Source organism: Leptodactylus fuscus, chromosome 1 (genome assembly GCF_031893055.1).
Source record: "Leptodactylus fuscus isolate aLepFus1 chromosome 1, aLepFus1.hap2, whole genome shotgun sequence".
In the NCBI taxonomy this organism is placed as follows: domain Eukaryota; kingdom Metazoa; phylum Chordata; class Amphibia; order Anura; family Leptodactylidae; genus Leptodactylus; species Leptodactylus fuscus.
The window spans coordinates 125,965,610-126,253,967 of NC_134265.1; the positions used below are offsets into that span (position 1 = coordinate 125,965,610).

The following is a 288,358-nucleotide window of genomic DNA, read 5'->3' on the forward strand; positions in this document are numbered from 1 at the left end:
GAGGAGGGGGCGGATCGGGGGCGTGGCCGGGTGGATCAGGGGCGAGGTCAGGTGGATCGAGGGCGTGGCCAGTTGGATAGAGGGCGTGGCCGAGTGAAGGGGCGGGGCTTAGCCCCGTTCGCCGGCAGAGAGTAGGCCCGGAGACTGCCTGCTCTCTGCCTGAGCGCTGCTCCAGTGGCCTCCCCAAACCACCGCTCGGTGATAAGCCAGTCCAGGACAGCTTGTCCTGGACTGGCTTAGGTTAGCAAAAATGCCGCCCTCCCTGAGGCCCTGGCATAGTGCCGCCTGAAGCGCTCGATTCAGGTCGCCTCATGGGAGGTGCGGCACTGACATCGTGGCAGCATTTATGGATGGCAGGAGCAGTGGAGGGGCACACCTGGCATTTCCAGATGTGCAGCTGGCAGATGCCATTACAAAAGATGAATTAGAGATTGCACCTCCCGTTAATCCACTCACAGTGAATGGTCTAATGGTCACTGATAAACCGACTGTGTCAACAACACATGACCTGAGAGAGGTTTTGGTCATGTAATGACACAAAATCAGATGTCATCAATATCATGAGACATTACAATCATATCTAGCCATAGACAAAATAAAGCAGTGGACCTTTTTTTTTGTTACTTTTAATTATTTGAGTCATCTTTACAAATAATAGGTTCTATGAGTGATCAGCTTTCTCCTAGTGACTCTTCCATTATATAGTACTGATACAAGTATGCTGAATTGGGCACAGAATACTAATGCCAAAATTAACTATCAAATTAACGGCTGTGGCCACACAAAAGATAAGATATTGGCTTTCATTCATATTGTGTCTTTTTGTGCATTTTTGGCACAACTTAATGATCTTTCCAACACAATGGACACTTGGGACAAGACGAATGAATGTGGTATAACAGAAATGGGAAATGGTTTAGAATATGACAATAAGGGCAACATTGGCACAAAATTGCAAACAGGAGAATCAGGCGCCAACTTAAAGGTAATATAAAGTTAGACAAAAGATGAGCCATTGTTATACAGCAGTGGTCACTCTGATAAATTTGGCAGTGATTTAGAAAAATTAACATTTGTAAATCTATCCCTAGGAGTATTACCAGTTCCAAGTCTTGAGGCCTGACTGTGGGTTAAAAATCCCTGTAGAGAAGTCATTGCTCCGTCCTATTCCATTTTCCCTTCCTATACTAGCTCCTTTCAACCTGCAGCTGCTCTGTTACATTTAATACAATCTCACTGCTATGTTTGACTTTCCTATTTTTTTCATCTTCCCATGTTCATGCCATGTATTATTCTGTTTGTTTGCTACCGTCGTGCCCTTATTTTTAGTTTACTGTTGTCCCCATATTGCTTTATTGGATCCTGTTTCTTTGTTATATAATACCATCTTGTATCTAATTGTACCTCCTCTATCTCTCTGCAGGCAGCAGCTCTCTCGTTTCATTCCTAAAACTCCTCCACCAATTCTTCTCTCCTTCCATGTCTTACATCATTTGTGGATTTCTCATTTTGCAATAAATCGAACCATTTGTTGGAATTCTTCTTCTATCTGCGTAGTAAGATTGCGGAGCGCATTAGGGTGGAATATTCAAAATTGCAATCGCACATCGTCGCATCCCATCACACTGCAGGAGATGACAGCTTGACAAGCAGTCTGTTATATGAAAGGACTGCAATTTGTCCTTTTTGTACAAGGCACTTCAGTAGTTAGGTTTCACTTCAGGGGTTATATATCCTATGTTTTATTGAATGATATGTGACATTGCAGATTGGCCAGCCTCTCCAGCAGCTATGTGCCATTCTGATTCCCTGCACATAAGACTAATCTGCTCCCTTCACGCTCTCTTCCTGGCGGAAGTTATTGTATCATCACAATGAGAGACGGGATAATGAGCTCTCGGAGTGACAGCCTGCAATAATCAGCTAATGCTGCATTCATTCCACAGCCCTCGCTCACCTCTGCTCTCACCACCTGTCTCCTTCATTACCACACCTCCTGTCCTCTTCATTTTCGCTCCCCCGTTTGTCCTTCTCACTCCTCTTTTTTTCTTAAATATTTTGATAACAAAGTCACAGGATGATGTAAATCTCATTTTCATGTCTGTCATAAGATACATTATGAAGAAAAGATAATAAACAGTAACACCTCCTCTCATCATGTCTCACGCAACTTCTACGCTGTCACATTTGGGCGCCAAACATTGCCTATCGGGCCATTTTTTTCTCTTCTTGTGGTTTTCCTTCCCCACTAGCCTTGTATTTCTTGCTTAGGCACCTTCATTGATATGTACAGTGTTGGCCAAAAGTATTGGCACCCCTGCAATTCTGTCAGATAATACTCAGTTTCTTCCAGAAAATGATTGCAATCACAAACTCTTTGGTATTAATATCTTCATTTATTTTGCTTGCAATGAAAAAACACAAAAGAGAATGAAAAAAAGTCAAATCATTGATCATTTTACACAAAACTCCAAAAATGGGCCAGACAAAAGTATTGGCACCCTCAGCCTAATACTTGGTAGCACAACCTTTAGACAAAATAACTGCGCACAACCGCTTCTGGTAACCATCAATGAGTTTCTTACAAGGCTCTGCGGGAATTTTAGACCATTCTTCTTTGGCAAACTGCTCCAGGTCCCTGAGATTTGAAGGCTGTCTTCTCCAAACTGCCATTTTGAGATCTCTCCACAGGTGTTCTATGGGATTCAGGTCTGGACTCATTGCTGGCCACTTTAGAAGTCTCCAGGGCTTTCTCTCAAACCATTTTCTAGTGCTTTCTGAAGTGTGTTTTGGGTCATTGTCCTGCTGGAAGACCCATGACCTCTGAGGGAGACCCAGCTTTCTCACACGGGGCCCTACATTATGCTGCAAAATTTGTTGGTAGTCTCCAGACTTCATAATGCCATGCACACGGTCAAGCAGTCCAGTGCCAGAGGCAGCAAAGCAACCCCAAAACATCAGGGAACCTCCGCCATGTTTGACTGTAGGGACCGTGTTCTTTTCTTTGAAGGCCTCTTTTTTTCCCTGTAAACTCGATGTTGATGCCTCTTCCCAAAAAGCTCTACGTTTGTCTCATCTGACCAGAGAACATTCTTCCAAAACATTTTTGGCTTTCTCAGGTAAGTTTTGGCAAACTCCAGCCTGGCTTTTTTATGTCTCTGGGTAAGAAGTGGGGTCTTCCTGGGTATCCTACCATACAGTCCCTTTTCATTCAGACGCCAACGGATAGTACGGGTTGACACTGTTGTACCCTTGGACTGCAGGGCAGCTTGAACTTGTTTGGATGTTAGTCGAGGTTCTTTATCCACCATCCGCACAATCTTGCGTTGAAATCTCTCGTCAATTTATCTTTTCCTTTTTTTTTTTTTTTTTAAATGTAGATTGTGAGCCCCACATAGAGCTCACAATGTACATTTTTCCCTATCAGTATGTTTTTTTTGGAAAATATGGGATGGAAATCCATGCAGACACGGGGAGAACATACAAACTCCTTGCAGATGGTTTTATGCCCTTGGCGGGATTTGAACACCAGGACTCCAGCGCTGCAAGGCTGCAGTGCTAACCACTGAGCCACCGTGTGGCCCCTACAATTTATCTTTTCCGTCCACATCTAGGGAGGTTAGCCACAGTGCCATGGACTTTAAACTTCTTGATGACACTACGCACGGTAGACACAGGGATATTCAGGTCTTTGGAGATGGCCTTGTAGCCTTGAGATTGCTCATGCTTCCTCACAATTTTGCTTCTCAAGTCCTCAGACAGTTCTTTGGTCTTCTTTCTTTTCTCCATGCTCAATGTGGTACACACAAGGACACAGGACAGAGGTTGAGTCAACTTTAATCCATTTCAACTGGCTGCAAGTGTGATTTAGTTATTGCCACCACCTGTTAGGTGCCTCAGGTAAGTAACAGGTGCTGTTAATTACACAAATTAGAGAAGCATCACATGATTTTTCAAACAGTGCCAATACTTTTGTCCACCCCCTTTTTTATGTTTGGTGCTGAATTATATCCAATTTGGCTTTTTGACAATTCTTTTTGTGGTTTTACATTGAAGACAAATTAGATGAAGATAATAATACCAAAGAATTTGTGTGATTGCAATCATTTTCTGGAAGAAAATGAGTATTATCTGACAGAATTGCAGGGGTGCCAATACTTTTGGCCAACACTGTATAAGCTGCTAAAGCCATACATGCTGATTTACATTATACCAAAGTAATGTGTTACACTAGGCAGAAAATTCCACAACACAGTGCTGGGATCGCATATTACAATGCTTTAAAATGTCACCGACTTCTTCGGTACATTGGATGGTTCTTGGTGATCTACAAATTTACATAACTGTGTTTGGAGAAGGTCAGAGACATAAATGCTCAGGTTTGTCATTGGTCCTATCACCATTGTGCTGCATGCTAACATATCTTTATTCTATTTCTTTTTTCTCATATGTCATGGTCAATGACAGCATTATCTACTTTACCTGACATATATTTATGTATGGATGTTATTCTGACCTGTATGCAGCTAATAATAGGACTTTACATAATATTTTACCACTTTGCAGGGTATAGCGCTGTAAATTATGTAGACTATATCCAGAAATACTTTAATGTGGCACATAGTGAATTATGTCAAGGTTATATCATGATCTGGAATACCAACATCCATCTTGTACTTGCTCAATCCAAGCATAACAATTCTGTGACTTCCTCTCCTAAGTGACACTTCCAACATGACCATGACTGCAAATAAGGACTTCCTTACACAGCCATACTTGGAGGTCCATATTCTATTCCAGATTTTAAGAGATAAGTAGATCTTTTTGTACATCAGATGGGGTTTAATCCCATTCTAGGCAACATAACATGAACAGGCCAAAAATACAGTTGTGTATCTTCCATTGCCATAAATAACACACCCTTATATTCCTCTTTATTCTATTTTTCATGTTTTTCAGAACCAGATTCAGAGCATCGAGACACACGTCATGTAAAGCTAGGAATATGCAACTAACCACTGTGTTAGCATTCGTTTGGGCCCATAGTCAAATAGTGCAACCTATAAGTAAATGTCCACTTTTTAACATCATATGGATTTTAGGTTCAACGTTTTGTGCTTTTAATATTTGTCAACTAGAATCCAGTCTATTATAGTGCTCCTCTCTTTTACAGACATTACAGAGTTAAATTATAAAATTCTAGCTACTTGCAACCACCACTAGAGGGAACAAAGGAGCTTATTGTATACAAGTTTATGTATTGAATCTGTGAAAACAAAACAATATGTACTTAGCTCCTAAATTCCCTCTAGTGGCTGCCACATACAATATTTTCTTATTTACGGGGTTGTCAGAGATTATGAAAAACTGGGGCATAGACAGGTGAGTATCTAAAAGAACAAACCAAGTAGCACTTACCTTTTGAATGCCATTACTCCAGCACTGGCTCTCCACTGTTTCAAGCCAGTGTTTGTGGACATGCCTGCAGCGCAGGCATCACATAGCCAACATTTCAGGTCTGCAGTCCATAACTGACCCCGAAGCATAGCTCTCAGGCAAGTGGTTGGCTACAGTAGTCACATATTGTCTACATGACTTCATTGCTACAGCCCTGCCAGGGAGCAGAGGGGAAGCCAGATTGGTGCAACAGGAGATTCAGGAGGAAGCTCAGGTTACTATTGTAAGACATCCCTTGCCTGTGGCCCAATTTTTCATAATCTGTGAACCCCTTTAACTATGTCTGTCCAGACATCTGACCCTCATAAAAATAAATAAAGGAGCTGAGCAGTCCAGAATTTTACTTAATAATATCAAATTGGTGTTGAGGGGTGGACATTCACTTCAGCCTAGCAGCTTGCCAATTGTTCTATAAGTGGGGCTATATACTGTCATGTAAAGTTATGTGATTCCCTAACAGTAAAGTCTTCTACTAATTCCAATCTTTCTTTTGATATGACATTGGGTGTTGACACACTAATGCATGTTGGAAGGCACTGATGCCGAGGCAGCTATATGACGCCATCAGGGTCTATTCTAATTATTTGGAAGGACACTTTAAACAGATATCTACTATAAGCAGACACCAAAAAGAGGAACATCTAAATACATTTCCTCTCCTTTTAAAATGTACATTGTATATGTCTGCATGACGCCACTTACTTTCATGGGATTGTTATTGAGGGAGTGAACGGTCAGAATAAAGGCATAAACTGGATCCCAGCGATCTCTGTAAACATCTTGGGTCCCTGACAACTTTTACTACATTTCAATACCAGATAGGTCAGAGTAAATGACTCTCACTCCGGTGGATAATTTTAGAAGTGACCAATAACTAAAGCCATAAAGAAAACAGGATGTAACATTTTATAGCAGATTTTTCCCTGCAGTGGTATATACACTCACTGGCCACTTTATTAGGTAAACCTGTCCAACTGCTCGTTAACACTTAATTTCTAATCAGCCAATCACATGGCGGCAACTCAGTGCTTTTAGGCATGTAGACATGGTCAAGACAATCTCCTGCAGTTCAAACTGAGCATCAGTATGGGGAAGAAAGGTGATTTGAGTGCCTTTGAACGTGGCATGGTTGTTGGTGCCAGAAGGGCTGGTCTGAGTATTTCAGAAACTGCTGATCTACTGGGATTTTCACGCACAACCATCTCTAGGGTTTACAGAGAATGGTCCGAAAAAGAAAAAACATCCAGTGAGCGGCAGTTCTGTGGGCGGAAATGCGTTGTTGATGCCAGAGGTCAGAGGAGAATGGCCAGACTGGTTCGAGCTGATAGAAAGGCAACAGTGACTCAAATAGCCACCCGTTACAACCAAGGTAGCCAGAAGAGCATCTCTGAACGCACAGTACCTCGAACTTTGAGGCAGATGGGCTACAGCAGCAGAAGACCACACCGGGTGCCACTCCTTTCAGCTAAGAACAGGAAACTGAGGCTACAATTTGCACAAGCTCATCGAAATTGGACAATTGAAGATTGGAAAAACGTTGCCTGGTCTGATGAGTCTCGATTTCTGCTGCGACATTCGGATGGTAGGGTCAGAATTTGGTGTCAACAACATGAAAGCATGGATCCATCCTGCCTTGTATCAACGGTTCAGGCTGGTGGTGGTGGTGTCATGGTGTGGGGAATATTTTCTTGGCACTCTTTGGGCCCCTTGGTACCAATTGAGCATCGTTGCAACGCCAAAGCCTACCTGAGTATTGTTGCTGACCATGTCCATCCCTTTATGACCACAATGTACCCAACATCTGATGGCTACTTTCAGCAGGATAATGCGCCATGTCATAAAGCTGGAATCATCTCAGACTGGTTTCTTGAACATGACAATGAGTTCACTGTACTCCAATGGCCTCCACAGTCACCAGATCTCAATCCAATAGAGCATCTTTGGGATGTGGTGGAACGGGAGATTCGCATCATGGATGTGCCGGCGACAAATCTGCGGCAACTGTGTGATGCCATCATGTCAATATGGACCAAAATCTCTGAGGAATGCTTCCAGCACCTTGTTGTATCTATGCCACGAAGAATTGAGGCAGTTCTGAAGGCAAAAGGGGGTCCAAACCGTTACTAGCATGGTGTACCTAATAAAGTGGCCGGTGAGTGTAGAATATCATTAACACATTGGCAAAATACTCCATTAAGATAAGGTATATTGATGACCAAAGAATTAAAACACACACATACACCATACCACTGGCTAATATGCTTGTCACACTTTGTGAACAGCAAAAATAATTTTATGTTATTTTTATTTGGGGGGGGGGGGCAGTTTCTTAGTGGATTTTGTACAGTTCTCTATGGATAGGTTGCTTGAAGCTAAGATCCCAAATGCATCATGTTTACACCCCTGTTATATGTATATGGCAAACGCAAGCCATATGTGTAACTAACATGCTGCGCTTTACAAAAATGCTACATTTTTAAAAAATCACAGCATTTCCAACTGCAGATTTTTTTCTGCATTGTGTGGGGGTATTAGCCAGAATCCAATCCACTTTGCAAAAACGCTGCATTTTACTGTGCCTGCAATGTAGGGCTCTGGCCTACAGAGGTATTCCCAGCTGTGACGTTCATGACATATCCACCATATGATTAGAACAAACTAAACAAGGAACCTTAGATCTTCTGAGAAGTGAAGGGTGAGAACCTCTCTTGTATGGCATACTGACCTCTCACCGCAACCAAGACACATGGGTCAGGAACCCTCGTCCTCAAGATAGATTTGTGTCCCAGAGGTGGCCACTCGATAAAAGTACCAGACGGCAGTGTACTACTGCTGCATACAGGAAAGGTCAAAAATACCCATGGGCCCCATTAACCCAACAGATGCTAAGAGTGTCCTTTTAGCTTCTGTCAGCGGTATACATCAGAATACTACTTTTTTTTGCTGACTGCACTATGCCATAGAGAGGCATGCAGAACCAAACTGTGTGGCATACTTTATACGGCTAAATTCTGATGTGCGCTATAAATCAGACAGGCACTGCAAAATACTTCTCACTGAAGTCGAGAATTGCGGCAGTCTTTTTATAATATGCAATTTGCCATGCTCAATATACTGGAGTAAGCAAAGCTTTTAACTGAAAACGACTTTTATCATAATTTTCAGGTAGACAGGCTAGTTATAATGTCTATAAAACACACAATACAATACTCATAAATTACATTTCTAAACTACTAAGCCACATTTCCCATGTTTCTCTTATCCTGCTGTAGCTTTCCATTGAAAGCTTGTGACCAACCTATGTATATGATAGAAAACCAACTCTCTTTAGGGAGTCAAGAAAAACCAGGTGGAAATATACAGTGCAGTAAGGACACGATGTAACGCTTCGCAAATCTTGTCCATTTTACACGTGTAAAAATACACGTGTAAAATGTAGTTAGCCATTGAGTTCAATGGCTTACGCGCGTATTTTTGAGCGCTCAAAATTGAACAAAATGAGCGAAGCGTTACATTGTGTGAAGGGAAAGAAAAAAAAATCCCACCCTCTTCTAATCTATTGGCTGCTCCTGCAGCCATCATGCATGCTTCTGCATTAGAGACCACAGCCTCACGCCATGCTTCGCGTTTCTGGCAGAACTTTTCATTGGTCAAGCTTGTCATGCAAATTCTGCCCAAAACACGTAGCATGATGATGCATCTACAAAATGCTGAAGCCGATGTTCTGATTTTATAGATGGTCTTTAATAAAGAAAGTGCTGGATTGAATGATTCTTTAATACATTTGGCAAACAAAACCTACCTAAGGTGAAGGCCCCACGTAGTGAGCCACAGTCAAATATGCTGCGAAATAGACTTTGGTGGAAACTTCTCATTTTTTTCTGCAGCGTTTTTCATAAAAGTTTGCAGAGTTTTCCTCTACGGACTTTCCACCTCTATTACACCTATAAAGAAAACGCCAGGTATACTTTACATGCTGTGATTTACAAAAATTCAAGCGTTTTTAAAAACGCAGCTTTTCCGCAGCAGATTTTCTTTTCTGCAGTGTGTGGATCGGACTAGCCAGAATATCATCCACTTTGCAAGTAATGTAAAAAGCTGCATTTTTTTCCACTGTGTTTCTGTCTAGGCCAAAATGCTGCGTTTTCGCAACATGGGGCCCTGGCCTAATGGTGAAGACCTTTTACCACAGATCTTTCTTTTTTTTTTTTTTTTTTTTTTCTTCCCTAAAACTTAAACTCTTAAATTCCAAAGCACCCCTTTAATGAAACATCAGAGAGGACATATACCTCCCCCACCGAATAGAAATAAAGGCACTGGTGTGATCTGCTGTCCCTTGGCACTAGTTCTTTGTTCTGGTTATTTTCCCCTAGTTTAGGACTTTTTGTGGTATGGCAATGACAGGCAAACCAATATGTTACTAGTACAGCTTCATTATTTCTCTGTAAATATTTGTCTGTTCCGTAATATTTTCCTCTTTTGCTTATAACTGTGGATGCAATTTATTCACCTACAGAAAATGTATTATCTATGCAAAAAGGCAAAGTCAAAGTTTGTGGTTTTACTTTGTATACTGTGGTTATTTTTTTTTATCCATTTTTTTTCACCCATAATTGAAACATACTAATACCATAGAAGTTGCACTTGTGTACATGTCTATTACGCTATAAGTTAGTGAAATATTATGTAAAATTTCTGTATGTCAACAAGCTGAATATGCTTCCTGGGAAAATATTTATTTGACTAGTGTACAGAATGATTTAGAGGGGTTATCTGGGAATAATAATGCTTACCAGTACAGTCTTTGCACTGCTTAAGATTTATTACTAATATATAAGTTGTCCCCCTGGAGCCCCTTTTATAACTTTTGCATAGGGCAATGGCGAGGCTAGAACTCTGCTTTCTTTGCCTCCCCTGCTGACGCTCTGACTCTCGGCCACATGACAGATTTCATTCTACTCAATGGACCTGAGGCTGGAGTAGAGCGGAGTTGGTGATATCAGGCAGAGCCAGGGTGGCTACAGGGGAGACTTAGGGGGATCTGTTTATAGGTTAGGTTATAAACCTTATACAATGCAGGGAATACACTGGATAGTTTTATTATTTCCTAGACAACCCCTTTAAAGGCTATATACACACACCTTTGCATCAATCTTTTTATTTCATTATTAAATTGTATATATTTTGTGGTAAAAAATTAATTGAATTTAGGTAAAAATGTTGCTTTGTGTGGCTTCAAGAGCTTATGTGCGCCACAGGCAGCGGATTCTGGACCCGCTGGCTATTAAAGCGGATTGACTTGGAGTCACTTCTAAGGGCATTATCCCAGCAGAATCCTAGTTTTCACCCTTTAACCGGGACCTGATATTTGCTGCGGGAAGTCTCCCAGGCCACTGTCTCCTATGGTGGTTCTACTTTGGTATAGCAGCTGACCAGACAGACAGATCTGTGGTGCAGGACACCAGAAAAACTGGATAAAACACATAGAATGTGAACAAAGATTAAAACAGAACAGACAAATGAACAGGCTAAAACCAATCAGGACAAACAGGTAGCAGGGATGTATAAATATACACAGAACTAGAATAAAACAGGACAGGCTAAGACTCTGGCATTAAACAACAGCATGTATGCACACAGATACAACTCAGCACTACGAACAGCAGCATGCACAGAAACACCTCAGCCCCATGCGAAAGGCAAATCAGGTATAAATAGGCAGGGACAGCCAGGGATTGGCTCAGGACTACAGGTATTCTCAATAGGCCTTCAGTTTGCAGGGAGCAAGAGAGTCCAATGGACTGGACCAGGGGCAGCAACAGAAGGATTCGCACAGTAGCATTAGGAGTCAGAAACTGCACCGTGTGAACCAGAGGCAAGCTGGCAGACCATTATCATAAGGAATAGTCACTACAATACAAGCTGCAGAATGCTATTTATTAGTAAAATTAGGGCTTATCCAGATGTCTGGTATTCAGATAGTACTCCTATTAGTTTTATGGATGTGGGGTTTTTTTAGGTTTGTGAAAAATGGATCAATCATTTTATGTTATTACATTGCATTTCACTGCAGTACAAATGCAATTCCCCTAAAGTAATTCCAAACCAACTTCACGAATGTGAGTAAAAAAAACCCATAACTTATCAAACTGCCAATAAAAACCAGGAATGTGAATACACCACTAAATTTAAGCCAGCTTTGCTGATCTATTAAATGTAAAAAACAAGTGTACCATTATATATATATCATACTACAATTATTAATGTCAGTTACTGCTATGTGTCACAGGATGACAGCAACGGACATTAACTGTAGAAGAGTAACGGACACAGACTGAGCCTCCTCCATCCGACTCTAATATAAAACAACATGACGGATGCTTTCTTCCGTCAAGTTTGTTTACTTTTGTATCGGAAAAAAAAAGTCCTCCATGCACAACTGTTTCTTCTGTTCGAAAAAGTCACCATATGATGGAAGAAAGTGTCCGTCGTGTTGTTTTTTGGCACGTTTTTTGTCATAATCAGCTCGCGTTTACTCCATATGAACGGCCCCTTAGGCTAAAGCACCATGTTGCAGAAACGCAGCTTTTTTTCGTTGCAGATTTTTGAGCCAAAGCCAAGAGTGGATTGAGCAGAAGATAGAGGTATAAGAACTTTCTATATAGTTCCCATTCCTTTTGTAGACATTCTTGGCTTTGGCTCAAAAAAAAGACAACAAAATCTGCAACAAAAAAAGCAGCGTTTCCGCAACTTGCGGCCTAAGGCTAAGGCCCCACATTGCGGAAAAGCATCTTTTTTTTTGTTGCAGATTTTGCTGCGGTTTTTTGAGCCAAAGCCAAGAATGGCTACAAAAGGAATGAACAATACATAGGAAGTTCTTATACTTCTACCTTCTGCTCAATCTGCTCCTGGCTTTGGCTCAAAAAACCGCAGCAAAAAAAGCTGTGTTTCCAAGTTGCAGAAATGCAGCGGTTTTTTTGTTGTTGCAGGTTATGCTAAATTTTAAGCCAAACTCAGAAGTGGATTTATCAGAGAGGAAATGTTTAAGTACTTTCTTTATTCTTTATAAGATTCTGGCTAATCCCAACCATACATTGCAGAAAAAAATAAAATAAAATTTGCAGCGAAAATGCTATGATTTCAAAAACAGTTGTGTTTTTGTAAATCGCAGTATGTCAGTTATACCTACGGAAACCCTGGTGTGTTCCACATAGGTATAATAGAGACAGAAAGTCTGCAGTGGAAAATCTGTGAAAAACACTGGAGAAAAAACGCATTGCGGACTTTTCCTTAGCCTTAAAAGGAGAGGGGATCAAGACCAGAGACTGATGAATTTATGACAGCACATTCTGTTGTGTGTCTTGTACAGCATATACATGCAAGCTGCTAAAGCCAAACAAATATTTTTTTAATCAAATCCGGTTACAAAAATGTGTTATTACAAAATATATACAACATACATATTGATGTGAAGAAGTCTACAGCCTTAGTTTTACAGTCTAGGTCCATGATGGCAAACCTATGGCACGGGTGCTAGAGGTGGCACTCCAAGCCCTCTCTGAGGGCACCCATCTGTGGAATAGATTATACTGTGTGGGGGCCACTGTGGAGCAGACAAGACTGAGTGGGGACCCTTTACTATTTATATCACACAGTATCGGTTTTATAGCAGACATGTGATATTATTACAGGTCATAATAATATTGCACGGTCCTATAAAACAGATCTGCATGATGTAAATAGTGAACATTAATTGTTCAAAATTGTACCAAATGCAGTACAGCATTGTTTGTATAACTGAAAGCTCTGTAAAGCCCCATTCAGACAACCGTATTTTGCGGGTCCGTAATTGTCTGAAATTGTGGATTTGCACAGTATTAAAGGGGCTCTAGCACTGGGAAAAGTCATTTTTAACTAATCACACCGTTGCATAGCCTTTAGAAATGCTATTCCACACCTACCTTTAGTATGTAGATTCCCTCAGTGGTTTCTGAATAAGTCAGTTTTTATTAATATGCTAATGAGCCTCCAGCCAGCTCAGGAAGTTCCCAGCAGCCTCCTCTCTCCTATTATCTCCTATGTGTGTGAGGCAAACAGGAAGCTGAGTCATCATCATCATCAGCCTCCCATAGGAAACAACAGGAGAGGAGTGCACGATGTATCGTGCAACAGTCTAATTAGCATATGAATAAAAACGGACTTATTCAGAAACCACTGAGGCAATCTACATACTAAAGGTAGGTGTGAAATAGACTTTCTAAAGGCTAGGCAAGCATGTGTTTAGATAAAAATGACTTTTCCCAGTGATAGAGCCCCTTTAAGGTTAAATTACAGTGTTGGCACTTTGTGATAATTTAGTGGGTTTTGGGTTGCAGTTTGGGCACTAGGTCTCTAAAAGGTTCGCCATCACTGGTCTAGGTTTATCAGTCACACCTACAGGCCACTGGCATTTTTTTGGGCTGAACGAAAATTGAAAAGTACAATGTGAGCTCAATAGGATCCAGTGTTTTATGAAGTGCCTCAATAACAACACCATATCCTAAGGAATCGTCAAGAACTAATTTTTGACAAATCAGTCCACAAAGTGACTACGTTTAATTTCCTTAAGGCCGGGGCCGCACGGGACGTAAATGCCGCGATTTAACCGCAGTGCGGACACGCTGCAATTTTCAAAACTGTTGCGGTTTTGAAAATCGCAGCATGTCAATTATATCTAGATATAAAATTGTAACAGAAAGTCTGCGAAGGAAAATTCAGCGAACTTTCTGTTGAAAGTATTGCGGAAAGAACCGCAGTGCGTTCACGCAGCGGTTCTTTCCGCAGCGTTTTAGTGCTGCGATTACAGCCCGTGGAGCTGTAATATGAAGGAAATATGAAATGTTGGTCATTGGAAAGGCTGCCTTTGCGTCTTCTATTGCTCCCAACAAAACATGCTATAATGTTCATAAAAGTTGAAAAAGACACTGTGTTAAATAAAGTGAATGAAAATACAAACATCTGAACAAACAGCAAATTACATGAGCAGGACTGAGGAACATTTGTAGAGTAAATAGATTGCCATTGTGTACATGATTACCTTCGCCATTAAGGCTGCGTTTACACAGAGTTTTTTGGTCAGGAATTTGGTCAGGGAACTGACTCAAATTCCTCCTCCTAAAAATGCCTCACCATAGGACTGTATGGTAAGGCGTTATTTGGAGGAGGAATTTGAGTCAGTTTCCTGACTAAAAAAACATGTGAACGCAGCCTAATGGTTTCTTGGCAAATAGGTTAACTCATACAGAATCTAACCCGACTAACTCTATACCGAATTCTATGGATTGTTTGTGGAATACAGACTACCAGCTACCACAAAGCCATATTCCACCTCTTGGCAGGAAACAATTCTGTTCTTCACTAACTGGACCAATATTCACATAAGCTCCGATGATCATAATCCTACCACATTTGACCACTGACCCGTAGATCAAATTGGTCTAGCAGTCCTATGAAATTGGCAATTATAAACACTGGTGATTATTCATTCCTATATGGCACGGTTATGCTCAGTCTTCCTAATGTTATGCTCAGTCTAACGAATCAAGAACTTAAAGATGATGTCTTGATTAAAGCTTTTAGAATCCTGTCCAGAAATCGATATATTTCCCAAGGCTGAACATGTCAGAAGATCTTGCTACTTGTATCACAGCTAATATAAGTCATCAATTACAATTATTAATGGGATAAGTGCTTTTTATTTTATTTCCCGATTTTGGAGTTGTGAAATATTTGCAGTAGCGTTTATGTTAAAAAGAACTTTCACCATCTGGTTTGGTTTCCTGTAGATTAGGTGTACCTCAATAGAAATGGGCCTCTTAGATGTTGGTGAAGCACAGCTGGAGGCGCCATTTCACAGAAGTGAACACGAGCTGCACAGTCCTATCACTGGTTGTATCAATCTCTAGTTCAACAACTTTTTCCCTTTTATAGTCAAGGTGAATTGGCCAATATTTTTAATTTTTCCACGGACTACAACCATCAGTGCTCAGGACAAGCCAATACAATGATCTGACTGGTAAGTCCACAGAAAGGGGGGATTCACGCAACCAAGTTTCAGCTGTGAAGCTCAGTCTGTGTGTTGGGCAGATTCCCTCTCCCAGCATAAGGTACAAGACAGTAAATCCAGCCAACACACACAGAGTTTCATAGCTGTAACTTGGCAGTGTGAATGCACCCTAAGAAAATGTTTAAGAAGCTTTTCTTTCAATTAAGGCATCTGTGTGACATACAAATAAAAGTTGATCATAAGTCCACAAATGGCATCTAAACCAATATGTGGAAGGTCACTACATGTAGTGAGTGTAGGTCTGGCTGACCAAAAAAACAACAAAAAACACATTTAAATGAAAGATTTGACATGAATAAAACACAGAGTTTAGGAACAACTCATTTCAGGAAAAGGCCACACAACAATTTTGCAACATTTCCAGTGAAGTTTTTCACAGTGATTTTTTTGGGAGTGAAAACACTCTACCCAGATGTCACTTTAAAATGCATACCAATTCACTGAAAAATCTATATACACACACACACACACACACACACACCATTTTTATTGCTTTTGTGGATTCTGCACTATTCTCAAAACACAGCATATACACTGGGTATAGTATTTTTCTCATAGGACTTGAAAAGAGGTTCATTAGGTTTTAGACGTTTTTATACTGAAAATGGCGGAGAGAAATGTCCTCCTATGGAGACTCTGGTGCAGAGGTGAACTTAGCCTACAAAAACATATTGACTGCAATCTTTGGCAATCAAAGAAATAACACATAGAAAACTATTATGAAAATGTTTATTTACAGATAAAACATAGAACAAATATATAGCATTAGCAAAAGTGACATTAAATAATTCACAGCAATAAGCCATATTCTACTCCTATAGCCACTTTATAGCCTGGGGCTTAAATGCCAGCAGGCCTAACAGTGGCCCAAGGTTTGTCATCTATGGAAGCCTAGTTGCCTTAAAGGGAATGTGTGACCAGAAAACAATAGTTTTTGGGGGGGTTTTTTATAATGTTAAGTTTGTTTATTTTGAAATAATTTTTCATAATATTTTTTAAAATTTTCCATGTCACTATCTATATAGTTTAGAATACTAGGATAGTGTGATCTGAATCAGCATCTGTTTTCCCCTTGTGAATCTGAGCCTCCATTGCTGAGATATCACAGTTTTGTCATTATATAAATGAGCTCTTTGGAGCAATGAAGGTCTTGTCATTGCTCCAAAGAGCTCATTTGCACATTGACAAAAAGTGATATTTTAGCAACAAAGGAACATATTTACAAGTTGAAAACACTGTTGGATTCAGGTACCCCTCAGCTGTATCTGAGGGGCTGAGTTGATGTGTTGCATTCTGGTGACAGATTTTTCATTATGAAGGCCAACAAGTGTACAACAAAATTAAGGGGGTTAAACTACCACTGTAAATGTCCATTGCTATCTTCCATCATAGGACAACAGTAACGGACACTAAACAATCACAGAGAATGGTCACAGACAGATTCTGTGTCCGTTTCCATTGACAATAATGTAAAAAACAAGGCAGAAGCTATCTTCCATCAGGTTTGTTTACCTTTGTAACAGATAAAGTCCCATAGATAAAGTCATGCATACAATTTATCTTCTGTTTCAAAAGTAAACAAACAAGACAGAAGATACTGCTTTGTTGTTTATGTGAGGCCGGGTTCACACGGAGTTACGTGCCGCGAGATTTGGCACGTAGACGCCGCGTGACCCTTTGCGTGCCGTACACGCTCCCATTCATTTCAATGGGAGCGGGGAGCGTATGCGCCGCGCTAGTTTGCGGCCGTGAATAAATGCACGGCCGCAAACTAGCGCGGCGCATACGCTCCCCGCTCCCATTGAAATGAATGGGAGCGTGTACGGCACGCAAAGGGTCACGCGGCGTCTACGTGCCAAATCTCGCGGCACGTAACTCCGTGTGAACCCGGCCTTTTTTTAGTGTCATCATAGGATGGGATAGAATGTCTTCTGTCCTATGACACTTACAACAATAGTGTGAACACCGCTTGAGTAAACTTTTATGTATATTTTCATAAATCAACAGTACAGTTGAAGGGAGCAATCTTTGCAATATGCTTTACTACAGAAAAGTGCCTGTGTCTTTAACTATCACTTCTGTATTTACTTTTCCTGATTCAGATTTTTGTCTGGACTTTGTACACAAGAAGATCAGTTTACATTGAAGTCTATGGAGGAAGGTGAGAGGAAGAAGTGAAGGAGAGAGATATAAGGCAGTTTACTTCATTCAAGGAGTCATTTCTGTCAGGAGAAGACAGAACAGTAATTTCTGATAAACAAGCTGTGTTTTTAAAAAAAAAAAAAAAAAAAAAAAAAAAGGACAGGACAGCAGCCCCTTCCACTGTATAGCAGGGGTTCTGGGGAACTACAGCACTACCCCTATTATGGTTGGTTCACACATCAGTATGCCATCCGTCCGTTTGAATTCAGTTTGAGACTAAAAACAGACTGATGCACATGCTGATTGTATACTGACACCTTTTTATGCTGATAGCAAAGGCTGTCTGTCCCCTAGAGGAGAGATAAGGGGATTAAAAGTAGCAATTGTAAACAGAGTAGAGATAAGGACATTTATTATATTTCCTTATCTCTACTCTGTTTACAATTGCTACTTTTAATAAGGGGATAGGGGACGGATATCAGCATAAAAAGGTGTCAGTATACAATCAGTATGTGTATCAGTCTGGTTTTAGTCTCAAACTGAATTCAAATGGATGTATGGCATACTGATGTGTGAACCAAGCCTGCACACCCTACCTGTCAACTGCAGTAACTTCCAGCACCTGGAGACTGCTGGAAATGAGGATCTCTGGAGCCAGAAAACCCCTTTAGGCCAGGGTCCCACATGGCATTTTACACTTACTGTGCATTAAAATACACGCTGCAATTTTCAAAACCGTTGTAGTTTTGGAAATCGTAGCATGTCAATTATACCTGCGGAAATGCTGGTGGTTTCCTTACAGGTACAAATGAAACAGAAAGTTCGCAGAGGAAAATTCTGTGAACTTTCTGTGAAAAGCACTGCAGGAAAAAACGTGATGCCGGCGGCTTTCCCGTAGATATAATGTTAAGAGAAAGTCCGCACAGGGAAATTCTGTGAACTTTCTCTTAAAAGCGCTGCGTGAACGCATTGAAGTTCTTCCCGCAGTGCTTTAGCGCTGCACATATGGCCCGTGGGGCCTTAGCTTTAGTGTGAGGTGCCACATTGTTGAAATGCATCTTTTTTGGTGCAGATTTTGCTGTGGTTTTTTTTTTTTTTTTGGGGGGGGGGGGGTTAAGCTGAAATTAGGACTGGATTGAGCAGAAGGTAGAAGTATAAGTTCTTGCTGTACATTTGCTATTTCTTTTGTAGCCATTCTTGACTTTGGCTAAAAGAAAAAAAAAAAATGCAGCAAAATCGGCAACAAAAAAAGCTGCGTTTCAGCAACATGGAGCCTTAGTCTTAAACATGCAGCATGTTAATTTACAAATCTCACACTAATTTAAATTATGGTTGCCACATCAAAAATTGTACCATTAGATACATGATTGTTCTGCTTTGGATTGGCATTGAAACAGTATTTCCAATCATTTGTAATCACATCAACCTTTCTCTGAATTAGCCCCATTCAAGGACTCCTAGGTGATCCCCATCCGCATTAGTGGGGGGATGGAGTGATGGGGGCAGCTCACACAACGGAGGCCAACCTGGTGGTAAATGGTAGATAGGTCGCTCAGATACAGAGGCACTGTGAAGAAAAATGGTATACAATGTAAATTCAAGATTTATTAAAAGAAAAAAAAAAAAGAAACATTGTGCAACTCCAAATTATTTGCATTTTACATAGTATAACCATTGGACCTAGGGAAAATATAGTTTTAGAATACTGTGCAGTATTAAAATGCCTAGATGAACTTCATTTCCTATCTTTTGCTGTGCTGCCATAATATAATAACATAAATGGACAGTTCACTGCCTTCCCATTCCAACAATTCAGTGATCTAATTGGCGGCAGGCTATTCTACCCCGTCTCACAAAAATCCACTGGGGATGCACAGATACAAAACGGTGCTGGGAATTTAGTCCAGCGAAGCCTTAAATGGATTCTTATTCTAAAAAGGTTCTATGTTTAGGGCACTGCTGTATGAAGGAACTAAAGTTATCTCATTGTAAAAAATATCTATGACTTACATAGTCACATATAACATCAACCCAAATAGTCAGCACAAAGAGAATACTCTGTAACAATAGATGCACCATACAAAGAATTACCCTCCTGGGCGTTAAAGATGTAATAGATGCATCTAAACGTGCTCATGCTAAAAACTAGGTTTATAACAGTGACTGCAGATCTCATTGAAGGGCCGTTTTATTGACTGTGGCATCTAAAAGGTTGTTTCTGTTCCTGGGTGTTAAGAGTGAGTGCCTAGCCCCTAAGCTTAGTACAAAGCCAGGAACCTGATTTACATGGCAAGGAAGTGTCTCAATGCATATGACATAGTAAGTCATAAGACTTACAATAAAGCCAGTTAGTGAATGCCATAGAAAGTCTGTTGGTTGGTGACTAATGGGTTAAGTGGGTTATGTACAATTAGAAAATCATGGCTGCTCTTTTCAAGAAACAGGGCCACTCTTGCCAAGTGTGATATCTGTGTATTTCATGGATAGCACGCTGATAAATTCATTTCTATGGGCCCATACACATGACCGTGAATTACACGGTCACGATTACAGGCCAACAGTTGGACCCGCAAGATATAGAACAGGTCCTATTCCTGTCCTATTTTGTTGCCCTTGCTTCTGTCGCTCCTATTCATTTAATCAAAAAGGCTGTGGAAGCACGGACAATGCACGGGCGGCACATGAGTGACATCCGCCTGCCCCCATGCATCGATGAGCCTTTAATTCACGGCCGTCCGGAAGCACATGATCATGTAGAACTGGATGAAAAATCACTAACCAAACACTGACCGTGTGAAAACAACTTTATGCTTGGTTCACACCTGCATTCGAGTTTCCATTCAGGGGTCCGCTTGGGGACCCCCCCAAACAGAAACCTAACCTGCTTAAAAAAAAGCTGTTACCCACGGAAACCCACAGATCTATAAGATAAGAAGGTGAAAAATGTGGAAAGAAAAGCGCTGCATGAAGCGCTTTTCTCTCTGCATTTTTCAAGCAAAATCAGAATCCCCAAACGGCGTTCCAGTGCTGGTGTGAACCCAGCTTTAGAGTAAAGGCTATAGCAGATAAAGCTTTTTAGTCCTGTTTATTTTAATGGGATTAAACTGCAATGCCTGAAACAGATTCTGCACAAAGGAAGTGCCGTCTCAGGAATTAAGTAATCATATTATTCTAAACTCATACAACCCCTTTTAGTAGTGATCATGATGCAATCCATTTTTTCAAAGGTAACTACCAGACATACTATTGCAAAATGCTAAACACAGAATTTTTTTTCAGTGTTCTGCTGCGATCTCTGCCTCCCATTGAAGACAATGGGAGGAAGACTCTGCACAAAATCTGTCTCCAAAACTGAACTTTATTGGAGAAACTTTAAAATCCCTTTTATTATACTAGGTTCACACCTGCGCCAGGATCTCTGTCATTCAGGTCCGCCAGGGGGTCTGAACTATGGAGAGCTGGACCACTGAAACAGTGGCTACACACAGACCCCACTGAACATAATCCATGCAGGAGTTTTCTCTCCGAAAATTTCTGGTGGAGACTCCGATGCAGATGTGAGGTTAGCCTTACTTCTGCAGAAACTCGTAAAATCTCAAGCTGGACTGAAAAACAGTATGTGATGCAGAGAACAATTACAACAATAACGTACACTATTTGCTTATACTAGCTTTTGCATTGCAGTGTCAAAATCTATTGCAATCCTTTGCTATGACTTAAAAACGCACATTTTCTACTATAGCACCGATTCCCTTTGAAATCTGTGAACAGACTTTGTATATAGCCACACATTACGTATGCATCTCCGAGCCTGCAGCTCTTTATCCAGCGTGTCAAATACCTGCCTTGGTGACTCAATGAATCAATCACACGATTGCACTTTACAGAGCTGCTGTCAAAGTAAATCATAGGGGAAGACAGATATGTGACAACAGCAAGGACATGTTTCAATCTGTTTGAATCTTAGACTGGCCAAGGGCCACAACGCAGTCAATGAGCACTTTTGAGTCTGAAATTCAGGCTAAGACAGTACCTCCTTGAATACTCAATGATAGGGAAGACAGAAGAAGCAGGAAGCAATTTTACATAGGAGGAAATCCATGAATTTGGAGATCAGTTTGAAGCCAGACTTTACAGCTACCAAGATCATTTGTATTACTGCGAGGATTTCTGCTGAATGCCTCCATTTAGCCTGATTGATAGAAATCTAGCAGCGCTGACTAAGAGTAAAGCAAGTCCATCATGTGCTATTTCTGGATCTTCACTTGTACCACGCCACCTAAACTGTAACCAATTGCTCTTCAAATTGTTATTCACTTAACAAGCAGAACTCTGAAAACTCCTGGAGTCCTAAATTGACATTCTCAAGCCGTGTCCACTGGAAACCTTTCAAACCAATATAAAAAGAACTTTTACTGAAGGCAAAACCAGTGTGCACCAATAGAGGAATTGTATTGACCAGAACGTTCAGTCAAGCAGAATTCAGTTAACCCCTTCCCATAGCAGAATTTTTTTTTATTTTCGTATTCTCTCAGCCTTCCTAAGCCATACTTTTTATAGTTATTTTCTTCACGTAGCCGTGTTAGGACTTGTTTTCTGCACGACAAAATGTTCTACCAACTAGCAACATTTAATAATACATACATGTACTGGCCACAAAAAAAATCTAAAGGAGGTGGAATTGGAAAAAAAAAACATTTTCTTATGGCTTTTGTTTTTTACCTCATTCACTGTGAGATAAAAATGACAGGTTACCTCTATTCTGTGAATCAGTATGATCACCACACAATACCAATTTTATATACTTTAATACCTTCATAATTTTGTATATTTCTTTCTACAGAATCGTGTTAGGGATCTTTTTGGGGGGACAATCTGACAATTTTATCAGTACTACTTTGCTGTATATATGACTTTTTGATCCTTTTTTTATTTATTTTTTTAATACAGGGGGGCACAAAAGAATGGCAGGTTTTTTTATTTTGATTTTTATTTCCAGTTAAAGGGATTCTATCATTAGAATCCCTTTTCCAGATAATATCACATCGGAATAGCCTTAAGAAAGGCTACTCAACCCCTACCTTTATATTTCTGCTCCATGCCGGTATGCAAATGAGTCTCCAGACAGAACAGGGGGTGTTCCCCCTCTGCTGCCACAAGACTTTCCAACGACACCTCCATCTTCTACAGGCATGCCTCTCCACCGCGTCCTTTGTGTAGACTTATTCCAGCGAGCCTGCATTTGGAATCTAAATTCCGCGCATGCGCAGTCAGCTCTGCCATCCGGCTTTGGGCAGAGCCGACTGTGCATGTCTGTTCGGCCATTTTACTGTGGCTGCTTGCTGTAAGCGGCCGACTGCACATGCGCAGAATTTAGATTCCGAACACAGGCTCGCCAGAAGAAGACGAAGGACGTGGCGGAAAGGTGCAGCTGTAAAAGATGGAGGAGTTGCTGGAGAGTCTTCCGGCAGCATAGGGAATGCCCCCTGTGCTGTTTGAGCACAGGGAGAACGCTCCTTATGTTGTCTGGAGACTCATTTGCGTATGGGGAAAAACCAGTATATCAACAGAACCTTGGTGCAGAGCAGAAATATAAAGGTAGGGGACGAATAGCTTTTCTTAAGGTTATTCTGATGTGATATTATCTGAAAAAGGGATTCTAATGATTTAAGTATTTTACTGTACGGGATAAATACTTTTATTCTAGACAGTCAAACATAAATCTTAAGTTAGTTTTCCTCAGATATTCCTCCTGTAAAATGTATGAATAAATTGACAAATGGGTGTCACCATTCCTGTTGTTAAGGGGTGTTTCCCTACAAGATCTGCCATAGACATTTCTAGTAGTAATAACAGAAGAACCACACAAGAAAAGATTAGAAAAGATGCTCCAAAATTATTGTATGGGAAATAACCGACATGTCACGTGAAGAGATATATCCTCTTTAAAGTGATTTGTTAGGAGTGTACTAGTAACAATCAGAAAGAGGATATGGAGGCATGGAGAATGTAATGGGTGAAGCCATGCTCCCTCTGCTGTACTTACTTGTCATTGCGAGTGCTTTCCTTCTTCGCTCGCTCTTCTAACCAAGACTCTACATTACAAGGAGGAATTAGCTTACTTTGTTCTTCTCTCTGTCTTCTCTCTGCTATATGAAGGAAATAAGCAACACATCACCATAATACTCAGTGTATTTTCTTTAATTTATTGATGATCTGCAGAAGACAATGATTGACCTTCTTGTGGGAGCCCATGTACATTGTACAATGTATGACTCACACAATGTCTACATTTCTGAATAGGTCACCAGCAACCACACTACGTGCAGTGTATACCGAGAGCTACTAAATAAATATATAACCAAAGTGTAACCTATGATATTTGACTGCACAATCTTTCTATGCTGTTTCATTTTTCATAAACACGTGAAATTATTACCCCAAGCACAATATCAATGAGAAAAATAGCTCTTTGCTCCCCTAACATAAGAATTAAAAAAACATGAGGTTAATAAATCATGAATACTGTAGTGTACTTTCTTTCTCAAGTGGTTTGTAGATTTTGCATAATATATATAAATGTGTCTAATGACTTTAATAAAAGAGAATAAATTGTCTCAAATTGGAAGATAAATGTCCACGATTTCCAATAACAGTAGCACAAGCTAACAACCTGATCAATATGGTACTGCTTAAGACGGACTGCTGCTGACTGGTGGATGCTTCCTGAGAAAGTAGCTGCGAAACTCATCTGAAGGTCATTTTTTTTTTTTTTTAATACTGTAATGCAAAGTAAAATATATACCGTAACCCTCTAAACCACATGTACGAAAAAAACAAAAACGTGACCAGTCCTGAACCAGGGAAAATGGTCCAGTCCAGAAGTAGTTAAGGAGACATAGTACTCTGAAAAAAAAAAAAAAAGGAGCGCTGTGCTCGGTTGCTATGGCAACAAAGGAGGTTTTTTTTCCCCAGACAGTTTCATAAATCTCCTCAAATGAGTTTGTTTATAGTCTGACACATATCTGCATAGGAGCAGTATATACTAAATTGTGCAGTTTTTTTTACTAGATGCATTACAGAAATAAGAAAAATGGTTGCAGACATAGACATACCCTGAAAAGGAGGATTCCCATCCTATACAAGCACTCTACATTATTTGCCGTAAATACCAGCAACTCATTTCCCAAACTGAAGTGAATTAAAGTCTATGGCAAGTTTGGTAAGAGCCAAACAAGCAGCCCTCTGTACTTTTCATGACTTCCATAGACCTCAAAGGAGAGAACCACATGCAACCACATATCTGCCAATATCAATAGTAAAAGCAGACACTTTGATTCAGTCCTTCGCCAAATCAAACATTCACAGTATATCCCGTGGGTATGCCATCATTGTTGTATGTATTAAATGCATGGAAGGCATCCAATTGGTTAATCTAATAAACACAGACACCCACTAGTGATGTGTAAGCTGACACATGAAAAAAAAACTGTAGGAATTTCCCACTATAGCATAGTAATATGCCACAACATTATTTGACGGACTACCCCTCCAAGCTATAGCTCCAAATTCAACTCCACTTAGACTCTATTTAGAAGTATAGGTAAAAACTCAGAGTTTATCAGTAGGAAAAATGCAACTAAAGTAACCCCAGTACCTTGAGGTGCTTTATAAACACGTTCCAAATATGTCTTTGTTATTCTATAGTACAGCTCCATTGCCAAGAAAATTGAAGATTTATCCATATGCAGATTAGGTCATTGGGTAATTTCTTATTTTCCACAGACTTCGCTCTGTGCTGTAGGTTACATGCCTATATGCTGTCTAGCTCAACCCACCAATCCTTGATTGAAAGAGTTGGACAGCACTTCCGGAGTCTATCTACAGCACAGATGGAAGCCCGGAGAAGATCAATAAAGCTCCAAAAGCCTTTTTCACCTTATTTGCAACGTACTCCTAGTCTACACCCCAGCAACATTATATGACCCTATCTTCAGTGCATAAACTTACAACAACAGTACAATTTTGTAAAATATAACATCAACATATTCTGCAATTGCTGAAGGCTACTTCATGATAGCTTTATAGGAGTAGACAATGTGGTCACCAGACAGGCCATAAGCAAATAATTTAGTTGCTGCACTCTTGCTGCTCCAAACCATTTCCTCTAAGGGGGCGTTCACACTTGTGCCCATGTCAGCCCTGTGTCATTCCACCAAGTTTCCGTCCTAAGCCCCAGCAAAATTGGACAGGGGACAGCTTCCCGGCGGTCAGTTTTAAAACCCATTCATTTGAATGAGTTTTTAAAAGCAAACCGCTAGTGTCTGCCTGCAGCCTCCAGAAGTTAAAGGTTACACTTTAACCACTATTTTGATACCCCATTTGACTGCTGAGAATGCATATAAGACATGCCAAGGGGGAGCTCTGAAAGGAAAAGCATACCGCAGTGTGTAGTGGAGTCATTGAGTACAACTACTGAACAAATGTAATACTAACCTTCCACCTGAGCCTTGAGAGCTTCCAAGTCTTCTACAGTCATATGCGAGAATCGGCAGGAAGGACCAAAGTCACACTGACCTGAGAAAATAAAAAGGAGAAAGGTATTAATAATTGAGGAGTGAAATACCAATGCGATAAATGCATGGAGTAAAACAGTTCACAGCATACCCAAGAAAAAAAACCTGCCATTCTCAAACTATTATGATCTTTAGAGATGCTTAGTTATGCTGCTATTTTTTACCATTCTTCTTTCCACCCATTTCTGCTGCATCACTAGTCATCATTCTCTCCATAGAGGGGGACATGATGCTCAGCTGGTCTGCCTGTACTCTTCTGTATGGAGCCAATAGCCTGACAGCCACAGTCTGAATGCTCTGCTGTCATTCAGCATGTATATGAAACTAGGGATTTGATCAAAATAAAACAATAACTCTGTGGGGTCATTTCCTTAAAGAGGACCTTTCATCAGATTGGGCACAGGCAGTTCCATATACTGCTGGAAAGCTGACAGTGCGCTGAATGTCAGGAACACAGAGTGTCAGAAACGCCCTTCTGACTGTAAAGTGCTATGGTACCGGGACCGATAGCGCTTTACCCAGGGCACAGATCGGGAAAGCCGATAGTGCGCTGAATTTAGCGCACTGTCAGCTTTCCAGCAGTATATAGAACTGCCTGTGCCCAATCTGATGAAAGGTCCTCTTTAAAGAAAGTCAGTGATTTAATCAAATCTCTGAACTGTTTTAGTGAAATGATGAAATAACACAAATCAAGACTCGCACAGCTCTATGTTTCGCTTGTTACCACTCCCCCTTTACCTTACCGCTTCCCTCCGGCGTCCATATCGGCCAGTGCGCCGCGCTTCTGACGTGATGCACATGAAAAAATGGGTTCAGATATAGAAAAAAAAACCTCCCCTGAAATAACACAAGTCAGGGCTCGCACAGCTCTATGTTTCGTTTGTGACCACTCCCCCTTTACCACACCGCTTCCCTTCGGCGTCTGTGTCGGCCAGTGCGCCATGCTTCTGACGTGACGCACATGAAAACATGGGTTCAGATATAGAAAAAAAAAAAATCAAAAAAAATCAAACTGACCGAATTTGTATCTGATGAACAGTTTAATGAAACTATCAGGACGTGTTTTGAACAAGCGGCAGGATAAAACCTTTGTGGACTCACGAAAGGATAGAAAAAGCTTCAGCGTCATTGACCAAATTAAAAATAGCCGCACTACTTACACTACAACGGACACATACACAGGACTATTATGGAAAATAATTACTATGTTATTAGGTAGGTACTAAAAAAATATCACCTTAAGTAGCTATTTCTTTTGTTAATTAGTTTTGAATAAATAATGTGTTTCAGTGACTATTGTTGTATTACCTGCTCTAACTGACTATATGCAGGATTGCTCAAGTTTCGAACAAAACCAAACTTAGCCCCACATGAATGGGAGACGGTCTCCTGAGCCAAAAGTTCTCCTTGTTCTTGAGTGGTGCAGAAGGAGAAAGCTGTGGTGCACATGCAGGACATTGAGAAGACTCCTAGGCCGAGAAGTCAGCCTGCACTAACCTAATAAACGGGTTTTGTGATAACTGTGCCATACGGACAAGTAAGTTCACACCAAGAGTGTGAAAAATATAAGCAGTCATTGCTCTCATCCGTTTATCCACACTGCCTACAATACCTACCTGTCTGAAGAAAGCGTCTGCAGAGTTTCTTAGACTCCTCTTCTGTAAGGATCTCTGAAGCATCTGATATAAAGAGAAAGTGAATACAAAATGTAATTACCCATAAAATGCAGTATAGGCAGTAAATTTCCCTACAGGAATATTCTTATGAATAATGTACCATGTTGTAAAAGTTATAATGCATAATATACACTCTGATGAAAAAGGAGCACTTGGTGTCAGTCAGTATGTGAGTGACACATGGAAAATTTCCATTGTAGTATATTACTACAGGTATTAATATTATAAAAGCAAATGGCCTCTATGGGCATCCCTGAACCATTTGACCACACATTTGTTAACTAAGTAAAGGGAGTGTCTGGAAAAAAATTCATATTGGTTCTGACCTTGCTGCACATCACCAGGTCACGGTACGAGTGACAGGCAGGTGCAATGTCCAGCCACACTTACGGTATGTAGGCTGAGAAAAAAAAATATACTTCTGAAATTAGGAGACAGATTTTTGACTTTTTTGTCACAGATTTTTTCTCCAACACACTGTATGAACTCTCTTTAAAAAAAAAAAAAAATGCCGTTTTTGATGCAGTTTTTTCTGCCTCTGATTGATTTCTATACATTTTTCAAGGTGGAATCGCTCCGAAGATAGGTCATGGTTTTTTTTTTTAAAGATTTTTTGTCAGCTAGCCTCGCCTCAAAATCAGCCTGCAAAAAAACTCCATGTGAACATTTCCTTACAGTGTCTCCATCTTCTGCCCTCACAGTCTTACCTGCATGTCAGCTGACAGTTTAGTGCTCAGTACATATCTATCTACATTGAGTGAAAAATACTGTAATACAGTTGTTCTCTGTTGTCAGATATTATTCAGGGGATCCATATATATGCAGAATCAAGTCACATTATTCTGACACCATCTAACATCCAAAGTAATCGCCATGTGCAGCATGGACAGCGGGTAGACAGGCTGGGAGTGACTCAATAAGGTGCTGGTCATCGTCTCAGGTATCTGGAGCCATACTGACTGTAGTGCATCCAGCATTTGCTAGAAGGTGCATGGTGGAGACTACATAGAGCAAACACGACAATCAAGGTGGTCCCACATATACTCAATTGGGTTCAATTTTGGGGAATTAGGTGGCCAGGATGTACTTGGAAGTCTTGGCTGTGTGCTTCTAACCACTGTCAGACAGTTTAAGTCATCTGATACGTTGCATTGTCTTACTGGAGGATTTCATCTGGAAAAAATTCCCCATACCATGGCACTGTCGCCAGCAGCTTGTGTTCTTCTAGCAATGGTTACATGGTGTTTGTTGACTGGTCCATCTGTACAATGGAGCAGAACTGTGACACATTGGAGAACACAAAGCTTTGCCTATCAGCGGTGGCCAATTTGACCATACAAATTGAAGCCTTTTTCTCAGATGCATCTTTGTTAGCATAGGTGTAGTGACCTTCCATCTGTTTCAGAGCCCCATACACAGTAGGGTTTGCTAAACTGTTGACATGTCTTGTAGCTCCCTGGTTTATTTTCACACTGAGATTCTCCACTGTAGCTTGTCACCGCTCACATCAATGTCACTTGGTGCCGTGCAGTTTCCCAATGGTGCCATTTTTCCCCAAACACGACACATTTTTACGATAACCTCAGGTGAACCGATCACAAACTGCAAAGCTTCAGAAATACTGCTGCCTTGGAACAAAAGCCAATAAACATTGTTTTTTTGTAACTCTGATAAATCACCTCTTTTACCCCTGACAAGTGATCTATTTACAGACAGCTTGTCACATACCTTATATACCCACCTCACTTCCTTCATCGACTGTAGAATTTGCGGCCATAATATGGACATCAGATTAATACTTATATTTTCAAAGGAGGCTTGGACAGATGGCGGCTAGAATCAGATTGGATACTATGGCCAACTGACTCATATTTCTTTTTCACCAATAAATCATCCCCCCCATGGCATCTTCTGTTTTTTGGGCTTATTTAAGTTTCCAGACATAGCTCTCGAAGAGGGGTGGTAGATGCCGGTGATCTTCCTTTGGATCTACTAAGATGTCTTGAAAACGAATATCAAGTGCAGTGGAAATTTAAAGAGACGCTTTGGTGATTTTTTTTTACTCATTATATTGTCTGAAAGGCCATCCCTTCAATAGTAATAGTGATCTACTCATATAGTGTTTCCTTGTCCTGCTTTCACCATCTTTAGAAAGCCACATTTTACGCCTCTTTTTTCAAGCATAGGTCGCTGTAAGCACAGGAGCTGTTTCTCTGCTGCAGGCAAATACCACTGAGAGCTACAATGTGGCCTCACATTTACAAATTCCTGTCCTACCTCTTTTATTAAAATGCCTCCTTGCTTCTCCTCTACCTCTCACATACACTTCGCACTCCGCACAGAGAACTAATGATTATGACTATGACGTCTTCCTTCTTTCTCTTCCGTTCCTTAGCTGCTATGGACTCCTAGTATATCTTCTCTTCTCAGCTTATGTGTGTCTACGTCTGTATTATATTACTGTGTATTATCCTGTATCTGTATTACTATGCTGCTGTAAAGGGAAATGTTCGTTGTTGTACCGTGTTAGCCAGTGGGTTGGAAATATAAAAAAAAAAAAAAAACACGAAAACTTGGTAATCTTCAGTAGTTGATACCTTTTTAATGGCTAACTCATAATGATGACAAATGGCTAACGTTTCGAAGCGCAAGGCTCCTTTGTCAAAGCAAATTTAAAAACATTTTTGAAGGATGCATATATATATATATATATATATATATATATACACAGAGCAGGCACAAAGGGTGTTAGATTTCAGGAGGAGGGGGGGGTTGTTAGTAGTTGGTGAGACAATGTAAGCAATTGGTGGAGACATTTGGTCGAGACAATGTGGTAATTGGTGGAGACAATATAAACACTTACAGGTCCTTGTCAGATCACACACTACTGTAAAAAGACATGAACCCCTGTGATGCATTAATCCCACACTCTAGTGTCCGAAACAATGTCATGAATTTATATTCATGTATGCGTCTTTCTCTCTTAGATCTGAAATTCCCTCTCAAAATCAGAATTTTCATGTCATTGGTAATGTTGTGGTCCCCCCTGAAAAAATGTTTTGACACGGGAAGGTCAGATCTTTGTTCTTTAATAGTATGGCGATGTGAGTTCATGCGCAGTCTAAGTTGCTGTCCGGTCTCTCCAACATACAGATTATCAGTGGAGCATTTGGTACACATAATTAAATACACTACATTGGATGTGCTGCAGGTGAAGGTACCTGGAATGTTATATTCCTTGTTCGAGTTTGGTATCTCTATCCTGTCAGTGGTCAGTATGTGGGGGCAGGTTTTGCACCTCTTATTCCCACATGGAAATGTTCCTGTGTTAGTTGGGGATGTTAGTGAGCTACTGACCATCATATTCCTGAGGTTTGGTGGCTGTCTATAGCACAGGAGAGGGGGGTCCGGAAATATGGATGTTAGACGGTTGTCTTTTTGTAGTAGTGGATGTAGTTTGCGTGTGATTCCTCTCAGCGTCTCCAGGTGGGGGTTATAAGTGACAACCAGGGGCACTCGGTTGTTCTCCTGTTTGGTATTGTATCTTAATAACTCCGATCTTGGTATCCTGGTGGCTCTGGTGATTTGGTTATCAATCGTTCTTGGATGGTAACCCTGCTTCAAGAATGTGTCTCTGAGGACTCTGAGGTGTTCTTCTCTATCTGCAGGGTTAGAGCATATGCGATGGTATCTGATGGCCTGGCTGTATACAATAGAGTTCTTTATGTGTTTCGGATGAAAGCTGTCCCATCCTAGGTAGGTTGGTCGGTCAATCGGCTTCCGATACAGTGATGTCTCAATTTTGTTGTCCTGTATCTTGATGACTGTGTCTAGGAAGTTTATTTCCGAGAAGGAGTGATTGAGCGTCAGGTTGATGGTGGGATGGAATTGGTTGAATAGTTCATGGAAGGTTTTCAGCTGTTGTTCAGACCCAGTCCAAATGATTAGGATATCGTCAATGAATCGGTAGTAGGCCAGAGGCCTAATGGTGCAGGTGGAGAGGAAGTCACTCTCAAGCTTGGCCATGAAGAGATTAGCGTACTGTGGCGCCATTTTGCTCCCCATTGCGGTGCCAGTCTGCTGTAGATAGACACAGTCACCAAAAGAAAAGTAATTGTGGGTGAGGATGAATTTCGTGAGTTTCACCACTGATTCAGCGCTCATACCTCGCTTTTCCATGAAAAACTGGCAGGCGTTTACACCATCCTGGTGTGGGATGTTGGAGTACAGGGATTCTACATCCATGGTGGCCAGGATGGTTCCATCTGGAAGGGGACCTATAGTGGATAGCTTATTTAATAGGTCTGTGGTGTCCTGAAGGTAGCTGGCTGTATCCTTCACTAGGGGTTTCAGAGTGCCCTCCACCCATCCAGAGATCTGTTCAGTGAGTGTCCCCACACATGAGATGATCGGTCTCCCTGGGTTCCCAGGTTTGTGTAGTTTAGGGAGCATATAAAAAGTTCCCATTCTTGGGCTTGTTGGTATGAGGCTGCTTAGGCCTTTGGCTCCATCAGTTAGGCCCGAGATAACTTTTTTCAGTTTTTTAGAGTACTCCACTGTGGGGTCTGAATCTAATTTAGAGTAGTAGTGCGTGTCATTCAGCTGTCTGTGTGCCTCCTGTATGTAGTCTGATGTGTTCATCATGACTATAGCGCCACCCTTGTCCGCTGGTTTAATGATGATGTCGTTATTATTTCTCAGAGATTTTATAGCCCTTCTTTCCTGGGCAGTGATGTTAGACGGCAGGGCTTTATTTGTATCCAGTATAGTTGATTTGACCATGTGTCTAAAACAGTCTATATAATTATCCAGAACAAAATTTCGTCCAGTTGGAGGTGTCCAATCAGATGTCTCCTTCTTAGTTAAGCTGTGAACCTCTGAAGGGGTGGGTTGGGTCTCCTCTGTGTCATGAAAATATTCTCTCAGGCGCAGCCTCCTGAAAAAATCCTCCATGTCACTGCACAGTTCAATTTTGTCCATGGTTTTAGAAGGACAAAATGAGAGTCCCCTGGAGAGTACCCCAAATTCTGCTTTGGTGGGTTCATAGGTGGAGAGATTGATCACACAGTTCTGTGTTTCCAAATCAGCATGTGTGTGATTCTGGTTGTTGTTAGGTGTATATCTTGCTTTGTGTGTGTTCTTGTAGAAACCTGCATCACGTCTCAGTCCGTGGAGTTTCTTTCGCTTATTGAGGATCAGAGATATCTGCAGTTCCTCATAGTGTTGTAGTAATGTTATCCTGGAGCTCTCCTCGATATTGTTCCATTTTGTTGTAATTTCCTTTTGGACTTTGCTCTTGATGCCGTAGAAGAGATGTATGAGATGGTTTCTGAGTCTCTCTGAAGTTCTATAACACAAATTTTGTGCATAGTGAGTATTATAGGTAGATGCGATGGGGTTTGTGAGCCTGAGTCCTTTAGGAATTAATTTCTCCTTTTTGCATTTAGATAGAAAAAAGATGTCGCTGTCCAGTTGTGCCAGTTTCTTCAGAAGTGTCTTTAGGTCCATGATGGTCCGGTAGATTCTGGTATCCTCCATTTGGTAAAGGGAAATGTTCGTTGTTGTACCGTGTTAGCCAGTGGGTTGGAAATATAAAAAAAAAAAAAAACACGAAAACTTGGTAATCTTCAGTAGTTGATACCTTTTTAATGGCTAACTCATAATGATGACAAATGGCTAACGTTTCGAAGCGCAAGGCTCCTTTGTCAAAGCAAATTTAAAAACATTTTTGAAGGATGCATATATATATATATATATATATATATATATATATATATATACACAGAGCAGGCACAAAGGGTGTTAGATTTCAGGAGGAGGGGGGGGTTGTTAGTAGTTGCTGTAACATGCTGAAATTTCCCCACTGTGGGACTATTAAAGGATTATCTTATCTTATCTTTACTCTGTATCCCTCCTCTTTCAGTTAGGTCACCACGCCTCCATTACCTTCCTCCCAAGATTCTGAGGCAGAATTCGCCTCAAAAACTGCACCCATTCATTTTAATGGGAATCAGAGGCAGGTTTTTTTTTGTTGTTCTGGCTGATTTTTTCAGCTATAGGAAAAAAAAAAAAAAAAACACATGACCAATCTTCAGGCGGATTCCGCCTTGAAAAACTATTTGAAATCAATGGGAGGAAGAAAAAAAATGACAGTTTTTTTGACGTGGTTTTTGATGTGTTTTTGACACAATTTCTGCAAAGCGAAGTTTCCAGGTCTAAATAATGTGCTGGAGCAAAAAACTGCAACAAAACCATGACAGAAAACAGCATCATGCAAAAAAAAAAAAAAAAAAAAAAGCATCAAAAAAGTTTCTTAATTCCTAAAACATGCAAAAAACTCTGTGTGAACATACCCATAGGGTAAGTTCACATGTAGTTTTTTGGTCCGGAAACTGAGGAAATGGCCGCCTCATGTTCCGGACCAAAAGCCGGTTAGCCGCAACTGAAAGCTGGTGCACAGAACTGGCATCCAGCCGTGCACTCCGCTCCGGATTAGGCCTAATGAATGGGCCTAGTCCGGAGGAGGGAGTGTCGACTCTCTATAATGGCTTCTATTTATGGCAAAAGCCTTGATGCTCTGGCTGATCCTTCCAATGGCAGATATCAATGGCACTCAGTATACTATTTGTGGTGTCCTTGTGTATGTTGCTCTTGCTGTCAAACATGGCTGAATTAAAAATGTAGCCTTTCACACAAAGATGAAAAGTGAATTAAAGTATTTTAATATATGTAAACAGAGATGTATTAGCAACTACATTACGCGTCCCTGTTGCTGCAGAACATAATCACGGAGTTCGGTAACCCATCGCATTATGAAGGATGTAAGCTTGTGTAGCCATCTTACATTCCTTTCTTGGGCGCTGCTCAGAACTCATCTCTCTGTTTTCCACAAAACTGTTATCTATAATGAAACTTCTTGTCTGTGCCTTATCCAATAGTTATAGGCTAAAATGTATGTTACAACTTTATACCCAATCATGTTATGTTTATTATAATTGCACCTTCCCTTTGCCTATGAAATGTATAACCACACCTACAATGTATTTAAACTTCACCCTCCACCATTAAAGGCCAGAATCCATATTGGTCAGATAACTCTAGCTTGCAGTTGTGTGGGTTTCTCTGAGGTGGCACATATACCAATTGTACTAATCTGGATTACAAAAATCACAAAAATAAAGTTAATCTTTAAAAGGGGTTGTCCGGGATTATGGGAGGTGATAAATACCAGATTGGTGGGGTGGTGACAGCTGACGCCGCATCGATCTACTGTACAGGACTGCTTCCATAGCCTGTCCTATACACAATACAGGGCTGGAAGCAGAATGTTCCCTATCCTTTATAGCGGCATGGTGCTGTCACTGCAACTTCATGCCATTCAAATAAGTGGAAGCTGAGCTGCAGTGACAGCGCTTTCTGCTTCCAATCCTGTATGGTGTATAGGACAAGTGTCGGAAGCGGCTCTATACTGCTTATTGGTGTGAGGGTTGGCCGTTGGCACCCCACTGATGTGGTAGGCCATAAAAACCTTAACCATCTAACAACAAAAATAATAAAAGAATGAAATCTGGCACCTCAACACAGTACTGACCAAAAACCAATAAAATGCGGAATAAAAAACAAAATTAAAGAAACTGTAAAAAAAAAAAAAACAACAAAAAAAAACCTGTATTGTGTATTTGTATTTGAAGCTCATTTTTATAAGCAAGTATCAATGAGCCCTAAGGGTAAGTTCACTTGGGTTTTTTTGGTCCAGAACCTGAGGCGGAGGCCACTTCAGGTTCCGGACCAAAATACGGGTAGGTTGATTTCAATGGGAGCCGTCTATTTGGTCAGGATTTTGAGGCGGATACGGCCTCAAAATCCTGACCAAAAAAACGCGTGTGAACTTACCCTTAGGTCTTCCACAGCGAAATTCTCTCCAAAAACTAATCCTGTGGAGCCTACGGTGGAATGCCTGAGCCAAGCCTTGGCTTTCTGCTGCAGATCTGCTCTGGTTATCAACCTCATATACACTGGGTCTAAGAACCAGTTCACATCTGCGTGTGGGTTTCCATTCAGGAAGTCTGCTTGCATTGAAAAGTGATTACCTTCAGGAAACTCGCGGACCGCATAAACTATAATGGGGTCCATGTGGTTTCGGCACAAAACATGCTGCTTTGCACTTGGTTTTTGGAGAGGATATTGAAGTAGAAGACTGCCTCTAATTTCTCAAATTATGCCATATGAACGTACCATAGATCTGCATTAGCCTGAAATAACAAAACAGTTAGTCCTGTGACACATGAATGCGTCATCCTGCAATATCTCAGATAATGTAAGGTTACCCTGACATTTAGCACTGTCCTGCTCTCTAGTAGGGGCATCTGTAGTGGTGGGCACAATAATGATGCTGAGGATCTTACACTGGGCAAACTGACTCGAGGAAAGAATTTTATGTTCTAAATCGCTACTACTGATTGAACATTGTCTCGCTGAAATCCAGCCTACTCTCCTGTTATGGTAACAAGCAGGTCGCGTCCCGACTACATTCGCCATCATTAGTTGTGATGTTGCAATCTTCCCACTTGTAGCCCCAGCCTAGAGGCCAGGTGTTCCTTATGACTGGAGGGTTTTCTGCAACAATCATGGTATAGCACAGGGGTCAGCAACCTTCAGCACTCCCACTGCTCTAGAACTACAACTCCCAGAATGCTCCATACCCTTGTATGAGAGTACCAGGGGTGTAAGTCTGCCTGCTGGGAGTTGCAGTTTCACCACAGCTGGAGTGTTGGAGGTTGCTGACCCTGGTACAGCACAGGGCTCTCACCTCTGAACAGGTCATACCAGGCCTTCTTACTCCTCTGGTGCTGCACTCCATTCAGATGTTTCTTACGATTGTGCAGATTGTCCTGGAAGGAGCGGTCACAGTAGTCGCAGAAGTATCGCCGGCCCATTCCCACGAAGCCTCCTACTTTCCCGGGCTACACTTCACCCTCCTCATCGGCTATAACCACTTTTATCCATCAGCAGGACTGTACACAATCTCCGTGGCGCTAGAGGGCGCTGTGCTACTGGAGAGCCGCCATATCACAGGCTTGTCGAGCTATATTATGCTAAAGCTCCTCGATAAGTTCGGTTCTAGTACATATATTCAGGTTTGTGTTCTAAACATCGATATTGGCGATTCCATCGAAGCAACGTAATGCGGCTACAGCGCTGAAGTAGTTAACATAGTAGTGCCTTCCACGTGACAGGAAATTGTCCCCCATTTTGTACGTCACTCCGAGGCTCTTCCTGTTGGCTGCCGACTGTCACCATGTCTGTGCTGAATACGGTGTACCGCTCTCTCTTCCGCCGCACCTCCACCTTCACCCTCGGCATTGTCCTGGGGGTCGTGCTCTTTGAGCGAGCCTTTGACCAAGGAGCCGACGCTTTGTTCGAGCACCTAAATCGCGGGGTAAGGACGGAGGGGTGACCGGCTCAAGGGCACTGTGGGGTCAGCTGTAGAGAGGTTACCGGGGAACGGTTACATGGGGCTGCAGTGCAGGACAGGGCTTCGTGCTGGGGACAGTGACCGTCAAGAGGTCAAGGGCATATAGAAGGGCGATGGAGGAAGGACGAGCTGTGTACAGGGCGCAGATACTGAGCTCTAACCCTGCCGTATAGTGTGCTTTACCAGGCTTTGCTCTGTGACTGAGGGTAACTGACCTTGGTATTGAAGTCTTAGGCAGAGGACACACAGTGAGGAAACACTTGTACAAAGTCTTACAGTCCCCGCACAACTGATCAGATTTTAGTAAGACTACGTGAGGGAAAACTGCACATGGATGACATCCGTATGCTGTCCGTAACCTTCACTGACCTATAGACTTCATTGCAGAGCCTGGACCCCGAAACTGTCAGGATTAGGACTGGCCCTGAGTTTTGTTCGTTGGTCACTTTGATCCATGTAGCAATGTGATTTTGGGCACATCTGTTATTACATTACCTGTAAGCCTTTTACTGCAATGTTGTTAGGCTCAAACCCATCTGAATAAGAACTGCTATTATACTCTGGTGTCTTCAGATTAGAATAGAATTTGTGGAGGCCCAATAAGGGAAAGCATATGCCCACCACTCATTCAGCCAAGATCTGGACTTGCCGCAATACGGCTGGATAAGGGGTCACGACCAAAACGGGTGATAAATGTCAGCTGGACGCCACACCTCCAACAGTTATCTGGTACATTCGTATTAAGAGTGCAGAAAGGCTGGCTTGTGGTACCAGTGCATCAACATTTTGTAAGTTTTCTTTGTGTGTAATACACCTGGAGGTCTTGGTCGCCCTTCTCCACATCAATAGGCAGGCAGCATAAGGGAGAGATTCCCCCAGATAATGCTCTCATCTCCTCATGTAGAGGTGCTTAGGCAAGACTTCCAGGGTAGGGTCTGAGAGAAATCAATAAATATAAGAAATAAGACCTGCGGTAGAAATCTCAGACTTGTTTAGCTTTTCAAAAAAATGTAGGTTTAATGAGAGATTTGGATATAGGAAAATTCACTTGCTCAAGGAAGGCCAAATTTAGATTGCAAATGGAAAGTGGCAACATGTCCTATAGTCCATGATATCAGCAAATCTAAATAAACCTGCTCATTACTGGGGTAGCAAGTCCCAGAGGTATAGTAGGGTAGAGCCAAAAAGCTGTCATAGGATTAGGGTTTGGCAGAGCCACACAGGTGCGCCAAATATCCCTTGTGAGGGCCATGGGGCCTAGCAAAGCAGCAGTCGGGACTCTAGGGACAGGAACTGAGAAAGAAGCTAGCGTAGTCAGGAGCTAGCCACAACTTTTAATTTGGAGTAGGCCTGGAGAGTAGACCAAGCAAGAACCCATTACAGCTCAGCAGCCCAGTAATATAGGATTAAATTGGGTAAGGCAAGTCCTCGATTAGCCATAGGGGTCATCAGGAGTTGCCTAGAAAGTCTGTTTCCCTCCAGCCCAAACAAACTGCAGAACTGAGCCCTGCATGGCATGAAGGTCCATAAGAGGGATTGGAAAGGTCTCACATAGAGCAGCTTAGGCGGAATAGTCAGTTATGTTTGATCACTTCCCATGGGCCTCCGCTAACTATATAGTCTGGGGTCTGAATACAACCACTGGGTGGGTGAACTTTGTGAGATGAATCTGGCGTAGTTCACCCAGCCCACCTGGGTGAGGTCTCAATCTCCATTAATCAGAATTGAGGTAAAATGCCCAATTAATCACAATTATGATTTTTATGATTTAAGCCATAATCACCCAGCCCTAATACACAGTCATGTCTGTAGAGCTATTAGAATATAGCAGGTCAATATATTAGGCATTAAAAACACAGCTAGCACACTAACAAACCACACATGCGTGTCCATAAAGCCTAAGGCTAGGACTACATGGCAATACTTGAAGGTGTAGTCACGGTGCGACTCCATTCTCTAACATGAATGAAGGAGTTGTAAAGCAACCGCACAATCTTTGGTCGCTTGGCGGAAGTTGTGGTCAAAATCGCCACGCAGCCCTAGACTTTCTTTTATCCACATGTTTGTTAAAAATTCTGCAGCAGAAACTAACCTGTGGTGGTGATGTAAAATGGTGCATTGAAGGGTGAAATTACATATTTACAAGTGCATCTAGCCTCAATGAGGAGTTTCCCACTAAAGATATGTGTGCACTATCTTCATGATATTCTGTCAGGTCTGTGGGAGTCAGGCTCTGTTCACACCACTCTTTGGGCATGTCGGCTAAATAAACACCTCTGGTGCATTCCTGGATATCCTATAGCTTTCCATTATAATTCTCATCAGAAGACTAGCGAGAGATGTAATAAGTGTCAGGCAAAGGCGCTCCCATCCCAGCATGCTGGACTCCGCCCACATTCTGTGAGGCACAGAACAGGGGTTACGTTGCATGAAGGGCCATATCATCATCCTTCTATACCAGTTTTAAGTCCCTAAAAAAGGGTGTGTTGGTGGGGTCACTGGTCTCACCAGATTTCTTTACTCCAGTTTAATGTGTAACTATAGCCTGGAATCCTTACAGACACATGTACTGCCATGGGGATCTGCATGTTCATTCTCCCCTGCTGCCACATAAATCACTGCTGCCTTTCCTCTTTGGGCCAACAGGAGGGGACACTTTCATATGCCGGCCATCTTCCACACTAATTAATTGTATGATTGTTCTTACTTTATTCTAGAAAATGTGGAAACACATCAAGCACCAGTATGAACAAAATGAAGAGTAGGAGAAGAGGGGCTCATGAGGCCCAGGACACCCACCCAGTTCTTTATGGAGCTCTAAAAGAAAAAAAACAGCTGACAAGGTTTACTTTGTGCACTGGACAAGCCTCACCTGCTTTCTGTGACTTCGTGGATACACCACCTTGTTGAAATTGTAGTGTGACACCGTTCATGTGCTGCTATGGATTGAGGAAACAAGCACAGTCAGCATAAAATTCTCCACCTACTGGTTGTGTATCCTGTTCTCAGCAATGTGTTGTAATAAACAGTTCTGTATATTTAATACTATATAGTTGTATTGTCATGTTTTTTAAGCTGCTGGGACAATAATGAAGTGATTATTTTGTCAGTACAAGATAAAACCTTCAGGAAAAGCTAGTTGGTTCTGTGCGGTTTAAGAGGATATTCACACCTGTCAACTGGAAGCTATACAGATTAAGTTCCAATGTGTTTTATGCTTCAGACCCTCCACCTTTTTTTGTAGACTGTCTTTACGCTTTTTCTATTTTATGTCTTATTAGTGGGGTCTCCAAAACTGGGTACAGCATTCCAGATGTAGGATCCCAATATCGCTCTTCCTACTAATCTAACTATACACCAGGGCATCCTACTTGCTTTCCCTGCTGCCTGTGCACTCATTTTGAAGCTGTGATATCTGCACCCCTAGATCCTTCTGCTGAAATCCTAGCTACCACAGAACTAGCAATAGGCTACTCAGGCAGAGGGTTTCTGCTCCCTCAGTGCAGTATCTTACATTTGGAAATGTTGAACTTCAGTTTGGAGTATTCATCCAGTAAAATTTCATCTTTTTGCAAATTATAAACCGTTCCAGAAGCATCATCCCTAGAACACACTTTTCTATCATCTGCAAACCTTACGTAACAAGTCTTCAACGTCACCTACAAAACATTCAAAAGAATAGGACCGAGAAACTTATACTGAAATATCAAGTAATTCGCCATGCCAAAAGTTAGCAAGAGACTGACTGATAACTAAGGGCTCTCTGATTTCAATTGTAACATGTTTGTAGATACGTTGCTTAAGCTAAAATAGCTGTTGCCTGAAAGCTACAAATATCTTACTAGCTATAGTCCTCAAGTGATTTCAAGAACAAGGTATTGCTAAACCACATATCCATAAAGAAAAGAAGGATCCATACAGTCCAAGTTTTGGACAACTTGAGACACTAATCTATCATGTGACACAGCTTCCTTATCTCCTCTGTTGCTTGGGTCAAATGGATCAAAAAAGAAACTGCAGCAGAAGCATATATGTTTTAGCTTAAGAAAGATAAGCCAGCGTGCTATGTACTATGCTTCTGCGATATGGACCACAGTACAGTCTGAATACTAATGCATGTTAATGCCCTGCCAGACACACAGGCATCAATGTAAAATGAGAGACTACTGTTTTATTCAGTTCCATATCTAAATTCATATGCAGATATTGGGTGTTCAGTACAGACCTAGAAAACTGTAGACTATTGAAAGAGAAAAACATAAGAGCATGACATAAGACTACTAGAAAAGGTGCAAAAACTGAAGGATTTATTGCTCAAAAGGCAATAATCTAGTCACTGAGAAGCAGTTCATTATAAAAATGCAATATTAGGATGGAATCATCCCTTTATTCCTCTTCCGATCTGCCATGAATCTACGGTTGTGATTTGCACGGGCTCCTTTGTTGGCTTCTTTCTTTCTGCGCTCTTGTACTGTTTCCCGACTTTGTCCTTGGCCCCTTGTCGTTCCAGTAACAGCCGTACTGTTATCAGGTCGGATACTAGAAAAAAAGCAAAACACAACAATATGTTGTATAATCTAATATGTACACATGCATATTCTTATATAAGTATACAAAGATACTCATATGCACAAAAGTATGTATTTATAGTGGGCATAAATGAAAACTGCAAGGAAGTGCTGCCTGGAAAAGCACCGACACTCACACGACTACGAAGTATTGCAGAAGCCTGAAAATGTGAGCAATGGTAAAAATGTCCAGTATGTAAAAAACTTTGGTCACAAAGTAGCTCACCTGTACAAATTTCTCAGTGAGGTGCACGATCCGCTGCCTTCGGGACTCCAAGGCCAAGATAATGTAAATCCCAATTTCAAATGAAAGATGGATCTGCAACACTCCTCTTCATTAATAAAACTTCATCTGTTTAAGGTCTGCAGACCTTAAACAGCTATGAGTAAGAGACCAAGACGGTCTTGAAACGCGTCAGCGATGCTATACTGACAGCGGTTTTTATTGCGTCTTTTTTGTATTTTTTGTTTTTCCTATCTTTTGTATGGAGTTTTGTTTTGTCTTATGAAATTAAAGATGAAGTATTATTAATGAAGAGGAGTGTTGCAGATCCATCTTTCATTTGATAATGGTAAAAATGGTCCAAACACACATAAAGGTACTCAGTTATGTTTATTCATATGACAAGCATTTCCTGCCTTCAGACACATTTTCTTACTATATATAAATGGAGGGGGGAGGGTATTAGTCACCATGTCAAGAAAATAGCACAATCTACAAAACTTACCCCTTTCTTGCCAAATAACTTGCTCTTCTTGCCTCAGCCCGTTCCCTCAGTACTGCAGGGTCCTGTACAAAGTGATCAGGCTGTGCAGAACATAGGTAGAAGAAAAAGAGAAATACATTTATATAGTAGAATCATTAAAAGATTAAATCATGTAACAAAAGGATGGGGGGGGGGTCAAATAATAAGACAACTTTGAATCTTGGATCTCTCAGAAGACTGTGTATATGGAAAATGTCTCATTTTAAAGATTCCACTTTATGAGCTACCAGATATGTTCTGGACATTAGTTATTCCTTTCTATCTGAAAATTCAGGGTCGTCTTCTCCCAATTTAGGACATTTGATCTCAGTGACCCCTTAGAATAATATGTTTACTCATGTGGGGGGTGGGGGTGTCACCATCTCAGGCAACAGACCTTGCTGTATGATTCAGACAGCATGGATTGTACCACACAGGCTGTCCATGGGGGAAAAAAAATCATCTATCATTAACTGCTTCTAGTTATAGCTAGTTTAATACATTTTTTTTAATGAATATCACAGTGCAGCCCCCCTGACTGAGTATTTTTGGTCTCCTCGATTATGTAAAGTAAAAAAGCAAAAGTACCTCTTTGTAGTTAAGGCGCCACACACGTGTTATTGCTGTGGGAACACAGTGGGGGGAAAAAACGCTGCATTTTACATACTTTTTTTTATTTATTTTTTTTATTAACCCCATCCACATATTGCTGAAAAAAAAAGAACTGCTGAAAAGTTGTATTAATCGAAGCATGTTACTTTTAGCTGCAGTATTACTAGCATTTTCCCTATGTGTTGAATAGGGGAATATAAAAGCAGAGAAAAACTTTGCAGCGTTTTTCAACATAAGACTAAAGCTCCAAGTTGCGGATATTTTGTGTATGTTAGAGCTAGAAACAAAAAATAGTAATCCTCATGAATGGCAGGTTGTACTTATAGTCACTTAACAAATCTCTCTTTGAGGAAGAAAATGTCCCATTCACGTGTGAGATATTTAAATTTGAATACTTTTTTTTGAGACATAAGGAGAAATATTAAAACTAAAGAGTCTCCAAGTAGGTAAAGATAGTAGTGCTAACCAAAGCTACTTCCAGATCATTGCACCACATAAGGGTGTAAATAAATCAAGAATTGGGGTATTGATAGTGCTGCAGAGAATAGATAATAATGTTGAACAACAGCAAAGTCTATAAAGGGGTCTATGAGCCAAGACCACTGAAGGGAATTTGCCTATGAATAAATCAGTAGTCTCCTGAAGGCCAACTACACTACAGCTTGATAATAAACTCCTATATATTTCATAAATTCGACCTAAGAGGTATAACATTATATAACACTCTGTGGCTTGTCTGCAGTATAGCCACCTGTGCTATAGGTACACAATTGGAGGCACACATATTCGTTTGTCCTTTGGCTAGTCATAGTACATATATGGCAGGTCTGCTTGGCTCATATGGCCTAAAACGCACAAGTCTGTGTGGATAACCACCGTACATAAGACAATTGTTTGATCAGCCATCAACCTACTTGAATGGCCACCTTTAGAAATTTGCAACACAGTTTATTGTGAGTATATATGAGGAGAATAAGACAAATTTTGAAACTCTTGTTTCGGCAACTATTACGTTGTATTGTATGTATGTTAAGATTGATTAGTAATACCCTAACAGTTTCCTCTTCGGTTTCTTCCTCTTCATTCTCCTCTTCTCCGTCTTCTTGCTCTCGTGACCTTAGCACTCGAGGGACAGTAAAGGGCCTAAGGTGTAATATATGCAAAAAAAAATATCAACATGATGCTGTAGGCTACATAGAGTAGCTCAATGTGCATAACCATACAATCTTAAGAAATATACAGAAAAGAAAGAGGTGGTAAATATATAAAAAAAAACAACAACAACAACAAAAAAACAATACTGACCTGCGGCTAATGAGTTCATCATCAGAGTCTGCATCATTTGCACCAACCTGGTTCCCGTCATATGTATCATCATACTCATCATCATAGTCGGCATCCACAGTGTGTTCTTCAGAAACCATGCTATAATTCGCATAACGCTCCTTCTGTGCGAGTATTACACTCTTATCTGCTAGTACCTGTGCTGAAGATTCTGGTTTCCTGCACATGGGCAAAGGCATTGTTAGTGCTCGTCTCAACAGTGCAAAAATGGCTAACTCAAAATAAAATAAAAACTATGTATAGTAACTGGGTTTTTCCATTTCAGAGTTTCATAGTCTGTGTTGCCTCTTGCTTTCAGTGTCAAGTTGGTGGGAAGGCTTAGTCTATGTGATATATGGGTCAGGCAAGCAGCATAACCAATAGCACTGGACTAGTCCTTATCAGAAGACTCCATCAGCAGACAGAGTAAAGAGAAACAAGGATTGATGTCAACAGCCTGGCCAGAGATGCCCCCAAAGGTAATAGTCTTCCCACACAGGTAATGTTATTTACTAGAGATATTACCTGTTTGGAGGGGGGGGCACTATTTACAGAAATAGTGTCCCACACATCACCTGTGTATGTATGGGGGGGGGGGGGGAGAGGTGTCATTAAGTGTAACAGTTCACCGTCTCCACTCACACACATGGGTAAACTGAGTAAACACTAGTGGGGGGCACTATTACTGTAATAGTGTCCTAATAGTGCCCTCCCACGGGTAATAGGAACAGTATGTGGTGGTGGGGGACTATAATTACAATTACATTATATCTTCTATTCTGCTCCCTGGTCCCAGTGGCACCATAGCAAAGGTCCCAGGAGCAGAATAGAAGATGTACGCATCCTGTGTACAAGAATAGGTCCTGGGAGTTGCATTAGTAACCAGGTAAGTGGAAAGTGATCTGCTGGTCTAGTTTACACCAGCCGATCACTCTCAAAAATGGCTCCTGTGGACACTTACCAGGTGTAGGCTGATGCTTGTATGTTGCATGTATTGCCACTTATTACAGCATAGTTGTCTGCTGCAAATACAATTTGGGGGCTATTTCGTACAAGGCATGTCAAAAGTAGAAATTTTTGGTGCACATAAAATTGTGACTTTTCCACACTCCACTTTTCTTAAAGAGGGCCATGGATACACTCCCCATTAAATTTACAAACAGTGGTTTAATGGATAAAATCTACACCAACCACTAGCTAATGCAGACTTCAATTTCTTGTGCACTGACCATCTGTGATGCAACAATATTATTATGGGAGGCCGATAAGGCTGTTCATGAACACCAGCATACTATATGCCAGTATGGCCCATGTTGTTCAGTGCTTTTCAATATGGGCCCTATGGTACCGGTGTATGTTCTAGTCTGAAATCAAGGCAAAAAGTTGTAACCGTTTAGGAAAGATATGTATTTAACAAATGGAGCAAGATAGATTAAGCAATGTATTGGGAAAACACTTCAGTAAGCTTAAGCTACACGTTCAAACATGATTCTGAAGATGGGAATACCCTTTTTAGTCCAATTCCCTAAAGTAAACAATTCAGAACTCCTTTCTACAAGAGGAGACAACAAAAGAATCTACATAATTATAATGATATCTACCTTCTACCTTTCCAGATCCTTGAAGTGTCTACAACATCTCGACTGAAGACATCAAATTCATCATCTGCAAAAACATTTGACCTCGAGGCCACAAGTGGAAAGGGATTCACCTGTTCCTGTCTATATAGTAAAGAACACAGTCAACTGACGTTGGTAGATACATTTAGCAAGTGCGAGTAGTTGTATCCCAATTAAACACAGTACCTTGGCATGGAACAATCTAACTCCTGCAGGCTTGGCGATAAATTTTCCTCCAGCAAATGATTGATGACACTTTCAGGACTGTGTCCATATTCTTCAAGACATTTTAAAATAAATCCCTCACCCAGATCAGGAAGCAAATCTTTCACCTGTGACACTAAAGAATCTAGCTCAACACCGCTAGGAAACGGAGCAGCTGTAGCACCTGCACACTGAGTGAAAATAATGTATTAATTCATTGAAGATAATGGAGAGCATGTATTTATTTAAGAACAAAAAAAGGAAAGTGAAGTAGGGCTGGGCAAGATACCAAAAAAAAGAAAAAAAAAAAAATAGAAAAAAACAAACATCAAGCAGAATAACCAACATGATTTGTTCACATCTGTTATTTTGGTTAGTTGATTTTTGCGGGGTTCCACCTGCAGTTTTGTTTGGAAACTGCTATTATACTCTTCAGACCCAAACTTTTAATAAGCGGAGGCCCAAGGGTGGGGAGCATAAAAAAAAAAAAAAAAAAAAAAAAAAAAGACTGACCTCTCCTGGGCTTCGACTTCTGTCTGTCTTGGGTCTTCTGACTGATATCAGGGAGCACTGAGACTATGACTGATGCATAAACGTAAGCGACACAATGATGCATGGCCCACGTGACAGACAGAAAACCGGAAGACAGCAGGGAGTCGCGTCGCGGCCTAAAAGAGGTGAGTGACACTGTTTTACTGGGGTTTTTTAAGTTTGATCACCTCCCTTGGGTCTCCACTTATTGTCTAGGGTCTGAAGATACCCCAGAGTATAAAAGCAGGTTTGGTTCAGCCATGTTGATTTAGGTCATAATCACCCAGCCCTACTGTAGAGAGAGGCAGGCAATATAGAAGTAAGCATGCTCACTTTAGGTTCTTCTGGGTAATAAGAGTTCTGTTCACTGCTTGCACATGCCCCTTGCACATGCTCCATACTTCTGTCAGGAGTAGTCTGAGCTGGTGGCACAAAATGTGGCCTGGATCTTTGAGTTTCTGTCCATGCACTCTGGACACCATTTAACAAATACCTAGTGCGAGTTTCATCACTGGTAAAGAGTTAAGGGCAACTTGCAAAGAAAGAACAGTTATACATTTCTACTGCTGTCAAAGTGCATAAAGGATACAGAGAAGGAGATACTTGTTGTAGTAGGTGGATGTCATCTGTCACTGGAAACAGCTCATCATAGTCACACAAAAACCTACATTAGATAAAAAATATTAATTCAAGAGATAAATTTAAGGCAACAAATGTAAACAATTCACTGTAAAAATACCAAACTATAAAGCAACTGTAAAAATATAATTAAAAAAAATAATTTTTGTACTCACTGTAAAATTATTTTCTTGTATTCACTGGGAGACACAGCACCATGGGTATAGACCTGGCCACTAGGAGATGCCAGTACATGTTGGCTCAGTCTCTAGGATATACCCTCTCCACAGACACTGTGCTAACCAGTTTTAACCTAGTGTCTGTAGGAGGCAGACACTACCTGACTCAGGTATTTCTGTCTTACATTGTTTTTTTGAGTTTTTTTTTTCTCTTTTAGGTGCAGGGGGCTTTGTGCCATTCCTAGTATTAGTCTCCTAGTGACCAGTTATATGCCCATAGTGCTGCGTCCCACAATGAAATAAGCAAAAAAAAATAAGGATCAAACCTTTTGCAAGGCAAAAGTAGAATAGTTGCTCTCAGCAACCAATCAAGTTCACAACATTCATTTATGATAGTTTCTTTGGAAAATGAAAGCAGGAACCGATTTGTTGCCAATGGCAGCTACTTCACCTTTCCTTTATACCTGTATTAATAAATAGCCCTCAAAATCTTATTCCACACAGACTCCATTGTGGCCTAAACTCTGCAATGGCTCATTCTTAACATTCCTTTTGCAAGAAGCCTAACCTAATGTCTTTTCAGATAATGACCCGATCTGGCCACAATGGCGCAGTTCATATGCCAGTCCTCCATACTGTCTGCATTATACACAATGTAGACCATGTGGAGGACTAACACATGACACACTTGCTAGTCCTTTCTGGGGACCACTGGAAGATGCTCCAGGTCAGGCTGCAAGCATAAAATAACTGTTTTAAACAAGTCATTTTAGGAGGATTCATTTTTTTTAGTAAACCTGCAATAACCAGACAGGCTAGTGGCTATGGCTATTAAATGGGGTTTTCTGGTTAAACAATGGTCTCCTGCAGCCTGAAATGTAATGTGGGCACTAGTCACATATGTCTACTCCTTCATTCCACTGTTTTCACTACCACTCATGTGACCATTCAGATCCATTTTTCACTGTGAAGGCAAATGGAAGGACCTATTCTATATGTCGCATGGAGGCCCTTTACAACCTATGACATATCAATCAAGCGGGTGTTTTTAGCAGAAGTTGTGCTGGAAATGATGACGGAGCCACATGACACACAGGAAAATTAGCAGGAAGGCGCATCTGATTACTGAAGTGGGCATCTCCATGTCTATAGTGCCCACATTATATTTTAGGCTGTAATATAGTTTTCATCCACACATTGGCAGAGGCCACATAGGAGTTTTTCTTGCAGATGTTGCTGCATTTTTAAACCAAATCCAAGAGTGGCTTCAGTAGGAATGGGAAAATCTGCTAAGTCCACTCCTGAATTTAGAGCAAAAACAGCAAAGTTAGCAAAAAAAAAAAATGCCATGTCACCTCAGCCCTAGTTTATAGTACTTTTACAGTTACTAAAGGTTCATAGAGCATGGTTACACCATACATTTTTTTTTATTTGTTTACTTCTAAAACTGGAAATAGAAAGTATCCTTACCTCCTCTCTGGAAGTAAACTAGTTAATATTTGTAAAAATTCTTCCACATAGGGTTGAATATTTTCAGTCCTAAACATTAAAAAAAGATAAAGAAAAAAATTAAAAAAAAAAAACAAAAAAAAAAACAGGAGAAAGAAAGAAGAAAAAAAAAAAGGAGGAGACAACAGTGTTACAGATACCTGTGCTCCAAAATGGGCTGCAGACATGTATTGCTGATAATGATGTGAGAGATTTCTAATAACTTTTTTCGGGAGTGGGACAATCTTCTCCAGAGATCAAGCTGGATGCTAGCAACACAAAATAAAATACACAGTTATAGAGGTTTTGCCAGGACTATGATACTAGTGGCCTATCCTCAATATCAGGGGAGGTGGGGGTCCGACACTTGGCACACCTAATGATCAGCTACTTTAAGAGACTGCAGTGTTCTTCACATCATACTTAGCACAGCACCATACACTGTATTGCAGCTCAATCCTATTGACTTAAATGGGACTGAGTTGAAAAATGGTGAGGTCACTAAACAAGGCTGAGTGTCAAACCCCCAATGACCTAATATTGATGATACATCCTTAGGTTATCATATTTCTGAAAAAATACCTTTAAAAATACTATTGTATTGGTCAAACTGGTTCATCTTCAATATGTATCTAGGTGCTCTAAGAGCTATATTTAGATACAAGTTAATGCTTACAGAATCACCTTATGATCATGTGATATGTAATTATTTAGATGGTATGTTAATGTAATTCACAAGGCCAAAATAACGTGACCATTTGTAAGTCAGGTCAAATCCTAACCTGCATTCCAAAAGATATTTCCTGGGTGTGCATTATTCCACCCGACAATTAGATCAGGGTATAATTATTATGCAGTATTTATAATGTCAGAGACACATTATGAAACAAGCAACTTCAGTGTATTTTTATTTTCAATTGAGACAATCTATTATTCTCAAGGATATGATCCTGTTACAACAGTTTTTTTTCACTGCAAATATTTCCTTATGCAAAGGGAAAACCACTCATGAAATATTCTTCTTCCTGAACTCAGGCATTGTTTTGCAGCATTTAAATAGGTTATAGCTGCTGGCGAATGACATTGCTGGATCTTAAGGTTCCTGTGAGCCTACCAGGAGGTTGTGGGCAGTATAACTGTGCCCCACTCTCTCTGCATCAGAAGGTTTCTTCAAGAATAATGAGATGAGACAATAATATGTACCTCTTGTCTTGAAATTTTCTTTTCATTATTGCAGATTCAAGTTCTGGACAACAAAGTTCATAAAAAGAGCTAATACTGAAAAGAACAAAATATTATGATTAATAAGGGGGTCAGCTTATTACATAAGGAAATACATTTTCTATATATTCACTAATTAGACACTGTACCTCAACCTCAAATTGACAGCTGAAGCCTACTGGTTTACTTACTTGGTAAAATCAGTACAAAAATTGGCATTTAGGACACTTGCCCTCAATATACATCATATAACAATGTTAAAATTGCATTCCTTATCCATCTATTTTCATAGAGTGTTCTGCTCTAGCAACAGTGCATGGAGGGAGCATGAAATAAAGTGTAACAACAATTCCTCCCAAAATACCATTAACTTCAGGTGCTATACCTGCTGAGGAAGCTGTGTTTCTGAAGAGTGCCAGAAGCCTCCGGAAAAATTTCAAGAAAAGCCCAAATTGTGCTGGTGGTGTCACAAAGATAGACCACTGCATCCTGCAGCTCCTGCGAGTGGAAGATATATAGAACCTGTTTTGGTAAATGCATAGGCACATGCGCATAACGAACAGTATAAAACACCAGGTTTTTTTTTTTTCACCTGTTCTGGCATATCCAAGGGTGTTGTCAGTTTCAGTTCTTCCAGCTTCAGGGGTTCTTTACAGTCTTTCTGCTGAACCCCACAAACCTTCATAATTGAGCTGAAAACCTTGAGAGGACATGCTGAACTTAGGTTAAAAAATACTGACAAGCCTCAAACACAGTGGTTAAGGGTCAACAAAGATTCAGATACTTGCTCACTTTATCTAACTAACTGACTAACAAATGGAAGCATAAGCTATAAAGTGGGTACGGCAGCAGGCACATCTAACCTCTTTGTCACATAAGACGACAGTAATATTACATAGTATTAGACCTCTGCTAACAAATATGCTGCAACAATAACCAAGTACAGCCAAAATTACTGATTTGTCAACTCCATTTTCAAATGGGGGGGGGGGGGTAGTCTCACGATTAAATATACATATAATGGAATCATTTGAAAATTTAGCTCGATGACTGCAAATGCTATGAAATGAAGCTGCTTTAAAGACTATAATGGGGTCCGTGGGTTTTCCGTGCGAATCATTCGGAGAGAAAAGTACTTCAAGAACTACTTTTCTCTCTGCATGACTCATGCAGAAAACACACGGAGCCCATTATAGTCTATAGAGTCTGTGTGCTTTCATTGCTCACTGCTTTTTAATGCGTTCAGTATTCCATTCGGAGGGCCCCAAACGGACTCCCCGAACAGAATAGCGAACCCAGATGTGAACAAGGCCTCACAGTATGCCTGGTATGGGGTACCTCAATACCTGACACTGCACATGCTGAGACCAGGTTAGGGTAAAAAAAAACAAACAAAAAAAAACAACACGTTCAGTTTACAACAAAAAGTGTAAAGGAAATATATTTTGGCATTTTTTTTACTTGCAGTAATGTGGGCACACTGTCATCCAGATCCTGGTAATAGCTAGGTTGTTGTTGGAAAATATTACCTGTTAAAACAAAATGCATAAATAAATAAAACAGGATATTTAAAGATTGTCCAGATTGTTCACACGCTGTGATGTAGTTTGATACTCATGTATATCACATTTTATCTATGCTTAGCCATACTCAGTATTGGCTCAAAAGAAAGTGTGTCTTAGCTCACCAATCATCTTCTGCAAGATGGCAGAGTTTCCTTTCCCAAAGAGGACACATATATCGAGGAGTTTTGGAATGTCAAAAAGGAAATTATTGTACAAAATTTCCCCAAAAACTGATGGAGTGATCTGATGATCCTGAAAAGAAAAAGAAAAAAAAGAAATAAAAATAATGATGAGTTACTGATGTCAATTTTAAGGGGCTTCTAAACTTTCAAACAACTTTCTGGCGACATTTGTGTCAATGTGTCAATAATTTTATAGCATGCTTTATTAACAAATTTTGCCACCTTTCTGTGAAATGCTACGTTAAAATACACTTTTTTGCATATGGGGATGGGGTCACTTCATACAGTTAAATCTCAAGCATTATCTAACTTAGGGGGCGTTCACACTACCGTCGGTGTCCGACATGTAGTGTCTGCTCAAGATCTGTCACGGACACTAGGAGCGGACACTAGCTGTGTCCGTGACACTTGTCATTTATTTCAATGGGCATCGGGTGCGTTCTTTTGCACTCCGTGCCTGTCCTTCACTGTCCGTAAGTGAAAATGTCCGACTTCTCAAGCGGACAGAAAAACCCTGCATGCAGGGTTCCTCTGTCCGCTTGAGAAGTCGGACATCTTCACTTGCGGACAGGAAAGGAAGGGCACGGAGTGCAAAAGAACGCACCCGATGCCCATTGAAATAAATGACAAGTGTCACGGACACAGCTAGTGTCCGCTCCTAGTGTCCGTGACAGATTTTGAGCGGACACTAGGAGCGGACACTACATGTCGGACACCGACGGTAGTGTGAACGCTCCCTAAGAATATTGTTTCTGAAATGAGATTCAGATCACCAAAACTGCAGTGCATTATATCCAGAGAGATCAATCTGAGGCCACCAGAACTGCTGGAACCCTCTCCGCCTTGAGTTTCTTTAGAGCACAAGGGAGAAGAAGGAAGAAGAGGGAACAGATACAGAAGTGGAAGTCCAACCAGGGAATGACAAGGGCATTGGCAGCATGGGCCTAGGGGTCCTAAGATCTGACCATGTAGCCAGAAAGCTTGTGGTTCAGATAGGGGGCGAAGAGCTTGATGTCTGGAGTTCTCCATCGGACGTGGAGCTGAAGAAAGATCTGCTGGTGAAGAGACCACTCGTCTGGGTAAAGTTTTTTGCGGCTTATATTCTGCCGTCTAAATGCCCACTCCAGTGATTTGGACCGCGGAGAGGACAGGAACGTGGCCCTCTGCCTAGTGAAGAGACTGGGAGGCTTCCTGCATAGTGGATCGGCTTCCGGTGCCACCCTGCTGGTTCAGGTAAGCAATCTCTGTGGAGCCGTCAGCCAGGACTCTGGAAAGCCCCGGAGAAGAGTGGTCCAATGGGACAGGGCAATGAAAATAGCCCTCAATTCCAGAAGATTGATATGGAGAGAGGTCTCCGACTTGGACCATAGTAGCGGAACGGTCAGAGCACAAAAGACTGCTCCCCATCTGGACAGACTGGCATTGATGGATATCACTTCCCCACAGGTAGAAAGGACTTCCTCCTTCCCCACCACAGGACCTGGATTAGATGCCCACATGAAAGATGTCCCTAGTTTGGAGTTTTTAACTGCCTCCCTTAATAAGACCATTGTTGCCTTCAATGCCATTTGCTCTCATTGGGACACCTACTGTATCCTTTGTGGGCTCCAATTTCTCCCTTCCCTATTTTTCTTTTTTCTCTTCCCATCGTCTCCCTCCCCTCTTTCTTGTTTTTGTTTGCTATTCCCTTGTCTTTAGCACCTGGATTTGTGTTTAGTGTGATAGCGCTATTTTTTTTCCTTGCTATGTTATATAACTGTTATCTTATTGTATTGTACATTTTATTCTGAAAATTTCCAATAATTTTTTTTTTTTTTTAAAAAGAAAGGACTTCCCCTTAAGGGAAGTTCCTGACGAACCCGAATCAGAGACTTGTCCCAGAATCACCAGATTTACCAAACAAGAGTAAGATTGGGCATAATGGATGGCCTCAAAGGGCGACACTATTGTGCCCAAAACCTACATGCACAGGTAAAATGAGCAGGCATGTTCTTCCTTCGGAAGGTGCAAGCCAGGTCTTATCTTCTTTGATGAGCCAACTGAAGAGACGAAGAATATCCAAGGTTATTTGAAGGCTAATCAAGTTTTTCATTTTAGCGGGAGCCTTCAACAGGAGGTCGTCCAAGTAGAAAAGTACAGCAACTCCTTGGGAGCAGAGGATTGCCATAAGTGACGCCAAGACCTTGGTGAAGAATGTCCCCCAATGATATAAAGAACAAAGGTGAAAATTCATACATCCCCCAAAAATGAAGGGATTTATGAAGCTCATTTTCCATGCTGTTTTTGATCACGCTTGCTCTGATAGAAAATAATGAGTCGAAGGCCACATCATACATGTGCATCATCTGGCAGTCTGTGCACCAATACTGAAATCTATGCCAGCTCATAGCTGCCATCAACAAAAACTGGAAGAGATGCTTGAGCCCCACTGCAGTTCATTTTTCTAGCAAAGTTTTTCATGTATGAATAACTAAACATTACAAGGCAGAAATGTAACATACTTCAGTTTGTCTTTTTTTCAAGACCTATGCATAATATGGATATTAAAAAAATAAAATAAAAATTAGATTGTTTTTGATTTATTCAGTTCTGATGATTTTATGTGCATGCAGACAAATAAGGCACATATGTGCATATTAAAGTTTATAAGCAATATTTAAAGCTTCTGATACCTTAGACTCTTTGTGTGTAGCCATCCTCAAGAAAGTGAGAAAAACATGGCGATGGAGCTCATCATGTATATGTTGCACAGCAGGAGGGAAAGGGATGTGGCGATCGTATCTTCGAGTTGCAAAGCTCAGAAATGAATCCAAACATTTTTGCAATGACTCATCATATATTACCTGAAGAGACAAGTCAGGGAATAGATACACAAGAAAAATATGCATGGCAATAAAATAGTAAAGGCAATTCATTAACAAATGTAAATCAGATCTCCTCACCTGACACCAGAAAAGATCATGAGGCAGGGATAACAGCCACTTTAGGTCCTTCAGAATGAATTCTACCCTTTCCAAAAACTCCTCTAGGACAGCAGGTGAAGCAGACTCTGGTGGAGGAGCATACACTATAAAGTGTCTCGCTGTAACTCGCCTTGGATGCTAAAGGGTTTAAGATAAATAAAATCAATAACTAGGGTATGTTAAAATGGTCACGATTGAAGAGAGTGGCTCTTGACATGTCTGTTTTACATTTACAAAATTCTGAATCAACTTTTCTTAGGACTCTACTGTTCCTCTTTTATTCCTCCTGGATATTTATAAATAAAATGACAATTAGGCATTATCCTTTCATCAATATGGTGTTTCCCGAAACAGTCTTACCCCACATACACAGAACAGAGATCGACTCATGAAGCTTTGTCTGTGTGTGTTCCGGATTTTCTTGCATAAATATCATGGCGGGAGAGGGACTCCGAGCAGCATAGTTATCTATAATGCTAAGGGGTGCTGTCTCCCAGCAACATACTGTCCTATAGTGATTATAAGAGGCTGTGACTCAAAGCCTCATAAATAACTATACTGCTAGGAGTCCCTCTCCCAGCACGATGTTCAGTTGGGTAAATCTGGCACACCCGCACTGCATTTCACAGGGTAACATTGTCAGCATTGATTGGGCTATATGTCAACATGTGTACGGACATGCTTCAATGACAATGAAAATGGTAACAAGCTGCTGTCAAGTTAGTCATAAATTTCCAATAAGAATAGGAAGTATTGAATATCATACATATTTCATGGTAAATACAAGTAAAAAGGCGAAAAAAAAACCAGACAACATAAGAGCTAAAAGGTCTTCTTCAAAGCTGGATGGTTTACAGCAAACTAGAATTCCTTTATCTAGAATTACCAGGCATTCCCCCTATGCTCCGAGCACAGCAGTGTCACACCCACTTGGGCCTTCATTACGCCTCCTAGAGTTTTCCTGCAAGCCACCTTCTATGTAAATCAATGGACATCAGCCTCCTCTTCGCTGTATCAGTAGCAGCACCTCTTTTCAGTAAGATCAAAATCCAGCGCATAAACTGTCGGCTTGGCCCGACAAGGCCACTTCAGGTTAGGACTGAGCCGAAACGCATCCACTGAAGAGAGTTGCTGCTACTGATGCAGCGAAGAGGAGGCTGACGTCAATTGATCTACATAGAAGGGGCATGTAGGAAAGCTCTAGGAGGCGGAATGAAGGCTCGAGAGAGTATGACGCTGAGCACAGGGAACACGCCTCCTAGAGCTTTAATAAATCTGCCCAAATAAGTTGTAAGGCTCTGTAGGCCCTCTTAGTACTACAGAGACTTCCATTAGTAGGATACGGACGCAACAAAGGAAGACTCAAATAAATGGGTGTTTGCATCTTATGTTGAATCAGTAGTGTATCTATTATATATAATTTGACTGAAGTCCTCATTTAACAATTTTTTACATCTAAAGGGATCCTATCATCAAGTACCACGTCAGAATAGCCTTAAGAAAGGCTATTCTTCTCCTACTTTTCATGAACCCGCCCTAATTCTCCTAAAAATAATACATACCATACAGGTATGGTAGGCCATACATTTGGGGGGACACGTATGACAATGACAGCTGATCAGGGTTTCTGCAGCTAGACAATGGTTGATCAGGTAGTCACTATGTCAGCTTCGTTTCAAAAAGATGAGCTATAACATGAAAATCCGTAAGTTTTTGTTAGGTTTCCTAAGGATGCAGAAATCTTACCAGAGCAGGTAGTGTACGTGTCCTCCCAGTCTCTGGATCTTTCAGGGTCACTTGAAGCTCATCCAATGGTAGCCTGGGCATGCTGGAAATGGAAAAGGGGTAAGCATCCAAAAGCACACACCACAATGACGGACTCCTATAATATTAGTAAATAGTAACTACTGCATCTAACTTAAAGCATAAGTAAACTTTTGGACAACTTATGATTTTCTGGCAGCTTTGGTGTAATATACTTCATTAACAAATGTTTCATCCTTTCTGTGAAATTCTTCTTTTTTTTTTTTTTCTCACATCTTCAGTTTTATTTGAACCAAACACATCTGAAGAGACCTCGGAGTATAATAGTAGTCTCAATTCAGATATGTTCAGTTTAAATAAAACTGACGGGTGAATCTCACATGGGTCACCCAACAAATAAACTTTAAAAGGAGTGTGACCTAAATAATCGCCATTAATCGTAATCGAGGTAAAATGCCTAATTAATTGCGATTAATTAATCGCCCAGCCCTAAGTGACAACTATATAAATCATACAGGTAGAATTACACCCATAGTTTCACATGAAAGATGAGAATTTCCTCTTTCATATGACACCAAAAGCAAGTAATGTGAAGTGACCCTCCCCCACCCTCATTTCCTCTTCATTTCAGACAATGACAACTCTCAGGAGAGAAATAAGGGAAAGAGTGAAAAGGTAAGGATTTCACAGAAAGAAGACAACATTTGTTAATAAAGCTGTGATTTCAGAAGTCATGTATTATTACATATTCATATTAGTCATTCATCTTTAGTGAATGTTGTGTTTATGTTTAAGTGCATACAATCTACCTCTGTGGTTTGTGTGTATACAAGGGGGTCCGAGGGGAAACTGTCAGTCTCTATCTGATATAAAAAAATAAATAAAAAATAACTTGATAGTCTTCAGTAGTTTTAATGGCAAACTAATAATGATGACAGATTATTTATGATGTTTTGGTTTAGTGACGCTGAGGGAGGTAGGGGGTTACCACTAGGCCAGGGGTAGGGAACCTTCGGCTCTCCAGCTGCTGTGAAACTACAACTCCCATCATGCTCTATTCACTTTCATGGGAGTTCCAAGAACAGAAGAGCAAGTATGCATGCTGGGAGTTGTAGTTTTGCAACAGCTGGAGAGCCGTACGTTCCCTACCCCTGCACTAGGCTGACCTCCAGAGCCAGCAGAGACACACAACTCTCTAAGGTAAGGAAATGGATCCCTCTTTCCCAGATAAGGATGAGTTGTCACCCCCCCACACCTAAAGGAAGGTGTGACTAAACAAGCTTAAGAGACTACAATGCTTTACCACTGATGTCACATCTGTGGAACCAGCTAACAGAGCTGGGTGTGTTCATTTCACTACAGAAGATCTTCCAAGCTCTTCCCAAGCTTAAAATACCGCAGCAAAATCTTAGTCTTTAGACCAGGGCCCCACGTGGTGTAAATGGCAAAATCCCATCCACACATTGCAGAAAACCATGTGTAGCAGAAACACTGCGATTTCCAAAACTGTTGGGTTTTGGAAATGGCAACATATCAATTACACCTACAGAAACACTGATGGTTTCTCTATAGGTATAATGGAAGCAAAAAGTCCACAGAGGTATACCACTGCAGAATTTCTGTGAAAAGCTCTGCAAGAAAAACCGCAATGCATTGCCTTTAAGTATTAAAGGGGCTCTATCAGCAAAATCATGCTGATAGAGCCCCACATATGCGTGAATAGCCTTTAAAAAGACTATTCAGGCACCGTAAATGTTATATTAAACTACCCCCCAGTTTTAAAATAAAACCCTAAAAAAGAATGTGATCTACTTATGCATCGTGTACGGTGGGCGGGCATTCAGGGTGTGCCGTCTTCTTCATCCACGCCTCCTCTTCCTGCGATGTCCTCGGGTCCCGTCTTCCTCCGGCGCTCACGAACTGACATTGCTAAAAAAAAAAAAAAAAATGGCGTGGGCGCATGCGCAGTATCATGCTGCTTCTACTACAGCTACTGCGCATGCGCCCAGGCCATTTTTTTTTAGCAATGTCAGTTCGCGAGCGCCGGAGGAAGACGGGACCCGAGGACATCTCAGGAAGAGGAGGCGTGGATGAAGAAGACGGCGGACCCTGAATGCCCGCCCACCGTGCACGATGGGTAAGTAGATCACATTCTTTTTTAGGGTATTATTTTAAAACTGGGGGGTAGTTTAATATAACTTTAGCGGTGCCTGAAAAGCCTTTTTAAAGGCTATTCACGCATATGTGGGGCTCTATCAGCATGATTTTGCTGATAGAGCCCCTTTAAATTGTTCAATTTAAGGTTACTTTGTGTTGATCTGTGAACCCATTACTTTTTTGAGGTGTGTTTGATGATCAGAGAGAAGCCTGAATATGTTAGCGTGGTTTCTGCTGAGATGGTAAATCAGTGGTGGTGGCAGCATGTATTTGGGGTGTGTGTAATGTGTTGGGGTACGATTTCAATTTGCAGCCCGAGTGCAAAATTGAGTGAGTTGACCACTGACAGTTGCACCCGTGTCACAAGCTAGGACAGTATATACATGACAAAAGTATATTATAAAATGTATTAATGACACAAAGGCTGCCAGAAAATCAAAACGTGTCTGAAAGTTTAGTTATGTTTTAACATACCAAGTGCAAAACCAACTAGATAATGGAAAATGAATGTGCACACGAGAGCATTTAAGGAACAGTGGCAAGGAGCTTGCTAATAATATATCTCAATCATATTTCTGGGACTTGGAGATATTTTTGGTTTAATTTGTATACCTTCGTTTTGTGCAAGTAATGTGTATATCTTGAGAGAAAATCTGACTTATGCATGCATGGCTGAGCTAGCACACTAGCAAACTATACACCCCAGCAAGCCAAGTGACAGTCACCTGAATAGCTTTAGCCAGGCAGGGCATTTACACAGAAATACAAGGGTTATAAGGAAGAAATATATTCCAGTTTTTTTTATATTTCAGTAAAAACACAAAATAGTCCAATATATTAAAATGTTAGCATCAGCCACTCTCTAACTGAAACAACTAGGAAGCGCCATTGGCTGAAACGCCTCACTAACAAACCGTATACATCTGCACACCTCCATTACACAGTCATAACTGTCCACTTTTTTTTTTACGTACACTGTGAGCCCCATATAGGTCTCACAATGTACACTTTCCCTATCAGTATGTCTTTGGTGTATGGGAGGAAATCCACGCAAACACGAGGAGAACATACAAACTCCTTGCAGGTGTTGTCCTTGGCAGGATGTGAACCCAGGACTCGAGCGCTGCAAGGCTGCAGTGCTAACCACTGAGCCACCGTGTTGCCCCATGACTGCCCACTTTTAACAACAGTCACGCAAGTCTACACTTTGCTAGGCCACATGTGGTCAGTGTTCAACAACCTTTGTGACTACCTTACCCTTCCAAAGGGATACAGACACAAAGGTTGCCCGCATCCCAACACACACTGACAAGCCTCCTTCCTGTAAAGCTTATATCATGCTTAAAGGGGTCGGCCACTTTCAGACCAATATTGACAAACATATGTCCAATAAAAAGATATACAATTTTCCAATATATTTTCTGTATCAATTCCTCATGATTTTCTAGATCTCTGCTTGCTGTCATTCATTCTGTTGCTTCTAGAGGATAAAAGTCTGACCATGGTCATGTGATTTACGGTCCATGGTCATGTGATGTACACACAGGTGAACAGCTGATTACCAGGCAGATGTCTGATTACTGTACTGTGACTGTAACGAGCGGCACCTGTGTACTCATCACATGACCATGGACCGTAAATCACATGACCATGGTCAGACTTTTATCCTCTAGAAGTAACAGAATGAATGACAGCAAGCCAAAATCTAGAAAACCGTAAGGAATTGATACAGAAAGTATATTGGAAAATTGTATATCTTTTTATTGTACATTTGTTTGTCAATATTCATCTGAAAGTGGCCAACCCCTTTAACATAGCCCATAAACTGTCATAGAGCATGTGAAGTAATGACAGAGACTTCAAACCCCAATAGCAATTTCAATGATAGATCCTTTATTTATCACCGATCCAGTATAAAGGAAGTGATATGTACAAACAATATACATCCACTTAGAGTAGCGATATGTAAACGGTTTCGGCCAGAGAGGCCTTCTTCAGACTCAGGAAAATGGAAAATACAAGGAAGATCAGCAGATCGGACAAAATTAGACCGGAGCAGAATTCTGCATAAAATGACAGCGCTACCATCTTGCCACTCTGGTCTAATTTTGTCCGGTCTGCTGACCCACCTTGTATTTTCCCGAGTCAAAGAGTCTGAAGAAGGCCACTAAGGCCGAAACTGTTTACATATCTCTACTCTAAGGCTCCGTTCACACGGGGCAAAAGGGGGCGGATTTTGGCGCGGAATCCACTTCATAATTCACCCCTCACAATGGTGGTCTATGTAGACCACTAGCGTTCTTTTTTCTGCTAGCAGCATGGTGCCGCTCACGGAAAAAAAAGAAGCGAGCTGCGCTTTCTTCAGGCGGATTCCGCGGCTGAATCAACCACAGCGTCCGCCTGGCAGCAGCACGCTCCGGACTAGGCCCATTCATTTGGGCCTAATCCGGAGCGGAAGGCCGCGACGGGATGCCATGCACTGCAGAGCGACGGAATATGCACACGCAGAAACACGTGTGAACTAACCTGTAGTGAATGAATATTGTTTGTACATATCACTTCCTTTACACTGGATCGGTGATAAATAAAGGATCTAGTATTGAAATTGCTATTGAAGTTAGAACTATCGGTCATTGTTATGTTGCTGGGATGGAACCCTACTTCATCTCCCTTGAAGATTTGCTATACCTAAGTGCTGAACCACACTACCTACCAACAGAGCATGTGAACTGTCACTTTCCCACCTTATAGGTCAAACATCAAAAATAAAATGGGAGGTTAGCAAACCTATCTATTCAACTAAACCTATGGCTATATTCACAAAACCAGGGATGATCTTTGCCATGTTCTTCATGGCTGGATTTTTAAATGGATCTAAGATTTCAATCCAGATCATAAATAGCATAAGGTAAAGCAACACAGTCAAGTGAATATTGTCTGTACTTTGCTCTGTCACCAGACCAACAAACCCCCTCGAACTTTCTTTATCCAATCCTTGTTGCCCCCCCAAATTTCACTCTTTTCCCCAGCCCTGTATGTCCAGCCATGGGGCAGATTCCATCCCCATCTGTCACTGCCCTAAAATCTATACTTCAGTCCTGTAGTCACAAAGCCCCTTCCCCTTGCAGTTCTGTCGCCGTCTCTACTCAACATTGGAACGTACAGCTCCACATCTTTGGCGACACACATGGACTCCCTGTACGTGCACGGATTTTATGGATGGCATCAGCAAGTTTTTCCTGCCAAGGGACCTTAACTGACTTACCCACATCAGTGTATGTCTTCAGAAAAGATTTAAGGGGCAAGGAAAAAACAAATCTGACATTTAATTAAAATAATTATACATGTAAATGAGTAACATCTGGTCACCATCAGAAAATGTTCTCAGTATTGCCAACCAAGGTGACCTATGGCTGTCACCTGTAATGGTGACTCATACATAGGGAAGCCATTGAGCCAGCATTGTTTCCCAGGGAATCCGAGAGCCAAACATCTAATGGTTATTATATAAGTAGAGACACGAGTGTACTGCATACATGACATAGCTGACATGCCAGTGACAGTCCTAACATGGTGGCGTCCCCGGAACAAGCAGCAGTGAGGGAACTCTGGTGAAGAGTAATGTGAAAAAACACCAATAATAATACATACCTGTCTCCCGAAACTTGTCAGCTACCGTACAGCGCTCCCGGACCAGAAGTGATGTCTGATCGTGACGTCAACACCTATCACTAGAGGACGCTGTGTATCAACGCTCATTGTACAGACGCCATGTTAGCGTAGCCCTTTACTTTGGTCCATGCCAAAATGTCTGCCGAGCCTAACTGTATAATGAAGAAAAGTTTCAGAAGCAGATTCACACTAGCTATATTATTACCGCAGGGGATAAGAGGAGGTCCTTGTTTCTAGTTCCTTATGCCTCTGCCTCATCCTTTTAAATCAATGAACAGAACTTACAATGTTTTCCCCTTTTTTTATACATGTAATGTTCATTGTATAGAATATCACTTTTGATGTTGTTGGTAGTTATTATGCCCATTTTATGTCTGTTGTTGTGGTCTGCCAGAAGAACTTTCTGTTGGTTTTCAGTTTTTTACACAGAAAAATAGCAGCGGAGGCTAGTCTCAGCATACAGAAAGAGGAACAGACTGCGCGGCACAAATTTAGCTCCTCCCACTTCTACTTTGACTCCGCCCATTCCTATCCATTTCTCTTGTACTCCCACACAGTATAATGCTAGGCGCATTAGTCACCCCCACATTGTAATGTCTCCCACAGTTTAATATCCCCCTTCATCTTACCTCAGTTTAATGTCCCTCTTCACCTGCTCCCCAACCCCTATTTTAATATACCCCTCACCTGACCCCACAGTCTAATGTCGCCCGTATCTGACCCTCATTTTAATGTCCCCTTCATCTGACTCCCCCTCTCCCAGTTTAACGTCCCCATCATCTGGCCCCATCAGCTTAATGTCCCCTTCATCTGGCATCACACAGTTAAATGTCCCCCTCATTTGGTCTCACATTTTAGGTTTTCCTGCTGGTAACAAACATTAAAAAATACATTACTACTCACCTCGCTCTGGGACTGTCCCACTGAATTTGTGACAGTTGTGAGGTATGGCTTCAGGGTGTCTGTTGTTCTGGCCCATTGGAGGACCAGTACAACTGACAGACCACTAAAATAGTAGACGCTGACAGAGCCCGACAGACCCCATTGAGTATTATGGGGCCTGTCAGGTGTCTATTCTTTTGAACTGAAACCACCAGCTGAAAATGTTGGACTTGCAGGACTTTTTCACCTCGCAGTAGTGGCGTAATTAGCGGGGTAGCGGCTGCCACAGGGCCCGGGACATTAGGGGGCCCAGCGACAGCCACTACCACTGCGTTATTTTTCTTTTCTTAATAGGCCGTTACCGGCTGGAGTTACTCCAGCTGTTAACAGGCCCTATTTACTTACCTATCCTGGCAGTGGCGCCACGGGCCCCACAAACTTTTCAGACCCCCAAGTATAATGATCGGAGGTCCAGGGGAGGTAAGGTAACATAAAAAAACGTGTAAGGGCTCGTTCACATCTGCGCCCAGGTGTCCGTACTTGAGGTTTCCGTTTCCTGCCTAAAACAGAGGCAGAAGACGGAAACCTGCAGGATTCTTTCTCACCCATTAATTTGAATGGGTGAGAAAGCTGTCCGGCCGTGAGTGGCGGTGAGCGTTTTGCGCTCTCCTCCGCAAAACCGGGTTTTATAATCCGGACACAGAGTCGGACATGCAGTACTCTGTGTCCGGATAAAAAAATCCGCTTTCGCGGCGGAGAGCCTAAAACGCTCACCGCCGCGCACGGCCGGACCCGGTCTGTGGTTTCCGTCTTCTGGCATGCAGAAGACGGAAACCATAGAACGGAGACCGTGAACGCAGGTGTGAACCTAGCGATACTTACCTCTCCGGGCAGGTTTGGGCCTACTTATGTGACGCTCCTTGACATCAGTGAAGATGGCCAACACCACTGAAGACTGCAGCAGAGGTGGGGATAGGTAAGTAACATTGTTTTTTTATGTTGGTACCACCCCTTCGGTGTCCGATTATTATACTCTGAGGTCTGAAAAGACCCCAGAGTATAATAATTGTTCATGGGTGTTCACAGTGGGGCATAGTAGTGTGTGCAGGGGCCACTATGGGACATAATACTGTGTGTAGGGGCCACTATGGGACATAATACTGTGTGTTGGGGCCACTATGGGACATAATACTGTGTGCAGGGGCCACAATGGGGCATAATAGAGAGCGCAGAAATGCGGGGGGGGGGGGGGGATGTCGGTTGGGGTCTTCAGCAGGCATCGGGGGGAGGGCCATGTCAAAAGTTCACCACGGGGCCCCGCCGTTCTTAGTTATGCCACTGTCTGGCAGTATTTGATGGACCCCGCGATAGAGTCTCTGATGCAGATGTAGTCTTATTCAGCAGGAGCCTTTCATTTTTAATTTATCATTGCTGTCAATCTAGTACGGTAGTACGAGGCTCAGGGTACACATAGCAGGCATCACATTGCAGTTTTTCCCTCAGTGCTTTTCACAGAAAGTCCATAGAGTTATTTTCTGTGGACTTTCTGCTTCATTTATACCTATAGAGAAATTGCCAGCATTTCCGTAGGTACAATTGACTTGCTAAAATTTCCAAAAAACAGAGTCCATAGTTCAATTGGGGCATTATCCTACTGAAAAATGTGAATTGGAAGGCCTGCCATGAGAGACAACACATGTGGCCGCAATATGTCCTGCACATATCAGGGAGCTGTTAGGGTAAGTTCACACAGAGTTTTTTGGTCAGGATTTTGAGGCCTCAAAATCCTGACCAAAAAGACAGCTCCCATTGAAATCAATGGGAGCCGGTCAGTTCTTTTTTTCCGGGAGCTGGTTTGTTCTGGCTCCCGGAAAAAAGAAGTGAGATGCTGATTCTTCAGGCGGATTCACCTCACGACATCCATCTGATAACACTCCCTCCTCCTGACTAGGCACATTCATTGGGCCTAATCCGGAGTGGAGTGTGTGACTAGATGCTGGTACAGTGCATTGGCATTCAGTCGCGGTTACCCGTATTTTGGGTCAGAACCTGAGGCGGCCTCCGCGTCAAGTTCCAGTCCAAAATACTCCGTCTGAACTTACCCTTAGTGTTCCTTGTATTACTATTAGTAATCACTGACTGTCCAAGGGCAGACATAACCTGTGCAAGAGTGGGGTGCTCAACTATAATACAGCAAGTGGGAGGGGTTTACCTGACAGGGGCGTGGTTTTATATCTGACAGTTTCAGCTTGCAAGCTGTTAAGCACCAGAGACAAGGGAGCAATTGCAGCAGTGTTAACAAAGTCTTTTTAAAAACTAAAACTGCATATTCTTTTCAGAAAAAAAATCGAATTTACCACACTTTTTTGTCCAGCAATTTTCAATGCTCACTGCAACAGAGTCTCCAATGCATGTGTGAACATAGTCTGAGACAGTGGTGTAACTAGGAATGGCGGGGCCCTGTGGTGAACTTTTGACATGGGACCCTGACCAACCGACCCCCACCCATATTCCTGCGCGCACTATTATGTCCCATAGTGGCCCCTGCATACAGTATTATATCCCCTAGTGGCTCCTGCACATGTTGTTATGCCCCATAGTGGCCTCTTCTTCACCCAGTATTATGCTCCATTGTGGACACCCATGAACAATTATTATACTCTGGGGTCTTTTCAGAAACCCAACAGGGATACAAAAATAAAAAACACCAATAGTTACCTATCCCTGGCTCCGCAGCACTCCCTGCTGATGGCGGCCATCTTCAATGACGTCCAGGATGTCATGTGACCGGGGGCCTGTGTCGCAATGCACAAGGATGCAGGCCCCGGTCATGTGACGTCAGGGACATCTCTGAAGTAGGCCTGACGTCCCTGAAGTTTTGCCTTTATATATAAATAAATAAATAAATACATTAAAGAGGACCTTTCACCGATTTGGGCACAGGTAGTTCTATATACTGCTGAAAAGCTGACAGTGAATTCAGCGCACTGTCGGCTTTCCCAGTCTGTGCCCCGGGTAAAGCTCTTTACAGTCAGAAGGGCGTTTCTGACAGTCTTTCAGGTACGTCCTTCTCCACAGCAGCGCCTATCGCGCTGTACAGTGTGAGCGGGGAGGAACGCCCCCTCCCTCTGCTCACAGTGCTCGTCCATAGACGAGTATTATCTGGAGGGGAGGGAGCGTTCCTCCCCACTCACACTGTACAGCGCAATAGGCGCCGCTTTGAAGAAGGCGTTACCTGACTAACTGTCAGGAACACCCTTCTGACTGTAAAGCGCTACGGTACCGAGACCGAAGACTCTTTACCCACGGCACAGATTGGGAAATCCGACAGTGCGCTGAATTCAGCACACTGTCAGCTTTCCAGCAGTATATAGAACTGCCTGTGCCCAAATCGGTGAAAGGTCCTCTTTAAATGCAGGGCACTCCGCACACAGCACAAGGGCATATGAAAACCTTAACGGACACTAATGATGTAGTTAACAACATTTAATATGATCTACAATGTAGAGGTTCTTTGCTATACACATTTGATCAAATAGTAAGAAGCCCACCTGCCACAACAAGGCAACCTCATTCAAATGGGAGCCTACACTAAATAAACATACCTCTCTTGGACCCGGATAGGTCTACAGTGTAAACACAGGGCATCCACCTCCATGGTTTGACTAGCACTCCCTTCCATGGTTTCACTAGCACTCCCTTCTAATTGCACAGGTTTTTCTCATTTGAATAGAGTATATATATATTTCACTTCCCCATCTGCTTTAGGCTATTTTGAAATAGAGTGTACTCTGGAGCCTGTGTGTCCGATGGTCATACTGTATTCAGGACCAAGAGAGGTGTGTATATTAAGTGTAGGTTCGCATCGGAATTAGGTTGCCTTGTCGTGGCAGGTGGGCTTCTTACTGTTTGATCAAATGTGTATAACAAAGAACCTCTAAATTGTAGATCATGTTAGGTGTTTTTTTTTTTCTTTTATTTAAATTCAATTATTTTTTTTTTACATTTGTACAAACAAAGTATAAAAATTTTAGGTGTGTTTAAGTACATCAGTAGTGTCCTTTGGTGTTTTCATATGCCCTTGTTATGTGTGTGGAGTGCCCTGCATTTTTGTATTTTTCATATACTGCTTTGCAGAGTACACCTGTTCACACTGGACTATGCAGTCTTAAAGATGACCTTTCATCACTTGGGGCATGTGGTTTTTATATACTGCTGGAAAGCTGACAATGCGCTGAATTCACAATCTGTGCCCCAGGTGAAGAGCTATCGGTGCCAGTACCGTAGCTCTTCACCGTCAGAAGGGTGTTACTGATAGTCAGGAACGCCCTTCCTCACAGCAGCGCCTATAGAGCTGTACTGTGAGAGGGGGAAGAACGCCGAATTCAGCGCACTGTCGGCTTTCTAGCGGCATATAAAACCACATGTGCCCCAATTGATGAAAGGTCCTCTTTAACCAATTTTTGTGTGTATAAATTTCTCATATGCTAAAAAAAAAAATGGAAGCTGCAAAAATTGTCTTGCAGTTAAAGAGGACCTTTCACAGATTGGGGCACAGGCAGGTCTATATACTGCTGGAAAGCTGACAGTGCGCTGAATTCCGTGCACTGTTGGCTTTTCCGATCTGTGCCCCCGGTAAAGTGCGATCGGTCCCGGTACCATAGCGCTTTACAGTCAGAAGGGCGTTTCTGACACTTAGCCAGGAACGCCCTTCTGCCCAGCAGTGCTTATCGTGCTGTACTGTGGAGCGGGGAGGAACGCTCCCTCCCTCTCCTGATAATACTCGTCTATGGACGAGCTGTGTGAGCAGAGGGAGGAGGCGTTCCTCCCCGCTCCACAGTACAGCGCGATAGGCACTGCTGGGCAGAAGGTTGTCCCTGGCTAAGTGTCAGAAACGCCCTTCTGACTATAAAGCGCTACGGTACCGGATCCGATAGCTCTTTACCCAGGACACAGATCGGGAAAGCTAACAGTGCGCTGAATTCAGCGCGCTGTTGGCTTTCCAGCAGTATATAAAACTGCATGTGCCCGATCTGATGACAGGTCCTCTTTAAGTAATGATTACAGGACTGGGTCTTGCCACAAGAAGATGTAAAACGCTTTCTTTATTTTTTCCCCCCATTACCCTATAAAAATGCTCTCAGCTATTTTTGTCTCTCTAAGGCCCTTTGCAGATGACTATGGGTGAGATCAGTGTGCGATCTGGGTTTTTTCATGGATCGCACCCTGACCCATTAATTTCTATGGGCACATGCGTGCAACTGTGATTTCCACTGACCAGTGTGTGGGCCAAGAGCCCGTGCCACGTAATAGGATGGGTCCTATTCCATTCAGTGTTTGCAGAATGGACTCCTCCATAGAAGCCTACGGGAGACTAAAAACCTAGGACGACACACTGATGCACTTGGTGTACCATCTGTTTTTGTGGACAAGCTAGGGATATCATTAGATTCTGTGTGTTTTTTTTTTTTTTTTTTTTTTTTTAAATCTGAAAACTAGGATCGCACACTGAAGACACTGTCCATTTTTGCGGACTAAGGCTGCTTTCACACGCAGTGTTTGGTCAGTGGTGTTTTTTTTTAATTTTTTTTAATGATCGTGAGCCAAAATTAAGAGTGGAGACTACAGAAATTAGGTATAATATTTGTACCTGTTCTGGGTTTTTAATCCACTCCTAGCTTTAGTACACAATCAATGACTGAGAGCAGCCTTCGGCCCATTGCAGTCAACTGTGGCTGTAGGCAGTGTGCTATCTATCTTATTGACCCATTCTTTTCTATGTGCCTGTACACACAACTGTTAATTTATTTCAGTCCATTGTGTGGGCTGACAGTCGGGGCTTCAAAATATAGTCCTATCTTGTGGCCCATGCTTCCCTGGCTTCCTATTCATTTAATGAAAGGGGCCGCAGAAGCATGGCCTGTGAATGGGTAACATCCCCATGTCGTCTTTGTGCCGCTTGTGCCTTTAATTTACGGCAGGCCAACTGTCATCTGCCACCGGCCTCAGGCTGGGTTCACACCAGCATTCCCTCTCCGTATGGGCATACTGTTCCACTAAGCTTGAAAAATGCAGAGAGAAGTTCTGCAGGCATTATCTGGGGGGGGGGGGGGGGGCAGAAACCACGTGGACCCCCCCATTATAGTCTGTGGGTAACTGCTTTTAGCAGACTAGGCCTCCATTTGGGGGGTCCCTAGGCAGACAGCTTGAATGGAAACCCGCCCACAGATGTGGACCTAGCATAAGCAGAGATCGTTGACTGTTAGCTATACCTCTATGATGCACTTGAAGACATTGGCCCTAATATACTGTACTATACCGTATGCACACGTTTCTGATGTAAAATGGCATGGAAAGTTTCAATATTTTGAAAAGAAAAAAAAAATGGACTTCTTAAAATCAGTGCAGGGTGAATAATAGTTTTCATAATGGCTGAATTGTCCACCATTTAGGCTGTTATGAGCTAGCTGTTAGTTATGTGAGGGAATGCGCTCACTAGAACAGTCTAAGGTCACTATCATACTGGTATAGACTGATTGTAAATAGATGCTGCAGGTGTTATGGCCCTTTAAGTGGTTTGTTTGGGTCGGAGTCGCACGCCCCGCCCAGAACCAGAGACTAATGACATGTAGAAGTCACAACACGCTAGACTCCGCCCCCTAGTGACACACCCACTCCAGCTTCGTCTGCCTTTGGCTGAGGTTATATACAGCTGCGTCTACACGAGAAGGGGCGTGTCTGCGCGCTCCCGCTTCTCCTATCAGTAGGTGTGTCTGCCTGCGTGAGAGTGCCCGTGACGTCCTCCCCCACCCCCCTCCCTCCTTTCTATAGGCCTTCCCTGCGTGACCGCGCTTCCGCCATGTTGTTGTGGTTGTGAGGAGGAAGGAAGAACCCAGACCTCGGCCTGACAGCAACCGACAACGGGGAGGGGGGGCAGAGACCGCTGACACCGGGGACTTCATGCCGCAGAGCCGAACGGTAACGTGAAAGCCTTGCTGTAGCGCTTCGTGTCCGCCTTGTCATACATGTATGCATATGTATTGGGATAGACAGTGGCTTGTGTGCAGCGCCCAGCTTGGACCTGTGTAGTCTAAGTCTAGGCAGCCGCAGTAATGGGTACACGGCTGGTGTTGGGGGAGTCTGCCGTATACTCTCATTTTTAATTCATTGTGGTGATGTCCTGGCTGGCCATATTATCATAGTTTGGGCGGCCTTTGTTATCCTCCAGCTTCTGTGTGGTATGTTGTCACTTATATTATTTACATAGTGCACTCTTACAGCCATTAATATGGGTATTGTAAGTGCAGTGAACACACTATAACACGTATATAATCTATGATCTCTATCCCCTTCTATCAAGCAATCGCTCTTTAACTGTGATTCAGCCACAAAATACCCCAAATCTTTGCCCTGACCTACTCTGTGTATTTCCCTATGCTGTACCCGGTCTTCTGGGTTGACTTGTGTATACCCTGTAATCCTAGCTTGTTTAGTTATGTATTTGTTATAGAAGGGAGTATACATTGGTATTGTGAAATTTCAGCCACTTTTTATGTTTATATAGTGCCACATAGGCACACAGTGTTATACCATGAGCAAACAGTATTGTGCAGTTAACTCCTGTTTTGCTGGAAGCCTGTGCTTCTCCTTTTTCTGCAGCTTTAGTGGTTACGACTATAACGATTTCTGTGTGCTTTAAGTTGTATTAAGAGGATGTTTGCAACATAACATGTTCAGTTCATATGTTTACAGCACTTGGCTACAATGTTGTCAGTTTGTAAACTGTTCCTCAAACGTGGTTTATATCAATATTACAAATTTGCAACTGGTATTCACTGTGTTGCTAATATACACCCACAGGATTATAAAGTACTGTTATCTCTAGGGCCTGTTGGGTGTTCAGATGTCCAGGATTGTCAGGTATTAAAGGTATTGCAGATGGAGAGACTCTCAAACATGGAGATGGCTTTAATTCTCTGCATTGTGACCCAGCTGTAGATGTAAAGATCCAACCTTGGGGTATCATAGAGCATCACAATGATCCATAAGGTTGGGTTTATTAGATCGGTGGTTGGGCTTGGATGCAGAACACCTATGTGATACCCCAAATTCATAGATTCTCTTAACATTCTGCTTGCATGGTGTCTTATAATCCACTCACATGCTCAAAGAAAAAAAAACACCACACAGGATAACATTGCTGTTTTCTTCACGGAAAAGCTATGGATTAGTAACATCCAGTTCCAATGGGGCGGTACTTCTTGCAATGTGGCAATTTCTAAATCAGGCCTCAAAGCTTTTACTCCCCAGAGGGGAACTTACTGTTACATCATCACGTCACAAACATCATTTAATTCAACAAAGCATTAAAAACATAACACAAATGCAATGATATCATGGGAACAGATCCCATTAGTTGAAGGCCATTAATAAACTGCTTTCCTCTGATGGAAGCTTCCCCCATTGTTTTTCTCTGGCAAGAAGTGTACATTCTTTCTCATGAACTGTAAATCTGCTTACTTAGTAACCACACTTCTAATCTTCACACTGTATTCTGTTTAGTTTAGCATTTTCCTATATGCTTATAAACATTGCTGCACTCTTCCTGCCTGTGGATTATATTGTAGGTCCCTTTAATTCCAAGCTTCATTAGTTCATTAAGTAGTCATGTGACTGAGAGGTGAGATGCAAAATCCGAATTCCAGCAGGGTGAACCACACACTGGCACATCTCTTACTGTGTCATAATTTGTGAAATGAAATAAATGCCTTCTGTGTTCCATTGAGTAATGCAGTTTACTTTTCCAGTACCCGCAATACTCCTTTTGTTACATTCATTACAAGGCAAGCATAGGTCTGAGCATTCACCACTAGTTAGTAGCAATGCGTTACTTACAAGCAGGCTTACTAGTTTTATGTGAATTGATCATTGCTGGTTAATGAGAACAGACAGAACCAGATCTAAGAACTGCAGTTCATGTGTACAACACTCAGATGAATGGCTTTCTAGGCATCAGGTAGGTATCTATGGGAAATGCTCCACCTATGAATACAGTGCCCACAAATCTTGAACTACCAATTTTATTATATAGAAGAGCAATGATGTACAAGAGCCTGCTGGACACTTCTTTCAACCCATGAAGGTCACCCTAAGAAACTTAACATTGCAACTTATATTTAGCTTTTTAAGTTAAAAAAAAAAAGCTCTGAAAGGTGTTCTCTAAGACTGATTATCGATGACCTTTCCTTATCAAAATCAGGTCAGTTGAGATCTGACACCCTGACAATCTGCAGATAAGGTGGCTTCCTTTCTACACTGCTTAAGTAGCATAGCTCTGTACAGAACTGGGCAGTTAAACAGAAGATTAACGGAACAGCAGTCTGGTTAACCAATGTGGTATTGTTCCGTTATTTATATTCATAAGGTTCCACCTGTAGTTTTGTCTGGTCCAAACATGTCCGAAGTGAACCCAGAGTATATCCGCAGTTTTGGATCAGAGTATAAGCAGCAGGTGAGCAAACCTAAATCGCTACTCTCCTGGATTCCTTCTGTTCTAGTGTTCTGACTGATGTCAAGGACCACTGAGGCCTTTGCTTGGGCCTCATTAGTCATGTACATCGCTTGAGGCAGAAGGCCCAAGGAAAAGGGGCAACTGGCTAAAGATTGGTTCACACTAGCATTCAGAAAATCTGTGGAGAGAAGTCCTGCAAGTAGGATACTTCATTCCACTGACTTCAGGCAAAAAACACAGAAGACCCTGTTAGTCTATGGGATCCTAAGGTGTATGCTTCTAGGGTTTGTTTTTTGGGTCCCAAAGCGGACTCTAAGGCTGAGTTCACACTGGGTATGTTGGTCAGGATTTTGAGGCCGTATCCGCCTCAATCATGACCAAAAAGACGGCTCCTATTGAAATCAATGGGAGCCAGTTTCTTTTTTCCAGGAGCCGTTTGTTCCAGCTCCCAAAGAGAAAGAATGGACATGCTCATCTTAATGCCGATTGTGCCTCGTGAATCCACCTGAAGACACTCCCAACTAGGCCCATTCATTTGGGCGTAATCTGGATTGCAGTGCCGCGACTAGATGCCGGTGCACTGCAATACGGCTACCCATATTTTGGACCGGAACCTGAGGCCACCTCAGAGTTCGGTCCAAAATAGTGTCTGAACTTTGCCTAAGGAAACGAGAATGCTGCGCACTATATATATATATATATATATATATATATATATATATATATATATATATATATATATATATTTTTTTTTTTTTTTTTTCCCTTGGGCCTCTTCTTTATATGCTCTGGGGACTGAAGAGACCCCAGAGTAGAATAGCAGTTTCCGTTTAGTCATGTTCTGCCCAAACTAAACAATTGGGTGAAGAAACAGTATTGAAAGGTTCAGCCAACACACACTTACTTTAAAAGGGGAATGATGTAAATTATCTCAATTTATTGTAATTGAGGTAAAATGCCCAATTAACCTTTTTTGGTCTCCCATCCCTAATGCTGTACAGTGTATAGATATTGTATTCAGTATTGCAGGTCAGTCCCACCCATTTGAATGGGCCTTACATACAGCTTGGCCATGTGACCAATGCATGATGTCACTGGTGGGATTATGGAGTCTAAGAAAAGTTTGACTCTGCCTTAAAAAAAAATTACCGTACCGTATTTTTCGGACTATAAGACGCACTGGACTATAAGACACACCTAGGTTTTAGAGGAGGAAAATAGGGAAAAAAAATTTTGAAGCAAAAAATGGTAAAATATTTAATATATGGGAGTTGTAGTTTTGCAACAGCTGCAAGGCCACATTGACAGGTGACCCTGCAGCTGTACGGGGATGCATAGTGTTTTTTTTTTGTTTTTTTTTTTTTTTTTTTTGCGGGGCCAGAAGTACTTTTTTAGTTATACCATTTTGGGGAATATCTATTGCTTAGATCACCTTGTATTGAAAAAAAACCCGGTGGTTTATGATATATGATTTTCTACTTTTATATATATATTCTAGGGACAGGAGGTGATTTAGAACTTTTATTTATTTCATATTTTTATTTATTTTTAAAGCTGTTTTTTTTTTTTTTTTACTATTTTATTCCCCCCCAGGGGCTTGAACCTGCGGTCACTTGATTGCAAGTCCCATAGACGGCAATACAACTGTATTGCCGTCTATGGGACATTCTGTATATTAGTATTACGGCTGGTCATAGACCCAGCCGCAATACTAATATAGCAGTGACAGGCCTGGGAGCCTCATTAGGCTCCCGGCTGTCACCCGAACAGGTCGGCTCCTGCGATATCGCCGCGCAGGAGCCGCCCTGCAACTTCACAGGTACGGGGCCGGTGGGGACCGGCCCCGGGGGAGAAGGGGCCACCGATACTGACCCGGCATCCGCTGTACTAGAGGCGGATGCCAGCGAGGGATAGACGCTGGCACAGGTGCCGGGGCCTGAGACATCGCTGCGCTCCTCTGTCCTGCATGAAGCCAGCAGCGGGGGGACTGAGGAGTAGAATAGCATTGCCGCTGCTGGCTTCATGCAGGGCAGAGGAGCGCAGCGATGTCTCAGGCCCCGGCGTCTATCCCTTGCTGGCATCCGCCTCTCTATTACGGCGGGTGCCAGGCGCCACATTCAGACTATAAGACGCACCCTTCTTTTCCCCCCCAAATTTTGGGGAAAAAAGTGCGTCTTATAGTCCGAAAAATACAATTATTGGTTTTGCATAACTTATTCTATATTTACTTTCAATCACTAGTCAACTTATGAACAGGTCTGTTTTGGAGTCAGTTGGGCAGTGGATAATAGAGACTTGGCCTTCTGACTCTACAGTCCTGGCCTCAGAGAAGGAAGTGCAAGCTTTTCAAACAGCAGATTGGTGTGAGTGTTACCTATGTAATACTGATGGTCTATCCTAAGATTTGGTCATCAGTATCCCTTGGAGAACCCCTTTGAGGCACCATGTTACAGAAACCCAGTGTTTTGTTTTTTTTTGTTCTCTTGCAGATTTTGCAGCTTTTTTTTTTCCTTTTTGGCCAGAAGTAGATTGAGCAGAAGGGAGACACTTAAGAGCTTCCTATTTATTTCCCATTTCTCTTGTAGCTACTTTGGCTCAGAACACTGCAACAAAAGCTGTGGGACGTAAATGCCGCAATTTGCAAAGCTGTTGCGTCTTTGCAAATCACAGCATGTCAATTATATCTACGGAAACGCCGTCTGCTTTCCCGTAGATGTAATGGAGTCCGCAGAGGAAAACTCTGAACTTTCTCTTAAAAGCGCTGCAGAAAGAACTGCAGTGCGTTCACGCTGCGGTTCTTTCTGCAGCGCTTTAAGTGCTGCGATTATGGCCTGTGGGGCCTTAAAGTGTTTTCCAGGCAGAAACTCTTAAAGTCTTAGTGCCAAATAATGGGTTAATAACTGCACCCAAATACCTTCTGTAGTGTTTTGCCTGATTTCTGGGTTTCTCTGGGAGTGCCTAGTATCTTCTGCATTTGTTTACTTGGTGTAGCTTTAGTTAATGTAATGTATTGTTAATTGTAGGCTCTCACTATCTTCCACTAACACCCCTTCCCTGTCTCCCTAGCTTTCCTGCCTACTACTAGCCCTTCAAAACAAACTCTGCTCACCCATCTATCCCTTATACTGTACTTGCCTGTCTTCCTGCGGTTAATCACTTTAGGTAGGGTTTCTGTTTGATCAGGTCCCAAAGGAAAAAACCTGAATGCTACTGTTGAGGTATTGTGACATAAACAAATGTTGATATCTAATGTAAACGTGTTCAGTGTAGCTGTCATTTTGCTAAAGTAAATAATGAAAAATGATTCACAACTTCATGGTGGGAAACTCATTCAATAGTCTCCTTGTTCTCATCCTTGAGACTGTTTAGGTTGTGTGGCTAGACCCATCTATTTGGTGCCTTGATCAGTATTTACAAGATAGCAGCCTGCGGCTGTCTGGCTGGTCAGATAGTAGTTGTTTACTGGGTCCATGTGTCTGAATAGTGTGTGTGATTTCATGGAATTGTTCTTGTAGTACAAGATATTGTAGAATGGGAAAATATCAAATGGCTGAGAATGTATGTAGTTTGTGAGCAAGTTATATGGCGCTGCCACAGATTTCCACTTCACTGTAGGAACATGCTCCTTTTGGAAAGGAAATGGTTACACCAAGAATACTTTTGTACAAACCTATGGTACTGCTGTGCAGACTTCTACAGAGGTGCATGGAGCAAGTAACATGTAGGCCTTTATGATCCCTTGTATTCTCTAGAAGCAATGCATCTAGGTCTTCTGTAAAATGCCACATAGAAGTGCAGAAAGAAACGAAGTATGGCAAAGCCCAGTATATTGCAGTATTTGCACTTGTGGTTGTGTAAATGGGCCGTATAGATTGACTTTCTTTAATCGTTGAGAAGTTGTTTTGTTCTTTTTTAAAAAAAAAAAGTTTAAAGTCTGCTTTGGACACTTTCAAATGGATTCTATTGGGTATTAATGGAGTCGATTTCTATGTTAATAGCTACAACATTAACCCTTCAAGCTGCTGTTCTTGGCATAAAAAGAGCCAGACTATGCCAGTAATGAGGGATGACCTTAAGGTGCTTGTTGGGTACAAGGCACTTTATTATGCCTAATGTGCACTTCAAGCACCCCCCACCACCACCCCAAATCTGTCTTGCCTGCCACACTCCACAAATGTGGGTCGAGGCAAGGAAGCCTCATTCCAACCTATTTATTAAACCTTAAGCCATTTTCCTGTCGTGAGTTAGAAAGGAAATCTGTCAGCTCCTACCTGGCTTAGGTTTACATACTGGGGCTTCTGAAGAGGTCACACCATAATTATATTGCTGATTAAGTAAAAATTCTGGTGTAACTTTAATAGTAAATCAGAATTTTACTGTTAAGCTTCCTGAAGGAATGAGTATAAGTAAATTGACAAGTAGGTGTACTATGTACTTAACCATTGATTGGACCATGTCATGTTACCAGTTGGGAGGAAGAATCAGGTTGACCATGGTAACTCCTAAATGTCAATTTGTTTCTACACTTCTAGGAGGGATAACTGAAGCCTAAGAAAAGGTGCTGCAGAACTATACCATGAGGAATATATATGTAGTGATGGCTCCTCTAAAAGTATAACGTGAACTCAGAGCTGGCTTTGACCGTGCATAACCTATATGACAAAGGAGGAAAGTGTCTTATGGCCCTATAGCTGTAACTTCATGTAGTAAGAATACTGATGTGATTAAGGTAACTAGGCATCAATGGCATTATGTATCTGCAGTATCTTTGTCACCAAAATATGGTCTCTTCCTCCCTAAATTTCTAGTTGTCTGCCTACTAGATAAGAGAATACTGTAGTAGACCTCACATAGAAATAGACATGCTAATATACCAGCCTGCAGTCTGCATGACTAGCCTCATCTTCCATACCTATATGGTATATCGAGTGCCCTTATAATATTGCATGGTTATGCCAATGAGCACTTATACTGCGCTAGCAAATTGATTGTCATAGAATAAAAAAACCTGTTAAATGTGTGTACGCTTGCAACCTCTAGTCTGCAGGGTTGATCCTTTACAAATGTGCCACTTAAATATTCAGTGTTACTAGTCTTGTGACTTTAGATCACTACACATGCAATGTTATTTACGCATCTTTCAAACCCCAGTTAACTATTTTCTCAACACTTTCACATGTCTGAATGGATAGTAGGCATCGCTGTCTGTATTAGTTCTATGGCTTTTTTTTTTTTTTTTTTGCTGATACCAGCCACGTTTTGTGTGGTAGCATTAAACGGCATATTGTTCTCGTCCATGCTTTTCTCTTAGTTTGTGTAAATGTCACACATCAGCATGTTGGCAGAAGTCTCCAGTTTTAATAGGGTACAGTATTTCATGCTTGCATTTATTCATCTTGCATTTGTTATACAGTTTTGCTTTACATCCATAAAAACCAGAAGAAATAAAACTTTCAGTATATAAGGAAAGTGTTTATCAGTAGAATAGAGGTTGTCTGGCAAGTAGAATTAAAATAAAATAAATAAAAATAAACTACACCTCTGCCTTTTAGATACTGTCCAAGTTTACAGTTGGTCTTTGCTTCCTGGTCCATCTTGAAGTCTTCATGGCAAGCAGGACCTGGCAATAGTCTGGCAGGAGGCCTGGTAAACAATGGAATGGGTCAAGCTGTGTATTGGTTTTATAAACCAATTTTAAACTGCTGGACAGACTTTCATTCAAGTGGCTTTTTTTTGTCTTGACTGTTTGGTGGTCCCCCATTATGCGAGCCCTACTGTTGGCATGTGTTGATGAGCTGTAGTTTAATATGGGGAAACATAGAGATTGCTGCTTTTCTGAAATCTACTGCACTTGCAGACTTTCCCTGGTCAGTAGGATTGGAGAGAACTGGCAGATCATTGGTGGTCAGGCAGCATGCATACTATTCCATTCATTTCAATGAGAAATGGCCACATGGTTATCTCCAGCACTCTCATTGACATGACAAAATTCCTTCATTCTCCTGATCACTGGTGTCTGAGTGGTCAGACCCCCACTGATCTACAAGTTATCCCTTATCCTGTGGCAAAGGAGGTTGGCTAAGTCTGTTCCATGTCAGCTGACTTGCTGCATTTAATACAGCAGAATATTGGTATTGCATGGGGATGAACAAACTTATGGGGTTAAGTATACCTGATCAGTATTGCCCTACCAATATTAAGAGTCAGGAAGTCCCATATACATAAGATAGATGACTAGTTGTTCAGATTGTCACTGGCATTATGAATGGAGAAAGAAGAAACCTTCAGCTCATTTTCATCTCTAGAATAGGAGAACCCAACCACTTTAATATGAAATAACCTCTGTAAAATTTCTTTCCATCATGACACATTAAGGGTAATTCACCACCACAGTGCTTTGTACTTGTCTCATCACAACATGGACTTCAGGGGTCAGTAGCTTTTGGCCCTCCAGCTGTCCTATGCATAGTTGTCCGGCTGCTCTTGGACCTCTGATAGGTTGGGAGTTGTAGTGCCAAACATTACTGACCTCTGATCTAACTTTTGTAGAGACTAGCACCTGGTGTAGACTTGAGCTATAATTTTTTTTGGCAAGTTCCTGATATAATTTATAGTGAATACGCAGTATGGGCAACCCCCTTCCTGTTAAGCTCAAGTACCAACTATTCAGATGTGTGCAAATTGGCAAATAAAAATTTGCAGTCTTTGGCACAAGTTAATTACAAATTTTAAATCTTTTTGGGGGATAAATTGTATCCTTAAAGTGGCATGCATAGCATGATGCAGGCTGTAGTTTCCTGAGGTGTAATGTCTGTTGTACATGGACTATGCCCTGGCAGCAGGTACATGAGTGTTGTGATACCTGATCTTTGTGGGCTGGCAGTCACATGGCCTGTCTGTTGTCACAAACCAGTTCTAGCATGGTGTGTACAGGGTGATAGAATGACTGTATGGAGCAATAGTGACAGACTTGCCTGTTATCGGTCAGCAGCAGCTGTCAGCACCAGTGAGCAGAGGAGCTTCTTGTTGCTGTTTGTCTAGACATAGGTAATAAAGTCTGAATGCTTGCATAGGCCAGTAGTTCTGCAATGCAGCCTATGGTTTCCCTGGTTTAGTGTATTACCTTTTTTCTTTCAGAGTGTTTTTTAAAAGGCCAAGCCTCCTTCCCTTGTTACTTATCTTTCATGTTTCTAGATCTGCCATAGTCAGCATGTTATCTCTGGTTCATGGGACTTTGAGCGATCCCTGTCACATGTTGTTGTTAAACCGTCCGTGGTGTTTTATCTTCCCACTACAGGAGTGCAGAAGATTTATCACTTAAGTGGTGGAAGAGTCCTCCTGAACTGTGCTACATAAAGGCCATACTCCAGCATTGATGAACCACATCCATTGTGGCTTGTACACAGTAGATCTGTGCTCCTACAGCTAGTGCTGCTGACACCAACCTTAGATGCATTTCTTGCCAAAGCTAGTAGTATTTTACAATCAGGCTACATCATCCTCTGGCATGTTAAGTGACTTATTCTCTAGCCATCTTATGAATATTTGACATTGTTTACTAGCTGCACTGTCTTTCGGTGTTACGTCATTCCAGGTGACAGTCACCTGCTCCACTCATCAGCCTGTCTCTTTACCAGCTGTCAGCAGACTGTGCTCACCAACAATGCACATATTTGTTTTATTAGACCTATAAAATGACTTGCTATGTTATAAGAGGAAGACCTTAGCATATTGGACCAGTGTTTTATGTTTTAAAAAAAGGCTGAAAAAGCTGCCAGACTTCCTGTTGATGTTACGCTGGGTTCACACTAGCGTTCGGCAGTCTGTTCTCAGGTTTCCGTCTTCTGCATGCAGAACACGGAAACCTGTCATGCCGAGTCGGCCGTGAGCGTTTTATGTGCTCCGCGGCAAAACTTTTTTTTTTTTTTTTTTCTTACCGAACAGAGTACTGCATGTCTGACTTTGTCTGTTTAAAAAAAATCAAACAAACAAAAAAAAAAGTTTTGCTGCGGAGAGCATAAAACGCTCAGGGCCGGACACCTTTCAAACCCATTCAAATGAATGGGTTTGAAAGAGTCTTGCAGCTTTCAATCAGTCTCCTGCTCTGTTTTGTGCAGGAAACGGAAACCTGTATGAATGGAGACCGGGCGCAGTTGTGAACGAGCCCTGACATGAAACTTATTTCAGCTGTATTTTAGTGATGCTCTTAATACTACAAATATCTAGAGAGCATAAAGAAAAATCAGTTAAAAGCACCCACTGTACCAATCATGCACAATACATGGAAATGGGTGTCTTGTGTCGTTCTTTCCAACTCCAACAAAAAAATTGCTGCACATCATGGGTTCTGCTTTTGTATTGTCATCTAATTTTTTTTTTTTTTTTTTTTTTTTTTTTTTTTTTCTCCTTTGGGGCATTTTAGCTTATTTTTAGATCTTTATTTTTTTTAAAACATTGGGACAAACTTATTAAGGCTATATTGTACAGCAGTCTAATAAAATCCTTGATTGGTGCTGGGAATGGGAGATTTATGAAGAGGCTGCAGTCTCTTCATAAAATCTGTTGGAGATTCCTGTGCCTGAATGAAAATTCTGGTAGGCAATAGCGGTATAGATTTCTGTTCTAAATAACTCCAGGTAACTGGTGTGAATGATAAACCTATCTTCTCATGTAGGAATGATGAATTCTACCCCTGTTTTCTTGCAGCACTAACCACTGCTACAGGAACACAATATAGTAGGATATGTCACCAATGTTTGTCATAAATGTTTGTTGGATGCCGGTCTTGCCTTTGGGACCGACGCCTATTTCTTAAATGACACATTCCCCCAACTTCCCCTGGGTTGTGTGCCCTACTGCTTACCAGACTGTGTCCTCTGAAGACTTTCAGCCATGGATGGACATTAGGGAAAGTGTAGTAACAATCTAAGCGGTTTCCATAACTCCCATAAAGTGAAGGGAGTTATAGAAACTGGGCGGAATAGTATTGTTTCTATAATTTCCACATTTCTACTCAGTGTTGGTGTCGGGTAAGTAGCAGGGCAGAGACTCTGGCGGAAAGCCCAGGGGCACAATTTCCCTGCATTGTCTGCTTGACCAGATGTCCTAAAACCCTAAACCATTTGGTGGTAGCTTTTCTCTGTGTGTATTTCCCCTGAGGTAGATTGATGATACAAACATTCACTAAAGGTGTGTGTGTGTGTGTGTGTGTGTGTGTGTAATATATTAACGATTTGTTATAATTGGTGGAATTTTAATGGCTCTTTCACACAGGGCAAGAGGGGGCAGATTTTGACGAGGAATCCCCCTCAAAATCCGCCCCCTCACAATAGAGGTCTATGTAGACTGCTAGTGGGGAAAAAAGCAACATAACCTTTCTTCAGATGTGTTCTGCCTCAGGAAATCAATACAAGTCAATGGGAGGTGGAGAAACCGCTAGTGTTTGGTGTTTTTCTGCCAAAAACCACACCAGTTGTTTTTCTTTCTCCCAAAACACTCCAAAAACCGCTCCAAAAAAAGCTTTCTATTTCCTGAAGTTTTTTTGTTTTTTCCCCGACAGTTCCTCGACCACCCTAACACATGTCAACTAGCCCTTAGTGTAACACTAGTTTGATGCACAAAGCAGTTTTTCACATTCTCCAAATATTGTAAATTCCAAAGTAGCTGTCGACTTCTTGATGCTGCAATTTAACAAGACTTCAGGCTTTTCAGGCTTCTGTTGTCATCACGACACCACTTTAATGGCTTCAATTTATCCATTACTCTAGACTTGCAGCTCTGACCACTGGGTATTAAAGGTCTCTACCTCCTACAATATCAGCTGCACTGAAGCTGTAGTTCTCACTTTTCATGATCCTTTTTGGCTACAGGCTGTTTTGCCCCTGATGTTTGAGTACACACAGAACCAGAGATTCATTTTAAACTGACTTATTTAAAGGGATTTTCTGGGCAATTTTAAGATCTCAGTGCTACTAATGGATTAAAAGTACACCCATTAGCAGTGAATTCTAGGTATCTGTGGGAACTCTTGGTGTCTTCTGCGTTTGTCTGCAGTGGTAGCTTCCCACTCGGTAACAGTACTGTGTACCTTTGACACTACCTGCCTGTCACTGCTTTTCGTTCCAGCGCCCCCCCCTCCCTTTCCTGCACAGAAATCGGAAGTACCTGTGAGGCCTGCACAGTAGGGATGGAGTGCCATCTCTACTGCACATGTCTTAGTCTCCTAGACTGCACAAGCACTGGGGCAGTCACATGATATGGGTTAATATACATGTAAATACATAAAAAAATAAACTATAATATATAATTTGTATGTATGTTAGGGGAGGTGGTTTAGTTTGGGATCAATTCATAGTTTATCCCAGACATCCCCTTTAAGTAAATTTCTAGTAGGATGAAGTGTTCCTTACTCTTTGGGTAACTTTTTAGGGTAAGCAGTTGTGTAACGCTATATGACCCTTATTCGCTCTGCATATTCTACATTGCACTTGCATAAAGCTAGCAGAAGCCTGAATCAGGAGTCAGCCTCTGTGTCCATATTACAGTATAAACTAGATTTAACAACCTGATTTATACATAGCTGACTGGTTAGATAACATGTAGGCACAAAGCAGGCTGGCTAGTGTACTCTCTGAGCCTTTCCTCCTTGTCACTGCATAGATGCCAATCTGCTGTAACTTTGCACCCACTTTTAATGGTGGTTTTCCACAAATATAACCATATTTAGATTTGTAGGCAATTTAAAAATATCAAATACTTTTGGAAATGCAAATAACAACTTAAAGGGATTCTACCACTAAAACACATTTATTTTTTTTTTTCCTCTAGTTACCACGTCGGAATAGCCTTTAAAAAGGCTATTCGTCTCTTACCTGTGGAAGTGCTCTCCGCCGCGCCGTTCGTTCAAAATACCGGTTTGTACCGGTATGCTAATTAGTTCTCTCGCAGCGATGGGGGCGTCCCCATTGCAGCTCGAAAACCGACCGCAGCGCCGCCTCTCTGGTCTTCGGTGTCCTCCCCTTGCTTCTTCAGCGTACTGTCGGACGCCTGCGCAGTACACTCTGTTCGGCGAAGACTGCCGAACGTACTGCGCATGCGCGAAATTGCGGTCCCAGCCATAGTGCGGGCACTGCAATTTCGCGCATGCGCAGTACGTTCGGCAATCTTTGCCGAACAGAGAGCATACTGCGCAGGCGTCTGACAGTACGCTGAAGAAGCAAGGGGAGGATACAGAAGACCAGAGAGGCGGCGCTGCGGTCGGTTTTCGAGCTGCAATGGGGACGCCCCCATCGCTGCTCCTGCGATGGGGACGCCCCCATCGCTGCGAGAGAACTAATTAGCATACCGGTACAAACCGGTATTTTGAACGAACGGCGCGGCGGAGAGCACTTCCACAGGTAAGAGACGAATAGCCTTTTTAAAGGCTATTCCGACGTGGTAACTAGAAAAAAAGTGTTTTAGTGGTAGAATCCCTTTAAACATTCCAGAGCTTTAATGGTTTTTTTTTTTTTTTTTTTTCCCCCTCACCGGTATATTGTCAGTTGCTACTGGATATGACATGAATGCTTTCTATGGTCTGGCACATTTCAGAAACCATCCAGGTTATCAAAGTAATACTCCCATACATAAAAGATCATGGCTGGGTTTGAGTATAGAAAGTTCCTGCAGTCATGGATGTAAACTGTCACGGTTGTCTTGATCTGTTGTCACAAAGGAGATGATTAAAGAAAATCTTTAAAACTCTGCTAAATATTTAATTGTTTTAACAAACTTGCAAAGAAGTATAACTTGACTACTACAAATCTAATATGGTTGTGATAAACTATGTATCTAGCATAGTGTTATGAGCTGCATATTACTGTACCAAACTACCTGTATACAGTAATTCTACTTTGCAGTTTTCCATCTGAATGCTGGCTTGTAAGTTCCTTGGTAAAGTCCCTGATAACTGTGGTCAATCTAATTGGCAGTCTGGGGATGGTGTATAATTTATTCTTTGCTATGACTGGACTGTGTACAAATGTCTGGTATTGCTTGCCCAGCATATCATCCCTATATGACATGCCTACTACGGTAAGAGTTATAGTCCCAAAACATCATTGCTCTCTGGATTTGGCTATCTGGCTAGATCTAGCTCAATTTAATTTTTTTTTTTTTTGCATTTTTTTTCCAAAAGACTTGATATTCAAATTAAAAATCATCCATAGCATAGAAGAAAAATTGAGACTTGGTAAAAATCACACAGCGCTACACTGCTTTTGATGTCATTTGAGGGATATTCTCAGCTTTCATGACCGTTTCTGAAAGGAATCAGCTATACAATTTCTCTCCCCCCCCCCCCCCCCCCCCCTCCGCCAACCCTCATTGTACTTGCCTTTCATATGGTCTTGATATGGGGACATCAATACTTCTGGGCACTCTGGCTATGTTGCGGAGGTGTGGAGCCAGAAGTGACTGTGCTCAGGTGGTCGGGTTTAGGAGACAGACAAGTATGATGGGTTGGTTGAGTGAATTAGCAAGAGCTAGTAGTGAGTGGGCTAGCGAGGGGGTGAGAGAAAGAAGGGATTCATCTGAGTTGCCCAAGACATCATGGTAGTTGTAAGGAAAACACAGAACCAGACGCCCATATAAACTAACTCAAAACATTGCTAAATGTATTTGGGTGCACAGTCTGAGGCTCCTGCTACTGAAACGTCTCAATTAAAACCCACTTTTTGTTTTGGCATTATATTGCATATTGTTACTGAAACTGGCCATTAAATGGTAAACTACTTTGCAGACTTCTATACAGATAAGGCTCCAGAGTCCAGAATCTCTTTACTGTTCCTCCTAGTATGTTATTGTGGAAACAACTAGAGATGCAGCGTAAACCAATGAGGAGAACGTGGCCTATTGTATTCAGGCATAACATAGGGGGCAGAGAGTTACTGCTCCTGAGATATCCTGCTAGGACTTTCTCATCACATAATGTGCTATAACAGCGTTTGGATGAACAAAGGTTAACCAATAATCTGGTATGTACTACCATACAGCAAGTGACATTTAAAAGCCAACCAGGCTCTTGTCCTCTGCCTTGGGCGATTTCTGTACCCTGTCATTATATTCCTTGGCAGAGCTCCTGACTCTGGCTGTATAGGAGTGGATCCCAGGTAATTGTCTTCCTGACTGATTCTGTTAAAGAGCAGGAATAATATACCCTTCTGAGGTTTAGGACTGTTGGTGGAGTAGGTGTCTTGACCAATGAGGTACTGTGGGACTGTTTATTTTCTTGGTTGTAAAGTGAAGGCACGTAATCCAAGCCGTAATGAATCTGTCAGTCCTGCTTTCTGGACACAGAACAGGTATTTATTACATACAGAGCTTACATTGTGTCTTTTGGAGCTCACACGGTCTCCTGTATTCTGACACTTTAGGTTCTTACCACTTATTGCAGAATATTTCATTATGTCCATTTATTAGGCTATTTTAAGCAATGTTAACCAACCAGGTACTGGATAATAAGTCATTGTTTTACTATAACTTCTTTGTATTTAAAGTGCATTACAATGATGTAATGTGAAATGATACATAAATAGATTTTAGAAATGTGACCTGCCATAATCTATGAAGTCTGTATTTGCTAGTGAGGCTTTTTAAAGGAGTGACTGTTCAGCTTAGCTAGTGAACTGGAGGGTGTAAGAGTCATGGTTTATGGGTTTTAAAAACATATATATATATATATATATATATATATATATATATATATATATATATATATATATATATATATAAATTTTCACTTTCAACATACAGAACAGATGTTTCTAGTTTGTGGTTGTGCAATTGAGAAATCTGGAAGTACTTTCCTATAGCAGACCACTGAACCACCTGTGTAGCATAACCAGGATCAAATGTAATGACTTTTTCCTCTTGGGGTATGTCAACACAGGATGACTTTGCTGCTGAAATTCCATTATGAAGTGCTTTTACTCTTTGCAGAAACTTCTACAGTGCAGAATCTTGTCATGAACCTATCTGCTTGCCCTAATAACATTGGTGCTTAGTTGGTTACAACATATCGTAGCCATTACTGGTTTTTGCCTGTATCTAGTCCTGTTACTATTCTTTACTATTCTCTGGTATTTACATATATACGGTTTGAAAAGTAAAAGCCACCTCCACCTAATGCTATTATGTTTTGTCTTACAGATCCTGTGTTAAAATGTATTAAAGAGAATTTGTCTCCCAACCAGCTCACGTTTTTGCAGGTAAGTGGATTATAGGTTAAGAAATGTCTTTACTCAGTGCCTATCAAATAGCTGAGAGAAGTTGAGATGGCTTGAGATACCTGAACAGAAAATATGACCATCCACAAGACTTCTAGACCACAGGAGACTTTCTTGGGTATAGTTTAATAGTGACATTCCAACACCAGTTCCACATTTTCTGTAATGTGATGGGGTTCACTCCAGGTTGGTGGGGCTTGAGTCACCCCTCTCAACTGGCATGATGGCTTCAGTTATAGCTGCTTTAGGCAACTCTATGGCACTGCTGGTGATAACAAAAGTTCTGTATAACTCAATATTTAGTTGCATATGTCTGTTCAGAACGGACAGGGAAAAGCATACCATGTCTGGTGAGGCATAAATATACCTCTAGCATAATCTAGTCTCTTTTGACAAGCTGATGGGCTTTGGTACATGGTGTACTAGATATGCACATCGGCTGGTGTTTAGCTAAAAAGCTTTGAACAGCTGTCTACCATAATGCTTTTTACCAGTACCTGCAATTTAGGCATGCCTTGTTTATTGAGCTGTATTGTGACCCTTAGGTTTAGGCCTCACATAGCAAGCCGCAGCCAAAAAACCTTGCAACACTGGCGTTTTCTTCTACTGACTAAATTATAATTATGCAGAAAATGCCAGTATCTCTGTAGGTATAATTGGCATGCTATGATTTACAAAAAAAATAATGCAGTCAGACATGCAGGACTTCTTGTCCGTGCAAAAAATTCACAGCATAGAGGCTGCAAATGAATGGGTTTTCTAAACTAGCTGTATGAAAGCCGTCCCCGGTCTGTTTTTGTGGAATTTTGGTGGCATCACAGTAGGTGGTCAGCAGGTGCAAGTGTGAATCCTTAATTAATCTATTGTCTGATTACAGCCCTACAGCTGGTCATTCTATCTTATATGAAATCCATATGCGTGTGTTTTTTGTTTTTTTTTGGGTTTTTTTTTTTTACTTGTGAATTCATGTGGCATACTATGACTGAAATGAAGCCTTTTCCATCATACTTCCTAGTGGAGTGATAGTATGATGCTGCTTGAGATGAAGTATTTGAGATGTAGTAAATTTTCTTTGTATCCTAGGTGAATTCTTAGTGGTGGAGAGGCTTTGTGGAAAAGCAGTCGCCCACCTTTGCCTGCCTCCTCTGGTTTGGACAAAAAATGGTAAGACGTGTTGTACTTAAAGGGGCTCTATCATTGGGGAAAAAGTCATTTTTAACTAAGAACATGCTTGCATAGCCTTTAGAAAGGCTTTCACACCTACCTTTTGTATATAAATCACCTCAGTGTCTTTTGAATGAACCCTTTTTTATTCATATGCTAATTAGCTTCCAGCAAGCACAGGAAGTTCGCAGCAGCACTGCTCTCTATTTACTCATCTGTGTGTGCAAACAGGAAGTCATCAGCAGCCTGTGCTGTATGCTTACATAGGAAAGAATAGCAGAGGGGGGCACAATGAGACTTCTGGGGAGCACCGAGAGGCTATTAGCATATGAATAAAAAGGGGGCTCATTGAAAAACCTCTGAGGCAATTTACATACAAAAGGTACATGTGGAATAGCCTTTCTAAAGGCTATGCAGGAATGTGCTCAGTTAAATGACTTTTCTCAAAGATGGAGCCCCTTTAATGACTATTGTACATTTTGGAAAATTCACGTTAAATGCTTTCTTAGGATGAAGAAAGTCACAACAGTCTAGAGTGTATCCAAGCAAATCAGATTTTTCCTCGCAAGCAATTGATCCGAGAAGATGAAAATCTTCAGGTAAAGATACCACATAGTTATAGTAAAGTTAAATCCTAGAAACTTTATTTGTTTGCTTACAGTTTAGTGACTCACTTGTAATGCTTCTGCTCAGGTTCCTTTCCAAGAGTTGCATGGCGAGGGCACTGAGTTTGTGGGTCGGGCAGAGGATGCCATCATTTCACTTTCAAACTACCGTCTGAACATCAAATTTAAGGAATCCTCCATAAATGTAAGAATTTCAGATTTTATGCTCGTGGTGTCATATTAGACAGCAGAGACTGCTAGGAATTGTATTAAATGCCAGCCATATAATGGTCAGATGTAATGCTACACGTACAGTACACATAGGTCAGCTTATGCTTAGTGGAGTTTCAGGCAACTTTTCAGAATGTCTGCTCCACTTGATTTGTGTCAAATGTTTTAGTTTTGTAGATTTAAGTTACAAGTTAATCATTGCAATGTGATGCCAGTGCAGGATAACTGAATATAAGAAAGCTGTAAGGCAACAGTGGGTGTTGGGTAGCCCTGCTGCCCCTGTTTGTTGGGCTAATGTCTAGCATTGTTGCAACAGTTAAACTGAGTTCTACAAAATTAAAATATACTCACAGTCCCTACTGAAATTGTATAGGCTTTATATGTAACGTGTAACTTTGACTATTTCTTATAGTGGGACATGCCCTGCAGGTTTGTGTTTTTTAACTTAAGTGTTCAGTAGGAATGCACGTAAATGGGTCAGGCTATCTTTCAGAAGAAATTTGATCTAACAGAATCCTAATAAACCAGCTTTTATGTGTACAGGATGTGGCAATTCTAAAAGTAATTCCAGCTCACAGATCCAAGGAAAATAAATGGGGGGGAAAATGCCATACAACCATATGGATGGTTTAAAGACAATGAATTCATTTGATCTGTGCTGGAGGAATACTGCAGTGCATGGCCTTCTCGCCAATCCTGTAGATCTTGTAGCAGTTCTGAATTTTGTATTTTTCCTTATACATATTTTGTTCCATACAGTGTGGTAAGTGAAGTTTAATTTACTTTAGGTTCCACTGCAGCTGATAGAATCTGTAGAATGTCGGGATCCCTTTCAGCTCCATTTGACCTGCAAGGACTGTAAAGTAATTAGGTAAGATATGACAAACTTAATCATATTTAGGATTGTAAACACATTGGTATCTAAGACACTGTCTTAATTGCAGGTGCCAGTTTTTCAACTTTGAACAGGTCCAGGAATGGCAGAAACGTCTTAATGCTACCTTGCGTCCACCTAGCCGTATAGAAGATCTCTTCTCTTTTGCTTACCATGCTTGGTGCATGGAGGTTTATGCCAGTGAAAAAGAACAGCATGGTGACCTGTGCCGCCCAGGTATGCATAACAGGACTGTGGAGTTGAAGTTGGGACAACTGTTGGTGGAGAGTTACTGACTAAGTTCACACTTGCGCTTGGGTTTCTGTTCGTGGGATCCACTAGGGACCCCACAAATAAACTTAATCTACTTAAAATGTGTACCATGGATAGATTATAATGGGGTACACCCAGTTTCTACCCAAAAAAATGCTAAAGAAAAGTCCTGCTTGCTTTTAAGTGGAATGATGGACAGAATACCCAGATGTGAAATGAGCACAGGTGTGAATCAAGCCTTAGGGTTGGTTCACACTAGTGCTTGTATTCCATCCGGAAGGAGTCCGCATGGAGACCCCCTGGACGAATACAATTGCAACTGGAAGCGATGTGCTGTCAAAGCACACGGACCCCATAGACTATAATGGGCTCCATGTGCTTTCTGCGCACTGCCTGCATGAATAATTAGTGTGGGCAGTGCGCAGCAAGCATATGGAGCCCATTAGTCTATGGGGTCTGTGTGCTTTGACAGCACATTGCTGCCAATTGCAATTGTATTCCGTGAGAGGGGGTGTCTATGCAGACTCCTTCCAGACAGAATACAAGCTCTAGTGTGAACCAACCCTTAGGCTAAGGCGCCATGTTGCAAAGAAGCAATTCAGGAAATCTATGGCAGCAAAACGGCTTTTTTTTTTTGGGGGGGGGGGGGGGGTTTCCCCCCTCATGGCACTTTTCAGACTGAAAACTTTCTCCTTCCATTATATGTTTATGGAAACCGCCAACATTTCCATAGGTACAATTGACATGCTGTGTTTTTCAAAACCAGTTTAAAAAAAAAAAATCAAGATCTTGTCCATCAGGCATACATCTTCTGCAATGTGAGAATATGCTGAATGTTTACACCATGTGGTGCCCTGGCCTTAAACTCCAGTTTCAAACCAGAATAGTTATACATTTTATAATTAGTTGCATATTTGTAAAGTAGATATTTGATAGTGGATCTTTACTGCGTCTGACCATGGCTGTGAGACATTTTTGACTTGGTTGGAATTGGGCTGTGGGGTTAAAGTGACTTTTCCTTCCAGGAGTAGCAGTTCCTTTTAAATTTTTATCTTTTTACTTTTTCTGTTCAGGTGATCATGTAATTTCACGTTTTAAGAATGAAGTGGAACGAATGGGGTTTGACATGGATAATGCTTGGAGAATTTCTAACATAAATGAGAAATTCAGGTACATCCATTATGAGAACAAGTAAATTGTTTAGCATAACTCAATATTGAATATGTAATTTTCTTACAACTTGCAAAACATAAATGATGAAGAGTCCTAATATAGTATATTCAAAATATAAGTAAGCCTCATAACTGGATTTTTTTGCTTCCATTTAGAAATATTTTGAAACCTCATCAAAAACAATTGCATGAAAATAAGTAAAATCAATAAATTCTTTGGAAATGTAAAACCAATCAACTTAAAAAGGTTGTAGCTAATTGGTGGTCACAGCAGAAGAGAACCGCACAGCAAAAAACACTAGTCAGACAACCAAGGGGCAAAGGAACAGAACTTTTTATTTTAAATACTTAATGAGGAAAAACCAGGCAAAAATGAACATTAAAATTAAAGGCCCATATGTCAGACACACATTTGAATAACAAAAAAAAATAGCCCTCAAAACCACATGTATGGGAAAGGTAAAAACCTGATGTCAGTTCCTGAACCAGGGAAAATGGCCTGGTCCTGAAGTGGCTGAAGCATGCCCCAGCTAGAGGCTAATTTTCATAAAATAGTATAGGCGCATAAGACATTGTAATTTATAGAGATGAGCGAGTACTGTTCGGATCATCCGATCAGCACGCACGCATTGAAATGAATGGACGTAGTCGGCACGCAGGGGGTTAAGCGGCCGGCGTCAAAGCGGAAGTACCAGGTGCTTCCATTCATTTCAATGAGTGCGTGCTGTTCGGATCGGCTGATCCGAACAGCACTCATCTCTAGAGAAGGATTTTTTCTTTTTCACTAAGCTGTGTAATCTAACAGCTGCCCCTCCCCTATTCATATCAATCAAGTGTATTGTACATTTAAAACAACTTCTTGAATTTTTATATAAAACTCATTCATTTCAGCATAACACTTTGTATGCCTGAAGATAAATCCAACCCTTAAGAACAGTTAAATCCAGAGATATACATTAGTGCCAGTACCCTTCCATACTAGACCTAATAGGGGTATCTCAGGATGTCACTCAACAGATCTTAGTGATTACTGCCTACTCAATATATCCTACTCCCTTTAAAGAAGACCTTTCACATCCTCATAAATGTGCGGTATTATATACCACTAGAAAGCTGGCTGAATTCGGCAGTCTTTCCCGATGTGTGCCCCATTGCTGAAGATATTGGTGTAATTAATTTTACCAATATTGCTCCACTGTCCTGGGGATGTGTTCCTCAGCCCAGCAATGACTCGCCTGTAAGACTGTAAATGGGAGGCAAATGTTACAAAGACCCACCTTTCTGACAGTGGGGAGATATCTCTGCTGAATCTAATAGATGCCTCAATCATCTGAGCACACAAACTGCTTGAAAGCTGACCATACGCTGAATTCAGGTATAACACTGCCCATCTATGAGGGTGTGCAAGGTCCTCTTTATCTCAGTGACTGGTCTGGTGACCACAGCAACAAATTGTTGGGGGTAGGCTCTCGAGCAAAAGGGTATCCAATATTTAATTCTGGAATAGGCCCATACCCAATGTTTATCAGGACACCAGTATTCATTCATATGTTGCTGTATTTCATACCTTCTGGCCTTAAACCTGATTAGTCCAGTTTATTTTCTTATAAACCTGTCAAAGAATATAGCCCAATTCCAGTCTTTAATATTGGGCTTTGAGTCTAAAATCTGTCTGCATTGCTTTCTGATTTCAGTATTGTCATGAGGACTGTATGTGGGTCCAAATGGCCAAGTGAAACTGTAGCTGTTACTTGTGTATGAACTTGGTGTTAGAATTCACACAGAACTGTGACCTGTCAGGAGTTATCAGAACGGCTCAATATTGCATTTGAATTATGGTTTTGAGCATATATAGGTTTCCATCATATAGTTGACCACATAACTAAGCCTTTTCTAATGTTCTTCAGGCAAGTCCAACAGTAGTCAATTTATTCATGAAATTTCCTCTAGTAGAATAAACCAGTCTTTCTAGTCACTGCTTTGGGCCTTACCAGCGTGTCTTCAGAACTGTAGGAATGTAAGAAACATAATTGGCCACAAAAAGCAATGTATTTACATTGTGCTTCTATACTGTACTTGTTCTAAAAAAAATTATTTACCTTCAAAGACTATGCTCTAGCTATCCACAAGAACTCATTGTTCCAGCATGGATAACAGACCCAGAATTGGAGAGTGTCGCCAGTTTTCGTGCTTGGAAACGTATTCCTGCTGTGGTGTACAGGTAATATATAACAGTCCAGAAAATATACATATTTTAATCTGCACCTCTTAACAGAAATTACATGGTGACAGTAACTGAGTTAGCCCTTGCTCACAATTTAAAATAGTTCTGTTAAATAACGTCCCACACCACTTGACTGAGACAAGAGGTGTACTTCGGTGATACCAAGAAGCAGCTGGAGTCCAATCCAATTTGTGGTTAAAACAGCAAACGAAGGTTTAATTCAAACGAATAGATAGGTTACAGTCCAAAAATTAAACAAAGTTAAAAGAACATAGAATATGCATGACAAATATCAAGTGTCAATATGAAGAGTGAGAGCTGGTATGAAGGTGGAGTTAGTGCTCTACCTCCATGTTACCAAAGCCTGCTTATAAAGGCTGAGGATGCTTTACCCTCATCCAAGTTTTTTCCCCATAAGGAAAGGTGTAGGTATGATCCTTCCATGTACTCCGGATCGTTCCTTGTTTGACCATAGCCCTAAGTTTGGCTACACTGACGTATTGTTGTTAGTAACGAGACTTCTTCTACCTCCACCCAACATTCCACTAGCCCCTTCATCTGTCAAGGATGACATGCTGGACACAAATGCTACTCCATGACCTTCTCCACTAACACTCTAAGTTCAGCAAATTATGAGATTTAACAAGTTCTTTGGCCAGAACAGTTGCGCACATGTTCATCTAGTGTGGTGTTTGGTATGCCATATTGCTCTGCAGGCCATGCTTTTAAATCTGGTTGTGGGGACTATATAAGGAATGTTAAATACTCCAACCTTAGAGGCCCACTGGATGTACGGAGATGCTCCCAATATATTAGCGGTTGGTGTAGACTTCGGAAACTTACAGCTAGTTTCACTGATGTGAAGCTAGGACACTATTGACAAATGTGGCAAAAATCTGGAGAAAGCATGGTGTGGGGTATACTAAGTCACAAAGCACAGTTTTTCAACTTTTGTGATGCCAGGGAGTGCAGTAGGGTGTATATACACCAGCATGTGCTACAGAACCTTCTTAGGTCACTTTTTTTTTTTTTTTTTTTTTTTGGCTGACTTAAAGGGGTTGGCTATTTTTCAGACAAATGTTGATATAAATAATAGTTATACAACTTATTCCATTATACTTTGCAGATCAATCCTTTAATTTTCTCGATCTCAGCTTGTCGCTTATTCTGCTTGCTTCAGGTGTAAAAAAAAAAAAAAAAATCTATAGCCATGTGATGCAGGTGCACATATCCCATGTCCTGCAAACTCCTTCTGACAGTTTGCCACCCTAGGCTTGGGATGTTCAATTTCTTCCAATCAATTTGTCCAGTCAGATTTCTGTTTTTGTTCTCCCAACCACCTAGACAAGCGGAACGCTATGCTGTATAAGTGATAAACCAAAGTCTCTCGCTTCAAGGATTCTGTCCTTCAGTTTGCAACAAGTGGTGGTAACTGACAAGTCTGTGCCACACCTCCTGCTCATAATCATCCCCCACCATTTTGTCTGATTTTTGAGGTTTCATGTAGCAAAAAACTTCGTTCTCAAACTTTATGCTCCTCCTGTGTACCACAAATCAGAGCTAGGTGCTTGAAAATGTAGTAATCTGCAGATCATAGCAATACCTGCTGCTTCCTCATTAAGGTTTGGTCTTCGTGCTGCAGTGTCAGTTGAGGAATGTTTGACACACAAGCTGACAGAAAATCAAATTTTGACAGTTTAGTTACGCTTTAACATATGGATAATCTGCATGTTCAAGTTCCACGCAATCAGATTTATTATCCAGGTGACTGTTTCAGCTACCAGACACTTGGTTAACTGCATGTGATGAATAAGGGTTCAACTACCCAAATTTAGTGTTTTTATATATATATATATATATATATATATATATATGATGAGCATGTACTATTAGCAGTCTCCTGGGTCTTAAGACAAACGGTCATACCATTATGGCAAAAGCATCCCACTCACTCAAGCTGAGCAAGCTGCTGTTGATCAGAGCATCCTTGATCAGAGCTTTTAACCCCTTGGAACACAATGGATCAAGCACTGAAATTTGCAGTTTTCTTTAAGTTGTGCATTTTGTTTTTGGAAATCAATGTAGCGCTCAAGGGTTAAATATGCACATTACAAAATTTTATAAAGTCAGTGGTGTAATTTTTAAAATGGGGTCATTAATCTGGGATTTCCACTGTACTGCCAACTCGGTAGCTCTTCAAAAGTGGCTTTTGGAGGGCAGATTTTGTAATGCCAGAGCTCTTTCCTTTCTAAGCCCTACTTGTACAGTTTTTTGTTTTGTTTTTTTTTTTTGTTTTTTTTTATATGATCATGAGGTATGGTATGCAGCTTTAGTTCCTGTTTTATTGGAGATCTATAAATGCGAACTCATAACTTGGATGGTTTTTGGAATTTTTATTACCTGGACACTTAACTGACCTGGGTTTAAACCAATTTTTAATTACTTTGTGCACAGTTTAAATTTCTTTTACATTGGCTTCTCTATACAGGCACCAGAATAATGGAGCTGTCATAGCCCGTTGTGGACAGCCAGAGGTTAGTTGGTGGGGTTGGAGGAATGCGGATGATGAAAACCTTGTTCAGTCCATAGCAAAGGCATGTGCAATTGACAGCAGTAGAAGCAAAATGGCCAACAGCTCGTGTTCTCGTAGCCAAAATAATGAAGGTGTCCTTACAGATATTGACTTTGGTAAGTGCTAAATAAATACTTTAACTCTCAAAAAAAAAATCTTAGTATACTATTGTACAAAGTGTTTAAAGCACAATCAATATTGATTTTTGCATAACTGCAAATGCACTAGAAATACTAGTCAATTCCAAAACTATAACAATGTCTTCAATTTGCTTTAATTACAGAATTTAAGAAAAATAAATACTAGGATTTCTTAAGTTCCATTTTAATGTATAAAAAAATGGAGCTTTCACATATTTAATGACTAAACTAATATTTAGTGGCATAACCACTACTTCTGGCATGTTTTGACATCTGTTGCATGGAGTCAACCAATTTCTGAACGTGTAGTCCAGTCTCCCTGGACTGGAATCAGTTTTTCTGGATATTTGGGTTTTGCCTTATAAGGCCAGCACCCCACATTGTGAAACTGCAGGCAACAATAAAATAGCAGACATTCCACAAAAATCAATGTCTGGAATGACCCATTTTCCAAAGTTTTCAGGGCTTGCTGTATTACCAGCATGTTCATAATTTGCCACCAACCTTTCTTAAAGGGCCAAAATGAATGACTTTAGCCCCTCACTGCCACTATTTTGAACAAGCCTCTTTCTATGAATGATTGTTACTCTGCATAAGTGGCATGCATGTAGTAACTGCTCCCCCCCCCCCCGCCCTACTGAACTTACAAATCAAGACTTTCACCAGAACTTCAACTTCAGCTGCGTCTGAGTCTCCATTGTAGAATTCCTTTGCATAAACAGGCAAACATCGATAGTGAAGTCCTGCACAGAGGACTTTTCTCTCCACCGTTTTCCGTTTTGATATGGCAGATCCTATTATAATCAATGGCATCCATTTGTAACTGTTATTAGCAGTCAGACTCCTTTTGTGTAGACATGAGCAACACAGAGCCTGGCACCTATATGAACCTAGTGTCAGACTATTTTTCTTGTTGAACGCTACAGTAGTGTGCCCTTTGTTCCCTTTTTTGTGACTTCTGTTTTTTTTTTTTTTTTTACTTCAGATTCCTCATTGTCTAATGTACCTTCATCTTCTGAGACTCCGCCACAAAAGCTGTTAATTCTTGATGCGCGGTCTTATGCTGCTGCAGTGGCTAACCGTGCCAAAGGTGGAGGCTGTGAATGCCCTGGTGAGTTTGTCTTGATAACAGTAGATTGAGATCCTGAATTTCTGATGCACATATACAGCTAAAGACTTTATTCACTTATCAGCCTTTTACTTGTAACATAAAAACATATTCAAATCGCCTCTGACCCTGCCACATAGCAATAAATTACTATCTAAATTGTCAGAATGGCACCTTAGGGCAACAATTTTGGTGGCCTGTTCAACTGTATCTTGAATGGGCATACACTGAAGTTTAGGTGACAGGGAAAAACTAACTGAAGGTGGCTATACACTTTGCATAACTGTCACTTTGCCTCCAGCTCCCTGTTCACAAGCATACTTGATTCAGATGGAGGTGTTTTCGGTAGTGTTTCTACTACGCCACACTAGTAGTTGTCTATCTCCTGAGAACAAAAGGCTTGGCTATGTTGAAATACAATATAATTCTCTATCTGCCACCATATAAAGGTCAGGATTCCCCATGTACTTTTGATGGCTGATTCTGTTGACCTTTTTATCTGTCTGGCCACTTCTATAGTGCTGCATATGTGGCTCAGGCACTAATATCTCCACATGGCAAACTTGGAGGTAGAAAGCAGTGGTCAGTCAGTACAGATGCCAAAAGAAAAGTCACCAAACTGCAGCTTGTAAGAGTCAGCTGTTCTTAGGGACTCAAATGGCAGCAGGCATCCACATAGCAATGATAATCTCCTGGGTACAAAATAGTTGCCAAACATCTAGGAAAGTCTAGTGTGACTAGTGGTTGTGGTGGACTACTCTTTAAAGGTTATAAACCGCTCTACACAGATTCCAAGTGAAATGTTGGAAAGTAATCCGCCCATTGTTTGTGGTGCTCTGACTTTTAGCCTGAAGTGTATGTTCTGTACTTTGTATGTATATAATATACTTGTATAGTTTGTAGTTGGTATGGTACAGTCTTACAATTTTGAGTGTGGATGATCTAGCATTAAGTGAGATGCTTTACTTTACTTTTTTCTTTTTTTTTTTTCCTTTTAGAGTATTATCCCAACTGTGAGGTAGTGTTTATGGGAATGGCTAATATACACTCCATTCGCAAAAGCTTCCAGTCTTTACGGCTGCTGTGCACTCAGATGCCAGACCCAGCTAAGTATGTAAATTTTACTTTTTCCCCCCCTTCCCCCAAATCTGGTTATGTTGCCTGCCAGTTTACAACAGTAACTTTTCCTCTCCATCAGTTGGCTCTCTGCCTTGGAGGGAACGAAGTGGCTACAACACCTCTCAATGCTGCTGAAGTCCTCTTCGCTGGTAGTGCATGCATTGGATCGTGATCAGCGCCCTGTTCTTGTGCATTGTTCAGATGGATGGGACCGCACACCACAAATTGTTGCGCTCTCCAAGCTCCTTTTAGACCCGTATTACAGGAGTATTGAGGTATTTAGTTCCACTGTCCCTTTACTATGACTTTTTTACTTTAACAAGTTTTTCTATACAATTTAGCATTTCATACATACACTTAAAAATACTTGCTGTGTCTTACCATGCTGTCAGTAGGCCAGAACATAGAGGATATCCTGAAAAGTGTCTTAGCAATGATTATTCCACCAGAAAGAATAGACCGTATATGGAGAGGAAATATTGCTTAACTGTTGTAATTTGTCTAGTCCATCTGTTGCAATAACCTTGGACTGGTAAGTAAATTATTTGATCAACCCCTTTAAGGGGAGTCAATGGGAAATTCCTATCCAGCTACTGACAGCCTTGGGTGTCTTATCCACTTTCCAAAGATGCCTTATTAATCAAAGATGCAAACTCGTTGTAAAGGGGCATTTCTTCTTCAGCTTGGCCTTCACTATCTGCTCTGGACTGCTGCCCAGTTCTACCACCTGTTGCTTGAGTGACATTTCCCCCCTTTGGCTTCAGTTAGGGGCATTCATTCAGAGTAACATGGCACTGATTCTGGCACGATAACTCGTGTAATCAGCGCTGCAGAACAATCCGATTGACTTCAAAGGGTTCTGTTTTATGCACGGTACACATTGAACTGTAATGGGATTCTGTTTTGCAGTGCTGATTCTTACGCAAGTTATCGTGCCAGAATAAGCAGTGTTACTCCATGTGAAGGCACACTTATGGTGTTATCTATAGTGGAGTGCAAAGCCTCTCTGCAGAAGAAATGCCCCTAAAGCCCTTTTCAGCTTACTTGTATGCTGACTTTCATTAAAATGGAACTGAAATCTAGAATAAGGCATCTTTGGAAGGTGAAGTAGCTCTCTAAGGTACTGTCACTAGTTTGCCAGATAGGAACCACCTAGCACCTTAAAGATAAACCTCAAAGTCATACTATGACAGATTTTCTTAATTATAGTACAGCGCAGCTTCTGTCACATGCAAAATATGGGCTAGTATCCATATCACTAATACATTAACGATTATTATATGAACAGTTAACTGCAATGAAAACTTGGTCATGATTTTCTTCTCAACACAGGGTTTCCAAGTGTTGGTGGAGACAGAATGGCTGGACTTCGGGCACAAGTTTGCAGATCGCTGTGGACATGGTGAAAACTCTGAAGACCTAAATGAACGCTGCCCAGTTTTTCTGCAGTGGCTTGACTGTGTTCACCAGTTACAGAGACAATTCCCTTGTTCGTTCGAGTTCAATGAGGCTTTTCTAGTGAGTGTCCTGCAAAAAGTTAGAAGCACATACCAACCACATTAGCTGCGTTCTTGTCTGGTTTTTAGATTTGCTCTAGTGCAATAAAACCTTAATTGAAACTGTCACTAGACTGATCAGATTGTAAATCAATCTGCAGGTGCAATAGCACTTTATAGGTGTGGTAGCAGTGATACAGGATACCCTCAGCTGGGGATTGGTATCTACAGATGTATAAAGGCCATCTATTTCTCAAAGGTAAACTTGTCAAGTTCAGTAAATGGCTTCTATATGGAAACTGAAAATTGTTAATAGTCTAGTAACTATTCCTCTTCATTAAACAATTCTGGCGCATCTTTTTTAGAACTCTGCATTCTGCTGACTTGTGAAAAATTGAGAAACTTGCAACTGGGTGTTAACAATTGAAGGGGTTGTTCCTGTCAATTGACACTGCTCAGTCAGTGCTGACAGCAGCAAATTGTGTTGAGGAACAACCCTTTGACAATGGCAATGCCTAGCTGCTGCTTATGTAAAAAGATGCTTTGTAATTGTTTATGGGGAAATGCAGATATGTCATCACACAAATACTCCCTCTTAAAATGTTGCCCTCTTAACACCGTAATACTCTGTGCTGTGCTTTTACGTTACACTGAACATTGCCACAGAATCCTCTGAGAGCTTAGCTTTCCTGGTGCCTTTCTTATAACGCACAGGGAATCTGGGCTGGTGGGACACAAAATAAACACACTGTGGTTTTAGCAAAAAAGCCATGCTCAAATTAGGTGTAATCTATATATAATTTTTTTTTCATAAGAAAACAGGGTAAATGTACAATACGAAAATACAGGCAATGGTACAAACATCATTAAAACGCGTGTGCTAGTGAACACAAGTCCAAAAACAGACAAGGGAGGAGGGGACAGACAACAGGGGGCACACAGACATTGAAGGGGGAAAACGAGAGGAAAGGGCAGAGGATAAGCAATGCATAAATTAGCTTGTCACCTTGCCTTCTACCAAAAAGACAAAAGTATCTGAGCAAAAAGGTATACATGGCTGTACACAAACATGAGTCCTCATACAGCTCAGTAACTTGTGCATGTCAGAATACTGTACCTGAGTTAACTTTTGAAAAATGATTTAAAGGGGCTCTATCACTGGGAAAAGTCATTTTTATCTAAACACATGCTTGCATAGGCTTTAGAAAGTCTATTCCACACTTACCTTTTGTATGTAGATTGCTTCAGTGGTCTCTGAATAAGTCCGTTTTTATTCATATGCTAATGAGCCTCCAGCCAGTACAGGAAGTTCCCAGCAGCCTCCTCTCTCCCATTATCTTCTATGTGTGTGAAGCAAACAGGAAGCGAGTCATCAGCAGCAGCAGGAGCCGTCTCCCATAGAAGACAATAGGAGAGGTGTGCACCTTTTATAGTGCACTAGTCTAATTAGCATATGAATATAAACGGACTTATTCAGAAACCACTGAGGCAATCTATATACAAAAGGTAGGTGTGAAATAGACTTTCTAAGGGCTATGCAAAGGTGTGATTAGTTAAAAATGACTTTTCCTAGTGATAGAGCCCCTTTAATGAATAACGCATTAAACATATAAATATGGCCTTTTAGTAAACATAAAAAATTGACTTTTACAATGCCATATGTAGTCCAGTGGTGGCAACTAAAAGTATAACTAATTTGAAGATAAGTCCTCTTGGACCTAAAAATAAAAAAACTATGAATTTCAGAATGTGGGAATAGGATATATGAATGTTGATGGGCATTTATGCCCAAACTACACTTATTCTTAAAAGGATTGGTAGGTGAGGTGACATGATCATGATGTCTGATCATTTGCATTTCATACATGTTGGTGATAGTAGAACTATTGTTTGCTTGTTCTGCTGCCTGTCCTGTGTTTTAAACGTAACTTTTTTCTTTTTTTTTTTTTTTTTTAAAGGTAAAATTGGTGCAGCACACTTATTCCTGTTTGTTTGGGACTTTTCTTTGTAATAATGCCAAGGAAAGAAGTGAGAAACATATCCAAGAGCGGACATGCTCAGTTTGGTCACTGCTAAGAGCTGGGAACCGTTCCTTTAAGAACTTGCTGTATTCGTCTCAATCAGAAACTGTAAGTTTATTTATTTTTTTTGTCTATTACAAATTCCCTCTCCTTGTATTTAAACATATGCACAACGAGACAGACATAAGACATTAACTATTGTGAGAAGGTAACAAAGTGCCTGAGTCCAGAAATATCAGCTCCAGGTTTCTGACAGGTGTGGTTCAGGGTGCATCTGGAGTAGGCCTCAGTCCAGGTGTAGATCCTGGGTCAGTAATGAGCCCATAAAAGGCCACAGAGCCTGCAGTTCATGGCAATTCCATGAGGTGAAAGGAGGTGTATGGTTCTGTCCTGCAACCCTGAGTTCAGTGAAAGTGGATACAACCAAGACCTTTCTAAAGTCAGAAAACCAGCTATGATTTCCTTATTGTGGCCAGGATATCTTCTGATACATGTAGTGTCCCTGCCTGGTAACCCAGCTACAATAAGAAAAACTTGGTGGGTTTTGACAATTCCCAGATCATAGAAAGTTTCTGCATTTGTGGTTGTATCATTGGCAACCGATCAAGATAACAGACCGTCACCACTAAGATAGTCAGAGAAAATCTTTAACGCTGCAGATTTTTTAACAGTCTTAGTAGTGACAGTCTGTTTTGCTCAGTTGTCAATGGATAGGACCACAAATTCAGAACTTTTCTATGGTCTGGGATTGTCAAAAGCCAGCCATGACTTTCTTATTGTAGCAGGGGCATCACATGTATGAGATAACCCAACCTCAAAGAAATGGCTGATTTTCTGACTTTAGAAAGGTCCTGCATTCCTGGTTGTATCCACTGGCAACTGATCAAGACGACAACTTTTTCTCGACCACAAGATATTTATAGAAAATCTTTACAACTCTGCAAAATGTTTACTTATATTTGCAAAAAATGTTTAACTTGTCTACAAACATAGGTATAATGAAGTTCATGGGAATACCCCTTTAAGGCTGTATCTTATTTATTTTGTGCCTGAAGTCAAGGGTTTTTTTTTTTTTATAAACCAGTTTTCTGCACATTTTCAGTCTTGACCGTTTGGATCCGCACCACTGTTCCTACCAAGCGAACTTTCCCACACTATATACACTTATATACATAAGGTGTATGTAAAAACAGAAGACCTCTGAAATATTTAAGGATTGAGGCATGGAAAACTGAGTCCTCCTGAGTTTTGTTTTTAATTTGGATTACATAGAACTATATATATATATATATATATATATATATATATATATATATATATATATATATATATATATATAAATTTTTTTATAGCGTGACTCATTTAAAAAGTTAATCAATTCTACTGTGATCATGTTCTGTATATAATTCTATCTGCCTACAGGCCTCCCTAATCTTTACATTTTGCAGGTGCTGTATCCTGTGTGCCACGTTCGCAACCTAATGTTGTGGAGTGCTGTCTACCTCCCAGGTTCTTCCCCATCCACACCTAGTGAAGAATCCTGTACCCCATACCCAACACCTGGTTCTGCAACAGAGGAACCACCTCTGTGCAGGTGAGATCGACATGAGCATGTAACCTCTCTTATCTGATCATACAGGAGCTCAAGCTGGCTGTACGCATTAGACTTCAGATGGCAGGCATGTGCACAAACTATCTCACCATCAACGCTACCAACTAAGCTGTCTAATCGGGGCAATTTAAAGAAAATGAAAGCTAATTGTACTGGGTCACAAGTTGACTGACTGGCCATAAGTGGATTTTTTTTGCCAGTCAAATGTACTATCAAATGTTGCCAATATAAGTGATGGCTTTGGTTCTGTTGTCTGAAAGACCCAAGCCCCATATTGTGGAAAAAATATTTTGCAGCTTTTTTTTTTTTTCTTTGAGCCAAAGTCAGAAGTGGATTGGTTAGAAGCTAGATGAAGTACTTCATATATATTTGCTATTCCTCTTGTAGCCATTTTTGGATTTGGCTCAAAACAGTAAAATCTGTAACAAAAAAAATGTGGGGTCTCAGCCTAAGGCCGCTTGCATGCAATTTTTGATCAGTATTTTAAGTCCATTTTTGGAAGTCAAAGCCAAAAGAGAAGAGCTGCAAATATTCTTTATACTCTTCAATGTTTTGGACCCATTCTTTGTTTGGACTTGTAAATACTGATGTAATACAATGACCAAATGCTCCCTGTGTGATAGTGGTTTAAAAGAAATGTTGAGTTGTCATTCATTGCAAGATGGTCGTTTTCTAGTTGTCAAACAATGGTTGATTGGGGGGAAAAAAAACACTAATCTGTGAGGGGAAAAGGTTGTGGCTTTTTTTTTTTTTTTGTAAATAAAATTTGTACACAGCTGGTTTATACTTAGTGAAACAGCTCAAGAATTCTGGACCAATTTGCACAAAATAAATGCTTTTTTGCATCCAGGTGTCCATACTTTGTTAGGCCAGGGCCACACACAAGTTTGCAACAGTTTAGTTGCTGGAAACATTACTGCTATCACTCTGAATTACAGTAGCAGTGCAGTGGATGAGACTTGGACAAAGTTATCACACTGTGGGGAAAAACTTGCAGGAGAAAGGGGTTTTGTACTTTGGTTTTTGAACCTACAGCCTAATGTTGCTGTAAATTCTTCAGCCTTTGCAAAGCAGTAAACTGACAAACATTGATTCTAATCTACAACATCCAATAACTCTACTACCACCATCCAAACGGTCTCAACCCTCACCTTCTGTCTCTATCACTCTTTCCTCATAGACTGTAAGCCCTTGCAGGCAGGGCCCTCCATTCCACTGTGCCAATTGGTCACTGTTAGTACTGTATCTGTTTTGTATGTTTTGCTGACTGTATGTAAACCCTCAAATGTACAGCACCATGTAGCTAATGGGGCTAGATAAATAATCCTACACCAGCTACCCATACATATGAGATTAATGTCAGCCAAACACCCTTATATAGATGAGTGAAGTTTTGAAAAATTCTATTTGGCCGCTTCTCAGGATCCCCCCCCCCCCCCAAAAAAAAAAAAAAAAAAAAGCTCATGGTGAGTAACATTAAACAGCCATTTGGTGTCTCCTGTGTAGAACACTATGCCTTGCAGTAATACACAGGGAGTCTGCTGTGGTAGTCAGACAAACAATACAGTGAGCATGACTCGCATGCCAGGCGTCACTCTTGGAACCACTGTACACCTCACTTATTTGACCAGTTGCACATCCAAAACTGACCAAATAACTCATGTGAACTCACCTTTAAACATCGATGTTAGTGTCTGTTATAAACAACTGTGCAGAAGCTCAAGATCCTACAGTAGTGTCAAAGAGCACACTCCTTTGACACCCTTGTCTGCTGATTCTGCACAGATGTCTACAGAACCTGTTCTAGTCAATGCTTATACAAGTAGAGCCCTATCTGACAGAATGGAGAGGGTGACATGGTAACATAGTGTTGAGATAGCATTAATTTGAGGTGGCAAGGTGCTATAATGTGGTAATAGCTTTATGAGGCTATATAGTGACCCAGTGCCAGAGTGGGGAGATTGCTACCTGGTCACTGTATGGCCGCCTCATGCTGCTGCAACTTCACCATTGGGTTATTGTATGGCCAAATCAGTCTGCTGCATACAGTGGCAGAGTGGGGATTCGCCAGCAGCATGAGGAAGCTATACAGTGGCAGTGTCAAGGTGATATAATGTGGCGGTAACTGCCACTGGGGTCACTGTATGGCCTCACAAGGCTGAGTGTGGGTGTAGCAGCAGTGGGAAGAGGCCACAGAGTAGCAAAGTGATATAATGTGGAGGAAACAGCAGTCTTAGGGGAGGCCATACAGTGACCTGGTTGCAGAGAGTGGTGAGGCAGCATGGATCATTTAATCTGCTGCATCAGGAACTGGCTGGTGGACATTCTGGCTGATCCAAGCCTGATTTATCTTCACAGAAGCCATTCTCTCCAAATTTTGGGTGGACAGGCAACTTCTCATTGGGTACCTATGGCCTTGCTACACTAAACACCCACTCTGATGTCAAACTACTGGCCGGGCAAATTCAGCCAGTTGCAGCCACAATTCCAGTTTGGCTACTCAGAAGTTCAGCAGGTTTTCCACAACAGGTGGTAGGGTGCACCTGCTGGTTCAAGTTATGGTCTGTCTAGCTGCTGAGTAGCTTCTTCACTATGCAGGTGAAGAAAGCTGCTTATCAGCAACTCTAGGCTCAGGCTGATGGAGCCTGTACTGCTCCTGCCACAGCTACCATGCCAGTGCGTTGAGTGGCTGCCCCGGTAGGACATCCAAGAGAATGGACAATGGTGCAGATAAACAGTGGGCAACTTGCTACATAGCGTGTCTCTATAGTAGTTCAGTTTGTCCTCCCTTTCAGTGGGTGTAGTTTAAAAAAAAAAAAATAAATAAATAAAAAATAAAAATCCTTCCCAGTAGTGAGGCTCTAACATTGGGTAGACTGACTCTCCCCAATTGCGATTGGCTACTTTGTTATCCAATAATGTCTGCAGGTCACTGATGTTGTCCTCCAGTCTCTAAGCCAGGAGCCTGATTGCTCGCAACACTGTCACTACTACCAGAGGAAGCAGCAGATGTCTTTTCAAGATCTTGGCTGCTGACTGTCCAGTATAGCTCATCCTCACACTATAGTGGGTCTCAGCCTAGAGTAATTCTCTAGCTAAGGGAAAAAGAAAAGGACAGAGGCATATGGAATTGTTTGAAACAGCACACACCAGGATGAGTGTGTTATACACAATGGCGGGGGTCGAAAGGGACCTAAATGCCTAGCATATCCTAGTTAATCCTATAGTAAACTCATACCCTCAACTCCCTCACTATCAACGGTCTGCCTTGAAATATTCTGGAGTGGCTCAGATGCAAAGAAATGCAGCCTTAATGCACAAATGGGCGGTAACAATGCAGTCCTACCCGGAGGCTACTGTCCTAACACCACACCAGCAGAGATCAGCCAATATGTGCACCTCCAAAGACCTGCTGGGAAAAAAAAAACACTCCAGATACATATGACATGTATCTAAATAAACTGATAACTTAAACTCAGACCAGTGAATCATCAGGGGTAGATATTAGAACATTACTGCAGCCAGGAAACTACTATAGTTCACCATTGGCGCATCCAACATGTAGTGTGACTGACCAGCATGACCGCACTGATAACGGAACAAAATCGCGAATATGTCCCTTATTTGTTTCCCCACTGAAACCGCTTTATGTAAGAGTTAGCCACTAATCTGTACAGTTAGCAGTTATTCTAAGAATTATTGATTTTTGCCACTACGGTCTTGAAAAATGGCCTGTAATGTGATAGTGGGAACAAAAATGATAAATTCGCACAAACACCTTTAAGCATAAGAACAGATGACTGCAGATATAACCAGATACAAATTCTGTTTTCTTTGTAATAGTAGTATTGAAAATGGCCTACTTTGAATGAACAGTGAATAAGCCCCATATAATAAACACCTTGAAAAAGGCATAAGAACATATTTTTGCTGTAAAAGGCTTGTTGTGTTCCACCTTAAGCACACAGGTATGATTAATGAGCAGCATAATGGCAGTGAGCACTGCAGTGTGTATTAAGATACTTGCTGTTGATGCTGCAACCACCCCAAATTCTTCTTTGATTTCCTCCCTATACTTTCCCTACACATTTAATCCTCTTTCCCTGCTCTTAGATCAAATTTCTATCACTGTCCCTAGCTCCTGCTGATGTGTCCCTGTAGTAAGAACAATGTGAAATGACTATACATAAAACAGCTGCTGGTTTTTATAGGGCTGTGACATCACGGGCCGACTGGCTGCTGATTAGCTGCACGCTTGGCATTGTAAGTGATCCCGCATTTTCAGAGTTCCCTACCCCTTGTCCTAACGTGCAGTGGCCATTTTATTAAAAAATGTGATTAGAAGCGTGAGGAAATCCAGATTTTTGGCAAATCGAAGATTTCCTGAAATTCGGATTGAATTCCACTTCAACAGAATCAATTCGCTTATCTCTAATCCTCACCATATAGCGATTGCCTAAACAAGCACCGAAACTACCAATAATACAGCCACATTGTGGCCACTACAGTTACCAGTACAGAAACATTATACAAAGGCCAATATTTACACAATTATAGTGACTGATACAAGTGACCCATCCACATTCTTATTCTATTAGTATGTTTCCCAATAGACCTAAGTGTCCCCTGATTTAAAAAGAAAAACCTAATTCCAATGGCTGGAACAGGAAGTATCCCTTCTACCCTGTGTAGCTGGTATGACTTAGAAGTACAAAATGTGCACCATCACCCTGGGGCCATGTTGGCTTCTTGTACATGGCAGGGCAGAGATCCTGCAGAGTAGAGAGGTTTGTGGCGTTGCATTTGGTGTGGCATCTTCCTGGAAAACTGAAGCACTGGGCCAGAAGCACAGTACCTTGCATCTGGGATGAGGACCCTGAACCATTTCCTAGTTTCCCCCCTTCCCCTTAATGCTAGCCCAGCCATCAAAACTTGTTTCAACAAATTGTCAATACGTGTATTAAACATACTTTTTTTTTTTTTTTTTTTTTCTTTTCCCATACCCAGGTTACCCAAAACCAGATCATATGATGACCTCCCAACTGCCTGTGACATTAGTGTACCCTGTGTGAATAGGCGCAGCAGTGACCCTAGTCTAAATGAAAAGTGGCAGGAACATCGGCGTTCTTTGGAGCTGAATGGCTTGCCTAATTCTGCAGAAGAGTGCCAAGAGGGAGAGAGATTACTTGGAGCTCAGCTTTCCATGGCTGCTGGAGTCGGGGAAGGGCAAATGGAAAATATACTACAAGAAGCCAGTAAAGAGGAGGTGGGAGGAGAAGAGCAGAGCGGAAGATTTGTGAATAGGGAGGCTGAGAATGAGGTTGAACAAACTGAAAAAACAAGGGACCCTGAAAAAACAGTCGGGGATGAAAAGGTGGAGGAGGAACGTTCTGTCAATAGTAGTACATCAAAGAGTGAGGACATCATAGGGGAAACCAATGCAGAGGGGGGAAACACAAACTTGCGTAATGGACAATCATCTATAGAATTTGACCAATCTCCTGTAATTGAGATTAATAACCAGCCTGAAAAAGATAACGTTGCTGTTATGGGTGAGGGAGAAGGGAGTCGGGTTGTTAGAGAACAGTCTCCTGATTCCTCTGATGGGGAGGAAAGTGAAAAAACAGATTCAGTCTTAAGAGGGGAAAACGATTGCTGTCCAGATTCTGATTTCTCACAGAAGTTATCACCACCACATGTCCTTGAAGAATCTACAGAAACTTTGGTAGATGATCTTTCAAATGCATGGCCATGTAAATTAGACCATGTGACAGCTGCAAATGAACTTTCAATGAAATCAGAGCATGTGTCAGATGATGGTATAATTCTAATGGGTTTGAAGGGGTTGCAAAACCATAATGAACGGACGCATGCTTCTTATCCCCATATTCATAGTGCCTTTCCCCCTACTGAATGCAACACCCAAAATGTGTGTAATGGGGACCAATCTTCCCTTCCTGTTGTTGATGGACCATGTCTTAGTGTGGACAATCGTCGGGGGAAACAGATACTCTCAAGACAGAACTCTAGTTCAAACACCCAGGTTCACCTCAGAAATTTCCCACACAAGTGCCCCTTACATGGTTGTGGGAGACACCGAATTGGGAGTACTCCAGAGCAACCAGTCCGCAATCACCTGGATGACGATGGTATGCCTTTGTATGTGGATGCTATCCAGCAGAGATTAAGGCAGATGGAAAGTGGTCATCAGCAGGAAGTGGAAACTTTAAAGAAGCAAGTACAAGAGCTACGTTGTCGACTTGAAAACCATTTACATAATGGCCCTCTGCGTTTCAATGGAGAGTTTACAGATGAGGTGGTAAGTTCCAATAGACACAAACTATAGTGCTAGGCTTGTAGAATGAACCCTGATGTTTGTTTCAGTATCTGTACTAATATGGGTTAATGTTACTACAGCAAAATGTCGGTTTGGAAGTGTCAACTTTGATTTTTGATTCTGACCTATTCCCATTAGGGGTCAAGAATTGCATGCGTTACTTATTTGGAAATGTTGTGTTACTGTGAATCAAATATTTGAGCTAGTTTTATTTTAAGAAAATAACAAAATAACTGAATCTATAAGACTTTTAACACTTTGGAATCTGGGCATTGTATTAGACAGCTCTTAAGATTAAATTTTACTCCTTACAGACCTCAATTCCTGACTCTGAAAGCAACAGAGATCCTAGCTGTTTGTCTGGCTGTAGCACAGAACTCTTCTCAGAAGCTAGCTGGGAGCAGGTGGATAAACGGGACACAGAGGTACAGCCATACTGACTGTCACCACATTAGTAGCTTCTCTACGTATGAGTACTACTAGCCTATGGTCTTTGAGGAAAGCTTGGGCATAAAGGAGGGACCATTCCGCACTATACACACTAATAGTGTGCTTCTGATGTGGGAATTTTTCAGCTTTTATTCCTTCCAGTTCTGGTGATTTTATGAAGATACAGTGGGGCAAAAAAGTATTTAGTCAGTCACCAATAGTGCAAGTTCCTCCACTTAAAAAGATGAGAGGCATCTGTAATTTACATCATAGGTAGACCTCAACTATGAGAGACAAAATGAGAAAACAAATCCAGAAAATCACATTGTCTGATTTTGTAAGAATTTATTTGCAAATTATGGTGGAAAATAAGTATTTGGTCACCTACAAACAATCTGATTTCTGGCTCTCACAGACCTGTAACTTCTTCTTTAAGAGTCTCCTCTTTCCTCCACTCATTACCTGTAGTAATGGCACCTGTTTAAACTTATCAGTATAAAAAGACACCTGTGCACACCCTCAAACAGTCAGACTCCAAACTCCACTATGGTGAAGACCAAAGAGCTGTCAAAGGACACCAGAAACAAAATTGTAGCCCTGCACCAGGCTGGGAAGACTGAATCTGCAATAGGCAACCAGCTTGGATTGAAGAAATCAACTGTGGGAGCAATAATTAGAAAATGGAAGACATACAAGACCACTGATAATCTCCCTCGATCAGGGGCTCCACGCAAAATCTCACCCCGTGGGGTCAAAATGATCACAAGAACGGTGAGCAAAAATCCCAGAACCACGCAGGGGGACCTAGTGAATGAACTGCAGAGAGCTGGGACCAATGTTACAAAGCCTACCATCAGTAACACACTACGCCGCCAGGGACTCAGATCCTGCAGTGCCAGACGTGTCCCACTGCTTAAGCCAGTACATGTCCGGGCCCGTCTGAAGTTTGCTAGAGAGCATTTGGATGATCCAGAAGAGTATTGGGAGGATGTCCTATGGTCTGATGAAACCAAACTGGAACTGTTTGGTAGAAACACAACTTTTCGTGTTTGGAGGAAAAAGAATACTGAGTTGCATCCATCAAACACCATACCTACTGTAAAGCATGGGGGTGGAAACATCATGCTTTGGGGCTGTTTCTCTGCAAAGGGGCCAGGACGACTGATCCGGGTACATGAAAGAATGAATGGGGCCATGTATCGTGAGATTTTGAGTGCAAACCTCCTTCCATCAGCAAGGACATTGAAGATGAAACGTGGCTGGGTCTTTCAACATGACGATGATCCAAAGCACACCGCCAGGGCAACGAAGGAGTGGCTTTGTAAGAAGCATTTCAAGGTCCTGGAGTGGCCTAGCCAGTCTCCAGATCTCAGCCCTATAGAAAACCTTTGGAGGGAGTTGAAAGTCTTTGTTGCCAAGCGACAGCCCCAAAACATCACTGCTCTAGAGGAGATCTGCATGGAGGAATGGGCCAACATACCAACAACAGTGTGTGCCAACCTTGTGAAGACTTACAGAAAACGTTTGACCTCTGTCATTGCCAACAAAGGATATATAACAAAGTATTGAGCTGAAATTTTGTTTCTGACCAAATACTTATTTTCCACCATAATTTGCAAATAAATTCTTACAAAATCAGACAATGTGATTTTCTGGATTTGTTTTCTCATTTTGTCTCTCATGGTTGAAGTCTACCTATGATGTAAATTACAGACGCCTCTCATCTTTTTAAGTGGTGGAACTTGCACTATTGGTGACTGACTAAATACTTTTTTGCCCCACTGTATGTGCATGTAGGTGTTGGCCTTAGTGATACACATGTACTCCGCACATGTTGAACTCTTATTTTTAGGAGATTTGGTGTACATGGCTTTTTGTTTGGGGTTTAGCAACTCTTATAAATTTATATGCTTTTTACCAAAGTCCCTTGTGTGAATGGCAAAGTAGTGCGCATACAGTACAGACCAAAAGTTTGGACACTTTCTCATTCAAAGAGTTTTCTGTATTTTCATGACTATGAAAATTGTAGATTCACACTGAAGGCATCAAAGCTATGAATTATCACATGTGGAATTATATACTTAACAAAAAAGTGTGAACCAACTGAAAATATGTCTTATATTCTAGGTTCTTCAAAGTAGCCACCTTTTGTTTTGATACCTGCTTTGCACACTCTTGGCATTCTCTTGAGGAGCTTCAAGAGGTAGTCACCTGAAATGGTCTTCCAACAGTCTTGAAGGAGTTCCCAGATATGCTTAGCACTTGTTGGCCCTTTTGCCTTCACTCCTCGGTCCAGCTCACCCCACACCATCTGGATTGGGTTCAGGTCTGATGACTGTGGAGGCCAGGTCATCTGGAATAGCACCCCATCACTCTCCTTCTTGGCCAAATAGCCCTTACACAGCCTGGAGGTGTGTTTGGGGTCATTGTCCTGTTGAAAAATAAATGATGGTCCAACTAAACGCAAACCGGATGGAATAGCATGCCACTGCAAGATGCTGTTGTAGCCATGCTGGTTCAGTATAAATCCCCAACAGTGTCACCAGCTTGGCACCATCACACCTCCTCCTCCATTCTTCTCGGTGGGAACCAGGCATGTAGAGTCCATCCGTTCATCTTTTCTGCGTTGCACAAAGACACGGTGGTTGGAACCAAAGATCTCCTCAAATTTGGACTTTTCAGACCAAAGCACAGATTTCCACTGGTCTAATGTCCATTCCTTGTGTTCTTTAGCCCAAACAAGTCTCTTCTGTTGTTGCCTGTCCTTAGCAGTGGTTTTCTAGCAGCTATTTTACCATGAAGGCCTGCTGCACAAAGTCTCCTCTTAACAGTTGTTGTAGAGATGTGTCTGCTGCTAGAATTCTGTGGCATTGACCTGGTCTCTAATCTCAGCTGCTGTTAACCTGTGATTTCTGAGGCTGGTGACTCGGATGAATTTATCCTCTGCAGCAGAGGTGACTCTTGGTCTTCCTATCCTGGGGCGGTCCTCTTGTGAGTCAATTTCTTTGTAGCGCTTGATGGTTTTTGCAACTGCACTTGGGGACACTTTCAAAGTTTTCCCAATTTTTCGGACTGACTGGCCACCATTACTTTAAGAAATGAAGGTCACTCGTCTTTCTTTACTTAGCTGCTTTTTTTCTTGCCATAATACAAATTTTTACAGTCTATTCAGTAGGACTATCAGTTGTGTATCCATCTGACTTCTGCACAACACAACTGATGGTCCCAACCCCATTTATAAGGGAAGAAATCCCACTTATTAAACCTGACAGGGCACACCTGTGAAGTGAAAACCATTTCCGGTGACTATCTGTTAAAGCTCATCAAAAGAATGCCAAGAGTAGGAATCAAAGCAAAATGTGGCTACTTTGAAGAACCTAGAATATAAGACAGATTTTCAGTTTTCACACTTTTTTTTAAGTATTTAATTCCACGTGTGTTAATTCATAGTTTTGATGCCTTCAGTGTGAATCTACAATTGTCATAGTCATGAAAATACAGAAAACTCTTTGAGGTGTGTCCAGACTTTTGGTCTGTACTGTACACGTCTGTCAGTCCCACAGAAGCAAATTGAGTGGCAAAGTACTGTACTTGGCTGGCAATCAGTCCCATACAATGTAACGTTCATGATTGATGAATTTTTTAAATGTTATTTTATTTGAGCCATTACCTACTGGAGTAACTCCAGCAGATAACTGGCCCTATTTACTTACCGATCCCCACTCCTCATGGCCGCCTGTGCTACCCCTTCTGCGGAAGCAGCTGTTTCCGTGAGCAGGGATCAGTAAGTGCGGCCATGGCCCTGCTAACCCCACAAACTCTGCAATCACTATTCTCTGGGGTCTTTTCAGTAATAGTGTGTGAAGGGGCTACTATGGGGCATAATAGTGTGTGCAGGAATTCCAATGGTCCCAATACTTATCCCCTTTCCTTTAATTTCTTGTAGCTGCTTAAAATGTGAGATTTCTAGATAGTTTCCATGACGGTAAAGACAGTTGTGTTTATACAGAAGTTAAATTAAAACAAAAAACAAAAAAACTTTTACCTGTGATGTAAAGGGGTAAGCCAAGATTTTTAGCAAAAGGATTTCCCTATATTGTGTAAATCTGTGTTTCTCAACCTTTTCAAGTGAAGTACTCCCTAATGGAATAGTCCCAATATAGCAATCACTTAAAACTACTTATAACTGTTATGTAATGGCCCCCACAGTATGCCTACGTGTAACCGGATGGCTCCCACACTTATCTATAGTACATGCTGCACTGCATGCAGGTGCCCAGAATGAATGCCTATGCATGGTTGTGAGTGGCATCCTTACTTCCTCAGGGGTCAGCAACTTTATTTGCGTGGAGTGCCAATTTTTTAAAGATCAAGTAGTCCATGTGCCAATAACTGTAATTAACATAAGATTGGATTTTGACTAAGCAAAGGACACAGTGGTAGTAATCCTGCTTTGTTGGGAGGGGCAGAGGATGCCACTGACTCACGTCTGTCTTTTTGCTAAATGAATCCATAAAAATTAGAGATGAGCGAGTACTGTTCGGATCAGCCGATCCGAACTGCACGCTCCATAGAAATGAATGGATGCACCTGGTACTTCCGCTTTGACGGCGGCTGGCCGCTTAACCCCCCCGCGTGCCAGCTACGTCCATTCATTTCTATGTGAGCGTGCTGTTCGGATCGGCTGATCCGAACAGTACTCGCTCATCTCTAATAAAAATCTGTCTAGCCTTGTTGAAATAACACCCACTTTACATGTCCAGCTGCCATATATTGTACTTTTGCACATACTTCAGTGTACAATAACAATTGATATCCTCTAACAAGCTATGTCACGGCTTGGTCACTAAGGTGCCATGTCTGTTTATTTAAAATGGTAGAGACCTCTGTGCCAGGTAAATATGCCTGAAGTTCTGAACGCAGCACAGGTTGCTGATCATGGCTTTAGATGATGGATGCGATCATTGTGGCTATTGGCGCCCTGGGCTGGTGAGCTGCGTGCTTTCTCTCTGCTCCAGGGACTTCGCTGACATTAACACTCTGCGCCTAGAGCAGAAATTAAGTTGGAGCAGGTTGGTGAGTGATGGCTGCAGCTCACCACTTGCTCCCCAGTCATCATTTAAGAAGACCTTTCACCACCTCTAGCAATTCCAAGTTTTCAGCAACTGTTTAACAAATGTGCTCCACTGATTCTAGCACTTGGAATATTCTCTCTAGACCCCACCATTCCCAAGCAATAATTGCTGTTAGTTTTGGTGCCTCGTGTGCTATTTAAGCTGTACATGTCAGAAGGGCGTTGTCAGGCAGGAGGTGTCATTCACAGTTCCACTCATAGGCAACCAGTGTCAGAGCTCAGAATCCGCTGTAATAGAGAGGCGGATGCTGAGGAGTGTTAGATGCCGGCACAGGTGAAGCCAGCAACATCGCTATGCTTCTGCCCTGCATGAAACAAGCATCGGCAGAAGCGATGCTGCTTTTCCGCTCCACTCCAGGGTCACATATGCAAAGCCAAGCGGCGAGATGCCGCCGGCCCTGTGTGCGCGCTCATACACCAGTCTAGCCTTCACAATGCAAATACAGACCCGCCCACCAATGACGAAACAAAGCCGGAAGACAGAAGATTTCAAAGAAACGAAGACTGGTGAGTATGCGACGTGGGAGTACCCCTTTAAGAACAAAATGTGAAATGGATCACTCATCAAGTAAATCTTGGTTTAAGTGACATAATAATTTGCTCGTTGCTGTGTTACCATGGTTCTAGTTTGTGTGTGTGTGTGTGTGTGTGTGTATAAAATATAATATGTATGTATATGATATCCCTCAGTTCAGTCCATTCACAACTCATGACTTGTACAAAAAAAAAATTCTGTCAAAATACTTTTTGTATAACAAGACTGGTATTTTAATGGACACAGTATATTGTCCAATATTGTATTAAACTAGTTTTCCTGTTTGATTTAAATTTCTTTTTTTTTTTTTTTTTTTTTTGTCTTTTTAAGAAATTTAATTTTGCTTTGCTATTTGCTGCCTTTTGCAGGTGACAAGATGGCTCCCAGACCATTTAGCAGCTAATTGTTATAACTGTGACAGCAAGTTCTGGTTGGCGAGCAGGAAACATCATTGTAGGTAATTTCAATAGACCTCGATCGGTCTTCCCACTGACTGCTTAGTCAAATTTTACATGTTGTGCAGGTACCGCATTCACTAGCACACACATAAGCTACATCGCCAATGAAACCTTCCTCCATCTCCGCCATGTTTCCTTACAGGAATGCAGAAGCCGGGGCCGAAACGTGGTGAGCTTTTGTTGAGGTTGGTTAGACAGTTTGTTCATTTTGCAATCACCAGAACTAACAGCATCTGCTCCTTCCAGTCCCTACACTTTTCACGTGTGCGTAACCTGTCCAAAGAGAAGACGCAAAGGCCACTCTGTTGCTGAATGTTTCCCAGACATGCACAATGTTTGACAGTAGAGAATAGGGGACTACTTGTTTGGATCTTTGTTCGTGTGTATTATGTTCAGTTATGTACTGTCTGTTTACACTATAGATCACTTCACCAGACTTTCCGGATAGGACTTTTCTTTTGTTTGTTTCTTTTTATTTTAGCCACTACTGTTCACAACATGCTGCATACACATAAGCCTTGCTATCAGTTAGTGTCTTCTTTATGCAGTGTCAGACTGGGATGTCTTGGGCCCACCATTGGAATTGCTTCTAGCAGCCCAACCTATCACTACAGGCCTACCACTTTCCTGGTCTCCTTAGATTTATCATTCTATACACCAGTTTCTGGAATAAATGATGCCAGAATTCTGTGTTAGCAAGGAGCTGGTGTGGCGTTCTATTTATCCGCACAAGCCCTAGAGTATGCGCCTAATTTATGAAGTGTGAACGTCATCATTATAGATTAGGCACAAACTCCTGCAGGCAGCAAGCTTTGTTCTTGATAAACCAGTCTTTATATTTTTCTCTCGCTGACAGGTTTCACAGACTGTATTGTGTTGACAGCAGCATTCAAGGGGTTAAACTGCTGAGATCATAGTCAGAGCAAGCGCCATTACTGTAACGTAATAGTACAGTGATTGGCAAGAATAAAACTACAAATTACTGCAAGTCCTGAGGATCTGGACTGCGGGGGGGATTGTAGTTCTCAGGGGATCAGGGCCTGTTCAGATGGTGAAAAATGAAGAGGAATTGAGGCAGATTTCTGCTCTTGGCTTTGGGGAGTCTAGGCATGGCAGATTTATAGTTTGAAACATGCTGGTTTTTGGTTGTTTTTTTTTTTTTTTTTTTTTTTATCATGGATGTGTTGTGTTGCAGACTTGTAGTGCAGAGGTGGATATACACATCTACAACACCAACATCTTGCAGGCTTAAAAATCTACGGCACACTCATATTTTAAGGCTAAGCCCCCACGGGCCGTATCCACAGCACTAAAGCGCTGCGGGAAAAACTGCTGCGTGAACGCATTGTGGTTCTTTCCGCAGCGCTTTTAAGGGAAAGTTTACAGTTTTCCTCTGCAGACTTTCTCTTAACATTATATCTATGGGAAAGCTGCCAATGTTTCCTTAGATATAATTGACATGCTGCGATTTGCAAAGCCTCAACAGCTTTACAAATCGCAGCGTATCCACGCTACAATCTTTTCCTCAAAGTGAGGATAGGATTCGCATGAATTCCATCCACTTTGCCTGCACTGTACAACGCCGCGATTTTTCCCCAGTGTCTCCGCTGTGGGCAAATCGCGACGTTTCCGGTCCGTGGGGCCCCAGCCTAAAGTTTTGGGTTTTTTTCTACTACATGTGAATCCAGGTGGCTCATACTGCATTAGGTATTTAATACCATAAATCTGTGGCAATTCCACCACCTCTGGACCTGGACTAAATGGTCATCTCAGTCACAAATGTAAATTAGGTACAATATGAGAAACCGTCCATATTGTGGATGTTCTCCAGTAGAGCAGTCAGAGTAAGATGGTGCAAGATTTCTTGCTTCGTGTTAGAACCTGCTTTATTTTGGAACTGAATGCACTCCCATGTGTTACCATATGGTGCCTTTGTAGGGCATCTAGAAGGGGGGAAATACCCCTGTGATATTAGAACATGCTAGTGGGGGTATGGAATATTGGAAAAGATGAACTTATACTGGTGTACTGTCCAAGCAGTGTCTGCAGCATGCTACATCTTTTAATAGGACACCAGTTTCTGTTAAAGAACATTATACATGCCAAACCAACTATTCTTCCGTTGCGGATTATGAAAATTTTGAGGGGACAGCAACATTTGTATCACTGCTATCCTCTAAAGATCTTTGGGTTTCCTTACTGTCGGAAACGCCACCATATCCTAGTGGTAGTGTGAAAACAATACTAAATACATGGTATATTTCATTTGAAAGGGTTTGAGAAAATGCTTTGAGGTCTGCTTGTATGGGATATGAATTTTTTATTTTTTGTTATGTGGAAAGTTCTTCAATGAAGTAAAACATAGGATAAAGATGCAAAGGTCCGATTAGCAGAAGCAGTTTACTGTTTATATAAGGTGATGTGCTGCAGATAATCTGTACCTCTTATACACCATGAAAGTAGTTACAATCAGCAGATAAACTAGGGGCAAAAGGGTTTTCAATTGTTGGTTTTTGGAAGTTTTTATGTAAGTGACTTGCATGTTGCCTGCTACCCAATAATACCTTGTAACATTAGGAATAATGAGTTAAGGGCTGTCCTTAGTGAGTGTGCGTTTGATTGCATGTTGAGCCTCCAGCTTACATGTCTGTTGTTGTGCATGCATGTCTGCTTAGACGTTGTAGTGTTGTCTAGTACATTCTCTGTTCCACATGTCTGCAGGCAGTAGTGCTCCATAGTGTTGTGTTGTATTTTGGTAGAACGTTTGTTTCTTTTGTTAATGTGCTCAGCGTTTGCCTCTAGAACGCATGAAATAAGGGCACAGACAGGGAGACATAAAATCCTTGTCAGTTCCCTTGCCTATAGTCTTCCTTCAGCAGCATCATCTCATATGACCCTCGCAAGGTCTGGAAGAGCAGTACATGCTGTCAGCAAGTCTTCACAGAAGCATGGCAGTGGCCACTTGGCAGTGGCATCCTTTGCTAAGAAATGATCTGAACATCTTCAGGTCAGTACTTGGCCGGCAGACACACAGACAATGAAAGATTGCACTAGGAATCTCTGCTTTAGTTACATTTCTTTCAAATGAAACTTCGGACAAAACTTCAGAATCTGTAAAGTGGATGTAATCTGATAGTTTTTACCCTCATGCTTCAGTAGCAGATTTCCAAGGTGCTCTGTACATAAATATTTGCCCTGCTATTTTCTTAATCACAGTAGGTTCATCTTCCCAATTATGTTTTGCCTGAAGTTTCACTGTAACTAAATCCATTTTAACACTCTTCTTTTTATCTTAGGAGTTGTGGAAATGTTTTCTGTTCAAGCTGCTGTAACCAGAAGGTCCCTGTTCCAACTCAGCAACTGTTTGAGCCCAGCCGCGTGTGCAAGTCATGTTACAACAATCTTCACTCCAGCTTGGAACTGGAAAACCCAATTACAGCTTCTTCTAACTAGGCAATCATCCTTCCAGATGGGCAGAGCATGGCAACCTTGCCCACCCTCAGAATCTGCTGGAAGAACAAGCTATTGAAGATGGGTTACTAGGAAAAGGCTGTCTTCTTCTATTGACTGCCCTACATCTTTTCTGCATTCTACGTACTTTATTTTCTGTCTTATGGTGGAGCAGTGTTTGGGCTTGTTGGGGAGGGACATCCTGGAACCTGAGCTTCCATATTTACTTTGGAAGCTGCAGAAGTTCAGTATATTGCTTCTGAAAGGACAGTTAAGGCCACTTTTTAACACAATGTGTAATATGTAACAGGTGCCCAAGAGGGACCCATTCAGTTGTGTATTGCAGACAAGTGTCACGTTAAGTATGATACCAAGGTGCCCAAATCCCTTATTAAATATATCCCAACTTGGCTGCAAAATCAATCATTAAGTAAGGAGAGAACCTGAAATTGCATTTGTTGAGGGTTTCTCCATCGATCGGTATGGTTTTATTCTACCCCCAATCTATGATGTGTAGTTCAGACCTCTGTTTTTCAGCCCGAGCAGCAGTACAAGGCCCATCTGTATGTACTGTAGACATTGTACCACAAATACAGTTGACCAAGCTTATTGTCTGATTGATCCTCCCATGCCCCCACTGATTGGCACATGTTTAAAAAAAAAAATACTAAAAATCTCCAATTGTGCCCGTGTTTACATTGTTTGGTGGTGGTATTGGAGGTGATTATTCTGGCCTCGGAGGAATAGTATTTGGCAGAATTATTTCTTTGCACAAAAAGGAGTGTATTGCACAAGTGAAGCAACTGTTGAAAAAACCCTCCTAAATCCCCCACTCTTTAACTGGGTGGAGATGAGGGGCCACCATCTTATGTCACAGATTCTAAGCTCCTCTACCACATCCCCAACCAAGTGATGATAAAGCTGTAAGGATTCGCAGCTCTAGGCACCTCATCTAGTACTTAATACATTTTTTTTATTCTCTGCACCATTTTGCCACATTTTAAACCGTACCACTTTCTGCCTCATCTCTTTTAGACACTGTTTAGAGAGGTGTGAAGTGTGTCTAAAACACATAAGCGGGCACAAGCCATGTATGCCAGTTACTAGTGCACTTAGCTTAGTAAAACTCCCGTATGTCCTGGGCTAACTCTGACATCCATAGTGCATTTGGGTCCATATTAAGGCCATTAGTTATTTTTCATAATGGTAAAAATGTGGCTGTATAATGGTTGTCTGAAACTTGCCTAAATAAAGAATTTTAGATGTTTCAGAAATCACTTGGCCAAGTATCACAGGGCTAATCGGGATTTTTTTTTCTTTTTTATTTTGCACTTTTTGATTATTTTGTACAATATTTATTCCAACTCCTTCCCACCCCACCCGAGTGCACTTACTTAGCAAACCTGCAGTTATTCCCTCTAAGGCTGCATGAGGGGGACAGAAGGGCTAATGAATTATGGAGTGGGGAAATGAACCTATGTTTTCTCTACTGCTATGCAGCAGAGCCCAACTGGGGAAAAAATGCATGGTATCAAGAAATCAAGGGGTGTAGATATAGTTGGCGATGAGTGGTTCACTCCTAAATTTTCTAAGTAAGCTGAAAATATTTTCTAGATTTTCCACAGGCTTGTAGAATGCTGTCATGGCTAGTGATCCTCCAAGAAATTGGTATATTTTAGAGTTATGTTATGATGCAATGTGTCCTAGACTAGTTAGAAAGTTGGTAAGAACACCCTGTAAATTAAAGGGCATGTACAGTTTTGCAACTCACTTATTGCTCCAATGCTTTTAAAATTCTGAATCGTCTTCTAAATTATTATCTACATCTTCTATCCAGACTTGTGATTTTATGTCATAACAGGCTACAAAAATATTCCTGTGTATTCTCTTCTTGCAGTCATACTTCCTTCTAAGTATTCTACCAAATGTACCGCAACAAGAAGCTGTATACTTTTAAGGGAATATAACGTGACTGTAGGATCAGACTAAACACGGTTTATTATAGTCTGTGTAACCATGGAGACAGTTTTGTATAGGAGCTAAGTTATTTTTATTTTTTATTTTAGATGCATTGTAACAATATACCAAACCGGTTGCAAAGGTGGACATAGACTTTACTGGGGCGCCTGTCTAATCTGCAGGCATCATTTTATAGGGCAGGAGAAGCTGAGCAGAAATATATATATATATATATATATATATATATATATATATATATATATATATATATATATATATTCTCAATTAGAATAATCTTCAATATAACGTGTCACTTATTGATTTTGCAGTTAGGATTTATGTGGGCGGTCCCAATCTGTGATTGGCAGCTATTTCTGTATGTACACTTATACAGAGAACGGTCAATCGCAGTGTAGGGTCTTCTGCTGATGTGCAGATCAAGCATTATATTAAAATGAAGAAAATACTGACTCTCTTACTACAAAATATAGAAATCTGTTCAGCTGGTCCTGCACTATAACATATTGCACATCATGCTTGCTGACAGGTTCCTTTTTAAGTCCTGATGACCGTAAGGGTTGTGTGTATATTGACCCCATCTAATCGGCTCAGAGTCACTCTCTTTGCTCTTGAGAGAGAACTGTGAAGCCCATTCAGGCTGTATTGCCACAAGAGCACCATTTGTTTCAGGATGCAATTGTATGAAACTTGATAATAAAACCGAATAACTCAATCCGGGGTAACTTTTTTTGAATGTTTTGGGGGTTCCCTCCTTTTGTCTTCTACACAAACATTCATTATCGTGTTGGTATCTCCACGGAGCTGGGCTGCCACTAACCTGTGAAGATGATTCCAGGTAGCAGCCTATGTAAAGCACTTTTCTTTCCTGTGTTTTTTTTTTTTCTTTTCTGTATGGGAGACGATTTGTTACTTAGACATGCGTGTGTATATATCTCTATATAAATATATATATAAATATAAAACTTTCTTGCCCTTCTAACGAAGCAGGTAAAAAAGCTTCTATTTTTCTTTTGTGTCAAAGCAAGAGGTAAATAATTTTAGCATTGTTAACTATATAAATAAAGTGAAATAAAGTTCAGAGTTCGCAGTGCTGTCTATAGTGAAATAATTTTTTTTTTTTTTTTTTTTTTTTGCTTGATTTATAACTAAAGGGATTAACCACTTTCTAATGATGACCTGTCTTAAAGAGGACCTTTCATGGGTTTGGGCACAGGCAGTTCTATATACTGCTGGAAAGCCGACAGTGCGCTGAATTCAGCGCACTGTCAGCTTTCCCGATCTGTGCCCCGGGTAAAGCTCTATCGTCCCGGTACCGTAGCTCTTTACAGTCAGAAGGGAGTTCCTGACAGCCTGTCAGGTACGTCCTTCTCCACAGCAGCGCCTATCGGGCTGTACAGTGTATCGGGCTGCTCACAGTGCTTGTCCATAGACGAGTATTATCAGGAGGGGAGAGGGTGTAAAGAGCTACGGTACCGGGACCGATAGCGCTTTACCCGGGGCACAGATCGGGAAAGCCGACAGTGTGCTGAATTCAGCGCACTGTCTGCTTTCCAGCAGTATATAGAACTGACTGTGCCCAAATCAATGAAAGGTCCTCTTTAAAGAGGACCTTTCACCTCCTGGGGCACATGCAGTGTAAGTGCACTGTAGGCTTTCTAGCAGTGTATATCGGCTTTCATGTTCTGTGCCCCCACTGAAGAGCTATTGGTGCCGGTATCTTAGCTCTACACTGTCAGAAGGGCTTTACTGACAGTCAGTCAGGAACGTCCTTCTCCATAGCAGCGTCTATTGCACTGTACTGTGAGAGGGGCGTTGCTTACTGTCCAGCGATGACGCTCAGCAATGAGGAACGCCCCCCCTGTACTCGTCTATGGATGAGTATTATCAGGAGGGGAGGAGGCGTTCCTCACCACTCTCGCAGTTCAGCGCTATAGACGCTGCTGTGAGGAAGGGCGTTCCTGGCAGACTGTCAGAAATGCCCTTCTGACGGTGAAGAGTTATGGTATCGGCACCGATAGCTCTTCACTGGGGGCACAGAACAGGAAAGCCGCTGAAGTCGGCTTTCCAGCAGTGTATAAAACCGCATGTGCTCCAGGAGGTGAAAGATCCTCTATTAAGGCCAGTGACCTGATGTAAACTTTCTGGGAGCCACACTGTCCTAAAACAGCTGATCTCTAGGGGTTCCAGTTGTTGTAGACATCATTATTAGAAAGTGGCTATCCCCTTTTAAAAGTGTTGCCTGGCCTCGAATCAAATTTGCGACCCCCAATAGATAAATCAGTACGTGATCTAGAAGAGGAGGGGGCACAAATCTGTTTTAGTAAGCCTACTTTGGATTTGGTCATCATGAAAATTTGATTTGGGGCTGCACAATCCCTTTTAACTATGGTAATACACGCTGGGCTATGCATGTGTCTGAAGTATAACTGACCACTAGATGGGGATATTGTAATATCTGGTTCTGTCAAATCGCAACAGTCATGCATATGAATTGTAGAACAGTTATCTGGCCTGTTTGAGAAAAATGGAGTCCAATCTGTAAACAGCATGTAAAGAACACTTTCTCTTAAAAGCGCTGCGGAAAGAACTGCAATGCATTCACGCAGAGGTTCTTCCCGCAGCGCTTTAGTGGATATGACCCGTGGGTCCTTAGCCTAAGGCTGTATCTGCAGCACTAAAGCGCTGCGGGAAGAACCGCTGCGTGAACGCATTGCAGTTCCTTCCGCAGTGCTCTTAAGAGAAAGTTCACAGAGTTTTCCTCTGCGGACTTTCTCTTAACATTATATCTATGGGAAAGCCGCTGGTGTTTCCATAAATATAATTGACATGCTGTGATTTGCAAAGCTGCAACGGCTTTGCAAATTGCAGCGTGTCCGTGCTGTGATCTTTTCCACAAAATGGGGATGGGATTCACATGAATCCCATCCACTTTGCCTGCACTGTACAACGCCACAGCAGGACAAATCGCGGCGTTTCTGGTCCGTGGGACCCCGGCCTAATTTGTATCTGCTTCTTGCAACCCTATTGGCGATTTGCAACAAAATGTTTGATCGTTCTGTGAACACACCTCAATATCTTTGCAAATTTCAAGAGTGCTGGATCCTTTTGAGAGACTTCAGGTTTGACGTTTCAGAGGAAGTTTAATTAATGCAATGGAGCATTGTCCTGCAAAAAAATTTAAGTACATGGCTAGCCAGCAAAGGCCTTAAAGATAAAACCCTCCTTCTCACCTGACCTAAACTCTATTGAGAAATCTGAGCCTTTCTTAAAAGGGGATTCTACATTAAAGGAAAACCGTTCCCCTCTCTGAAAAGTGTCTGGGAGGCTGTGGTTGCTGATGCATAAAGTTGGTTGTCAACAGATTAACCCTTTCATGCATAATCACATTAATTTATGTCATTATGCAGGAAGTGTATGGAGAGAGCTGATCTGCATAGGTAGCATGTAACCATCAGAACTGCCCTGCATAAAAATATGCCTTACCCAGCTCCATACACCTAGATCTAAAAAAAAATAAAAAGTTACTGGTGTCACAGCAAACTGGATTATTTTTTTTGCTATTTTGCAAAGTTACTTTTTTTTTTTTTTTTTTTTTTAATGTATCAAAACATTACAAATACGATATAAATTTGGTATTGCCGCGATCGTACTGAGCGGCGGAGTACAGGTAACGTCATTTTTGCTACATAGTGAATGCTTTTAAAACTAAACACATAAGAAATTGGCGCAAATTACTTTTTTTTTTTTCTTTTCTTTGCTCTACAAATTTAAAAACTTTTTTGCAAAAAAAATAAAAAATTTCTACAAAGTTTTAGATATTTGTTAAGGGATTAAAATTAGAGATGAGTGAGTACTATTCGAAACTCCCGTTTCGAATAGCACGCACCTATAGGAATGGACGCAGCCGGCACCCAGGGGGTTAAGTGGCGTCTGCATGCCGGCCGCTTCCATTCATTCTTATGGGGGGTGCGTGCTATTTGAAACGGCCGTTTCGAATAGCACTCGCTTATCTCTAATTAAAATGTAAATAAAACCATAGAAATTTGGTATCCCCGGAATTGTACCAAAACATAGAATACAGGTGACATGTCATTTTGGCTGCAGAATGAATACAGTGAAAACAAAGCCTCTAAGAAAGTTGCACAAATCCAAACCATTCTGAAATCGAAAAATGTTACTGCCGGGAAGGGGCTAAATGAAAACTACAAAACTATTGAGTTATACCAGAAATCGGTGGTATTTTGTTACTGGTATAAATTTCAATTCTGTAACATGGGAACACCCCCAAGGAGCTGGAATTAAATGGATGGAGCCTTTTATAATTCTGGGGCTTCTGCTGCCAGTGCCCATTGCTAATCTGGCTATTTATTTTGTTCTAGCTAATGTCTCGGTGCTGTGTAGTCTTCTCCTGATAAGAGAATGCAGGGTTTATGGGAGTTCTGCTTTGATAAGGAAAAGTTTTAGTTCCTTTACCATCACTGTGATCAACATAATTTTACTATGTATTATTTCATAGTGAAGTGAGAGTAACTTGTGAAGCATCACAGACCACATTGTGTTATCATAAGCTGCTCCCCCCTGTAGTGCTAATAAAAGCCGTTTACAGCCCCCCCCCCCCCCCTCTCCTGTGCTAAAGTACTGGTCAATTTACAAAGGCAGTATGGGTCCATAAATATAAAACAGTCTATTTTTATAAACTATATAAATGTGTAGTTACCGTTATCAGAAGAAATTAAGCTTTTTAATGTTCGTTCAATAGTGTATATCTAAAAATTGTTTTAAACAAATGGAGCAACCTTTAAATTTTATGCAACTTTTGTACTTCTAGCAAAAAAAAAAAAAAAAAAGCATTCAGTGTATTTTACTCTCTTCTTGACCCCTTACAATCTGGTTTCCGCACTTTATTGCAACGGCCTTCACAAAAGTCTCCAGTGATCTCCTGATGGCTAAATCCAATGGTTTTCTTCTTATTCTTCTGGATCTCTTGGCAGCATTTGACATGTTGACCATCATCTCCTCCTCACTATGCTCCGCTCAGTCGGCCTCAAGAACACTGCGCTCTCCCGGTTCTCCTCTTATCTCTCAGACCACACTTTCAGTGTATCATTTGAAGGCTCTGTTTCTTCCCCTTTCCGTTGGGGTTCCTCAGGGCTCGGTCCTAGGCCCCCTGCTCTTCTCTCTCTACACAGCCCCCATTGGACAAACCATCACCAGACTTGGTTTCAGGTACCATCTTTATGCTGATGACACCCAATTATACACATCTTCCCGTGACATCACCCCTGCACTCATACAGAACACCAGTGACTGTCTTTCTGCTGTCTCTAATATCATGTCCTCGCTCTATCTGAAACTAAATCTCTCTAAGACTGAACTACTACTGTTTCCACCATCTAATAGATCTGTCCCTGATATATCCATTGCAGTCTCAGGCCTTACTATAACTCTTAGGCAGCATGCGCGCTGCTTCGGAGTTGTGTTTGACTCAGACCTTTCCTTCACCCCCCATATCCAATCACTCGCACACTCATGTCATTTCCACCTCATAAACATCTCCAGAATACGCCCTTTCCTTACCAGAGATACACTAAAGACACTTATTGTCTCTCTGATTCATTCTCGCCTTGACTACTGTAACTCCTTACTAATCGGTCTTCCCCTCACTAAACTCTCCCCTCTACAATCTATTCTGAATGCAGCGGCCAGGCTCATCTATCAGTCTAGACGCTACAGCGATGCCTCGGGTCTGTGCCAGTCTACATTGGCTGCCTATTCATTATAGAATAAAATATAAAGTTATCACTCTCATCCACAAGACTCTCCATAATGCTGCACCCCCATACATTTCCTCCCTCATCTCTGTCTACCGCCCAACCTGTGTTCTCAATTCACTCAGTGACCTAACAGTTACATTCTCTATTATTAGTACTTCCCATGCTCGTATACAAGACTTCTCCTGAGTTGCACTACTTCTCTGGAATGCTCTATCCCGGACAATCAGATTAACTCCCAATTTCTGCAGCTTCAAGCGCAAACTAAAGACACATCTTTTCAGACAGACCTATCACAATTCCTAATGTAAACCCTTCTGCAGTTCCCTTCCCTAATACAAATCCTCCTCTGTTCCAGCTCCCACATTACACCACATATGATGCTGTTTGAGACGAACTTTATATGTCCAGGCACAATCTGCATGTTAAAGGTCACGACTGGTGACGGCTCCTACAGTATTATGTTTGTGTAATGGCAGTAACCTCTATTACAAAACTGTCTGACCTCTGCATAAGCAATGCTACCTCTGATGCCGCCCCTGCTACCTCTTGTGTGACCCCCTCTACCTCATAGATTGTAAGCTCTTGCGAGCAGGGCCCTCAGTCCCATTGTGTCAAGTGACTTTCTATGTAATGTCTCTTTCTGTCTGTATTTTAACCCTACAACTTGTACAGTGCTGCGGAATATGTTGGAGCTATATAAATAAAATGTATTATTATTCCTCGAAATACAGACCAAAAAAAAGGTCTAATGTTTTGGTCAACAGGAATGATGTGTTACGGCTGTGGACCGCATCATTGGAGGTCACATGACTTCTTTCGGCTCACAGGCATGCTAGAGAAGTGGTCATGTGACCGTAAAGGGATGGTAGATGCCATCTTGTTAATGGGCAAGAAGTGAAAGGGACAGATTGGAAAATGAGACCATGAAGGAATGAACCAAAAGTTAGATAAATGAGCAAAAGGGGCTTATACAAAGGAAATGGTGGTGGGGGGAAACTAAAGGGGAGGGCCATAATGTATATAACAGTTTGGACCATAGTGTATACAACATAAGGACAAAAAAAATGGAGGAGAGTGTGGATAAAGTGTAAAGATAAGAGCGAGGGATAGATAACACTGGGGATGAGATTTAGTAAATTGTGGATTATTGGGATAATGTCCATCCTTATGGAGAGACCACCTATTAGGTGTTTGAAGACTTATACAGCCATAGTTGCTCCACTGCAAGGGATTATGGGAGGAATATACAAATCTGTCTCCCAAGATGTAAATAGGGAGACAGTGCCTCTGTTATGAATGGTACCCCAGTTTTAATGAGAAGTTGAAATATTTCCTGGGCAGCCTGTTCTATGTTTGTATTATTCTTCATACATGGTTTCCTATCAGTTTTTCTGATGCTAGTATACATTTGTCTCTGAGGCAGAGGGCATGTACAATCTACTACTACTGGTGCTGCTGCTACTACTGGTGCTGCTGCTACTACTGCTGCTGCTACCGGTGCTACTGCTACCGGTGCTACTACTGCTGCTGCTACTACTGCTACTACTTGTAATTCTGCCAAGAGTAACTGCACAATAGCAAAGAAGAGCATATTACAGGAAATTCAGGAATACTGAATTGAAGATATATGCAGGCAGGCATGATGCAGCCTATAAGATCCCTGACACAGGAAAAGAGCAGTCTATGAGCACAGTCAGGAAAACTGCTTGCTGTTTGTGAATAATATCCATTTTGTAACCATACAAGAAACCTGAAGTAGATAGTTCATTAGTATATTTTTTATTACATTGTGCGCTATGAAATGCTGCAATTTAGATAGAAGGGAGGCATCTAGTGGCAGAAAATTTAGAGAGGTTTTTCAGGCAAAAAGCAGCAGGACCATTTTTTTAAATAAAGTGTATTACATTTTGGTCCAGGATCACTTGCTCTATAAAATGAGACTAAGCGGTCTGAAACGTTAGTGACCATTTAGGAGACGTTTCTGTGTGGTGTGTTATGACCACTGGTTTAGCATGTGACCTTGCAACCCTTGTATCAAACAGTCTACAGAGCTGAAACAAAGCTAGGATTGTGGCGTTTGCGTCTGGTGAGTGCATCACAACATAGTCGGAACAAGACAGAAGTGTGTAGTATTAAATCCAGCAAGAGTTTGCAGGAGATATTCGGTGAGTGCTTGTTTTTTCTCAGCGATCATTCATAAGGATGTGTCTAATTTAGTGTAATGCAACACTTGTCTGGCTGTTGTTTTCCGCAGTACACTTTGGAAATTGGGATGTTGTCCAGTTTGGAAGCTGTTGTCCGGTTTATATGGTGACGTTTCCAGGCTTCTGTCTTTAATTTTTCCTCTTCAGTCTGAGGGTTAAAGGCTTTCTCGGTCTGGGATTGATGTGAGTGCTGCCCAGTAAACAGCAACCTCTACCTCAAAGGCAATGGTGTAGAGGACAACTGCTGGCTCTGGGAGATTGCAAGTTGTGGAGTATAAACATACATCCTTATATAATATATATCTATGCTTTACTTTATGAGCTATATGGATATGCAGTCTCTAGTACAAAAAGGGTTTGCCATATGCAGGATGATGTGGCTTCTGGGGGAAAATACTCTTTCATGTGGTACAGAGTGACACATACAGTGGGGCAAAAAAGTATTTAGTCAGTCACCAATAGTGCAAGTTCCACCACTTAAAAAGATGAGAGGCGTCTGTAATTTACATCATAGGTAGACCTCAACTATGAGAGACAAAATGAGAAAACAAATCCAGAAAATCACATTGTCTGATTTTGTAAGAATTTATTTTCAAATTATGGTGAAAAATAAGTATTTGGTCACCTACAAACAATCAAGATTTCTGGCTCTCACAGACCTGTAACTTCTTCTTTAAGAGTCTCCTCTTTCCTCCACTCATTACCTGTAGTAATGGCACCTGTTTAAACTTGTTATTACTATAAAAAAGACACCTGTACACACCCTCAAACAGTCAGACTCCAAACTCCACTATGGTGAAGACCAAAGAGCTGTCAAAGGACACCAGAAACAAAATTGTAGCCCTGCACCAGGCTGGGAAGACTGAATCTGCAATAGGCAACCAGCTTGAATTGAAGAAATCAACTGTGGGAGCAATAATTAGAAAATGGAAGACATACAAGACCACTGATAATCTCCCTCGCTCTGGGGCTCCACGCAAAATCTCACCCCGTGGGGTCAAAATGATCACAAGAACGGTGAGCAAAAATCTCAGAACCACACAGGGGGACCTAGTGAATGAACTGCAGAGAGCTGGGACCAATGTAACAAAGCCTACCATCAGTAACACACTACGCCGCCAGGGACTCAGATCCTGCAGTGCCAGACGTGTCCCACTGCTTAAGCCAGTACATGTCCGGGCCCGTCTGAAGTTTGCTAGAGAGCATTTGGATGATCCAGAAGAGTATTAGGAGAATGTCCTATGGTCTGATGAAACCAAACTGGAACTGTTTGGTAGAAACACAACTTTTCGTGTTTGGAGGAAAAAGAATACTGAGTTGCATCCATCAAACACCATACCTACTGTAAAGCATGGGGGTGGAAACATCATGCTTTGGGGCTGTTTCTCTGCAAAGGGGACAGGACGACTGATCCGGGTACATGTAAGAATGAATGGGGCCATGTATCGTGAGATTTTGAGTGCAAACCTCCTTCCATCAGCAAGGGCATTGAAGATGAAACATGGCTGGGTCTTTCAACATGACAATGATCCAAAGCACACCGCCAGGGCAACGAAGGAGTGGCTTTGTAAGAAGCATTTCAAGGTCCTGGAGTGGCCTAGCCAGTCTCCAGATCTCAACCCTATAGAAAACCTTTGGAGGGAGTTGAAAGTCCGTGTTGCCAAGCGACAGCCCCAAAACATCACTGCTCTAGAGGAGATCTGCATGGAGGAATGGGCCAACATACCAACAACAGTGTGTGCCAACCTTGTGAAGACTTACAGAAAACGTTTGACCTCTGTCATTGCCAACAAAGGATATATAACAAAGTATTGAGATGAAATTTTGTTACTGACCAAATACTTATTTTCCACCATAATTTGAAAATAAATTCTTACAAAATCAGACAATGTGATTTTCTGGATTTTTTTTCTCATTGTCTCTCATAGTTGAGGTCTACCTATGATGTAAATTACAGACGCCTCTCATCTTTTTAAGTGGTGGAACTTGCACTATTGGTGACTAACTAAATACTTTTTTGCCCCACTGTACTAGCCAGGTGTAGTAGATAGAATATTCAGTGTTAGTGAATCAGCCATTCAAGGGATTGAGTTAGAATATAATGCAGATATGCAGATATGCAGAAAGGGGTAAGATGTCTTATTGGTGCCACATTCAGTACATGAGTGTATTGCACAACCTTGTGGTGCCAATAAGTTGCCCTATAATGAGTTGCTTTTTGTACAAAAGGGAGTGCCATCATTTTAGCCAGGAGCTTGATAACATAGCAGGTTCAGCGACATTTTCAGAGGCTTTTTGAGTTTAATGTGTGGCTATGACAGTGGTAAAACTGGAGGTTAGGGGTATGTTAGTCATGATGTTCATAGTTGTAATAAGGAATTGTACACGGATGGTTTGCATCTGTCATGTAAAGGCACAAATCTTCAGAATTCACAAGTTTTTTTTTAGCTGGACACTTAAAAGGGTTGTCCAGATAAACTAAAAATAAAGAATAAGCTAAACCACCAACCCCCGTCTAACCTCTAAATTACCCTCTTTAAAAAATGTATATTTACCCATATCCCTGGGATGGTCATGCGACTGCCCCAGGCACATATTCTGATTTCCCAGTGATGTTCCAGTTTCACCAAAAATTCCCCATCCCTCCCGTGACCCCATCATACTTACGTGTCTTCATATCTTTTTTTTTTTTTTAATACTGTATGCAGGGCCACTATGGGGCATAATAGTGTGTGCAGGAAGCAGCATGGTAAGTTGTTTTTTCTTCAACATCTGGCCTAGTTGATAGGATGTAAAAAAGTTGTCACATGTGACATTTTGTCCTTTTAGTCCATGAGTCAAATCTAGAACAACACGCATACCCTGATTTTTTTTTCAGGTCTCTCATCAGGGGCTTTTCCTGTATACACTTGAACATTTAGAGCATATGAACTTTTGCTGTCGCAAAGTGTCCAGATCTTGATGCCATATTTTGCTGGCTTACTTGGTATATATTGTCTGAATGGGCACCTACCTCGGAATGCCACCAGTTGCTCATCAACAGTCACATTTTTATACAATTTTGGTAGAATCTCAACCCATTGATTCCAAACATTTCTAATAGGGGCTAGTTTATCTTTAGCTCTTCTTTCCATTCTATCTGTTTTAGAATCAAACCGCAGTACTCTCGAAATGTCATGAAACCTTTCAAGACACATTGTAGCTCTAAATATGTGGCGACCGGTTTCGCAATTCCACAAACTTTTACCCTTTGAATGATAGACAACCAGTCTCCTCTCTCACAAACAGACTAGATAATTACTTGCTTACTGATAAGAACAGTGAAACCACCACCATTTGGGGATGAAGTACACATAAAAAAACATAACTTTTGCAGTCAGAAATAATCAGAGACCTGTAGAACAGTATAAAATGCTATCAGGTCATAATGACCTGAACAGTACAAGTGTAACAATCAGCATGTAGCAAAAAGTAAACAAAAACAAAAAAAACAATGTAGAGCTCCACAAATGAGGAAAAGTCAAGGAACCACTAGTTTCAAATCCTCATTAAAAAAAAATCCGCAGGGTCTCAAAAATCATTTCGGGTCATATTGACCCGAACAGAACAGCAGGGTTAAAGAGGACCTTTCATCAGATTGGGCACAGGCAGTTCTATATACTGCTGGAAAGCCGACAGTGCGCTGAATTCAGCACACTGTTGGCTTTCCCGATCTGTGCCCCGGGTAAAGAGCGATCGGTCCCGGTACCGTAGCTCTTCACAGTCATAAGGGCGTTCCTGACAGTCTGTCAGGTACATTCTTCTCCACAGCAGCGCCTATAGACGAGTACTGTGAGGAGAGGGAGGAGGCGTTCCTCCCCGCTCACACTGTACAGCGCTATAGGCGCTGCTGTGAAGAAGGACGTTCCTGACAGACTGTCAGGAACGCCCTTCTGACGAAGAAGAGCTACGGTGGAGTGTGCATGTGGAGACTAAGCGCCTGCAAGCTTCTATAGGCCGATAAGGGACATGTGACCGTGTGTATGGCAGTTGGAATATGAGTGAAAGACTTGCAGGCTTATATTGGCTAATGCAGGTCATTTTCTGGGAATACTGTATTTCAGGAACAGTACGTCCTAGATAGCTGATACCCAGCCTAAAACCTTCTATTCTTTATGCGAGACCAAATGACTGGACTGATCCTCACCAAATTTGGCACACAGGTACATCAGGTTACATTAGCCAATAGAAGCCTGTAAGTCTTTCACTCATATTCCAACTGCCATACACATGGTCACATGTCACTTATCAGCCAATAGAAGCTTGCAGGCACTTCGTCTCCACATGCACACAGCTTTACACCAGCAATAGCAACCAAGTTATTTATGACCTGTATTAGTCAATAGCAGTTCACAGATCCTTAAATATTCAGTTGTATGATGTGGATCAGCCAATACAACTTCACATTTCATTTCCCAGCTTTCCATAACAACACAGCCATAAATAGACTGTACCTATACTGGACTGCCATACTGGATGTCAGCATTCTTATAAATTGACACTTATTTAACCCTTTCACTGCCAAGGGTGTCTGGAAATTTTGCACCTCTGGCTGCCAGAGCAATTTTCATACCTAGAGACGGACAAATCAAACCTAAATCGCAACATTAAAAAAGCATCCACCCCCCCCTTCCCCATACCTATATATTTTCTTAAAGTAGACACCTGCAGCATTGTCAGAATGCCATTTGGTACTGTATACGAACAGGCACCTTTATGCAATTTTGATTTAAAGTGAATGTTTTATGAAAAAATGCAAATGAATGTATATTAGTTGCTAAAAGTGGAAACCAAACAAAAATTAAATGCACCAAACCTCCTAAAAATAAGAGTTCAACATGTGCAGAGGTCATTCATATCACTATGGCCTGAACTCGCATGCACGTGTCTTCAGAAAATCACCAGAACTGGAAGGAACAAAATCTGCTTTGAAGCTGGAAATGTTACAAAAGTATCATCCTATAAAATGTAGGGATTACACACCATGAAAAGTAAGTGAACCCCTAAACCCTATATATTTTTTTGAAAGTAGACAACCTGAAGTTTACAAATGTCTTAATGGGTCATCGATAGCCACATCCACCTTCATGCAACTTTGAGACAAACACAATACTTTTTTTTTGAAAAAATGCACTAAAACACATATTTGCACGTAAAACTCATGTTCAATCTCAGATTCATATACTAAATATATTTAAAATAATAGCTTAAGGTGTATACAATATGTATATATACTATATGTACTTCAAACATCAACTACAAGAAAAGCTCGGACTCCCCAAAACACTATTAGGGCTAGTTCACACGTGGGCAAAGGGGAGGTTTTTGACAGCGGAATTCGCTTCAAAAACCTCTCCTTTAACATGGTGGTCTATGTAGACGACTAGCTTTTTTTTTCCTCCTAGCGTTTTCCGCCTGAAGAAGCAACATGACCTTTCTTCAGGCGGAAAACGCCTGAAGAATTGCATAGAAGTGAATGGGAGGCGAAAACCGCGCGGTAAAAAACCGCGCGTTTTTTTACACACAAAACCGCGCGGTTTTTTGCAAAAAACCGCGCGGTTTTCGCCTGCAGTTTCTATAGCACATATAGGAAAAAAAAACCCTAGCGAAAACTGCTAGCGAAAACCGCGTCAAAAACCTCGTCAAAAACCGCATGGAATGCAAAAAACAGCGTCAAAAAAACTCCTCGAGGTTTTTTACCTCGCACAAATAAGCTAGGCGGTTTTCACGTGTGAACTGACCCTTACAGAAGAAAGGCAGGATTTTGCTGTTATTCACTAATATGTGAAAATTCTATACTGCACCTACCAAACTCTGACAGTGATACCAAAATGTAACTTTTTTCATATTACACAGCATTCCATATATAAAAAACACAATTTAATAGTTCATATATACAACCACCTTCATTCAACTTTGCAGCAAACAGAGATTGCAAGCAAAAATTGCACAAAAATTCTAATTTGCCACTAAAGAATTAATTTGCTATAGTCAGAGCCTCTATGTTTAGAGCCCTATATATTTTTATCTAACTTTTTTGATATTCAATAATAATTTATCTTTATATATTTTTTGGGTGTGCTTTGTCTTGATATGTTGCTTGTTAGTGGCATATTGATACATTAATGTTGCACCCTTTCTGAAGGCTGAACCTAACCTTAGCATAAATATTACATGGAGTCTATCACCATGGTGAAGCATATTAAACCAGCAACACAGTTAGATAGATCAGGCTTACCTGCATGTAATCCTTTTGTCCCTTTGAAAATTTGTGCCTCAATTGCCAAGATATTTCTTATTTTTGTTTTACAAAGAGTAATCTAGAGCACTGAGGGTAGCTCTTTTGCTCCAGACTTCTCTAATATGCCCTCCTTTCACCCCCCCCCCTTCTATGAGCGACAGGAACAGGGAACTGTGCTGATATCTTACCTGGCCCTGTGTTCTTGGGTTTGTGCCGGCATATTAGAATAGCAGTAGCAGTTTGGAACAACAGGGCCGCCCTCAGTGCTCCAAACTACTCATTTGCAAGTTGGGAAATAAATATATATCTTGACAATGGAGGCGTGCATTTCCATGGGAAAAGGCGTTTCATTCAGGTGAGCCTAACTTATCTGTGTTGCTGGTTTAATACAGTTTACCCTGGTAACCGATAGGCTTTAATATTTATCTGAAACCAGCCTTAGACCACGTTCACACAGTCAGCATTGTGCATTAGTATTCGTAAGCCAAAAACAGGAGTGGGAGCTGCACAGAGAAAGTTTGTAATGGAAAGAACAGTACCTTTTCCATGCTCTAGACCCACTACCAGTTTTGGTTTACAAACACCAATGCAAAATACTGACCAAATACTCACTTGGAATATATAATAGAAAAATAAAGATATCAATGCACATGCGATAATAAAAATAAACTTCACGTTTATTGTTATAATATTCTATACAAATGGTTAATCAAATGGTAAGTTAAATATTATTTTGGTAATTATTATAGTTACAATTGCACCCATGAAAACAAATATAGGTTATGAACAATCACAATAAAAAATACAATTTAGGCCTGGTTTACATTGGTGTATTCTGTTAGGGGAGTCCGCTTGGGGCCTCCCCAAACAGAGGGGCTCCGAACGGAATACCGAACGCATTAAAAAGTGGTGAGAAATGAAAGCTTGCAGACCCCATAGACTGTAACGGGGTCCTTGTGTTTTCCGCGCAGTGTCCACACGAATTATGCAAGAACTACTTTTCTCTCCACATGGCTCATGTGGACACCACGTGGAAAACACACAGACCCCTTTATAGTCCATGGGGTCCATGTGCTTTCATTGGTCACTGCTTTTCAGTATGTTCGGTATCCCGTTCGGGAAGGGGGGGTCCCCAAATGGACTCCCCAAATGAAATACCGAACATAGATGTGAACCAGGCCTTAGCCCGCTTTGGATGAGAATAATGACCATGACAAAGATTTGTAATGCTCTTTTCTCACAAAGACTCAAAGGGCAGAGAACATCGTGGAGTAGGGGAGTTAGTGGCCGCCATGCAGGCGCTCAGCACCAACACCCACAAGGGTCAATTTTTTTTTATAGGAAGCCTATTTACCTATTTTTGTCATGTGGGAGGAAACAGGAGGAAACCAACACAAACACTGGGAGACCACAAGTACTGCCACCCAATTGTCCTGCTTGCTCTGTCCTTATGTGGCAGAAGATACATGGAGCGTTAATATACTTGAACTGCTCAGCAGGAGACGCTGTGCTAAAGATGTTTTTAACATCACAGAATTTTAACAATGTGGTTAACAATACACATCAGCTGCTTGGCATTCAGTTGAGCTGAGAAGTGTATTCATTGTGGTTATTTAGTGGATTGTTTAGAAGCTGTTTCTCTGAAATTAGAATTAACCCCGGACATTCTCCTCTTAGACAGACAAAAGGCAGTGTACAATAGACACGGAGCAGCTTTCTCTGAAGCCATTAAAATAGTTATGTGTTCTGACAACTGTGCTATGACTACGTCTAGTAACATCTCCTTTATTCCTTCTATAATGCATTGAGGCAATGTGGAGAACCTGCAACTACAGATTCTACAATGCCCACAGAGTATTTAAAATGTAATTGTAGTGTAAGTTTTTGCTAGTGTTTAGTGGGTGTATGAGAACATTTTTGCAATATTGTTTATTAACGGATTTGGCTACTACAAAAATTTGTTAGAGAGGACCGTATTGTCCCAGGTATTTTTAATTATCAGGAGATCACATAAGGGATCTACTTATCACCTTTCAGTCCTTAGACTGGGACCATATGGTAAAGTTAGATGTGATCTTCTTGCGATTGCCATTGCTGTGGTGTCGTGCCTGTGGGCTAGGGTGGCCCAGAGTCTGGGGGCTTAGCCTGGCAGCAGGGATGTGGTTGGGCTGCTGGATTGCTAACCCTGTGGGCACTGTACGGTAATGGTGGTAATCAATAAGCAGCATTGCCCTGATCAGAGTAGGAATCCACTATACAGAGGTCTCTGTCAAGTGGCTAGTGGGCTTAAACACCTTGAGAAATATATATAAATATATAGAAATATACGAAGAACTTTGTGTTCAGTTTTGTAGATCCTGCTGAGAAGCACAGATCAATTTAAAGTACTGGGATGTTTTATTTCAAAAATTCACTGGTCATCCCATAATCCTTGGTATTAGTACTTCAGTCTCTAATTGTTATAAATGGCTACAATTACATGCCATCACATTAAATTGCCATAATAATTGTCTATTTTTATTATAAAAATTCTAGGTGAGAAATCAATGAATGTGTCTTAACAGGATTCAAAAGGAATCCAGGAGACTCAACAACTTATAGCTTTCCTTTCACCAAAGGGCTATTTTCATAAACAAGCTGGCTGTCCATGGATGCTGCATCTGAATTATACCATCCAGCGGCTTCAGCAGTGCTGACAGGGCATAGATCTTGTTCATTCCATCTGTGAAGAGACCAAAGACAATGCATTAAGTATTACTATAATGATAACATAGATGCACACTTGTTTTCTGTCTGTAGGTGAAGTTTACCTTTGAGCACTATAAACATCTGATTCTGTTGCTCCAGCCCAAGCTGCATGGTCCACAAAGAGACAACCTAAAGGGGTTATACATCATAATCGTGAGAAGTAAAGTCCTATTGTAAATCCATAACGGCATGAAATTAGTCTATGATATTGAGTGCAGCCCAGTTTTTCTAGACCAAATAAGATAATGTAGACCCCTTACCGGACTGCTGCTATTTTATTAGACTCCTACCACTTGTACACAGAACTCTTTCAGCAATTAAAATAAAATAATAGGAATGAAAGAAGCATTACAGCATTTTCCTTTGTTAAATAGCGCAGCCTTGGCCATAAGTAATGATAGAGGCTCTGGTGTATTCCGGTTTTAGTCGATGTACCATCTGTATCCCTCCTTTCCACTTGTTATGGATCACTTAATATAGCCTATGGTCCCCATTTTGCCTTTGGCTTCCCAGAGTCTCATCACTTTCCATTTACTGTGAATGCTATCGCCTCTGTGACTACATTGGTATTACAGCACCAAGACAGAATTCAGCAGTGTATCCTTTTCTCCTGTAAGTTCTCCTGTAAACCTGACTTAAGGCTCTACAAGTAACTTTGTTGGTATGGGGGAGAAAAGTAGGCACATGCCTTGCATAGGGGACCACTCCGCAGACACATACAAGCAGCATCAGTCACAGTAGTTTTATACATATACAGCTAATCCTTGTATGGGCTTGCCTAGTATAGTACTACACTACTGACCCCCCAGATATGACAGAAACCATATAGAGAAACCAGGAGTATGGAGCTTAGTGAGGTGTCTGAGAGCTGCCAGGAATGATATGAAAAGTCTTGATGTAACCCTGTAGTTCACAGTGTGTCCACTTACAAGGGAGAGACTGACCTATTGTCTACACAAGGAAGAAAGTTCTGGGCTGGAAGTCAGACTATGATCACATGTCCATAATGATGGGTGGTTATTCATGTAACATAAATCTAAGCAAAACAATGCCATGCAAATATCGCACTTTGTGAATACAATACATAATTACCTATGTAGATTTTAGCAAGGCTGTAGGCAAAATCTCGGGCTGCTAGTTCCATGAAGCCATTTCCTTTCATGCCTGCCTTCTGTGTGAAGTTTTTAAGATTCTGCAACGCTTGCAGCAGTTGTGCAATAGGTTGAGACAAACTGGGAATATTAGATGAGGCTTCCAGTTTTTCCTGAAATAAACAAATACATGCAGCATTTCCATATGCAAGAAATATTGCTAGGGAGTGCACTGTGAAATTCAGTTGACAGCCTGTAACTTGGGCTGAATGAACAATAACAATAAATCTAGTAATCGCAACAAGGCTTGTGTAACACTGGGCAATGCTGGGCCATTTTTAAGCTATGTCATGAGATGTATTTTACCTGTGCAGAAGAGAAAAAAGCACTCAAAACATGCCCTTGACTCTTGATGACTGACCGCAGGACATCTAGTGACAGAATATTGGTTGTTCCTTCCCAGATTGTTAGCACCTTTCATAGATAAAAGACAGAGTGAATAATGGAAAACAGAATGATCCTGTTTTATGTGTATAGTACACTTCTAATTGTTCTTACCTGGGCATCTCTCAGAATAACTGGCAGACCTGTGTCCTCCATATAACCTTGTCCTCCAAAGCACTCAAGTCCCTCTGATACAACCGCAATAACCTTTGGTGTACAAAGAAGTATATGTTACAGAATGTAATGAAGTCCAATATATAATATGGCTACTTTAACAATTAGCCATGACCAGTGTACCTGTTTGCCTGTGTAGAGTTTGGCAATGGGAGTTAGAAGGCGAAGAAGATGTTGGTCCTGTTCAGTTGCCATGTTCATTTCTTCCAGCCCCAGCAATCGTGCAACCTCCATGAGCAGAAGAAAAGCTCCGCGAGCTTGCACCTGGAAAAAATACAAGAAAATAAATTAAATAACGCTCCCATCTATTAGATCGTGGAAGAAAGCTAAAAACAGAAAACAGTAATTTTTGTTCAGGTAATGGTGATCAAGTCACCTGAATATGTTACAATTGTAAGTACTGTAGTCGTCTATGATGTCATAAAAATTCTTAACACTGCTTCGATTATTTCAGCGGTGACTCAGTAGCAGACAAAGGGGTATCCTTAAGGTTGAGCTTAAGAGATAATAGAAACATTTGTGGAATATTGGTACAGAACTCACTGCCAGATGCTTTACAACACAGATGAAACAATGACCATAGTGAAATAGTATAAACATAGACAGGTAGCCTGGAAATGACCCAGATTTATCACGGATCAAAATGCTGAATCAGCTCCGCAGCCCCTTCATTTTCAGCATTCTCTAGAGAGCTGACCACCGACAAACATAAATTAATGTTGCATATGTCATCTTTTCTAAGATGACAGTATCCTTAAATTGATAAGATGGATGACAGAGTAGACTTTAAACAATATTGTTTAATAATTTTAAATGTTGAAAAAACCTGTTACTTTAAGAAGTTACGATTCCTACAAAATGACTTTGTTTCATGTAGAATTTTTTACATTGAAGTCAACTCTATATGTATACCATTAAGATTAGTAACACTGTCTAAATGACAAACAGCAATGTCTAGTAAATAGTCTGAGGTTTCAGCATTAACTAGCTGATGGCAATAATGATCAAAGTCACGAAGTAACCCTGACATGGATTGCAGAGTATCCTGCCACTGCACTTGAGGGTATCCATGTACTAGAACATCTGCAACAGAATTAAAAGGCTCATATTACTTGTAAGGGGCGCAGTATAGCTCACTGCTGTAAACGGAAAACTTTGTTTTACAAGGTTTGAAAACTGAAACGTATTTACCTTGATTGTACTGTACTATACCATATGCCATAAATACACATTGAATACATCTAAACAATACGTCCTTGTATTAGTTACAATGCTAATGATATACAATTTCATTTCGTATTCATACTAGCTATGCTCTTAGATCCGCCATGTAATGTCATACCGATGTCACACTCCTGGGAGTCAAGCACTCCTCCCTCACTACTATGTAAAGGACATATGTTAGAACTATTAAACTTGAATTTATAATGGATATCTTGGATCATGCGGGATGACTAACTGTCTAGCCACCGAGATTTGCAGACATGAATTTACTAATTCATATACAATAATATACTTGAAGTATGAGTACCCTTATCTGCCCCTTTCATCTTTCGCTATAATAGGATCAGTATGTAGATGCTGTGGAAAGTACATCTGCAGGGGCTTATTAAAAGGACCTGCCCACTACTCTGTTCACGACTCACACTATTATATAAGCATTTTTAACCCCTTACCACTGCACATGTAATGCACTTTATAACACAACTTTTTTTTTTTTTAACATTTTTTTTTTTAACATACTCGCCTTCCAGCCAGGGGCGGATCCAGGGCCGGGTGAGCCGGGCAACCTCCCGGGGCCACGCGCTTAGTGGGGCCCCGCAGCGCAGCCCGGACCTAACAAAATGGTCCCGGTCGGCATGTCCTGATTTCAACTCATGGGCGTCCTACGGACGCCAATGAGCTGAATACATAGGCGTTTAAAGCAGGAGCTGTCACAGCTCAGCTCCTGCTTTAACGCTGAGCTCCGGCATTTGTAGCCGCGATGTGATGATGTCACATCGCGCCTACAATATGTGTATGAGGGAGAGAGCTGCGGGGGAACGAGGAATGGTGAGTGTGTGTGAGTGTGAGAACGGCATGACACTGGGGCAGATGGAGGGGGGGGAGAACAGTATGTCGCTGGGGCAGATGAACGGAGGGAGAACGGCATGACACTGGGGCAGATAGGGGGGGGGGAGAACAGCATGACACTGGGGCAGATGAAGGGGGGAGAACGGCATGACACTGGGGCAGATGGAGGGGGGGGAGAACAGCATGACACTGGGGCAGATGGAGGGGGGAGAACGGCATGACACTGAGGCAGGTGAAGGGGGGAGAATGGCATGACACTGGGGCAGATGGAGGGGGGAGAACAGCATGACACTGGGGCAGATGAAGGGGGGGGAGAACGGCATGACACTGAGGCAGATGGAGGGGGGAGAACGGCATGACACTGAGGCAGATGAAGGGGGGGAGAATGGCATGACACTGGGGCAGATGGAGGGGGGAGAACGGCATGACACTGGGGCAAATGAAGGGGGAGAGAACGGCATGACACTGGGGCAGATGAAGGGGAGAGAACAGCATGACACTGGGGCAAATGAAGGGGGGGGGGAACGGCATGACACTGAGGCAGATGAAGGGGGGAGAATGGCATGACACTGGGGCAGATGAAGGGGGGAGAATGGCATGACACTGGGGCAGATGGAGGGGGGAGAACAGCATGACACTGGGGCAGATGAAGGGGGGAGAACGGCATGACACTGGGGAAAATGAAGGGGGGAGAACGGCATGACACTGGGGAAAATGAAGGGGGGGGCAGAACGGCATGACACTGAGGCAGATGAAGGGGGGAGAATGGCATGATACTGGGGCAGATGAAGGGGGGATGGCATGACACTGGGGCAGATGAAGGGGGGAGAATGGCATGACACTGGGGCAGATGAATGGGGGGGAGAACTGGGGACAGAGATAGAGGGGGGACATGAAACTGGGGTAGATGAAGGGTGTATATGAAAATGGGGGAGAGATGGAGGGGGAACATATAATTTACGGGTGACTGTAGGAGGATTATACTGTGTGGAATCACATGAAAAATGAATGGGCGGAGTCAACATAAAAGTGGGCGGGGCCCAAATCGCTGGTAATGTACATGGGAATACCCCTTTAAGTAAAAATGATTAAAGGGCTTTTCCAGAAGTTTGATTATTATTAACTCTTTCAAGCAGTTGCATGCCATTTCTGTTTCAGAGGCCATGGTCTAGGCAGGTCAGTTCAATTCAAGTGATCTAAGCTCAGCTGTAATACCAAGCAAATACAATGTACAGTACTGTGCTTAGCAAGTAGTGAAAAGGTTGCAGCTCTCAGCTTCTTCCTACAGCTGATCAGTATGGGTGCTTGGTGTTGGGCCCCTACAACCTGATATTGGATAGGTCATCAATATTTAAGTCCTGGAAAACACCATTAACACTTAATGGAAGAGAATGGAAAAACAAAACAATTCTGAATTAGGTTTTTAATTCGTTTTTCTCAAGGTGTTTTCAATATGTAATGAATGACATGTTAGGTTATTTTCCTAGTTGATACGATTACAGCAATAATATATTTATAGTTTATGTTTCGCTACTTTTACACAATAGATAAACTTTTGTACTGTATACACTTTTGTGGTGCCATCATTAGTCTATTAGCACTAGTGAAAGAGGAGTGGGAGCAGGATGCGGGAGTCTGTCACCAGGAAAAGTGTAAAAAACTAAAGATAGTATCTTGTAGGGCTGCTTCTACACGTTTCAGAAACGCCATTCGTTTTCTGTATAAAAGCTCCATTTTCATGAAAATCATGGTTTTATTCTTATGCAGATAAGGAAAAAAAAACACTGAATAGAGTTCTTATTGTGAATATAGGATTCTTACATTTCAGTAACATAAAATAATATATAAAAACATCACCTACCTCCATGCGTGCCATAGTCTGCATATGCAAAGGGTGGTCTTTTATCAACCTGCCAAATACAAATCTCTTTGTTGCATATTGCCTGGCCAGATTGATCACCCTAAGATTAAAAAGCAAAAGCAACTGCTTTATTATCTGACAGATTATAAACTCTGCATGTACATAGATATTTAACCTCACAGAGATTTTACCTTCTCATGCCAGCAGCTGCGGCAATGGTGTTGTGAATGCGAGTTATTGTCAACATATTGGAAATTGAAGCAACACCCCGACCTTCAGCCGATATCTTTAAAAATGATTAATTTATTAAATAAATAAATAAAATAACACATAATAAATCATTCGTTTTTAACATAGAAACATTGAAGACTAACAGCAGAAAAAGACCACATGGTCCATCTGTCTATATCAGGGGTCCTCAAACTGCGGCCTACCAAGCACTTCTGTCCGGCCCGCGGACAACTCCGGCAGGCGGGCATTTATAATGAAGCTCCTGGGGAGCTCAGGCCAGGCCATAGAGCGCACTTCACTTTACCTGTTGGAGGGCACCGCTCCCGATGTCTGTGCGACCTGCTCTGCCTCCGATGTCCGCCTGTCACATCGCATGTATGCGATGTAAGGAGGATACCAGAGGCAGATCAGGCCAGGCAGACATAAGGAGCGGTGCCTCCGGTATCCTCCTTACATCAGGGGGTGTAGTATGTCTCAGGCATGGAGACATACTACACCCCCTACTTCCTGCACATTGATCATTTCTGATGAAGGTCCAACGACCGAAACGTTAATTTGATCTATTGTTTTCCTTTTTGCATATTGCTATATGTCCATGGCACAACGATTGTGTAATTTATGTTAATAAACTTACCATACCCTTAGCAAAACCAGTGTGTGCAGCAGCATTTTTGCATTATTTGCTGTTGGATCGAAGGATCCTTTCTGCTAGCACCACGCTATATATTATGCCTGAGTGTGCGGCACCATTGCTTTCTATATATCTTAGGAATGCATACACCAGACACCGAGCACAAGTGTGAACGCCCCCTGAGATTGAAAACTGAGTGTCCCTCTCCACCCCAAGGTTGCATTCATCTCCATTTTTTCTCAATAACACATAGGAATAGCCTTAAGAAAGACATCTAAAAGGTAGGAGAAGAATAGCCTTTCTTAAGGTTATTCCTATGTGATTTGGCATTTATAGAATACTATTGTCCATATCACATTTGTTCAGCCCTTCATTACAGGCGACACTTACTAATAATAGTCTGAAGAGGAAGGAATATACATTTTTTCCACCCTCTCCATAAAGTCTGGTGGCACCTCCTAGTATACTGACGTTAGCCTGATAAGCTACGTGTAAAATTTGGTTGATGGTTGGTATAGCTATTTTTTAATGTTACTGAATAAAATATGTTTTTTATAGTGTCAGTAAGTTTTTTTCTTCACATTCCTACAAACATTTTGTATGGCATTAAGAATGACAGACTTGACTTATCATTGTGAGATATAAATAAAGCAGTTTTTCTGTATTTTATGGCCTATTCTTGGGACAGACCATAAATAACTAATTAATAAGCCAAGCCGGATCCTGCAACGCTCAGCTGTACAGTGCCGCTTCCAACACCAGTACAATATACAATACAGGGCCGGAAGCAGTTGGCTCTGTGCCCTGTATAGTGGCAAGGTGAGGCTACCACAGCTCAGCTTCCATTGAAGTCAAAGGGAGCTGAGTAGTACAGGCACCCAGCCACTATACAGGGACCGGAGCTACCTACTTCCAGCCCTGTGTTGTGCATAGTACGGCTGTTGGGAGCGGCCCTGTACAGTTTAGTGTGGGGACCGGCTGCTGGCCCCCCACTGATTATATATTTTGGCCTATACTAAGGATAGGCTATAAAATCCTACAACCTATACATCTCCTTTAAATGTACATTTCTAAGTTGGTTTGACTGATTTTATACATGTGGCGCACATTTATACACAGTTTGAGTACTATATTATCACTCCCTTCTAATACTATTTTCACACTAGCATTGGGCTGTCTGTTATTCTGGTCTGTAGACAGGTGGACCACTAAAATAGTGGTTACATACGGAGCCTGATAGACCCCTTGGACTATCACGGGGTCCATGGAGCAGCCATTGTTTGTAAATTGAATGTTTTTAAACTGTTATGAACGTAGCCTAAACCTAAACTCACCAGACAAATATCTTTTCCACAAAGCAAAATATTTTCATCATACCAGTCAAAATATATCATCTGTATTTTCATTACAGAATGAAATAATCCATGGCCACAATCACACTAAACACTGCCAGAGGGTAAATTGTTACTTCTTCATATTAACTACAGTAATACACAAGATTTTCCCACTAAAAATGTAATTCCGCTGCTGTTCTCAAGACAAGTAAATTATTATGAGCATAATGGGATCCACAATCTGCGGCTTATATGTGATAGTACTTAACCACTACATGCTTAGCGCGATATCACTGGCTCCTTGGAATGTAAATCTAATTAAGCTACGTATCTTCCAGTATTTGTCTTGTGCTTTACTGGGATTCTTCTCAATTATTATTTTTGCACAGAGTGTAAATATGATCATACGCTTCTATGGGTAGATAAGAGCTTTGAGAGTTGCTGAACTAAGCTGAGCCTTAACTGATAAAATACTTTGGACAAGATCTTGAGCATTGTCCCAATGCCATGAATAGGCACTTGCAAGGTACTATGTGAAAAGTGGCATAATGAGGTGCACTAAAGATTTGCACATTTAACACCAGAAACAATAATAAAAATAGAGAAAATCTAATGGACTGCAGCTTCTACTATTGCATAAGCATTGGCTCTTGTTACAGGGTGATGTGATTTGTAAGCTGATCCAGAGCAAGATATTTGTACAGTGGTGTAATGCTGGCCTGTCAATAATACTATCTATAGCCTTTATGAGGCTTTCTGGTATATACCTTGTATGTTTATGTAAAATGACACTCGCCAAACCTTCCAGTTTGTCCAGTCACTACCTGCTTCATGAAACAAAATAATATATTGATGCTGATCAACACCAGGAGAGGAACAGGGGCATCAGCTGGTTGCCCAAACATATGTCAGCTTTTACTGAATTCACCGGTTAGTGGATGCGGAGGGCTCTCGTTGTCCTTATGTAGACATGACCAGTAGGTATGGGCAAAAAAATATTGCAAACATAAACATATTATTTTCTACATTTCTGTCTAGACAAAAAAGACAACCTGTCAAATTGGGTGTGCGCACATGTACCCTTAAGCATGCCATCTATGTTTTTATGGTCATACTTAATCTATGTAAAATGTCAAAAAGACACTTGTTTTTTTTACATGGAGCTGTGCATTGCAAGACTTGTTTGCAAAGATGAATAAGTGTTCACTTTTTCTGTACTGTATTGCCAAGAGATTATAACAGAAATGTTGCACCCTCTCTTTTGTTGCTCTGTCTGTTTTATATCTTGGCAAAACATGTTATTTTCATCACTATGCAAAACTGAAGCTGTTTATAAGAGCTTTCTGGAAATTTTACTTAAAAAGGAACTGCTAGAGAGAGAAAACTGTGTAAGCATCTATTAGAGGACAGAGATAGAGCTATCCCTGATCTAGGACAAGTGTGTGTCTCATGTATCTGTCTACCAAGTCCTGAAAATAATTTCCATATTTTTTTATTTTTAGATATTTTCAGGGATCGCTAATGATGCAGACATTTAATCCCATCTTTTAATAAGACCATAGATTGTTAGGTGAAACAAAATGCATTAGTTGATTCTTCAGCTATAGATCTCTTCACCTCCAGCAAAATCTTAAACAATGACTATCCACTCTGGCAGACACGAAGGGGGATCCCAAGTTGGAGATTCCCTTTATAACATCTATAAGCTCAAAGAAAATACATGGACGAGGGTTGTTTTTATGAGACCGTTTCTTTAAGAATACTAGGCGATAGAGATGAGCGAGTACTATTCGAAACTCCTGTTTCGAATAGCACGCACCCATAGGAATGAATGGACACAGCCAGCACGCAGGGTTGGTAAGCGGCCGGCTACCGGCAAAGTCTGCGTGCCGGCCTCTTCTATTCATTCCTATGGGTGTGTGCTATTCGAAACGGCCGTTTTGAATAGAACTCGCTCATCTCTACTAGGTGCCTATTTAGAACACAGAACAGGATAGCCCTCGTAATATAATGTGGTCAATATAGTATGGCATAACAGCACATTTTACAGTAAAACTACAGCTAGAGGTACAGGTACCCTTTAGATGAACCAATTTATTGACTATTTAATTATTTGTGAGTACAATATATGTCTGAAATAGTAGTGGACTTCCCGTATCCCAGTACAAGCACCAGACACCTACTTACCCGCAGGGCCTTTACCCCATCGAGCAGCAATTCTGCTGTGGGCACTTGCTTAGTACCCAACTTTTCTTTAAGCCTTTGAACCTCAATCCCATTTAGCTGTCCTTCTGCATCTCTGACCTCTGCATAAAAAAGCGATAACCCTTTTGTGCCCTGTAATGTGTAAAAGGATAGTTAACAGTCAGTCACAACAATTAATGTATTTATTGCACATTTATATGAGACTTTTTTGCGGTTTTGTTTCATTTTTATTTTGCAATTCTGTAATCACAGCAGTTCTGATGAGATTACAAAAATCGCGGTAAAAAATGTGCAGAAAACATGTCATGTAAATATTATTTTGCAGTATACTTGCTATATATGGGGTTTACCGGAATAACGTGTCCTTGTGCATCTGCCACTCTGCCTAGAGTCAAAGTCATGTCAGAGTCTGTGGCTGATGTAAACCATTTGTACCCGTAAAGCTTGTAAGTGCCATCTGCCTGAGCATGAGCCACTGTTTCTGTCCCATGTGCTACAAACAGAAAATAGGAAACATACTTGTTTATTCTAGCTAAAAATGTTTCTCTGTTGCATTTAGTTGTCACCCACCAACATCTGATCCTCCTTTGCGTTCTGTCATCCACTGGCCAGATGTCCAAAATCTTTTAGGATCTCGGGAAGTAAGGTGTCCGAAGGCATCCTGAAGGGCATCTGGCATACCCAGTGACTGTCAATGGAAAATGCATACACTTTAAATTACTGTTGGGATTATATAAAAAAATGGATGGGAGCTAAAAAAAGGAAAAAAAGATTAGAAAATGCTTGATCAAATGAAACATAGGCAATCACATATAGGCGATTTACAACTTTGCAGAGATTAAAAAAAAAATAAAAAATATATATATATATATATATATATATATATATATATATATATATATATATATATATATATATATACACTCACCGGCCACTTTATTAGGTACACCATGCTAGTAACGGGTTGGACCCCCTTTTGCCTTCAGAACTGCCTCAATTCTTCGTGGCATAGATACAACAAGGTGCTGGAAGCATTCCTCAGAGATTTTGGTCCATATTGACATGATGGCATCACACAGTTGCAGTCGCAGATTTGTCGGCTGCACATCCATGATGCGAATCTCCCGTTCCACCACATCCCAAAGATGCTCTATTGGATTGAGATCTGGTGACTGTGGAGGCCATTGGAGTACAGTGAACTCATTGTCATGTTCAAGAAACCAGTCTGAGATGATTCCAGCTTTATGACATGGCGCATTATCCTGCTGAAAGTAGCCATCAGATGTTGGGTACATTGTGGTCATAAAGGGATGTACATGGTCAGCAACAATACTCAGGTAGGCTTTGGTGTTGCAACGATGCTCAATTGGTACCAAGGGGCCCAAAGAGTGCCAAGAAAATATTCCCCACACCATGACACCACCACCACCAGCCTGAACCGTTGATACAAGGCAGGATGGATCCATGCTTTCATGTTGTTGACGCCAAATTCTGACCCTACCATCCGAATGTCGCAGCAGAAATCGAGACTCATCAGACCAGGCAACGTTTTTCCAATCTTCAATTGTCCAATTTCGATGAGCTTGTGCAAATTGTAGCCTCAGTTTCCTGTTCTTAGCTGAAAGGAGTGGCACCCGGTGTGGTCTTCTGCTGCTGTAGCCCATCTGCCTCAAAGTTCGACGTACTGTGCGTTCAGAGATGCTCTTCTGGCTACCTTGGTTGTAACGGGTGGCTATTTGAGTCACTGTTGCCTTTCTATCAGCTCGAACCAGTCTGGCCATTCTCCTCTGACCTCTGGCATCAACAACGCATTTCCGCCCACAGAACTGCCGCTCACTGGATGTTTTTTCTTTTTCGGACCATTCTCTGTAAACCCTAGAGATGGTTGTGCGTGAAAATCCCAGTAGATCAGCAGTTTCTGAAATACTCAGACCAGCCCTTCTGGCACCAACAACCATGCCACGTTCAAAGGCACTCAAATCACCTTTCTTCCCCATACTGATGCTCGGTTTGAACTGCAGGAGATTGTCTTGACCATGTCTACATTCCTAAATGCACTGAGTTGCCGCCATGTGATTGGCTGATTAGAAATTAAGTGTTAACGAGCAGTTGGACAGGTGTACCTAATAAAGTGGCCGGTGAGTGTATATATATATATATATATATATATATATATATATATATATATATATATTGAAGTGTATGGCTTTTTAGATAGAAATCATTTTTGTAATTGTTCTAATTAAAAATGTTGCTTTGTTTGGCTTCTACACCTTACATGTATAAACAGTACAATATCAGGCTAGGTTCACATCTGTGCCTGGCTCTCTGTCGTTTGGGTATTCTCTCCATAGACGAGTGATGGCGATCCTTTTAGAGGCTGTACGTCCAAACTGCAACCCAAAACCGACTAATTTATCTCAAAGTGCCCACATGGCAATGTAACCTTAATACTATGCGGATCCACAATTGCAGACAGTTACGGACACACAAAATACGGTCATGTGAATGGGCTTTACAGAGCTTTCAATAATACAAAGAACTTTGTAATGAAAGGTAAAATTAATGTTCACTATTTATATCGCACAATATCTGTTTTATAGTGACCGTACAATGTTATTACAGCCTGTAATTATATCATGTCTGCTATAAAACAGATACTGTGTGACATAAATATTGAAGGGACCCCACACAATACAATCTGCTCCACAGTGGCCCCCACTCAGTAAAATTTGCTTCAAAGTGGCCCCCATACAGTACAATCTACTCCACAATGGCTCCCACACAGTACAATCTGCTCCACAGTGGCCTCCCTCAGTACAATCTGCTGAACAGTGGTTCCCACACAGTATCTTCTCCACAGTGACCCCCAGACAGTACAATCTGATCCACAGTGGCCCGCACACAGTACAATCATTTCCACGGGGGCCCCCACACAATACAATCTGCTCCTGTACTTACCTGCACTCCAACGAAGAGCAGCCGGGTGGCCTGCTTCCACTGCAAACCAGGCGCTGATGAATGACGTCATCGCACCTGCTTAAGGGCAGAGGTCCTGTGGACTGCAGTGTTCCAGATTCCCCGTTAGCAAACGATCCAGGAGCCTGGATGGGGCGATTATGCGCGTGCCCATAGAGAGGGCTCTAAGTGCTCCCTCTTGCTTGTGTGCCATAGTTTCGCCACCACGGCCATAGACTATAATAGTCCTTTGTGCAGGACTTTTCTCTGCAGCGATTTCTGCAGTGGAGTGACTCCAGCACAGATGTGAACTTAACCTAAACTGTAGAATGCTTTTTATTAGCTAGTTCATCAGAATGACCCCAGACCCTTTTTCTACTGTTATGAGCAAACTTTTAGGCTGCTTTACAACTAAATCAAAGAAGACGCCATTTTAATTTGGATAAATTAAGCTCACTTCACAAGGTTTGTGCTCTTAAAGGGATCCTATCATTAAAATGCTACTTTTTCTGACTAACACGTAGGAATAGCCTTAAAAAAGGCTATTCTTCTCTTACCTTTAGAAGTCTTCTCCGCACCACCGTTCATTAGATATCCCGTTCTCTCGCAGCACTGAGGGTGTCCTCAATGCTGCGAGAGAAATCTCCAGCGCCTCCTCCATCTTCGTCTGGAATGGCCTCTCCCCGCGTCTTCTTCCGGCGCTGGTGGGTCAAACCTCTATGCATGCGCAGTCGGCTCTAGCATCAGGCCTCGGGCAGAGCCGACTGCACATGCCCGCGGCCATTTTTTTGTGTCCGCTTACGCAAGCATACTGCGCATGTGGAGTACAGAGCGTAAGCGGGCACAAAAAAATGGCCGCGGGCATGTGCAGTCAGCTCTGCCCGAGGCCCGATGGCAGAGCCGACTGCGCATGCATAGAAGTTTAACCTCAGTGCTGGAAGAAGACACGGGGAGAGGCCGTTCCAGACGACGATGGAGGCAGTGCTGGAGATTTCTCTTGCAGCATTGGGGACGCCCCCAGTGCTGTTTGAGCGGAGAAGTCATCTAAAGTTAGGAGAAGAATAGCCTTTCTTAAGGCTATTCCTACGTGTTACTCAGAAAAAATAGCATTTTAATGATAGGATCCCTTTAACTGAAACATCACAGAGATACAGAGAAATGGATCACATGTCAAAAAGTGATGTCAGATCTCTTGGATATGCTATTGCTTTCTTATCGGTGGGGGACAACAGTTATAAACTTCCTGATCCTGAGGACGAAATAACTGCTGCCACTCACCTGTGCAAAGAACTGCAGCACAGTGTCATTCCAGTAAGTAAGCCTTGCTGCAGCATCCGCAGACTCAGTAGCTGGGAGTGCAGGAAAAAACTTTAAGGTGGGACCCAGCAATTGGACCTCAAGTGTGAATATGTGATGGCATATTCTAGTGATGTGCCATAACTTCCTGACATTTAAAACAAGACTAAAGATGCAATAATAAGTGCACTAGTAGTTGTGGTTTACTGCTGAATTCCACACTGTATATGGACTTGGAACTATTTCAAGCTGCAAATATGGATGCAGTGCGGCAATTATCTGTCTATCCATGGCTACTAACACATGTAATATCACCCTGACACAACTAATTTTTGTACTGACATTTAATCAGTTCAATATCAACATGCTCTCAGAATACAATGTACTCTATATTAGGACAGTGATACATCTTCTTACCTCGATGACCTTTGCTGCACCATCAGTCATAGCGAGCGGGCAGGTGAACAATCCAGAGGATGGTGCATAGAGATACAGCTTTACAATCTGCATCAGGCGGCTGTAGAATTCACAATAGATTTAGTGTTACTAAATTTATAGGTCTAATAAGTATTAGAATCTGAAGCATGGTAACTTTTATTGAAAGGATAGCTAAACAGTATTCTGTTTTCAGGTGTATGTGTATTTACACCTGAAAGAAGCGCTCACTTGTTGGGGGATCTGGGACAGATGTCCCAGTTTCCCCGTTAGCGAGCGATCCAGGAGCTTGGCTGGGGCACCGACTCTAAGCACCCCCTCTGGTAGGTGTGCCATAGGTTTGCCACCACGGCCCCTTGGGGTTTTTACCTTTTAAAATGGCAAACTTTCCTCTGCAAATGGCAGTTTTACACTTTCACTTTATTATAAATTAAGAGCATCCTCCTGAATTGCAGGGGATATCCAGACTGGGGATATACAAAGTCTTGATACAGCTTCCCCTTAATATTTTAATTCTACTATGGTTTATTGCACTACGTAGATGGACAAGAAAATGCTTACAGGGAATTGTTTTCCGTGGTTAGTATATTAAGATGTTTTCTTAGAAAATTTCCGTCCATGTGATTTTCCCTGCCAAGTGTGGTTCTTTTATCTATAGAATTAGATGTTATCAAAAGTCAGCAATGTATTTTTGGTCTCTGTGCATGCAAGATAAAGAAGATTTAATCACACTCTGTAGAAAGCTTCTAGGAAACTTTTATCTAGTCAGGAAACTCAGTATTATATCAATTCTTTGAAATTATTTGGCAATGATGTTCCCTTTTCATTGTTAGCAGTTAGAACCCAATAGCAACTGAAACAATCAGACATCACAATATCACGTATCATACTGGTTATATTCCCAGTCAGGCTCAATGGTGGCCATGTCTGGTTTAATATTCAGCAGACAGACACACTGCCATGTATACAGTGCTGAAAAAACACAGCAAATTAGATGGCACTGAAAACTTATTCATTCATATTACTATATAAAACTTCTTGAAATATATAGTAATCCTATTCTGGCAAAATTTGGGACTAGGACTACTGGTACCTCTGTATGGGGCCAGTTATTTAGGGAATAACACTATAAATTATTTTTATTTCTTTATTTGGTTACAAATCCATTAGTAAGAAATCACTGGAACACCCCCCTAGTACTCGTCTATGGACGAGTACTATCAGGAGGGGAGGGGGCGTTCCTCACCGCTCTCACAGTAAAGTGCTATAGGCACTGCTGTGAGGAAGGGCGTTCCTGACTGACTGTCAGAAACGCCCTTCTGACGGTGAAGACCTACGGTACCGGCACCAATAGATCTTCACCGGAGGCATAGAACGGGAAAGCCAATAGTGCGCTGAATTCAGTGCACTGTCAGCTTTCTAGCGGTATATAAAACCACATATGCCCCAAGTGATGACAGGTCCTCTTTAACAGAGTTCTGCAGAGTTGTGGGAGAAAGGGCATGGGAAAAAGGTATAGATAGGTGGTGACTGACTGTATACATTGGGCCCTACTCCTCCTGGTAGGTCTATAGTCCTGAATATAACATAACCTTCTCAGAACTGGTATTTGTATAGTCCTATATATATTGTTCTTTGTAATGGTACCATTTATTATTCTATACAATGTACTAGAAATCTGGGAAAAAATTCAGAACGGTGTGGAATTAGAAAAAAAACTGCATTTGTGCCATTTTCTTTTTTTGTTTTTATATCATTCACTGTGTGGTAAAATTGAAGTTATCTATATTCTGTGGGAAACTACGATCACTATATGTGATCTAGGGAAAAGGAGTGGACTTTAATTCTTCTTTAGGCCTAGTTCACACAGGGACAGAATAGCATATTTTGGTCCTGATTTTGACGCGGGAAGCCATGTCAAAATCGGGACCAAAATACGCTTGCCGTGATTGTCAGTCGCTGCTTCCCGCTCCAGAATAGGCCCAAAATGAATGGGCCTAGTCCGGAGGGTGCTGCCGCGAGGAGGACGCACCCGTTTGGACATGGCTCCCCTGAAGAAAGGGCAGCTCACTTCTCATTTCAGCAACATGCCGCTCACGGAAAAAAGATAGCTAGCGGTCTCCATAGACCACCATTGTGAGGGGGCGGATTATGACGTGGATTCAGCGCCATAATCCGCCCCCTCTGTGCCCTTGTGAATGAGCCCTTAAACCTTTTTTTCCCTAATAGAACCACAGTAATGATAGGCCTCCAATAAGGAAGTCATTTATGATGCTTGCATTAAATTCTTACCCTCCCAACAACATGGTACAGAACAGAAATCTGGACTCATCTGACCACATGATGTTTTTTCACTGCTTAGCAATTCAAAGTTTTTGCTTTACTACCCACTGTAATCTTGCAATGACGCTCAAATTAACTATATACATTACAGCAGTTGGTACATAACATTGATACTTTACTTACTTACTGAAATGTTATCCTTCTTTACATAAACTTTTTTTATTTTTATTTTTTAAACTAATTATGTATTATTATTATATTTACCTCCAACTGGAGTATTTTCTTTCATATGCTTCTGCCACCAAGCCTTCTTCAGCAGACACCACCTTCATCCTTTGCCAAGCTGGACAAGTGATGATTCGATCAACTCTTCGGCCCCAGGCATTATAATGCTGTAATTGTGGTGGATTCAGTTCACATTCACGGCCAAGGGAATCAATCTCATCTGCTATACGTTGTCCAAAACGTTCCAGATCCTGGCTCACTTCTTCCAAAACCTAGACAAAAACCCACCATCAACTATATAAGAATAAAAACTTTACATATATAAAAGAGCTGTCTATGTCTCTATTCTATCAATATAGGCTAAAACGTCTTCATTCCGATTTTCTTTCTTATGATCTCCTACATATAATATGAAGAGATTCTGCAGCGTCACCTGTACTTCCATTAATTGACCAGTGCTCACTACATTGATCCCAACAGTGTGCTTTTGCAGGTTACACTAAATCACTGGGGTGGACATGCAGCCAGCACCACAGCGTGTCTCCATACTATTACATATGTCGTTTTCACTCCTGTTAATGCATGTTCTGTTTTTACTACACCAATGAAAATGACTGATAGTATAACGGTGCAAAACACATGTGTGGTTTAAAAATGCAGATGTGTAAGGGTAAGGGCGGGTTCACACCTGTGCTCGATCTCCGCTTTGCAGGTTAACGTCTTCTGCCTGAGAAACTGGATAGGAGATGAAAACACGGCAGTCAGTGTCCGCCCGTGAGCGTCTTTTGGTCTCCGCGGTGAAACCGTTTTTTTTTAACCGGACACAAAGTGCTGCATGTCCGACTTTGTGTCCGGTTAAAAAAAAAGGTTTTACCGCGGAAACCAGAAGACGCTCACGGGCAGACTCTTTGCAAACCCATTGAAGTGAATGGGTTTGAAAACTGACTGCTGGGTTCCCGTCTCCTGTCCAGTTTCTCGGGCAGAAGACAGAAACCCGTAAAGCAGAGACCGGGCGCATGTGTGGACCCGCCCTCACTTGTGTTAATGCATATGTTTCTTTCAACCACACAGGTGTTTTGCATTTTTCATCAGTGTTAGTCTTTTTCTGGTGTAGAATAAACAGAATATACAGTAAAGGAAATCTGTCAACAGGGAAAGACTATGCCCCTAGCCCCAGTACCCTGTGATGGAGAGTCTACTGAATGCATTCATTTATTTTTGACAATTGTTGGCAAATTTGAACACAAATCATGTTTTTTACAATATGGATGGGTATAAAATGCATTGGGGGACTGGCAGAGCCTGGATTGGCTTTCTTCTACCAACCCCACCATGAACCGATCCCTTGCTGTTGATTGACAACTTTCCTGGTTCCCAACCTCTCAGTCCTGCTACACTATACAAGTATGCCTCCAGTCCTCAGGATGAAGTCACTTTCCTCTACTTCAGGGTAAAATGTGTGACACAGTGGGCTATGAAGCAGGAAAGCTTATAAGCAATAGCAGGGGAGACAGTGCTGGACAGGGTTGACATAGGAGAAGTATAGCTGGAAACTAAGCTCATCCAGGCTCTGTTATTCCCCCAAAGGTAAAATTAGTGCAAAGTGGAAAGAGCTGTTTCATTCATTAAAGGTAGGATCAATAACCAAAACCAAATTTTGTTTGAAGCCTAGTAAAAGCCTCAGAACAAGATATCATAAATTAGGGATCAAAATTGAAATGTCAGGCATTTTACCTCGATTATGATTTATGGCCCTTATTTTAGACCATGCCCCTTTTAAAAGCCACACCTCCAGAGGCAGAAACAGGTCATAGGCCATGGCCCAACGCCAAATAACTGACCATTTGCTCCCAATAAAATCTGAGTTCGTAACCAACTGTATCGACAGCTGCCAATACAGTTGATTACTGTCGTGGAGCACAGGAAGGTGAGTATGTATTGGGCAAACCTTGTGAGGTTTGTCAAGCTGTTTCATTTTGACCGCCACATCTAAACTATTATTACGTTCTGGCATCTCTTCAGACCCCAGAGTATAATTAGGGGAGGCCCATTGGATGTGAGCAGACATAAGAAAGTGTTATTCACCTCCCACAGCTCTGGTGCCAGTCTTTGTCTTCTTCATGCTTTTTGAATGGCATCAGAGACCCCGAGGCCCAATCACAGGGTCATTGCGTCACAACACCCCCATGACTGCTGAGGCGCAATCACAGGACTCAGAGGTCCCTGAAATGATTCAGAAGGCCTAAAAAGGACAGGGACCAGTCTGGAAAATAACACTGCATATGCTTACTCACCACCCATGGGCCTTCACTAATTATACTCTGGGGTCTGAAGAGACTCCACAGTATAATAGCAGTTTGGTTCAGACATTCTCTGTCCAAACAAAATTACAGGTAAAGGCGTAAGAAAACTGAAATAACCGAACTGAACTAACCGACATGCACAAAATCACATTGGTTATCCGTACTAACAATCAATTGCTGTTATTTTTCATTAATTGCCCAGTCCTAGCATAAATGTAAGTATAGTAGCCAAACCAGAGGCCAGGGATACAGATATTTACAATAATATGTCTTTGATTCATTCATGGTGTGGTCTCAGAGATGGGCATATCTCTGAGACCACACCATTCACAAGACCTCAAGTCCCAGCAGAATGGTGGCGCAGTGGTTAGCACTGCAGTCCTGGGTTCAAATCTTGCTAAGGACAACATCTGCAAGGAGTTTGTATGTTCTCCCCATGTTTGTATTGGTTTCCTCCCACTGTCCAAAGACATACTGATAGGGGGGGGGGGAACTCAAGTCCCAAGTCCCCCATTTGAAATTGAGCTGCTGCATTAATTTCTAGGGAAATGCTGAAGAGAAGAATAGGACAGAAATTGACTATGGCCTGGCTCACATCTGCATTCGGCATTCCGTTGAGGAAGTCCGCTTGGGGACCCCCGAACGGAATACCAAACACATTAAAAACCAGTTAGCAGAGGAACCACGCGGAGCCATAGACTATAATGGGGTCCGTGTGTTTTCCGCACAAACCATGCAGAGAGAAAATTGCTGCTTGAGGTACTTTTCTCTCCGCATGATCCATGCGGAAAACATACGGACCCCATTATAGTCTATAGCAGGGGTAGGGAACGTACGGCTCTCCAGCTGTTGCAAGACTACAACTCCCAGCATGCATACTTGCTCTGCTGTTCTTGGAACTCCCATGGAAGTGAATGGAGCATGTTGGGAGTTGTAGTTTCACAGCAGCTGGAGAGCCGAAGGTTCCCTACCCCTGGTCTATAGGGTCCGTGTGATTTCTTTATCACTTTTAGCCACGGAGGTTTAGTCACAGAAGTGTACGAAGTGTGCAGTAACGGAAATAAATATGCTGCTTGAAAACTCTCCAGAGCCACCTCCATCTTTTACAGCCGTGTCTCTTATTCTGGAGAGGTTTTTAGGCAGGGATAATGTATTCACATGAAGATAATCTGGCCACAACAAGGAAATCATGACTGGGTTTCATAATATAGAAAGTTCCTACATTCATGGTTTGTCACCACTGAAATGATTAGAGAAAATCTTTTAACCCCTTCCCGCCAATGGCATTTTTTGATTTTCGTTTTTCGTTTTTGACTCCCCTCCTTCTAAACCCCATAACTTTTTTATTTCTCCGCTCCCAGAGGTCTTAATGAGGTCTTAATTTTTGCGGGACAAATTTTTCTTCATGATGCCGCCATTAATTATTCTATATAATGTACTGGGAAGCAGGAAAAAAATTCAGAATGGGATGAATTTGAAGAAAAAATGCATTTCTGCGACTTTCTTACGGGCTTTGGTTTTACGGCGTTCACTGTGCAGCCAAAATGACCTGTCCCCTATATTCTGTGTTTCGGTACAGTTCCTGGGATACCAAATTTATATGGTTTTATTTACATTTTGACCCCTTAAAAAAAATCCAAAACTGTGTTAAAAAATTTTTTTTCTAAAAGTCGCCATATTCCAACGGCCGTAACTTTTTTATACGTAAGTGTGCGGGGATGCATAGGGCGTCTTTTTTTGCAGGGCCGGGTGTACTTTTTAGTTCTACCATTTTCGGGAAATGTTATTGCTTTGATCACTTTTTATTCAAATTTTTATCAGAATCAAAACAGTGAAAAAACGGCAGTTTGGCACTTTTGACTATTTTTCCCGCTACGGCGTTTACCGAACAGGAAAAATATTTTTATAGATTTGTAGAGCGGGCGATTTCGGACGCGGGGATACCCAACATGTATATGTTTCACAGTTTTTAACTACTTTTATATGTGTTCTAGGGAAAGGGGGGTGATTTGAACTTTTAATACTTTTTATATTTTTTTTTAACTTTTTTTTTATAATTTTTTTTTGCATTTATTAGACCCCCTAGGGGTGTTGAACCCCAGGGGGTCTGATCACTAATGCAATGCATTACAATGCTAATGCATTGCAAAAAATCATCCTCTCTTTTGCAGGCTGCCTAGACCAGCCTGCAAAAGAGAGACTTTGCAGACAAGCCTGGGAGCCTTGTACAGGCTCCCGGCTGTCATGGCAACATGACGTCGGCCCTGGAGCATGCTCCAGGAGCTGGCGATCCCGGGCAAAATGGCGGCGCCCATGTCGGGAAGGGATTAAGCTCTAAAAAATATATCATTATTTATACACCACGTTCAAAATTATTATTCAAATCAGATTTGTCATAAAGATTTTACTTTTTGTTTTTCAATGAAACTCATGGAAGCTCTTGTGTCTCAGGACTCCTTGGATCACTGAAATCAATCTCAATCCCTATGATAATTAGTTTGCCAGGTGAGACCAATTAAAGGAACACTACTAAAGGCTAAGGCCCTACGTTGCGAGCTGTAGCAAAAAAGAGCTGTGGGAAAAATCATGGCGGCAACGCATCATGGTTTTTCCCATATCGCTTTGTGCTTCAGTTATACCTATATGGAAACTGCCAGCGTTTTAGTAGGTATAATTGACATGCTGTAATTTCCAAAACTGAGGCAATGTATTTCTACGCAATGTGTGGATGGGATTCGCTAGTGACCTAAAGCTGAGGCACCACTCTGCAGAAACGCAACTCTTTTTTGTTGCTGATTTAACTGCGGTTTTTGTGCCAAATCCAAGAATGACTACAGAAAGAATGGGAAATATATATATATAAATATATATATATATATAAATATATATATATAAATATATATATATATATATATATATATATATATATATATATATGTCTAATAAAGTTTGATTCACACTCTAAAGGGTGAAGATTTGAACATTATATTGACTGTGATTTGCATCGACCATATAGGAAAATCAGAGAAAAATATAATTTGCATAATAATTTGGAAATCAGTGTATTTGTAATAATTAGAGATGAGCGAGTACTGTTTGGATCAGCCGATCCGAACAGCACGCTCGCATAGAAATGAATGGACGTAGCCGGCACGTGGGGGGTTAAGTGGCCGGCCGGCGTCAAAGCGGAAGTACCAGGTGCATCCATTCATTTCTATGGTGCGTGCTGTTCGGATCGGCTGATCCGAACAGTACTCGCTCATCTCTAGTAATAATGTTTACTTTTCATTGTTTATAATTTTAAAAATGGTTATGTTTGTGGATATACCCCCTTAATACTTATTTTCCCTCCACAATCCACACTTGGTTTTGGCTCTAAAGAGGAACTTTCATGTCCTCGGGCACATACGGTTTTATATACCACTAGAAAGTCAGAAGGGCATTCCTGACAGTCTAGCTGGGTCTCAACCAATTCTCTAGGATAGTTCTTTTCCAAGAAACTATGTTTTAAAATATCACTCAGTATGGAAAAATCGGAGTCCCTTGAGCAATTGTGTCTAATTCTTTTAAATTGTCCGTACGGTACATTTTGTTCCGATTTAATACAATGTTGGCTATGGAAATCCAAAAGACCGTTACAATCCACATTTTTGAAAAATGTCTTAGAGTGGATTTGAGTGTTGTCACCCATTAGAACCAAGTCCAAATATTCAATATGTGTAGGACTATTTGTACTGGAGAAGGAAAGATCCCAGTGGTTGTTGTTGAGAAATTCAGTGTATTGCTCAAACAAATCAGGAGTACCCTTCCAGATGAATAACAGATCATCAATATAACATTTATAGAAAATGATATTATTACTCCAATTGTGTTTATTATACACAAATAGATTCTCCAACGTATAAATTTGCATATGCGGGTGCAAACCTTTTGCCCACGGCTGTTCCGTGAATTTGAACATAAGTATTCTGTTCGAATTTGAAAACGCTGTGTTTTAAAATAAGCCGGATCCCCTGTATCAGAAACATCTTATGTTTGGCAGGTAAATCGGAGGCACAGTCCAGTACTGATTTGATACTGGCCAAACCTTTCTCAAGTGGAATGTTGCTATACAGGGCTAAGACATCAAGAGTGGCCCATATGTAAGATGAATCCAAGGTATAGATTTTAAGTAATAAGTAAACTGGTGGAATCTTTAAGGTATGAAGGTAACTGAACCACTACTTTCTGTAGGTAGGAATCAATATATTGTGATAGATTGCGGATGATAGAATTGATGCCTGAAATAATTCGATGACCGGTAGGATTTACGATATTCTTAAGAATTTTCGGTAAGTGATAAAATAAAAGAGACCAGGAGTAGGATTGTGAATAGTCAAAAATTCTTTCTCCTTTTTGGTAATGACCCCAGCATCAAATCCACTGGTAATAAAGGTGATATAGTCATTTAAATGCATATGAGTGAGATCTTTTAGTAATTCTCAGTAGTATTTTTTATCTGATAGAATATTAAGAGCTTCTTGAAGATATACTGATCTATCCTGGATTAACACTACTCCTCCCTTATCAGCATTTAGCTCTGTACTGTCAGAGGGGGTGTTCTTTATCGCCCAGCCATGACACTGAGCTGTGAGGAACTCCCCCTAGTACTGGTCTATGGACAAGTACTGTCAGGAGGGGCGTTCCCAGCTAGATTGTCAAGAACGCCCTTCTGACAATGAAGAGATATCCGTAAGGCCGCGTTCACACAAGACTAGTGACCGCGTATTTTGGACCTGATTTGACGCGGGAAGCCGCGTCAGAATTGGACCAAAATGCACCTGCGACTGTTGCGGCTTCCCACTGTAGAGTAGGCCCAAATGAATGGGCCTAGAATGGAGGGAGCTGCTGCGAGGCGGACGCCGGGACTGAATCAGCCGCGGAATCCTCCTGAAGAAAGAGTAGCTCGCTTCTTTTTTCCGCTAGCGGGAACAAACCATAGACCTCTATTGTGAGGGGGCGGATTTTGAGGAGGATTCAGCGCCAAAATCCGCCCCCTCTTTCCCCGTGTGAACGAGCCCTAATGGCTCCAATATCTCTTGCCCCAGGGCACATATCGGGAAAGCCGACCGTGCGCTGAATTTAGCACATGATCAGCTTTCTAGCGGTATATAAAGCTGCATGTCCCCAACGATATGAAAGGTCCTCTTTAAAACTGCATGCAGAAACAGATGCTAATCGGGCAGCCTAAAGGTACATTCACACAGTTCAGTTAAAACTGCATAAAAAAATGCAGATATGCAGTTTTGACACAGATTTGGTGCAGTATGTGTTTGGGCTTTTTTGTTTTTCTTTAGACTCCCCCAGCCTAATTAAAAAAAGGTTTTACCCTGGACAACCCTTTTAATCTTTAGCCTTGCTTAATGACAGCCAAGAGGTACCTGTAGATACAGACAATTGTGTCCCACATGCCAACTTGAGTAGGTCCAGACAGAGGGAAATGGAATCAGTGCTTCACAAGGGGAAAAGTGGATGAGGTCAGCAGGAAATTGATAATTGGCTCCAGATACATCTTAGCACATCACCATAACAACATATATGAATCAGTGCATTAACACATTGTTTATATGGGTACTACATCATAACCAAGGAGTGTCAGGATTATTTGCCTGTATTTCCTGTATACATTCTCTCCTGGGCCTTTACAGAAAAGACAAAAACCAAACATTAAATTCTCAGTATGTAAAATGGAATGTCAGGTATTAAGAAGAAATAAACACCTCTAAACACCACAAGCATATTCTACATACCACCGAAGGAAGATGTCTCTTGAGGTAACCCTGGAGAAGAGAATCCTCTAGGAACTGGTTCCCCAACTGAGGCTGATCTTGGAAAAAGTTTCCAATCAATGAACGGGAAAAGGGTAGCTTGAGTTCTTCCAAGACTGGATGAGGCTGAGCATCTTCAGGACTGAGAGTAGCACTTGCAACGCTTTTACTACTCATGTAGCTTGCAGGCCGGCACTGTATATGGCGGCAGCACACATTCTGTGGTGTGGCCAGAAGGGTGGCTAGTTTCACTCTGCAATGTAAAGGAATTAGCTGAAGCAAATAGCATATAAAGAATGTATCTAGCTTTGAATACCGTCATATTTTATGGATCCCACATTTACCCCTGTATCTACATAAGAAACCATGTAATGCAACGGCAGAAGTACAACATGAGTTGTGTACCAATGGACAATATTGAAGGGAATAATAAATGGTGAAACCTGCAATGGACATTGAGTCTTGATAAATTTCATGCTATACAAAACGTCAAATGATTTCCTATTGGTGTTTGAACAGTACAGCATAACACATCCTGTCCTCTAAACAAGCTAAATGGGATGATGCCATAGGCACAAAGGAAATACAAAGATTGACACTTTCTGCTTGGATAAGTAAAAAGATCATAGGACACCCCAACGCCCTGCACTCACTAAGCAGGCATTACCATTTTAGTGGCAGAACATTCAGCATTTATCTGTGCCAAACTCTCTGAGGCCTTTGGCATCACAATTTGTTCAGAATTACCAATCTGGTCTCTTTTACCAGTTGTTAGTCTTGGCATCGTATGTTAAACTACTACATGGGTTTTACTCTCTGTAAAAACTAATCTGTATTCTGCAAAAAACATGTCAGCGTTGCATCAGACTATGGTCATCTACAAGGGTCCTTAGGCTACATTCACAATGCTGTCATTGAAGTCTCTTGCTTTCATCCATCATATGATCATTTAATGGGCTTAAATGCCGACAAAATGTCTGATGCATCTGCAGCCATCTCCATTCACCTTTCTTCCATTTGGTGTTTACTTTTCTAACGGAAAAGTAGAAAATGGAAATTTTTTGTTTCCCAAGGGTGCCCTGATTCTAGCGAATTCCATTACCACTTTTTTTTTTTTTTTTTTTTTTTAAATGTAGATTGTGAGTCCCACATAGAGCTCACAATGTACATTTTTCCCTATCAGTATGTCTTTTTGGAATATGGGATGGAAATCCATGCAAACACGGGGAGAACATACAAACTCCATGCAGATGGTTTTATGCCCTTGGTGGGATTTGAACACCAGGACTCCAGCGCTGCAGTGCTAACCACTGAGCCACCATGTGGCCCCTCTCCATTACCACTTTGAGTTAAAACACACGCTGTGGAAACGCAGCGATTTCTGAAACGGTTGCTATTTTGGAAATCGCAGCATGTCAATTATACCTACAGAAACACCAGTGGTTTCCATATAGGTATAATTGAAGCAGAAAGTCCGCTGCGGGAAGAACCACAATGCGTTACTGCCACGGTATATCGTTTTTTTTCGCTGCTGGACACCATGTGGGGCTTTGCCAAAAATGGTTGTTTTTTTTTTTTGTCTTTTAGTAAAAATTATTTGGGAGAGTTGCCCAAGGAAATTTTTTTTTCCAGGGGCACATTTATCAATCCACGTCTGACACTTTTCTGTCTACATTTGCACCAAAATTCTTAGTGCACAGCATTTATAACATATTTATGAACAGTGTGCACCAGAAAGAAAATAAAAATATGACAGAATTTAATACAATTTATTTTGTGAGCCAAAAATTCCTGTCATGCGCCACATATTTGTCTCAATAAGTGAGAGATGATTTGTGTCTACTTATGGCATGCCATTATGTCTTGCGGCAAATATTTGCCTCTATTTTTGCGCCATATAGGATTCGTAGTTTAAGACAAGTGCAATGATAGACAGTATTGATAAATGTGCTCCTATATTTTTATCACCTATCTTCTTTTAGTATAGAAATCTTGTCATTGGCTTCTAAATTTGTGCATTGATATTGCAGTCAGCCGATGTGATGTATTTTATTTATAGATCCTATGACTTGCCTTAGTCAGAACTTGCTGTGTCTACAAGATGATCAATAGGAGGGCATTTCCCAGGCTCAGCCTACATTTTCCATGAAACTTCAAAGCAAGTAATGACCGTGTCTGCTCACTTTCCTTAACTTTCCACATTCCAGATACTTGTATAATCAGGAGGTGGGAAGTTGGCAATAACCTATTTTCATTAACATTCTTTGAGTGAAATCCAGATGATGCAAGACTTCCGGGCTACGAGAAAAAGAGCTTTGTTTTGTTTATGACACATCTCTGCAGCAGAGAAAAGACAGGCCCCTGATAAAGTTGTAATAGACAAACAGATTAGGTGGGCAGAGCTGTAAAAATATTACAGTAAAGTGTCTTTAATGTGAACTCTGACATACTGGATGTCTCATAATCTGGCATTTGTTTCTAGCACCGAACTGAAGATTTTCACAAGACTAGGAACAAGAGACCATGACAACCAATTCCTATGGTTAAAAGGGTTGTCCCATGTTGTTGTTGTTATTTTTAACTAACGGCCTATCACTGGGCCTAAAAGATCACTGGGGTCCGATACACAGGAGCACGAGTGCACATGCAATTGCTATGACCTAGTCACTGTTTACCCAGGCAGTTAGTTTCATATCGGACGTGCAACGTAATCACAGCCTTGTCCTTCTATAGGACAAGGATATGATGGAATTGGTATATAAACAATTCCCTAATAAACCGCGAGTAACATAACCTATAATCCAACAACGTTACCCTGAGGTATTCACCAGAGCCCACTGAAGACAGGATAAATTTTGGTAGCACGGGATGCAGGTTGCAACCCCACAACAAGGTCTCAGAAAACAGGTGCACTTACAAGCAAGTATCCAACAATAATCCTGTGGCAGACAGATTGAGAAAGTAATACAATGCCGGCTCACAAACCACAAGAGGGTAGAAAGCGCCAAAATGGTAGCAGAGCCCAGGAGGTCACAGAAAAAGCCAAACTAGTAAAAGAAAGGGGAGAAAGCCAAAATCCGTAAACCAGGGAAACATTGGAAGGGAGTTCAGAAAACAGAGAGTCCGATACAACCACAGGTACCTGAATAAGGAAAGTGTCAGATTATTATACCCCGCCTCAACCCTTGACGGGATGCTGAAGTACAGCTCTGAGGGGCTCTGCATCTCACAGTTACATTGCAGAACAGAATAATATGAGGAGCCAGACTAGGTTACTGTCCCATACAGTGCAAACAATATTTATAAAATAGTGGAGAAGAAAGAATGTCTGCTCATGATCCCGACCCTCCTCCACCAACTATTGATGACCACTGATTTATACAGGGATATAGTGGCTGTCAAATATTGGTGGAGAATGTAGGAAACACCTAACGACAGATTTTTTTTTTTTTTTTTGTTCTGCCATGTATAACAGCATACCTTCAAGATAGATCTATAGGAGACTTGAGACTTGGATCATTTATACCACATTCTATGGTGAAATTGCTATATTACTGTGCCTTGCCACAGGCAAAGCTCAATAGTAAAGTACCATAGACAGGCTCTGAACTTTTTGGAGGATCTCGGCTACCATAGCAAAAGAACCGCTGCCATGATCTCACTGCAGGACACACATTCCATTGCCTAACGTGATAGGAGAAGCAAACATTTAGATGCTGTAGCTGCATCTGACCACAGCATCTGTGGGGTTAATGATGTCTTAAATCACTGAACATGCTCCTCGATATCTCTAGTGTGAAAACAGGAAAAACTCTGCAGCTATGACACCCACTCGGCTTGTGAGAAGACGCCATACTACCCCATGTAACCCAGGATGTATGTGTACTCTCTGGTATGGGAAGGTAGCGCTGGGAAATTTTGCCAAAAAATAAAAATCTAGATTTTTTTTTTAAATTTATGAGCAATTGTTGATTTTAATCTATATTTTCTTAAACAAGTTAAGTGTGCACTGACAGCAAGAGGAGAAGTCTGATCTATCCAATGCAGGTATACTTTGTCCTACCACCAAGCTATTGACCGCAGTGAAGAAACTGTCCATCCCAGCTGGTGGTGGGAAAAGAGTCTGCATATAGTATGTCAGGCCCTGGGTGTTGGGTCAATGGACTGTGTATGCTGCATTTAAGTAAAAGGTTGGGGCTTAATAAAGTAATCTACAATTGTCAGGGGACAGATTAATAGGCAGAAACTATAAGAAATTGATGTTACACCAGCCTGTGCTTTTCAATGGTTATAGCTTCCTTGCAATTGGCGGAGAACAGACTAGCAAAAGCTATAGTCAGTGGGGAAGAGGGTAACAGTCAGAACTCGGAAGCCATGATTGTTATGTTATTAGAAACATGCCAGGACCAAGCACTGTGTGGCATACTATATGTCCTGCTATTTCCTTGCTTGGTGCTTCTATATACACTCACCGGCCACTTTATTAGGTACACCATGCTAGTAACGGGTTGGACCCCCTTTTGCCTTCAGAACTGCCTCAATTCTTCATGGCATAGATTCAACAAGGTGCTGGAAGCATTCCTCAGAGATTTTGGTCCATATTGACATGATGGCATCACACAGTTGCCGCAGATTTGTCGGCTGCACATCCATGATGCGAATCTCCCGTTCCACCACATCCCAAAGATGCTCTATTGGATTGAGATCTGGTGACTGTGGAGGCCATTGGAGTACAGTGAACTCATTGTCATGTTCAAGAAACCAGTCTGAGATGATTCCAGCTTTATGACATGGCATTGCATTATCCTGCTGAAAGTAGCCATCAGATGTTGGGTACATTGTGGTCATAAAGGGATGGACATGGTCAGCAACAATACTCAGGTAGGCTTTGGCGTTGCAACGATGCTCAATTGGTACCAAGGGGCCCAAAGAGTGCCAAGAAAATATTCCCCACACCATGACACCACCACCACCAGCCTGAACCGTTGATACAAGGCAGGATGGATCCATGCTTTCATGTTGTTGACGCCAAATTCTGACCCTACCATCCGAATGTCGCAGCAGAAATCAAGACTCATCAGACCAGGCAACGTTCTTCCAATCTTCAATTGTCCAATTTCGATGAGCTTGTGCAAATTGTAGCCTCAGTTTCCTGTTCTTAGCTGAAAGGAGTGGCACCCGGTGTGGTCTTCTGCTGCTGTAGCCCATCTGCCTCAAAGTTCGACGTACTGTGCGTTCAGAGATGCTCTTCTGGCTACCTTGGTTGTAACGGGTGGCTATTTGAGTCACTGCTGCCTTTCTATCAGCTCGAACCAGTCTGGCCATTCTCCTCTGACCTCTGGCATCAACAACGCATTTCCGCCCACAGAACTGCCGCTCACTGGATGTTTTTTCTTTTTCGGACCATTCTCTGTAAACCCTAGAGATGGTTGTACATGAAAATCCCAGTAGATCAGCAGTTTCTGAAATACTCAGACCAGCCCTTCTGGCACCAACAACCATGCCACGTTCAAAGGCACTCAAATCACCTTTCTTCCCCATACTGATGCTCGGTTTGAACTGCAGGAGATTGTCTTGACCATGTCTACATGCCTAAATGCACTGAGTTGCCGCCATGTGATTGGCTGATTAGAAATTAAGTGTTAACGAGCAGTTGGACAGGTGTACCTAATAAAGTGGCCGGTGAGTGTATATATATATATATGTCTGGGTGCTGTTGTTGCAAAAAGGCTAAGTTCACATCTGCGTTCGGGGATTCTGTTCCCCTCCCTGCATGAAAAATGTGGAGAGAAAAGCGCTGCAAGCAGCACTTTTCTCTCCGCATGTCTCGTGCGGAAACCACACAAACCCCATTATAATCTATGGGGTCTGTGGGTCTCCCAGGCAATCGCTTTTTAATATGTATAGGTTTCTGTTGGGGGGGGAGGGTCCACAGACGGAAACCCGAATGCAGATGTGAACTGGGCCTTAGTCTATTGGGTCCATGGGTTTCCTAAGGTAACTGCTTTTTTATGCATATTAGGGGACCCCCCGAACGGAAACCCTTGCGCAGATGTGAATCGAGCCTAAGGCCCGGTTCACATCTGCGTTCAAGTCATTCCTTTCCCCTCTCCGCATGAAAAATGCAGAGAGAAAAGTCCTGCAAGCAGAACGTTTCTCTCAGCATTTTTCTTACAGAAATCAAGCGGACACCACACGAACCACATTATAGTCTATACGGTCCACGGGTTTCCTTAGGTAACTGCTTTTTAGTGTCCAATACTTGAAATTGTGCCAGTGGCTGAGGAGGTTATGGCCTACAGCCCTGATGGAGGGCATATTCCAGGAGCTAAATGAAGTGCCAGACCCAGCAATGTATATGTAATGGCACAACCCTTTTAATTGACTTTTGATGATTTTGATTAATCACCTTAACATAAGACCTTGGCCCACATTTACTAACAATGCTCAGAAGACCAATACATGGACAATTGAGTCGATGTAGTAGAAGAAACTGCGCTCTCATCAGGATTTTAATATGACTTCAATTTTATTAAACAATAATAACAGCACTACGCGTTTCAGGCTTTAAAAAACGCCCTTCATTAATCTATAAGATAGATATGTCTCCGTATGATATAGAAATGTGACAGGGTCCCATCCAGTGTCATCACTGCAGTGAACCAGGGAGTAGCCGATTGCCAAGACTTGGGTTCAGGAAGAAATTTTCTCCCCCTTATATGGGGGTTATTTTCGCCTTCCTCTGGTTCACACTATTTTATGCAGCAAATCCTTTCTCAGGCTGTTTCTTCTCTTCCTGTTGCAATGACTGGAGGACCTTTCAGTCCTCCAAAGGTACTGTCATACGAGACATATCTATCTTATAGATTAATTGCACCTGATAAAGGGCGTTTTTGAAAGCCCGAAACACGTAGTGCTGTTATTATTGCTAAATAAAATTCAAGTCATTTTAAAATCCTGATGAGAGCGCAGTTCCTTCTACTACATCAACTCCATTGTCCGTGTATCGGTCTACTGAGCATTCTAGTCACACCCAAGGGGTGTCAGGAACGTTAGCAACTGTTTTTCACCCAGAGAAGGGGCCCTCTGCATAAGTGGTCCCCATGCTTCCCAAGGTGAGATATATTTATATCCCCTTTTACTACCTGTTTTATCTACTCACTATACTATGAGTTGCTCGGTGTCTCTTCTTTTTTGTCTTTGTGCACATTTACTAACAGTCAGACAAAACTTAAACCAGACATTTGAACATGAGAAATACGATTTAAATGAAAATGGGTTACAAAGCTGAAAAACAGCGGTATAGTTGGAAACTGTAGGAGCACTTCTACAAGGGACTGGAATTAGGTTTGTAATGAATCTATTTATTGCTGATAGACTCCTACTCTAAATTTATACCACATATTAGTTTGAGTCAAAATTTTATTTGATGTTTTTGGCATAAGTAAGCTGTCAGTGTTTTCTCCTGACAACAAATGAATGCATTTTCGGGACATGTTATGTTAGTGGGTCATCCATCAAACAAGGTGCCATGTCACATTTTCAGGGCCCCTAAAGTACCAGTACAATGGAAATCCCTTAAACGTGTCCCCATTTTAGAAACTACACCTCTCAAGGAATTTATCAAGGGGTATTATCATTTTGAGCCCAAGAGTGCATTCAACAAATTAATGTATAAAGTAAAAATTTAAAATTTTAAAGAAATATGCCACTTCAGTGCCCAACACGTTCCCAGTTTTTGTCATCAGAAACAAACTCCTAAAACTATTAAGTGGGCTATCGTAGGTAGAAGGAAGTTGTATAAGTGGGTGTAAACTGCTGCTTGGGCACACAGCAGGGCTCAGAAGGGAAGGAGCACTGCACTTTTTAGCTTTTGTAGTACATATTTAGGGTAAGTTCACACGGTTTTTTGGTTTGCACTGCACCGGCATCCAATCGCACACTCCGCTCCGGATTAGGCCCAATGGATAGGCCCATTTGATTTCAATGGGAGCCGTCTTTTTGGTCAGGATTTTGAGGCCGTATCCGCCTCAAAATCCTGACCAAAAAACCCTGTGTGAACTCACCCCCAGAGGGATTTTCTGGACGTCATGTTTTTATAGAGCCCTGGAGGCGACAGTAAATTGGAATATCCCAACAAGTGACCCCATTGTGTAGGGGAATTTTTAGAGTCTCTACAAATGTGACACGGCATCCAAAAACAACAATCTAAATCAGCAATCCAAAGCACATTGCACTCCTTGAAATCTGCACTTTGCTGTTTGCCCAAACGGCAGTTTTTTCCGAACAGCGTACAGTATAACTAACATGTCTGTATACAGGGATACCTAATGAGTACGTGTTTATTTTTATTTTTTTTTACTTTATATGTGTTCTATGGAATATTGGTGATTAGAATTTTTAATTCCTTCTTTTTTTTTTTTTTTTTTAGGTTTTTTTTACTGTATTTATTAGACCCTCTAGGTGTCTTGAATCCCAGATGGTCTGATCACTAATGATCACAATTATTTGCAAACTACTGGCACTTCTACTACAGGCTGCTTAATGCAGACAGGAGGTGACAGTACGGGAAGGGGACAGGGATATAGTATGTGACGCTCCGCTTCTGGAAGCGGTGAAACGGAATGTCATGGAATACTACGAAAGTGTGACCTCTCCAGCAATAGTGGTAAATATGCATTTTTTGCTATTGCAAGTAATTTATAAAGTAGGTGGGGGGTTTAGTTTAATGTTTAAATGTGAAGGTAGACCATGTCTATTCTTATTTTTATACATGCTTTATACTGCTTAAGAAATTATATTTTTCTTTGTGCAACGTTTATACATTAAGATGGCGCCTGTATCCAGTACCGCACCCAGATGCTGACGCACATGATCGTCATGTGGTTTACAAAAAAGACAGTATCATTTCCTGGGAACTCGAAAGCTAAGAGATGTTGAAATTTAACAGCCAATGACTGATCGCCAGTGTATTCAGATACAAGACGTATATGCTTACAGCCTGCCTTTTTCTTATCTTTCTTGCATTCCTGTATAAAAACTGTAACTTCCTCAATAAACCTCAGTTCTGTGTGAATAGGCATCACGCTCATTGCATGGACTGAGACTGAAACTGCATCAATGTCAGTGTTTATCTTTGTCAGCGCGCACATGCATGATTGATTTGGAGCAGGTGACTGACCACTGTAAGTGACCCGTATTCTGGCGGGGGTTCTCCCTCAACATAAATGTATTTTTTTTTTATCCCAGACAATCCCTTTAACAGAGCCTGTCTTAGGCTACAGTATACACTGCACAGAAAGTGGTCAGGGCACATCCTATTCTAACTAGTGGTCATTGGGTGTTGTGTAGTTGGGTTTTAGCAGGTTCAGATTAGCCCTGGAGTCTTTCAGGAGATTGCACCCTCTGGTATCTGCGGATAATATGCCAGCCCAAGTCATAGGGGAAATCGGCAAAGAAACACAATAATGTAATGTTGAGCTATCCACCAAACATCTGATTGTGACCTTATGGATGGCACAACAAGATCAGGAGTTGCTACCAGCGGGTCCCAGTAACCAACGAGCAATTCCAGCATTACATGAGCTCTCCTGAGGATCATCATTCAGTGGTGGATGGTCCACGTTATCAAGGGGCCCATTTTAGAGAGAGATTGAAGAGATTGTCCAGGATAAAACGTTATTTTGTAAACCGGTGTACTCTCAGCGTGGTCTGGTCCTGCTTCTTCTTTTGTGAAAGTACATTCAGTGGTCTTAATGCCTAAGGAAGGGACTTGGGGCAACATAGGTAGTGACGTCTCGTGTCCTTCAATGACCTCAGCAATGACATGCGGCGGAGACTATTGCCGCATGAAAACAATGGAGCTGCAGGAGCGGACTGCGCTGGGACAACCACCTGTTGTATTGTCAGATTTCTGTCATTGATGGACTAATGTCTTTATCCAACCTCATCAACTATGTAACTATGTAAGAGAACAGACTAGATGTAATACTCCATTTTCTGTATGTATGTGAGCATCTGCAGTAATACTGTATCTACTTTATTATTGTACATGGTATTGTGTCCATCACATAGTCTAACAGTACAGAAGACAACAACACGTTATATGGCAGACTTTGGCCACACACTAATTACAGGGCTAGTACAGGAGTCTACATATTACAGTATAAGCAGAACGTGGTGCAGCTGTTCACCCTATTGAGCCCGTTGACACTCCCGCACCCCACAGCCCTATTACCCTTTCATTGTACGGGACATTGAAGATCTTCACTTGAACTCTGGCACGGACACAGGAAGCGGGTCAGGTGATCGGCTCAGGGGGCGGAGCTAACAGGCACGCCACTAGTCTCACGATGTTTTGCTTTGGGCAAGTTGTATCGGTGTGAGGAGATGTGTGACGTAATCGACAGAGCAAGGAGCGGGACGTGTCTCCGCCTTCTCACTGGCTCTGAGGAGTTGGGGCGAGAAGAAAGTGTTGAGGAAGTTCTAGCTGGAGCCACAGGCGTCTTAGCTATGAGTGTCTTATCCGTGGGTGCCGCGTAAGCTCCTCAGCCGCACCTGCCCCGGGTGTGTCTCCTAGAGAGCAAGCCCTCATTTATCTCATGCTTCTGGTTTCAGTGTTTGTATGTGACAAGCAGACCTTGGAACATGGCGAAGATTCAGTTGAGGTGCCGTCTAATCTGCTTTGGAAAAAACCCTTACGTGTGAATATACTCTTAGTCTCTGTTAATCACTTGTAAACACATTTGGTGTAGGTACCATAAAATGTTCGGGTGAATAAGCCAACTATACAGGGGTGTAACTTGAGGGGGTGCAGTGGGGCCCACAAGCACTGACATCAGTATTGAGATTGCAGTTTCCATCTGGCCCATAAGCCAAGGAGACCCACAGATTACCCTAACCTCGTTAAGGATGATTAACCTCCTCAGTACCTGTAATCATCATTATCAAGAATTTGCTGTAGGGATGAGGTAGGGGGCTCAGGCCTGGTTCACATCTGCGTTCGGTAATCCATTAAGGGGAGTCCGCATTGGGACTTCCCTGAACCGACTACCGAACGTATTGGCAAGCGGTGTGCAGTGAAAGCACATGGACTCCATAGACTATAATGGCTTTCTGCGCCGTATCTGCCCGAAACATGCGGACAGAAAAGTACTTCATAATCTACTTTCCTGTCCGCATGACTTGTGCAGACACCGCATTGGGGTCTGTGTGCTTTCACTGCACACTGCTTGTCAGTGTGTTCGGTAGTCCTTTCGGGGGGTCCCCATGCAGACTCCCCGAACAGATTACCGAACCCAGATGTGAAAGGGGCCTCAGACAAAAGATTGCATCGGGGCCCACAAGACTTTAGTTACACCGCTGCAAATATAGCCATAAGGCTTTGTATTGTTTGAAAGCAGAGTGCGGAAGCCAGATTGTAAAAGGTCAAGTGTAAGAAAGATAGCAGATTAAAGAGGTTGTTGGGTCTAAAATATTATTTTTCTTTAATTATGCCGGGAAGGTGAAAAAGAAAAACATACTCACCTGTCCCCAGTTCGCCGCTGTCCTCTTGTCTGGTCTTTCTGTTAGGCCATCGTCTTGCAGTGAAAGTCCTTCCTGGCTGTGACATGTCCTCAAGGACACTAAATCCTACATGGAGGACTTTCTGTTCGCGGAAAAAACCTGACACCAGGCGGAGAGGCTGAAACCACTCACGGGCAGTCATCTTTGAAAACCCATTCAAATGAATTGGTTTTAAAGCCGACCACTCGCAAGCCATCTGCTGTTCGGTTTCCCGGGTTTTACCACGGACACCCCGGGGCGAACAACAGTGGCAGTGTGAATGCTTTAGAAAGAGGTGAAATTAGAGAAAACCTGCCTCTCTTATGGGTTTTGTTTTTTCCTGGTTCAGAACCAAACACGTTTTCAGGTGTTTTCGAATATGAGACTTTGAGGGCTATAACGGTTTCTTCTTTTGAGCTATTCAAATAATTTTTGCATCTGTTTCAGTGATATATGGAGCATATTTATTAAAGTGGTTTATATTATTAAAGTGGTTTATATTAACCCCTTAGCGACCCTTGACGTAACTGTACGTCATGGGTCGCATGGGGATGTATGGAGCGAGCTCACACGCTGAGCTCGCTCCATACACGGCAGATGCCGGCTGTATAATACAGCCAGGACCTGCCACTAACAGCAGCGGTCGGTGCCCGAGCCGATCGCTGCTGTTAACCCTTTACACACTGCGGTCAAACGTGACCGCAGTGTGTAAACGGCGCCGGCGGCACGGGCGCCGCCATGTTTTGCCAATCGCCGCCCTCCTGAACGTCACAAGAGGGCGGTGATCGGTTGCTATGACAGCCGGAAGCCTATTGAAGGCTTCCAGGCTTGTCTCTGCACTAGATCTATTAGACGATGCCAGAGGCATCGTCTAATAGAAGTGCTGCGATTTTCCTATTCACTGCAATACTGTAGTATTGCAGTGAATAGTATGAGCGATCAGACTCCCTAGGTTTCAAGGTACCTAAGGGGTCTGATCATAAATGTAACAGAAGAAAAAAAAAAGTTTTTAAAAGTATTAAAAAAATAAAAAAAATATAAAAGTTCAAATCACCCCCCTTTCCCTAGATCAGCTATAAAAGTAATTAAAGAACATTAAACATAAACATATTAGGTATCCCTGCGCTCCAAAATGCCTGAACTATTAGAATATTAAAACATTTATCCCGTACTGCGAACGGCGTAGCGGCAAAAAAAATAAAAACAGCCAAAAAGCGTTTTTTTCAACACTTTGCCTCCTATAAAAAATTGAATAAAAAGTGATCAAACCATCGGATCTTTCCCCAAATGGTATCAATAGAAACGTCATCTTGTCCAGCATAAAAAGACACCACAACCAGCTCCATACATGGAAATATGAAAAAGTTACAGGTGTTAGAACATGATGACACAAATTTTTTTTTCTATTTTGCAAAGTTTATCATTTTTTTAAAAGTATCAAAAAATTTCAAATACTATATAAATTTGGTATCACCGTGTTTGTACTGACACGTAGAACACAGGTAACATGTCATTTGTACCAAACAGTGAATGCTGTAAAAATTAAACCCATAAGAAAATGGCGCAAATGCATTTTTTCTCCAATTGCGCCTCATTCTGAATTTTTTTCCAGCTTCCCAGTACATTGCACAGCATATTGAATGGTGCCATTACAAAGTACAATTTGTCCCGCAAACAATAAGCTATCATGTGACTCTGTGAACTGAAAAATGAAAAAGTTATGGCTCTTGAAATGTGAGGAGGGAAAAACGAAAATGCGAAACCAAAAAATGGCCTGGTCCTTAAGGGGTTAAGGACCGACATTGATGAAAAGCTGCTTTTTTTGTTGCAGATTTTGCTGCAGTTTTTTTAGCCAAAGCCAAGAGTGTCTACAATAGGAATGGGAAGTATATAGGAAGTTGTTATACTTCTACCTTTTGCTAAACCCATTCCTGGCTTTGGTTCAAAAAACTCAGCAAAATCTGCAACAAATAAAGGTATTTTTGTGCAACATTGGGGCTCAGCCTTAAAAGCTCGTAAAAAATTAAAGCAGCACTGCCATTGGTTGCTATGGCCAATTAAGACAGTTTTGCTTTTAGACTACTTTAATATACCTTGCACATAGGGCTTTATTTTTCTGTTTTTATTTTTAAAAGTTTTTCATTAATTTTAACCCCTTAAGGATACAGTATAAAAGTACATTAAAGGGGCTCTATCATTGAGAAAAGTCATTTTGAACTAAGCACATACATGCATAGCCTTTAGAAAGATTATTCCAGGGGCCACACGGTAGTTCAGTGGTTAGCACTGCAGCCTTGCAGCGCTGGAGTCCTGGTTTTCAAATCCCGCCAAGGGCAGAAAACCATCTGCAAGGAGTTTGTATGTTCTCCCCGTGTTTGCATGGATTTCCATCCCATATTCCAAAGACATACTGATAGGGGAAAATGTACATTGTGAGCTCTATGTGGGGCTTACAATCTACAAAAAAAAAAAAAAAAAAGAAAGGTTATTCCACACCTACCTTTTGTATGTAAATCACCTCAGTAGTTTTTGAATGAGCCTGTTTTTATCCATATGCTAATTAGCCTCCAGCGTGCACCCGGAAGTCTCAGTGAGCACCCTCTCTTCTATGTGTACAGCACAGGCTGCTGCTGACTCATAAGCCTTCCCTGCTCTCACACATAGCACAGAGTGCTCTCTGGAGGCTAATTAGCATATCAGTTAAAATTATTAAGTGGTAAATTTTGATCGATATGTTTTGTCTTTAATTTAAAAAAAACAAAACAGGAAATTTGGTGAAAATTCAGAAAAAAATGCAGTTTTCAAACTTTGAAATTGCATGCCTTTCATACAGATAGTCATAGTACTCAAATTATTTCATAAATATAATTTACTATATCTCTACTTCATGTTGCAACCAAACTTTAATCATCCTTTTATTTTTTTTCAGATATTATAAGGCTTACAAGTCAAACAGTAATTTTCAAAATTTTCAAGAATATTTCCAAAACACATTTTTCAAGGTACCAGTTAAGTTGTGTATGAGTCTTGAATGCCTTTTTAATAGAAACCCCCCCATAAGGCCTGGTTCACATCTGTGTCGGTAATCCGTTCAGGGGAGTCCGCACAGGGACCCCCCTTACCCGAACGAACTACCGAATGCATTGGCAAGCGGCATGCAGTGAAAGCACACGTACCCCATAGACTGTAATGGGGTCTGTGTGCTTTACACACTGTGTCCGCATGAGTCATGCGGACAGGAAAGTAGATCATGAACTACATTTCTGTCCGCATGTTCCGTGCAGAGACCATGTGGAAAGCACATTATAGTCTATGGGGTCCATGTGCTTTCACTGCACACCTCTTGCAGTTGCGTTCGATAGTCCGTTCGGGGGTGTTCCCATGTGGACTCCCCTGAACGGATTACCGACACAGATGTGAATCAGGCCTAAATCACCCCATTCTCAAAACTGCACTACTGAAAGAATTCAAAACAGCATTTAGAACGCTTCTTGATCCTTTCAGCATGTCAAAGCAATTAATGGCGGTGAAATTTACACTTTTCATTTTCTGTTACTAATATATTCATTTAGCCCTAGAATTTACACATTCACAAATGGTTAGAAGAGAAAATGTATTTCAAAATCTGCCATGTAATTTCTCCCAAGCTTGAAATTATCCCACATATGGATAATTATATGACACACAGTAGGGTAAAGAACAGAAGGAGCGCTTTTGGGATTTTGGAGGGCAGATTTAGCTGAAATCTGTTTCAGGCACCATGTTGTGTTTGTAGAGCTCCTGAAGTGACAGAACAGTAGAACTCCCCTAACCCCACACCCCCCAAAAAATTACCTAGACTAGACACCATAAGGAGTTTATCAAAAGGTATAGTGAGCACTTTGACCCTACAGGTGTTTCAAAGATTTTTTTACCATTGAGACGTGAAAATTAAAAATTACTTTTTTTTTTTTTTTTTGCTATAAAATGTGACTTAAACCCCAATATCTTCCTGGAATAAATAGTTCACTCTGATCTTGGGCATTTCTTTAAGTTATGCCCATCAAGTGTCCCAACAGCCCCCTTAGCTAGTCTCCACTGGCCCCTTACCTGTGTAGTTGCAGGACTGCTCTTGCATGGCAAGTTCATGGGAGCTGTCCTGTTTTTATGCCAGCTGGGAGCCTAGTGAAAGGAATATAGCTACTGAGCCTGGTCCAAGGGGCTAATAAAATAGGTAAAAAATGTTTTAAGTTTTTAAAAAATATGAAAATACCCGAAAAATAGAAATTCAAATCGCCCTCATTTCCCTAGATTTCACATAAATAAACAAAAGCAAGTATAACTTATACAGTACAGACCAAAAGTTTGGACACACCTTCTCATTCAAAGAGTTTTCTGTATTTTAATGACTATGAAAATTGTAGATTCACACTGAAGGCATCAAAACTATGAATTATCACATGTGGAATTATATACGTAACAAAAAAGTGTGACACAACTGAAAATCTGTCTTAGGGCTAGTTCACACGTGGGCAAAGGGGTGGATTTTGACAGCGGATTTCGCTTCAAATAATTTCGCTTCAAAATCCGCCCCTTTACAATGGTGGTCTATGTAGACCGCCGGGCTCTTTTTTTCCGCTAGCGGCGGGCTGCCGCTAGCGGAGAAAAGAAGCGATCTGCCCTATCTTCAGCCACCGGCAGCTCCCTCCTATGTCGGCTCATTCATTTAAACCGACAGCGGAGGGGAAAGCCGCGACCGCGATGGTCGCGGCAGGCGGGTTTTGACAAGAGAGAGACGCGGCTCGCCGCGTCTCTCTCGGTGTCAAAACCCGTGCGGGCAGTTCACGTGTGAACTGACCCTTATATTCTAGGTTCTTCATAGTAGCCACCTTTTGCTTAGATTCAAACTGCCGTTTTCCGCCTCCCATAAAAATTTGAATAAATAACATCTGACTTTCTCCAAAATGGTATAAATAAAAAGTACATCTGGCCACACAAAAGAAAGACACCTTATGCATCTGCTAACATAGAGATACCTAGGGGTTTTAATAAATAAATAAATAAATATATATATATATATATATATATATATATATATATATATATATTATAAATTTATATTGTTTTGAGAGTCAACTGGATGGTGTCAGTATTGTTAATATCCCAATTTAATGAAAGTCCTGCATCCTGAGCTGTGGATTGAGTTAACATAGGCAGAAGACATACTCAGACTCAGCCACATAAACCACAACATTGAACAGAATTCTTAACTACAACAATGAGCAAAAATAATGTGACACAATACAATATGTACAACTCATCACATCCAGGTACCCAGCCTGTCTCCACACTTAACATGCTTTGATAGAAAAAAGCAACAAAAACTGAACAGAATTGCACAGTGTGAATCCAGTATGTGATCAGCAGACAAACTAACGAGCAGATAGAAGTAAAATTTATGAGTCAGCAGGCTTTAGGGTCACTGTAAGGGTGGGTTCACATGTTCTTGAAGCCAAATGTAACTGGATTATAAAAGGATTGAAAATATAGAGAACAAGTACTACTTTTTTTTTTTTTTCAATCCACTCCTGGTTTTGCTTTTATGAACTGCATATGAGAAATTGAACAAGTGAACCCACCCTGCAGTCACAATCATGCATGGCATATTTTTACATACAAAAATAGATGCATGTATTTTCATATAACTTCTGTGCAGATTCATCAAAATGACCAATCCAGTTATTTTAGCACTGCACTTGAAATAGACGTACATTCGCTGCCTCAGGCCTCGGTCAAAGGTGAGGGATTTTAGTCTGTGTTCTCAACAGACAGCACACAGACTCGCTTAATTTTATGTATATTCTGACATTGCGACTATAAACCACAGAACAGAAAACTAAGTATGCGCTTCTTGTCCATCTTTCAGATATCCTTGCAGTGATGATATTCCATACACCCCCATGACTACTGCAGATGTCAATGGCCTCATTGGTTAGCCATCTCAACCATGTGCTGCGCTGAAAACATATTTAACTCTGCTTCAGATTTTCATCCTGCAGCATATCAATTTGTGCTGCAGGTTTTTTCTGTGAAGTATTTATCAGAACAAAAGCGACCGCCAGACAGATGAAATGAAAAAAAAACCCAAAAACATCTATTTCAAACTAAATGGCAACTAAATTATAAGACTCAGAAGATGCATGAGGATATGAGAAATAAGGCGATAAATAATATTTTTGTTGTTATATGATCATTTTCTTTTGTCCTGCATTCTGGGTAACACTTGGTAATATTTAGACTTCTTATAAATGGTAATATCCAGACATGGAGCCAGAATCTGTACTGTAAAATGCAGTGTTTTCGCAACGCAATGGATCTATAGGTTAAATGAGCAGTTGGTTTTTCTTACTTCATCTAATAACCATTGTGCCCTGTGTGTTCTTTGTCTGGTTGGTTGCTATGATTACTTCTTAGGCCAGCTATAGTCACTACATGGCCCTATAGCCATATGTTTGTTATTTCAGTCAGTGTATTAGATGGAAGGTGTATTTACATAATACTTTTTTGAGTGATCATCACTCACAAATATAGGATTTTTTTCTCATACTGCATAATCATTGGTTTTCATACCTTCTAGTTTATATCATCTGCTTAAATCTGTCAAGAAAGCAAATGATGAGAGTTATAGATATAAGGTATGGTTCATATCTTTATCTGGTTTTGAGCGGTACTTGGTATTCAGTAGATGTGTGGTTATTTACATATAATTTACTGACACTTTTTTATATATATATATGTACTAGCAGGAGGACCCGGCTTCGCACGGGTATATTCCATTTTTTGTTTCTGTAGTGGCCCCATAAGAATTGTCCACTTTTGCACTGGTGTATTTTGTATGTTGTTTGTGTGTGTCCATAAGCATCTCATTTTGGATATCAGTGAAAAACCTGTGATCAGTTGTTATGGATACCTGGAGTAAAGCTGTGTGTATGTGACCTTGTGTAACAGTGTCATCCACAGTGCCCTGCTTCTTTAAAGCTGACATACAGCAATGAAGAAAAATATCTGGGTTGCTATGGAATCCTGGAGTAAAACTCTTAATGTGTGGTACTCTGCGCAGAGCCGTGTATCTAATCCTCTGGCGTGTGGTGCTGTGTGCTGAGGCATGTATCTAATCCTACGGCTTGTGGTACTGTGTGCAGAGGCGCATATCTAATCCTCCCCCGTGTGGTATTGTGTGCAGTGGTGTGTATCTAATCCTCCAGTGTGTGTTATTGAGTGAAGATGCGCGTATCTAATCCTCTGGCGTGTTGTACTGTATGCAGATGCGGGGTATCTAATCTTTCCTCATGTAGTACTGTGTGTAGACGTAAGTATGTAATCCTTGTTGGTGTTGTACTGTGTATAGATGCGCGTATCTATTCCTCGCCCCGTGTGGTATTGTATGAAGAGGCACGTATCTAATCCTTTGGCAAGTGAAACTGTGTGCAGACGCCCGTATGTAATCTTACGGCATGTGGTACTGTGTGCAGACGGTGGTATTGAGTGATGAGATGCGTATCTAATTCTCCGGCGTGTGGTATTATAAGCAGAGGTATGTATCTAAACCTGCAGCGTGTAGTACTGTGTGCAGACGCACGTATCTAATCCATACCTATGTGGTATTGTGTGCAGTGGTGAGTATATAATCCCCAGGCATGTGGTATTGTGTGGAAAGGCGCGTATCTAATCCTCTGGTGTGTAGTACTGTGTGCAGATGCATGAATCTAATCATCCCCCGTGTGGTATTGTGTGCAGTAGCGTGTATCTAATCCTCCGGTGTGTGGTATTGTGTGAAGACTCCAATCCCCTGGCGTGTGGTAATGTGTGCAGACGCGCGTATCTAATCCTATGGCATGTGGTACTGTGTGCAGACATGCGTATCTAATCCTCTGGTGTGTGAAACTGTGTGCAGATGTGCATATCCAATCCTCTGGCATGTGGTACTGTGTGCAGACACATGTATCTAATCTCCTGGTGTGTCGTAATGTGTGCAGATGCGCGTATCTAATCCTCCGAAGTGTGAAACTGTGTGCAGATGCGCGTATCTAATACTACGGCATGTGGTACTTTGTGCAGACATGCGTTTCTAATCCTCTGGCGTGTGGGACTGTGTGCAGATGTGCGTATCCAATCCTCTGGCGTGTGGTACTGTATGCAGATATGCGTATCTAATCCTCCCCCGTGTGGTACTGTGTGTAGACGCACATATCTAATCCTCCCCTGTGTGGTATTGTGTGAAGAGGCGCATATCTAATCCTATGGCGTGTGGAACTGTGTGCAGATGTGTGTATCTAATCCTCTGGTGTGTGAAACTGTGTGCAGATGTGCATATCCAATCCTCTGGCATGTGGTACTGTGTGTAGACACATGTATCTAATCCCCCGGCGTGTCGTAATGTGTGCAGATGCGCGTATCTAATCCTCCGGATTAATATCTAATCCTCCCCGGTGTGGTATTGTGTGAAGAGGCGCATATCTAATCCTATGGCGTGTGGATCTGTGTGCAGATGTGTGTATCTAATCCTCTGGTGTGTAGAACTGTGTGCAGATGCGTTTATATAATCCTCTGGTGTGTGGTACTGTGTGCACACGCGCGTAACTGATCCTCCCCTGTGGGGTATTGTGTGAAGAGGCGCGTATCTAATCCTACGGCGTGTGGAACTGTGTGCAGATACGTGTATCTAATCCAATGATGTGTAGAACTGTGTGCAGATGCGCGTATCTAATTCTCTGGCGTGTGGAACTGTGTGCGGATGCGCGTATTTAATCCTATGGCATGTGGTATTGTGTGCAGACGTGCATATATAATCCTCTGGTTTGTGGAACTGTGTGCAGATGCGCGTATCCAATCCTCTGGCATGTGGTACTGTGTGCAGATGCATGTAACCAATCCCCCGGCGTGTGGTACTGTGTGCAGAAGCATGTATCCAATCTCCCAGCGTGTGGTACTGTGTGCAGACATGCGTATCTATTCCTTCGGCGTGTGAAACGGTGTGCAGACGCGCGGATCTTATCCTACGGCATGTGGTAGTGTGTGAAGACGTGCGTTTCTAATCCTTTGGCGTTTGGAACTGTGTGCAGATGTGCGTATCCAATCCTCTGGTGTGTCATACTGTGAGCAGATGCGTGTATCTAATCCTCCCCTGTGTGGTACTGTGTGTAGCATTCATATCTGATCATACAGAATGTGGTACTGTGTGCAGACGCGCATATCTAATTCTCCCCCGTGTGGTACTGTGTGCTGAGACACGTATCTAATTCTCTGGCGTGTGGTACTAAGTGCAAAGGTATTTATCTAATTCTCCAAAGTGTGGTTCTGTGTGCAGTTGCACGTATCTAATCCTCACCCATGTAGTATTGTGTGCAGTGGCGTGTATCTAATCCTCTAGCGTGTAATACCCTGTGCTGACCTGTGTATCTAATCCTCTGATGCATGTATCTTAGTTTGGATATCAGTGTTGGATTGTACATGTGGAGTGACCGTGTGTATTGCAGTTGTAATATGAGTGAAAGACTTGCAGGTTTGCATTGGTTAAGGGGGGAGGCATTATGTTGGGAATGCTGTATCTCAGCAACGGTACGTCCGAGCGAGTTGGAGTCTCGTCTTAAACCTTCCCGGATACCTGAAGTATCTGTGTACCAAATTTGGTGAAGATCCGTCCAGTCGTTTAGTCACGCATAGAGAACAGACAGACAAGAATTCATTTTTATAATATAGAGAGATATACTTATTGTGACCTTAGGTGTCTGATCACCATGAGTCTACATTAATCTTTCCCCGTGATCTCACTGACGCTTGTCAGATATGGATATGTTCCGGATTTGTGTATGATCTATGTATCATGATCTATGTGACATTTTAAATCTTAGCATATTGCATGCTTTCCATAGTAAATTTAGTGCCCCTTGTGAATCTATATTGGATAATATGATCAGCAGATCCTTATGTGCATAACACTTAAACTATCAATAATGTGAGTTCAGAGAGTGTTACTGGAGATAGGAAATGTATCAGTGGCTGGCATCCAGTGCCTATATTAATGGCATACACCCTGTGACGGACTGGCTGGAAGGGTCACGTGTCCTGTAAGGTGGGTGATAATGCTGTAGCTGTCCCTGGGAAGAGTCACCTGGGTTGCAGGAATGTGATCGGTGGGGAGCTCTCCACACCCCCTTAACTGCTAGGACTTCAGGGGGTATTTAATAATATTTGTTTGACCACCAGCAGTTTTACTGACATCAAGTGTGGACCGCTATGTCGATATACTGTTGGCAGTACTCTACTGAGTGTGGGACTGGGACACAATCCTTGGCATGGCATTATCAGCTCCATAACCTAATGATAGGCAGGCATTCTCGTACCGCACGATACTAAGAGGTGATGTGCTTTCTGTTGGTCCACAATTGTTTTATTCTTTGACTACTTAAATTACACATTTTATATGCTATGGTAAAAGTTAAGTTTTATATTACATTTTCTCCCTCTCAAGCCCAGTGAATTTTGTTATGGTAAAGGAATATGTCTTAGGCCAGGCTCCCATCTCTGTTCGGTATTCCGTTCAAGGAGTCTGCTTGGGGAACCCCCAACGGAATACACATTGACAAGCGGTGAGTTTATGAAAGCACACGGACCCCTAGACTATAATGGGGTCTGTGTGTTTTCCGCGCGGTGTCCGCACGAGTCATGCAGAAAGGAAAGTAGTTCATGAAGTACTTTTCTCTCCGCATGTTCTATGCGGACACTGCACGGAAAACACACAGACTCCATTATAGTCTATGGGGTCCGTGTGCTTTCATAAGATCACAGCTTGTCAATGCGTACGGTATTACATTTAGAGGGGTCCCTAAGTGGACTCCCTGAATGGAATACCATATGTCAACCAGACCTTAGGGTGCATTCACACTACGTAACGCCAGTGTGTATCACAGCCGTACACACCGGCGCTACAGCAGGGCTGCCAAACACTTCCCATTCATTTCTATGGGAGCCGGCATGCGAGCGCTCCCCATAGAAATGAATGGAAAAAAGCAGTCCATTCATTTCTATGGGGAGCGCTCGCATGCCGGTTCCCATAGAAATGAATGGGAAGTGTTCGGCAGCCCTGCTGTAGCGCCGGCGTGTACGGTTGTGATACACACTGGCGTTACGTAGTGTGAATGCACCCTTACAGTGATTTTTTTTTTTTTACCTTCTAATTCACACACCTATTATCTCTGTAAGAGTGTAACATCCAGGTTATCATAGAGTTACATAGTAAAAAAAAGACTTCTAGTAAGTGTGTTTACATATGAAAGTTCATATATGGGACCCAATGTAAAGCTGAATAAAGAGAATGTTCTGCCAAGTGAGTGGCTGCATCATTCACTTCACATTAGTATGCCCAAATTGCATGGCTAGAGAATAATAACATTTGCTGTAATGAGGTTTTCAGCCGAAAGCAAGGATATGAATACTATTCATAACAACAGCAACCCCAAGGTAGAACATATGGACAATCGTTTGATTGCAGTGATTGCCTCAAAAGGTTGTGCAACAAAATATTAAGATATGGGAACCATCATTTCTGTCCAGGCCTGTTTCAGGAGTTTTATTTTTTATTATTTTTTTAAATTCTGTTGAAGCAAAAAGCAATGTCTGACTTTCATTTGTTCATTTTCATAGAATTTTTATTTCTTATTATTTTTGTCAGATTCAAGTTGTGTGACCATTGTGGGTTTTTCTTTCATTAAACGACGGGTACCAACAATGTTGTCCACGTGTGTATGTCCACCCATAATTTAGGTAAAAATCTAAAACACAGGTACTAATACTGGCTCTTTTGTACTTCACAAAATTGGTTAGAACCACTACCCTTGATCCTGCCAAACCATGACAGAGATAACTGGTTCTACCTCTGTAGGTTGGATTCCAGAGTTTGCACGAGATGGAGATAGTTCAAGGGAAAGAGAGTTCCTGGATCAGCAGGGAACTAGATGCCCAGATATTTGAAAGACGAGGAAGCCCACGGAAAGGCAAATGAACCCTTGATATGATCCAACTTCCTCTCCTGCAAAGGTATATTAATTATCCAAAGTTGACCTTTAGGTTGCTAACCCTACTATTATAGGTGAATTCCTGGATCGCATTAGGTGGACTAATAGATGGAGAGAAAATATATATGTATAATCAACAAGTCGTCCACAAACAAGGATAGTTTATGGGTGCGAGTGCCAGTAGTCAGACCTATAACAGACGGATTCTGTCTCAAGGTATTCGCCAGGGACTATATTACAGTATGTATAAAAAAAAGGTGATAATGTGCAATCCTGCTGGGTCCTGTTCTTAAAGAGGACCTTTCAGGTCCTCGGCATAGCAGAGAAACCCTATAGACCAGATGTTCCCAAACTTTTTTTTCTCGTAGGCCACTTTCAAAATTTTACTGGTTTCGGTGGACCCCCTGCTGCTACATTTCTACCATATTCCCAAAACTCGTCAAAAAATGTGAAAATTAGATATAACGATGGAAATTTGCATCGTGGCTGAGTTCCAACCCTAAATTCGGAGTGGTAAAAATAAAAATAGTATATTTTCTTGTGTTCTATTCATAAAATTAAGGGAGGTTTTAAAAAGAGGAAATTAAAGCTAAATAAACAGGTTATCTGATCCATATGTTGGCCTAACTGAAAAAAATTTTTTCAAGCCCGTGGAACAAAAAAGGCAAAAAATTAGCAAAAATTATCTGTTAGGATTGCATGACAAGCGTAGCTCTTAAAAAGTTTTAGCCAAAAAATCTGAAAATAAGAATCTTAAAGCTTCAAAATGCTTTTTTTAAAGTCTCAATATGACCATTTTTCACCAAAATACAGCCTGTCAAAAATCACCAAAAAATTTGGAATTTTTTTTTGCTCCCTCAATTTTTTTGAGTAGTGTATTATCTGCCTACATTAATAGGTAAAGCCAAGCCAACATTTTTGTTCTTTACTATCGAAACCAGATATATTTTCGTGGATCCCCACTTACAACTTGTGAACCCCAGAAGGTGGCTTTGAAAATCACAGATTGTCTGGTCATAGCATTTCATCTAATTATAAGTGTTCCTGTATTTTTGGTTGCTGGTGTAGGTGAACTTGCTCATTAAGGGAGCCTCGTTCAGAGTGAGCGGCGCAAAAAACAGATCCCATTGACTTGAATGGGTGCTGGCATACGCACGTATCACATTGAAAGTAATAGGTAAAAAAGCCTCCCATTGATTTCAATGGGGAGAGCGTGTATGCCAGCACCCATTCAAGTCAATGGGATCTGTTTTTTACGCCGCTCACTCTGAACGAGTTTACGTTCAGAATGAACGGAGCGTAAACTCTGTGTGATGGCTCCCTTAAACTGAAATAAGGCACATTGCCTGAGCTACATCAGAGTTCTAAAATTACATGTGCATGAATGTAAAAAATGACTGTGAAAAATGGATGAAATATCCTTTTTTTTCATCACCTTTTAGCATCTGCTGGGCAGCTGTTTTCACAGATCCCTAACAAACTTGAGTCATTTATTGTGTTAAATAAGACATAGAAGGCATGTACTATTTATTAAAGGTCTGTCTAGATGTAACCACAACAGTAAGTCTAGCCCAATGGGTTTTAAAACCGGCTGTTTGACACACTGTTGTGTATGTCATAAAAAGTTTGGATGAAAGTGGTGCTTTGGGTTTCAGCAACGCCTTTAACAGAGTTTGATATAAAGAGATGATAAGTTATTCAGAACTGGATTTAATTCCTGGATAGTGCAGCGGATTTGCAATTGGCTAAAGGATAGCTATTGAAGTCTTATTGTTGGGTGTGCCTTCTAAACAGACTAGTTACAATTAGTGTAAAACATGGTTCTGTTCTTGGCCCTGTAATTTTTAATGTTAGTGTGTGACATGCAAGGTTTGTCTGTTTGCTGATGACGCAAAATTGTTCAAAAAGACTGATATTTATGGTGTCTATATCATGGAAAATAATTCAGCCTTACTGGAAACTGTTTTGAACTATGGAAACTACAATTTAGTGTAAACAAGTGTAAAATAATGCACTTAGGAAGAAGAATTCCTTTGAGTATCACATTGGCAGCTCTATTTTAGGACATGTTCACGTTGCTGATTTTCTATTGTGAAATTGAGTGCAGAAAATTCATCACATGTTACAGTATTGGCAAATGCATGAAATTTAACTAAATCTCATCCATACAATGCAAAATCTGCAATGGAAACTGACCTGTGGAAGAGATTTTGCTTCTTCAACATTTTAGTTCATGTTATGGATTATCTTTGCAGATTTCAATACTGAGGCCCGGTTCACATCTACGTCCGGTATTCCATTTGGGGAGTCTGCATGGGGACCCCCAAAAGTAATACCGAACGTATTGACAAGCTGTGAGCAATGAAAGCACATGGACCCCATAGACTATAATGGAGTCCGTATGTTTTCCACGCAGTCTCGTTATGAGGAGAGAAAATTATTTCATGAAGTATGTGCGGAAAACAGACGGACCACATTATAATCTATGGGGTCCGTGTGCTTTCATAAGCTCACGCTTGTCAATGCATTTGGTATTCTGTTCGGGGGTCCTCATGTGGACTCCCCAAATGGAATACCCAACGCAGATGTAAACCAGGCCCTTGAGTGAAATTTACAGTAAATCCACCAGATTTCCTTAACAAAATCAGCAACAAATAACATTGCAGAATTTCTTCTGCAGTAGAAATACCAGGGTTTCAGCTGCCTTCCTGTTTCCTTTCCTCTCCCATCCACTTCTTGGGTTTTCCACTCAGTCCAACAGTATGCTCTGTGTTTGTTTCTAAATTGTAATTATATCTGGATTTACATACAGAGATAACAAAGGCGCTGAGCAATAAACTTTATGGACACTTATCAGGGCTCAGCAACTGAAAACAATATGCAGAAAGAGGGAGAAAAGAGAATATAGATGTAGGAAGAGTCACCTGACGATTAGAGATAGATAAAGAGAGGTGGTCTGGTAGCTAGGCAGCAAGCTGTTAACATTGAGAGCACATAGTTGCCTTTGACAAACAGAGCAAGATAGATAAAGCAATGTATTGGGTAAAATATTTCAGTTAGCTTACAAAGGTTTTCCCATCTCCCTCTCTCACCAGTTTGCCTGCTCTCACTTCTTCTTACTTCTTGATTTCTACCACAAGCTGGTGGGTGGACTTTGACTGTTTGATGGATAGGACACTATGAACTTTCTCAGTAGATATAATCCCTTTAAGGCAATGTCTCTATCATAAAAAACGGTTATAAACTAATAGCACGTAGTAGTAACCTTTATAAAGGCTATTCATTTTTTACCTTTATCTTGAAGGTCCGCGACACCATTTTTGGATTTCTCTTCTTTTCTTCTTTATGCTAATTGCGCTAAGAAATCACAGGGGGCATACCCCCTGGGCTTAGAAATCACAAGGGGTGTGCCCTCTGTGCTATGAGCACAGCAATCCAGCGCCGCCCTTCTACTGCTCTGTCTGACATTCTCCTCCTCTTCACTCCTCTTTTTACAGATTGGTCCTACATTGATCAGGACTGAAAAAGGAAACCTCTGCAGACTTTCTGTGAAAAGCACTGCGGGGGGGAAAAACTGCAATATGTTACTGCCACTAATTAGCACATCATGCTGTACTATTATGGCATGGGCATGAAACCTGCCCAGAATCTTAGATGCAATGAATAGCCTGTAACACCCGCAGCTGCAGCAACCCTACAATCGTGGGAGTTTAATCCCTTAGATGCCATGGTCAGTCATGACCTGCAAAGTGAATGAAAAACGGTGTTATCGAAAACATCAGCGTTTATGAAAATGCAGCATATCATTTCTACCTGTGGAAACACTTGCATTTCTGTATAGGTTTAATATGGGCAGAAAATCCACAGAGAAAAACTCTGCGAAAACACAATGAAAAAAGCTAAGGAAAAATCATGATGCGTTTCCACTGCATTTTTTTCCAAAGCCATTCTTTTTTGCTGCGTTTTGCTACTGTGGCCTTAGCATTAGTTGGAAAGTAAATTGAAAAATAAAGTTATGCAATGCATTTATTGGCTAATCCTTTTGCAAGTAATGTTACTTATCCAGATAAATTAATTTCTTCACAAATGTTAAGTGGAAAAATATGAAAGGAGGTCAACTGTGTTGTGAAATCCAATTTCATTTCTGAATATATCTTTTACATAAAAGAATAAATGTTTCTAAATGGATCAGTATCCATAACATGCTGCTCATACACAGGGCAGCATATTCAACTGACAAATTATGCTTTAACGGGCTGCAGCCAAAAAGTGTTGGTGGAAAATGAAAGTTGAGGACCATTATTCACTTACCCAACCTCGCCTCACAGCCTATTAAAGGGGCTCTATCAGCAAAATTATGCCCTATGAGCTCTACATATGCGTGGATAGCCTTTAAAAAGTCTATTCAGGCACCGCAAATGTTATTTTAAACCTCCCACCATTTTAAAATAAAACCATAAATCCATAAAAACATATTTATAAATCATACCTATTGTGCATGATGGGCGGTCCTCCACGGTCCGACGTCATCTTGCTGTCATGTCTTCCTCTTCTTTCTTCTTCCAGCGACGTCCTCCTGTCCTGGCTCTTCCCCGCCTTGATCTTTTTAAAGGCTATTCATCCATATGTGGGGCTCATACAGCATTATTTTGCTGACAGAGCCCCTTTAAGGATAAGGCTCCATGTAAAGAGACGCAGCAAAAAAGCTTTGCAGTAAAAAAAAAAAAAAAAACTTTATGCTCTTCTGCATAGTTTTCCTTATGGGATTAGTCACAATCCCATACGCTTTGCCAGAACTATGAAATACTGCAGTGTTTGGGCCTTGGCCTAAGTGACAGTTGTTACATTGTTACATTGTACCATATTTCTGGGCCAGTATTACTCAGCAGGTTCATTGTGTTAAGACTTAAAAATAGGTCCTGAAAGTCTGCTAATATTTAGGTATAGAGATGAGCGAACACTAAAATGTTTGAGGTTCGAAATCCGATTCCAACAGCCGCTCACTGTTCGAGTGTTCGAACGGGTTTCGAACCCCATTATAGTCTATGGGGAACATATACTCATTAAGTGGGAAACCCAAATCCGTCTCAGGAGGGTCACCAAGTCCACTATGACACCCCAGGAAATGATACCAACACCCTGAAATGACACTGGGACAGCAGGGGAAGCATGTCTGGGGGCATAAAAGTCATTTTATTTCATTGAAATCCCTGTCAGCTTGCGATTTTCGCAAGCTAACTTTTTCCCATAGGAATGCATTGGACAGCGCTGATTGGCCAGAGTACGGAAATCGACCAATCAGCGCTGGCTCTGCTCGATAAGGCGGAGTCTAAGATCGCTTCACACCAGTCTCCATTCAGGTCCGACCTTAGACTCCGTCTCCTCCGACAGAGCCAGCGCTGATTGGCCGAAGGCTGGCCAATGCATTCCTATGTGTATGCAGAGACTCAGCAGTGTTGAGCCAGTTCTGCTCAACTACACCGTGTGCCGGTTAGCCCATCAGATCTAGCAGAGCCGAGGGTGCACTAGAACCCTTGTGCACACTCGGCTCTGCTACATCAGAGCCGAGGGTGCACTAGAACCCTTGTGCACACTCGGCTCTTCTACATCAGAGCCGAGGGTGCACTGGAACCCTTGTGCACACTCAGCTCACGCTAATAGAATGCATTGGCCAGCGCTGATTGGCCAATGCATTCTATTAGCCTGATGAAGCAGAGCTGAATGTGTGTGCTTAGCTCAACTACTCCACCGGCGAAGTTGAGCTAAGCACACACATTCAGCTCTACTTCATCATGCTAATAGAATGCATTGACCAGCGCTGATTGGCCAGAGTACGGAATTCGACCAATCAGCGCTGGCTCTGCTGGAGGAGGCGGAGTCTAAGGTCGGACCAGAATGGAGACTGGTGTGGAGCGATCTTAGACTCCGCCTCCTCCAGCTGAGCCAGCGCTGATTGGTCGAATTCCGTACTCTGGCCAATCAGCGCTGTCCAATGCATTCCTATGGGAAAAAGTTTATCTCACAAAAATCACAATTACACACCCGATAGAGCCCCAAAAAGTTATTTTTAATAACATTCCCCCCTAAATAAAGGTTATCCCTAGCTATCCCTGCCTGTACAGCTATCCCTGTCTCATAGTCACAAAGTTCACATTCTCATATGACCCGGATTTGAAATCCACTATTCGTCTAAAATGGAGGTCACCTGATTTCGGCAGCCAATGACTTTTTCCGATTTTTTTCAATGCCCCCGTTGTCGTAGTTCCTGTCCCACCTCCCCTGCGCTGTTATTGGTGCAAAAAAAGCGCCAGGGAAGGTGGGAGGGGAATCGAATTTTTTTGGAGTTTGCCACGTGATGTTCGATTCGAATCGAACATGTGTTCGATAGAACACTGTTCGCTCATCTCTATTTAGGTATTACTCCATGTAATATAATAAAATTACTACGCATTAACATTTAGTAAAGTATGTAAAAAAATAAAAAATGTATGCAATATATATACTTTATGGTTAGCAAGAGATGACTAATAATCCAACATGGTGAAAGCTGACAGCGTTTTGAGAAGGATCTGTCCATTATTGTGCTCTAATACCAATAATTCGAGGGGTTTGTCCAAAACCTCAATTATTTTGGATACTGATGACCTATCTCTGTCAAACCCCGACCAATTAACTCCCAGAAGCTGTATACAGTGTACATGGGTGAAAGAAGCTCTGCTCTTATTCAAGTGAATGGGAGAAAAGCTGCAATTCCCTGGCAGCTACAACTACAGATATGTACAGTGTATGGCGGTGGCAACCAGGGAACTGCAGCTCTGCTCCCTTTCACTTGAATAGAGCTTCTAGCCATATACTCTGCATACAGCTTCCGGCTACTGGATCACTGCAGGCTCCCCAATGTTGGATTCCCCAATCAGTTTCTGATGACCTATCATGTGGCTAGGCCGATATCTAAAACACTTGGGGTCTTGGACAACTCCTTCAACTAAGGCCCCACATTGTGGTAAAGTTGCTTTTGTTTGTTGTAGATTTTGCTCTGTTTTTTTTAGTCAAAGCAAGGAGTGGATTAAGGAGAAGGAATAAGTTTCCTTTTATATTTCCCATTCCTTTCGTCTTTATCTCCCATGTAAGAAGAAAATCTGTGTGGGTTAGATTTATCTAAAAGTTCACTTTTCTTTTTCTTAGGAGACTCTTAATTTTTTCAATCTGTTTCTTTTTAAAAGCAAAGCAAGACTAGGTTATTAATCATTGAATGTCTTTGTATTATATGCAGACAACGCTTCTTTTGTGTTACTGTTTCTTTTTACTAAATATGACTGATAAAATAATCTGTATTATCTGGCTAAGTAAGCAATGTAACTTGCTTTGCTACATTTGGCTGTTCATGAAATAAAGAAAAAAAGAAAAAATCCTCATTTCTCAACTTCTATAAATGTTAAATATGAATGTTTAATTCTGGTTGCTATAGCTACATGAAAGTGTATATATGTATTAATCTAACCCATCTGGTCTGTATTAAACAAGCTTTTTTTTTTAGTATTGCTTTTCATCCAAAGTCTACACAGAACTGTACATTGTACTTCTTGAACCCTAACTAATTTCATGGGCACGCTTGTTCTCAATGATTTCATTCAAGTCCCTTCTAGAAATCAGTTCTGTTGGGATAGACCACTCGTCTGTCCCCTATTTGTCCACAGGTCACCAACCTGCACAATGTGAACTGCATTTACTTGCTGTAGAGTTGACAGGAGATGAGCCTGGAAAAGTTTATTTTTGTTTTATTTTTTACCTCAACATAATTATATGAGCATTTTTTTTTTGAGAAGGACACACATTGGCAACATACATAGAACATATTGACTAACTTCTTATTAAAGGGATTCTACCACTAAAACACTTTTTTTTCTAGTTGCCACGTCGGAATAGCCCTTAAAAAGGCTATTCGTCTCTTACCTGTGGAAGTGCTCTCCGCCGCGCCGTTCGTTCAAAATACCGGTTTGTACCGGTATGCTAATTAGTTCTCTCGCAGCGATGGGGGCGTCCCCATCGCAGGAGCAGCGATGGGGGCGTCCCCATTGCAGCTCGAAAACCGACCGCAGCGCCGCCTCTCTGGTCTTCGGTGTCCTCCCCTTGCTTCTTCAGCGTCTGTCGGACGCCTGCGCAGTATGCTCTCTGTTCGGCGAAGCTTGCCGAACGTACTGCGCATGCGCAAAAGTGCGGTGCCCGCACTATGGCTGCTCCTGCGATAGGGACGCCCCCATCGCTGCGAGAGAACTAATTAGCATACCGGTACAAACCGGTATTTTGAACAGCGCGGCGGAGAGCACTTCCACAGGTAAGAGACGAATAGCCTTTTTAAAGGCTATTCCGACGTGGTAACTAGAAAAAAATGTGTTTTAGTGGTAGAATCCCTTTAAAAGGAGTCTGCCAGAAGGAAATACATTATCAGACTAGTGACATTAGCTGTTAAAGCTTCTTCTACACTTTCCAAAGATGCCTTTCTTTTTCTGCATTGCGCTCCATTTTTATGAAAATTATTTTTTTATTCTGGTGCAAATTAGTCAAAAAGGGCTTTAGGGTTGTTTTTTTCTCTTGCCAGGGATATGTTCTCCACTCCAGATAATAGATAACCACCAATGGGGTTGCTGAGCTGGGCAGAAGTTAGGGGTAACTATCTAGAGTGAAGCCCCAAAAGGAGAAGAAATGGCACTAAAACCCTTTTCAGCTGATTTGTTTTTGAATAAAATTCTGATTTTCATTAAAATAGAGCTTCAGTGCAAAATAAGAAAGACATCTTTAGAAAATGTAGGAACAGCCTTGCAAAAATCATAGATAAATGTTGTAACCCCCCTCACCACAGAAGCAACAGGGGACCATCACTGCATAATCACTGCCAAATCCAGCATTCTATATAGCTAAGCAAATGTGGATATGGACCAACCAGATAAATGTAGTACATAAGCCCAGCTTACCCGTCCATTTAAAGGACCATAGTCAAATATCTGTCAATTATAAAAGACCATATAGACTCAAATATTTAAACCATATACTCCTGCTGAATATTATCTATCTATTGTATATAGTTATAAAATCCTTTCTGTTTTTAAATGTATGTGCCAATAAACATTGATACGAATATACAGTTTACTCTTTTGCCAGATTTTCAGCTTTTCTCCATAGTTTCCTTTTTAACGCTCTAAGGGCCCCTTCACACGGCGTAAGCGCGCCGCTCATTTAGACACGTATACACGTGTCTGAGCGTGGCGCTTCAAAACAGAGCCCATTGATTTCAACGGGAAGCGTGCGTATATGCCGATATACGCGCGCTTCCCATTGAAATTATACTTTAATATACTCAGTATGTTTATGGATATACTAATTGTAAGGGTACAGAATTTTTTTTTTTACTAGATAAGTAACTATTAAAGGGGTTGATCGGGATAATTTGAAATCCCTACACTATTCTAAACTCCCTACCCTATCCTACTTTCTAAATAACATTAGTAATAAAAAAAAAATGTATATTTACCCATATGACCACCCATGGGACATTTTCTGATTAACTGATGATGATCCATTTCTGTAAACAGACCATCACTACTACCCCCTTCCCCCATCCACTCCGTTATACTTACCCTTCAGGCTTCTTCTGGCGACACAACTCCTCCCTCTGTAATGATTCGGCAGGGTGTGCGCTGTTCTCCAAGCAGTGTGGGTGCACTGCTGCCGGTAATTCACCTCTACTGTGCATCCATGCATGCGCAGTAGAGATGGATCATCGCGGGAGAAGACTGAATCAGTACAGGAGAAGGCGGGGCCATTTCACAGTAAGACGCGTGGAGGATAAGTATATATTATGGGTGGGGGAGTTGGGCTGAGTAGGTAGGAAAGAGTGGGATAATTCGCAAATGTGTATCCTTCTGAGGCAATAGTCCCTTTAAGCAGCAAAATTCTCCCTTCAGAGTCCATGTATTGGCTGGTGCATATAAATGTGATATCTCTGTGTATCAATGTGGAGACACCTTTAGAGGCAGAGGAGGGGTGCGGATTGTGAAAGCATTGAGAAAATTGAGATTTCGGGAAGGCTGGTATTTGGGTTCCTTTAAAATAAGTCTCTTGCAGGAAAACAATACCTGTCTTTTGTTTGCGGAAAAAGAGTAATGCATGACGCCTCTTCTGGGGCGAATTAAGGCCTTTTATATTAAATGAAATACAATTCAATAAAGCCATCCTGCTCGTACAGGGAGGGAGGAGGAGAGAGGGGGAGGAGATGTGAGGATAAGAAAAGGAGGAATAGAAGGAGGGGAGAAGTGGAGATGTTAGTATTAGAGCGAGGTGAGAAGTGTAGGAAATGCAGCAAATGTAGAAGAGAAGGGTCTGTTGTTCGGGTCGGTATGGCCGCAGAACCTCGTGCATATGCCTGTTACTGAATAATAGTAAGACAATCTATATCAGCAGGTCTACTAAGTGAGGTCAAAGTGAGATGACAAGAAATGAAGTTAATAAAGTAGCAGTGCTACAAGGCAATAAGTCAGTGGGGTGGAGAAAAAGTCCTGATCGAAACGGGGCCATTGCCCACCTGTGGAAAAATAACAATAGGAATCCGCAGCAGCAGGACAAACATGACAATGTTTAGTGATGATAACATGCGAAACAGTCGCGTTGGAATTGGAGGGAAAGGAAGAGAGGGGAGGAGGGAGCAAAGAAGAGAAGAGTCCGACTAGTCCACAAAAACAATACGAGAGACATCGCGTCCAGTGAGACAGGAAGGATAGTGGGGGTAGTCGGTCAGAAGGATGACAGGATGTCCGCGTATCTTGCAGCAATAAAGGAAAAGTAAGGAGGGGGGGGCAGGGAGGCGAAGAGGAAAAGGAAAGTGGAGGAGAGACAAGAGCGACAGTTATGGGGGAAAAAGGGCGAAAATGGAAGGGAATGTGGAGGGAGGGGGTTCAAGCCAGAAAGGGGGGAGAGAATGCGTAAGGTAGAGAAGAAAAGAGGTGTAAGAAAGAAGGAAAGGGGGGAGGGGATGCACGCCAGAAAAAGGGGGAGGGGAGAGAATGTGTAAGGTAGAGAAAAAAGGCGAGAGATGTAAGAAAGAAAAGGGGGAGGAGGAGAAGGGGAGGAAAAAAGGGGGGGAGGTAAAGGAAGAGGGCAAGAGGAAGAGAGAGAGGCAAGGGGGGGAAACCAACAGTCAGTTCACAAAGTCATATAGCAATCAGTTAAGTTCAATTAAGTATCGTGTGGGTAACTGCGGATTCTAAGCGGCTAACATGGAAGCACTAACTGTATGTAACATAAACATAAAGAACCAAGAACCTGAGATAGCCACAATTTAGCTGCTAACAGGAGGGTGACAGCTGGGGTACAGCAGATAAAGGTAGAAGAGGTTGGAGGCGCCAACAGAAAAAGAATACTTCTAGATCCATGGTGCAAAGGCGTCTGGTTATCACTCCGGAATAAAAGTGCTTCCACTTGGCACAGCTGTCGACAGTTTGGATGCGGCCTTTCCTTTCTTAGGAGAGCGGTGTCTGCCATTCAAACGGGATGGAGGTCCAGTGAGAGTAGGTAGAGCAGGTATTTTGATAATATCTTCCTGAACAGGCATCCATGAGGGAAGAGGAACCGGGGGGATATCCAACACCTCCCACAGGGGGTCTAGGTCCTTTGGGGAATGAATCGTGTATCTCCTGCCATTTTTCAAGATTGAGAGTCCAAACGGAAACAACCACGCATACCGCAGACCCTTAAGTCGCAGCTGGTCCAGAAGGGGCTTTAGGACTCTACGTTTCTGCAGTGTTGAAGGGGCGAGGTCCTGGTAAAACCTCAGGGCATGGCCCTCATACGCCAGGTCAGCTTTATCTCTTGCGGCTTGAAGGAGAGCAATAGTGTGCGCCGAAGACAGGAGAGCACATATTATATCACGTGGAGGTTCATCTGCATTAGGTCTTGGGCGTACAGCCCTGTGGGCCCGTTCAATGGTCATAGCAGCGGCTTCCTCTGAGCCTACCAGTGATGCGAAAATATCAGCAACTATGCCCAGCAGTTGTTCAGGTAAGTCAGTCTCTGGGAGACTTCTGATGCGCAAGTTACGGCGGCGATTCCTATTCTCCAGGTCTTCTAGGAGCAGATAGGAATTATTCAGGTGGGCCACGTGTGTCTCAAATCGTTCCGACATGGAGGATGCAACCTGTAGCACCTCCCCTTGACAAGACTCCATCATGTCTACACGGGAGGTGATGCTATTAAAGTCTGCCCTAAGTGCCGACAGTTCGCTTTGTACCAGAACGAGAGCCTGAAATAACACTCGCTTCAGGTACCCCTTTGAGATGGGGGCAGGGTTGCCGTTAGGCAGGGAATCCTCACCGTCCGAATCAGGGGCAGAAGCATCCGGACCCCTCGTGTCTTCAGGCGCCATTTTCCTGGGATGTGCGAGAGAGGCCGTGAGCTGTTTCTTGAAGAGCTTCTGCATCCCCGCCTGAGAATTTTGCTGTCCCTTCGACTCCGGGGGATCCCTGGATCTTTCCCCTCCAACCTTAACTATGTTGCCGCCGATGTAAGCGATATGCAGGTGAGCAAGCTGGTCCCTGTGACGGAGCTCTCAATTCAAGTGGCCATCACAGTACGCGGTCAGGCTCCGCCCCAGAGTGGGATAGTTAGAGAGACAGGGAGGGTTGTATGGGGGGAGTGAGGTGAGAGGGATTAGTAAGGAAGTTATATAGCAAGAAGCAGAGGAAGATAAACCAAGACAGGAGACACCAGCAGCTCCCAGAGGCACCCAGAAATCACTCAAAACATGCTAAAAAATACATGGATGCTTTTATTAACCTATTATTAGCACTAAGAGACACTTAAAAAAATAAAAATTTGCCTGGAAAACCCCTTTAATATTGGACACTTTAGTGCATTGGAAATAATGTTAAATTATGGCTGTATGAACTTTCCAGAAATTTACGTCTGAGTATCACTTTGTTTTTGGAATAGTTGTTTCTCTAATTTAAAGCAGTTTCCTGGAGCTGAAAGTAACTAAAGATAGAGAAATGAAAGTACATTTTCACTAAAGGGTTGTGTGAGATTGTGTCCCATGTAGCATCAAACGGAGAAACTTAGTGTTAGTTCGTCATAGTGGTGTGATAAAAGACAATGTGGTGTGATGATAGGAAGACGATACCCAACACTTATTTTCAGAGAACAAGGGAATCTCCCAGCATTTCCCTTCTGTTCTCCCAGCCCACACACTCTCCTCCCAAGTCTAGTATTTCATAAACTACAGCGGAATGTGAATGTATTAACTCTTGCTATATTATAAAAGTAACAAACTAAAAAGTCAGCTTACAAAATACACGCTATAAAGATAATGCAAGTTTCTTAATCACAGACAAATTGCATCAGACATACAGAGCAAATAAGGCTAAGAATAAAAATGTTGACATCTCCCCCCGATACTCGTTTCTTTGTTTGTTTTTTTAAATAGATTTTTATTGAAGTTTCACAAAAGAAAGTATACAAACGAGTACGGTAAAAACTTACAGTAAAACAGGAAACCGTACAATAAATCTGAAATATCTATAAAAGCAGGAAAAGCGTTCCATTGAACTTGTTTCTGTGTTTTTACAATTTGTATATTGGCCCCTACATGTGTGGCCACCGTTATTGTGTTAATGTATTATTTTTTTATTCTTGTTTTATAAGATGCAATTAAAGAATGCATAAAAAATTATCAAAGTAAGCTAGTTTGTCAATACCCTGGCTAGATGAGATCTTCCTAAAATATGTATATGGTAGTAATTTGACTGAAGAGATAATGTATACATCTGAAAGATTTATGTCAAGTTGTCTTAAAGGGAGTCTACTGTTACAGACTTTAGGGTCCATTCACACGGAGGAAAATGGTGAGGAATTTGGTGTGGAATTTCAGCGCTGAAAAAAAAGCCTCCCATTAACTTCAGTAGGCTCCCTTTTCTGCTAGCAAAAGTCAATGAGAGGCTTTATTTTCAGCGCTGAAATTCCACACCAAATTCCTCACCATTTTCCTCTGTGTGAATGGACCCTGACCCCTGTTTTTTGTCTCTATATGAAGTGCAATCTTACTGATGAGAAAATCAGCTTTCCCCTGTGGACTTTCTGCTTCAATTATACCTATAGGGATTCCGCCAGTGTTTCCGTAGATATAATTGATATGCTGCAATTTCCAAAACTGCAAAGGTTTTGGAAATAATTGTGTGCCCGCAACATGTATTTTAACGCATAGTATGGATGGGATTCCCAGCCTTAAAGCAAATGCAAATGAGCTGTTGCACCCTGGATACCTGCCAGAGCACTGTTTTCAGTTCTGGACATTGGGACCTATCAAATTTTATGTAACTGGGCGGTGCTTTGTGGTGACCACAGATAAAATTGCGTGCATTTTCATGGCATCCCTGCAGGACGCTCGAGGGGCTTTCATGGATGCTTGGACTCCGTGGATACTTTTCCAAGGGTTGAAGGCCTACCGTGACCTGATATGTTGAAGCCACGTGGCTGGTCATGTCCTCGTCTCTTTTGACCAGAGTCGCTCACCTCCCCCCCCCTTCCTTTTTTTTTCTTGTTTGTCTGTTCTACCCCATTGTTGTTTGGTCTTCCCTCCTTCTCTTCTTCCTCCTCCTTCTTCCCTCTTTCTCTGCCGGGGTATCCCTGGTTTCTTTTTCTACTTTTGATGCATGACTTACTTTGCATTGTTTTCATTCCTTGTGGAATGTTTTATTTGCAGACTCTCTTTTTGTGGGTTCTGTCCTGTTAATTACTATGTCTTGTTTTTCTGTTTATTTCTGTTTATAAATGAAGAATTTATTTAAAAAAAAAAAAAAAGAGTGTATTTACAATAGTATATAAGTTTTATAGTGATTTGGTGGTGACAGATGCCCTATAAGTTTTTAAGGATGCAAGGTAGCTAGTATGCATATGGAATAATACTATAAAGGCTTGTTGTTATCCTCTATTATTATGTATAAGCTATGGGTATGATGATACTATTAATAAGAAGGGGATATGCTTTTTTGTTGTTGGATATGACGCAGACTAGTGAGAACATAGTTCAAGTTAAGCGTCTAGTGATTAGAGAAATAAAAATAAATAAAAAATCGAAGCAATGCTAAAACAAAGTGATTAAGGGGATTTAGAATGGGAATATGATTTATAAATGTTTAAGGGAAATAAAAGGAAGTAGAGCTGAAGGTTTGTAATACTTGTGAAGTCAGGTTTCCATGGATGTAAAGGATATTTTCACCTGTTCCCAACATCACCTGTATGTGCAATTAGTTAATGAATTGAAACTGTGATTGGGAGGAAATGAAAGAAGAGTATTTAAGGAAACTGAAATCACCGTAATGGATGCCTTGAAAAAGGGACTCATTGTTCCGAAACGCGTTGGAATTTTTTTAGGGGATTTTTTGTTTAATTTGTTTTGTTTATTTGTTTAATGGATTTATATTAAGTTATATTTTATATTCAACTTCGGAAGAGTAGCCGGTGTTTTTTGATATTTTGTTGAACCGTTTGGAAGGTAGCTTTCACATTATTCGGCAACTATTTTTCATATTTTCCTTCTCCGCCTTAGAAATTCATCACTGTTTAATTTTTCTGTTGACATAGCTATGTGAAAGCTTATTCTTTGCATGACAAATTGCACTTTTATTTCGCACCATTTTAGGGTACACCTAATCTTTTAATTAGCTTTTATTAACGTTTTTAGGTGTTGGTATAAAATAACCATAATTTTATAATTTTTTTGAATTTTGTTCCTACGGTGTTCACTCTGCATTATAAATGACATGACAACTATGTCCAGCATGTCCTTTCAATTATGGCAATGCCATATTTATTTTGGTTTTATTATGTTTACCGCATTTACTAATAAACTTTTTTTCGAAATATAAAACTGTTTTCCTGGGTTTATCATATTCTGACACTAAGTGCAATAGGGATAGACAGCCAGTGGGCCCATTACTTGACATCATGGTTGCCATTTCAACCCCCTAAATCACCCAGATGCCGTGATTGCTTGCCCACTGGCATTACTACTGTGGTGCTGAGCATTAACTATTTGCTCAGCAGGACATAATAGTATGGCACAGAGCGGGAAAGGGTTAAAGAAAAACTCCACTAACAACAAATTTATCCCCTTTGTTTGAAAATGAGCCTGTGTGAACCATAATGTTGAATAATTTCTTGACTGCCTTATTGTGGCATTATGTGCTCTCCTCCACTAGGTCCTGCAACTCCCAGCGCCAGGCTGAAACAGCTATTAGGTCCAGCACCCCAACACATAACAGTAGGAGCCCCCACCGCAGTCGGCATAGATCCCTCAGAGGATCATCCGCTGGGAGTCCCTTAAGTCAGCTTAGCATGAGGCCCCGAATGCAAGGCGGCAAGCGTCATCGTGGCTATAGCAGGGAGAGGTCAGCATCACACTCCTCTGGCACATCCTCGAGGGATTCAGACGTGGATGGAAGGTCACATGGCCAGATGGAATCCAAAAATCGGAGTATGGAGCCCCCAGCCACTCAGGAACTGTTGGGAAAAGGATCAATGCTGCTGCAGCCACCCGCAGACAACGCACATCCGACCATCATTCCGACCGGTGAGTTGGCTTGTTCACAAGCTTGGTCTGCACAGACCTCAACTGGTGGGGATGTCTTGGATATGTTTAAGGCTATGCTAGCTAAGCTGGAGGGGAGGGCACCGCTTACAACTAGTGAGGCTACACAGCACCAGAATAATGACTTTGTGATACAGATGACGAAGGCAATCCTAGATAAGCTGGAAACTGCATCCCCCCCTTCTAAGTCTGCAACGGGTGTGGCTGCGCAGCTGCCAGAAAGTTGGTTATGGAATGATACATTTTTCTGTGGAGTGGCACCACTGGGCACGCACGTGCCAGGGGACATGCGGGAAAAAATTATAAAAGGGCAATTCTTGGATATATGGTCGCTGATATCTCAGGACCAACCTATAGTGGATAAAGAGCAGGAGTACAGGAGAGGAGAGGACAAAAAGCCCAGGGTGGCAAAGACTTTTAACAATTGGATCCAGGCCTTTAGCACAATGTCATGTATACTTTGCCAGGCTAAGCCAGAGAAGGCACCTGAGCTGTTTGTGTATCAGAATATCATTCTCTCAGCATATAATGTGTATGGTGGTTCAACATGGTGGAGGTATGACGAGGAATTTCGGCGGCGCTTAGCTCTGTGCCAAGAGGTAGGATGGGCCTCAAAAGCCACTGATGTATGGTTTCAAATAATGATGAACCCCAAGCTGGCATGGAATCCCTTTCGGCCCGCAGCCGCTTCAGGAGCATGGGTGCCCACAGCGGCAACACACAAGACAAGTACATGTTGGATGTATAATGAAGGGTACTGTAGATTCCATGCCGCCTGTCGTTTTAAACATGAATTCACCACCTGTGGGGGGGCCCACGCAGCCTTGCGATGCGCAAGAAGGTTTAAGTCCCCCAAAAGGGTGCAGTGTCAGCCGGAGGACACCGGTGATCGTAGAAAGGATGCGCCCCTGGCTTGACAGATACCCAAGGAGGCAAGAGGCAGATATGCTCATTAATGGTTTCACGGTTGGTTTCTACATACCCCATTTACAAAGTTCGTCTGTTACACTAGCGGTCAATCTACATTCAATTAAAAAGGACATGAGCACAGCATGTGCTAAAATTGAGAAAGAGGTGGCCTTGGGCCGCATGGCGGGCCCCTTTACCGAACCCCCATTTAAAAACCTGAGAGTGTCGCCACTGGGCCTGGTCCCCAAAAAAGAGGAAGGAAAATTCAGACTTATCCATCACCTATCCTTCCCACATGGTGAATCTGTCAATGATGGTATCCCTAAGGAGGAAACAGCAGTGTCCTATATATCCTTTGACAAGGCGGTGTCCCTGGTAGTGAGTGCAGGACGCGGCGCTCTGCTTGCAAAAACAGACATAGAATCCGCCTTTCGGCTCCTACCTGTATACCCAGAGTGTTTTTACTTGCTGGGTTGTCAGCTTGAAGGGAGTTTCTACTATGATATGTGCTTACCCATGGGGTGCTCTATCTCTTGCCATTATTTTGAGGTTTTCAGTACTTTCCTAGAGTGGGTACTGCGGCAGGAATCGGGCTCCTCTTCGGTAATACATTACCTGGATGATTTTCTATTTGTCGGTCCTAAGAGCTCCCCACAATGCCTTTATTTACTCAACATGTTCCGTTTCCTTGCAGATAAGTTTGGAGTCCCTTTGGCCAGTGAAAAAATGGAGGGACCAGCGTCGTGCCTCTCTTTCCTGGGAATCCTGATTGATATTGACAGGATGGTTCTTCAGCTCCCGCAGGACAAGCTCATCAGGTTAAAACAGGACATAGAGGCGTGCCTCAGAGCAAAGAAAGTTCCATTGGTCTTGTTGCAGTCGCTACTGGGGCAATTGACCTTTGCATGCAGAATATTTCCTATGGGCAGGGTTTTTTCCAGGCGTCTGGCCATGACCACCGCCGGAAAGAGAATGCCCCACCACTATGTCCGTATAACCAAGGTCATGCGGGATGATTTGGAAGTCTGGAAATCCTTTCTGTCTGACTATGCAGGCATATCATGCTTCCCAGAGAAGGAGTTGTCGAACTCGGACCTCCAGTTGTATACCGACGCGGCTGGCTCAACAGGCTATGGTGCAGTGTTTGGCAAATGTTGGTCAGCGGCCCCATGGCCACAGGGTTGGGTAACTGCTGGTGCAACAAAGAACATGACCCTGCTGAAGCTGTTCCCAATAGTGGTATTGCTGGAGCTATGGGCACCAGCCATGACTAACAAGCGCATTTTGTTTTGGTGTGACAATGAAAGTGTTGTCCTGGCAATTAACCACTTGTCTTCCAGCTCCCTGCCAGTCCTAGCTCTTTTGAGGCACCTGGTATTACGTTGCCTGCAATTTAACATAGTGTTTAAAGCAAGACATGTCCCTGGTGTTGAAAACGTTGTTGCTGACTCTGTTTCTCGTTTCCAGTGGGAGCGCTTCAGGGATTACCATCCGAAGGCAGAATTGGAGGGCTCCCCGTGCCCGCCCTTCCTATGGGACTTGGGGCTCCAATATTGACACGGCTACTGAAGGACGCGATAACAGTTTCTACCTGGGCAGGCCACGAGAAATCGTGGAGAGAGTGGTTATCCTTAGGCCCTCCTGGCAGGGCAATGGACGCAGCGGGCTGCAGGGTTTTGACGTATGAGTACATCACTCATTTAGCAGCAGCAGGGGTGTCCGCCGCAACCGCGGCAAGGTGCCTATCTGGCGTGGCATTTGGGTTAAAATTGCTAGGCCTCACCGGTGTAACTAAAGAGTTCCCAATTCAGCTGATACTAAAAGGGCTAAAAAAGGCCAGGAGAAAGAAGGATCACCGGCGGCCAGTATCATTCCTCCTATTGCGGCGCCTGGTGGATGTCACTATAACGGTCTACACAACACCATACAAAGCAGTCCTTATGTCCTGTGCCTTTGTTTTAGCCTTTTTTGGAGCATTAAGAATTGGGGAGCTAGTAGCTAGATCCCGGCAGGCAGCAACAGGTTTAGCAGCAGAGGACGTAGTCATTCTCCCGGAATCACTCAGGCTTAGGGTCCGCCGATCTAAAGCTGACATTTACGGCCAAGGGGCATGGTTATCAATAGCGAAGCTCAGCAGCCCGTTGTGCCCGGTCAAAACGGTTAAGACATATGTGGTATCCCGACCAGCCGCTACCCAGTTTTTAGTCCACAAGGATGGTTCCCCCTTAACAAGGTTCCAGTTTGAAACAGTGTTCAAGAAGTGTCTAGAAGCCAATGGGGTATCGCCAGCAGAATTTGGTACCCACTCCTTCCGCATCAGGGCTGCGACGGCTGCCGATGCGGCAGGCCTGGCAGAGGAAGACGTGAAACGCATAGGACGATCGCGTTCCAACTGCTATAGGCGTTACGTCAGACCTGGTTTAATCATCAGTTAAAAAAAAAAAAAAGTTTATACACATATATATATATATATATATATATATATATATATATAGAAAGGGGGGAGGGGGGGTCCCCCCCTAAAGTTTTTGTTTTGCATGATGCTTCGTTGTTTTTAACCCATGTTGTTGTTCACAGGGACCCCCACCGTGGTTTGGATCATCGGACACTCCTATGTCTTTTGGGTCGCAAAGCGAGCAGCAGTCTGGCCGATGGGCCTCCAGCTGGGTTTCAGAGACGTCCAGGTGCGGTGGCTCGGCATACGGGGCATGAAGTGGGAACAAGTCTTCCCGGAGGTCCTCAATGCTAGTAGAGCCACTCAGGTCCCGGTGGTGTTAGTAATCCATGCAGGTGGCAACGACATGGTCTCCATCCGGCGGCCGGAACTAATTGCTAAGATGCAAGTGGATTTCTGCAGGTTTCCAAAACTTTTCCCAGCCCTAGTCCCTGTATGGTCTGAGATGATTCCGAGGTCACAGTGGCACGGCGCTATTAGCCCGTCCGCGCTTGAGAGAACAAGAAAAGCCCTCAACAGAGTAATGTCACACCACATACAGACACTGGGCGGAGTAGTGGTCAGGCACTACCAGCTTGAAGGGGACAATCGGATGCTGCTGCGAAAGGATGGGGTACACCTGAATGATACTGGGTTGGACTTTTTTCTTTCGGGGATTCAAGGTGGCATAGAAAGGGTGCTGTTCCTGCTTAGGGGGGGTCGGACCTCGTTGTAGGCTTACACCGAGATCCGGTGGCATAGTAGCAGGACCTTGGCCCCTTTTCTCAGCGATGTAGAGTACCAGCGACGTGCCCCACCGGGGGGCACACACCACAACGTTCGCTGAGGAGGAGGGGAACAGGGGTTACTGCATATGTCAGATAATATATATTTAATAAAGCTGTGGCCGACCCCACCCATTCAAAGGTAACTTGGTCCGTATTTATGTGAAGATCACACACAAGGGGTTTAGTAGAGGGGAAGGGGGTCTTGGTTTGGTCTCGATAAAGGCTCAAATACAGCCGGTCTTCAAGCCGGCTGGCTGTATAAGCCAGCCGGATATTGAGCGGCCGTGTGACCTATGCCCTTCCCCTCAAGGGTTTTTTTTTCCCATTCATTGGTGGCCCGGGGAGGGGGGCAGGGCCGCCCACAGGAATATCCGGGGCAGCGCTGGGCGGGGAACTTCCTTTTGAATCCCGGCCAGAGCTGACAAAGCAACCCCCCACCCACCCACCCCTAAACCGAGCCGCTAAGTCATTTTCTTTTCATTTATGATTGTACCCCTCTTTCCTTGGATGCCTTTCTTGAAGAGTAAAATATAATAGGTTATGGACTCTAGAATTTTAAGGACACGTTGATCCAGGGTTTTTCATACTGACTGCCAGATTTGGAGTCAGGAAGGAATTTTCCCCCTGAAATAGGGCAAATTGGCATGAGCCTCTTGGGGTTTTTCGCCTTCCTCTGGATCAACACTGTAGCGTTTGTAGGGAATATTGTCCTTATCCAACCTCATTGACTATGTAACTATGTACCGTGCAGATAAAAGTTTTGTTTCTTCTTTCTGTTAGCAAATGACATGCTGTAAATATATAATTGCATTAAAATTGTTGTCACAGCAGGCATAGTAGCAGGACCTTGGCCCCCTTTCTCAGCGATGTAGAGTACCAGCGACGTGCCCCACCGGGGGGCACACACCACAACGTTCGCTGAGGAGGAGGGGAACAGGGGTTACTGCGTATGTCAGATAATATATATTTAATAAAGCTGTGGCCGACCCCACCCATTCAAAGGTAACTTGGTCCGTATTTATGTGAAGATCACACACAAGGGGTTTAGTAGAGGGGAAGGGGGTCTTCGTTTGGTCTCGATAAAGGCTCAAATATGGCCGGTCTGACTTACTTTGCATTGTTTTCATTCCTTGTGGTTTGTTTTATTTGCAGACTCTCTTTTTGTGGGTTCTGTCCTGTTAATTACTATGTCTTGTTTTTCTGTTTATTTTTGTTTATAAATGAAGAATTTATTTAAAAAAAGAAATGCGTGTATTTACAATAGTATATACATTTTATAGTGATTTTGGTGGTGACAGATGCCCTATAAGTTTTTAAGGATGCAAGGTAGCTGGTATGCATATGGAATAATACTATAAAGGCTTGTTGTTATCCTCTATTATTATGTATAAGTTATGGTATGATGATACTATTAATAAGAAGGGGATATGCTTTTTTTGTTGTTGGATATGACGCAGACTAGTGAGAACATAGTTCAAGTTAAGCGTCTAGTGATTAGAGAAATAAAAATAAATAAAAAATCGAAGCAATGCTAAAACAAAGTGATTAAGGGGATTTAGAATGGGAATATGATTTATAAATGTTTAAGGGAAATAAAAGGAAGTAGAGCTGAAGGTTTGTAATACTTGTGAAGTCAGGTTTCCATGGATGTAAAGGATATTTTCACCTGTTCCCAACATCACCTGTATGTGCAATTAGTAAATGAATTGAAACTGTGATTGGGAGGAAATGAAAGAAGAGTATTTAAGGGAACTGAAATCACCGTAATGGATGCCTTGAAAAAGGGACTCATTGTTCCAAAACGCGTTGGAGTTTTTTTAGGGGATTTTTTGTTTATTTGTTTAATGGATTTATATTAAAAGATATATTTTATATTCAACTTCCGAAGAGTAGCCGGTGTTTTTTGATATTTTGTTGAACCGTTTGGAAGGTAGCTTTCACATTATTCGGCAACTATTTTTCATATTTTCCTTCTCCGCCTTAGAAATTCATCACTGTTTAATTCTTCTGTTGACATAGCTATGTGAAAGCTTATTCTTTGCATGACAAATTGTACTTTTATTTCGCACCATTTTAGGGTACACCTAATCTTTTAATTAGCTTTTATTAACGTTTTTAGGTGTTGGTATAAAATAACCATAATTTTATAATTTTTTTGAATTTTGTTCCTACGGTGTTCACTCTGCATTATAAATGACATGACAACTATGTCCAGCATGTCCTTTCAATTATGGCAATGCCATATTTATTTTGGTTTTATTATGTTTACCGCATTTACTAATTTACAAAAAAAAATTCGAAATATAAAACTGTTTTCCTGGGTTTATAATATTCTGACACTAAGTGCAATAGGGATAGACAGCCAGTGGGCCCATTACTTGACATCATGGTTGCCATTTCAACCCCCTAAATCACCCGGATGCCGTGATTGCTTGCCCACTGGCATTACTACTGTGGTGCTTAGCATTAACTACACTCACCGGCCACTTTATTAGGTACACCTGTCCAACTGCTCGTTAACACTTAATTTCTAATCAGCCAATCACATGGCGGCAACTCAGTGCATTTAGGCATGTAGACATGGTCAAGACAATCTCCTGCAGTTCAAACCGAGCATCAGTATGGGGAAGAAAGGTGATTTGAGTGCCTTTGAACGTGGCATGGTTGTTGGTGCCAGAAGGGCAGGTCTGAGTATTTCAGAAACTGCTGATCTACTGGGATTTTCATGTACAACCATCTCTAGGGTTTACAGAGAATGGTCCGAAAAAGAAAAAACATCCAGTGAGCGGCAGTTCTGTGGGCGGAAATGCGTTGTTGATGCCAGAGGTCAGAGGAGAATGGCCAGACTGGTTCGAGCTGATAGAAAGGCAGCAGTGACTCAAATAGCCACCCGTTACAACCAAGGTAGCCAGAAGAGCATCTCTGAACGCACAGTACGTCGAACTTTGAGGCAGATGGGCTACAGCAGCAGAAGACCACACCGGGTGCCACTCCTTTCAGCTAAGAACAGGAAACTGAGGCTACAATTTGCACAAGCTCATCGAAATTGGACAATTGAAGATTGGAAGAACGTTGCCTGGTCTGATGAGTCTTGATTTCTGCTGCGACATTCGGATGGTAGGGTCAGAATTTGGCGTCAACAACATGAAAGCATGGATCCATCCTGCCTTGTATCAACGGTTCAGGCTGGTGGTGGTGGTGTCATGGTGTGGGGAATATTTTCTTGGCACTCTTTGGGCCCCTTGGTACCAATTGAGCATCGTTGCAACGCCAAAGCCTACCTGAGTATTGTTGCTGACCATGTCCATCCCTTTATGACCACAATGTACCCAACATCTGATGGCTACTTTCAGCAGGATAATGCAATGCCATGTCATAAAGCTGGAATCATCTCAGACTGGTTTCTTGAACATGACAATGAGTTCACTGTACTCCAATGGCCTCCACAGTCACCAGATCTCAATCCAATAGAGCATCTTTGGGATGTGGTGGAACGGGAGATTCGCATCATGGATGTGCAGCCGACAAATCTGCGGCAACTGTGTGATGCCATCATGTCAATATGGACCAAAATCTCTGAGGAATGCTTCCAGCACCTTGTTGAATCTATGCCACGAAGAATTGAGGCAGTTCTGAAGGCAAAAGGGGGTCCAACCCGTTACTAGCATGGTGTACCTAATAAAGTGGCCGGTGAGTGTATTTGCTCAGCAGGACATAATAGTATGGCACAGAGCAGGAAAGGGTTAAAGAAAAACTCCACTAACAACAAATTTATCCCCTTTGTTTGAAAATGAGCTTGTGTGAAGCATAATGTTGAATAATTTCTTGACTGCCTTATTGTGGCATCATGTGCTCTCTTCCAGAGCCCAGACCTCCTTTCTTCTACTCTGTTGCACACAATGAGGCAGATGAACTAATAAATATGCAATAGAATTCTTTTGTAATTTGAAACAAAATGTTGTTAGACACTAAGCCAATTAATACATGGTATAAAGTTAGACTAGACGGTCTAACAGTGCACCAGAACTTTGCAGTTTCTAAAATGTGTACAGTTTAGTTTATCTGCCCAGTGTTTGCTGTATGAACAAGAGGCCAAATTCACAATGTAGGTCTCTGGGACTGGAGTCAGATTAAGGCTCTAAAAGACTTGCATTATAAATTTGACCTCCTGTTCTTTGCATGACAAGTTATCCTTTTATTCTGCACCATTTTAGGGTATATAAATGTGTTAATTAGCTTTTATTCTTTTTTGGGGGGGTTCATGTGAGTCTTACACCAGCTCTCAATATTGTGCCACTCTTGATAAATTGCCGTCTATATATTTGACAGGAAATGGCTTTCTCCCTGTCACAGGTTTTCGGAAAAAACTGTTATCAGCCCAACATAGCAGGCTGCAGCAAAAAAGTGCTGTGGTAAAAACCGCGGTGGCAATGTACCATGGTTTCTCCCGCTGCACTTTTTACAAAAAGTTTCGCAAAGAAAACCTGCTTGCATTCTGCTTTTATTATACCTGTAATGAAACCTACAGCATTTCAGTTGGTATAATTGACATGATGTGATTTCCACTGATTATACTTTTCCACAATGTGTTGATGTGTTTCCTTGAATCCTATTCACTTTGCAGGGACTGTAAAACACTGCATTATTTAATGTGGTGTTTCCGCCGTGGCCAAATTGTGGTGTTTATGCCATGTGGGGCCCCAAACTCAGAGCATACAGCTGGTCTATGAAGCTCAACAGCGTACTGCATAAGCAAAATGAACTACAGAAGTTTTTGAGAAACTTTATCGCTGTCTTGTTTGTCTTACCTAGGGCGTAACTTAAGGGGGTGCAACAGGTGCAATCGCACCCGGGCTCAGGAGCCTTAGGCAGACTATAAGCACTGGTATAAGTTACATTACTGTAACACCCTTCTCCATGGCCTCCCAGCGAATACTCGTGCCCCCCTGCAGTCAACCTTAAACTATGCTGCTCGCTTAATAAAGTTTTCCCCCGTGCTTCATTGGCCACTCTCCTCTGCCAATCCCTTCACTGGCTACCCATTACCCAGCGAATAGAGTTCAAGTTACTAAGGCTAACATACAAAGCCATCCACAACCTGTCCCCTCCATATATCTCCAACCCAATATCCCGCTACCTGCCCACACGTAACCTCAGATCCTCCAAAGACCTCCTACTCCACTCTGCTCTTATCCGCTCTTCACACAACAGTCTCCAAAATTTCTCTTGTGCATCCCCCCATATTCTGGAACTCTTTACCAAGCCACATAAGACTGATCCCCACAATCCCAGGCTTCAAGAAGGCCCTGAAGACTCATCTATTCAGGAAGGCCTACAATCTCCAATAATGCTTCTGAACAGTCTCTCCCCTCTCCTTCTGTCTTTATTCCTCTTCCCTCATAGACTGTAAGTCCTTGTGGGCAGAGCCCTCTACCCCACTGTGCCAGTCGGTCATTGTTAGTATTATATTTGTATATTTTGTGTACCGTATGTAAACCCTCAAATGTAAAGCACCATGGAATTAATGGTATAAATTAATGGTATAAATAAAGGTATAAATAAATAATAATAATAAAATAAATAATGGTAAATTATTAATGGTATAAATAAATAATAATAATAAAATAAATAATGGTTCACAGTGGTCTCATCTACCACTGGGTCCATAAGCTTGGGGGGCCATAAGTGACCCTCACCACATGAAGGCTGATTAAACTTCTTTGATTCCTTTTCTGAATCCCTCTGATCACTGGCAGTTTGTTCATTGGGAATGTATTACCTCTGTCCTCTGGTGAACTGGAATAAGAAGATTTATGATACCTAGCCTTCCACTGTCAAGAGAAAATTAACCTTTTGATGCCAAATGGAGCAACTGGTCAGAGTATAGTCAAGGACAGATTCTGGGGGGAGGTTGTAGCACAAAAAGGAAGAAAATTACTGCGATGGGCCCAAACTGGACTTTTGCACCAGGGCCCTTTAGCCTCTAGTTACATCACTACTTCTACCTAATTCCTTTCAATGTACTCTGTAAATCATATCTCATTATGAAGCCTATATGTCACGACACAGGCATTGATTATGCAATCTCTTCCTGTCTTCTATGTTGCGGTTTGCGTGTGGTTTTAATTTTTGCTTATATTGTTAAAATATTTTAGGAAATTATAGAAATATACGGTGATGCAATACTTTTTATTAATTATTTACTTGTTAGTTTGCAGAACACAAAGTTCTTAGTATCCATCCACAATTTTTTTTACCTCCATTATTAGAGATGAGCGAACAGTGTTCTATCGAACTCATGTTCGATCGGATATTAGGCTGTTCGGCATGTTCGAATCGAATCGAACACCGCGTGGTAAAGTGCGCCATTACTCGATTCCCCTCCCACCTTCCCTGGCGCCTTTTTTGCTCCAATAACAGCGCTGGGTAGGTGGGACAGGAACTACGACACCGGTGACGTTGAAAAAAGTAGGCAAAACCCATTGGCTGCCGAAAACATGTGACCTCTAATTTAAAAGAACAGCGACGCCCAGCTTCGCGTCATTCTGAGCTTGCAATTCACCGAGGACGGAGGTTTCCGTCCAGCTAGCTAGGGCTTAGATTCTGGGTAGGCAGGGACAGGCTAGGATAGGAAGGAGAAGACAACCAACAGCTCTTGTAAGAGCTAAATTCCAGGGAGAAGCTTGTCAGTGTAACGTGGCACTGACGGGCTCAATCGCCGCAACCCAGCTTTCCCAGGATCCTGAATGGAATACACTGTCAGTGTATTCCCGTATACCCGATATATACCCCGATACCCGTTCCAACGGTGTGCCCCCCCACCTTCACCCCAGAAATACCCTGCAAGTCCCCTAGCAATAGAATTGGGGCTATATACACCCACAATTTTTACTACTGGTATACAGTGCCATTGTCTGACTGGGAATTCAAAGAATATATTGGGAATACAAATACCCTCATTTCTTGCTACTGCCATATAGTGCCAGTTTCTGACTGGTAATTCAAAGAATATATTGGGGTTACGTGCACCCACAATTTTTACTACTGGTATACAGTGCCATTGTCTGACTGGGAATTCAAAGAATATATTGGGAATACAAATACCCTCATTTCTTGCTACTGCCATATAGTGCCAGTGTCTGACTGGGAATTCAAAGAATATATTGGGGTTACGTGCACCCACAATTTTTACTACTGGTATACAGTGCCATTGTCTGACTGGGAATTCAAAGAGTATATTGGGAATACAAATACCCTCATTTCTTGCTACTGCCATATAGTGCCAGTTTCTGACTGGGAATTCAAAGAATATATTGGGGTTACGTGCACCCACAATTTTTACTACTGGTATACAGTGCCATTGTCTGACTGGGAATTCAAAGAATATATTGGGGTTATAAATACCCTCATTTCTTGCTACTGCCATATAGTGCCAGTTTCTGACTGGTAATTCAAAGAATATATTGGGGTTACGTGCACCCACAATTTTTACTACTGGTATACAGTGCCATTGTCTGACTGGGAATTCAAAGAGTATATTGGGAATACAAATACCCTCATTTCTTGCTACTGCCATATAGTGCCAGTGTCTGACTGGGAATTCAAAGAATATATTGGGGTTACGTGCACCCACAATTTTTACTACTGGTATACAGTGCCATTGTCTGACTGGGAATTCAAAGAGTATATTGGGAATACAAATACCCTCATTTCTTGCTACTGCCATATAGTGCCAGTTTCTGACTGGGAATTCAAAGAATATATTGGGGTTACGTGCACCCACAATTTTTACTACTGGTATACAGTGCCATTGTCTGACTGGGAATTCAAAGAATATATTGGGGTTATAAATACCCTCATTTCTTGCTACTGCCATATAGTGCCAGTTTCTGACTGGGAATTCAAAGAATATATTGGGGTTACGTGCACCCACAATTTTTACTACTGGTATACAGTGCCATTGTCTGACTGGGAATTCAAAGAGTATATTGGGAATACAAATACCCTCATTTCTTGCTACTGCCATATAGTGCCAGTTTCTGACTGGGAATTCAAAGAATATATTGGGGTTACGTGCACCCACAATTTTTACTACTGGTATACAGTGCCATTGTCTGACTGGGAATTCAAAGAATATATTGGGGTTATAAATACCCTCATTTCTTGCTACTGCCATATAGTGCCAGTTTCTGACTGGTAATTCAAAGAATATATTGGGGTTACGTGCACCCACAATTTTTACTACTGGTATACAGTGCCATTGTCTGACTGGGAATTCAAAGAATATATTGGGAATACAAATACCCTCATTTCTTGCTACTGCCATATAGTGCCAGTTTCTGACTGGTAATTCAAAGAATATATTGGGGTTACGTGCACCCACAATTTTTACTACTGGTATACAGTGCCATTGTCTGACTGGGAATTCAAAGAATATATTGGGAATACAAATACCCTCATTTCTTGCTACTGCCATATAGTGCCAGTGTCTGACTGGGAATTCAAAGAATATATTGGGGTTACGTGCACCCACAATTTTTACTACTGGTATACAGTGCCATTGTCTGACTGGGAATTCAAAGAGTATATTGGGAATACAAATACCCTCATTTCTTGCTACTGCCATATAGTGCCAGTTTCTGACTGGGAATTCAAAGAATATATTGGGGTTACGTGCACCCACAATTTTTACTACTGGTATACAGTGCCATTGTCTGACTGGGAATTCAAAGAATATATTGGGGTTATAAATACCCTCATTTCTTGCTACTGCCATATAGTGCCAGTTTCTGACTGGTAATTCAAAGAATATATTGGGGTTACGTGCACCCACAATTTTTACTACTGGTATACAGTGCCATTGTCTGACTGGGAATTCAAAGAGTATATTGGGAATACAAATACCCTCATTTCTTGCTACTGCCATATAGTGCCAGTGTCTGACTGGGAATTCAAAGAATATATTGGGGTTACGTGCACCCACAATTTTTACTACTGGTATACAGTGCCATTGTCTGACTGGGAATTCAAAGAGTATATTGGGAATACAAATACCCTCATTTCTTGCTACTGCCATATAGTGCCAGTTTCTGACTGGGAATTCAAAGAATATATTGGGGTTACGTGCACCCACAATTTTTACTACTGGTATACAGTGCCATTGTCTGACTGGGAATTCAAAGAGTATATTGGGAATACAAATACCCTCATTTCTTGCTACTGCCATATAGTGCCAGTTTCTGACTGGGAATTCAAAGAATATATTGGGGTTACGTGCACCCACAATTTTTACTACTGGTATACAGTGCCATTGTCTGACTGGGAATTCAAAGAATATATTGGGGTTATAAATACCCTCATTTCTTGCTACTGCCATATAGTGCCAGTTTCTGACTGGGAATTCAAAGAATATATTGGGGTTACGTGCACCCACAATTTTTACTACTGGTATACAGTGCCATTGTCTGACTGGGAATTCAAAGAATATATTGGGGTTATAAATACCCTCATTTCTTGCTACTGCCATATAGTGCCAGTTTCTGACTGGTAATTCAAAGAATATATTGGGGTTACGTGCACCCACAATTTTTACTACTGGTATACAGTGCCATTGTCTGACTGGGAATTCAAAGAATATATTGGGAATACAAATACCCTCATTTCTTGCTACTGCCATATAGTGCCAGTGTCTGACTGGGAATTCAAAGAATATATTGGGGTTACGTGCACCCACAATTTTTACTACTGGTATACAGTGCCATTGTCTGACTGGGAATTCAAAGAGTATATTGGGAATACAAATACCCTCATTTCTTGCTACTGCCATATAGTGCCAGTTTCTGACTGGGAATTCAAAGAATATATTGGGGTTACGTGCACCCACAATTTTTACTACTGGTATACAGTGCCATTGTCTGACTGGGAATTCAAAGAATATATTGGGGTTATAAATACCCTCATTTCTTGCTACTGCCATATAGTGCCAGTTTCTGACTGGTAATTCAAAGAATATATTGGGGTTACGTGCACCCACAATTTTTACTACTGGTATACAGTGCCATTGTCTGACTGGGAATTCAAAGAGTATATTGGGAATACAAATACCCTCATTTCTTGCTACTGCCATATAGTGCCAGTGTCTGACTGGGAATTCAAAGAATATATTGGGGTTACGTGCACCCACAATTTTTACTACTGGTATACAGTGCCATTGTCTGACTGGGAATTCAAAGAGTATATTGGGAATACAAATACCCTCATTTCTTGCTACTGCCATATAGTGCCAGTTTCTGACTGGGAATTCAAAGAATATATTGGGGTTACGTGCACCCACAATTTTTACTACTGGTATACAGTGCCATTGTCTGACTGGGAATTCAAAGAGTATATTGGGAATACAAATACCCTCATTTCTTGCTACTGCCATATAGTGCCAGTTTCTGACTGGGAATTCAAAGAATATATTGGGGTTACGTGCACCCACAATTTTTACTACTGGTATACAGTGCCATTGTCTGACTGGGAATTCAAAGAATATATTGGGGTTATAAATACCCTCATTTCTTGCTACTGCCATATAGTGCCAGTTTCTGACTGGTAATTCAAAGAATATATTGGGGTTACGTGCACCCACAATTTTTACTACTGGTATACAGTGCCATTGTCTGACTGGGAATTCAAAGAGTATATTGGGAATACAAATACCCTCATTTCTTGCTACTGCCATATAGTGCCAGTTTCTGACTGGGAATTCAAAGAATATATTGGGGTTACGTGCACCCACAATTTTTACTACTGGTATACAGTGCCAATTTCTAACTAGGAATTCAAAATGCGCAAGGCTCCCGGAAAGGGACGTGGACGAGGCCGTGGGCGAGGTCGGGGGAATGGTTCTGGGGAGCAAGGTAGCAGTGAAGCCACAGGGCGTCCCGTGCCTACTCCTGTGGGGCAGCAAGCATTGCGCCACTCCACAGTGCCAGGGTTGCTTGCCACATTAACTAAACTGCAGGGTACAAACCTTAGTAGGCCCGAGAACCAGGAACAGGTCTTGCAATGGCTGTCAGAGAACGCTTACAGCACATTGTCCAGCAGCCAGTCAGACTCTGCCTCCTCTCCTCCTATTACCCAACAGTCTTGTCTTCCTTCCTCCCAAAATTCCGAAGCTTTACAGAACAATAACCCAAACTGTCCCTGCTCCCCAGAGCTGTTCTCCGCTCCTTTCATTGTCCCTCAACCTGCCTCTCCACGTCACGATTCCACGAACCTAACAGAGGAGCATCTGTATCCAGATGCTCAAACACTAGAGTCTCCTCCATCTCCGTTCGATTTGGTGGTGGATGACCAGCAACCCACCCTCATCGACGATGATGTGACGCAGTTGCCGTCAGGGCATCCAGTTGACCGGCGCATTGTGCGGGAGGAGGAGATGAGACAGGAGTTGGAAGAGGAAGTGGTGGATGATGAGGACACTGACCCGACCTGGACAGGGGGGATGTCAAGCGGGGAAAGTAGTGTGGATGTTGAGGCAGGTGCAGCACCAAAAAGGGTAGCTAGAGGCAGAGGCAGAGGTCAGCAGCTTAGGCGAAGCCAGGCCACACCCGGAATCTCCCAAGATGTTCCAGTTCGTACCCAGCCCCGAAAAACTCCCACCTCGAGGGCACGTTTCTCGAAGGTGTGGAGTTTTTTCAAGGAATGCGCCGAGGACAGATATAGTGTTGTCTGCACAATTTGCCTCTCGAAATTGATTAGGGGCTCTGAGAAGAGCAACCTGTCCACCACTTCAATGCGCCGTCATTTGGAATCCAAGCACTGGAATCAGTGGCAGGCAGCAACGGCAGGACAAAGGCCGACTGCCGTTCACGCCACTGCCACTGCCTCTGCCTCTGCCTCTGCCACTGCCACTGCTGACTGTGCTGGCGATGCACTCCAGAGGACGAGCCAGGACACCACTTCATCTGCCTCCGCCACTTTGTTGACTTCTACCTCATCCTCCCCTGGTCCTGTCTTATCTCCTTCTCCTGCACCATCAAAGGCACCATCAGGCGTTTCTTTACAACAACCCACCATCTCTCAGACATTGGAGCGGCGGCAGAAATACACTGCTAACCACCCACACGCGCAAGCCTTGAACGCCAACATCGCTAAACTGCTGGCCCAGGAGATGTTGGCGTTCCGGCTTGTTGAAACTCCCGCCTTCCTGGACCTGATGGCAACTGCGGCACCTCGCTATGCCGTCCCTAGCCGTCACTACTTCTCCCGGTGTGCCGTCCCCGCCTTGCACCAGCACGTGTCACTCAACATCAGGCGGGCCCTTAGTTCCGCGCTTTGCACAAAGGTCCACTTGACCACCGACGCGTGGACAAGTGCATGCGGACAGGGACGCTATATTTCACTGACGGCACACTGGGTGAATGTAGTTGAGGCTGGGACTGCTTCCCAAACTGGCCCGGTGTACCTCGTCTCCCCGCCTAACATTCCTGGCAGGGACACGAGAAGAACACCCCCCTCCTCCTCCTCTTCTACCGCCTCCTCCTCCGCCACCGCCTCCTCCTCCGCCACCGCCTCCTCCTCCGCTGTTAGATTGACCCCAGCTACGAGTTGGAAACGTTGCAGCACTGGCGTTGGTAGACGTCAGCAGGCTGTGCTGAAGCTGATCAGCTTGGGGGACAGACAGCACACTGCCTCCGAGGTGAGGGATGCCCTCCTCGATGAGACGGCAATATGGTTTGAGCCGCTGCACCTGGGCCCAGGCATGGTCGTTTGTGATAACGGCCGGAACCTGGTAGCAGCTCTGGAGCTTGCCGGACTCCAACATGTTCCATGCCTGGCCCACGTCTTCAACCTAGTGGTGCAACGTTTCCTAAAGAGCTACCCCAATGTTCCAGAGCTACTGGTGAAAGTGCGGCGCATGTGCGCCCACTTTCGCAAGTCGACAGTAGCCGCTGCTAGCTTAAAATCTCTCCAGCAACGCCTGCATGTGCCACAACACCGGCTTTTGTGCGACGTCCCCACACGCTGGAACTCAACGTTTCAGATGTTGAATAGAGTGGTTGAGCAGCAGAGACCTTTGATGGAATACCAGCTACAAAACCCTAGGGTGCCACAAAGTCAGCTGCCTCAGTTTCACATCCATGAGTGGCCATGGATGAGAGACCTTTGTGACATCCTACGGGTCTTTGAGGAGTCCACAAGGAGGGTGAGCTCTGAGGATGCGATGGTGAGCCTTACAATCCCGCTCTTGTGTGTTCTGAGAGAATCCCTGATTGACATCAGGGATAACTCAGATCACACAGAGGAGTTAGGGATAGCATCCGATCCGTCACAGCTGGAGAGTAGGTCCACACATCTGTCCGCTTCACTGCGTTTAATGGAGGAGGAGGAGGAGGAGGAGGAGGAAGAAGAGTTGTCCGATGATGTGATGGTGATACAGGAGGCTTCCGGGCAACTTCGAATCGTCCCATTGTTGCAGCGCGGATGGGTAGACATGGAGGATGAGGAGGAAATGGAGATTGAACTTTCCGGTGGGGCCAGAGGAGTCATGCCAACTAACACTGTGGCAGACATGGCTGAGTTCATGTTGGGGTGCTTTACAACCGACAAGCGTATTGTCAAAATCATGGAGGACAACCAGTACTGGATCTTTGCTATCCTTGACCCCCGGTATAAAAACAACATCTCGTCTTTTATTCCGGTAGAGGGGAGGGCCAATCGCATCAATGCTTGCCACAGGCAATTGGTGCAGAATATGATGGAGATGTTTCCAGCATGTGACGTTGGCGGCAGGGAGGGCAGTTCCTCCAGTAGGCAACCAAGTTCTCACCGGTCCACACAAACGAGGGGCACACTGTCTAAGGTCTGGGACACCTTGATGGCACCCCCTCGCCAAAGTGCCGCCACGGAGGGTCCTAGTGTCACCAGGCGTGAGAAGTATAGGCGCATGTTGCGGGAATACCTTTCCGACCACAGCCCTGTCCTCTCCGACCCCTCTGCGCCCTACACGTATTGGGTGTCGAAGTTGGACCTGTGGCTTGAACTTGCCCTATATGCCTTGGAGGTGCTGTCCTGTCCTGCCGCCAGCGTCCTATCTGAGAGGGTGTTCAGTGCAGCCGGTGGCATCATCACTGACAAGCGCACCCGTCTGTCAGCTGAGAGTGCCGACCGGCTCACTTTGATAAAAATGAACCACCACTGGGTAGAGCCGTCATTTTTGTGCCCACCTGTGTAAAGCACCCCAACATGAAACTCCATGTCTGTACTCAACCTCTCCAATTCCTCCGCATCCTCATACTCATCCACCATAAGCGTTGCACAATTCTGCTAATACTAGGCTCCCTCCACCCTGATTTCCCCCAACTCTGCTGGTTAGAGGCTCCCTCCACCATGAATTTGCCCAAACTGGGCTGTTTAGAGGCTCCCTCCACCATGAATTGGTCCAAACTGGGGTGGTTAGAGGCTCCCTCCACCATGAATTGGTCCAAACTGGGGTGGTTAGAGGCTCCCTCCACCATTAATTGGTCCAAACTGGGCTGGTTAGAGGCTCCCTCCACAATTAATTGGTCCAAACTGGGCTAATTAGAGGCTCCCTCCACCATGAATTGGTCCAAACTGGGTTTTTTAGAGGCTCCCTCCACCATTAATTGGTCCAAACTGGGCTGGTTAGAGGCTCCCTCCACAATTAATTGGTCCAAACTGGGCTAATTAGAGGCTCCCTCCACCATGAATTGGTCCAAACTGGGTTTTTTAGAGGCTCCCTCCACCATTAATTGGTCCAAACTGGGCTGGTTAGAGGCTCCCTCCACAATTAATTGGTCCAAACTGGGCTAATTAGAGGCTCCCTCCACCATGAATTGGTCCAAACTGGGTTTTTTAGAGGCTCCCTCCACCATGAATTTGCCCAAACTGGGCTGTTTAGAGGCTCCCTCCACCATGAATTGGTCCAAACTGGGCTGGTTAGAGGCTCCCTCCACCATGAATTTCCCAAAACTTGGCTGTTTAGAGGCTCCCTCCACCATGAATTTGCCCAAACTGGGCTGTTTAGAGGCTCCCTCCACCATTAATTGGTCCAAACTGGGCTGGTTAGAGGCTCCCTCCACCATGAATTTGCCCAAACTGGGGTGGTTAGAGGCTCCCTCCACCATTAATTGGTCCAAACTGGGCTGGTTAGAGGCTCCCTCCACCATGAATTTCCCAAAACTTGGCTGTTTAGAGGCTCCCTCCACCATTAATTGGTCCAAACTGGGCTGGTTAGAGGCTCCCTCCACCATGAATTTGCCCAAACTGGGCTGTTTAGAGGCTCCCTCCACCATTAATTGGTCCAAACTGGGCTGGTTAGAGGCTCCCTCCACCATGAATTTGCCCAAACTGGGCTGTTTAGAGGCTCCCTCCACCATGAATTGGTCCAAACTGGGGTGGTTAGAGGCTCCCTCCACCATGAATTGGTCCAAACTGGGGTGGTTAGAGGCTCCCTCCACCATTAATTGGTCCAAACTGGGCTGGTTAGAGGCTCCCTCCACAATTAATTGGTCCAAACTGGGCTAATTAGAGGCTCCCTCCACCATGAATTGGTCCAAACTGGGTTTTTTAGAGGCTCCCTCCACCATTAATTGGTCCAAACTGGGCTGGTTAGAGGCTCCCTCCACAATTAATTGGTCCAAACTGGGCTAATTAGAGGCTCCCTCCACCATGAATTGGTCCAAACTGGGTTTTTTAGAGGCTCCCTCCACCATGAATTTGCCCAAACTGGGCTGTTTAGAGGCTCCCTCCACCATGAATTGGTCCAAACTGGGCTGGTTAGAGGCTCCCTCCACCATGAATTTCCCAAAACTTGGCTGTTTAGAGGCTCCCTCCACCATTAATTGGTCCAAACTGGGCTGGTTAGAGGCTCCCTCCACCATTAATTGGTCCAAACTGGGCTGGTTAGAGGCTCCCTCCACCATTAATTGGTCCAAACTGGGCTGGTTAGAGGCTCCCTCCACCATGAATTTCCCAAAACTTGGCTGTTTAGAGGCTCCCTCCACCATTAATTGGTCCAAACTGGGCTGGTTAGAGGCTCCCTCCACCATGAATTTGCCCAAACTGGGCTGTTTAGAGGCTCCCTCCACCATGAATTTGCCCAAACTGGGCTGTTTAGAGGCTCCCTCCACCATGAATTGGTCCAAACTGGGCTGGTTAGAGGCTCCCTCCACCATGAATTTCCCAAAACTTGGCTGTTTAGAGGCTCCCTCCACCATTAATTGGTCCAAACTGGGCTGGTTAGAGACTCCCTCCACCATGAATTTGCCCAAACTGGGGTGGTTAGAGGCTCCCTCCACCATTAATTGGTCCAAACTGGGCTGGTTAGAGGCTCCCTCCACAATTAATTGGTCCAAACTGGGCTAATTAGAGGCTCCCTCCACCATGAATTGGTCCAAACTGGGTTTTTTAGAGGCTCCCTCCACCATGAATTTCCCAAAACTTGGCTGTTTAGAGGCTCCCTCCACCATGAATTGGTCCAAACTGGGCTGGTTAGAGGCTCCCTCCACCATGAATTTCCCAAAACTTGGCTGTTTAGAGGCTCCCTCCACCATTAATTGGTCCAAACTGGGCTGGTTAGAGGCTCCCTCCACCATGAATTTGCCCAAACTGGGCTGTTTAGAGGCTCCCTCCACCATGAATTGGTCCAAACTGGGCTGGTTAGAGGCTCCCTCCACCATGAATTTCCCAAAACTTGGCTGTTTAGAGGCTCCCTCCACCATTAATTGGTCCAAACTGGGCTGGTTAGAGGCTCCCTCCACCATGAATTGGTCCAAACTGGGGTGGTTAGAGGCTCCCTCCACCATTAATTGGTCCAAACTGGGCTGGTTAGAGGCTCCCTCCACCATTAATTGGTCCAAACTGGGCTGGTTAGAGGCTCCCTCCACCATTAATTGGTCCAAACTGGGCTGGTTAGAGGCTCCCTCCACCATGAATTTCCCAAAACTTGGCTGTTTAGAGGCTCCCTCCACCATTAATTGGTCCAAACTGGGCTGGTTAGAGGCTCCCTCCACCATGAATTTGCCCAAACTGGGCTGTTTAGAGGCTCCCTCCACCATGAATTTGCCCAAACTGGGCTGTTTAGAGGCTCCCTCCACCATGAATTGGTCCAAACTGGGCTGGTTAGAGGCTCCCTCCACCATGAATTTCCCAAAACTTGGCTGTTTAGAGGCTCCCTCCACCATTAATTGGTCCAAACTGGGCTGGTTAGAGGCTCCCTCCACCATGAATTTGCCCAAACTGGGGTGGTTAGAGGCTCCCTCCACCATTAATTGGTCCAAACTGGGCTGGTTAGAGGCTCCCTCCACAATTAATTGGTCCAAACTGGGCTAATTAGAGGCTCCCTCCACCATGAATTGGTCCAAACTGGGTTTTTTAGAGGCTCCCTCCACCATGAATTTCCCAAAACTTGGCTGTTTAGAGGCTCCCTCCACCATGAATTGGTCCAAACTGGGCTGGTTAGAGGCTCCCTCCACCATGAATTTCCCAAAACTTGGCTGTTTAGAGGCTCCCTCCACCATTAATTGGTCCAAACTGGGCTGGTTAGAGGCTCCCTCCACCATGAATTTGCCCAAACTGGGCTGTTTAGAGGCTCCCTCCACCATGAATTGGTCCAAACTGGGCTGGTTAGAGGCTCCCTCCACCATGAATTTCCCAAAACTTGGCTGTTTAGAGGCTCCCTCCACCATGAATTGGTCCAAACTGGGCTGGTTAGAGGCTCCCTCCACCATGAATTGGTCCAAACTGGGGTGGTTAGAGGCTCCCTCCACCATTAATTGGTCCAAACTGGGCTGGTTAGAGGCTCCCTCCACCATTAATTGGTCCAAACTGGGCTGGTTAGAGGCTCCCTCCACCATGAATTTGCCCAAACTGGGGTGGTTAGAGGCTCCCTCCACCATTAATTGGTCCAAACTGGGCTGGTTAGAGGCTCCCTCCACAATTAATTGGTCCAAACTGGGCTAATTAGAGGCTCCCTCCACCATGAATTGGTCCAAACTGGGTTTTTTAGAGGCTCCCTCCACCATGAATTTGCCCAAACTGGGCTGTTTAGAGGCTCCCTCCACCATGAATTGGTCCAAACTGGGCTGGTTAGAGGCTCCCTCCACCATGAATTTCCCAAAACTTGGCTGTTTAGAGGCTCCCTCCACCATTAATTGGTCCAAACTGGGCTGGTTAGAGGCTCCCTCCACCATTAATTGGTCCAAACTGGGCTGGTTAGAGGCTCCCTCCACCATTAATTGGTCCAAACTGGGCTGGTTAGAGGCTCCCTCCACCATTAATTGGTCCAAACTGGGCTGTTTAGAGGCTCCCTCCACCATTAATTGGTCCAAACTGGGCTGGTTAGAGGCTCCCTCCACCATGAATTTGCCCAAACTGGGCTGTTTAGAGGCTCCCTCCACCATGAATTGGTCCAAACTGGGCTGGTTAGAGGCTCCCTCCACCATGAATTTCCCAAAACTTGGCTGTTTAGAGGCTCCCTCCACCATTAATTGGTCCAAACTGGGCTGGTTAGAGGCTCCCTCCACCATGAATTGGTCCAAACTGGGGTTTTTAGAGGCTCCCTCCACCATGAATTGGTCCAAACTGGGGTTTTTAGAGTCTCCCTCCACCATGAATTGGTCCAAACTGGGGTTTTTAGAGTCTCCCTCCACCATGAATTGGTCCAAACTGGGGTTTTTAGAGGCTCCCTCCACCATGAATTTGCCCAAACTCTGCTGGTTAGAGGCTCAATCCACCCTGATTTTCAAAACAAATGTTGGTGCCAACCTCAACTTACTACAAGGGCCAAATTCACTGCTGGTGACAAGCTCTCCTCACTGCAAGTGCCAAATACACATGTTTCAAGGTGTTTTCCTACTGTCAGAGAGGTGGTATTGAGTGTGTAAAGTGTGTAGTTGTTAGGCTGTGATGTTGGGGTAATAGAGGGTCTTTGGTGTGTTAGATGCCCCCAGACATGCTTCCCCTGCTGTCCCAGTGTCATTCCAGAGGTGTTGGCATCATTTCCTGGGGTGTCATAGTGGACTTGGTGACCCTCCAGACACGGATTTGGGTTTCCCCCTTAACGAGTATCTGTTCCCCATAGACTATAATGGGGTTCGAAACCCGTTCGAACACACGAACATTGAGCGGCTGTTCGAATCGAATTTCGAACCTCGAACATTTTAGTGTTCGCTCATCTCTATCCATTATGTTTATTTTTTATTTTTTAAACAATCAGTTTAGAAAACACATATATAACCCAGTCCAGAGGTGTGATGCTGTTCTTTGTGATCCCCGGTAAGATCGAATAAACTAGTTATACTTTGTTATATGATACTATAGCACATGAAAGGGAATCCATCAGGTTCAGTATGCCTCCCAAATAAATAATAATGGCATGCATGGGATTTTAATAACTCTCTGCTTACAAACTGATGAAGTAATGCAGTGATTATTATCTTTTTATGGATATGCAAATCAGCCTTTAAATTCACCAGAGGTTTGTCTACAGAAAGTTGCCAGTGCTTTATCTGTGACTGACATCAGCCTCTGTATCACATGTAGGTAAATCTAATAAATTAGGCTCCACCCGGGGTGGACTTGCAGGCTTGCTTTGCATAACCATAAAAGACAACTGTCTCTGTATTGCTTCATAAGTTTGTGGCAGTGGAGGTATATATCTACTCCAACTAAAGGCCCCTACATGGTACTGTTATAGGTTTGGGAGGTATGTTTTTCAAGCCAGGCTACAGTATTAGATATGGAGAATGTACTTTAAGTGATATGTGAAATGTACTTTAAGTTAAAGGGGTATTCCCATGACGCTTGTTCACCAACCTGCAGGCTGTTGTGCTCTATTCACTTCCTGCTTTTCTTGGCACATTGGTAGGCGCAGGTTTCACTTGCACGGGATTGCTTGTAAATGAATTACCACAGTGTGAAACTGATGTAGCAGAGCTGGATTTGAGTCAGTTTGCATTACATATGGACTCCCTATCTCAGCCCTTATCAGCCAAATTCAATTAAACCAACTGATAAGAGCTCGGAATCCCAGAGCTCTCACCTCCCCTATCTGAAAAGCTCTGCTACTTATCAGACACAAACAGCTCAGAGCTGCTGCCAGCTACATCACTTGACAAATGAGCAGATAATCCCAAGGGCCATAGAAATGGAGTGTAAACAATGAAGTGAATAACTTAAGATAGTGGCCAAACAAAGCAGTTTTGATAAAGGAATGCATTTAGGAAAAGTCTTAAATCCACATAAGCTAGCAGTATAAATAGGATCCTTGTGATGGGACAACCCCTTTAATGCCCTAGTAGTGACCTACAATTGCACAGCCTTATTAATGTGCATTAGATCGCTGTTGATAGCGCTACAGTGTCCCAACATGTCATAGCTACATTGCATCCTAACTCTCCTCAATATATTTGTAGTTGCAGTGCTTGGTTTTGATAAGAAACATTGGGCGACTTATTTAATACTGCCAAAGGGTACATTCCCCTACCTCAAATTCCTTTTCCATTCCTGCTCTTCTGGCATCCCATGGTGGAAAGCCAAAGCAAAATGTTAGGAAATTGCTAGATGACAATTCCCCAGAAGCTGCTGGAGAACCCTGGAGGAAGGGGCACAAGGGTCAGTGAGCCCTAAGCTGAAGCCCTCCACTGTTCCTTTTTTTTTTCCACTTTTTATTATTTTTTTCCTGCACCTATGAATTCCACTTTCACTCCTGTCACATATCTCTTTCACTTTTTTCTATGGTTGATGATTTGTTTAGGATAGTCAGGGCTCAGTGTGGTATATGCTATTCTTCCGGCCGTTCCCCTATCAAGATTGGCGCCTGCGGCCTGCGTCATCGGGAGGGAGGCGGCGCTTATATGCGCTGCTGTTTCACATATGCCGGAGACCTATAGCCTTTCTTTTGTTTAAGGGGAAACGATCGCCAACATTCGCGTGGTGAGGAAACAAGCTAGATATATTCCAGCTTCCAGCGCCGGCCTGAGATGTAGGCCGAGTATTTTCATTAAGCTGTGCACTGGCTCTTGGCACCCATGTGTTAACAATTGGAGGAGTACCACCAACACCTGGGCATGTGACTTGATACCAGTTGACTATTGGTCGATGTTTCCCTTATTATGACGTGTTAGTTGTATCCACACCACCCCTGGAAGAAGGCTGAAACGCCGAAACGTACGTTGGGTGGGCTACACCTGCATGGCGGGATCCTGTGTTTTCACTTAGAATCACCAATATTATGGGTAAGAAACGCTTTTTGTTAGACCTAGAGACATAGTGTGGACAGACTTGAAGTGATGAATGTTCCTTGTATTTAAAACTTGAATGACTGTGCAGCATTTTTCCTTCACCTGATTTCTGACATGTTCTTGTGTGTATGAGTTTTACTCTTTTCTTGTTACATTAGAGACACTGTTTTTTCTCTACCTATTTTTTCCTTTACCCTGCTACAGAGGGACTTGGAAATTTACACACATATGTGATTAAGATACCTTTAGGGCGTCGATGCTGCTTTTCTCTGTCTGATCCATTTGTATGGTGATTTGTGACACAGGTCTCTGCCCTGTGGGTGGTCTTGTTTCTACAGTATTGTTAGTCTTAGTGTGTTATACTTATATATAATGTGCATTGTTTTACATGTTTTTGTATCAGTTAAACTATATTTTTAGAAATATTATAACGGTGAATGTCTTAATTACTTGGACTTTCCAGTCCTCTCTGTTTGTATCCTCACCAGATAAACCAGTTCTAGAGGGATTCTGAATTTTCCCTGCCTTGTATTTTAGTTCTGCTTGAACCACAGACGCTTGAGAACCAGGCAAACGTTTTTTATTCACCTGGCGTTTCTGATACCACCAGGTTTTAATACCGGAGGGGTGTTCCCAACTTTTAGTAGCTGAGACCTTCTCCTCACTGACACAATCTAAAGAATGTAAAGCAATACAGTGGGATGAGCACTGATCTTCCCACTTTACCAACTCCTTTTTACCCCAATCAAAAATAGGGTTATGGAGGTTCAACCATGGGAGCCCCAAAATGACATCAGAAGACAAATTTTCCATAACAAAGAAACTTATGACTTCAGTGTGTGTTGAGCCCACTTGCAAAGAGATTAAGGGGGTTTTAAAAAGAACTTTACCCCTGGCCAGTGGAGTAAAATCTGCTCCAGTAACAGACAGAGGCGTGTCAAGTGGCAAAAACTCAATGCCCAAATATGCAACAACCGAATATTTAATAAAGTTTGCTGCAGACCCAGAGTCAACTAGGGCCTTGCCCTTGGGACAGATCTGTCCCCAGAGGACAGAGACACAGATAACAACATCTTATTGTTATTGTTAGCAAATACCTGGTTGCCCAAGTGGTTCTCCTGATTACCTCTTAGGCACTGAAGTTTTTTCACTGGTGACAAGGGTCTGATCGAGCAGTCTCGGATGATATGATCTGGATAACCACAGTACAGGCAAGACCAGAAAGGGGTATCCCCACAGCAACAAAAATCAAGTTCTGTATTAGGTATAACCAGGGGGACCACATGCTAGGATATCTACCATATGACTTGGGCATTTATGAAACAGTATGTTTGCTGTGGGAGGCCTGATTTATGAGTATAGAACCTTGGTCTTCACATTATGATACTGAATCCATATACTCGGGGGGGGGGGGGGGGGGGTTGAGAATACTTACCGTCTAAACATCAATACAATATATCCTGGATGCTTATTGAACCGTGTTCACATTGTGTTGCTGGTCTGAAGTACTGACAGTGGTATGAGTGCAACATTATCACTATCTGTGGTATTGTGATTTTGTTTCTGAGGAGAGACATGGAGGAATCTTGGGCCAATGAAATGAACGGCTCCAGCTGGGACACGCCCCCCCGTGACCTAAAAGAGGTGGAGCCCTACACTCGCTCGGGGGTTATTTAAGAGCGAGACGACAGAGCGCAGTGTCAGCCTCTTTACTACAACCGGGATCCACCATCAGGGTCCCGGTCTCAACTGTGGTTTTTACCACATGCCATATCGCTGGTATTGCAATAGGCTAGATGGCAGGCTATAGTTATTAGGGCAGCCTGCAAAAATTTTAATCGTCTCCTGATGATCTTGATGAAACGCGTAGAGACGCTATAATATAAGGGACGAACATATCTGATGTCCTAGAATATCAATCTGTCCTCACAGATACAGGCAGAATAACTAGCAGGGTCCAGAGCTGCAGGTTCTCATAAGTGTCCAGGCTCAGGCAGAGACTCCCAGCACAGTCAATTTGAAACCCAATTGTTTGAGGAGGGGAGAGGGAGCTGTCAGAACTAGCACCTGTCAGCTTAGGAGTGCTAGAGAGAGTGGTGTGAACAAGTACCTAGATTCAGGGTGAACACCCGACAAACGGATTAGGTATCACAGAACACACGCCTGCATAAAAAGATTTGCCACTCAGTGAGGAATAGTGATTTTATTGCACTAGGTGGTAGTAGGAGGTACACATGAACTTTATAGACTTATTTTAAATGACTTTAATAAAAGTTAGGTTTTAATCTTGATTTTTGTTGCTGTGGGGATACCCCTTTCTGGTCTTGTATGAATGACTGGTAATCCCAGATCCTTGCATAGAAATTTAACCACAGTACAGGCACTGGTTATTCCTGAGACGATGCTCTCATCGTGTCTTGGCGTCCACAGCTCCCAGTTGCATGGGCTCCTCTCCAGAAGTGATGGGAAGAAAGGTAAGTTTTTCAGGAGAGAGAGAGGAAGAGAAAGAAAACTTGGAGGAAACAGACCCTACTCTCTCTCTTTTAAATTTTCCCGGATCTTATGGTCAATACGGACCACCAAAGTCATGGCCTGTTCAAGAGTAGGGAGATTTGGGTGACCAACCCAGAGCTCCTTAACACGATCACACAAACCTTGTTTAAAGTGAGCCTTTAGAGCTGACTCATACCATCCTGCCGTTACACTGTACTTTCGGAACTCAGAGCAATACTCCTCTGCAGAGTGTTTGCCCTGCCACATGGTGAGGAGTTGAGATTCCTCAAGTGCAATGTGGTCTGCCTCAGTATAAATAGAGCCCAGGGACTTAAAAATGTTTTCCACATCAAACCACTCCTCAGCCTCAGGAGAGAGTTTAAGGGCCCAAGCTCATGGATCCCCCTGTAGCAGAGATATAACCAGTCCTACCATTTGGGCCTGAGTCACATGTGGATTAATCCGAAAATACAAGTGACAAGACTCCCTGAAAGTCTCAAATTTTTCACGGTCCCCTGAGAAACGATCCGGGAGTAACATCTTGACTGTATTAGGTGAAGAACCAGCTGGGGATGAAGCAGCAGCCTCAGTAAGGATCTGAACCTGTTTAGCTAGCTCAGCTACCAGGCCTGTCAATCCCTCCAACTTGTCTGCAAGGCCCTGAATAGGATCCATGCTTATCTGGAGGAAGCAATGGAAGTAGGTTTTTGGGCTTGTTATTCTGTTAGGAAATTTCTAGATGACAATTCCCCAGAAGCTGCTGGAGAACCCTGGAGGAAGGGGCACAAGAGACAGTGAGCCCTAAGTTGAAGCTCCCCACTTTCCCTTCCTATTGCCAGGCCCTATCCTATGTAATAGGCGGCAACTTGAAGACGATCCCTTCCTATATATGTGATACACAAAACGCAGACAAGACGAACAACAGGAGGTCAGCTAGCCAGGGTTCGGTAACAGTCAAGCAATGCAGTGCCAAATCGAAGTCCAAAAGAATAGTCAGTAGGGAAAGCCAGAGGTCAAGGATAAGAATACAAGTAAATTAACAGCAAGAGAAGCCAGCAAGCATAGGCACCAGTGTGAATGTGAGCCAAGACTAAATAGGGGAGAATGAACCCGCCATGGACCTGACAGGAAGGCAGGCTGTCAATCAGGGCAAGACAAAATTTAATCACTTAATGGACAGATTCAACAAGGGCAGAAGACGGGTGTGGTGCAAATTCAATTACAGAACTAGAGCCGTGTTCACACAGTGCAACTGAAAACTCTAAGCAAATGATCAAACTGCACACGCCTCCTGCGCCGCAGCATGCGAGCAGAGGGTGGCGCAGAGACCCGAACAGGCAGAGATGTTACACAGAACCTTGGTTTTCTGCTGCGGTTTTGACTTTATGATTAATCCCAGATGAATGGGCTTAATCGGTGGACCAGCTTTCACTTGGTCTCTGCAGCTGAATCATTGACTAACACTTAGTTTTTCAGCATAATGCTTTGATCTCTGCTTCCCATTGAAAATGATGGGAGGTAGATTTATGGTAGAACTAGCAGGAGGACCCAGATTCGCACAGGTATGTTTCATTTTTTATTTGTGTAGTGGCCCTATAAGAATTGCCCAGTTTTGCACTCGTGTATTTTGTATGTCGTTTGTGTGTGTGTCTCTGCCCGCAACTTCGGCTGCATGTTGTTGGCATGGATGATCTGTCTATATTCAGCAAATTGCTGCCGTCGAAGGTCTGCCTGCTCCAGCGTTTCAGCAGCTGTCAAACTGGTCTGCCGCTGAACTCATTCCTTGCGCTGTGCCCGTGATTGTTCCAGCATCTCAGCAGCTCGCTGGGATGCCATATAATGAGCGTGTTGTTGGCGTTGATAATCCGCCTGTTCTGGCGTTTTGGCAGCTGTCAAGCTGGCCTTCCGCTAAACTCGTTCATTGCGCTGTGCCCATGATCGTTCCGGCATCTCTTGTAAATAATGAACCGTCACTCGGTGGTTAGGCAGGTGCCCGGAAATGGCTTCTCACGGCCATCATAATGCACTCACCCACCGGGATTCCCTATCCATTCTATTTGGCTTCCTATTTCTTCCTACCGACGTACTGAGGAAGGTCTTTCAGACTGAAACGTTTATTTGTCGGAATAAAATTCACGTTGGAAGCACATTCATAGAGTGCCTGAAATTTTTGTTTACTGTTCCGGCATCTCAGCAGCTCGCTGGAACGCCATATAATGAGCATGTTGTTGGCGTTGATAATCTGCCTGTTCTGGCTTTTTGGCAGCTGTCAAGCTGGCCTGCCGCTAAACTCGTTCATTGCGCTGTGCCCATGATTGTTCCAACATCTCAGCAGCTTGCTGGGACGCCATATAATGAGCATGTTGTTGGCATCGATGAACCTCTTGCCCCGGCGTTCCGGCAGCTGTTAAGCTGGCCTGCCACTGAACTTATTCCTCGCGCTGTGCCCATGATTATTCCGGCATCTCAGCAGCTCGCTGGGACGTCACATAATGAGTGTGTTGTTGGCTTTGATGATCCCTGTCAGCTCCACTTGAGGAGAACTCTGTGACTTCTAGCTACGTTCATAGCTGTCGTTGTTTTTGAATTTTGCAACAAATTAGATTTTCTTTTTCCCAGCATGTTTAAAAGTAGCAAATTGACAATGTGGATTAAAGGTGTTTTCCCATCAAGTGTGTCAACATGTTGCCTGGAGCTGATCAGATAATATGCAAATCCATGTACACAATCCAATAAGGGTTAATGTGTGTTTACACAAGAGATAACAGACCTGGGCCCTGAGATAAGGCTGCTGCAGGACAGTGTAATACAGTATGTGAACATAAATTCATAACAGAGAAGCCATGTCATTTACCGGGATAAAAAGTAGCCTATGTGTTAATTGAGGTTACAATCTATCTACCGTGTGTCCCCGAAAATAAGACAGTGTCTTATATTAAATTATTGTCCTAAATATAGGACGTCTTGTTTTTGGGGGGATGTCTTATGGAGCGGGGTACAACCTGCTCCATAAGACATGCAGGAGGTTGGGGGAGGGGGGAGGTAGGCTACTTACCTTCCCCATCTTCATAGCAGCACTGGTGCTGCTGTTGATCGCGGCGGCGGAAGTGGTGGGCGGGGCTTAGCGAGGCTGCCGGCAGTTGTCCGGAGAGCCTCAGTTTGTGGGTATTGCAGCCGGCTGAATACTGTGCTCAGTGTTCCATTTGCACAGGAAAGCCGTGATACCACTGTTCTGGCTGCTGTAGGATAATAATAATAATAATAATAATAATACATTTTATTTATATAGCGCCATGGGAGAGCCAACTCCCCTCAGCATATGCACATCCGGCATCTCCCAGCATATCCTACAGCAGCAGGGACGGTGGATACAACCTACGGTATCACAGCAGAGGCAGCAGTCGGCTTTCCTGTGCACACAGAACATAGCGCACAGTGTTCAGCCAGCTGCAATGTTTTTTGGGGGGTTGCCTTATTTTCGGTGGGGGGGGGGCCTTATATTAGGCAATTAAACAGAAACCTCCCCCATGCCTTATTTTCGGGGGATGACCTATTTTCGGAGAAACATGGTATGTGCCAAATTTCATTCAAATCCGTTCAGCCATTTTTGCGTGATTGACTAACAAACACCCAAACATCCAAACCTTCACATTTATAATATTAGTAGAATTCAGGGGAAAATTCCAAATCAAGGCAAAATTCCACCATATGAACATACCCTTAACGTTAGACAGTAGAAAGTTAAACTAGACAGTCTTTAAAATGCCCTAGATTTTCCAGCGTTTGATGCTGAATGATAAATCTGTTCTATTATTCTACTGTCTAGCCTGAGTTTACACCTACTATTAGGTGGCTTAGTTAAATGTGCCAAAATGTTAGAGAGTTTTTTTCAGGGAAAGTATTTCCAGAATTGATTTTGTCTTGTAAATCTACCAAATATTCTTATTTTCTCATTCACATTTTATCTAAGTCTACTTTTGCTTAGAGCGACAAAATAAATGACTTGTAGATTTTATATTAAAAGGGCATATTTAAATGCAAATTTTCATATATTACAATCTAAGAATGTGACCTTTGGACAAAATTTTGTTGTGGTTTGGTGATAATCTAATATAACCATAAAGTATAGAAAGTAAGAAGAGGATGAGACTAGTAATAAATAGATTTTCTTTAGTTGTGCTGGTATAGTTAAGCTATGGTGCTAACCTATATTATACAGATTGTCTCTTGGAGCTATGTCTCCGATGTGCTATATACATTGAGTTTCCATTTTATAAGAAACACCCATTTATTAATGTGTTGGATCTCTTTTGGCTATCAGAATTATTTCATTGTGGCACATACAGGTATATCCACAGGTATCAGAGGACCCAGGCTGTGTCAAGAAAACATTGCACCATACATTATTACTCCACTTCCACCTTACAAATTTATGCTGCACTCTGGGGTGCAATATCTAATTTCCATTCAGTGTATCTGATGGTTTATGGTGCTGTATGCAGTAGTTTAGCTGTTTTATTAGACTATGGTGTTCTAGACGAGAGCCCTGGATTTGATTATATTAATACTAGAGATGAGCGAACAGTGTTCTATCGAACACATGTTCGATCGGATATCAGGGTGTTCGCCATGTTCGAATCGAATCGAACACCGCGTGGTAAAGTGCGCCAAAATTCGATTCCCCTCCCACCTTCCCTGGCGCCTTTTTTGCACCAATAACAGCGCAGGGGAGGGGGGACAGGAACTACGACACCGGGGGCATTGAAAAAAATTGGAAAAAGTCATTGGCTGCCGAAATCAGGTGACCTCCATTTTAGACGAATAGTGGATTTCAAATCCGGGTCATATGAGAATGTGAACTTTGTGACTATGAGACAGGGATAGCTGTACAGGCAGGGATAGCTAGGGATAACCTTTATTTAGGGGGGAATGTTATTAAAAATAACTTTTTGGGGCTCTATCGGGTGTGTAATTGTGATTTTTGTGAGATAAACTTTTTCCCATAGGGATGCATTGGCCAGCGCTGATTGGCCGAATTCCGTACTCTGGCCAATCAGTGCTGGCCAATGCATTCTATTAGCTTGATGAAGCAGAGTGTGCACAAGGGTTCAAGCGCACCCTCGGCTCTGATGTAGCAGAGCCGAGGCTGCACAAGGGTTCAAGCGCACCCTCGGCTCTGATGTAGGAGAGCCGAGGGTGCACTTGAACCCTTGTGCACCCTCGGCTCTGCTACATCAGAGCCGAGGGTGCGCTTGAACCCTTGTGCACACTCTGCTTCATCAAGCTAATAGAATGCATTGGCCAGCGCTGATTGGCCAATGCATTCTATTAGCCCGATGAAGTAGAGCTGAATGTGTGTGCTAAGCACACACATTCAGCTCTACTTCATCGGGCTAATAGAATGCATTGGCCAGCGCTGATTGGCCAGAGTACGGAATTCGGCCAATCAGCGCTGGCTCTGCTGGAGGAGGCGGAGTCTAAGATCGCTCCACACCAGTCTCCATTCAGGTCCGACCTTAGACTCCGCCTCCTCCAGCAGAGCCAGCGCTGATTGGCCGAATTCCGTACTCTGGCCAATCAGCACTGGCTAATGCATTGTATTGGCGTGATGAAGCAGTGCTGAATGTGTGTGCTTAGCACACACATTCAGCTCTACTTCATCGGGCTAATAGAATGCATTGGCCAATCAGCGCTGGCCAATGCATTCTATTAGCGTGAACTGAGTTTGCACAGGGGTTCTAGTGCACCCTCGGCTCTGCTACATCAGATTGCTACATCTGATGTAGCAGTGCCGAGTGTGCATCAGATGTGTAGTTGAGCAAAACTGACTCAGCACTGCTAAGTCTCTGCATTCGCATAGGAATGCATTGGCCAGCCTTCGGCCAATCAGCGCTGGCTCTGCCGGAGGAGGCGGAGTCTAAGGTCGGACCTGAATGGAGACTGGTGTGGAGCGATCTTAGACTCCGCCTCCTCCAGCAGAGCCAGCGCTGATTGGTCGAGTTCCGTACTCTGGCCAATCAGCACTGGCCAATGCATTTCTATGGGGAAAAGTTAGCTTGCGAAAATCGCAAACTGACAGGGATTTCCATGAAATAAAGTGACTTTTATGCCCCCAGACATGCTTCCCCTGCTGTCCCAGTGTCATTCCAGGGTGTTGGTATCATTTCCTGGGGTGTCATAGTGGACTTGGTGACCCTCCAGACACGAATTTGGGTTTCCCCCTTAACGAGTTTATGTTCCCCATAGACTATAATGGGGTTCGAAACCCATTCGAACACTCGAACAGTGAGCGGCTGTTCGAATCGAATTTCGAACCTCGAACATTTTAGTGTTCGCTCATCTCTAATTAATACGTAAAATCTTTTTACTTTTTAAGTGAAAAATCTCCTAATATAAGTAACGGGAATTCTAACTTTTGGACATTTATTGCATGATTAAGACATGTGATGTACATGATGAATGACTGGAAAAACCCTTTTAAGTGGGCTTTCTCAATTATGTCGTAGCTAAACTTTCTCCATTATGACTTTTTCAGTCTGAGTAAATTTGTGGCTATGAAGACCTTTGGCATGGACCTCATTTCTTCAACATCTTGAGTCATCTGAAGAATTAATGGAAAAACATGCAAACTTTTTTATTCTATATTACGCTGCTGAGGTGAGAGACAGGAAACATTGATGTGGGCATCATTTCCATTCTGTTGAAAAGGAAATGAATGATATTTGGTTGTGGTTGTGCGACATCAATAGGAAATGAAATCTGTCTATCTCCCAAATAAAGGAAAAGAGCTTGCAGCACACCACTACCACTACCAACCATTTGTAATGCCCTTTTCTCACAATAGACTCAAAGCGTAGTCCGGTGGTTAACTAACGCTGGGTTCACACCAGCGTTCGGGTCTCCGTTATCAGGTTTCTGTCTTCTGTATGCAGAAGACGGAAACCTGTCATCCCGAGTCTGGTCGTGAGTGCCGGTGAGCGTTTTATGCTCTCCGCGGCTAAACCGTTTTTTTTTAAACCAGACACAGAGTACTGCATAAAACGCTCACCAGCGCTCACGGCCGGACACTTTTCAAACCCATTCAAATGAATGGGCTTGAAAAGATGCCGGCAGGTTTCCGTCTCCTGTCCTGTTTTGTGCAGGAAACGGAAACCTGCAGAACAGAGGCCGGGACGCAGATGTGAACGAGCCCTAAACAGTATTTTTCAGTATTCTATTTATAGCGAGGGCATTATTTGTCTTCATATGCCAATCTGAATTGATGTGTTTTAAGATATTATTATTATTATTATGCTTACTTATATAGCGCCATCATATTCCGCAGCACTTTACAGATATTGTCAGTCACTGTCCCATATAGAGCTCACAATCTACATTCCCTATCAGTATGTCTTTGGTGTGTGGGAGGAAACCGGAGTACCTGGAGGAAACCCACACAAACACGGGGAGAACATACAAAATCCTTGCAGATGTTGTCCTTGACAGGAGTTGAACCTAGGACTCAGCGCTGCAAGGCTGCAGTGCTAACCACTGAGCCACCGTGCTGCCAAGGATGAGAATTCAATGATCGGTCTGGGTAATGCATTCCAGAGAGAGGACTTGCATATCAGAGGGCTCTGGCTCCAAATCATTCAAGGAGGATCCTTGGGATGGAGAGTTTCTTTGTGCCTGTTGATCTAACTGGTTGGCAGGGATTTTGGAGTTTTAGAAGTAGTAATAATGTTACCACCAATGCCTTAAATGCTGTATTTCCCTCCTGCTACAAATCAGTCCAGAGGAAGGGCATTATTAGACCGAAACATTGCCTTTTATTGATCCACGATTATGTTTACTCAGATTTCTACTATAATGAATGGTGTTGTGATATGGCCATTCTGCAACTCCGTATACCATGGTAATAAAGAATACTTGATTTAGCTTTCAGGTCTGTGCTGTGACTTTCAACATGTGCATAGTGGGTTGGAGAGTCTTTTCACAAGCCCCACACCCATTAAAAAAACAAGTGTACAGGACTAGTGCTCTCTACTTACCATGTGCCAACAAGGCTGCAACATCAGTAGGGATGTGGCAGAGTAATGTTTTGGGCCAGAATCATGGAAAGATAGCTGTTACGCCCCTTTAGGGTCCCTGGAAGTCTGAAAATGACCTCTGCAAAGTATATAGTTTTTGAATGACCACCTTCTTCCATGGTACAAAAAGAAAAACCGTGCCTTCCATCGCAAAAATCATCTTCATGCATGACAAGGCACCATCTCATGCAACAAAGAATACCTCATTGGCTGCTATGGGCATAAAAGTAGAGAAACTCATGGTGTGGCCACCATCCTGATGACCTCAACCCTATCGAAAACCATTGTATCCTGAAGCAAAAGATCTATGAGCGTGGGAGGCAGTTCACATCCAGAGCAAATCTGGGAGGTTCTCCTGATTTCCTGCAAAGACATTCAGGCAGAAACTATCGAATAATTCACAAGTTCAATGTATGCAAGAATTGTGAAATTGATATCAAAGAAGAGTTCCTATGTTAACATGTACATTGAACTGTTAAGATATTTTTGGTTGAAATAACTTTTGAGTTCAGTAAATGAGTCCTCTTAATGCTGCAAATACAACAAACAGTAGATTAAGATTTCGAAAAAATTTGTGAAAAAATGTTATCATTGAGAGGTTTGTCTAATAAAACGTGATTAATACTCTAACGTTGAAGATTTGAACATAATACTGACTGTCACTTGCATCAGCTATTTAGGAAAATCAGAGAAAAGTATCATTTGTATAATAATTTGGAACAGTGTATATCATACTCGAACTGTCTTCAAGCTCTTGTGGAACTGAAACATTGTCCAGATATATGGGTGAAATTTACCTTTGCTTGATTTTCTTTGGTGGAGTGCTGCAACTTCTTTTCATTTATTTGGAGTTTCTACAACCTTGGATGAGACTGCAGTCATTTGTAGAGTGCTGTTTACTAGTTTCCTTGTTTGCATTTGCCCACAAACTGAAAAAAACAAAACAAAGGAGGGACGAGGGAGAGAGAACAAACAAGAACTTTAATGACTCAACCGTTTAGGTCCTTAAAGTTACGACATGAGGCCCTCATGGATCAGACTTGTTTGTCCTGCATATACCAAAGATACATGATTAAACTTTCCCAGAGTTCTGGGGAATTTGGGGGTTGAAAGTCAACACCAAACAAACAAGCTAAACTTCGCTCCATACACACATCATAAAACTTGTGTGCCCACAACCGACCGAATGGTGTATATAATTAAATTTGACATACAATTAAATATTTATGTTAAGGAATAACTCTACTGAAATGTGCAATTTATATTCACTGTATGACTACTATTGTTTGAATATATCTTTTGTTAATTTCTGTATGTATAATTGACATGCTGTGATTTATAAAAAGGTGACCATTTCTGCTGCAGATTTTTTTCCACTTCGCAGTCAATGTAAAACGATTTTGCATTGTGGGGCCCCGGCGTAAAAGAGTTTTCCAGGATTTGTATCAACCTGTAGGGAGGGCTTGTACTGCTGGAAGCTGTGAGCCTCACATTACCACAGAGACCTATCAGTGGCCTCAGTGGTCGCTGTTAAGGGACTAGTGATGTCACTCACATACGTCACCAGTTCCTTACTACTGAGTGTTGTGGCCACTGATTGTTCTCTGTGGTCAGATGAGCCTCACAGCTTCCAATGGGGTGAGTCTGAGCACATCAGCAACCAATGACCTTTTTTTTGTTTACGGTATACCCAATATGACTAACTGCCCCATAGGTTGCTCCATATCTTGGGTAGTGCCTTTAACTTACATAGTATGGCACCACTTGGTGCTCATAGTATAAAATACAATGTATCTCCTTCTAATGAGCTGACTGCTGGTGGACTGGTATGTTCAGTCACTGTTACTGCAGTCAGTTCTCTGCATAGTAATACTCAGTTTATTGTAGAATGGTCAATAGAAAGACTATAGTTTTCTGCCCTGCCTGATTCTCTGCAGTACTGTGGCAAGACAGTTGGGAAAATTCCTTCTGCAAAGGACTATATAGTCAGATACCAGAGGGGTAAGGAGACTGATTCTGTGGGTGATATATAAAGATGGGCAAACACTCAAGATTCGTTTTGGCTTTGTATGGTCCCTAATCCATTTTGGGTCAAACAAGTTCGATATGAACCACACCTTAATTTGGCTTAAAACAGTGTAGAACACTCTGAGGGTAAGTTCACACTGAGATTTTTGGTCAGGATTTTGAGGCCATATCCGCATCAAAATCCTGACCAAAAAGACGGCTCCCATTGAAATCAATGGGAGCCGCTCGGGAGTTTTTCTGGCTCCCGGAAAAAAGAAGTGAGATGCTCATTCTCCAGTCCGAGTTTCCTCGCGATTCGGCCTGAAGACACTCCCTCCTCCGGACTAGGCCTATTCATTGGGCCTAATCCGGAGCCAAGTTCCGGCTACCTGTTTTTTGGACTGGAACCTGAGGCAGCCTCCGCCTCAAGTTCCGGTCCAAAAAGCCCCATCTAAACTTACCCTCAGGGCTCCTAGGAACCTATTTATCCATTTTTTAGCTTTCTTAGGCAAACACAGCCAAAGTTAAGTGAAAGTGAAAGTGAAAGTGACATTATTATAATCCAGGATCTCTTCAAATCCCAGAGTATAATAGGTGGGATATACTTTTCTGGTGGATCTTTGTAGGTTAACAATTATAGTAGGTGGAGGCCCAGACGAGGTGTAAAAGTAAAAAGTAAATAAATAAAAATTCACGCTATGAACTTTTTTTTTTTTTTTTTTTTGGGGGGGGTTGTTAGAATCTTTTTTTTTTTTTTTTTTTGAGCAACACATCTTTCTGTTTTAAAAATTACCAGCAGAATCTACTAATGTTCATTCCTATGAACCCTATGAAAAGTCCAAGGTTTGCGGATTTCTTAACTAAGGAATGTAATTTGCATTTTTCATTCTTTTTGTTTTTAACACACTTATTTTTTAACCTGACATTTCTTTGCTAAAAAAATAAGCCTTTTAATTGTCAGCATTTGCTTGCAGTTTTTTCCCAGTTTTTTGGGGGAATTTTTTTGTCCTACCGTCCTTTGTTCACACATAATTTTTTTAGTTTTTCCTTAGTTTTTTTTGCCATTTTTTCCTATAAATAATTCTATAGGAAAACACCTTAAAAATTGATAGCCAGGTATGCTGAGTTTAAAATAACTGCCTCCCCCCCCAAAAAAAAAAACCCCAACAATATATAGAGGGATATTCATAAATTACTATTGATCTGTAATAATTGAACATGGCGTCTAGAAAAGTGCAGGAAAAAAAACGTTGTCTTAATGCAGTAGTAAGCAGAAAGTTTTTCTTTTTTTTCCCCTTTTTTTGTATATCCATAAATGTCCACAGGAACCATAATTAAAAATTCCTTTGTTAATTTTCATATTGAGGAGCACATCAAAACTAAACCATGCATCACTCAATAGTAGCAGTAGTTATTAAAATCTGTTACAGGAATGGGATTTGGTATAAGTACGTTTCAGGGAAATCCTGTGACTGATAATATTTCTGGTAAAGTAAAGGTATTTACTTTGCTGAGAAATCTGCTATGTTTCTTTTCTCTGTAATGCTAGCTAAAGCAATTTACTGAGAAGCATCCTACACAATGATCTGGACAGAGTAACCAGGTTAAGCCATGGCCACATCCTGTTTTTGACATCTTTGATGACTGACCATGTATAATACTGACCACATCTTCTTAAAGCAGGGGTCTAAATCTTGGCCTGGTGAATGGGCTGCACAAAGTAAAGATTTGTAGTTGATGGGCCACATTCCTTATGTTGGCACCATACAGTAAAATGGCCCCATACAATATCATGGCCCTCACCAGATGTTGCTCATTCAGTGTCCTTCATATAATGGCCAACCCCTGATCATTGTCTAATATGAAAGCAATTTTTAGTATAGTATTTACCGGCGTAGGAGAGTAGGGTAGTGGAGAGATAAGTAGTGCAATCTCACTGCCTGCAGTTTGCAGGTTGGAAAGCGGAAGAATGAATTTCAGAACTGGGCTCTTCTTCTCTAGAGAACCACTGAATCATAGCACTGGCCGTGGGCTCCAGATGACAATCTAAGGGTGCATTCACACTGAGTAAACGCTAGCTTATTTTGTAGAGTAAAATTACACTTGTAAATTTTGCTATCCCATTGACTTCAATGATATTTTACAGGCGTATTTTTACAGGCGTATTTTTTACAGGCGTATTTTTTACAGGCGTATTTTTACAGTTGTAAAAAAATATCATTGAAGTCAATGGGATAGCAAAATTTACAAGTGTAATTTTACTCTACAAAATAAGCTAGCGTTTACTCAGTGTGAATGCACCCTTAGGGTGCATGCACACTACGTAACGCCGGGCGTGTGTGAGAGCCGTACACGCCGGCATTACAGCAGACTGCCGAACACTTCCCATTCACTTCAATGGGAGCGCTCGTAACAGCGGCGTTTACGAGCGCTCCCATTGAAGTGAATGGGAAGTGTTCGGCAGCCCTGCTGTAACGCCGGCGTGTACGGCTCTCATACACGCCCGGCGTTACGTAGTGTGCATGCACCCTAAGGAGTTGCATGTTTGAGACCCCTATCTTAAAATAGCTCAGTTCAGTTTCAAGATGCTTGTCAAGTTATTTTAATAAGTTGCTTCAAAGGGTTTTCCGAGCTAAAGATATAGATGTCCTATTCAAATGAATGGGAGCTGATCTTCAGCCTGGATATGAAGAATAGAGCGCACTGCATCTGACCCCGCCCTCTACGTATTTTCTGGCACCAGTAGCTGCCACAATGGTGCCTGGTGTTGGTTGTATCCCCACTGATCTAATATTGATTATTAATCCTAAGTTTCAGTCACATCAATAACTTTTAGCCAAGGAAACACTTTTTGGCTAAGGCCTTAAGGGAAAAACCGCAGTGAAAACGCATTGTGCTTTCACCGCAGTGCTTTTCCCAGAAAGTCTGTGGAGCTTTCCTCTGTGGACTCTCTGCTTTCCTTATGCTTATACAAGAAAGACTGGCATTTCCATAGCTATAATGAACATGATGCGATTTGCAAAAATTTTCAGGCAATTGGGTTGGGAGGCATTGGAATTAGAATACAGAATCCACTTATATATAACTCCCCTGATGTTCAGCAAATACAATAATACCCAAAAGTCACTTATTAAAACAATGACAGAATAACTATAAAGACATAATCCAAACACAGAATTTTCATCATATCTTATAGATTAACACATAGAACAGCTTCACCGCCGTGTGATGGCCATTTTTTAGGGGCATTGCATGCCTGCATTAACATCAATGAAATGCAATAAAATGTATTTATTCAAATGATTGTATTTTTGACAGACAAATTCAATGGTGTGTGAAAAAAAGGACATATCCCATTTCTAGCCACTCTTATGGTCATATGTACCCCCTTGAAATCAACAGATAGTTGCTAGGAAATGTAGGAGCAGATTGGGAAGCATGTTACAATGCAGATGGCTCCAGACAAATCTGAGGATACAGAACAGCTACTTGCAGAGCTTTGTGCAAATTCACTGTAATTTTCAACCGCTCCAAGGTACATTGCACCCCGACAGGCTGATTTCCAAGGTACATAATATCCCAGCTATCTGGGACAGCACCTACGACCTATACTATGATAAATACAAAAAGGTGCATAATGAGAAAAATAGGTGGTGACCTTTTTGTCAGAACTTTGGTAAAGCAAGGCCCATGAGCTGGTATGTAGGAACCATTTGTACATGTCCTTTGGCACCGCTGATCAGCTTTGTGAATGGCTGTGGCACTTGTGCGAGCATCATGACCAATTCACTGTTTACATTGCAGATTTGTTTAATAGCACATGGTTGTTGTACTTACAGCCTCACCCAATGGAAATGAATAGTTAGATGAAGTTATGACATTGCACTGGCCTTTCACTTGTCATTAGTTGGGGTCCTGAATGTTTTATTTAATCCTGGCAGCCACAGTCACTAGGTCTCTGCTGTATTATATAGTGGAAACAGCAGCAATGCCCGTGATCACTGCCTGCACTGATCACGAGCATTAACCTCCTTAAAGCCTAAGTCAAAGCTAACTGAGGCACCATTTTCCTGGAGGCACATGGCTGCCACCACTATGCAATGGGGGCTTTTCAATCTATTTCTAAAAGAACTCTGCAGAAAAAACTACCTCAGAAATGCAACACAGTTGTTCCCACAGCACTTTTTACAGAAAGTCCACAGAGTTTTCTATTATACCTATACAGAAACACCAGCATTTCCTTAGGTATAATTGACATGCTGCGATTTACAAAAACGCAATGGTTTTTGAAATCACAGCATATCTGCTGTGGATTTTTTAATTCAGTGTGTGGATTGGATTAGCCAGAATACCATCCACTTTGCAGGTACTGTAAATTGCGATGTTTACGCTACATGGCGCCCTGGCCTAAATTTGGTGTTGCCGTGATTGGTCTGACTGCAGAATCTAAGAATGTATCAATTATACTGCACAGTAAATGTCCTAAAAAAGGAATGTGTATGAAAATGGTGCAATTGCAGTTTTTTTCCAATTCCACCTCTTTCTGATTATATTTTTCCAGCATCATAGTCTTTTGTATGGAACATCAAAGAAAATGCAAGAACTAAAAAGTTATGACTTTTGGAAGGTGGGAAGTTAAAAATGGAAATGAAAACAAAAAATGGCTATGGTGAGAAGGGGTTAAAGTAAAAATTTTTGCACAAAAGTTAAACATTTTCATGTCTTGTACACCTGAAAACTGGCACAGAAGGCATAATAAATATGCCCCATTGTGTTTGTGTACAAAGCACTTCCTCACCAATCATATCAATGCTGTGTGATTTTATTCCAGCAATGTTTTATCCTTTATGTAACTGAATTGTTCTGCCCAGTCCCACTTCATTTTTCTTGTGATGAATGCTGAAGAAACCGTCAGCCAGCGAGATAGCATGATTGAAAGCGCTTGGGTACGGAAATAAACAACCCCAGTGCTCTGAGCACCTCAATTATATAAGGATTAAAAGTAAGGGTCTATTCACACAGAGTTTTTTGGCGAGGAGTTTGTCGCTGAATCCGTGTCAGAATCCACATGGAAAAAACGCCTCCCCATAGAGTTCTATGAGTTCCGCTAGCTTTTTTTTTCCAATAGCGGAAAAAAAGCTTCCTTCAGGCGGATTCCGCCTGCAAAAACCAACGCAGTTAATGGGAGGTGGAAAATTCATGTGGTATTGGCAAAAACCGCGTGGAAAAACTGCTAGCAGTTTTTTCAAGGTCCATACATTGTGCTGGAGGAAAAAAAACATTTCCTAATTCCTGAAGCGGATTTTTTCCTTTCCAAAATCTTCGCCAAAAAACTCCAAAACACACGGAGGAAAATGGTGAGGAAATTGCTAGCAGAAAAAGGAACCCATTGAAGTCAATAGGAGGCTTTTTTTTTTCAGCACTAAAAATTCAATGCCAAATAAAGCGCCATGTGAATTTGGCGTGGAATCCGCCTCCCATTGACTTCAATGGGTTCCTTTTTCTGCAAACAGGACTTTTCTCTCCGCATTTTTGGGGGGCAAGAACCGGGCGGAAACCATTATAGTCTATGGGGTCCATGTGTTTCTATAGGTACCTGCTTTTTAAGTGGATTTGGTTTTAATTTTTCGGGGCCCCAACGCAGGTGTGAACCTAGCGTTACACAGCACTAGTATCATAGTTCTTGTGTTTAAACACACTACCTGGTGCAATGCAGTTTTTTAGCTAGCTGAAAAAGGAGTGTCTATGGATAAATTCCTCTAGAAACATGCTGAATTTACAAAAATAAACTGAGCTGTTTTTGCAGATTCAGAAAAGAAGCAGTGTGAACCTACCAACTGGGTAAGTCTATGTGTTCTAGCTCCCACATGTGACTCTATCTACTTAAAGTACTTCTTGGTTGTCAATCCGGTGGCCAAATTGTACATATTTACTGTGAATTGTCCCAGTTTTGCAATGTGGCTTCAACCAAATATCTTGAAGAGGTAAATCACACATTTGCAATATCCTTCACTGACCCAAGCCACCCAGGTAAGCATCATAGAAATTCATGGTAACATCACAATTCCTAATAGCATGTGACAATCTGCCTCATATATGAGCAGCCTAAGTAAAGTGACATAAAATTCTACAATCAGGTTTTTTTATGCAGTTTTGAAGCTAAATCCAGGCGTGAATTGGAAAATGAGATAAATCACCATCTGCCTTTTATATGTTTGCTTTCTGTTAGTTTTGGCTTCAACTACTGTGTCAAAAATTCTGAATGTGGAAACAGATTCTTAGGCATCATTGGCATAATTCATACTTGCGTATTTTACTCAGTATTTTGCATCAGTATTTGTAACTCAATATTCAAAAACTAAACATACAATTAGAAATTTACACTTCTAAGCCATTGAGAAATCGGAAATCTCATAAGCCAAAGCCAAGCAGGAAATTACAGTCAAGTACTTTTTACTTTATAGGTTTGGCTGCGGTATTGAATAATTAGAGAAATTCCATTCCGGATTAGGGTGGTGTACATTCAGGTGATCCACTGTGTTGATACAAGTATTTTTAGCAGGAAAGTATATCCATTCATTCTTTTAAGTAGGTTTGATGCAATCATTCTTATTTGCTGCTGATGAAACTATTAAGAAACCATTTTTATGTAATATGGGAAGTTTTTGCTCATTTTCCCATTCACTTTACTAATAGATTAAAGTTTTGTTATTTTTAGGAAGAGAGATTTTCTTTTTTTTTTAAATGTAGATTGTGAGCCCCACTTAGAGCTCACAATGTACATTTTTCCCTATCAGTATGTCTTTTTTTATAATATGGGATGGAAATCCATGCAAACACGGGGAGAACATACAAACTCCTTGCAGATGGTTTTTTGTCCATGACGGGATTTGAACACCAGGACTCCAGCACTGCAAGGCTGCAGTGCTAACCACTGAGCCACCGTGTGGCCCCCAGGAAGAGAGATTTTCATGACGCCTGTCATAGCACAAGATTGAATTTGTTAACCTTTTAGAGAGCATGGAATCTGCATCCTCAGGCAATTGTACTTTGTAATACTACCATTTAATATTCTGTACGATGTACTGGGAAACTGGAAAAAAAAATTCAGAATGAGTTGGTTTGGAGAAGAACTGCATTTGCGCAACTTTATTATGGGCTTTATTTTTATGGCGTTCACTGTGCAGACAAAATGACATGTCATCTATATTCTATGAGTCAGTATGATTCCACATTTACCACATTTATGCTATGGCCTTATAGTGCGGAAACGCAGAATTTTTTGGTGGAGACTTTGGCTAAAAAAAACGGCAGCAAAATCTGCTACAAAAATCTGCTATATATACTTCAAAACTTTTACTTTCACACACAGTTATAAAATGAGAAAAAGTAATAATTACAATGTGCAAGTGGAAAATGTTAAGTGAAACTGTGGTAAACCACAGTCATTGCTCTTTTACATTACCTGTAAGCTCTGCTTGTGGTTACTGGTTATTAAAAAGAGCAGACTGTAGGCGACTTACTAAATGTGACGACATGGCAATGGATCTTGCTCAGTATACCAATATAATACAGTCCTATGAAAAAGTTTGGGCACCCCTATTAATCTTAATCATTTTTAGTTCTAAATATTTTGGTGTTTACCACAGCCATTTCAGTTTGATATATCTAATAACTGATGGACACAGTAATATTTCTGGATTGAAATGAGGTTTATTGTACTAACAGAAAATGTGTAATATGCATTAAACCAAAATTTGACCTGTGCAAAAGTATGGGCACCTCAACAGAAAAGTGACATTAATATTTAGTAGATCCTCCTTTTGCAAAGATAACAGCCTCTAGTCGCTTCCTGTAGCTTTTAATCAGTTCCTGGATCCTGGATGAAGTTATTCTGGACCATTCCTCTTTACAAAACAATTCAAGTTCAGTTAAGTTTGATGGTCGCCGAGCATGATGGTCGCCCGCTTCAAATCATCCCACAGATGTTCAATGATATTCAGGTCTGGGGACTGGGATGGCCATTCCAGAACATTGTAATTGTTCCTCTGCATGAATGCCTGAGTCGATTTGGAGCGGTGTTTTGGATCATTGTCTTGCTGAAATATCCATCCCCGGCGTAACTTCAACTTCGTCACTGATTCTTGAACATTATTCTCAAGAATCTGCTGTGACCCTCAACTTTAACAAGATTCCCGGTGCCGGCATTGGCCAAACAGCCCCAAAGCATGATGGAACCTCCACTAAATTTTACAGTGGGTAGCAAGTGTTTTTCTTGGAATGCTGTTTTTTTTTGGACGCCATGCATAACGCCTTTTTGTATGACCAAACAACTCAATCTTTGTTTCATCAGTCCACAGGACCTTCTTCCAAAATGAAGCTGGCTTGTCCAAATGTGCATTTGCATACCTCAGGCGACTCTGTTTGTGGCATGCTTGCAGAAACGGCTTCTTTCTCATCACTCTCCCGTACAGCTTCTCCTTGTGCAAAGTGTGCTGTATTGTTGACTGATGCACAGTGACACCATTAGCAGCAAGATGATGCTGCAGCTCTTTCGAGGTGATCTGTGGGTTGTCCTTGACTGTTCTCACCATTCTTCTTCTCTGCCTTTCTGATATTTTTCTTGGCCTGCCACTTCTGGGCTTAACAAGAACTGTCCCTGTGGTCTTCCATTTCCTTACTATGTTCCTCACAGTTGAAACTGACAGGTTAAATCTCTGAGACAACTTTTTGTATCCTTCCCATGAACAACTATGTTGAACAATCTTTGTTTTCAGATCATTTGAGAGCGGGCTGTCCATGCTCGGCGACCATCAAACTTAACTGAACTTGTATTATTTTGTAAAGAGGAATGGTCCAAAATACCTTCATCCAGGATCCAGGAACTGATTAAAAGCTACAGGAAGCGACTAGAGGATGTTATCTTTGCAAAAGGAGGATCTACTAAATATTAATGTCACTTTTCTGTTGAGGTGCCCATACTTTTGCACCGGTCAAATTTTGGTTTAATGCATATTGCGCATTTTCTGTTAGTACAATAAACCTCATTTCAATCCTGAAATATTACTGTGTCCATCAGTTATTAGATATATCAAACTGAAATGGCTGTTGCAAACACCAAAATATTTAGAACTAAAAATGATTAAGATTAATAGGGGTGCCCAAACTTTTTCATAGGACTGTAGATAGATATAGATAGATAATAGAAGTGCTAAATTATTATGCTTGCTAAAACAGCTTTGTGACCTTATTTAAACCTGAAAATGAAATTTTTTATAATTTCTCCTCATATAATACCAAAATGGTCAACCTCTGAGGGAAAAACTAGTACATAATGATATAAAACCCTTTGAGTACAGTTAACCCTTTCTACTCTATTACAGATTCCGTAACATCCGTCACGGTATTGGAAATCGCAGAATTTCAATTATACCTACGGAAAAGCCAATGGTTTCCCTATAGCTATAATGGAAGGAGAAAGTCCACAGAGGAAACTTCTGTGGACTTTCTTTGAAAAGCACTTCAGGATAAACCACACCTGCCTTAGCCTAAAGAGGTTTTCTGAGCCTTTTTTAATGACCGATCAATAAGGAGCTGACATCTGTTGGGCCCGCACTATACATTATATTTAAACCAGAAGAAGTGGGCTTTACTGTATACATTGTATAGTGGCTATGTGTCATTACTGCAGCTCAGCTTTCCTTGAAGTGAATAGGAACCCAACTGCAGTAATGTTGCATGACCACTATACAATTTTCAGTGCCTCGCTGCTTTCACATCTATGATGTGTATAGTATTGGGCTGAGCAGCAGGGCCGCTTTAACCATAGGGCTAACGGTGTACGTGCACCGAACTCTATGGTAGAGGGCCCCATTGGAATAGCCTGCATATGCTGTCCTGAAAGGCTACCCCTATGCATACAATGCTGAAGCAGGGAGCCATCCACTTTCTGCTTCACCATTCATCCTTTCTTCTCCAGGAGCTGCAGGTGCGATGTGATAATGTCACTTACCTCGCACCTGCAGCTCCTGAAGACTTCTGACCAGAGGCGTGTGTGGTAGGAAAGGGACATTAAACTATGAGGACAGCTGCAGGGTTATGAAGATGATGTTAGATTCTTTTTAAAAATGAGAATCTCATCTTTACATTGGTACCAAGATCATCATGATAACCCTTACAAATCCGAGCGATTCATTGTTGCAAATGATGTTCGGCATTGACATCTCTATTCCCGACAGCATTTTTAATAGCAAATCACTCTGAATCTGTAAGGACTATCACGATGATATTGGTATTAATCTTTAAAATGAATCCAGGGTCATCTTCATAGCCCTAAGGGATCCTGAGATATGCCTCAGGCAGCATCTTAGAACTGTGTGAAGGAGGAAGGAAGTGGAAGGAGCAGAGCTGCAGACTGCAAAGACCATGATAACACATCATTGTCTGCACATAACCTGTATGTGACTCCAGGGGGAGGGATAGCATGGATTTCTGTCCATTTTATCCCTAGAGAGAATACTATACTTTTGTCTCTGATTATCACATAGAGAGATAATGTAATACCTCTCTGGCCTAATCACGGGGGTATTCTAATGTAATACCCCTCTGAACATAACCAAGAAGTTTATTAGCGCTGTGACCCAGACGTTTACCATCGTCCAGGTCGCAGTGCCAAAAGAATACAAAATCATCAATAAAGTTTACATTTTTTTCACTGTCCTTGTCCTGTCCATGCCTGATACTTATAGAGTAAAATACACCGACCGCCTCTCTAGTGTATATCCATTATACACTAAAATAATAGCAATAATGATTATTACTAGAGAAGAACATATATAACACTTCTTGGAAAAGTTCCATCAGTCAGATAACACATTTTCACCCATTGAATGTCACCATAAAAAAATCCAAGTTTTGGGCCGCTTTCAGATGGGTATAATAGCTGGTGGTGATGGGGATAGGGTGGGCACTTATGAAACCTTTGTACTGAGCCCACCAGTGTGTTAAAATGGCCCTGCTTAGCAGTAGCCCTGATAAGCTGATTGTTGCGGAGTCTACGTGTCAACCTCACACCTAATGGTCTAACCTTATAGGCCATCAGAAAAAGTATAGAAACCCCCTTTGACGTTTTTACAAATGTTGTATTAAAAAAGTGTTGAATAATCCTTTAATCTGCTCAAAAGCATTTAAGTCTGATCAGACATTTTCTCATAATTAGAGATGAGCGAACAGTGTTCTATCGAACACATGTTCGATCGGATATCAGGGTGTTCGCCATGTTCGAATCGAATCGAACACCGTGTGGTAAAGTGCGCCAAAATTCGATTCCCCTCCCACCTTCCCTGGCGCCTTTTTTGCACCAATAACAGCGCAGGGGAGGTGGGACAGGAACTACGACACCGGGGGCATTGAAAAAAATTGGAAAAAGTCATTGGCTGCCGAAATCAGGTGACCTCCATTTTAGACGAATAGTGGATTTCAAATCCGGGTCATATGAGAATGTGAACTTTGTGACTATGAGACAGGGATAGCTGTACAGGCAGGGATAGCTAGGGATAACCTTTATTTAGGGGGGAATGTTATTAAAAATAACTTTTTGGGGCTCTATCGGGTGTGTAATTGTGATTTTTGTGAGATAAACTTTTTCCCATAGGGATGCATTGGCCAGCGCTGATTGGCCGAATTCCGTACTCTGGCCAATCAGTGCTGGCCAATGCATTCTATTAGCTTGATGAAGCAGAGTGTGCACAAGGGTTCAAGCGCACCCTCGGCTCTGATGTAGCAGAGCCGAGGCTGCACAAGGGTTCAAGCGCACCCTCGGCTCTGCTACATCAGAGCCGAGGGTGCGCTTGAACCTTTGTGCACACTCTGCTTCATCAAGCTAATAGAATGCATTGGCCAGCGCTGATTGGCCAATGCATTCTATTAGCCCGATGAAGTAGAGCTGAATGTGTGTGCTAAGCACACACATTCAGCACTGCTTCATCACGCCAATACAATGCATTAGCCAGTGCTGATTGGCCAGAGTACGGAATTCGGCCAATCAGCGCTGGCTCTGCTGGAGGAGGCGGAGTCTAAGGTCGGACCTGAATGGAGACTGGTGTGGAGCGATCTTAGACTCCGCCTCCTCCAGCAGAGCCAGCGCTGATTGGCCGAATTCCGTACTCTGGCCAATCAGCACTGGCTAATGCATTGTATTGGCGTGATGAAGCAGTGCTGAATGTGTGTGCTTAGCACACACATTCAGCTCTACTTCATCGGGCTAATAGAATGCATTGGCCAGCGCTGATTGCCCAATGCATTCTATTAGCCCGATGAAGTACAGCTGAATGTGTGTGCTAAGCACACACATTCAGCACTGCTTCATCACGCCAATACAATGCATTAGCCAGTGCTGATTGGCCAGAGTACGGAATTCGGCCAATCAGCGCTGGCTCTGCTGGAGGAGGCGGAGTCTAAGGTCGGACCTGAATGGAGACTGGTGTGGAGCGATCTTAGACTCCGCCTCCTCCAGCAGAGCCAGCGCTGATTGGCCGAATTCCGTACTCTGGCCAATCAGCACTGGCTAATGCATTGTATTGGCGTGATGAAGCAGTGCTGAATGTGTGTGCTTAGCACACACATTCAGCTCTACTTCATCGGGCTAATAGAATGCATTGGCCAGCGCTGATTGGCCGAATTCCGTACTCTGGCCAATCAGCACTGGCTAATGCATTGTATTGGCGTGATGAAGCAGTGCTGAATGTGTGTGCTTAGCACACACATTCAGCTCTACTTCATCGGGCTAATAGAATGCATTGGCCAATCAGCGCTGGCCAATGCATTCTATTAGCGTGAACTGAGTTTGCACAGGGGTTCTAGTGCACCCTCGGCTCTGCTACATCAGATTGCTACATCTGATGTAGCAGTGCCGAGTGTGCATCAGATGTGTAGTTGAGCAAAACTGACTCAGCACTGCTAAGTCTCTGCATTCGCATAGGAATGCATTGGCCAGCCTTCGGCCAATCAGCGCTGGCTCTGCCGGAGGAGGCGGAGTCTAAGGTCGGACCTGAATGGAGACTGGTGTGGAGCGATCTTAGACTCCGCCTCCTCCAGCAGAGCCAGCGCTGATTGGTCGAGTTCCGTACTCTGGCCAATCAGCACTGGCCAATGCATTTCTATGGGGAAAAGTTAGCTTGCGAAAATCGCAAACTGACAGGGATTTCCATTAAATAAAGTGACTTTTATGCCCCCAGACATGCTTCCCCTGCTGTCCCAGTGTCATTCCAGGGTGTTGGTATCATTTCCTGGGGTGTCATAGTGGACTTGGTGACCCTCCAGACACGAATTTGGGTTTCCCCCTTAACGAGTTTATGTTCCCCATAGACTATAATGGGGTTCGAAACCCATTCGAACACACGAACAGTGAGCGGCTGTTCGAATCGAATTTCGAACCTCGAACATTTTAGTGTTCGCTCATCTCTACTCATAATCAAAACCAGGATGAGGTCCCATGTGGCGAAACGCAGCTGGAAATGGCTGTAGAAAGGCTCTGTGTCTCTTCCTCCTGATTATAGTAGAGGACAGTATGTTGCTGGGAGACTCCTAGCTGCGCTCTCCTGGCACACTGTTCAGACTGGTAAATCCAGCCAACACATGGACTGAATTTCCGTCATATGAATACAAGGTTAGGCTACATGCACAAAACAGTGATTAAATTGACATTAAAAACAAAGAAAACTGTCAGTTTTTAGCATCCATTTTCTATGAGTGTCATTTATTTTTCACCAGTTTTCTATCAATATTCCCCCTTTTTTAATGTCCCTTTTGCAAGAATTTGTCACCTGTTTCTAACTGAGAGTTAAAAAATGGATGAAGTCCAACATGGATCAACAGCTGTCAAATGGATGGAAATCCAATTTGATAGCCATTAAAAATTAACCCAGTTACAGATTTTTACCACACACAGATCAAGGAGGATGTGTTAAATGGATAAATACTGTTGTGAGTTTTTTAATAACCTAAAAAGCTCCTAAAAGTTTTTTTCCTTAATGGGAGATGCTTTAATATGTTGATTTCTGCCTTGACGCAATAACAACTTTGGAAAGTAATTCTAAAAATAACAACATTTATAGTTACTTATATGCAAATGACTGATATTATATTACCGTAATAAAGCAGTCAGTACTACCATACTAGGCCTGGTTCACATCTGCGTTTGTATTCCGTCTGGGGGAGTCCACTTGGGAACCCCCCCGAACGGAATACCAAACGCAATTGCAAGCTCTGGGCAGTAAAAGCACACAGACCCCATAGACTATAATGGGGTCCATGTGCTTGCCGCCAGATCTCCGCAGGGAACATGCGGACAGGAAAATACTTCTCAATCTACTTTCCTGTCTACATGATTCATGCGGGCAGCGCGCAGTAAGCACATGGACCCCATTATAGTCTATGGGGTCTGTGTGCTTTTACAACACAGCACTTGCAATTGCATTTGGTATTCCGTTCGGGGGGTCCCCATGCGGACTCCCCCGGACAAAATACCAACGCAGATGTGAAAGAAGGGTAACCAAAGTATGATATCCTTGGCCTTGTCCACAGAACTACACATGAGCATTATTATTGGGACTTTTTGTCTGTCTTGTAATACCATAACTTGCAGAATTTATCACACATTAACACAAAGATAATGTTACAAGTTATTTCAAAATAAATATTTATTATAAAAATACAAAACATAATAAATATATAAATATTTTTGTGAAACAAAGATAGTACAAAACGTTTCCAGTACAAGTTTGGTCCTATATAGTGACTAATATATCATTTATCTGAAATCTTTTCACTGTAAACATGCAAGCTGTGTATCTCTGTCAGGTGTAAGAATTCCTGAGCATACAGCATGACAATACATCACTAACTTGCAATGAGGCTAATAATTTTATGGCATGACAGTAGCTTTATAACTTCAATGCAGTTAATATCTTATCGCTTCCTATTCTCTTCCCAGGGGGATCAAGGAAGTTTTTGTTTTGAGATCAGTTGTATGCCGTAGGGTGTATTGTATCATAAGTAAAGATAGACTTGTAAGGCACAACAGTCAGGTGAATAGACAGATCAAATTGCTCAAATATTATTAATGAAATGAAAAGACCTTACAACAACAGGCTCTAGTCTCTTTGTAGTTTCACAGAACTTGATACATTGAAGACCACTGCCTTGCAACATGATTGAGCATCCGAATTACAGTCTAAGACAGTATAAATAATGAATCTGTACCAAATAAATACCTGATCATAAATAAATATTAAATACTGAAAATTAAATAATGTTTCTGTTACATACAGAAGACAACACTTTTCAAGTTGAAAAGAGAATTAAAACTCGCCTTTTGGAGTTTCTTTTTATAAATATCAAAAGTATTGTTAAATAATAAATACATAAATAAACATTTTAACTCATTTTCAGCCATTTGGTCCCTAACAGTTAAGTTTTTTTTTCGCTTTAAGAATTTTACAGAAAGTTTCATTTTCTCTCTCTGCATGTTTCAACACAATTCATCATGTACCATATGTCTACTGTCCAAGTCTGTTCCATCTAATTTGCTCATACTCCAGTTTCCCAAGGTCATATCATAGGACAGAGAACAAAACATTGTATTCAAAGATGACTTCCACATTGGAGCTTGCTTGTAAAGCTGGAAAATAAAGTAGTTGTGTTCCCAAGCATAAATGTCACAATAATCCACAGTCCTCTGATGCTGACCATAGGAAGACCCGTTGAGTAGATTTGATTCTGCTCCAATAACAGAGAAGAACCGTTTTCTGGAGAGTAGACTGCATTCGATCTGTTGGCGGATCTTGGCTCCAATTACCTGTGACCTGGTGTTTGTTTATCAGAAGAACGGTCTTGAGTGTACTCTCCTTTGTTCTCCCAGTCACTTGTGATGTTTACTGCTTGTTTCAAGAAGTGCTTATATTTCCAAAGTATTTTGCATCCATTTGCCTTTTGTATCATTATTTTGTGTGAAGGATTCATTGTATAGTGCAGATCTATTTTAGGCACTGAATACCTTTTGTTGAGAACACAAGACAAGTTTGAAATAACAGCTGCTATCTCTCCTTTGCTTGCATTCAGATGTGAGTGCAAATTCTTATTTTTAGGATTCAGATTCATTTGTTCCTGAGTAATATTTCCCATAGCTGCGTTCATGTAATGAAATATCTTGTACATTTGAGTCAGTGTATCCTCTTCACTATTAGAGCTACTTAAACTGAATTTAGGGAATTCTTTGTGTTCTGGATGACACAGTGTGATGACGTTCAGATTGTTGAAGTTTTGACTGTTGCTCTGAAAAAAAAGAGAAAGTCATATAACTGTTATTATTTTCATTTTTATGCAAATAGATGTAAGTAATTAGTGATCAGCAAAGGTTCTCTATTTTTAATCTGCTGGGCTTTGCCAACAAGGATATGGTGATACTTGGACCTTGCCACTGGTTGAAGTTAAGAATTGATATTAGGTTATGCTTTAATTGTCTCCTGAAACCATTGTACAATAATAAGAAGTTATTTATGTTATAAAAAAAACAAAACAAAAAAACAAAAAACCTAGAGATTGCTGTAACCACAGCCAATGACCACAACTATGAAAACTGCCTCCCCAGCTGTTCCTCACTGACAACTGGGGGAACCTCAGCACGCCTAACAATTTGAGAATCACTGCACTAATACATGAGGGTCAATGAGGATAATGCACAACAATAAGGCCTCATGTACATAAATTTATGTGCATACAACTTGTACAGTAGCACATTGAAATATGCTGTTCCATATTACTGAACATTAAGCACTGTATGTGCCACCATATGATGCCACCATACAAAACCATATGCTCAACTACTGTAGAATCGGTAGTGGAGCAATACATTTCTATGGATGCTGTTTTAAGAATACATATATAACCATTGGCGCAGGATTGTTTGTGTTTGTACACCCATGTGCATCCTTAAAGCAGACTTCATTAGGGTCTTGTAGACATATTGGCAGCATTTCAGAGCAATGGATCTGGCGTGTAATCAGTATTGCATCACAGCAATTGTCTGCAGCATTTTCAGTCTCTGTCACAGATTTAGTCATATTTGGCATGAAAAATAAAGCTGCATAAGAGATACAGTATTTTACCAATCAAAAAGTTGTACAAAAACTGAAGTTCAACTTATGCCATTATGAGGTCTTTTGCCATCCGTTGTACAACAGATACAGCAGAATATTTTGTTTTATGTTCACATGAAAATGTAAATATAGTCTAAAACAATGTTTTCAATTCATGGATTAAAGATACTTTATGGCTTTCTTCTGGCAGACTGTGTTGTACGGAGGGACATGTACAGTAAGATGATGTAATTCTGTGTAACAGCAATGAACTATTTTTCTATTTTTTGTGAACATACTTTACGACTTTCTGTTCCCCAATCAAAAGTATCCAAATGCCAAAGAGCCTTACTAGTAATCCATTGTCAGGAGATGATAATATTATATCCAACACTTTACATGTTATGTTTGGTACGTATACCAAACATAACATGTGCCTGTCCTCCCTGAACTATGATGAGAATGCGCCTCTTGCTCACACTGGTACAAAGCTATCACCATCGTTCCGAGTAATCTTTCTAGTATGTCAGCTAACTCCACGAAAATCACTGTCAACTATTTGATAGGCTGTCAAAATGTCTTGAGATATCACACAACCTATTGTCAGAGAGCAGGAAATGCTCCATGAATGAAGCCTGGTGATGCAATATACATAACTTTATAGGAATGTGACATGTTGCCTTTAATCATTGTTTCTTGGCTGACAGCTTTTCCCTAACACAACTTAACATTTGATAATTTTTGTTATACTTACATAAATGTCAAAGCGTTCCTTGGCGTACGATTGCATTGTCATTATCAGTGAGTGGATCTGTGACATGATGGAGGTTATGCTGTCATTGCATTTGTTCGCATCATTTAATGACTTTGCCCTTGCCATTAACAGAGCCAAGTGCTGGAAGATCAGTAGTTGCACAACCCCTGTACAGAAGAAAAAAGAAAAAAAAGAAAAAACAAAACATATGTTTCTCATTATTCTGTTGAAAAGTCTGCTTTCATCCCAGTGACAGACGAGACATGCAACTTCTCTCTTCTGGGGTAAGAGAGAATACAAAGTAACCAGAAAATATTCTTTCATCACGTAACATTTTAGAGTGGAAATTAAAGAACAGTCTCTATAGAGTTAAATATACTTTCTAAAACATTAAATACAACATAAAACCAAAATGCCAGAAGATACGTTTCCTGGACCGTACTTGTTTCCAGTGGTAGTATATCACAAAGTTCATTTTATAATCATTCTCACATTGTATAAAAAATGTTGGCAGATGAAGAAAACCTGACAGGGGCGGCATGAGTACCACGTTTCTAAGTATTGTTTCCTCTACTGTGTTAACCACTAAATCACTGTGTTAGATCATAGTTAGACAAGTCTGTAATGCATTTGCTAAGAGCATGTGCCCGGACGTGTCTACAAGAACTTGTTCAATTTACAGTTACATAGAGAAAAGCTTTGCAGCTGCATAACTAAGCCTGTGAACATGCTGAACAGCACTAGTAAGCTGTTAGTCTCAGACGCTCTGCTGGTAGTTACAAAGTTTAGTGTGTAAGAAGAGTGTAAGAATGAATGTGAGTGTGGGGAACAAAAGTTACCTGCCACAAGCTGCATTCTATTCTCAAGCCCCCCCTGGGCAGACTGTAGGATAGTTGGTTTCTGTAGCGTTTCTTACTAACATTTTCTCCAAAGGCATGACTTATATAGCCTTCCCATCCCTCTGAGCCAATCAAATCATACCAGTATATTCAGGAAGTGAGTTTCATTCACTTTTTTGTAGCAATATACTTGAGTTTGCTAAGTACAGGCATATTCATTTGCATGGTGTTACCTAATAATCTGGGAATTCCCTGATGCAGACTAGTGTAAGGTGGTCTGTGGCTGAGTCACGCTGTGTCTGTGATTTGCTGAATTCTTTTTATTCATTTATTTCAGAGAGTGCAGAGGAGGACTTGGCAAAGCTTTTAGGTGGCACTATTAACATTAGATTTTTGTATTGTCTGAGCCCTTCAGTCGATGTGGGCATACGATTTTAAGAGTGGGCACAGCTTTATAGTAAATCTTTATCGTGTTACATGCTTTGTAAATAGCGTAGCAGATTCTCAGTGAATACTCAGATATAAATGTTTGTAGAATCCTTTACAAGTGACCTGATCGCTACCTCCAGCATTGTGCAATACTTGCTCTGTCAGGTGATTTATGCTGCCCTATCTGACAGCAGGATATGGGAGAGAAACTGAGCTCTGTGATATCAGTGGGTGGGGTGTTTATATGGGTGGTCTCTCTCCTAGGAGCTCTGTAAGCATTTTCTCAATTATTTTACTCTGAGATTATGCTTCAGGTGATATAAAGCTATTTATCATAGAGATGACCTGAACCAGTGACGGGAGCAGAGGTGTGTCTTATATTACCTTGTAGGCATTGTAACTAAACTATAGTCAAAGATCACAGCTCTGCCGCAGCGAGTACCATAAATAGCGCTCATCCCCTGTAGGCACTGACATTTTTGAGCTCGTGACTGAATTGTCACTTTACATTTCTATTCTTTTTTTCTGCTTTAGCATCAAAATTCTTTTACTTGCAAAAAGGAATTTTGTTAATAAAAGATCATGGAACCATATCAATGAGAATAAATAGGGAACTGAAATGTATCACATATCTTCTGCAAAGTTTTTCATTGTGATTTAGCAATGAAAACACAATTTGGGAGCCTTCACATGGAGTAAACGCGCGTGTATTTTTGCACAATACATGTGTAAAAATATACGTGTAAAAATAAGACTCCCATTGACTTCAATGACATTTTACAGGCGTATTTTTACAGGCGTAAACAATATCATTGAAGTCAATGGGAGTCTTATTTTTACATGTGTATTTTTACACATGTATTTTGCAAAAATACACGTGCGTTTACTCCATGTGAAGACTCCCTTTTTTTGTTTTTCTGCAGTGTGTGGATGGGATTAGCCAAAATCCCACCCACTACAGGTACTGTAAAATGCATTGGCCAAAACCTTTCATTTACATAAAGTGGGGCCTCTTCCCAAAGGGGTTTTCTGAGCTGATTCATAGGGGTCTCCAGGGTCAGACATCAACTCTGACCTTCAAAGGATGTGTCATCAATCTTATAAGCCTGGAAAACCCTTTAATCATTAGTAGCCTTTGACTATGGCCCAAAGTAGTGAAACAGCTAAAAACGCAGTGGAAACGCATCCCGTTTTTTTCCACAGAATTTTTCATTTCATTTTTTACTGATTAATCCTATAGGTTAGAATTAGCCAGAATTTCATTCACTTTGAAAGTACTGTAAAATGCAGCATTTTTTGCACACAGCACCACAGCGCGGACATGCTGCGATTTCCAAAACCGGCACAGCATGCATGTCAATTATATCTACGGAAACGCCGGCGGCTTCTCCATAGATATAATTGTAACAGAAAGTCCATAGAGGGAAACTCAGCAAACTTTCTGTTTAAAGCGCTGTGGGAAGAACTGTGATGTGTTCCCACCACTTTTTTTTCCTGCAGCCCTTTAGCGCTGCGGATTGTCCCGTGGGGCCTTAGCCTAGAAGTGTATGGCACTCATAAACACCACCAAACAGTCAGACCACCATGATCTAGCATTTATCATTTATCTGGTGGATAGGTGATAAATGCTATTATCTGGAATCCCCCTTTAATGGAAGGTCTGTATAGAAAGAATGTAACTTTAGGGGAGTTGCAGGATATCAGTAACACCTAGATTCTGGTGCCTCAGGAGGCCCAAAGGTCCCACTGCCACATAAGAGACCCCAGTATTATGAATGACACCTTGTAGCCAGGGACCCTGTTACATAGGACAGGGATCAGCAAACACCAAGAGTGGCATGTGAGGCATATTTCCCTGGCATGGCCGTCTGAGTCGTTCAAGGGAGCAGCACTTGGGCGAACTCGCCAAGCAGTTTCGTTCGGACCAAACAAGTCTGAAACAAAACTGCTAATAAGCAGAGACCAAGGAGAGGTTATCAAACATAAAAACAATGTTATTCACCTTTGCTGGACTCTAGCATGACTCCCTGTTCTCTTTGGTGCTTCTGCCTGATAGGGTCTCAGTCTGCGTTGTGATGCATAATCACACCAAATTAACCCCTGGGAACCAATCAGTGGTCACTGATGTCAGGCAGAAGTGCAGAAGAGAACAGGGAGCTGTGTCTGAGTCCAGGGAAGGAGAGTAACATTGTTTTTTTTATGTTTGATCACCACTCCTGGGCCTCTGCTTATTATATTTTGGGCTCTGAAGAGACCCCAGAGTATAATAATAGCTCATGAGTGGCAAACCCCCAAAATTTTGGGTTTGGTTAAAGTTGAATATTTTTGGAAAGTTTGTTTGTGGCCACTATGGGCTACAATACTGTGTGGAGGGACCATTAAGGCTGCTTTCACACAGAGTAACACTACGCTCATTCTGACACGTAAATACTTGTCAGAGTGCGCAATGTAAAACTGAATCCCACTGACTTCAATGGGTTCGGTCTTACGCGTGCTACCCGTTGAACTCAATGAGAGGCTTTTTTAACTATTGCTTTCAATGTGATACGCGCGTAACCCATTGAAGTCAATGGGATTCAGTTTTACATTGCGCACTCTGACAAGTGTTTACGTGTCAGAATGAGCGTAGTGTTACTCCGTGCGAAAGCAGCCTAAGGGTCATTAAACTATGTGTGGAAGGGCTGCTATGGGACATGATACTGTGTGGACCCGCTATGGGACATGCTTGGGATGTTATTGAGTCAGGCACATAGGGTTATTTAGTTTTAGTAATTCTATGTGACTGATATTATTAGCATTTCACCCCATCATGCATCCTTACATTACCTCCTGTGTGCCTCACATAAATATCTTTACTAAAATGTGAAGCATATGGAGGTATTAATAAAGTATCTCCATGTCTCTCATATATTAGTAATCTTTTTGTGAGGCACGCATGTGAGGATACATAAAGAGGTTAGATGCCATTAATGTGATGCATATGATGTTACTAAATTATAAGGGAGCCTTCACACGGAGTTTACGCTCCGCTTATTCAGACACGTAAACATGTGTCAAAGTGACCGCTGTAAAACACAATCCCATAGACTTCAATGTGTGCCGCTCTTACGTGCGCTACACATTGAAATCAATGGGTTTAAAAGCCTCCCATTGATTTCAATGTGTAGCGCACGTAAGAGCAGCATACATTGAAGTCTATGGGATTGTGTTTCACTTTGGGGTAAGTGTGACACCGATTAATTTTAGATGCATTTGATTATATCCACCTGAAATTAATCTGTGTTTAACTAAAGCTGTGTTCACACGGTTTGCTTATGCATAAACAAGAAGGCCATTTTCCAATAAAAATGCATGCATTTTTGTGCAAAAGCTCAGCATTAGAGATATGCGAGTAGTATTCGATTGAATACCTCCACGCCATAGGTATTTGTGTAAGCGGCCAAACACCAAAGGGTTAAATGCATTGAATATTCGATGTGCTTACCCCCTGGGTGTTCAGCCGCTTACACGAATACCTATGGCGGGGAGGTATTTGATCGAATACTACTCGCTTATCTCTACTCAGCATATAAATGCAACTTGACATTGAAGTGAAAGTACCAGTGGCCTAGGACTAAATGCAGCTATAGGTGTATCCAGATACATAGTTCCTGGGCACATACATTTACCACTAGTTCAGGGCTGCACATGGACTTTCATTGCTTCTAATGGGAAAGCACAAGTGTGTCAGGAAATAACAGTAAGCACATTATTGACCGACACTCTGAGTACCTCATCTTTGAGTTTCTCATTTAAATCGGCACGCCGTACAAAAAAGGTTGCCGACCCTGGACTAGAAGCTTCAGGTTACACTTCAGTTATTGAAGTTCTTTCTGTTCCCTACTAGTAAATTTACACTGTGGTGCAGTAGTTTCTATAGACATATGTATATGAGTAATCAGTCTACTAACAATGGGAAATGAATCCTTATTATTCTTAACAAAAGTTTAAGCAGCAATATTATTGTGAACATCGAAAAAGCTGAACAATGAATACCTAGCAGGTGTTACCAGAAACTGCAAGTTTTCCCTCCCTCTTTCAAGGTCATGCAGAATCCAGAGTAATATCTTCAATAAGTCTGAACGAGGGAATGTATTGTCTAATTACACATTATTAATTAAACTAACAACAGTGTTAATGTATAAAAAAATTGTTAACACTGACATGAAAAGTAAAATTGTGATATTGTCATAAAAGAACAACAGCTGTTTGCCAAAATAGAAATAGATGCTTTGTGGAAGGAGTTTAGCTGTAACTAAGGGACCATTCACATTACATGGTTAGCATTTGCTTACTGGATCCAATGAATGGATGGCTAAAAACATCAAAATGGATGGCCATCTCTTTGCATAAAGTGAATGATAAAATAGATATGATTCTGGGTTTTTTTTTATCTGTCAGACACAAAAACATGATATACCACTCTTTTGTTTCCATAAATAAAGATATACCAGTAACTGATGGGCATCCATGTGTTTCCACCTGTATTTGGTTTTTGTATCCATTAAATGGATTCACTTTATGGAGGCTAAAAAATGTTATGTTTATGTTCCTTAAATGTGAAGAAGTTCTGTGTATATCATAATTCTGGATGGTTATGTTTACTACAGATTTCTGACCATGCTGTGGACTGCTGTCACCACATAAGAGTTGTCCCCATGCAGACCCAAAACAACAGAGACCAAAACTCTAGTGTGAACCTAGCGTAATGACATTGACATGTACTGTACGGTTCATGTACTGTGCAGAGGTACAAGAACAAACAGACAAACTCCCATCTGTCTAGGAGCCCTGTATGAACAAACCATCCGCGATTCCCTTAACTACCCTCAAAAAGTCACGTATCAGGGGAAAAGTGTGCCCACCTTGATGAGACAATGCCAACACACTTGGGGAATGGTAAGAATCGGCCAAATAAAGGACCAAAGCTCTAAACCAGGGATCAATCATGGAAGAAGATAGGCCCTCCAGGATGAGCGCTAAATTCAGCTCACTGTCAGGTTTCTAGCGGTATATAAAACCACATGTGCCCAAAGACATGAAAGGTCCACTTTAAGGCGGTGAAAGGTCTTTCTGCATCAACGCTAAGTGAAAGTGCAGGGGTCAAGTGGTGATTGGCTACCTCTATCAAGTCCACAGTCCTTCTGGTTTTATCTCCACCCTGATAGCAGGGGACGAAGCCCACCTGGTCCTTATGGACAAGATTGGGGAGCCAAAAATTAAGGAGATTAGCCAGACATGCAGCTCTTAAAAGCCCTGATGCACAGTTAATAGTCATATTCATGTTACAGATTATAAAATGTACAATAGTTTCCAATTACGTGATGTAAAAAATTGATGCATTGAAGAATTATGACATTTTTAGATACTATGGAGCCACCTGTTGTTCAGAGTGTATAGTGTGCACACCTACCTAATGAGCTGAGTATTGGTGTACAGGCATGCTCCGCCACGCTCTCCACAGCCAGTTCTCTGCAGAGCAATCCTCTGTTGACTGTAGAGAAGCAGACACAGATAGCTAGGTTCCATCTATTATGCTTAGTTGTAAGGGAGTGTGTACTGTGGATAGCACAAAGTATATACCTTAAGGGTGAGTTCACACTGAGTATACGCCAGCTTATTCTGAATGTAAAACACGTTCAGAATCAGCACGTATAAAGCAGTTCCATTCATTTCTATGGGAGCCGGCATATGAGCGCTCCCCATAGAAATGAATGGGCTGCTTTTGTCACTACGAGCGCTCCCATTGAAGTGAATGGGAAGTGCCCGCGTGTACGGCTCGGAATGAGCAGAGCTAGCCATACACGCGGGCACTTTCCAGTCACTTCAATGGGACTGCTCGTAGTGAAAAAAGCAGCCCATTCATTTCTATGGGGAGCGCTCGTATGCTGGCTCTCATAGAAATGAATGGAACTGCTTTATACGCCGCTGACGCTGGGTTCACACCTGCGTTCAGGGTCTCCGTACCATGGTTTCCGTCTTCTGCATGGCAGAAGACGGAAACCATAGACTGGGTCCGGCCGTGCGCGGCGGTGAGCGTTTTAGGCTCTCCGCCGCGAAACCGGATTTTTTTATCCGGACACAGAGTAGTGTATGTCCGACTCTGTGTCCGGATTATAAAACCCGGTTTCGCGGCAGAGAGCGCAAAACGCTCACTGCCGCGCACGGCCGGACAGCTTTCTCACCCATTCAAATGAATGGGTGAGAAAGTCTCCTGCAGGCTTCCGTCTCCTGCATCTGTTTTATGCAGGAAACGGAAACCTGCAATAAGGACCCTACAACGCAGATGTGAACGAGCCCTGATTCTGAACGTGTTTTACATTCAGAATAAGCTGGCGTATACTCAGTGTGAACTCACCCTTAGGGTCCATTTGGGGCTGAATTTTCAGCGCTGAAAAAAGCCTCCCATTGATTTCAATGGGTTCTACGGAATTTTCTGCTAGTGGAAAAAAAGCTGAAGCATGAAGTCAATGGAAGGCCTTTTTTTTTCAGCGCTGAAAATTTAGCACCATATAAAGTGCCATTTTCCTCTGTGTGAATGCACCCTCACTACTCTGCATCTCATGTTACCTATGCTGTGGGGAATTAAGAACTATAGTATATTGCTAGTGAGGAAAAAAGATTGATTCCAGCAACATCAAGGTAGAAATGGGCATGGGAAATAAGCAACATTATATAAGATTTTTTGTTGTGCTAAAAGCACTTAAAATTAGTTTATAGCTAATTCCTTACTTTGCGAAACAGCAAAAAAATGCTGCAGAAACACATAGTGTTTTTCATTGTATATTTGTTGAGTTTTTTTTCTCAGGGTATTTTCTTCCTTTATTATATCTATAGGGAAAAGGCCAGCATTTCCACAGGTATAATTGACATGCTGTGATTTTCGAAACCGCAGAGTTTTTTGAAAATGTAACTTTTTCACATTGGATTTTTTTCTGCAATGTGTGGATGGGATTTGCCAGAATCTCATTCACTTTGCAGGTACCATAAAATACAACATTTTTTGCCACAGCATTTCCACAGCGGCAAAAATGTACTGTCTACTTTTCATCTGTTTTTCTCCATGATATCTTAGGCTAAACTTACATGTGTCATGCTTGTTGCAGAAACATATGTGTTGCAGGAAGCCTGCTCCATACATGAATGGATATGGTGCCAAGAGCATAGATTTGTGCAAGAAATCTGCTATGTATAAATTCACCCGAAGGCTAAGTCCATATGGTCAAGTAATAATGCTAAAATGCTTCAGAAAAAAATGCAGTTAAAACACTCCAATTTTTTCACTGCTTTTGAGCTGTATTTCGTCTTTCCCATTCCAGATAAGTCTACAGGAAAACACACAGCATTTCTGTGGAGAAACAAAGAATCTCATGCACTTTACCAGTACTATAAGTCCCCATGTTGCGGAAACACAGCTTTTTTTGTTGCAGAATTTGTTGCGTTTTTTTTTTGTCAAAGCCAGGATTGGATTGAGCAGAAGGTAGACGTATAAGAAGTTCCTATAGATGTCACATTCCTTTTGTAACCATTCCTGGCTTTGGCTCAAAAAACCGCAACAAAATCTGCAACACAAAAAGCTGCATTTCCGCAACGTGGGGGCTTAGCCTGAAACACAGTGTTTGTTTCTTCTGCGTTTCTTAAATGCTTTGTTTCCACGAAAAAAGCTTTGTTTCTGAAATGTGTGGCCTTAGCCTAAGGCCATGGTGACAAGGAAATTCTGCAGCACATTTCTCTGCAAGGTATAATGGCAAAAGCACTGAAAATTGTGTGTTTTTTGCTGCTGCTCAATGCAGGTTTCACTGTGCCTGTGCACGCAGTCTTTAGCCTTTGCAAAGCCATCCTGTTGCAAAGACTGGTTGAAATTCCCAGGAGTAAGGGAGCGTTCACACTACCGTCAGTGTCCGACAGGTAGTGTCCGCTCCTAGTGTCCGTTCAAAATCTCGCACGGACATTAGGAGCGGACACTAGCTGTGTCCGTGACACTTTTCATTCACTTAAATGGCGATCGGGTGCGTTCTTTTGCACTCCGTGCCTGTCCTTCACTGTCCGCTTGTAAAGATGTCTGTCTGACTTTTCAAGCGGACAGAAAAACCCGACATGTAGGTTTTTTCTGTCCGCTTGAAAAGTCGGACATCTTTACAAGCGGACAGTGAAGGACAGGCACGGAGTGCAAAAGAACGCACCCGATCGCCATTTAAGTGAATGAAAAGTGTCACGGACACAGCTAGTGTCCGCTCCTAATGTCGGTGCCAGATTTTGAACGGAGACTAGGAGTGGACACTATCTGTCGGACACTGACGGTTGTGTGAACGCCCCCTAACTTACATATTGCAGGTTCAATGTCTGTAGCACAATTTACTTTGCACCACAGCTACTGTAGCCTGCAGAAGGTTTGCTGCTGGCTATTTTGTGGTGGCTAAGTGACTGTGATCAAGACGTGTGGCCCCAATCTTAACATCCAAATTGCCATTTATTTTTATAACTAATACCCTGCTGTATCATCGATATCATGCCCTAAAGCATAGCTCTCTTCTAAGTGTCCTTTATTCCTGCTGTGCATTCTCTAGCTTCTTGGTGTTTACCTCTGGCTAGCCTTGATTCCTTCTATTTTATAAGCTCTACTGATGTTCCCATTGTATTGTAAAGTGCTGCAGAATATGCTGGTGGTAAAACAGCCTGACCAGACATTGTTCTGTTTACTGTCCTGTGAGAGCTGCAGCAGAATTTAGCATCAACTACATGGACAGTAAGAACTACTCCTCTGCTCTAACTGACTGGATAGGAATTTTATTGTAGGCTGCAGCTTTAGAAACAAAAGGGGACCACAAAACAACTGACACAGCTTAAACAATGTGTAACCTCTTCCTGTCCAACTTTGTATTACTAATGTAAAGAACACATAATAAGTATGAAACCACAAGAAAATGTTCTCCAAATGCATGAAATCTGGCACCGTTTTATTTTTTGGACTTTTCTGTTCACTTAAAAAAGAAATGTATAAGGGAATGTTCACACAGTGGAAAATAAAGATTGAGGACCAATATTATATTCATTTACCCAACCCCACCTCACAGCCTCTTAAAGAGGACCTTTCATGGGTTTGGGCACAGGCAGTTCTATATACTGCTGGAAAGTCGACAGTGCACTGAATTCAGCGCACTGTCGGTTTTCCTGATCTTTGCCCTGGGTAAAGAGCTATCGGTACCGTAGCTCTTTACAGTCAGAAGGTTGTTCCTGACAGTTAGTCAGGAACATCCTTCTCCACAGCAGTGCCTATCGCGCTGTGCTCTGAGACCGGGGAGGAACGCCCCCCTCCCTCTTCTCACAGTGCTCATCCATAGACGAGTATTATCAGGAGGGGAGGGGCGCTCCTCCCTGCTCACACTGTACAGCGCTATAGGCGCTGCTGTGGAGAAGGATGTTCCTGACTGACTGTCAGGAACGCCCTTCTGACTGTAAAGAGCTACGGTACCGGGACTGATAGCTATTTACCCAGGGCACAGATCGGGAAAGCCGACAGTGTGCTGAATTCAGCATACTGTCGGCTTTCCAGCAGTATATAGAACTGCCTGTGCCCCAAACCATGAAAGGTCCTCTTTAAGGCTAAGGCCCTACATAGAGAGCTGCAGTAAAAAAGTGTCTTTGTTCTGCAGATCTTTTCTCAGAAAGTCCCTGGATTTTTTAGCATTTTTTCCCATAGGGCATTTCTTGAAAAATAAATCTCCATACACCACTGTGTCTCCAATATAATAAACAGTACTCCTGATGTCAACTCACCAGGGTTTACTGGAAGTCTACCTCATCCGGTGAATAGTCAATTTCACCAGGCTGGTGGCTCATTAATACTCACTGTACAATTATTTTACCACTAAATTCAGAGTAAGGAATACTAATGAGGAGGGTGCCTGGCAATTCCTTCATTAAATTGAAGTTTACTTCATTGGGTGTAAGGCTGGGTTTGTTACCCTACTAGCTGAGCCACAGGCCCCTTTAAGGGGGCATTCACACGGAGTAAAGCGGCGCTGATTCTGGCATGATAACTTGCGTAAGAATCAGCACTCCAAAACAGAATCCCATCGACTTCAATGGGTTCTGTTTAACGCGCGTAACACATTGAAATCAATGGAAGGCTTTTTAACATGAATGCCTCCTTAGATGTTGTGGGAGTATTTCTTTCTTACCACTTCTCTATATCTCTATATGCCAATAAATTGTATGCTTAAAAATAATTTTTAAAGCATACAAAGTACTGAAACAAAGATATTTATCTACATGTCAATATATATGTAGGGAAAGGAATATACATTTGAGTAAAGAAAAAGAGGCAAGAGGAAAAAAAAACTCCTATTGAACATAATGAAACCTGTGGCTTAGTCAGTAGGGTGTTAGAACATTATGTTCTGGGGAAAAGCCCTGCCTTAAAACCTATTATCATAGACAATAAATATTGTAATAGATGGAAGGATCTACACAGTGTTTTCCTGCTGAAAGCTTTAGTCCTTTTTTAAAACAATATATATGAAAACTGACCTGCTATATGCGAGTCTTCCTGAGAAATGTTTATAAGACAAATGTAACACAAGGTATCTCATCATAAAGGTGTGCCAGAGAAGTATGCATGTTTGTCTTATAAACATTTCTCATTGTCTATATCCCTTTGAGCAACTTTATGATCATTTACTAAACGTTAACAGACCTCTGTTACTAGCTTGACACCTTATTGTGCTGTCTTTTGTATCTATTTATTGCACTTTTTACTTATCATTAGTAAAACATATTTTTAATGTATGTATTTCTATTTTTGCGCTATCCTCACCATGCATTTTCTTGGCGGTTGATTTAGTTTGCAGGTGTTTTAGCACGCTTGATATGGGTCTACTACCCTTAACCTAGGGTTAATATGTTAAGGGGGCTTCCTTTGGCTCCCTCCTTATCCTCTTGTGTTTATTTGCTATGCATGCTTTATTGTCCTGAGTGCACCAAACAGCTGATTTGCATATAGAATAAAGACTGAATTGTTCAGCACGGAGATTGCACTTTGACACACGAAAGGTATGTTCGCTATACCACTAACTGGCCCTACAACAGCATATGCAGCAATAGATTTTTGGTGGTGGTAGAATTCCATTAATAACTTTTTATGCAAATAGTATGTGCCACCTTTCAGTGAACCCATTTCTCCAATTTACCTGGTTGTCATAGTCCAGATGATAAATTCACAGCCAGATAAATAGCTGTTGGCTCAATCCCAGACTTGCTCATGTGCTTTCAACCATTGATAGCAGTAAAGCTCATTCCTTGTTTTTTTAGGTGATTTTAAATGCTTCTCAAGATATGCAAAACGTTTCAATGTGTTTATAACTATGTTTTACAAGACTTTTGTTCTTTTTAAATGCTTTAAACAAGCCAGTGGTAAATACACAAGACAAAATGCCATATCTAGAGCATGGTGTGTTAAAGGGGTTGTCCAAAAGTAGACATAGATGTCCTACCATTAGTATAGAATATTAATATAAGATCCAAAGCTGCCACCAGGAATTTTGCGGCCCCATATCCACAAAATTGGTGGGCCCTATGTACCTCTTAATTCAATAATGCCCCTGTGTGCCACCTAAAATATTGCCCAATTTGCCTATTAACTATACTATCTTACATCTCCTTGTATAAATTATGTCCTCTTACATAAATATTGCACCCTAATGCTCCCCTAATAATGCTTATTAATAACCCCTTAAAGAGGTTGTCCAGTAATTGGACAAATCACAATCACCTGTAAAAATCATACTTACCTGTCCCCGAAGTCAGCCGTTGCTGTCTGTTTGGGCATGTGCCATACCTTCCTTGCCATAAGTCCTGTATTGCATGTGAGTGCTAAAGCAATCAGTGGTCTCAGCAGTGGCAGGAAAGGACCCAGTCACAATTGAGGTCCCTGAGGTCACATGTGGCTCAAGACTTACTATGGGAAAAGTGAGGCATGTGCCCAAATAGACAGTAACTGCAGACATTAGAGCACTGGGAACAGGTAAGTATTTTTTTCCGGTTCTTACATTCATGGCCTACTAGAGCTGTGGAGGTCCAACTCCTGAGACCCCCACAGATCACCAGTACAAAGACAACGCAAGTAGCGCAAGTGTAGGTACTGCAGCGATGATGGGGTTTTTTTTGACCGGAATTTAACGAAGAGACCACCTCAGATTCCGGTCCAAAAAATGGGAAGCCGCGACTGGATGCCGGTGCAGTGCCTAGACGGGAGGGAGTGTCTTCAGGCAGACATCCAGTCGCAGCATCTGCCTGAAGAAAGAGCATGTCACTTCATTTTTCCAGGAGCGGCAACAAACCGCTTGCGGAAAAAGGAACCCATTGATATAATATTCATGGCCTATGTTACAGTATAATCCAGATAAACCCTTTAAAGCTTACCTGTGCTTACCCGAAAACTTTATTATTCCCTGGAAAACCTCTTTACTACTACCTCAATGCCCCTTTGTATTGTTACTGACCTTTATAAATGATACCCTCTTTTATTAAAGCCCCCTAATACTTCTTATATTAGTTATGCCACCTTATGTTGTTATGGTGATTCCTTAAATTTATAATGCCCCCAATTGCCCTCTTTTATGTATTCCCCTCCCTTCCTGTATTAAAATGCGCCAAAGTGTGAAAAAAAAATTACATTCACCTTCCTCCAATTTCCAGATGTGCTGCCACTGCAGGATGTTTGCATCTTGGCGCGGAAGGAAAAGGGCAGTGACGTCTTTGCGCAAACGTCTGCACTAAGATGCAGACGTCTTAAGTTAGCTTGTAGGCCATGGGCCAGTAGTAGCTTGGCTAGCAAGCTACTTATTGGTAGAGCAAGAAGTGAGAGATTTCCTTTACTATGCACTTCAGCTGCATAGAGTCATGCAGACTCAGATGCAGTTGATGTGTAACTTGTGTCCCAAGGTGGACTCCCCAGAGTCATTGGGCCCAGGGTTGCTGCTCCCCCTGCTAAGTCCCCCCTGACACTAGCTATGTATCTGTCCCTCACTCCCAGGCGTCACCAGACACATCTCACGCATACACTTTTTTTTTTTCATTTTTTGTCACTTTCAGGAGGCAGGTGTATGTGCTCCAGCCTCCTGAAGCTGGTAATAGTCAAGGTAAAAGTAGGCACAGAGGCGCTTATGCAAGATACCATATAAAATGTCATTACTGCTTATGCTGGGGCCAGTTTAGGGTCCATTCACATGGAGGAAATTATGAGGAATTTGGTATGGAATTTTAGCGCTGAAAAAAAAATGCCTCCCATTGACTTAAATGGGTTCCTTTTTCTGCTAAGTGTCCATTCACATGGAGGAAAATGGTGAGGAATTTGGTGCGGAATTTCAGCGCTGGAAAAAAGCCTCCCATTGATTTCAATGGGTTCCTTTTTCTGCTAGGTTTTTTTCAGCGCTGAAATTCCACACCAATTTCCTCACCATTTTCCTCTATGTGAATGAACCCTCAAGGTGAAAAATCCACTAGACAGTTTCCCTTTAAGGCTAAGGCCCCACGGGCCATATCCGCAGCACTAAAGCGCTGCGGGAAGAACTGCTGCGTGAACGCATTGCGGTTCTTTCCGCAGCACTTTTAAGAGAAAGTTCACAGAGTTTTCCTCTGCGGACTTTCTCTTCACATTATATCTACGGAAAAGCCGCCGGCGTTTCCCTAGATATAATTAATAATAATAATAAATTTTATTTATATAGCGCCAACATATTCCGCAGCGCTGTACAATTTGACATGCTGCAATTTGCAAAGCCGCAACGGCTTTGCAAATCGCAGCGTGTCCGCGCTGCAATCTTTTCCGCACAGTGGGGATGGGATTCACATGAATCCCATCCACTTTGCTTGCACTGTACAACGCCGCGATTTTTCCCGCAGCGTCTACGCTGTGGGCAATTCGTGGCATTTCTGGTCCATGGGGCTCCGGCCTAAGGGTCTATTCACACAGAGGAAAATGGTGAGGAATTTGATTTCAATGGGTTCTGCTAGCTTTTTTTTTCAGCTAGTGGAAAAATTCTGTTAGGGCTCTTCACACGGGGGTGGTGGGGGTGGATTTTGACACAGACAGTGACGCGGGAGCCGCGTCACTCTCGGGTCAAAACCTGCCTGCCACAACCATCGTGGTCGTGGCTTTCCCCTCCATAGCCGGCTCAAATGAATGAGCTGACCCAGGAGGGTTCTGCCGCTAGGCGGAAGCCGCGGCTCAGCGCGCTGCGGCTTCCGCCTGAAGAAAGGTCATGTCGCTTCTTTTTTCAATCTACATAGACCACTATTGTAAAGGGCGGATTTTGAAGCAAAATCCGCCCCTTTGTTCACATGTGAATTAGCCCTAATTGGAAAAAAGCTAGCAGAACCCATTGAAATCAATGGGAGGCTTTTTTTTTCAGCGTGGAAAATTCCACACCAAATTCCTCACCATTTTCCTCTGTGTCAATGGACCCTAAGGGGTGTTCCAAAGGCAGGAGCAAGGTCTTGAGGATTTACTGGATATTTACTACCTTCTGAGGAACCTATATATAGTATAAAAGGCATGATGGGCTGGTACAGATTGCCAAGGAGCTCCAAGTTACCTGCGTATGTACTTATAGGCTACAGCTTATAGGCTGTGGGATGTTCCAAAAATACTTTCTTTGTTGCCCACAACAACCAATCTCAGTGCAAAAAAAATGCATTACATAAAAGCTAAAAAACAAACAATGGGCAGATAAATTAAAACTCTCTAAGGGTTCCTTCCCACAATATAACGCGGCACTCATTCTGACACGTAAACACGTGTCAGAGTCAGCGCTTCCAAACACAATCCCATTTACTTCAATGGGTTCCGTCTTACATGCGCTACACATTTAAATCAATGGGAGGCTTTTTAACCCATTGATTTCAATGTGTTACGCACATTAAACTGAACCCATTGAAGTCAATGGGATTCTGTTTTGAAGCACTGACTCTGACACGTGTATACGTGTCAGAATGAGCGCAGCGTTACATCGTGGGAACAAGCCCTAAGGCTAAAGCCCCACATTGTGGAAATGCAGCTTTTTTTGTTGCAGCTTATGTTGCGGTTTTTTTTTTGAGCCAAAGCCAAGAATGGCTACATATGGAAAGGGAAATATATAGGATGTTATTATACTTCTCCCTTCTGCTCAATTAACCCTTGGCTTTGGCTCAAGAAATTGCAACAAAATCTGCAACAAAAAAAGCTGTGTTTCCGCAATGTGGGGCTTTAGCCTAAGGCTGGGTTCACACCACTTAAAAAATGCGGGGAGAAAAGTCCTGCGGAAACCACAGGTAACCGCTTTTAATGCAGATTAGCTTTCTGTTTTTCAGGTCCCCAAGCAGACCCAAAGAAAAGACAGCTGAAAAATGTGAACCTAGCGTGACTTTCTGTCCTAGTAGTTTTTTGGAAAAAGGTCATGATTTTGTGGCAGTCTTTTGTGTCTTTGAAACAAAACCTGAAATGGATTATGAAGGAATGACATATTCTCCTTCTTGCATTAAAAACTGCAGTGGTTTTCTTAAAAAAAAAATATTGTGTGTGAAACCATTCCCCATAACATACTATTGCACTCTGTATTCCCTCCAAGTAGGTCTGACTACATTTCTCAACTGTAATAAAAGTGACACAACATAAAATCCAAGTTGAGCTGTGTTTTATGCCTTCCAATAAAATGGGTTTGGAATGACTTTGCTGAGTTAGCAATACCTCAATATGGACAAACAGACATATATGTTCTAAATTATATACAATGTGCCAAACTTCAGGCTGTATAAGTGAAAATGCTACAAATGAAAAGAAGGAAGACAAGGCTCAGGCTTATGTACATACAATGCATAGTTTAACAAGGTTGAAATAACTGGAATCCTCTAGTAAAACACATGCTTGGCTAAGTTACATATGTCATATATCCAGACAGAGAGATAGTTCTGCAGTGTGCAAAAGTGTAACTGAAGTAAAAACATTCTCTTTTAATATGAAATTCACCCTCAGCAGGGAATACCTACCACAGATATGCATTCTTTATACAAGCTCAGGACAGTTATATGAAGCAGATCCCTCTCCAGAACATGCACATTTGTGGAGAAGGTCTGCTTTGTGCTTCTAAACCCTGAGCGGGGCTGAGACATGCCTGGACATGGCTCATGGAGAGACTAACTAATATTTTATGGGAAGAAATGTATATGGTAATGAATAGATAACAGTAGGCTTTGATTTATACGTTAGAATTTGGTGCACTTTTGGCAAGCGTTTTGTATCCAAATCCAGAAGTGTATTCAGAAAAATATAAAGGAACAATATATCAGATTCAGCATTTAGCTAGTAGTCAGTGCATAGGGAAGTGTGTGGATGTATATGTGTGTGATGGATGGGAGAAGGGCTGCTGCCCCCGCATTCACCTTATATATTAATGGAACCATTATTACAAAGGACTTACTAGGAAGGGATGCAATGAATTATAGGGCTGCTACATTTCTACTGACTATTCCTTTGAAGTGATGTTTTATTTTATGAGTGCCTGAAGTTTTCTTATAACCAATATCTTAACATGTCAGCAGGAAAGTACAACTTGCTGCCATGTCTAATAAATGAAAAAAATATTAAACCAGTATAGTTTTGCAATATATTCACAAAGTTACTAATCTTTTTTCATGGATAATTGTAATCCCTTCCCTTAAATCATGCAAAGGAAGAACACACAAGCTGTGTGTGAATGTTGCTTCAGACTGAAGCCCCACATTGCAGAAACACTGCGACAAAACATGATGCATTTTACAGTACCTGCAAAGTGAATGGGATTTTGACTTATCCCATGCACACCTTGCAGAAAAAAATTTACAATGGAAAAGCTGCATTTTCGAAAACGTGCTAGTTTTTGTAAATCGCAGCATGTGAATTATACCTGCAGAAATGCTGACAATTTCTGTATAGATATAAGGGCAACAAGCAGAAAACTCAAAAAAGAAATGAAAAATGCTCTGTAAAAAAATCACAATGTGTTACCGCCACAGTTTTTTGCCGCTGCGTTTTGCTACGTGGGGCCAGTGGTGTAACTACCGCCGTAGCAGCGGAGGCAGCTGCCACAGGGCCCGGGACATTAGGGGCCCGGTGACAGCCGCTACCGCTGCTATCATTATACTCGGGGGTCTTTTCGGACCCCCGAGTATAATGATTGGCGGACCAGGAGAGGTAAGAAACATAAACACTGTTACTTACCTCTCCACGATCTTGCCAGGCCTTCTTCCTGACGTCCTTTCTGACATCTCTGACGTCACATGAACCCGGCCTGCGTCCCAGGTCATGTGATGTCCGACATCATTGAAAAAGGATGCCAGCGGCGGCCGACAGCGTAGGAGCCGGGGACAGGTAAGTAACAGTAGTTTTTTATGTTTTTATTCCCGCGGGTCTCCGATTATTATACTCTGGGGTCTGAAAAGACCCCAGAGTAATTGTTTATGGGTGTCCACAGTGGGACATAATACTGTGTGCAGGGGCCACTATTGGAGATAATACTGTATGCAGGGGACACTATGGGGGATAATACTGTGTGCAGGGGCCGCTATGGGGGATAATACTGTGTGCAGGAGCCACTATGGGGAATAATACTGTGTGCAGGAGCCACTATGGTGAATAATACTGTGTGCAGGGGCCACTATGGGGGATAATACTGTGTGCAGGGGCCACTATGGGGGATAATACTGTGTGCAGGGGCCACTAAGGGACATAATACTGTGTGCAGGGGCCACTATGGGGGATAATACTGTGTGCAGGAGCCACTATGGTGAATAATACTGTGTGCAGGGGCCACTATGGGGGATAATACTGTGTGCAGTAGCCACTATGGGGAATAATACTGTGTGCAGGGGCCACTATGGGGGATAATACTGTGTGCAGGGGCCACTATTGGGGATAATAATGTGTGCAGGGGCCACTATTGGGGATAATACTGTGTGCAGGGGCCACTATGGGGGATAATACTGTGTGCAGGGGCCACTATGGGGGATAATACTGTGTGAAGGGGCCACTATGGGGCATAATGGAACGCGCAGGAATGCGTAGGAGGGGGTCGGTCGAGGTCTTCGGCGTCGGTGTCGGTCGGCATGTCAAAAGTTCGCCATGGGGCCCCGCCATGCCTAGTTGCGTCGGGCCTTAGCCTAAGGAAAATGATAGTAATAGACATATATAAATTTATACACATTAACCCCTTCCCGACATGCGCCGTAATAGTACGGCGCATGTCGGGTCTGTAACTATGGCGACCGCCCGGGAGCCGGGCGGCCGCCATAGCCGCCGGGTGTCTACTGCTTTAAGCAGTAGACAACCGGCTCTAATGCCTCCGATCGGTCCCCAGACCGATCAGAGGCATTAACCCCTCCGGCGCCGCGGTCAAAGGCGCCGGAGGTGCCATTTTCCTGGCGGCGCATGTGCGCCGCCATTTTGGCCGGGATCGCCGGCTCCTGGAGCATGCTCCAGGGCTGACGTCCCGTTGCCATGACAGCAGGGAGCCTTGTACAGGCTCCCAGGCTTGTCTGCAAATCCTTTCTTTTGCAGGCTGGTCTATGCAGCCTTCAAAAGAAAGGATGCTTTTTTGCAATGCATTAGCATTGTAATGCATTGCATTAGTGATCAGACCCCCTGGGGTTCAACACCCCTAGGGGGTCTAATAAATGCAAAAAAAAAAAAAAAAGTTAAAAAAAATATAAAAAAATATAAAAAGAATTAAAAGTTCAAATCACCCCCCTTTCCCTAGAACACATATAAAAGTTAAAAACTGTGAAACATATACATGTTAGGTATCCCCGCGTCCGAAATCGCCCGCTCTACAAATCTATAAAAATATTTTTCCTGTTCGATAAACGCCGTAGCGGGAAAAATAGTCGAAATTGCCAAACCGCCGTTTTTTCACTGTTTTGATTCTGATAAAAATTTGAATAAAAAGTGATCAAAGCAATAACATTTCCCGAAAATGGTAGAACTAAAAAGTACACCCGACCCCGCAAAAAAAAGACTCCCTATGCATCCCCGTACACTTACGTATAAAAAAGTTACGGCCGTCGGAATATGGCGACTTTTAGAAAAAAAAATTTTTAACACAGTTTTGGAATTTTTTTTAGGGGTTAAAATGTAAATAAAACCATATAAATTTGGTATCCCTGGAACCGTACCGAAACACAAAATATAGGGGACATGTCATTTTGGCTGCACAGTGAACGCCGTAAAACCAAAGCCCGTAAGAAAGTCACAGAAATGCATTTTTTCTTCAAATCCACCCCATTCTGAATTTTTTTCCTGCTTCCCAGTACATTATATAGAATAATTAATGGTAGCCTCATGAAGAAAAATTTGTCCCGCAAAAATTAAGACCTCATATGGCTCTGGGAGTGGAGAAATAAAAAAAGTTATGGGGTTTAGAAGGAGGGGAATCAAAAACGAAAAACGAAAATCAAAAAATGCCATCGGCGGGAAGGGGTTCAACAACATTGTACATAAAAAATAACTTCATAATCTGTTTATATATTTATTTAGCACCAATCCGCAGAACTTTACAAATGATAGGGTTCATGTACAGACAAAATGAGGCAATACATAGAAATTCATTGTCGTATTGTCCCTTCCATGCCTATCTATATAACTGTTCCAGCAGGACAAGGAGAGAACAGGCAGCTGTATAAGTTGTACGCCTGCACCATCTTTCCTATAAGTGATATGTCAGAAAGAGGTTAAACATAATCTTCATGAAGTATTTGTGTATTTTGAATTCTACCTTATTATGTTTATGACTTTTGACCCTTTATATGAATACTTACACTCTTAAGACTTGCAGACTTGTCTGGAATATCCCTATGCACTGAAAAGATGTTCATATGTAAGGTGCTGATAGGTGCCGGCCAACAATGTTTCGGTGGAAATATGGCTGCTGTACATGAGTAGGCTCTGGCCAGCACCATAATGGAAGATTATATAGATAATCTGTTTTCCCTTAGCCCAAACAGCAGCACAAGATGGGGTATTCCTGCCCCTGTGTACTGTTAGGACAGGTGGAACTTTTAATAAACTAACAAGTTCCCTCCCATAAAAGGCCCAGGAGACCTCCCCCTCCCTGTGTTAGTCTCCAAGTACCATATAGCATAAGACCATATATAATCTTAACAAGCCAAGGGAGGGAGCTTTGTGCTGCTGTTTGGGCTAAGGGAAAACAGATTATCTATATAATCTTCCATTCCCCCTACGCCCAAACAGCAGCACAAGATGGGGACTTAACAAGTAATACCCCTTCTAGGGAGAGCGATCCTGACAGGCCGAGGTCAGGATTGAGTAACCAAAGGACTTCGCCTTGGAGGTATGCCAGTCCAATCTATAGTGCCTGGCGAAAGTCAAGTGGGAAGACCAAGATGCAGCCGCACAGATCTGGTCTACTGAGAGGGACTGCCTCTCTGCCCAAGATGCCGCTACCGCCCTGGTAGCATGGGCTCGCAAAATTTCTGGGACCGGCAGCCCCTGTGTCTGAAGGGCCACTGAGATGGCCTCTTTGATCCACCTTGACAGAGTAGTCTTGGACGCCTTATTACCCCTGTTGTGACCAAAAAAATTGACAAGTAGGTTTTCTGACCTGCGGAATGGACCTGTCCGGTCCAGATATATTCGCAGAGTTCGCACCAGATCCAAACTATGCATTTTCTGTTCCCACTCCGAGGAAGGAGAGGGGAAGAAGGTAGGTAAGGTTATAACCTGGGTTATGTTTTCCACTGAGGGAACTTTAGGCAGAAAACCTTGAATAAACCTAAGCTGGACTCGGTCCGGAAAAAAGGTCGTGTATGGCTCTGATGCCGCCAAAGCCTGGAGTTCTCCTACTCGCTTGGCAGATGTGATTGCCAGAAGAAAGGTTACTTTCCATGAGAGGTATTTGAGCTCCACCTCTGTTAAGGGTTCAAATGGAGGGCCGCATAGTCCTTGTAGGACCGCACCTAGGTCCCATTGGGGGGCCGGGGGCCGTACCGGGGGTCGGAGCCTAGAGGCCCCTTTCTGGAATTGCCTTATGAGAGGATTCTGAGACAATCTAGTCCCCAATAGAGCGGATAGCGCCGAAACATGCACTCTCAAGGTGGCCGGGGACAATCCCTTGTCCAATCCCTCTTGTAAAAACTCCAGGACTGATTCAATGGACGATGTATCACACTGTCTTCTGGCCCCCCAGTCCTTAAATACTCGAGCAATCCTCTGGTAACTGCGATTGGTCAAATCCGCTCTAGAGTGGGCCAATGTTCTTAAGACGGCCTGGGACAATCCTCTGTCTCCACGTACGGTGCGGTCAACCTCCAGGCAGTGAGGTTGAACCTGTCCAGATCCTGGCAGAGCTGACTGTTTAGAGTTACCAGGTTTTGGACACACGGAAGCCTCCAGTAGGTCCCTCGACTCATTACCATGAGGTGGGTAAACCATGCCCTTTTCGGCCAGAACGGCATAATGACAATGGCCGAAGTCTGGTCCTGCCTGAGTTTCGCCAACACCCTGGGAATCATTGGAATCGGAGGGAAAACGTATGCTAGTTTGAAGCTCCAGGGTATTGACAGGGCATCGATCGCCAAGGGATTGCCGTCCCGATACAGGGAGCAGAATTGTCCCACCTTGGCGTTGTGTTGGGTGGCCATCAGATCCACCTCGGGGAGACCCCACATCCTGGTGAGTTGTTTGAACACTTCCGGGGACAGAGACCATTCGGCTGTTGTTATTAGTCCCCTGCTTAACTGGTCTGCCAGGACGTTGAGGTGGCCCTTGATATGCACCGCTGACAGCCGGGACAAGTTCTCCTCCGCCCAGGAGAATATCAGGTTGGTCACCCTCATCAGGGAGGGAGACCTGGTGCCTCCCTGTTTGTTGATATATTGGACGGCCGTTGAATTGTCTGTCCTTATTCTGACAGCCTTTCCCTGAAGATGGGGAGTCAGAGTCCGTAGTGCCAGATAAATTGCCATAAGCTCTCGCCAGTTGGAGGAGCGAGTTCTCTCTTGATGGTTCCAGGCTCCTCGTATTAGGGTCTCCCCCAGATGCGCTCCCCAGCCTGTAAGGGAGGCATCTGTGGTCAACAGGGTCCAGGAAGTCTGGACCGTGGACCTCCCGTCCTTGAGTTGAGACCACCATTCCAGTGATCGACGGGTACTGATGGAAAGCTGGATAGGCTTCTGAAGTCCCGAAGGACTGTGGTTCCATACTCTCAGGATCTCGAGTTGTAAGGGGCGCATATGCCATAGTGCCCAAGGAACTGCCTCGATGGTTGCGGACATGAGACCCAGGACCTTCATCGCTGTCCTGATTGTAACCTTCCTGGTTCGGGATAGGTAGTGAACCGCTCGACCAATCTTCTCCTTCCGAGGAGAGGGCAGGGAGATCATCATACTGAGAGAATCCAACATGAACCCCAGGAACTGAATCCGGGTTGATGGAACCACTACCGACTTCTGCCAGTTTACCAGCCAGCCCAGCTCGCTCACAAAGGCCACTGTGATATCCAACTGTGTGGCCAAGACCTCCCTTGACTGAGCTTTTATCAGCCAGTCGTCTAAATAAGGGACAATAAATATCCCCTGGAGGCGCAGGGCGGCTATGACCGGAGCCACTACCTTTGTGAAGGTGTGGGGGGCCGAGGATATACCGAACGGGAGAGCTGTAAACTGGAAGTGATGTAATCTTCCGTCTAAATACGTGGCAATCCTTAAGTACTTCCTGTGGGGAGGATAAATGGGGATATGGAGGTATGCGTCCCTCAGATCCAAGGTGACGAATAGTTCTCCTGGCTGCAGAAAGGGGAGAACCGATCTTATGGTCTCCATACGGAACCGGACCTTGCGGATGAATTGATTTACATACCTCAGGTCGATAATCATGCGCCACCCTCCGGTGGACTTTGGTACTAGAAACACGGGTGAATAAACGCTTTGTCCCTGTTCGTCTGGAGGGACGGGTTCCAACGCAGCCTTGTCCACATACTCCTGCACGGATCTTTGAAGATGAAGCTGTTTGGTGCCCTGAAGAGGGCGGGTCCTCCTGTATCTGTCTGGAGGGGGGATAGGAAGCTTATTTTGTAGCCTTCCCGCAAAAGCTGGAGAACCCATGGATCCTGGATATGATGGTGCCAGGCGGCTAGATGTAAGGAAAGCCGACCCCCCACCTTGGCCCTGCAGGCGAGGGAATCGTGATAGTCAGAAGGTGGATCTTTTCCCACCACCACGGGAGGAACCTCGACCGCCTCTAGGGCCAGAGGGGCGCCCTCGAAACTGGCCTCTTGACATGCCTCTCGCGGGGGCGTAGCCACGAAAGGATCGTTGCCTGGATCCTGTTGACTGAGGTAGGTTCTTACCTTTCGAATCGGCCAACCCCTCCATTAGCCGGTCAAGTTCACTCCCGAATAGCCTGCCTGGCTCAAAGGGCAGGGCGCATAAATTGAATTTTGAGGCGTTATCTGCCTTCCAGGGCTTGAGCCAGAGGGGGCGCCTCGCGGCGGTAGACAATGCCATGGTTCTCGCTGCCAGCTTGGTCTGATAGAAAGCGGTCTCAGAGAGGTAGTCGGACATGAGGCTAATGGTTGTCATAGCCTTTAACAGATCGTCCCGATGGACACCGGAGTCGATGTCCCTCTCCAGATTTGAGACCTCCGATCGCAGTTTAGCGACTACCTCACTAGCCGCGATGCCCACCGAAGCTTGAGCTGAGGAAGAGGCGTAAATACGCCTCAGGGACCCCTCCACCCTGCGATCCATCACATCCTGGAGGTTAGAGCCATCCTCCGCTGGCACCACCGTGCGTTTAGATAATTTGGAGACCGCTATGTCGACCTTAGGCGGGGGGCCCCAGGAGCTGGACTGGGCCTCGGCCAAGGGAAAGAGCGCCCTAAAGCGCCTAGAAGCATTGAATGGACGCTCAGGGAACCTCCATTCAGCTTCAAACCTCTTGACCATATCAGGGTTGGCCTTAAAGGTTTTGAGGGAGGTGGACGGAGTCTCCTCCGTGGCCTCCTCTGCGTCCTTGGCCCGTAAGACCCTAAGCAACTTAGGCATCCTATCCACCGGGAAGACCGGCTTAGTTGGGTCCAGGTTGTCCTCTTCTGAGGAAACCTCGTCCAAAATGTGCAGCGCCTCCATAGGTGGAAGCGAAGGGGGTGATGACTCCATGCGCGGTCTTTTAGACAGCTGAGAGATTGAGACCTTGATTTCTCTCATTGATTCCTCAACGAATTCTCTCACCCAACCAACCACGTCACGGACAGAAGTGTCTTCTGAAGGCGGACCTCGGCATCCGCGACAACACTGGTAGGCGTAGCCGTCCGGTAAAGGCACCTCACATTTAGCACAAGCAAGGTGACGCCGTTTGCTAGAAGCTTTCCTCCTAGGATTTTCCACAATAGAGGAGGAAGATGACATCTAAAGAGAAATATATTGCTCATTATTCCTCTTACCTTAAAGCTTCTACCCTCAGGCCCCACCAGGGGGCATACATCACCTTGGATATAGTTCAGAAAATCTCCAAAGTAGGGGAAATTCCGCCTTCTGGTTCTGGGTGCCCAGGAACAGTAGGAACCTGCAAGCTAGAGCTGACAGGCAACCTACACTGGGCAACCCAGAGCTAAATAAGGGAGAAGGGGGGGGGGGCGGAGTTAAGTTAACTCCGCCCTCTCTACCTTCTTGCCCCCTAGAATGGCTGGGGATTACAAAACCTTCCCCCAGCTTAACCTAATTGCAAACTAAGGCAGGGGGGGAACCTGTCCCCCTGAAACGGCCTTCTAAGAAGGCACAGAGCGCAGCGACGAAGCGCCCTGGACTGCGCATGCGCGAGCCGGCAAAGCCGCGCATGCGCGAAGCAAACTCCCCCGCGCATGCGCGGAGAAGCGGAAGTCCGCGGCGCACCAGACAGTGCCCGCGGCAGAAACATGTAGAGCGCCGCGAGGTTCCTCCTCCCCCGGCCGCCAGAGCCTGCACATCCAGGCGGCGGGGGAAGCGCGGCGGGACAGGACAGCAGTCCGAAGGATGCGCCGCAAGACTCACTCCCCCCCCCCCGGCCGCCGGAGCACCATTACCCAGGCGGGGGGGGGGAGCAGAAGCAAGCGGAGCCGCAAGGAATCCCCCTGCCCCAGGTAAAACCCAGAGGGGGAGGGGGAAACAAAAAATCCAAAAGGAGAGGAAAAATCTTTAAAAAATTGTGGGAGAGGAAAGGAGACCTCTCCCTCCACCTGTCCTGGTCCACAGGACAGAAAAAAACACAGGGAGGGGGAGGTCTCCTGGGCCTTTTATGGGAGGGAACTTGTTAGTTTATTAAAAGTTCCACCTGTCCTAACAGTACACAGGGGCAGGAATACCCCATCTTGTGCTGCTGTTTGGGCGTAGGGGGAAAGGTAGTTCTATGAGTTTGCACCACTCAACAAGCATATGAGTTATTTTCTACATTTAAATGATCACTAAGTCTTCAAACAACTTCATCTTATTTCATTGAGCGTGTGATTCTGGGCAAAAACGCAATGCACTTTAATTAAAATATTGCTGCTTTCTTTCTGAAAAGCCTCTGTAAAGTTCCTGCCACTAGTTGTCTCCCTTCTAGCTCATTTGCAGTACACTCCTTGTTGCTAGGGAAGTCTATCCATAAATACATTAGAAAAGCAAGAAAGATCACAATGAGAGGAGAGGGAGGGTCTGGTCTCTTCACACACATGGGAGGGTCTCTCCACATACAAACTGCTGAAACCGAACAGTCTGTAACATCTCACAGTTTATAATGTACGAATGCAGTGTTTTCGGTTGTGGCTCGCTACATGGAGACTTAGCCTTACATGCATTTTTTAGCAAAAATTCACTGTGTAAACCTAAACCAAGTGGACTATGTAATATCCATGGAGAACATAGACAGCACTTAGAAGTGATTTTATCAATGTGTGAAAAAGACCTAAGAGAACGCAGTTCTTTAGTTTTTTTGTTTCCCCCCTGTTCTGTATCTGTAATTTTGTAAAGAATAGATATAATAAACTCTCACTGGCACGTCTTTTACTAGAACAGTTACTTATCAGCAGTACCACTTGCCTCAACACTCACTGCTTATACCAGGAAACAGGAGGGTAAACACACAACGGGCAATGCCTTGACAAATTATGTTCTCTTTCTTGGAAATTTCTAATGTATTCTACAGAT

General features: G+C 42.2%; 6 protein-coding genes across 10 annotated transcripts; 2 read left to right on the forward strand and 4 right to left on the reverse strand.

Annotated features, from left to right (window-relative positions):
* Positions 1–18,817: 18,817 nt before the first annotated feature.
* On the reverse strand, positions 18,818–37,009 carry ZMAT5 (zinc finger matrin-type 5). The gene is made up of 5 exons (XM_075276671.1): positions 36,766–37,009; positions 27,897–27,959; positions 26,201–26,281; positions 23,751–23,853; positions 18,818–19,271 (listed from the first exon to the last, which is right to left on the reverse strand). The coding sequence occupies exons 1-5, from the start codon at positions 36,890–36,892 to the stop codon at positions 19,142–19,144; spliced, it is 504 nt and encodes a 167-aa protein (XP_075132772.1). The 5' UTR covers positions 36,893–37,009; the 3' UTR covers positions 18,818–19,141.
* Positions 37,010–37,199: 190 nt separating this feature from the next.
* On the forward strand, positions 37,200–40,479 carry UQCR10 (ubiquinol-cytochrome c reductase, complex III subunit X). The gene is made up of 2 exons (XM_075276673.1): positions 37,200–37,395; positions 40,149–40,479. The coding sequence occupies exons 1-2, from the start codon at positions 37,255–37,257 to the stop codon at positions 40,194–40,196; spliced, it is 189 nt and encodes a 62-aa protein (XP_075132774.1). The 5' UTR covers positions 37,200–37,254; the 3' UTR covers positions 40,197–40,479.
* A 1,237-nt stretch (positions 40,480–41,716) lies between these two features.
* Positions 41,717–62,884, reverse strand: ASCC2 (activating signal cointegrator 1 complex subunit 2). The gene is made up of 19 exons (XM_075276627.1): positions 62,823–62,884; positions 56,997–57,078; positions 55,230–55,388; positions 54,960–55,130; positions 52,228–52,357; positions 52,002–52,069; positions 51,133–51,240; positions 50,926–51,038; positions 50,523–50,597; positions 49,481–49,588; positions 49,302–49,370; positions 47,624–47,698; positions 47,368–47,545; positions 46,486–46,694; positions 46,282–46,401; positions 44,663–44,860; positions 44,407–44,500; positions 42,728–42,807; positions 41,717–41,970 (listed from the first exon to the last, which is right to left on the reverse strand). Exons 2-19 carry the CDS (start codon positions 57,075–57,077, stop codon positions 41,799–41,801), a joined length of 2,208 nt encoding a protein of 735 aa, XP_075132728.1. The 5' UTR covers position 57,078; positions 62,823–62,884; the 3' UTR covers positions 41,717–41,798.
* Positions 62,885–70,558: 7,674 nt separating this feature from the next.
* MTMR3 (myotubularin related protein 3) lies at positions 70,559–123,502 on the forward strand. Of its 5 annotated transcripts, none has more exons than XM_075276638.1 (21): positions 70,559–70,703; positions 87,424–87,482; positions 88,584–88,664; positions 89,174–89,263; positions 89,358–89,474; positions 90,289–90,371; positions 90,445–90,611; positions 91,721–91,817; positions 93,927–94,040; positions 96,532–96,731; positions 97,741–97,866; positions 98,862–98,973; positions 99,062–99,257; positions 100,315–100,500; positions 102,437–102,607; positions 103,948–104,093; positions 109,119–110,430; positions 110,763–110,873; positions 116,915–117,003; positions 117,147–117,173; positions 120,301–123,502. In XM_075276638.1, the coding sequence occupies exons 3-21, from the start codon at positions 88,662–88,664 to the stop codon at positions 120,455–120,457; spliced, it is 3,504 nt and encodes a 1,167-aa protein (XP_075132739.1). In that variant the 5' UTR covers positions 70,559–70,703; positions 87,424–87,482; positions 88,584–88,661; the 3' UTR covers positions 120,458–123,502. The 5 variants fall into 5 exon arrangements, with proteins under 5 accessions (XP_075132739.1, XP_075132743.1, XP_075132740.1 ...); XM_075276642.1 differs by having other exon boundaries at positions 117,147–117,189; positions 120,301–120,318; XM_075276639.1 differs by lacking the exon at positions 117,147–117,173.
* Positions 123,503–137,401: 13,899 nt separating this feature from the next.
* On the reverse strand, positions 137,402–175,104 carry LOC142207065 (acyl-CoA dehydrogenase family member 11-like). The gene is made up of 15 exons (XM_075276651.1): positions 175,029–175,104; positions 164,774–165,044; positions 156,721–156,953; positions 154,156–154,255; positions 150,055–150,172; positions 149,835–149,977; positions 149,467–149,616; positions 145,275–145,369; positions 145,084–145,183; positions 141,273–141,413; positions 141,090–141,182; positions 140,898–141,005; positions 140,533–140,704; positions 139,503–139,569; positions 137,402–139,414 (listed from the first exon to the last, which is right to left on the reverse strand). The coding sequence occupies exons 1-15, from the start codon at positions 175,046–175,048 to the stop codon at positions 139,288–139,290; spliced, it is 1,938 nt and encodes a 645-aa protein (XP_075132752.1). The 5' UTR covers positions 175,049–175,104; the 3' UTR covers positions 137,402–139,287.
* Positions 175,105–258,738: 83,634 nt separating this feature from the next.
* Positions 258,739–261,756, reverse strand: LIF (LIF interleukin 6 family cytokine). The gene is made up of 3 exons (XM_075263015.1): positions 261,704–261,756; positions 260,865–261,031; positions 258,739–259,307 (listed from the first exon to the last, which is right to left on the reverse strand). Exons 1-3 carry the CDS (start codon positions 261,717–261,719, stop codon positions 258,828–258,830), a joined length of 663 nt encoding a protein of 220 aa, XP_075119116.1. The 5' UTR covers positions 261,720–261,756; the 3' UTR covers positions 258,739–258,827.
* Positions 261,757–288,358: the final 26,602 nt, after the last annotated feature.

Bases quoted from the DNA above. Each gene is read 5' to 3' on its own strand.
- LIF (XM_075263015.1), bottom strand. The intron at 259,308-260,864 runs GTAAGTATAACA...CTTTTTTTTCAG, and splicing joins AGGAACGCTTTGACATTTAT to AGCAACAGTCAAAACTTCAA.
- ZMAT5 (XM_075276671.1), bottom strand. From the start codon at position 36,892: ATGGGCCGGCGATACTTCTGCGACTACTGTGACCGCTCCTTCCAGGAC. The intron at 27,960-36,765 runs GTGAGAGCCCTG...TCTTTATATCAG, and splicing joins CTGGTATGACCTGTTCAGAG to ATGCTTCAGAGATCCTTACA. The intron at 19,272-23,750 runs GTAAGTACAGCA...TTTTCTTCACAG, and splicing joins GAAAGCACTCGCAATGACAA to TGCCTCTGTATCTGAGCGAC.
- LOC142207065 (XM_075276651.1), bottom strand. From the start codon at position 175,048: ATGTCCCGTACAATGAAAGG. The intron at 149,978-150,054 runs GTGGGTGACAAC...TTCTGTTTGTAG, and splicing joins CAAAGGAGGATCAGATGTTG to CACATGGGACAGAAACAGTG. The intron at 145,184-145,274 runs GTAAAATCTCTG...TTTTAATCTTAG, and splicing joins GCAGCTGCTGGCATGAGAAG to GGTGATCAATCTGGCCAGGC.
- UQCR10 (XM_075276673.1), top strand. From the start codon at position 37,255: ATGTCTGTGCTGAATACGGTGTACCGCTCTCTCTTCCGCCGCACCTCC. The intron at 37,396-40,148 runs GTAAGGACGGAG...ACTTTATTCTAG, and splicing joins TCGAGCACCTAAATCGCGGG to AAAATGTGGAAACACATCAA.
- ASCC2 (XM_075276627.1), bottom strand. From the start codon at position 57,077: ATGCCCAGGCTACCATTGGATGAGCTTCAAGTGACCCTGAAAGATCCA. The intron at 52,070-52,227 runs GTGAGCTAAGAC...TTGTTTTAACAG, and splicing joins CATCTTGCAGAAGATGATTG to GTAATATTTTCCAACAACAA. The intron at 50,598-50,925 runs GTATAGCACCTG...TGTTCTTTTCAG, and splicing joins AAACACAGCTTCCTCAGCAG to TATTAGCTCTTTTTATGAAC.
- MTMR3 (XM_075276638.1), top strand. The intron at 100,501-102,436 runs GTGAGTGTCCTG...TTTTTTTTAAAG, and splicing joins AGTTCAATGAGGCTTTTCTA to GTAAAATTGGTGCAGCACAC. The intron at 102,608-103,947 runs GTAAGTTTATTT...TACATTTTGCAG, and splicing joins ATTCGTCTCAATCAGAAACT to GTGCTGTATCCTGTGTGCCA.